The sequence below is a fragment of the Equus przewalskii genome, chromosome 6, assembly GCF_037783145.1.
Source record: "Equus przewalskii isolate Varuska chromosome 6, EquPr2, whole genome shotgun sequence".
NCBI lineage: Eukaryota > Metazoa > Chordata > Mammalia > Perissodactyla > Equidae > Equus > Equus przewalskii.
In genome coordinates this window covers 83,377,840-83,666,197 of record NC_091836.1, presented here as the reverse complement: position 1 = coordinate 83,666,197, position 288,358 = coordinate 83,377,840, and the positions used below count along the sequence as shown (strand labels likewise).

General features: G+C 37.7%; 3 protein-coding genes across 18 annotated transcripts; 1 reads left to right on the top strand and 2 right to left on the bottom strand.

The window, feature by feature from the left end:
* Positions 1-1,020: 1,020 nt before the first annotated feature.
* LOC103557933 (calcitonin gene-related peptide 1) lies at positions 1,021-9,534 on the bottom strand. 6 transcript variants are annotated; one of them, XR_011541210.1, is made up of 6 exons: positions 8,683-9,534; positions 6,022-6,623; positions 4,865-4,959; positions 3,989-4,126; positions 1,770-3,085; positions 1,021-1,184 (listed from the first exon to the last, which is right to left on the bottom strand). XR_011541210.1 is itself a non-coding variant. In XM_070624372.1 (5 exons), exons 2-4 carry the CDS (start codon positions 4,948-4,950, stop codon positions 1,795-1,797), a joined length of 384 nt encoding a protein of 127 aa, XP_070480473.1. In that variant the 5' UTR covers positions 4,951-4,959; positions 6,022-7,018; the 3' UTR covers positions 1,021-1,184; positions 1,770-1,794. The 6 variants fall into 6 exon arrangements, 1 of the variants encoding a protein (XP_070480473.1); XR_011541211.1 differs by having other exon boundaries at positions 8,814-9,534; XR_011541212.1 differs by lacking the exon at positions 8,683-9,534 and adding an exon at positions 5,835-5,891 and having other exon boundaries at positions 6,022-7,716.
* Positions 9,535-53,129: 43,595 nt separating this feature from the next.
* Positions 53,130-66,552, top strand: CYP2R1 (cytochrome P450 family 2 subfamily R member 1). Of its 9 annotated transcripts, none has more exons than XM_070626412.1 (6): positions 53,130-53,531; positions 59,895-60,036; positions 63,013-63,165; positions 63,490-63,645; positions 64,247-64,576; positions 65,432-66,552. In XM_070626412.1, the coding sequence occupies exons 1-6, from the start codon at positions 53,238-53,240 to the stop codon at positions 65,605-65,607; spliced, it is 1,251 nt and encodes a 416-aa protein (XP_070482513.1). In that variant the 5' UTR covers positions 53,130-53,237; the 3' UTR covers positions 65,608-66,552. The 9 variants fall into 9 exon arrangements, with proteins under 9 accessions (XP_070482513.1, XP_070482512.1, XP_070482518.1 ...); XM_070626418.1 differs by lacking the exon at positions 53,130-53,531 and adding an exon at positions 53,714-54,139; XM_070626416.1 differs by lacking the exon at positions 53,130-53,531 and adding an exon at positions 53,731-53,875.
* A 16,998-nt stretch (positions 66,553-83,550) lies between these two features.
* On the bottom strand, positions 83,551-267,962 carry PDE3B (phosphodiesterase 3B). 3 transcript variants are annotated; one of them, XM_008530690.2, is made up of 16 exons: positions 266,667-267,962; positions 166,940-166,990; positions 151,320-151,568; positions 148,723-148,865; positions 136,061-136,167; positions 125,451-125,661; positions 124,800-124,876; positions 119,523-119,674; positions 118,598-118,735; positions 117,511-117,622; positions 115,520-115,633; positions 100,457-100,656; positions 92,042-92,245; positions 89,960-90,121; positions 86,724-86,979; positions 83,551-85,518 (listed from the first exon to the last, which is right to left on the bottom strand). In XM_008530690.2, the coding sequence occupies exons 1-16, from the start codon at positions 267,651-267,653 to the stop codon at positions 85,304-85,306; spliced, it is 3,378 nt and encodes a 1,125-aa protein (XP_008528912.2). In that variant the 5' UTR covers positions 267,654-267,962; the 3' UTR covers positions 83,551-85,303. The 3 variants fall into 3 exon arrangements, 2 of the variants coding, with proteins under 2 accessions (XP_008528912.2, XP_070482511.1); XR_011541637.1 differs by having other exon boundaries at positions 84,299-85,518; positions 88,513-90,121; positions 266,667-267,796; XM_070626410.1 differs by lacking the exons at positions 83,551-85,518; positions 86,724-86,979; positions 89,960-90,121 and having other exon boundaries at positions 92,072-92,734; positions 266,667-267,796.
* Between the last annotated feature and the right edge of the window lie 20,396 nt (positions 267,963-288,358).

Genomic DNA, 288,358 nt, shown 5'->3' with positions numbered 1-288,358 from the left:
TTAAGGTCGGCAGCTTGTCACTGGCAGCCCCAGCAGAATATAGGAAAGCTGATGCTGGGAAATTCCTACCTCAAATGGAGCATCAGAACTATGACATCCCAGATTTCCTCCAATACTGAGTGTCTCTGACTCCACAGCATGTGTCCTCAGACTTCCCCATTTAGAATATCAGCTCCATGAATGCAGGGAGTTTTGTCTGTTTTGATCATTGCTGTACTCTCAGTGCCTCAAATAGTGTCAAGCATATAGCAGACACTCAGTATTTGTTAAATGTGTGAATGTCTCTGTTAAACTTATTGCAGGACCTGGAACAATGTACTTTTATTCTTTGTACCTCATAAAATATTGGAGGGCACCTGATGAACTTTCTAGGTCTGCCAGTCTATGATCCCATTTCAAACTCTGACCCATTGCTTCTAAAGGGCTTTCAGGCTAAGGGGTGTGTGAAGAGGTGCTTATGGGGAGGAAAGGCAGGGATGGGTAAGGGCAAAGCTGAGTCAAGGAGAAGTGCACGGATATCCTCGGGGCTGGGGACCAGGGCACTCTTTGAAAGTAAATGTGAATTATCTCTTTGAGACACACAGGGTTCTGATTGTAATATGGGATGTTTCCCTAGAAACTGAGAGTACAGGACATGGAGGACCCAGGCCAAGTATGCTGCCTTTGCCTCATTTGAGCCAGCCTGGTCAACAAAATGTTCACAGGTCCCTGAAGCTCTCCAGGGAAAAACAGCATAAAGAGCAGCAGGGGCTCCTTTTAAGTGCATCAAAAATACATTTTTAATCTTGATGAAGTTCACAAATGCCATATTCTTCAAGCAAAGAGTTCCATGAAGGCACAGCATTACTATGTGTCCCCAGACACCCATGAGGCAGCAATTTCACGGCCCCCTGAAGTTTGGCAGAGCTGCCAACATCAACGGGTTGGCTGATGGGGCCCAGATTGGCTATCAGATAAGCCATGAGACATGCTGTCATATTTATTGAATACAAATCCAACATAAAAAACATACACACTAGGTAACTGCAATGATTTTATTCTGCATTTAGCTTTAGTTTATTTTAAACAGAAAAGAGTGATTTCAATGTCCAGAAGCATGCATATAGGTGTATCTTCCATGCTCCCTGTCCAATAAGTTGCTTTCACTATGAAGTAAAGGAAGTAGAGTTCAGCTTCATGGTGATCTAGGAGGAAGAAAATAACAGTTACAACTTAGTTACTTACTAATTGTGAGGCTATTGACAGCTATTATGTCATGAACTCTTTATACTAGTCCTAGCAGGTAAATACTATTGTTGCATTCAGCTTATAGATGGGGAAACTGAGGCTCAGAGAGAGTGCCTGTTCGATGGTCATATAGCTAGTAGAGGGCAAACACAGTACTTGGACCCAACTGTATGCTCTGAATTCAGGTGTGCATGACATTGTAGTATATACTCCAATAGGACAGTGTCATTGCCTTTCAAACTCAAATGCTGGAATAGCCACAACTATTACTGCAGGGAACAGTATTCTAAATAAACAGGATCTATATTTCCTGGCAGATGATCTCAGTGTCCCAGGGAGACACTAGAAAAACAGAGAGAAATGAACCCAAATTCTAGGGGTTTCGGCTGTTGGGACTCTCTGTTCTTTCTCCAGACACCAGAGTGGGCACCTTCCCTTGTGGATTTGTTACCCCTATGGGCCCAGGGAGGGTTAGAGTGTGGACAGCACCCCAGCAGTACCCGGCCATTCATCCTCCCATCCGACAGTACAAGGACAGTCACCTTCTTCCTGGAGTCATTTCACTGCTCAGGCCTGAAGGTCCCTGCGGCGACGGCCAGAGACTTTGAAGCCCATCTCAGTGGGCAGCAAGTTGCTGTTCGCCATACTCCCAGCACTGCTCAGCAAGCCTGCCAGCCGATGGGTCAAGCAGCTGGCAGTGTTGCAGGATCTCTTCTGGGCAGTGATGCTGATTTGCAGGATGGAGAAAAAGAAAGGCCTGTCAGTGAGAGGCTGGGGGCAGGATCCTGCCCCATGGGACCTTCATGGTCAAATTACTGCTCTGAGAGGCACCAATGAACCTTAGGAGTTTCTCCTAAACACAGTTATCATAGCAGAAAATCATAGGCCATTAGGGAAAATGCCATGATCACTCCCCATAGACATTCCCAGACGTGTCGGAAAACCCAGTGGTGGCTCTAGGTAACTGTCCACCGGACACAGAGCTGTAACAGCTAATCGTTTCTGTATTAATAAACTAAAGATCAACCAAAGTTTATGAGACTGGAGAGAATTATGGCTCCACACCCAACCCCATCACAAGGATTGTCTAGAAGTTACATCCCACTCAAATCACCAAATACCCTTCTAGGAATATGAAAATTTCCCAGACTCACCTGGAAGAGGAAGAGAGTTGGCAGCATCAAGTCATGGAGGTGCTTACCTGCTCCTCTGGGCTCCTGTTCTTGCTACTTGAGGTTGGTCACAGGGACCACCCAGCATGCCCTGAGTCCAGCTACCTGGAGCTAAGGCTACTTCTAAAACAGGTCCCTGAAACCATGAAGCCTGGGATCTGGGCCACAGCAATAATGACCACTGCTCAATATTTTTAGAAATATACTTTTATTCCCCAATGACAAGCACATTCAGAAGCTGGAGTGAGAAGCTCTGCTATGAAATTCTCAGGGACTCACAGGGCTGCCCTCTCTCTCTCTGATCTCTTCCTGGGTGATTCTCTTCTGGTCTGTAGGTCCTGCTCTCTCTCCTCCCATCTGAGCTTCCAGACATCGACTGCCACAAAGAAAGCCACTCATACCAGCCCGAAGAACAAGCAGAGAGGACCACATGCATTAACTTATAGGAAAGAAGTAAGAAAAGAAATTAGAAAGGAGAGGGAGGGGCTTAGTAGGCATCCTGGGACGTGCCAATGTGAGGGCCGTGGTCTCTCTCCAAGCCTCTGGCCATGACCCTTTTCTTCCCAGGTGCTCCGACCCCAATTGCAGTCTGAGGGAACGTGTGAAACTTGTTGAGGTCCTGCGTGTATGTGCCCAGCACACAGGTACTCAGATTACTGCACCGCTTAGCTCTGGGGCTGTCCAGGCTGCAGGGAAAACACATGCCAGGTGGTACCATGCACTGGGTCTGCCCCTGTGGCTGTCACACAGAACGTTAGAGTAGGAGTCACTTGGAGCCAGGCAGGAGGGGCGGGCAGGAGGGCAGCTCACACCTCGTCCACTAGGAGAACTCAGAGGTTCACTGAGCCAGAGCAGGTGCAGTGGGGAAGGGCTGTGGTGGAGAAGCTGGGACCTTGTCTGGCATTCCACATGCTGCTCAGTCCTTCATGCTCTGCAGAGAGGGTCTCAGGGGGGATGCAGGTGCAACACGTGCCTCTGTCCGGGCAGTGCTGGGGCCAGACAAGGGACGGGTGTGTCTCCAAGCTCAGGGTGCACGGGGAGAAGGGGCCGGGAAGGGTGTCTGGCTCCTGACAACATTCACATATCCATGGATCCTACACACCTGAAGACCCCAGACCTACCTCCAACACTGCTCTACCTGAGCCCACCCTCTGCAAGGCCTTTGGCTTCACCTTGCAAATGTGCAATGAAGGCACCTTGCAGGTGAGAGAGAATATTGTATGCAGGTTAACAAGGTGGAGCCAAATTTCCAGAATCTCCTGAGATATGTGGGGTCCATCTGCTGGGGTCACACTTACCAGTCCTAACTCCTGCAGGGCTGGGAAGTCTCCTCAGTAATGCCAGACCAGTGTCCAGAGAGAGGGATTCCACACCGTCCCCAACCGCTTTCAGAAATGGATCTTTTTACATGTGGTCTAGCCACAGTCTCTCCACCTGACCTGTCTTCAGTGGAGCCTGAGAACAGCGGGGCCCCAGGTCGGGGTGAACTGACAGCCTGCTGGCCTCCTGTCCGGCTGGGTTCTCTCCTCCTTCTTGGGCCTGACAGGAGGGAGGGGGTGCCCTGTGCTGGGTGGGGTGGGGAGCCTCACCTGGCGCCCCCTGTCTCCTGCTCCTGCTCCAGCGCCCTGACCTTCATCTGCACATAGTCCTTCACCAGCGCAGCCAGTAGGAGTCGCGATTCCTCCTCAGGGAGTACAGCAGGATCTGGGAGGCTCTCCAAGGCAGACCTGGGGAGGGGAGGCAAACCCAGTACAGGCTCAGAGCCCCCGCCTGGCCCCTCCCCGGGAGAAGCAGCCAGGCTTCCTGGTTTCTGCACCTTCTCCTGAGGAGGTGGCCACCAACTCCCAGTGCACAGGGCATGAGGCCAGTGTCCTTTTGAGGACACTGATTCATCAGGATCCAGGCACCAGTGTGACCTCCGAGTCGGGGTGTGCTAGATCCAGATCATGCAGGCTTGTGAAAGGTTAAATTTTCAGAAATTTTATGAACCTAGTTTTAAATATAGCCAATATTAAACATTAAATGATAAAACTTACAATCAGTGCTAAAGCTAAAAAGAGTTTTAGTTTAATAAATATAATTTGTAAGAGAGTAAGAAATAGATTAACAGATCACACATCAGATTTAAACAACAAACTTATGGGCAAAATAGGTAGTAGATTAGAATGCAATTCATTTCTCAGATCATGGAGGAATTATATCAATGAGCTGGCTACAGATAGAAATGTTTGGTAAAAGGAAACAAAAGCATTCTCTGAGGCTCAGTGAGGGAGAATATATCTTATTTCTATTTGTAAATTGTGTGTTACAATCTTTATATCATAAAAAGCTTATAGTAATCTTATGTGCAGGTTTACATACATATATTTTCCCCCTGAGAGCTGGTTGTTAAACATTCAGAGCACAGAACTGCTTGATCCCAGGGCCAGTAGGAGGAGAGCGTGCTGCTGGCAGGGCTGTCTTACCTGAATGGTGCTGCCTGGATGATGCCCACCTGGTACAGGACCAAGATGCTGAGAGGCAGGAAGGGGGAGAACTTCCAGAAGCCCATGACGCCTTTCTGCAAGGGAAGAATGACATCACCACCTGCAGCAATTCAAAACCCTCTGGACCCACAGACCTGGGCTCTGGTCCTGCCTCTGCCTCTAACTCCCTGCCTTCCAGGCTCCTGGCTGGTTGTGTCATTTCCCTTCACCCTTGTTTCCTCAGTGAAGTGGACTGCTGGAAGATCCAGGGGGCCTGTAGCATGCATGGCTTAGCAAAGCTGGAGGAGCAATGAGGAGGTCTCAGTCTATATGCCCCTCCCTGCCACCCCACACATTCTCACATCTACCTGTTGGCCAGGTCTCCATCAAGGATAGTTTTGGAGCACTCTAGCACCACAGCTGCACCCATAATGCAACCCAGAGCTGTCCTCCCTGTCTGGGGCTTTTGCTCACACCCGGAGGGGTGTGTTTTAGGGGAGTAGATAGAGAGAGAATATCTCTGAGGTTGGAATCTCTGAGAAACTGAAGACTAAATTCAACTGTTCAGCAACTCCACACTTTCTCAGAGTTCCCTGTAAGAACCAAGCTTAGCAGAGTGTTAAACTGGGATAAAGGACTTGAACTGGAGAAAAAAAGCTCCCACAACCCACATTGGGGCTTGCCTTTAATGGCTGTCTGCCCCTCAGTCCTTGTGCCTAGTTGCCACTCACTTGCCATGACCCAGTTTGCTAACTGATTTCCTGGGGACCACTAGCAACCAGATGCAATCTGTGAGCTCATGGTTTACATAAAGCTACTCCTGCATCCTTCTCTGTGCACAGTGCCTGGGGAGCTCAAGCATCCCAAGACTGGTCTAAGCACGTGTGCAGCAAGAGACTGAGACTGGAGCCTACCTCAGCACAGGACGAGTAGGGCAGGGAGTCCTCAAACTGAGACTGTCCAGTCTTACCTGGAGCAGGAGCCTGGAATGAATCGGGGACTAATAGAGACTCTGTGACGAAGAGATCTAGACAAAAGTGGACAGAGATGCTGAGACGGGCAAGGAGATCAGCCAAAAGAAAGACTAATGGAGGGTGGGTGGGAGAAAGGGAGAAAGAAATAGAAAAATACACCTAAGCAGGAATCTTGAGGCTCACCGGGCAAGTACTAGCAGGTAGCCTGGAACAGAGACAGTGGCAGCAGCAGCGTCGAAGTCAGGGAAAGGCACTCTCGAAGTATCTGTGGCACTTGAGCTGGAAAGTGGCTCTGATGCCTCCCAGCATCAGCGTCTGCTTTTATTCCCTCTGCTTTGAGTGTTGGGTGGTCCAGGAGCTCTGGGCAGCCAATGAGGGGAAGGATCCTGTGCCCCAGTGGATTGTGTCACCGCTTACGTCCAGAACCTGGAGCATCCAGGAGGACCATCCCACTTGTATTTGCATTGAGGTCATTGATGGAAGTGGGAGGGGTGGGGACCAAGGAAAAACACCCTTGAAATGAACAGGAATTTGAGCACAGTTTGACGTCATGGTAAATTTCACCTGTTCATTTCCACTGGTTTTCAATACAAGCCCCCTCCATCCCCAGCTGTGCAATCTTGTAGGGCAGGGTCCAGGACTGTAGGGGCTCCTGGCTCCCCTAGACTGATCCTAGATCCCTGTCCATGTGAGAGTTGGAGGGTTAAGGCACAGGGGGTTGATTCTGGGCCCAGGCAGGATGTCTGATTCAGGCAGGTGGAATCACCCACAGAGGAGCAGGGATCCTGGGAAGCAAGAGACGGAAGTGAGCAAGAACTCTGTCAGACCTGAACTCAATTCCAGCTGCACCAATTCCAAGTGGTAGGATCATGACCAAGTAACTTCTCAGCACCTCAATGTTCTCATTTTGAAATGGGGACCCTATTCCCATCTTGAAAGAATGTTGTGATCAGTAGCCATGTGTCTGGCACCCAGCTAGATAGGGATCTAGAAGAGACTTCTGGCTCAAATAGGGGCTTCTGTAAGGTCACATTCCATACTTTCCGAACCCCCACCTTGTGTGGCTGCCTGGACTCGCGCTGAGTGGTCTAGCATGTAGATAGGAGGGATCATACATCCTGCTGCGCCTCAGCGGGGAGGTACAAGGCACAGGTGCTTCCTCAGCCTCCAAGCAGCCCCAGCCCTCCCCCTGCCTCGATCACCTGCCTGCACGCCCTCATCCCCCGCCATCCATCACCTCTCGCTGTTCAGCCTGTCCGAGCCGTTTGCCCAGCTGCCCCAGCTTCCCGCTGCTGTTTGCCAAGATGTCCCAGTGACGTGCGATTCTGGCCCTGCACCCACGTCCCTCGCGCTTGAATCCTCCACTAGAGATCAGGGCAGGCTTGACGCTGCTTAAAGTCCCTGCGGAAACTAACGCTCACATTTCCAGGCATACTCTTTCAAACACACGAACTCATTACTGTGCTAAACATGCGCCCGCTCTCCAAAGCACAGGCACTCACAAACACTCGCTCGCAGGGACATCCGCTCGGGTTCACTTTCAATTGCGTCCCAAGTGTGCCTGCGAGTCTCTTGTGGGATGGCATGCACACACTGGCATGATGATGACCCGCTCGCACCGTACCTGCACTCGCTCTCGAGAATAAGCGTGCTCCATAACATCAAATTATGTAGAACCTCGACCCTCTCACCCCCTGCTCAACAAGGTTTCAGGACCCCTCTGCCAGAGCTTTCTGCTCCAAGCCTGCCTGGAAGGTCCGAGGTCCTAGTTGCCACCCTCAGCGGGTGGAGTGAGGGGAAAGAAGCTTCCCACTGTCCGCGGATCTCCGGGTCTGAGCGCGCACTCGCGATCCGCCGCAGGCTGTACAGATCCTCCTAGCGCGGCAAGCACAGCTGTGGCATCGGCGGGGGGGGTGGGGGGGGGCGGGGAGGCGGGGGGGGGGGCTTGGGAGGGGAGTGAGGGGGGGTAGGCAAGGACCCCAGCTGGGTGGTTCTCTCAAACAAAGCAGAAACTAGCCCCGGGGATGCCATAAGTGAGCTGAGCCACCGGTCCGCACTCCAGTCCTCAGTCCCCAGGAGACACAGCATTTCCTAGGACACACCTGCCTCGCGGCACATCTCTTCCCATTCCACTTGGTAGTCTCTATGCTCCGGGACACCTAACTTCCAAGGTGCCCTTATTCCACTTTCTTCCTTCTTAACTCCCGGGACGGCACTGTCTCAAGGGAATAAGAGCTCGGGGCAGGGGAACTGGGTGTCTGAAACTCGCTCTCCGCAGGGCAGACAGGCAGGGCGGCCGGGGAACCCGGGAGTGGAAGGGCGGGTGGGTAGGACGCAGGTGCGCGTCAGGCACGGAGCCGGGAAAGCGAGCGGAGCAAGGGACAGGGCTCAGGATGGCGGATCCTGGGCTCGGTGCGTCCTGGAGCCTAGAATCAGGCAGCCGCCGCTGAGAGCCAGTCCGGGCTTCGGGGCTCAGCAGTTTGGGTCCTGAGCCCTGACCTAGGCTTTCCGTGCGGAGCTGCAAGGCCGAATTGGCAAAGGCAGCATAGGGGACACTGTGCGGCAGGAGGTTGGGCTCTGCCGCTCGAGGCTGTTGTAGGCGAGTCTTTGCTCTCAGGTGCCAAATGCTTTCGCGGAAATGACTTCCACTTACGAGACCTGAGGTTTCTAACACACGAACCGACTTAAGAAACGACTTAAGAAACGACTACTCTAGAAGCCGATTTCGTGGGCATGTGGGTGTGAGGGCTCAGAACTCTAGCCCTGGGGCCACGTGTGCCTTCAGCCTTCTTGCCAACATTCACTCCTCCAACATTCACTCGGAAATCTTTGGTGGCTACCAACCGGGCTGGCGGTGCGGGGGAAGGAATCCGGGTCTGCACCCTTCTAGAAGGTGCTAGGGTAGCCGCCAGCAGTTTCAGACTTTCCTTTCAAGGTCAGCGTCTTCAGATAGGGAGGGACTGGTACTAACTCACCCCTCAAGCCCGCCTTGAACTTGCAAGAAGCGCCTGGTGCTGAGCTGGGGGCCGAGGTTTAAAAAGAAAAGTCCTTTACTTTGGCACTTGGCAGTATGTCTGGCACCCTGGCAGGCACTCAGCCAATGTTTGTTGAATGAATGGAAACAATTCATTCCAGCAAGTTCAACATCCAGTCTCACCGCTGTTACAGGGCTCTAATCCCAGCCTGCAGAAAATCCGGACCTTGTTAGGTAGAGCAGCGTCGTGCCTGGATTCTGAAATTGGGAGCACAACATTTCAGTCAGACTCCTCCCATTTCATTCGGCACGCACAGTCGGTTTCCTGATAGAAGTTTCCAGGACTGAGACAGAGGAGTAAGGGTTATCCCAATGATTCCTCCTAAAATCTAGTGTCTCCTAGTATAAAATACAAAACCACTCTCTTCTGAGCCCACCCCTGATTCACAAGTGGACTCAAGGACGTCCAGACATTCGCTGGCGCAGCCTGCGTAGATTGCATCCAGCTTTCCCTGAAACTTCTCTGAACTTCAGCCCTAGACAGCTTGATCTAACGAAAGTTGCCAAGGAAAATACTGATTTTAAAATAGTCACCTGACTATTTGGCCCTTGATTTAATGATCTTATTTCATAGCTTTTAAACCTGGAAATCAGGGTCAGTTGGAAACAATCTGGTTTAGAAAAAAAAAAAAGCTTTGCAACATTTTGAAATTAATAAACGGAAACCTCATTAAAGTTCGGAGGCGAAGAGGTGGAGCTCTCACTCCCTACCTCTATAGCAGAGCCCAAGAGGGGGAAAGTAGACTTCTTCTTCTTGACAGGCAGGAAGCTCAGCCAATGAGAGAATGTCATAACTCAGCCAATGAAAAGCCACTACACACGGAACTCTCAGTTCCTCCAGGGGACTGCTTGTTTTCAGTAGCCCTCCCAACTTCCTCTTAAATAAGAGTTTCTCCTCCTTCGCTGCTGGGGTACTTGCAGGTGGTGAGCCATGGTTGCAGACCTGAATTGCATTTCTTTGCTCATCACAAATAAACCCATTTTTGCTGGAGAAATAACTAATTTCAACAATTTTGATAGAGTCTAACTGCAATGTTTATTTCCATTCTTTAAATTAGATTCCTATGCTTTTTGATTTAAAGTTTTTTAAAAAGATGATTTATCACAGTGTGCCAGAGACCCATATCTGGTTGAAAATTCTTATGTGAGTTTCCATGCAATTAAAAGACTTACACCTAAAGGCTGTTCCTCTAATTCTATACAATGTGTGTATGATCTAGACTCAACAACAACAAAACCACCACAATTACAACCGCGGCAGCAGTAGCAACAACGCAATTCCTTCTCTTTAGCCTGGGGGACATTCGGAGCTGTCAAATTAACTGGAGAATTTCGACTGAAAATTGATTGTACTGGGTTCTACATCCAAGGAGCTTGGAAGTCACCACTCTGTCCTAATAGCAAATAAAAAGCTGAGGAGACTGGAAGAAACAACAACTCTTCTGCGATCATTAAGAGAGATGAACACCGGGCAATCCCTTCCCCCAAGACTGGGGAGACAGACAGGCGGATGCAGGGAGTAATGGCTGACTGGAGCAGAGACTCACAGGGGCAAACCTCAGTGGGAACCAGCACTGAGGTAGGAAAACCTGAACTGTAACTTATGAACTGCTGGAGGCTTAGTGTAGACGGCTCTTGAGAGTTAAAACTCCAGGGGCACCCAGTCAGAGGGCCACCCACAATCGTGTGAGTTTTATCTCTAGGAGCTCGACCAGATTCTCACAGTACATATGGCAGAAAAATCCCCTGGTGGGATTTGCCTCCAGGAGCTACCCCTGGTTCTCACAGTAAATAACAGAGAAAAATCCCCCTTTGCCTCCAGAGGAGGAGTGGAAAGGAATCATTGTGAAATAGACCAGAGTGTTCTGTTCTTCCTAAGAAGGCCTACCTTCAAGAGAAACCAGATAACCAGAGCCTAACCTGCTGGGGTATTATCACGGCCTAAGTTACCAGGAGGAAGGGAAACACCCAACAACAGTCAGCTCTAGCCTTCCCACTGCCATTAAGAGCTTAGAACCAAGAATATGACGTCAGTGGGTTTTAGGGTAGACAAGGAATGAGAAAGGCATTTGTGGCAGAAGAAAGGAATGGGATATGTGTCCGTGGGGTTTTCCTGGCCTCTCATGCTTGGACAGTGAGAAGGCCTCGCTGACTTTCCTCCAGAGAGGAGTTGACCTGCCCTGGGGCTGCCCTTCCCAACCCCACAGGCACCTTCTTACTGTAGGCACCAGGAGAGGTTCCTTCCAAGGTCCAGAGGCTATTTTAGGATGCCTTCAGCTGCCAGGGAAAATGCTGAACGTGGTAAACCATGGCCAGGCAGGTCACTCTGAGAGGTGGATGGACTCAGTTGGTCACATCAAGGAATCACTCTTGATGTGTTTCTCTTAACTGAATAAAATTCTCCCTTGGCTCCGACTCACAGGATCCAGAATAGCTCTCCTCTCCCTGGCTGAGAACAGTGTTCCATGGAGAAGAGGGAAACAAATAGGAACCCTCCCACTGTACCAGGAAGCTCCTTACAGAAACCAGTCCTTTATGGGCACTGTCCGGGAACCATCAGGTGCATATAATGGTATTTCCTCCTTAACTGGAGTCAGCTCGGATTGAGAAGAGTATGGGTTTGGGATTTCCGGCAGCTGGATTTGAGTCTTGGCTGTATCACTCACTTATTGTCCTTGAGCAGATAATAATCTCTCTGAGCCACAGTTTCTCAATGTGTAAAATGGGGATAATAATAACTACTTGGCAGGAGTAAAGATATTTTATGTTAAAGACCAGACACATTACTTGGCCTGGAGCAGATACGTAAAAGTGGTGGCTGTTATTATTATAACAAAAGCTTATCAAACTACATCAGCTCAATATAATAAATTAAAAGAAATCAATATGCACTCCTCTGCCTTCTTAAGAAGAAGGCAATCTGTAAGTCTTTAATTCTCACAATAAAACCAATTGCCAAAGCCACAACGCAATGGATCTGCCTTCCCCAAACCTCTCAGATACATTCCTGGCCATGTTGCAGGCTCACAGCCCAGCAGGATTAATGACAATTTGTATTCAACACCTAGCACATTGCCTGCCACGGAGCAGGCACTCAAGAACGGTGGCTATTATTATCATTATAACAAAAGCTTACCCCTTAAAGTGCCAAATTATGTCAACTTGTATAGAAAACTAGATAAAATGCACTGCATATTCCTCTATTTCCTTAAAAAGAATAAACTGAATATAACTTAAATTCTTTCTTGAGGATTCACTGACACTATCATGAAAATATCACTGAATGTGTTTGCATAAATACAGCTGCTCTCAGGGGTATAAAACGTGTGGGGCCCATAGCCCCAAACTAGATGATGTCACGCTGCCAGTCTTTTTGGTGTCTAGTAGCTATATAATTTTATAGTTATTCTATTTCATTTCTTCCCATCAGGTTGTCAACTGTCACTTCTTGCTGATGTCATTGCAACTGTATTTAGTAACAATCCACCCACTTGCATTTTCATTTGGTGTGCAGTGAAACAAACCAAACAAAGGATAATGGTATGGAAACAAAAAGCCTATAGGCATTAAGTGAGAACCGGTCAAGAATTATAAAAAGGGTCCTTGTGCTCATCTGCTCAATTGATCTGTACTCAAGAGAACAGAAACAGAGCTCGTCATAATTATGTGTAAACACAGCAAATCGATTCTGAGTAAGCATTTAAGAGTAATGTCAGGAACTTCATGATCTTTTTTCCTTATTTTACAATTTCGCAGGGGATTTTTCCACAATTATTTTTTTTAAGACATCATATTGTTTTCCACAATGGTTATATATTTTCACATTCTGGCTATATAGGTACAGCAGCTGCACATTCATTTACATTTTATGTTGTGCACCCAAAGTGCACAAAGGTTCCAATTTCTCCACATTCTTGCCAACATTTATTATTTACTGGGTTTTTTTTTTTAATAGGAGCTATCCCAATAGGTGTTAGATGGTGTCTCATTGTACATTTGATTTGCCTTTCCCTAATGATTAGTGATATTGGACATCTTTTCATGTGCTTATTGGCCATCTATCTTCTTTGATGAAATATCTATTCAAGTCGTTTGGCCATTATTGAATCAGGATGTTTGGTTTTTTGTTGTTGAGTTTTATAAGTTCTCTATAATTTCTGGATATTAATCCCTTATCAGATGTATGATTTACAAATATTTTCTCCCATTCTATGGATTGTCATTTTACTCTGTTGACATTGATTTCTATTGATTCAAGTTTTTATTTATGCAGAAATGTTTTTAATTCTCATGAAGTCAAATTTGTCCATTTTTTCTTTTATTACTTGTGCCTTTTGTGTCATATCCAAGGAATAATTGCCAAATTCAATGTTACAAAGCTCTTGTTCTATATTTTCTTCTAAGAGGTATATTGTTTTATGTCTTACATTTAAGTTTTTGATCCTTTTTGAGTTAATTTTTGTATATGCCTTTAGGTAAAAGTCCAACTTAATTCTTACGCGTGTGGACATTTTGTTTTCCCAGCATCGTTTATTGAAAAGACTGTCCTTTCTCCATTGAATGGTCTTCAACCATTGTCAAAAATCATTTGACCATATATTATATCAGGGTATATTTCTGCGCTCTCTATTCTAACCCATTTGTCTATATGTCTGTCCTTATGCCAGTACCACAGTTTTGATTACTGTAGCTTTGTAGTAAGGGGTGGTTTTTTAGTGATATTTTCAAATTAAGGGTTAATTGACATATAACAGTACATTAGTTTCAGGTATACAACATAATGATTTCAATATTTGTATTATTGCAAAATGATCACCACAATAAGTCTAGTTAACATCCACTACAACACATAGTTGCAAAATTTTTTTCTTGTGATAAGAACTTTTAAGATCTACTCTCTTAGCAACCTTCAAATATACAATACAGTGTGATTAACTATAGTCACCATGCTGGACATTTCCCCCTCATGACTTACATATTTCCTAACAAGAAGTCTGTACCTTTTGACTCCCTTCACCCATTTTGCCCATCCCACATCCTCACCTCTGACAACCACCAATATGTTCTTTGTATGCACCAGCTGTCTGACATTTAATTTATTATAATGCCCTCAAGGATCATTCATGTTGTCACAAATGGCAAGATTTCGTTCCTTTTTATGGCTGAATAATATTTCATTGTATAAATATATATATATCACATTTTCTTTATCCATTCATCTATTGATGGACACATAGGTTGTTTCCATATCTTGGCTATTGTAAATAATGCTGCGACTAACATAGGGGTACATATATCTTTTCGAGTTCATGTTTTTCTTTTCTTAGGATAAATACCCAGAAATGGAATTGCTGGATCATATGGTAGTTCTATTTTTAATTTATTGAGGAACCTCCATAATGTTTTCCATCTTGTCTGCACCAATTTACATTCTCACCAATAGTACACAAGAGTTCCCTTTTTTCCACATCCTCACCAACACTTATTTCTTGTCTTTTTGATAATAGCCATTCTAACAAATGTGAGATTATATCTTATTGTGGTTTTGATTTGCATTTCCCTCATGATTGTGGTGTTGAGCATCTTCTCAAGTACGTATTGGCCATCAGTATGTCTTCTTTGGAAAAGTGTCTATCAGATATTCTGCTCATTTTTTAATTGGATAGTTCCTTTTTTTGCTATTGAGTTGTATAAATTCTTTATATATTTTGGATATTAACCCCTCATCAGATATATGATTTTCTCCCATTCTGTAGGTTGCCTTTACCTTTTGGTGATGGTTTCCTTTGCTGTGCAGAAGCTTTTTAGTTTGGTGTAGTCCCACTTGTTTCTTTTTGCCTTTGTTGCCTTTGCTTTTAGTATCAGATCAAACAAAAAGAATCATGCCGAGACTGATGTCAAGGAACCTACTACATACGTTTTCCTCCAGAAGTTTTATGGTTTCAGGTCTTACATTCAAGTCTTTACTCTATTTTGAGTTAGTCTTTGTGTATGGTCTAGGATAGTGGTCCAGTTTTATTGTTTTGCATGTGGCTGTCCAGTTTTCCCAACAATATTTATTGAAGAGACTATCTGTACCCCATTGTATATTCTTAGCTCCTTAATCATAAATTAGTTGACCATACCTGCATGGGTCTATTTCTGGACTTTCTATTCTGTTCCATTGATCTATGTGTCTGTTTTTATTCCAGTACTTTACTTTTTTGATTACTATAGCTTTGTGGTATAGTTTGAAATCAAGGAGCATGATGCCTCCAGCTTTGTTCTTCTTTCTCAAAAATGCTTTGGCCATTCAGGGTCTTTTGTGGTTCCATACAAGTTTCAGGGTAATTTGTTCTATTTCTGTGAAAAATGCCATTGGAATTTTCATAGGGATTGCATCAAATCTGTAGATTGCTTTGGGTAGTATGGACATTTAAAACATATTAATTCTTTTAAGCTATGAGCACAGAATATCTTTCCATTTATTTGTGTCTTCTTCGACTTATTTCATAATGTCTTATAGTTTTCAGTATACAGGTCTTTCACCTCATTGGTTAAATTTATTCCTAGGTATTTTACTCTTTTTGATGTAATTGTAAATGGGATTATTTTCTTAATTTCTCTTCTGATAGTTTGTTATCAGTGTATCAGAAATGCCACAGATTTTTGTATATTGATTTTGTACCCATCATCTTTACTGAATTTGTTTGTTAGTTCTAACAGCTTTTTGGTGGAGTCTGTAGTATTTTCTATATATAAGATCATGTCATCTGCAGACAGTTACAGTTTTACTTCTTCCTTTCCAATTTGAATACCTTTTATTTCTTTTTCTTGCCTAATTGCTCTTACTTAGACTTCCAATACTATGTTGAATAAAAGTGGTGAGAGTGGGCATCTTTGTTTTAAATCTTAGAGGAAAAGATTTCAGCTTTTCTGCTATTGATTATGATGTTAGCTGTGAGCTTGTCATATATGGCCTTTATTATATCAAGGTACATTCCCCCTACGCCTGCTTTGTTGACATAGGTGGATGTTGAATTTTGTCAAATGCTTTTTCTGCATCTATTGAGATGATCACATAATTTTTATCGTTTATTTTGTTAATGTGGTGTATCACGTTGATTGATTTGTGCTGTTGAACCATCCTTGCATCCCTGGAATAAATCCCACTCGCTTGTGGTGTATGATCATTTCAATGTATTGTTGAATTTGGTTTGCTATTTTTTTTTGAGGATTTTTGCATCAAGCATATTGTCCTATAATTTTCTTTTCTTGTGGTGTCCTTGTCTGGTTTAAGTTTCAGGGTAATGCTGGCCTCATAAAATGAGTTTGGAAGTGGTCTCTCATCATATTTTTTCAGAAGCGTGGGAGAATTGGTATTAATTCTTCTTTGAATGTTTGGTAGAGTTCACCAGTCAAGCCATCTGGTCCTGGACTTTTATTTGTTGGGTAGGTTTTTGATTACTGACTCAATCTCCTTACTAATAATTGGTCTGTTCAGTTTTTCTGTTTCTTCATGATTCAGTCTTAGTGGGCTGTTTCTAGAAATTTATCCATTTCTGCTATGTTGCCATATTTTGGTGCACAATTGTTCATGGTAGTCTCTGATGATTCTTTGTATTTCTATGACATCAGTTGTAAGATCTTCTCTTTCATTTCTGATTTTATTTATTTGAGTCCTTTCTCTTTTTTCTTGGTAAGTCTAGCTAAAAGTTGTCAACTTTTTGACATCTTTTCAAAGAATTAGCCCTTAGTTTCATTGATCTTTTCTATTGTCTTTTTAGTTTTTATTTCACTTATTTCCACTCTGATCTTTGTTATTTCCTTCCTTCTATTAACTTTGGACTTCATTTGTTCTTTTTTCCTAAGTTCCTTGCAGTGTAATGTTAGTTTGTTTATTTGAGTTTTTTCATGTTTCTTAATATAGGCATTTATCACTATGAACTTCTCTCATAGAACTACTTTTGCTGCATCCTATAAGTTTTGGTATACTGTATTTCCATTTTCATCTAACTCAGGGTATTTTTTAATTCTCTTTTGATTTCTTCTTTGACCCGTTGGTTGTTCAGTAGTATGTTGCTTAATCTCCACATATTTGTGAATTTTCCAGTTTTCTTTTGTAATTGATTTCTAATTTCATACTGTTGTGGTCAGAAAATATGCTTGATATGATTTCAATCTTCTTAAATTTATTTAAGACTTCTATTGTGGCCCAACATATGATCCATCCTGGAGAATGTTCCATGTGCACTTGAGAAAAATATGTATTCTGTTGCTTTTGGATAGAATGTTCTGTGTATGTCTGTTAAATCCATCTGGCCTGTATTGTTTAAGGCCTATGTTTCTCTGTTGATCTTCTGTCTGGATGATTTATCCATTGATTTAAGTGGGGTATTAAAGTCCCTTACTATTCTATTGCTGTCTATTTCTCCTTTTAGGTCTGTTAATACTGGCTTTATATATCTAGGCACTCCTGTGTTGAGTCCATAAATAATTAGAAATGTTATGTACTCTTGTTGAATTGACCCCTTTACCATTATTTAGTGCCCTTATTGTCTCTGAATACAGTCTTTATTTTAAAGTCTGTTTTGTCTGATAAAAGTATAGCTACCTCAGCTCTCCTTTAGTTTCCATTTGCATGGAATATCTTTTTCCATCCCTTTATTTTCATTCTGTGTGTGCCCTTACATCTGAAGTGAGTTTCTTATAGGCAGCATATAGACGGGTCTTGTTTTTTTAAGCATTCAGCCACTCTGTCTTTTGATTGGAGAATTTAGTCCATAAAGTAATTATTGATAGGTATGTACTTACTGCCATTTTGTTAATTGTTTTTTGGCTGTTTTGTGGTTCCTCTCTGTTTTATTCTTCTTCTCTAGCTCTCTTTGTGGTTTGAAGACTTTCTTTAGTGATATGCTTAGATTCCTTTCTCTTTCCCTTTCGTATATATACTATAGATTTTTGCTTTGTGGCTACAAGGGGCTTACATATAACAACTTACATTTAAAACAGTATATTTTAAGTTGATAACAACTTAAGTTTGAATGCATTCTAAAGCTCTGCATTTTTACTCTCCCCACCAATGTCTTATTTTTTGATGTCACATTTTACATCTTTTTCTCTTGTGTATCCCTTAATTATTGTAGTTATAGTTATTTTTACTACTTTTGTCTTTTAACTTTCATACTAACTTTATAAATGATTAATCCACTACCTTTACTGTATATTTACCTCTACCAGTGAGATTTATACTTTCATATATTTTTTGTTCCTAATTAGAGCCCTTTCTTTTCAGCTTAAAGAAGTCCCTTTAAGATTTCTTGTAAGGCAGGTTTAGTGATGATGAACTCCTTTAGCTTTCGTTTGTCTGGAAAACTCTTCGTCTCTCCTTCAATTCTGAATGATAACACTGTTAGGTAGAGTACTCTTGGTAGGCAGGGGTTGTTTCCTTTCAGCACTTTGAAGATATAAATGCCACTCCCTTCTGGCCTGCAATGCTTCTGCTGAAAAATCTGCTAAGATTCTTATGGGGGTTTCCTTGTACTAACAAATTGTTTTTCTTTTGCCATATTTAAGATTCTCTCCTTAACCCCTCTAGTGTATTATTCAGTTCAATTATTATATTCTTCAGCTCTGTGACTTCTATTTGGTACTTTTTTATATTTTCTATCTCTTTGTTGAACTTCTCACTATGTTCATCCATTCTTTCCCTGAGTTCGGTGAGTATCTTTATGGCCATTATTTTGAACTCTCTATCAGGTAAAAGACTTATCTCTAGTCCATTAAGGTTTTTTTCTGAGGTTTTGTCTTGTTCTTTTATTTGGAATATATCCCTCTGTTTCTTCATTTTGCTTGACTCTATGTTGTTTTCTGTGTACTAGATGAAAGAACCACCTCTCGCAGTCTGGAAGGAGTGGTCTCACGTAGGGGATGAATCTTATCTTTCAACCCTGCCCTACCTCTTGGTTGTCTCTCAAACCTTTGTAATTGCCCAAGTAGCCTATTTTATTTTTAATAGCTCCTAGTAGTTGAGGCTGTGCCAAGACCTGTCAGTGTCCCAAAGGGGAGGATCTCAGTCAGCACATAGATTCAGGATTATTGGAAGCCAGACTCTCAGGCAGCAGCTTTTAAAGTATGCAAACATATACAGTCCTGTGGGACCACAAACATAAGTCCTGCTGGCCACCACAGCCAGGCAAACTGGAGGTTTCCCCTTGGTGGCAGGCGCAAAAATTGGGGCTTCAGATGAATATATAAGCTCCTTTATGGGAGATACAAGTGAGGTGTAGCAAGGCAGAGGGGAAGTGAAAAGATGGCATCCATCAGCCTACATTCACTGAGAACATCCCCTGAGGTCCCAAGATGTGTGCCAAACCTGAAGCCTGCCACTCAGGCAAAAGCTCCGGGACAAGCAAATAGCCCTCTTTCACAAAAAAACTCAAGATGCGTTTCAGTCTCCTATCTGTGCAGTGCTTTGGGGGTGTTAGCCTGCCAACAACTATCTCTCTGATCGTTACAGTCTTGTGGGATCCAGGAACACAAGCCCACCTGGCCACCAGAGCCAGGCAATCAAGGGGCATCCCCAGGGCAGCAGCTGCAAAAACCAAGGGACTAGATGTAAAAACAAGGGCACCAGGTATGTGTAAGAGGTCCCCTCTGAGAAATACTAGTGCTCTGGAGTGCAGTAGGAGAGTGAGAAGACAACACGCACCCTTCAAGGTCTCTGGAAAGGATTCCACTTGGCCCTTGGGTGTGTATTTAATTAGAGACCTGGGGCTGCAGCTGTGATGATAAGCTAATAGGCCTCTTTCACAGAAAGACTGAGCTTCTGGGTCTGTTGCCTCTTGCTGCGCCCTGGGGGTGATAGCTGCTTAAGAACTTTTTTCCATCAGTCACAGTTCTGTGGGACCCACTGGACACCAGAACCAGGCAACGTAGACGTGTCCCCTGGTGACAGCTCCAAAAATTGGGGCACCAGACCAGGGTACAGGCTCCTTTCTGGGAGTTATCAGCAAGCTGAAGAGAGGCAGAGGGGCAGCACAAAGATGGCATCCACCAGCCTACATTCCTTGAGAGCACCTCCATAGGTTCCTAGATGCGTGCCGAAGCAGAAGCCTGCTTCTCAGTACAAAGCTCCTGGACAAGAAAATAAGCCTCTTCCTCAGAAAGAGTGGGAGTATGTCTCAGTCTGCTGTCTGTGCACAAGTGACAAACCTTTTAGTAAATTTTGAAATCACAAAGTGTAAATCCTCAGTTTTGGTCTTTTTCAAGGTTGCTTTGGCTCTTTGGGGTCCCTTGAGATTCCCTGCAAATTTTGGGATAGGTTTTTCTATTTCTACAAAAAAAATATCATTGGGCTTTCGAAGGAGATTCCATTGAATCTGTAGATGAGTAGTGTTGACATTTTAAGAATGTTAAATCTTCCAATTCATGAACATGGGATGTGTTTCCATTTATTTGTCATCGTAAATTTCTTTCAGCAATGTCTTGTAGTTTTCACTGTACAAATTCTTCACCTCTTCAGTTAATTCCTATGTGGTTTTATCCATGCTGCTAATCTCTGTCTTTTGAAGAGTAATCCACTTACACTTAAAGTAGTTACTGATGAAGAGAGACTTACTTCTGTCATTTTGCTGTTTGTTTTCTATATGTCTTACAGCTTTTCTATCTCTCATTTCCTGCATTACTGTCTTCTTTTGTGTTTAGTTGATTTTTTATAATGTATATTTAAGTACCTTTCTCATTCTCTTTTTGTGTGTTCTATAGCTATTTTGTTTGTGGTTGCCATGAGGATTACATTTAATATCCTACATTTCATTTGAATTTATATCAGCTAAATTTCAATAACATACAAAAACTCAGCTTCTTTATATCTCCATCCCCACCCCTTTTAGTTGTTGATGTCACAAAATTACATTTATACATTGTGTGCCAAAAAACATGAATAATTCTTTTAAATACATTTGTCTCTTAAATTATGTAGAAAAAATATGGCATTACAAACCAAAGTTACAATAATACTAGCTTCTAGACTAATAATTAGCCAGCCCTGGTAGTCTAGTGGTTAAGATTCAGCACTTTCATTCCCATGGCCTGGGTTTGTTTCCCAGTCATGGAACCACACCACCCATCTGTCAGTTGTCATACTGTGGCAGCCGTGTGTTGCTGTGATGCTGAAAGATATGCCACCAGTATTTCAAATACCAGCAGGGTTACCCACGATGAACAGGTTTCAGCAGAGCTTCCAGACTAAGACAGACTAGGAAGAAGGACTTGGCCACCCACTTCCAAAAAGTTGGCTATGAAAATCCTATGAATAGCAGTGAAGCATTATCTGATATAGCACCAGAAGGTGAAAGGTTGGGGCAAAAAGACAGGTCAGGTTCCACTTTGCTGTACACAGGGTCACCAGGAGTCAGAATCGACTCCTTGGCACTAACAACAAAGCTAATAATTATTTTTTTAAATGTGTTAGTCTCGTAAATATGTAGAAAACCAAAATGCAGTTACAAACCACTGGTACTATAATATTAGCTTTTAGAATTGCTCATGTATTTACCTTTATTGAGATCTTATTTCTCCATATGTTTTCTAGTTACTGTTTAGTGTTATTTTATCTTGTTGGACACCCTTGAGCCTTTCTTGGGGGCAGGTCTAGTGGTAACAAACTCCCTCAGCTTTTGTTTGTCTGAGAATGTCTTAATTTATCCCTCATCTTTTAGCAAGAGTTTTGCCAGATATAGGATTCTTGGTTGACAATTGTTTTCTTTTAACACTTTTTATATATTGCCCCACTTCCTGCTAGACTCCAAAGTTTCTGATGAGAAATATGCTAACTATCTTCTTGAGGAGCACTTCTGTGCATTGATTTGCTTCTCTCTTTTTACTTTCAAGATTCTTTTCTGGTCTTTGGCTTTTTAAAGTTTGATTATAATGTGTCTTGGTTGGGTCTCTTTGAGTTCATCTTACCTGGAATTTGTAGAGTTTCTTGGATGTTTATATTCATGTCTTTCATCAAATTTGGGAGTTTTCAGCTATTAGTTTTTCAAATGTTCTCTCTGTCCCTTTCTCTCTTTCTTCTCTTTCTGGAACTCCCACAATGTGTATCTTGGTCCATTTGATGGTTTCCCACAAGTCCTTTAGGTTCTGTTCACTTTCCTTCAATCTTTTTCTTTCTGTTCCTCAAACTCAATAATTTCCATTGTCTTATCTTTAAGTTTGCTGATTTTTTCTTCTGTCTACTCAAATCTGCCTTTAAATGTCTCTAGTAAATTGTTTCAGTTATTGTGCTTTTCTTTCCAGAATTGCTTTTTGTTTTTTAGATTTTCTATCTTTTTATCAATGTTTCTATTTGTTCATACATCATTTTCTTAACTTTCTCCACATCTTCCTTTAGTTTTTTGAGCATCCTTAAGAGAGTTGTTTTAAATCTTTGTCTAGTATATCTGCAATCAGATCCTTTTCAAGGCAAGTTTTTGTTGATTTAATTTTTTTCCTTTGAATGGGCCATATTTTCCTGTCATTTTGTATGCCTTCTGATTTGAAAACTAGACATATCAATCTAATGTTGTGGTAACTCTGGAAATTAGATTCTCCCCCTTCCCCATGTTTGCTAGGGTTTTTTATTTTTTCAATTGTCTTTGGTTTCTTGTGGCTGTTGTAGGCTGTCTCTGTGCTAAGGATCCACCTGAGATGTAAACTTAAAGTCTTCTAAAGTCTTTCCTGAACCTTTCCCTGTGCATACATGGTTACTTTCTAATTTTCCCTATGTACATAGTTGGTTTTGAATGTCCCAGTTTTTAACGTTTTTTCCCATGGGAAAAAGAGAAAAATGAAAGGGGGAGAAAATGGGCACTGGTCCTTGAAATCCCCTGGAGTTGGCAGAGGGGAATGACTTGCAACAAAGAGGACAGATGCAACAGCAATGACCATCAGACCTGCCTCTTTGTCTGAACTTCTCTGATAAAAGCAGCAATCAGCAATCAGCAATCAGAGCAGTTCCTAATATTTGGAGGATAGGTGTTTTTTTGTCTACCTTGGTTCCCACAAGCTGTTTGCAAGCTTCTCCAGGAACACATGCACAGCTGACTGTCATGTGACCAGGGGTGAGGGATTGGTAGTGGCTACAGTGTTAAGAGCTAGCATTGGCCAAAATTAACAACAAATTTTACTCCAAGTCTTCCCTTGGAGGTTGCAAGCCTTCAACAGATTCCAGAGTCCTGAAATAATTACTTTAGACAGGTTTACCAGTAAAACTGTTGGATAGATGGGGAGACAGATCCCTGGTACTTCCTACTCCACCATCTTCCCAGAATCCTCCTTCATGGTCTTTTGTAACCACAGTTTGGAATAAAAAAGGAAACAGCCAAACAAGTTACAGCAGTATGTGAATGAAGAGCACAGTTACGTTGAGTGAGAACTTAGCTGTGGTCACGATGGTAACAATGAATTGTTTTGACACCTATCTCAGTTATCCAGAGGCTGTTTTCTTGTTCTCTTCTTCTCTGCCTTGTCTGGTGTAAGGGAGGTCGGCAAGCACAGGACACCTGATGAGTGGAGTTTTTGTAGGTTTTTTTAATGAGGCACAGTCATGGTGAAGACATAGCCCATGATGTAGGAAGGGCTCAGCGATCCAGACCGCAATCCTGTGAGGAGCGTGTCCCTGGATAACAGGGCTTTGAAGACATAAGTAGAAATTGTGTTTCTATTTCCAGGCAAATATCCTTGTACCTGGTGAGAGATCAATCAACTTCCGAATGTCAGATCTTGTATTGATTTCTATAGTGCAAAGTCACTCTTTGGCATCAAAGACACAAGGGATCTTAAAGGCCGTTTGGAAACCCCTCAACCCTGGAGCAGTTGTTAGCACACCTTTAAGCAGTAGTCAAACACACTTAAGCAATCAATGCCTAACTTTTTTTCAGGACCAATAATTACCATCCACAGAAAACTTCCAGTTAAAATGAGAATGTGGAAAATAAGCTCCCAGAGGATCCCAAGGGCTGAGCAAAGATCATGGGTTAGAGAAGGGTTGGTTTCTCCTTTTCCTGCTTTGACTTGTAGTCAAGATGGGAATGACTTGTTCAATTTGCATCAGAAGTTCAGGAGTTTTCACTGGCCAAAATACTGCTATGACATCCTTTCTGCTCTCTCTGTAGAAAGATAGAAATTCCAGGTTCCTGCAGGTGATGAGGCAAAACAGAGGAAGGTTGTTGAGAAAATTGATTGCTGCGTCTGTCATATATGTTGAACATTAAATGTCAAGACTAGCCCTCTTCCATTTGTTTTTCTTCTCTGCAGTCCTACCAGGTGTGGGGTAAAGTTAGATCATATATAGTCATTAGATCATGTACAGCTCATATTAAGAAAGTTATTCTACTGATTTGGCCTCTTTATACATCCAGAAAATAGCAACATTTAACTGAAATAGCTGTGAGGGCCCTTCTAGTTTTATTTTTTTTTTATTTTATTAAAATGGGGAGGGGGTGAAGGAGGTGGATATAGAAAAGCAAGGAACAAATGGAGGACATTGTGTGATGGCAATGACATTTACTTGGAGGTTGGTGGAAGACACTGATGATGATTATTGTGTTTGATTTCTGTGGGAAAGCCAACCTGAGCTTCTGGTAAGCTTTTCTGGAAGAAGCAGACTTCAAGGAAGCCTTTTTTCAGTCAAACATGAAATGAGACTGGTTTTCTTGTGAGCCTTGTTTTCTCCCCATGTTTTAGAGCTCATGCCCTCATGAGGAATTTTATCCCCTCACATTGCTTCATCCCTTCTCCCCAGTAAGAATGCTTATTCACAGCTGTGACAGTCCCTGTTCAGTTTTAGAAATAGAAGCTACTCTGGGTATTTTAAGCAGAAAGGAATTTCATACAGGGTGCTAGATGTTAAAAAATAATGTTTGTAGTTCTGGAAGATGCTATGTTTACCAGAATCACAAAGGTGGGGACTGAGAAGGCCACACACTGGAACTGTAGACATCGAGAGAATCCCATGGAGGCTGGGATCCAGGGATCGGGAAACTGCCCCTGGAGCTGCCACACCCATGAGATTCTGGGCCCTGGAACGCTGCTGTAGAACCCCTGGTTCCTTGACTGTGTGCACCCGCAGGAAACAGCAGAGCGCGAAGATAGACCTGTCTCATTCCTGCCTCCAAGTCTCACATAAGGCATCTAATTGGACAGAATTTGCCTCAGACAGGAGCTTTAAGGAAGTGTGGGAACAGTTTTGCTTTAGTTTGCAGGCTAACTAGGGGGATTTGAAAGGATGCTGAGTGTGCTGATACCACCTCCCTCACAATAGCCAAGTGCTATGAATATTTCCAAGGTGCCAAACATAAGCTTAAACCAAAGAAATGAATGTCTAATAATGGAACTTCATCCATCAGTGAGAGAAATTCTTTATTTTGGTATTAGGAGGGCACTTCAGATCTTAATACATAAATGATCTCTACCAATTTTACCTTTGGCCTACTGGCGCCTTATGGTTATGATTATCCAATAGTAGGCAAAGCCCTCACTTAATTTTTCATTTCTTACTGCCCAGGAATGCAATATATTCTCTTACATAATTTTATCATTGAGATTATGAATTAGGTTGTCTTATCTTAGGCCATCACACACCTCCATTCTGATGAAACACACTCATGAGGGCACATAATGGAGACAAATTTGTGCTGGCGGCATTATCCTGCACTGAGAGAGCACTGTGGGGTGAGCCACCGTTCCAGGGGCACAGCTGCCCAAGAACTAGCAGGAGTCCATGAGACACTCTCACCCCTCAGGGTGAGTCCCTGAGCATGATTTTTTAATTTCTAGCTGAAAGAAACTTCAAAAACCTTTGTTATTGAATAGCTGTTTTTAATTCATTTTTATTTTTCTTTAAGTTCTAATTATGTTACTAGAATATACCTTGGTGTCAGTCATTCTGGGTTGACTTTCCAGGGTACACAGAACATTCTTTCAATAAATGATTTCAAGTTGCCTTTTATTTCAGAATGCTTTTATTAAATGATTATTGTTTTAGTATTTGCTCCATTCTGTCCACTTGCTTTGGCTTTCTTCTTCAGGAATTTACACCCGCACACATACAGACACACGCACACACACTCACAGGTTGCTGAGGTTCTGTATTACTTTGTCTTAAATTCTTTATCATTTCTGTCATATTTTTAATCACAAATTATCATCCGTTCCATTTTCCATTTCTATTTATGCACTACTCGTGGTGTTTATCCACTAATATATTACTTCTAATTTAGTCTCCACTTCTAAAATATTATTTCTTTTATTTCTGATACTGTTCTTGGTTTTGTAAGCTGCATTTTAAAATCTTCCTGCTTTCTTTTCTCCATAATATTATTTCTGAGTTATTTTAATTATAATTTAAGTTGTTCTTTTATAACTTCTATTATTTTCTTCATTCCTTTTGGCTTATTTGTTTAAAATATTAGAATACAGTTTTTCTTTATTTTGTGGGCTTGTCTTTCTGGCTTGTTTTCATTTCTTGAAAGAATGTTATTCTGCTCCTAATTTTCCTTTTTTCAGGTGACACTGTTGAATGGATCTGACTATTTTTCTCTCCCATTGCCTGTATTTCCGCGGGGTAGTTCGCCTGCACTGGAAGGGAGGACGGCCAGGGCAGCTTTCCCGGCTTCAAGGCTTTAGAGCTCCCTCTTCTGTCGCTTATTTGAATTGTTAAAAATTCCGTGCTCTGTGAGATGGGCTGGCTCCTTTCCTCTTTTCTATCCTTTGTCTCTTTTGTTCCTGTTTAATATGAGGGCTCTGTCCTAGAAGTGAGGCTTGGACCCAGAATCGAGATCACTACAGCCCTCTCTGACTTAATGAGGTCCCCTTGCAATCGCTGCAAACTGTAGTCTACGAAGCTCCTCCCAGTTTAGATTGATGTTCTCTGGGAGATATATCTGCAGTGTGTATAAAGACAAAACATTTCTAGTAATATCCAAATCATATATAATCAATAAGTGAGAGAAAACTACCCAATAGAATACTGTGCAAAGGTTACAATCAGGCAATCCATAGAGGAGGAAACCTGAATTCAAATACACATATGAAAAGGTGCTTCATCTCACCAGTAATTGGAAATGGTAATGCAAACTTGAAAACAAAGCTTCATCTGATTCAGCACTGAGAAACTACTATAAGCTAATATAATGATACAAACAAAAGAATCAAATCTTGGCTTCTGTTAAAAAAACAACCGTCGCCTCATAGGTATTCCGAAAAAAGAAAACCATAAGAAAAATCTGATGAGAAGAGATTTTACTGCTCTCTCTCTGGCCTTTGCTTACACTATTTCCACATTCCAGAATATTCTCTGTCCACCTCTTTATCTAGCTAATTCCTACTCATCTCTCAGGCCTTAGCTTAACTGTCATCTCTTTCAGGAAAACATCTGACTCTCCTTAGTCTAAGATAGATGCCTCTGCTATGTGTATCCTCGGCATTTGATACTTTACCATCCCATGTCCCAAACATTACCATGACGGTCAGTTGTATGTGTCACTTTGGCTAGGCCGTTGTACCGAGTTATTCATTCAAACCCTAACTGAGGTGTTGCTGTGAAGGTAGTTTATAGACGGAGTTAACATCTACAGTCAGTTGACTTTACATAAAGGAGTTATCCTCCGTAACCAGGGTGGGCCAATTCCAAGTAGTTGAAAGGCCTTAAGAGCAGAGCCAAAGTCTCCTTGAAGAATGAGAAATTCCTCCTGTGAACTATAGTCACCTCCTGCCTGAGAGTTTCCAGCCTTCCTTTCCTGACTGCCAACCCTAAAAATTTTGAACTTAGCTAGCCAGCTTCCACAACTGTACAAGCCAATTCTTTGCAATAAATCTCTCTCTCTATGTATATATATATATACACACATACACACACACACACAGACATATTATATATACACATATGTTATATATACACACATTTATATATGTGTATATATAGACATATCTATATATACCATATAGTTATCTCCTATTGGTTCTATTTCTCTGGTGGAATGCTGCCTGATACAAATACTATGCCAGATTATATAATTATCTGTTTTCTTTCACATCGGATAGTAAACACCACTAAAACAGGAATGGTGTCTGTCTTGTTCCTTTTTCATTTTTTAATTTATTTTTTATTTTTTTTTTTAAGAATAGCACCTGCACTAACATCTGTTGCCAAACACTTTTTCTTCTTCTTCTCCCCACAGCCCCCTGGTACATGGTTGTATATTCCGGTTGTGAGTGCCTCTGGTTGTGCTATATGGGATGCCACCTCAACATGACCTGATGAACCGTGCCACGTCCGTGCCCAGGATCTGAACTAGCGAAACCCTGGGCCACTGAAGAGGAGCACGTGAAAGTAACTACTCAGCCATGGGCCTGGGCCCTGTCTTCTTCACTTTTATATTTCTAGTGCCAGAATATAGTATATTATCAAAAAACTATTGAATGAATAAAAGAATTTCCTACTGAAATTGAAGAATATAAAAGGTCCAATATAAAAATCCTCAGTACAGCTATAGGGAACCCTGCTTAGTGTACTATAGGATTGGAGAAGGAAGGGGCCAGAAGACTTCTAGATGCTTCTAGAAAGTTCTGATGATTGCCAAATAATAACAGTTCAGTCCTTGGAGAAATCATCCTTTTGGTAAGTCACTGGATTATATATCCAATTTTCAAAGTTGTAGCAAACATTGAAAGGAAGCAAGCTGATTCTAGGAGGCAGTCATTTCTGTACTAAAAGTGAGAGTTCAACCAAATACTACTGGTGTAATTCAATGGCAATGAACTTTGATGTTTAAAGGAAAGATGAATGTTAATATATCTAGTAGTCCATAATCATATACTCTAGGAGTCTTATTCCATTTATAATTCCAATGAAACAAAAAAATAGAGTTTTGCCTGATTCAACACAAGAGATATTTCAATAACCTAATAAGATAACAGCAAAAAAAAGAATCAGAATCTTAGCTTCCATTAAATAACAGACATTACCTTGCAGATATTCAAAAAAAAAAAAAAAAGCCAGAAAAAAGCTGCTGATGAGAGAATGACATCAAAGCTCTTAAAAAATGCTAAAGATTGAAGTTTTTTTAAAATCCTGCTGAACCGTGCCCTGAACCCATGTTTTCCCGGGTCTTCACAACAGATCCGTCCTTCCCTTCACCTCACTGGTCAAGATCAGCTTCCTTCAAGAAGCTTTCTGTGGTTCCTTTTATTTACTAACTCTTTATCTTAATATGGCATTTAATTGGAGTATGTTATTTTATAGAAGCATGAAATTAAGTTGGAAAAAGAATGGAGAAGAAGTAACACAATATTTTAGTTCTCCCCACATTGGATCTTTAGATCCTGCTTTGTTATATTCGTTCAAGCATTCTCTCAGACAGAACAACAGACATGGTAACATTCAAATACAAATCTGTATATAACCCACATCCCTAGCATGAAAGGTCCAAGGATACAGTTTTCCTGGGGGCAGTGGTATCACAGTCCGTTGGATTGAACCCTGACTAAAGATTTTCCTACTGATGAGCTTGACATAACGAAACTCTTGACCCACCAAGGAAGAAAGTTTAATTAACAGTAAGAACATAGGCTTAGAACAAAGACCTAGGTTCAAATCCCAACTGTATCACAAAGGCGACTTTTTAAAAAGTTGCTTCACATTTCACGTCTAGATTCCCTCATCAGTAAGTGACAAGCCAATATCTCATATGAAGTAATAATACTAATTATTATTATTATTATTGCCATTAGGTACTACGCAAAATGTATGTTCAGTGCGGTGCTATTTTTAGTGGCAAAAAAGGAACCAATGTAAATGATCATTAATAGATAAAATAAATGATGGTATATCTACATACAGAATGATACACAGGCAATACAAAGAAGATAAGGATCTAAATACACTGACCTAATTTTAGGTGAAAAAAGAAAAATGCGAACCTGTATACAGGATGATTCCATCTGTATTAAAATGTATAATAGATAACTTCGTTTATATAGTTGTCTAAGGAAAGATTTCTGGAAAGTCACTCAAAAAACTGTTAACAATGGCACCTCTAGGGTATGAGATTGTGGAACTGAATTGGAAAATAGAACCTATGTTTCCTTTCCTACAATCTCTGTACTTTTAAGTTTCTCACTTTGAGTTTGGGTTTTATAATGAAAAATACTTTCAAATGCATCTAAAGAGTACATATTAGCTGTAAAGTATCTCGATTACTTTTTGAGTTTTCTTTTAAAAGTATTACTTATCTGAGGGGCATGTGTAGGTATTCAAAGTGCATTTGTCCTCCCTGGGTGTTCGTATTGGTGCACGACAGCTGTCACACATGCAGCCACCAACTCCAATGCATTGAGGACAGGCAGCCATGGCTTTCATCCGAAAGAGTAAAACTCTTTAAGACAAAGTAAGTAATTTGACCAAGGTCAATTCCACCATAAGAATTGGAAGAACCATAAATACAAGAATAAAACAGCTTTTGCCTTTAACTTTCCCGCAATAATGCTAAGTGTTCCCACAGTCAGCGTGATTACTTACCTCATTTTTCAACTTGCCTCAGACATGAGATACATCAGCATAGAAACTGGGAGAACCACCCACATTAATAGAGGGAACAGTGTTAGTTATGACCCTACGGTCATTTACTTTACCCAACATTACAGGATCTCATACCAGTTCATTGGTGTATTTCTTGGGCTAAGCGTAAAAGTACTCTGATTTTCTAAACACATGTCAGCTAAGGGTTAGGTTAGGTGGCCAGGGTGCAGGTAAGTGGTGGGAAAAGGCAGCAATAGAGAATTAAATTTGCCTCCTATTATCTGTGACTCAGATGGAAATACCATAGATAATCAGGAATTAAATATTATCAAACCAAGCATCTCAGTATGGATTTGATGTTTTTATCTTATTACATAGTGTGCTTCATGGTAGGAAAGTTTTGATTTGAAAATGTGATTAACAATGACTCTGAAGAAATTTTCGCGTAAATTAAAATAAAACAGAAAGCATACTAACAATAATCCCAAACATTAACCAACAAAATATACAGAAAGAAAATCACAGTCCTTACTGAGCCTGGATTGAATCCTAAGATATTGAACTTTCAGTACATCCAAGCCTCCTGCTCTGACCTCTGACTCCCAGAGCCTGTGGTCATTCAGTCAAGAAATCCAAGTAGAAGTCCTGTGGCCACATCTTTTGCCTGACATCAGGGACGAGGGTAAAGGATGCCATCTCTGCCCTCTGAGACCTTGAGCGCTTGTCATTAGTGTGGTTCACATCACATCATGTTATGGCTCACTGTGAAGATGTCTTAAGGAAGGTATTATTCACATTTTTTCACTGTGTCTAGCACAGGAATCAATTTTAATTGCAGCAAAAAGTTAAAGGGGTAAGTTTCTCCCAAAATATAGTAGGGGAATAAAGAGAAAAATGAGATTAGATGAAAAAGAATCAGAATTGTTGGACTGAACAAAGCACCAAATTTCCTGATTGCCTGTCGCGTGCCAAACATCATTCCAGGGAACTTGTATGTGTTCCTTTATTTAGTCCTCACCCCAATCCTGTGAGGCGGGAAGGAAACTAAAGCCTTACAGAAGTTACTGCCGTACTCCCTTCCAACCCATCCTCCCCACTGCAGCCAGTGACCCAGTCTGGTCACTCATTGGCTTAAGAGGCTTTCATGGCTCTGCACTGTGCTTGAAATAATGTCCAAAATCCTCAACTGACCTTTAAGGATGTATGGGACCTGGTGCATTCCCATGTCTCCAGCCTCATTTCTTGCCACTCTTTCTCCTGCTCTCTTCTCTCTTGGTGTAATGCATTTCCTTCAGTTCCTCAAGCACACAACACCCTTTTTCACCCTGGCCTTCCCACAGGCTGTTCTTTCTACCCAGAATGTTTTTCCTTACTCTATTCTCTAAAAATGTCGAATGAATGAAGCGATAGTAGAGAGAATTGGTATAGGATCCTACACAAAGGAAAGATTACGAGTAGTAAAAGGATTATGGAATTAATCACAAAACTATGATAATAGATGAGTTCTTTGAGGTTTGAGCTGATTACGAGACACAGCACATCGAGCACCCAGATCTTGGTTTCCTCTCTTCACTAATTCCTGCTCTTCCTTCAAGCCTCAGTATTATTGCCAGTTCCTCTAGGAAGATTTTCTGAACCCCTAGGTGCTTACATCCCCTGGTTATACACCCTATAGCTCTGTGCACTTCCCTTCCACAATGCTCATCACACCTGTCTGAAGCAGCTTAAGGGAAGGGCCATGCCTTTCTCTTTTGCTTCTCCATCCCTAGTATGTAGCAATGTAAACACTACATCGTGGTTACTCTCTATATACTTCCACATAACATAACATTAAGCAGGAATCCTTGGAGAAATAGTTGATTCTAGGGCAAGGAAAATTCAAGATGAGTCTGGAGGATCTTGTAGTGCTAGAAAGTAAGGAAGTGCTCAAGAGTGTTCAAAGTGGGGTATCAACAGACATAATATGGAGAGAGAAAAATAGTAACTTTAGTAACAAGAAAAACATGGCAGACCTTATCTTAACCAAATGATCAAGGTTAACCTCACCAGTAATATGTATTGACATCGTAGACTCTCTGATATGAGGCAATGAGAAAGGCACCTCTCTTCTGGGATATTCTTACCCCAGATCCATAACCTCTGTCTAATCATGAGAAAACACCAGATAATCTAAATTGCTGATAACCTAAATAAAAGAAATATCTGACCAGTGTGTTCAAAAGTGTGAAGGTCATGAAAACACAAAGAAAGACTGAGAAGCTGTTAAAGAATCAGAGGAGATGAAGCAATGTGGGAGACATCAGCAACACGGCAGCATGAGACCTCCCTCCTCTTCCTCACCACCCCCACCCAGCTTTCGTCTTATAAACCAAAAAACTTATTTCTCACAGTTTTGGAAGCTGGACATCCAAGATCAGGGTGCCAACACGGTTGGGTTCTAGTTAGCCCCTCTTCCAGGTTTCAGACTTCTATGTCCTCATATCGTGGAAGGAGTGAGGGAGCTCTCTGGAGCCTCTTTTTTTAACAGCACTTATGCCATCTTTGAGGGCTTCACCTTCATGACTTAAGCACTTCCCAAAAGTCCCACCTCCTAATACCACCAGGCTGTCTTTACCTCCTTTATAATCAACAAATTGGTCAACCGTATGTGAACAAAATTGCCGTGGTTGACCTTTTGGGTCCTAGGACCTTACTCCAAGGGACCCAGGAGAAGTCTCACCCACCAAGACAGCTGGTAAGAGACAGACAAACCTCTACATAGGCTTTAGAATAGGTAGAGTCAGCAAAACTGCCCAGACCCCTCTAGTTGCTGTCAGGCAAAAATTGAGTGAGTGCTGATCCCAGCAGGCACTCACAAATGAGAGAGAACTTGTAGAAACCTAGCCTCCTCAAAGGGAGACTCAAGCACACCATTGGAGAAAAAAAAGAAAAACATAAATTTAGTTGCATCAGAGGTAGTAAGAGAAACTTTTCTGTCACTGCCTCTCCCCCAAGGAAACACTGAACAGGGCTGATTTATCGTGCAGTGGTGACCTCTCCCATGAGGAAAAGGAAAGCAGTGAGTGAGTGCCTGGCTATCCCAGCAAGGCAGGACATGGCTGGAGAAACCCATTTCTCTCCACCAGCCTCCAGAATACTAAGATGGGAGCTATACAACTGGAGGGAGGGAGGATATTGGGGAAGAGGCAAATAAGAATTTCAAACCCTGTTAAAGGGATTGTGCTCAGCAGGAAATCCACCCACAAGCCTCTGGGAGTACCACCACTAGGGATCTTCCTACCAAGTCCCAGATTACCTGCTAAACCCACACCTGCACCCATTCTGCTGCCAGCTCCCTGTGCATGCTCCCAAGTGCATCTGCTAGAGCAAGCTCTGGTAGACAGAGAGCATGCTCAGAAAACAGTCAGTGATCAACAGGCAAAGAAGAAACCACAAACTTGTGCTATGGCACCACCTTCTGGAAAACAAAAGAGAGGTTTCCAATAGCCAACCTGGTGAATTGTGAGAACCAGAGAAAACATAAAAGCTTAAAAATTCAGCCACAAGAGAGAGCAAGAGGAGTGGAGTAGGTTCACCTTCACAAACAGAGGGAAAGATCAGATAATAGCAGTACTACAGAACATAACATCCCATTTGCTGAAGGCAAACGAGCAGAGTTAAAGAGGTGTCTGCTACTTCAAATGTGAAGGCACCATTGCATAACTACAAGGGATACAAAAAATAAGGAAATATGACATCACAAAAAGAAAATGACAAATCTCTAGAAACCGAGCTCAAAAACATTGGAGTATTCTGATCTAACTGACAAAGAATTCAAAATAGCAGTTATGAAGCAATTCAATGAGTTACAAGGAAACTCAGAAAGCAATTCAATGAAATCAGGAATAAAATATATGAACAAATGAGTTCTTCCCAAAAAGATTGACTACCAAAAAACAAGAACCAAACAGAAATTCTGGAAGTGAAGAATTCAATGAATGAGATGAAGAATGCAATAGAGAGTATCTGTAGCAGGGTAGAAAAGATGGAAGAAAGAACAAGTGACTTGGAGGATAGGGATTTTGAAATAACACAGAAAAGAGGAAAGAATAGATATTTAAAATGAGCAAAGAAAACCTACATGAGCTATGGGAATTCATCGAAAGGAGAAATATCAAAATAGTCAGGGTTCCAGAGGGAGAAAAGAGGGAGAAGAGGGTAGAGAGTTTGTTTAAAGAAATAATATCTGAGAACTTCCCAAACCTGGGGAAAGACTTAGACATACAAATACATGAAGCTAACAAATTATTCTCTCAATGTAAAAAGACCTTCTCCAAGACACATTATAACAAAACTGTCAGAAATGAATAATAAAGAATCTTAAAGGCAGCCAGGGAAAAAAAGAATGTAACCTACAAAGGAACTCCCCGTTAGGCTATGAGCAAATTTCTCAGCACAAACTCTACAGACTAGGAGAAAGTGAAATGATATATTCAAAGTGTTGAAAGATAAAAATTGCCAGCCAAGAATACTTTATCTGGCAAAGTTATCCTTCAGATATGAAGGAGAAATAGTCTTTCTCAGACAAACAGAAACTGAATGAGTTCGCCACCACTAGACTTGCCTTGCAAGAAATGCTGAAAGTTCTCAAAGCTGTAATGAAAAGACAATTATCAGTGACATGTAAACATACAAGAGTACATAACACACTGGTAAAGGTGAAAACTGTTTTAATCACTTAACTATGATATAAAGTTTAAAGGGAAAGAGTAGTAAAAATAACTATAGCACTATAAATTATTAACAAATACACAACATAAAAAGAGGTAAATTGTGACATCAATAATATAAAAGGAAGGAGTAAAAGGGTGGAGATTTTATAGGCAATGCATGATGAGTTGCTATCGGACCAAAATGGACTGTTTTATCTATAAGATGTGTTTTGTACGCTCCACACAAACACAAAGCAAAAACCTAGAGAAGATCCACAAAAAAAAAAGAAGAGAGGAACAGAGTATACTAACACGGAAAATCACCAATTTACAAAGGTAGGCAGAAACAATGGAAATACAACACAACTAGAAAGTAATTAATAAGGTGGCATTAGTAAGTCCTTAATATCAATAATCACTATAAATATAAATGGATTGAATTCACCACTCAAAAGGTGCAGGGTGGGTGGATGGACTTAAAAAAAAAACAAGACCCAGCTATATGCTGCCTACAGGAGACCCACTGGAGCCTTAAGGACACCCATAGAATCAAAGTGAAGGGATGTAAAAAGATACTCCATGCAAGTGGAAACCAAAAGAAAGCAGACTTGGCTATACTTATATCAGACAAAATAGAATTTAAGCCAAAAATGTTGACAAGCAACAAGGAAGGTCATTATATAATGATAAATGGGTCAATTCATCAAGAAGATAAAACAATCATAAATATATATGCACCCAACATCAAGCACCTAAATATATTAGGTGAATACTAGTAGATATGAAAGGAAAAATAGACAATAATGCAATAATAGTAGGGTATATCAATACCCCGCCTTCAACAATGGATAGATCAACCAGAGAGAAAATTAACAAGGAAATGATGGACTTGAACCAAACATTAGGCCAAGTGGACCTAATAGAAATCTACAGAACATTCCATCCTACAGCAGCAGAATACAGAGCCCAGAATTAAATCCCCGCATATACGGTCAACTGTTATTTGAAAACGGAGCCAAGAACATCCAATGGAGAAAAGATAGTCTCTTCAACAATAATGTTGGGAAAACTGAATAACCACAAGCAGAAAAATTATATTGGACCCATGTCTTACACAACTCACAAAAATTAACACATCTGGATAAAATACTTAAACATAAGACCTGATACCATAATATTGTTAGAAGAAAACATAGGGGAAAAGCTCCTTGGCAATGGTCTTCATAATGAGTTTTTGGGTATGTCACCAAAAGCACAAACAACAAAAGCAAAAATCAACAAGTGGGATTATATCAAACTTAAAGGCTTCTGCACTGTAAAAGAAACAACAAAAAAATGTTTTTTTAAAAAAGGAAAGCACAGGAAAAACGATGAACAAAATCAAAAAGCAACATATGGAATGGGAGAGAATACTTACAAACCATGTGTCAGACAAGAGGCTAATATCCTAAATTTATAAAGAACATATAACACAATAACAAAAGAAACCAATCCAATTTAAAAAAGAGCAGAGGAACTAAATTAACATTTTTCCAAAAAGACATTCAAATGGCCAACTGCTTCTTGCCTTTTCACTCAGTTTCTCAGATATACATTTCTATGTGACATCAGAACTGCAGTATTTAACAATTATTGTTCTTTTTAATATATTCTAATATATTAAAAAATCTTTTTAATATATTCTAATTGTTGTTAGAGCTGACCTATAAACTAGAATTATTCTTTTTAGGTCTCTTGACCACCTAATTTTCAAATGAAATTTAGATTCCCCTTTAATTATTATAATATAAAAATCCTCTTGAAGTTGCATTGTATTTATAAGTTATGTCAAAGAAATATAACATCTGTATAAAGATGGAACAGTTTGATATTTCATTCCAGAACGAGAATATCATAACCATGCTACAAAGAGAGAATTCAAGGAATGGAGACAGAGGCAGGAAATAAGATAAAGAGGATCCTGCACTCTGTTGGGGGAGCTCCCAAAAGGGGCGCTCAGCGAGGCTTGGACACCAGCTCTCATGAGTAAACATAGTCCCAGAGGCAGGTCGTAAATCAGCACTGTAGGACAAGTCCTAGCTTACTCTTCAGATTAGGGGAAAGGGAATCCCCTTGGGTGGAGACTGGAGACTGTCCTTTAGCCAAACCTACTTTCTCCTAATCTGATATTCTAAAGTAGCTATAGCTTGGTAGTCCACAGTATCATGGTTATGGGTAAGTCCAAACAAGAAATTTTGTCTCTTTTTTTCCTCAAATTTTTTTACTTTGGTAAAATGTGCATAACAAAATTTACTATCTTAACCATTTTTAAGTATACCATTCAGTGGTATTAAGTACATTCATATTGTTATACAACCCTAGTCACATCCATCTTTAGAACTCTTAATTTTGCAAAACTGAAAGTCTGTGCTCATTAAACAATAACTCCTCATGACCCACACCCCTCAGCCCTTGGTAACAACTATGCTACTTTATTTTCTTTCTTTTTTAAAAAAATTATGTCCTCTTTTCTCCCACACCCCATCTTCTGGTAACTATCATTCTACTCTCTGTTTCTATGATTTCAGATTTTTTTTTTTAGATTCCACAGATAGGTGAGTTCATACAGTATTTGTCTTTTTCTGTCTGGCTTATTTAATGTAACATAATGTAATCTAGGTTCATCTGTGTTGCTGCAAATTGCAGGATTTTCTTCTTTTTTAAGGCTGAATAATATTATTTCATTATATATATCACGTTTTCTTTAACCATTCATCCATTGATGGACATTTAAGTTGTTCCCATATCTTGGCTATTGTGTGAATAATCCTTCAATAAACATGGGAGTGCAGATATCTCTTCAATATAGTTATTTTATTTCCTTGGTATATATACCTAGAAGTGAGATAGGTTGATCTTATGTTAATTCTATTTTTAGTTTTTTGATGAATCTCCATACTGTTTTCCATAATGGTTACACCAATTTACATTCCACTTCTGTTTTCCAGTTCCACATGTAATGAGCTGGGAAATTGCCACTCCACCATCCTAATAAAAATAAAAATCTGAACAGACTGAAAAATCAACAAGTCTTCTTGCATCCATGAAAGAAGAGAGGACACAGGGTAAACTGAGGCCACCTAGAATGGAGAGACAGATAGGCTAATTCAAGGCATGGAGGCTTACCAGAAGAGAGACTCACAAGTGGAAAACATCACAAGAACCAGTGCCAGGGAGGGAAATCTGAACAGTAGCTGACAGTTGCTGGGGGCTCAGTGCAGACAACTTTGAGGAAGATGTGGAGAAAGTCAATAAAATAATGTATGAACAAAATGGAAATACCGATAAAGAGATAGAAAACCTAAAAAGAAATCAAAAGAAATTCTGAAGTTGAAAAGTACAATAACTGAATGAAATAAATAAAATAGCTGAAATGAAAAATTCCCTAGAGGGATTCAAAAGCAGATTTGAATAAGCAGAATATAGAATCAGTGACTTGAAGATAGGACAATGGAAATTATCAATGCTGAGGAACATAAAGAAAAATGACAACACCTCGGGTACCTGTGGGACATCATCAAGTGCAACAACATGCATATTGTGGGAGTCAAGCAGAAAAAAAGACATAGGCAGAGAGAATATTTGAAGAAATGATGGTGAAAACTTCTGAAAAATGATGAAATACGTTCATCTACATAGCCAATAAGCTCAACAAACTCCAAGTAGGATGAATTCAAAGACATGCAGCAACTCATCACACATAAAGGATACTCAATAAGATAATGAGGAGATTTCTCATCAGAAACTTTGGAGGGCAGAAGCCAGTGGGCAAATATATCCAAAGTGCTAAAAGAAAAATGTGTCAACCAAGAATCCTATATCCAGCAAAACTGTCCTTCAAAAGTGAGAAACAAATTAAGATATTCCCAGATAAACAAAAGCTGAGGGATTTTGTTAGCATTAGACTTGCCTTGAAGGAAATTTTCAAGGGAATCCTGCAGGGTGAAATGAAAGGACACTAGACAGAAATTCGAAGCCATATGAAGAATAAAGGTAAATACATGGACAATTATAAAAGTTAATATTATTATAACAACAGTTTGTAACACCATTTTTTGTTTTCTACATGATTTAAGAGACTAACACATTAAAAAATATTAGTCTAAAAGCTAGTATCATTGCAACACTGATTTGTAATTCCATATTTTGTTTTATAAAAAATTTAAGACATTAATGCAGGTAAAAAATTATTAGTTCATGTTCTGGGGCACACAATGTATAAAGATGTAGTTTTCTGACATCAACAATGATAATGGGTGGGGACAGAGCTGTAAAGGAACAGAATTTTATATGTTATTGAAGTTAGGCTGGTATAAATTCCAATTATAGTGTTATAACTTTAGGATGTTACATGTAATCCTAATGGTAGCCACAAAGAAAATAGCTATAGGATATACAAAAAAGGAATTTAAACATTTCACTAATAAACTAACACAAAAGCAGACAGTAATTCAGGAAATGAGAGACAAAAGAGATACAAGACAGATAGACTACAAATAACAAAATGACAGAAATAAGTCTTTCCTTATTAGTAATTGCTTTAAATGTTAATGGATCAAATCCTCCAACTCAAAGACAGAATGGATTAATATCCATTAACAGAATGGATAAAAATACATGTTTGAACTATATTTTGTCTACAAGAGACTCACCCGAGATCCAAAGACACAACTGTGTTAAAAGTGAAAGCATGAAAAAAGATATTACATACAAATAGTAATGAAAAGAGAGCAGAGGTGGCTATACTAATATCAGAAAAATAGATTTTAAATCAAAAAAGATTACAAGAGGTTATAAGAAGGACATTATATATTAATAAAAGGATCAATACAACAGGAAGATATAACAATGATAAAGGTTCACACACCTCATAACAGACCATCAAAATATACGAAGCAAAAACTGACAGAATTGGAGGGAGAGATAGAAAGTTCAAAAATAATATTTGGAGACTTCAATACCCACTCACAATAATGATAGAATAACTAGAGAGAAGATAAGTAAGAAATAGAGGACTTCAACAACATAATAAACCAATTAGATCTAACAGCTACAGAACATTCTGCCCAAGAACAAAAGCATACACATTCTAAGTGCACGTGGGACATTTTACAGGATAGACTATATGTTAGGCCATCAACTAAGTCTCAATAGATTTAAAAAGATAGATATTATACAAAGTAACTTTTCCAACCACAACAGGAGGAAGTTAGAAGTCAATAACGGAAGGAAAACTGGAAAGTTCACAAATTTGTGGAAATTAAACAACTCACTTTTAAACAATCAACAGATCAAAGAAATTAGTAAATACTTAGAGATAAATGAAAATGAAAACTTAGCATACTGAAACTCATGGTATGTGGTGAAAATAATGCTGAGGGGGGAATTTGTAGGCTATAATGTAGACCTTAAAAACTAAGAAAGATCTCAAATCAACAGCTAACTTTACAACTCAAGGAACTAGAAAAATTAGAACACCTAAACCTAAATCTAGCATAAGAAAGTAAATAATAAAGACTAAAGCAGATAGAAATGAAATAAGAGAATAGAAAAACAATATAGAAAATCAATAAAACGGAAAGTTGATTCTTTGAAAAATGCAACAAAATTTACAAAGCTCTAGCTAAACAGACTAAATACAAAAAAAGAGAAGACCAAATTACTAAATCAGAAGTTAAACTGGGGACATTACTACTGATTCTACAGAAATAAAAAGGATTATAAGAAAGTACTATGAAAAAATTTTATCTGAAGAAATTGGATAACCTGGGTGAAATGGATAAACTCCTAGAAACACAAAACCTACCAAGATTGAATCATAAAGATATAGAAAATCCAAACACACCTATAAATAGTAAGGAAATGGAATCAGTAATCTTCAGATCAACAAAAAAGTCCTGGATCCAATGGCTTCACTGGTGAATTCTACCAAACGTTTAAAAAAGAATGAATATCAATCCTTCTCCAACTTTTCCAATAAATTGAAGAGGAGAGAGACCTTCCTAGCTCATTCTATAAGGCCAGCATTACCCTGATTACAAGGACAGACAAAAAAACTACAAGAAAAGAAAACCACATACCAATATCCCTTACAAACATTGATGTAAAAATTCTCAACAAAATACTAGCAAATCAAATGCAGCAGCCTATTAGAAGAATTATACACCATGAACAAAGTGGGATTTCCTCTTGAAATGCAAGGATGGCTCAAAGTATGAAAGTTGATCAATGTAACAAACTACGTTAACAGAATGAAGGGAAAAACTCACATGATCATCTCAATTGATGCAGAAAATGCATTTAACAAAATTCAATACCTTTTCATGACAAAAACACTCGACAAACTAGGAACGGAAGGAAACTACCTGAACATAATAAAAACCGTAACAGACAATGGCAACCCACAGGCAATGATGGAAAACCAAAAATTTTTCCTCTAAGATCCAGAACAAGACAAGGATGCCCACTTTCACTGCTTCTATTCAAAATAGTACTGGATGTTGTAGCCAGAACAATTAGACAAGAAAAAACATCCAAATTGAAAAGGAAGTGAAATTATTTCTGTTTGCAGGTGGTGTACTCTTATACGTAGAACATCCTAAAAATTCCACACAATAAACCTGTTAGAACTAATAAATGAATTCAGCAAAGTAGCAGCTTACAAAGTCAACACACAAAAATTAGTTGCACTTCTATACACTAATAAGGAACAATCTGAAAGGAAATTACAAAAACAATTTCTTTTATAGTAGCATATGAAGAATAAAATACTTAGAAACTCATTTTACCAAGTAGGTGAAAAATTTGTACAATGGAAACTATGAAATACTGCTGAAAGAAACACATAAATAAATGGAGACAAATCCCACGTTCATGGATTGAAGTCTTAATATTGTTAAGATTGTTGAGACAATATTGTTAAGTGATCTACAGATTCAATGCGATCCAAATTATGCTTTTTTCAGAAGTGAAACGCCCATCCTAAAATTCATATGGAATCTCAAAGGACTCAAACAGCGGGAACAATCTTGAAAAAGAAGAACAAAACTGGAGGATTCACATTTCTTGATTTCAAAACTTACCACAAAGCTATAGTAATCAAAAAAACATGTGGTATACTGCAGTAATCAAAAAATTGTGGTACCATAAAGGCAGACATATAGACAATGGAATTGAACAGAAAGCTCAGAAACAAACCTTCGCATTTATGGTCAAATGATTTTTGAGAAGGGCGCAAAGACCATTCAATGGGGAAAGGACAGTCTTTTCAACAAATGATGCTGAGACAACTGAATACACATACAAAAGAATGAAGTTAGACCCTTACCTGACACCATATACAAAAATTAACTCAGAAAGGATCAGAGACCTAAATGTAAGACCTAAAACAATGTAACTCTTAGAAGAGAACATAGGACAAAATCTTCCCGACGTTGGATTTGGCAATTATTTCTTGGACATAACACCAAAGGTGCAAGTAAAACATATGTAGCATTATTAGGTGAGGTAGGCCAATTTTATGGTTTTTGATGCAGATTTCCAAATTGCTTTTCAAAAATATTATGTCAACTACACACCCATAGACAAGAGCACCAGTTTCATAGTATCATGGGCATTATCGTGCATTATTTTTTTTTAAATCTTTTTTGTTTTGTTTTGCTTTGTTTTGTTTTTCACATAGCAGCAGGTTTTCCTCCTCATTTTTATCGCTGAGCTGTATTCCATTGCATGAATATACCACACTTATTTATTGATTCTCCTGTTGATGGACACCTGGAGTGTCCAGTTTTTGTCTTTTCTGAATAAAGCTGCTATGAATTTCAGATGTGTTTTATTTTGCATCTGCTGTTATGAATAAGGCTGTGCATTTTCTTTATCTTTGTTCAACAGCTGTAATTCCTCTTTAATGAGTTATACATTTACTCATGCCCTTTGTCTAACAGCTTCTTGGAATTTCAAATGTTTTCTTATACATTTTTAGAAGCTTTTTAAAATAGTAAAGGTGTTACCTCCATAACTATCTTACGTTTACATTGGTGTTTGACTATTATCATAACTTTTATTGAGGCAGTGATGGCCAATTCTCAAAAGTTAGTTACAAAATAGATATTCTATTTTATAATACATTCTAAAATAATCTGAGATGATTAACTCATATTTTAAACAAATTTATGTCCTCCTTGGAAATTTAATATCACTACAACAGGAACACACACAAATCCTTACAGAGAAAAAATAAACGGTTTGACTTTGATTTTAAATTCATGTGCAAGCTCTAAGCAATCACTAGATTCATAGCTAAGAGCTTATTATGAAGTTCTGAAATTGAGTAACATATCAAGCAGACAAAATGCAGTTTTTCAAAGTTTTCATTTCCCATAGGATAATAGTTATTGAAAAACTGTATTTCAGAGCCTAGTTTAAAATACTGCTTTTAGATCAATCCATGTGTGAGAAAGACAATATTTTTTTCAGCCTGACCCTTCCTCTATCTTGGCAGAGTTTGGAGATCTCTAATTAACTGGAGAGCTCCAAACTGTACAGAGATAACAGTTTTGGAAGGAGAGAGCCAAAAGCCTTCTATCAAAGGGTCTATTATGAGAGAAGGTAGAAAGAAAATGAAAGAGTTCTTAGCCTGCTGTATATTAGGATATTATCAGAGAGTACTATGGTACTTGTCCTTGGGGAGCCAACAAATTCAGGCAGTGGGATACCCAAATGGGAATTTTGTGTAGTGATTTATAACTACATTCAAGTCCTAGCTGGCCCCACGGAGGTGAAGCACAAAGTGTGACCCATGAGGAGGTGCACTACACTCCAAAAGAACCACTGGAGTTTTCTTATTTATACAAGCAAAACTCTGGGGAATATGTGTGGGAATGAATATTAAGGGTGTGGGATAATGGTGGAAGGAACATAAAGTTGGATCAGGCCAAATTTATTGATATGGGCTCACTAAACAGAGATTCTGCATTTAGTGTAGCAGTTCAGGTAGTTAGAAAGGGCTCTAACAGTTTGCTTTGTTGGCTGAAACATGGACCAAAAGATGGCCCACCATGAGCAAACTGGAAATGCTCAACCTCCCTTGGTTTAATTTAGAGGAAGGGATTCAAAGGCTTAAGGAGATTGAAATGTTGGAGTGAATTTGTCATTTAAGACATATTCACACACACTGAGAGGGTCCAGATGACATACCTTTCACTAAAACTTTGAGATATGAATTTGTGAGGGGAGCCCTAACATCCTTAAAGAGCTCTGTGATCACTTTGCTCTGTAGGCCAGACCTTACAGTGGAAACCATTTACACTCAACTGTAAAATGTAAATACAATGGGAATAATTGGATCCTCGGGTGGCAAGGACCAAGTGGTGGCACTTCACCACCAAAGACAAGGTGGGTAGGGTTACTATAATGGACAGCAGAGTCAAAACAACAATCGGAGTAGTCTGACTTGCACAGACCTATGGCATTGGCTAGTAAATCCTGGTGTTCCTAGAACTGAAATACATAGGAAGCCTACTAAATTCTTACTTGATGTGTATAAGCAGAAAAGTTCTAGGTCAAGTGAACAAAAATCTATCTTTTTTTTTTTTTGAGGAATATTAGCCCTGAGCTAACATTCGCCGCCAATCCTCCTCTTTTTGCTAAGGAAGATTGGCCCTGAGCTAACATCTGTGCCCGTCTTCCTCTATTTTATATGTGGGATGCCTACCACAGCATGGCTTGATAAGCAGTGCCTAGGTCTGCAACCTCTGAACCCGCAAATCCCGGGCTGCTGAAGTGGAGGGCACGAACTTAACTACTATGCCACCGGGCCAGCCCCGACAAAAATCTATCTTGAATCATAAAAACAGACAGCCATGAACCCTCAGTTAACTCCCAGACTTGGGCTAGTTTACAGACGCTGAACTCTTTGAATGAAGGGGACGTCCCCTTGAGGAAAGAACCTGGTACGCTACCAAAAACGTATAGTTAATCTTTCTCCCAGTCTTCCTCAAAGGGACCTATAGTCTTTCACCAGGATAACTGTATATTGGGGAAAAGGAAATAATCAGATCTTTCAGGAACTACTGGACATGGGCTCTGAACTGACGCTAATTCCAGGAGACCTGAAACATCACTGCAGCCCTCCAGGCAGAGTATGGGCTTGTATGGAGGTCAGATGATCAATGGAGTTTTACGTCAGGTCCATCTTGCAGTGGGTCCAGTGGGTCCTCAAACCTAACCTGTGGTTATTTCCCCATTTCCAGAGTTCATTATTGGAACAGAAATACTCAGCAGCTGGGAGAATCCCCACGCTGATTTCCTAAACTGTGGAGTGAGGGCTGTTACGGTGGGAAAGGCCAAGTGCAAGCCATTAGAACTGCCTCTACCTAAGCAAATAGTAAACCAAAGGTAAACACCACATCCCTGGAGGGATCCCAGAGATTTGTACCACCTTCAAGGACTTGAAAGATTCAGGAATAGTGATTCCCAGACAGTCCTATTCCTATTTGGACCATGTAAAAGACAGATGGATCTTGGAGAATGACAGTGGATTATGGTAAGCTTAACCAGGTAGTGACCCGAATTGCTGTTTTTCTCTACCATCTTCTCCTGCCCTCAGACATTGGTATTCCTGGTTCTTGGGCCTTTGGACTCAGACTTACACCATCAGCTACCCCATTTCTCAGGCCTACAGACTCAGACTAAATTACACCACCAGCTTTCCTGGTCCTCCAGTTTGCAGATGCCAGATCAAAGTTCTTCCCAGCCTCCATAATCCCGTGCATCAACTCCTATAATAAATCTCCTCAAGTACATATACATATCTGTATCTCTCTGTCTCTGTCTCTATATCAATATCTATATCCTGTTGGTGCTGTTTCTCTGGAGAACCCTGGCTAATAAATTTAGTAATTCTACATTTGGAAATCTACTCCAAGGAAATTATCTCAGACATAGGGAATCCTGTATGAAGGAAGATATTCATTATAACACCTATTTATATAGCAAACACAGGGAAATTTTGAAAGTTTGACTATAATCCTAATTATAAGATTGTGTTCTAAAGATATCAACACATAAATAGTGTCCCCAAACTAAAACCTGAAACCAAAATTGAGACATTTGTGTTCTGTGAATAGTTAAACTTAAATTTTGGAATAATATTCCTAATTTGTCTAAATCAAAAATGAGCATTTATGCAATTTCACCATACACTTTTTACTAAAATCCATTGCTCACCAGACGTCTCTTTTTTTCTGCCATATTTGCTAAGACACTTGGTTCTCTAGGGCAATGGATGTGCTCAAAAGAAAACAGTCAGGTCTTTCAGAATTAAACCGATTATAATGAAAGACACGATGACAGTACAAAAATTACCCAAAGATATTAACATGTGGGAAACTTCCAGTTTTGCAGAAGAAAATTATATATTTGCCCATTTATTTCACTGTTAATCCTAAAATTTCATAAATAATTAAATAGATTTAAGTAAAATAGAGAAGAATTTTGCACCAGCGAAAAATTTCTCAACTCGGTTTATTTTGTGTTGAAATCTGGTTAAACAAATCAATCCATTTTACTCAAATATCTGTGAATTGACTTTGGATTGTATTACCAAATCTTAGGTTTAACTCACTCTCACTCAGTAGAGGCGCCTGAGAAAATGGAAACAGCACAACACCAGGAATCAGCGCACAGTGTTCTTGTTCTTGCCACCAACTCAGTGTGTGACCTTGAGCAAGTCATTTATCCGCTCAGGGCCTCAGCTTCCACATCTGTAAAATGTAGCTTGAATTGGACTGAATGCTTCCTAACGTTCCTTCCGATTCTGAAATTCTCTAAAGTTGCTGTAAACTTTGTGCCATGTTAGCCCTACACTACTTTTCTGTAATAGCAGGTCACTATGCCTTCCAGGAGAGTAGCCAAGAGGTGCAAGGATGTGTCACTGCAGTGTGAGGCATAATCAGGAAAACTACTGCTTCATTCCCCAGATAGGAAAAGTGAGTGATTCTCAGAAAAGAGAAAAGGAGGAGGAAGGAGCACTGTGCCCTTCAGACCGGGTGTCAGTAGGGCTTATTCCTGCTTCTCTGAATTTGTGTCTGGGCCCTGGCTTCTCTGAGAACAAGTTTTCTGTGGATGGCACCATGCCTTGCTGTAGACAAACGCTTCCCAACATAGTTGCCTGATGAATCAACCTAGAGGCAAAACACATCTTCTGCTGGAGCCAGCAAATTGGCCTGAAACACTCTCTCCAGAGGGTCCAGTAGGGGGAGTCTTGACAGAGGAGACTTCCCCAGGTATATCCAGCCAATCATCCAGCATGGATTTAGGGCCCATGGTGTGCCTGACCATGTCTTAGGGGGTTGGGATTCAGGAGAATAGGACAGGGATCCTACCCTCCAGAAACCCAGAGTCATTCTTCTCGTAAAACGATTAATAAAAAGGGGAAGAAACAGAAAGGTGGATGCTGATCTGAGGGATGAGTATAAATGCAGGAGAGGCTCAGATGTGGAGGCCGTTATGGTCCAGAACATTTGGACAAGCCTTGCAGTGAAGGCAATCTAGAGCAGGCCTGGGTGGGATTATTTGGAGATGGGCAGAAAGTAGGAAACCAGGTATTCCTGTGGAAGTCTGACTGGCCTATATCTTCTGCAGGCCCAGAAAATTTTCTGTTCCCTACCTCACATTCAAAATGCTGGTCTTCAAAACCCCAGAAAAATAAACCTCTGTCCTGCCAGCCACCTACAAATGTCCCTTCTGAAGACCAAAAGATATTTTCAAATTTGTTGGGAGAAAATGATCTGAATATGATGGCCCAAGATGTAGTATGATGGCAGGTTAGTCACTCTGAGGGGTGGACAGTTTCCATAAACGACATCAAAGAATTGCTCAGGTTATGTTCCACAATGATTAAAATTATTTTGGGCTCAGAGGCAAAGGCCAGATGGTTCTCTTCTTGTGTCCTCTGGGAGCACCGACCTATAAAACCAAGAAGAGAGGGGCCAGGGCTGCCCACTGCATCAGCGAGCTCCTACTGTGAGCCCTCCTTCATCACCAGGGATGGGGAATTAGGACTCCTGAAGGACGTTTTCTAGATAACTGAAGTTAATCCTTCATGTTTGATTTTTTTCCTTCTGTTTCAGAAACTAAGCAAATCTTCTAAAAATAAACTACATACTTCCCCTGCACTCTTAAGTTTAGAATGCTCTTAAAGTAACTTTAACCTTTGATAAGCATGTTCAATCAGTTAAAATTACTGTTTACTTTGTTTCAAATTTCCTATTTTCAGAAGCACAATGTAAGAATGCTTGTGAAAATCATTTGCAAAGCAAGAGTAGGAAGGCTTCAGATTAGGCCTGAAGTGGCTCTCTAAGTGATATTCACAAAATTTAAAGTGAATGAATGAATGGATGGATGAATTTTGTTACATCCACTTTCCTTACGCTTCCTACTTGACACTCCATATCCCAAATAAGACCAGTAGCTTGAGAAGAATTTCAGTAAAACTTGCAGTGAACATGTCCGTGGTGACAAGTCCCTGGGTATTAACTGATTCTGTGCCCCCGACTGCAATTTCTGACCCCCAATAAAGATCACATTTCCTTTTTTTTACATGCTTATAGAACTATTCTTTACTTCAGAAAACTTAACTGTATGTAATGATATATCTATTTGTGATTATTTGATATTTGCATTTCCCCAATAGAGTGCGAATCCCAGTAAAGATGGACAATGACTGGTTTTTTTTTTTAAAGATTTTATTTTTTTCGTTTTTCTCCCCAAAGCCCCCTAGTACATAGTTGTATATTCTTCGTTGTGGGTCCTCCTAGTTGTGGCATGTGGGACGCTGTCTCAGCGTGGTTTGATGAGCAGCGCCACGTCCGCGCCCAGGATTCGAACCGATGAAACACTGGGCCGCCTGCAGCAGAGCGCGCGAACTTAACCACTCGGCCACGGGGCCAGCCCCGACAATGACTGGTTTTGCTCACCATTTTACCACCGGCACCTAGTCTAGCAGGTGCTCAGTAATTTTGTGATTAATGACTAAAAGAACATGCGGCAAGTCCAGAGCTCAGATTTCTGATTCTGCTGGTGCTGTCTTGTGTGACCTTAGACAGAGCATTACACCTGCTCTGAGTCTCAGATACCGCATTTGGAAGCAGGGTCTTCAACAAGATGATCATCAAGTGTTCATCCGCTTTAGACTTCTAATCTATTTAAATGTGAGGAAAGGAGAGAAGATGCCAAGATTAGAGGATGGTCCAGAAGGGACCTGGAGGGGAGGCAGTGGCAGGGCTCATTGGCTGAGCCTCCCCAGGAAATGGCAGAAATGACTCCTGGGAGAAGTGTGACCTCTCTACAGCCATCTAGCCTTTGGAAAAATGGTGAAGGGAAAGAAGTTTCTCACTGAAACCTTCCTTTTCCTTTCTGCATCCCGTTCTTGAAACGCCATACCCATCACCATCATCATGACCACACACCACCTCCAATAAATTACTTTTGTCACGTCTCCCATTCTGTCCTGCATCTAAGAAAATGTTGGAATAAACTCATTCACATATAAGTGCAGTTTTAGGACTTTCCCGTCATTGTACTCTCCTGCCATCAGGCTTTGTGTTTTCCAACTCAGCCTGTTTGGGGGGAATGTCTATCTCATAAATTAATTGGTAAAGATTGAACTTAGGCAAAATGTGGGGGTACTTTTTCAGTGGTCAAAGGGAGAGTTTCATAAAGGTCCCCAAATCCCACCCACTGCTCTGCCAGCCCACCTCAGTGCCTGGCTCCTAGGAGCGCCAGGGAAACCCAAGTGTGCAAACGCAGTTCCCACACATCACTCTGTCATCAAAATCATCATTTGGGTTCTCTGCCTCCCAGAGCCAAGTGAGACATTCACATCAGGAGCAAAATTTAAAGGGGCATCAAAAGCTCCACAATCAACATAATATATTTAATGTAACACTTTAAAGTTAAAATTAATGCAAAAATCCATGATAAACAAGATATCAAATATTTAATAAGCCAAGATCAGTACTGTTGATTTTTTCTTTTGCCTCAGGCTCCAATACGACTCAGCTTAGTACTTCCTTCCATTTGCGCTGGTTGCATCACTGTGCACTGGGGGAGGACTGTCTGGGAAGCACCCAGGGCTCAGATCAGGCTCGTAGTGGTCCACGAACTAGCAGGAAGCCCTCAAGACACTTTCACCTGTTGCCGCCCTTCAGGATGATTCCTGGAGGGACTGTTCCCAAAGACCGAGAAAGAAGCTCTCGCTGGAGCACAGCAGTGCTGTCCTCTGTTGAAACCATTACTGTTCTACACACAGAAATGCCAGAGCCGTGTACGGGGTTTTCACATTTCTCCAGGCACCCATTCTACCCCGGATACTGAAGGTGGCATCCTTGCCATGAAACAGTGAAGTCCTTCATTTCCTGTTCCACCAAACATCCCTGTCCTGAGAAAATCCATAGACGAATATTACTGATCGTTTTCTACCACTCCAGGAGCAAATGCAGGGATGGGGAACAAAGGGAGCTATTTCTCTTTGCTGAGCACTGAGAGAACACGATAAATGGTGACAGGGAAGGCTCTGTGTTCTGAGAGACTTTTAGTGATTCCTGAGGAACACACCCACCCCACTATCCCCCAATGGGGGGGCCGGCATGGGGGTGCCGGGGTGGAGGTGGGGGAGGAGGCACCTCATCAGTGCTGTTAGTCAGGGTTCTGTTAGGGGTCCAGCTCCCCTCTGCTAACGTAGCAGGGGGAGAATGCCAAAGAAGGAATGCTCCTTAATTTAAGTGAATGGCAGGATATTTTTGGAATGGGAGTTAATCCTTTTTAAAAGTAAATGATGGAAGGGGGCCACTCTTGAACGGAGCACTGATACTGCCTAACAGTTGTGGCCAGCATAGACACTGCAAGTCTGATGATGTTCCGGGAAGGCAGGCAGGGCTGACCTCAGGCATCCTGTAGGTGATAGTTCCCTGCTCCTGGTGCCTCAGCAACACCGTGCCCACCTGCAGTCCCAGCATCCATTCTGAGTCATCCCCACTGGCCTTTGGTAGAAATTGAGGACTAAATTTAGCAATGATCTCTCACAATTATTTTTCCATTTTACTAGAAGATTCTTGATTAATAAGAATGTTAAGGAATCTCTAAAGATAATACATCAAGCATTTGTAACAGGCAATATTCCATGGCTAGAGATCCTGCAAAACATACCCTCTAGGGGTAACTTCAGATCCTGAGAATTTCCACATACAGATAGTGAGCTTGAAACAGTTAAATAGCAAAACACTAAGTTAACTAACAGGCTGGCTTCGTGCCCAGCGTATTTGCTCTATAGATATAGAGAGACTGGGAACACTCTCAGAGGACAGGCCTTGCTGAGTAAATGAGGGCCTTTGCTCTTGCTATTCCTCTTTGGAATATTTCCCCCAGATCTCCTGCAGATTTCCCTCCCGCAGTAGGCAGAATGATGTCCCCCACCCCCTTATTTCCATGTCCGAATTTCCAGAACACATGAATGTGTTAGGTTTCACGGCAAGGGGAATTAAAGTTGCAGATGGAATTAAGGTTGCTGAACAGCTGAGCTTGAGTTGGGAAGATTATCCTGGATTATCCCAGTGGACCCAAATGCAATCACAAGGGCCTCATCAGCAGAAGAAGGAGGCAAAAGGGAGAGTGAGAGAGATGGCAGTGTCAGAAGGACTCAGCCTGACCTTGTTGGCTTTAAAGATGGAGGAATGGAGACATGAGCTGAGGATTGTGGGCAGCCTCTGGAAACTGGAAACAGCAAGAAAGCTGATTCTCTCTAGAGCCTCTAAAAGGAACACCACCATGCCAACACCTAGCTTTTAGCCTAGAAGACCCATTTTGGATTCTGAATTCAAGAACCACAAGATGATAAATTTGTGTTGTTTTAAGCCACTGTTTGTGATAATTTGTTACAGCAGCAGTAGGAAACTAACACATCTCATCATTTGATCTAAGCTCAAATGTCATCTTCTCAAAGAGGCTTTTCTTGACACCCCTCACCTGCTAAAGTATCTTCCTATGCCCAGGCAGTCTGTATAACACACTTTTATTTTCATTTGCTTATGGTTATCTAAAATTATTTTATTTATGTTTTTATTCCTCTTCCCTCTCACAAGAATGTAAGTGGTAGGAGGGTAGGGACTTTGTTGCTTTTATTCACCGATGCATCTCCATTGCTTAGATATCACTACATGGTAGGCATTTAATAAATATTTGTTGTATGGATGAGCCTTAAATTGTTGAAGATCATAACCCTTTTGGCGCTGCTTAATCACAATTAGGGAGCAGCAATTAGAAGAGTCCCACGCCCGGTAGGTCCTGCGTTGCAAGGAACTGCTCAACAGAAAATGGGAATAGAAAGAGTAATGGCAAATAGGAACTTCCAAATAGGCAATCAGTTGCTTAATTTTAGGTAGGGCAGGCAAAAAATTTGAATAATCAGACTATCCCTGAGCAACTGCAGATCAAAGAGTCCTTTGTGATTGCCAAGAATTACAGTTTGTGAAGATGGGAACAGGATGAAAAGATAGGTAATCTAAACTAATTACATAAATATTGCTTAATCATCACAATTCTTAAGGGGTCACACGCAAAAATGCCTCGTAAGGAGAAAAGATGGATAAAACAGGACAAAATAGTAAGATTAGTTTTTCTTATTGATGCGTCAATTCTCTAATGGAGATTATGAAGATTACCAGGTTCAGCTAAAGATCGCAGTGCTGATTATGCTGATTACCTCTCCAGTTTTCTTAGTCTGAAATAAGACCTGGTTCCTAAAAAGACACCCTCAGAAAGGGCTGGCCGCCAGGGAGGCAGGATCAGCCCAGTCCAGCGAGCGAAGTTGTACTGACACGTCTGGCGTCACCACCCTAGAAGATGCCTCCAGGCTCAGTATCCCGTCAAGCTGGTGCTCGCCAAGCACCGCGCCCCAGATCCAAACGATCACACCCGCCTCCGCACAGCGGACTCTGAGCCAGGCAAAGCCAGGAGGAACTTGCCCCAGTGCCCCGAGGCCCTACGTGCAGCCAGCCAATGGCCATGGGACTGGGGCGGGACCTCGGGTATCGGGCCAATGGGATGCGGCGCGACTGGAGGGCAGGCCGGGTCCCAGGCGGCTGGGTTCGCAGCCCAGCCCCCGGCCATGTGGGACCCTCGCGGGGCTGAGGCGTGCGCGGCGGCGCTCGGGGGCGCGCTCTTGCTGCTGCTCTTCGCGCTGGGCGTCCGCCAGCTGCTGAAGCAGAGGCGGCCGGCCGGCTTCCCCCCGGGGCCGTCGGGGCTGCCCTTTATCGGCAACATCTACTCGCTGGCCGCCTCAGCCGAGCTCCCGCACGTCTACATGAGAAAGCAGAGCCAGGCGTACGGCGAGGTACGGCCCGACGGGCCGCGGACAGGGCGGGTCCGGGCCTCCCTCCGGGTGGGCTGACGGCCGCTGCCATGCCCCAGCTGTCGGGTCCCGCCCAACCGGAGCCCCGCCCCGTGACGTCCCGGGGGAGCCGGGCGGGATCCTCCGCCGCCTAGGGCGCCGAGGGCGTGCTCCCGCGCTTGCGCAGTGGGCCCACGGGCCGTGCCGCTTTGGCCGAGCGGGGCGCTGTCCTCAGCAGATGGAGCTCCGGCCCAGTTTCCCCGCCCCGCGGGCCCGACGGTTCGGTTAGGGGCAACCGACGGCTTCTCGGTGAAACGAGGCGTCCGGATTCTGGGACCCAGTTAATGGTTAGGAGGTTCTTGGAGGCTTCAGTGAGGACGGCTGGTCTAGGCGCTGGCTGTGCGGATTAGGGAGCGCAGGGGACGGCCCGGGCCCGGAAGGGGGCTCTGGAAGACGACTGGGAAAGAGCGAACGAATTAGTGACTGAACTCGGTGCGGGGTCCACAGCGCAGGGGCGGCGGTGACGTCCCGACTGGCCAGGAGCGTCCTCGTGGCCAACGCGGCTGCGCCTGCTGTGGGCCGGCCTCCCCCCGACGGGGACTGGAAAATCGGTAAAATCGAATGGCGCTCATCTGTGCTATTAGGTGCAAGGGAGGCAGAGGAAAAAGAAGGGAGCAAAAATGAAAAGGATGCCTGCGCTGAAGAGCAGACGTGCTGGGCCTGACTCCGCCTTAGACTTAGGTTGAAAGCCGCCAAACATGTTAACCTTTCCCGCTGCGGCGGCATTTGATCTTAGTTGTGAAAGGCCGCGAAAGGGCTCTCGTGGACTGAGAAGTCTCCCAGTTCTCGCAAAGTCTCGAAGTTAGTATAAGTTGTTAGAATACCATGCCGTTTTGGAAGTGGGAGGAGGCTGTTATCTCCTGAACTTCTGGAAGGATTTGGAGGTGTTTCCTCGCAGAAAAAAACTTGGCCTGGAAAATTGCTTATGGGGAATGACAGTCACTTCAAGTGACACGTGCTTTTTTTAAGTCTGTGAATTCAGTTCTTTATAATTCTTGAAAGGAAGACAACCAGTCTTCAGGTCTCACGTATTCATTTTAAAGGCAATCCTAGATAGAAATGTACCGCATTGAGAAGTACCATTTCCTTGGAGATTCGCTCTGAATGTGTAAGCTTCTGCAGTGACTTTAATCTTCATCCAGGTTTCCAGAAGCACTCCCTAGCTGGCAAAGCTAGTACAAGTGATTTTTACGGGTTATTTTCAGGTAAATGTGAGGACAATAAAATAATTCCTTTAAGGCAAGTAAGGTTGACAACTTACTAATTTATTAATATAGTAACCATTTATTGAGACCTTTATGCCCGGCACTGAATGAGATTCTATAGAGGGTTCAAAGATGAAAGAGATGAAGTCACTGATTCTGAGTTTATAATTTAGCAGGCAAGCAGAAGACAAGAATATGAATGTTTCTGGTTCAAGGTAGTATTAAATAAGTGCCATGGGAGCTTCTAGGCAGGTGCTGTGGTGGTTCAAAAGGGAGAGAAAGAGAGCACACCAAGAAAGGCTTGGTAGCGGATGGTCCCTCAAGATTTCCCATGGTTTGGACAGTATGGCGGTAAGGGAGGCATTCCAAATGAGGGAACAGTCCCAGGAAAGGTTGAAAAGTATGTGGCACTTCTTTATCAGTTTTCATCAGCAGCACTTTTCACATTCCTCTGTTATTAGCACTAAGCCCATGGTGTTGTAATAATATGCTTAAAAGTGTGTCTCCACCACTCTTCATTATTGAGCATATATTTATCAATTGTCGTCATATGCTATGTACTGTCCTAGGTGTGAAGATGTAGCAGTGAACAAAACAGACATAAAAATCCCTGCCTTCGTGTAGCTTACATTCTAGTGTGAGGGAATATGGACAACATAAGCACAATAAGTAAATTATGTAATATGTTAGAGTACAGAGTATCAAGTAAACTAAATCAGGGTAAGGGAGATGGAGAATGCCAGGGGGTAAAATTTTAAATGGGTTATAGTCAGAGCAGGCTTCACTATAAAGAAGGCAACTGAGCAAAGACTTAAATGAAATGAAGGAGCAAGCTGTAGGAATATCTAGGGGAAGAACATTCCAGGCCAAGAGAACAAGTCCAAAGGCCCTCAAGCAGGAGTATGCCATGTTGAGGGTCACCTATAATGAGACAAGAGGCTGTTGTGATAACATATGGGAGAAATGAAGGTGGCTTGGATCAGAGTGTCACTGATAGAAGTGGCAATTGTCATCTTCTGTTTATATTCTGTAAGTAGGAACAACATGACTACTGACCAGTGATGTGGAGCTTGGGAGAAAAATGGAGTCAACTTTGGCAGTTTTGGATGTGAACAGCTTAAAGGATGGATTCTCTATCCTTTCTTAATTGTTATTAATTGACATAGTGAAAAATTGTGGGTAGAGCTGCTTTGAGGGGAGGGGAAGAGACTTGAAGATCATAGACTGAAGGCAAGGAAGGTGTTTGATGTGTTCCTATTTCCATCTCTGCCAGCATGATAACTAGCCCATAATAATACTAAAAATTATTGAATAAATCAAAGAATATATAAACCTAATCTTGGACCCTTCCATAGCTCAAAACACCTTATGGATAAGTTTCCACAATTTGATTCATAAGCCTTACCAAAACTCCTTGAAAAAAACATATACCAGAATGGATGCTAGTTCAAGTAAGTTTCCCCAGTTGTACCCTCGAATAGAGGACCATCTCAAATTTCTGCGTGAATGTGGATTGTATAACATCTTTCCCAAGCCGTGGTTTCTCCTTGGTTTTGTAGTCCCTAGAGTCTGCAGCCCGACGGCTTTCCCCTGAAATACAACTCCCCTGTTTGTTCTGCCTCTTTACTGAAACAACTTTCAACCCTGGGGTCTTGTACCATCCTTGTGAAATAGTCAGTCTGTTTTTTTCCTGCATCAGGACCACTGTGTAATCACCAGTGACATCCTTTTACTATCTTTGCTGTGTATTGTGATTTATAATAAGAAATATATATTTGGTCTCTGTCCCTTTCCTGGCACATAGCTCCTAATACCCTTGGAATTTCTTACGAGATAAGAGTAATAAAGGCATGTTTTGTTATTCGTAACAAGCCCCTTTAAACCACACGTGAGTTTTGCTAATGAAATAATTTTTGGAAAGTGCCTAAGGATGGGAGATTGTTCTAGGAGAACCAACCAGGATTAGAGGCTCAGAACTTTCAGCCCCACCCCCTTAACTCTGGGGAGGGGAGAGGGGCTGGAGGTTGAATCAATCACTGACAGCCAATGATTTAATCAATCATTCCTAGGTAATAAAGCCTCCATAAAAATCCCTGAATTATAGGGTTCAGAGAGCTGCTGTGTTGGTGAACATGTGAAAGTAAGTGGAGGGTAGCATGCCTGGAAAGAACATGAAAGCTCCACACCCATTTCTCCACACCTTGCCCTATGTATCTCTTTCATATGGCTGTTCCTGAGTTATATCCTTTTATAATAAATTGGTAATCCATTAAGTAAAATATTTTCCTGAGTTCTGTGAACCACTCTAGCAAGTTAATCAAACCCAAGGAGGAGGTGGTGGGAACCTCTGATTTATAGCCTATTGGTCAGAAGCATAGGTAATACCTGGACTTGCAGTTGGACTCTGAAATGGAGGTGCATTTGTGGCACTGAGCCCTTCACCTGTGGAATCTGACACTATTTCCAGGTAGATCGTGTCAGAATTGAGTTAAATTGTAGGACTCTCAGCTGGTATCCCAGAATTGCTTGATGTGTGGAAAACTACACATCTGGTGTCAGAAGTGAGAGCAGAGGAGACACACAGGAGGAGTTTTTCTTTGTATCTGCTAAAATTACGCTTAAGGGAAAAGACTTTCCTTTAAGACCATTTCACCACTGCTTTGGGAACTGAGAGAGTTCCACCTTGACTTGGCTAGTAGCCATTCCCTTTATGCTGAAACTCTGCCACTGCCACTTTTGACTAGTACCACTGTTTGTGGCAGGCAGTCCACATTCCTTCTCCAAGGTTCTGGATGCACCTGCTGCTCAGGTGGCAGGGCCTGTCCCTGTGCCAAAGACTCCATTGCTCAGCTGGTTAATTCTCTTACTACTTGGAGGTCTTCATAACTTTGCTGCTATAAGTACTTTTGCTGAATTTCTATCCTCTGCTAAGCCTCCTGTTTTTTTCTGAAGTAGCTCCACCTGTTTGCACAGAGATGAGGCTTGACTCAGTATTTTGGTTCTAAAAAGCTCTTGGCCAACCCCTAAAAGGATGGGGATAATCAATCTTTGCATCCCACTGATAAGGTAGCATTATTCCCTCACTGGACTAGGCCCTTTTATTGGCCAACTAGAATAGACTACAGTAGTCTCCCCTTATCCACTGGTGATACGTCCCAAGACCCGCAGTGGATGCCTGAAACTGTGGATAGTACCAAACCCTATATATACTATGTTTTTTCCTATATACATACCTATGATAGAGTTTAATTTATAGATAGGCGCAGTAAGAGATTGACAACAATAACTAATAATAAACTAGAACAATTATAACAATATACTATAATAAAAGTTACCGTAGCTCTTAGCAACCTCCGCATACAATTTTTTTCTTAAAAGTTGAGGACTTTCACCTTTTCACTTAAAGGAAGCACTTTGTGGCTTCTCTTTTGCATGTCTCAATTGCCAGCATCACTACTCTTGTACTTTGGGGCCATTATTAAGTAAAATAAGGGTGGCTTGATCACAAGCACTGCAATACTGACAGTTGATCTGATAACTGAGATGGCTACTAAGTGACTAACAGGTGGATAGCATATACAGCGTGGATATGCTGGGCAAAGAGGTGATTCACATCCCAAGTGGGATGGTTCGAGATTTCATTGTGTTACTCAGAACGATGGACAATTTAAAACTTATAAATTGTTTATTTCTGGAATTTTCCATATAATATTTACAGACTGCAGTTGACTGCAAGTAACTGAAACTGTAGAAAGCAAAACCATGGATAAAGTCTCCAGCAAGGCATAGGATGGATATTCTGTCTTGCCTTCTCATTAGCTGAGGGGAAACCACCCATGCCAATGTGGTGAATGCCTTTCCTCCAAGGTCAGATTCCCTTAGAGCCTTTTTTGTTAACGTCATGGAATTCAAGGACCTAAATACAAATAAGCCTAGTTACAATATGCGTGTACTTTGTTGACCTTAAACAAATAGACAACCAGCTCTTTGAGATTAGCAAAGAATTGCAATTTGGGGTCTGCAACCATGGCGAACCACATGCAAGACCCCTGCAACAAGGGAAGGAGAAACTCTTTTATAGAGGGGAAGAGGAATTTAGGAGGGCTTTTGTAAACAAAGAGTTCTGAGGTGTAAGTGGCTTTTTATTGGCTGAGTTGTGACAGTCTCTCATTGACTGAGATTCTTGCCAGCCAAAAAAGAAGAAATCTTGGGGCTGGTGCTGTGGCCTAGTGGTTAAGTTCACACACTCCTCTTCCACGGCAGGGATTCATGGGTTTGGATCCTGGGCATGGACCTATACACCGCTCCTCAAGCCATGCTGTGGCAGTGTCCCACATACAAAAAATAGAGGAAGATTGGCACAGATGTTAGCTCAGGGGCAATCTTCCTCAAGCAAAAAGAGGAAGGTTGGCCACAGATTTTAGCTTAGGGGCAATCTTCCTCAACAAAAAAAGAAAGAAAGAAAAAGAGGAAATCTTTCTTCCCGTTGGGTTCTGCTGTCCATGTAGGGTGTGAGAGCTCCCCCTTTTGGCTTCCCGACTCCAATTTAATGAGGGTTCTGTTCATTAATTTAACAACTTCAAAGCTCTCTCTCAGGCCTTTGACAACCCCCTTCCCTATCTAAGCCTGGAGTAATAAAACATATGTAGATGGTGCCGCTTCCTCATTCATCTTAAAAATGAAAAGAGATTCTTAGATATCATTGAATGATTTGAGCTGGAATAACTCTTAAAAGAGCATCTAAAGGAAGTATCGTATTTTCTCTGGCAACCCTGAAGCCCAAAAAGGTTAAAGAATCTGCCCAGGGTCCTATATCTATTTAATGGCACAGCTTAAACTAGAACCCAAGCCTCCTGAGGTCAGTACTCTTTCCATTATACCATTTATAAGATTGCGTCTTCATGGACTGAAAGCATCATGAACTCCTAGTGTTTGATATGCCTTGTAGAGAGAAGACACTCTAAACATGGTCAGTTGAGTAATGAATGCCTACATTTTCAGGGAAGCATAAATACTGGGAGAGCTGGGCTTAATGTGGATTTTTGTGGGTATATTTCTCCATAGATTTTGCCGTTTAAATGTTTTTCTTTTTTTCTCAAAGATCTTCAGTTTAGATCTTGGAGGTATATCAACTGTGGTTCTAAATGGCTATGATGTAGTGAAGGAGTGCCTTGTTCATCAAAGTGAAATTTTTGCAGACAGACCATGTCTTCCTTTATTCAAGAAGATGACAAAAATGGGAGGTATGTTTATTTTCACCTGTTTACTGCCTTACTAAACTATTTTGAATCACATCCCTTATTTTATGTAAATTTAGTACATAGTTTGGATTCTATTGTACTGATTAGGAAAATATTAATTAGCTAATTCATTAATTTAAGTTACAGAATCTAGTATTTGAGGACATTTCAGGCTGCATTACACTCATATTTAGACCACTGTATACTAATTCTACTGTTGAAATCCAGTTGTAATAAATATTGTAAATAATATTTAAAGAATTAGCACTTAATATCTGCAGGTTCTGTGAAACAAGTTGAGAACACACGTACGTGCATACACGCTTGAATCAAAAATGACTTTGAAGCCAGTCTTGAATACTTGGTAACGTTTTTACTATCATTTTGCTTATAGGCTTATAGAACCTGAAGCAGCCTTTCTTAATTAATCAATATGATATGTAAATGAAGAATTGTTGGGTTTGTGGAAAGGACTGGGATTCTCTGTGGGTTAGTATTGATGAGCGTTGGATGAGTACATAGTCAACAAAGGAGAAAGGCTGAAAGTTAACAGAAAGGGAGAAGAAGGCAGCAACAGAGAGCCTAAAATAGAATGTTGAAGTCAAATACTATGGCTTTAATACTTAATAGTATGAGTTTTTACAATAGTGGTGTCCAAAATTCTCCAATTTAATGAGAAGTTCACACTTAATTTCAAGGAAAAATTTAACAATATCTTGCTTACATAGCCTAAAAAAGACATTGTTTGAAAAGAAAAATAAAAATTAGCTATATATTAAATCACAAAGCAAATCAACTAATGCAAAGAAAACACCAGTTTAAAAGGTCAAATTCTCAGGCCAGAGTATAATGATTCTTGAGATCAAAATCTCCAGCTTCTTAAATACTCTTCTAAATAATAATTAGGCCAAAGAAGAAATTATACCACAATTATAAAAGAAGACCTTTAAAGAAATTATGAAAATGAAACATGATGAGATCAGACTGGTATTTGGGATAAAGTATATATTATATATTTTTCAAATCTATAAATTTATAGTTTAAACTATTTTATTATAAAGATAAAATAAGCATTCAACTTAAGACTTTTCAAAAAACAGTATGAGGAAAATAGTTAGAAAATTGTATGTGTTGTTTTCAGATGAATATGCACTGACCTTGGAACTGGGAAATCAGAGTCACCATTCCCCACTTTTTGAATGGGAAAAAGTTGCCCTCTAGGTGGGTGCAACCCGTGCCTGGGCATATGGCGCGGCCAGTGTAGTTATAACAAGGCTTCTCTGTACTTTCTCGTATGTGTATCCCATGTGCATACATTTCCCTACAGCTTGCTCTGATCTCAGTGCCTTTGCACTAGCTGTTCCCTCTACCAGCAGTGATCTTTCCCTGGATATCTGCTTGACTTACTCTCTCATCTCCTGTATCTTTACTTATGTCACCTTCTCAGTGAGGCTTTCCCTGACCACACTGTATCTCCTTTCTTGCTATATAATTTGTTTGCCTCTCCTCACTAGTATGTAAGGTCTATGAGAGTAGGGATCTTTGCCTCCTTTGTTCACTGATACATCTGTGACGCTTAGAACACTGCCTGGAACATAGCGGGTGCTCCGTAAATACACATTGAATGAGTATTTGTTGAATGAATAGTCATCTGGGAGTATGGAAAAGAGAATGGACTTTGGGAATATGAGATTGCTGACAGAACTAAAGACCCCTTTATGTATGGGTAACTTTATCATAAGCTCCAAATGCAAAAATTGCTGCACAAAAATTGTGGAAATGTAAATTACATAGGTACTTCACGTAGACACGAGAACATGACATTTTTCGTCATAAGTAAGCCTATGTACCAATTATGAATGAAATTTCGAGTAAAGTACCTGTTACATAAATATAAGTGCTGAAGATACTGTGTGTTTCTTGATAGTTAATTTAAACGGAAAATATTCAATAGAAGCCACATCAGAACAGCAGAGTATACTGTGGAGACTCTGAAATTTTAAGGCAAGAATATCAATATTAGAAGTGTGAGTTTCATGTTTGCCCTGTCTTAGTTCAGGCTGCTATAACAAAAATACCATAGACTGAGTGGCTTAAACAACAAACATTTATTCTCAAAGATCTGGAGGCTGGGAAATCCAAGATCAAGAGACTAGCAGATCCAGGGTCTGGAAAGAGCCTGCTTCCTGGCTTGTAGACAGCAGCGTCTCCCTGTCTCTTCCATGGCCCAGAGCAGTCATCTCATCTCGTGTCCCTTCTTATAAGAGCACTAAGCCCGTTCATGAGAGCTCCGCCCTCATGACCTAATTACCTTCCAAAGGCCCCACTTCCTGATACCATCATGTTGGGGATTAGGCTTCAATATATAAATTTTGTGGGGACACAAATATTCAATCTCTAGTACCCTCCTTTTGGTTTGAGTATTTCCACCACATTGACAGCTCATTCAGGCCACCCTGGCCTCTGCAAGAGGTATCTTGTTAGGTAACATATTCCTTTAACAGGAGAAAATTTGTATTCTAAAATTTGGTTTCTTAAAGGAGAAAATTTCTAATCCTAGAAGAATGATTTTCAGCTGTTTGCTTAGTCCAAGATAAAATTTTGCCCATAGAACATGCAGTCATTTGTCTTTTGTAAATTAGGCTTATGTAAAAATTGGATAATAAAGTTCACCCAGGCCTCTTTCACCCAGGTTGAATTATGCAAGACTGTCCAGTTTCTTGTGGTGGGAGAATTATAGGTCTATTCTGCCTGTCCCCAGATGAGAAATTGACAAGCTTTATCTGTTTATAGTATTCTGTGGCTAATGAAGAACAGAGAACACGGCTTAACCACTGAGTCTAGTTCTAGTTTTTTAGAAAGATAATTTGGAGAAGAATGACTAACCACCCTTTTTTTTTTTAATCCATAGCATTTTCAGCTTTTAAACACAGGGATATAGGTATGATAAAATTATACCTCTTCTTTCTTTTTTCTCAGGCTTACTCAATGCCAGATATGGCCGAGGATGGGTTGATCACAGAAGATTAGCTGTAAACAGCTTTCGCTATTTTGGATATGGCCAAAAGTCTTTTGAATCTAAAATCTTAGAAGAAACCAAATTTTTCATTGATGCTGTTGAAACATACAAAGGTAGACCGTTTGACTTTAAACAATTAATAACAAATGCTGTTTCAAACATAACCAATCTGATCATTTTTGGAGAACGATTCACCTATGAAGATACTGATTTTCAGCACATGATTGAGTTATTTAGTGAAAATGTGGAGCTAGCTGCCAGTGCCTCAGTCTTCCTGTATAATGCCTTTCCATGGATTGGCATCTTACCTTTTGGAAAACTTCAACAGCTGTTTAGAAATGCAGATGTGGTCTATGAGTTTCTCTCCAGGCTTATTGAAAAAGTTTCTGTCAACAGAAAGCCTCAGTTACCTCAGCATTTTGTTGATGCTTATTTAGATGAGATGGATCAAGGTCAAAATGACCCGTCATCTACTTTCTCCAAAGAAAACCTCATTTTCTCCGTGGGTGAGCTCATCATTGCTGGAACTGAAACTACAACCAATGTGCTACGGTGGGCTATTCTTTTCATGGCCCTTTATCCTAACATTCAAGGTGAGGATTCTCTCCATCTCAAGTCCTGTCCTTACATTTAGGGCTCACACGTGTTTGAGAGTCTTTGGCCATGTACAAAGCATTTTATACAGGAACTGCTGCTGTGATACCTAGAAGAAAAATGTTTAATAGTTATAAAGAGTTTTCAAATCTGTTTTCTCAATTCATGTGAAAACTTCTGAGGTAGGTCTTATTACGCCTGTTTTATAAATGAGGGAACTCGCTGAGTGGCTCATTTGCCCAAACTCAGCTGCTGGATGTAGCAGAGATGAGACCTGAACCCTCGTTTTTTTAATCCAAGTTTTATGCTTCACTATTTTCCTTGCTGAGAGTGATGTTACTCCAATTCTGGATTTGTTTAATTTTTATTACTTTTCATGTATTTTTCACAACAAAGTTACTCAGCGCATTGGCTACTGGTAGTACAAGATATATGGCATATGTTTAAATCGAACTCCCAGATAATAAAAAAATCTGAGTCTGGGTGTGCCTATACCCTGTTGACTTATTATAGGTTATACTTTGTTTTCTCTCCAAGGGAAATTGCTTTAGATGTAATTCTAAGAATAGCATAATAACTTAAACACTTTTTCTCTGACAGGACAAGTTCAGAAAGAGATCGATTTAATTATGGGACCCAGTGGGAAGCCATCTTGGGACGACAAATGCAAAATGCCTTATACTGAGGCAGTTTTGCACGAAGTTTTAAGATTCTGTAATATAGTGCCATTAGGGATCTTCCATGCAACCTCTGAAGATACAGTTGTACGTGGTTATTCCATCCCTAAAGGCACAACAGTAATTACAAACCTTTATTCTGTACACTTTGATGAAAAGTACTGGAGAGACCCAGAAATATTCTATCCTGAGCGATTTTTGGACAGCAGTGGATATTTTGCCAAGAAGGAAGCTTTCATTCCTTTCTCCTTAGGTAAGAGCACCCTTACAGGGGCACAACTTCAGGACAGACTAGAGTGATGATTCATCATGTGTGACTTCTTAATTTGAGGCATAATGTTGTATAATTAAATATGCCAACTCTGAAAACGTAGCATTGATTCTTACAGGAGAGAATGGTTTAATTAGAGGTCATTAACACCAGTTTCTACTCAAAATAAAAAAGCCTTAATTTAGTAACTAGAGAGAAACTGTTGAGGGGCTCTGACTTCTTCTGAAACTTTTTTGCTTGTAGACTTTTAGCTTGTAGTCAAAACTCATAGAGCTAGAAGTCAGTAACAGGTGGCTTGAGAAACTGAGACCCAGGGAGGGAAATAACATCATAATGTGAAGTGAAACTAGAATCTAGCTCTCTTGGCTCCAGTTTATTATACCTCATCTCCAAAAATGTTGCTTCTGCTGTGAAAAAGTACACAGATCACAAGACCCATGGAAGATGGACTGGAAACTCTTCCTTTCTCTGGCGAAGGGGACACATTCAGTCATTTGAAATGAAATGAGCTTCTCCTGGATCTATAGAACAAACTGTCACACCTCAAATGAGATCTTTCATGGCATATCTTAGGCACTGTTGCAACGTGCAAGGAAAGTGGGGAATGAGACTTATTTTAATAAGCTTAGAAAACTCCATGACCTGACAAAAGAAGGTAAAGAAATAGGCTCTGGGAGCTGAAGTGCCAATTTCTATTCTTTGAAGTTTAAGAAAAATCCTTTAATAAACATAACTTTAAATTTCAGATTTCCTGAATGACACCCACATATTAGACGTAAATTTCGGTAAATATTGTGTATTTTGAAAAATTACTATGTCTCTCTTTTGTTCGTTTAGGGAGAAGACATTGTCTTGGAGAACAGCTGGCTCGGATGGAAATGTTCCTGTTTTTTACAGCATTGCTTCAGCGGTTTCACTTGCATTTTCCGCATGAACTGGTTCCAAATCTGAAACCCAGGTTAGGCATGACACTGCAACCCCAGGCCTACCTCATCTGTGCAGAAAGACGCTGAAAGCGCCTGGCTGTTTTGTGGAACAAGGCTGTATGTTCGCCTCACCCTTGAACCTTGTTTAATCACTGTGTGTGTTTTGACAAAAGTCACAGCATCATAAAGCCAAATGAACACAGATGTGTCTTTAAAAATCATACTAACACAGTAAGCATTAGCTATGATTTTTTTCAAGCTTTTATGACTTCTAAGGTAGAATTATCTGTTGAGGAAAACAAAGGCTCAATGACAGGTATTGCTAAGAAGGGCCATTGATGTCCTAAGCAGAGCCTGATTTTTCAGCCTCTTATTAAGTACCAGGTACCTCCCATCCCTTCCTGACTCCGTCTTGCTCCTGTTCTGGGGGCTTTGCTTCCAAATCCCAATGCCAGCTCCCTTCTGGTCTGGTACTAGTTCAGTTTATTAGAGGACTAAAGGAGAAATTAGAACCTAAATAAATGAGTTTGGACTACAGAGGTATTGTAGACATAGTGGCAGATGATAGAAGAAATATCTATATTTTAATGTAGAACCTACCAGTGCTTTCAAATCTTGCTCCCTTCTATGTCTTCATAAGAATTATGTCATGTTTCCTATAAATGAGGGACTCAGTGACCCCTGAGTATCTGTCCCCGTAGCAGCAGTTCATTAGGTAGGAAATTACAATTATATATTTAAAATAAAAATGACATGTAACTATTAATTCTTTGTAGGCACGGACATTTTGTCTAGTACCACTCTTTTCCAAAACCAGTCACAGGGTTTAAAGATTGAATCCTTTTACCTTTGTGAAGTCTCTGGGAATTTCCTTCCATTACTGTTATTTTTCTAAATATAATACTATTCAAATCAAAAGAAACATGCTTTAGATCCAGAGTAATTGTATAAATTGGGACGCTTGAGAGTGATGGGCTTGTATTAATAATTATGCCAGGAAATCAAGTGTAAACTGTGACTGTCCTGATCAAACTGGTGTGCATGTCCAACTATTTATTGTTTTTTTTACATTATTTCTTCTAAAGTTTTACATTAAGATTCATGCTCTTGTAACTTGGCTCATGAATAGTCACAGCCTCAGAGTAAATGCACATAACAATGACTTCTGTTAAGAATATCAATTTAACCTTAGTTTGACTCATCTGTTGAATATTTTCAAGTTTCTGTGTGGTAATTCAGGCGTCTTTGCATCCCTGATGCTTTAAGATGTTTCTAGTTGCAAAGGGAAGATAATCCTGTGCAAATTTACTTAAATAATAACGGAAAAATTCATAGGCAGTATGGCAGTTTTAGCGTAGGTATGACCTGGATGCTCCATGATGTAATCAAAGATCTTGTTTCTTTGCATCTCTCAATTTTGCCTTCCAGATGGTATCAGCTTTATCTTAAGGCTGGCTCATGGAAGCACATGTGTTTTTCCCACCTCTTTGTAGAGAGAGTGAGCTTGGATTGTTTCTGGGAGAGCAAGGGAACTTTTCAGATGTTCCCCTAAAACTGTTCTTTGTGTCCCATGGGTCCTAAGTAAGTTATGTCACCATCCATTGAAACTATGTCTTGTGAGTGGGATTATGGTTCACTTGGGCTGACTGCTAGAGCCAGTGGTTGAGTTGGCATCCTCCAAAGTACATGTGCTACATTTGGGTGATAAACTTACCTAACAAAAATCAGGAGAGTTATGAAGAGAAGAGGAACTCCTGGCTAAGAGACTAATTACAATATGTATCTTGCTGCCCTCTGACCACCTGCTAAGCCAAGCAACTTTCCAGCCTACCTCCCTGACTCTTGACAAACGTACTCTTTCAAGTTGTTCTTTGATCTTTGCTCTTCCTTTAAAGAGAAAATCTCTCATCCTGGGCCTCCTACTTCCTGGCATATCTCCTATAAATGCCTAAGTTGAACTCTACAGACTGGGGATTCTGGAGGCTTAGTGGCCTTACTGAGCAAAGCAACATAGTGAACTGGAGTAGATTATAATCAAAATTGAGGAGGCCTTATTTTGTTCTTGAATACTACCACTGTTTCTTCTAGGATGGTTAAGAACGCCATAAACCTACACAGAATGGAGAACATGCTATTTATTTTCTTGTATATAAGGAAATGTTTATATTTTTCCTTAATCAAGTTAATGCCGACCTGACAAAAATCATAAAAGATGTAGATTCATAACTTTTTAAAGGTGGAAGAGCTTTAATCTCACTTAATATGTTCATGTTATAGCCAAGGAAATAGGGGTTCAGACAGGGGAAGTGATTTCTCTAGTTCATAGCAGAGGCATGCCTTTTTCATCCCATATTCTTTTTATGCACACCCAATAATTTATACTATGCTTTACGATTTATAAGGTTGCTTTTCATATACTGTCAACTCTTGACTGTTTGGACCGAATTAACTGTGGTAAAAATAAAATAGTACATTTTGGAAAAACGTAAATTAACGTGGATTAGTAAGTAATCCATAATGGAAAATATTTAATTTTTAGAACTACATAGTAACAGACTATGGATCTAATACAATGGGAATGCCTTCTCTCCCATCAGCCAGTGGTGAGCTACTACTCAGAATGTTGGAAAGGTAACTTCTGATTTAAAATGGCAACACTTATTTCTTCTCTTCCAATGCCACTGAAATTATCATAAGGATAGAAAAGGGGATAAAGGCGTTGAGAATGGGGTTGGAGGGCCATGTTAGTGAGTCAGTTTCAAGTTCTAAAAGATGGAAGGCAAACGGAATAATATTGAAGGAACCACAGACAAGACCGTGCGTTGACAAAGGCTGAGGTGGAGATGAGAACTCATTCTCACAGGATAGCTATGGAGAAAATCAGCAGATAAGGAGAGGGGTGAGTAAGGACAGCAAAGCTGGAAAGAAATCAAGCTGCTGCCCCTGTCCCCACTCTGCTTTCTCTTCTTGTTTGTGCAGCTATAGAACTTGCCCCCAGTGCTGAAGTAAAAATCTAAGTAAATTGAGTACTCTGGACAGGAGACGGTGGTGCTCCCACACAGAGATTGCTGCCCCAGATTGGCAGCCCCCTCATTTGGTCTGATTTTGACCTCAAGATCTACATCCCTCAAACCATTAATCAGGTGTGAAGGTAAGTTTCCCTCAGCCAAGCAGTGATTGGGGAAATGTCAGCAAGAGGGCTAGTGTTAAGAATTGAATATATTTAACTATGGAACTAAGATGAAAACAAAGGTGGAATAAGTGTGATGGAATAATATCGAAAGTTTTACACTCTGACTGTTGAAATAATGCATCTAACAAAAAAATGAGAGGAGAAAAGCTAGAATGTAGAATAAGCACCCTGATTGCCTCATGTATAATAGTTAGGAGTCAAAGGATATAATTTAGCACTGACAAATGAAGTAGTAGAAGTTTAAGTATATTTAAGAGTACAAGAGTAAAGAATGGTAATGTTGCCTGAAGTTGGGTAGTTGAGGACATGGAGCAAGAAGAGGAGTAAGTTGATTTTATTATTCATATAAGGGAAGCAGATACTGTCCAAAGATATTATATAAAGGTGTAAGTATAAAGATGACCACTACATCAAAAATGCAAACCTTTCTAAATGTCAGGAGAACTAAAATTAATTTTTTAGTAAAGAGCTAATAATATGAGAGAGTAAATGAAGTTCACTGTTGACACTACTGGGTTTATAAGACATGACAGATTCAAGTATTTTCTGCAAAGGACCCACTAATGAATAATACCATTTGTCCAGCTGTGTCTTTTTATGTTCCACATACATTTTTACATCCGTTTTGTGAATTTTTGTCAGAAACAGAAAATGCTGGGGCCAGCCCTGTAGCTGAGTGGTTAAGTTCGCACACTCCGCTTCAGTGGCCCGGGGTTCACCGGTTCAGATCCTGGGCGCAGACCTACGCACCACTCATCAAGCCATGATGTGGCGACGTCCCATGGAGAGGAACTTGCATGACGTACAACTAGGATATACAACTATGTATTGGGGCTTTGGGGAGGGGGAAAAAAAAGGAAGATTGGCAAATATTGGCAACAGATGTTAGCTCAGGGCCAATCGCCTCAAAAAAAAAAAAAAAAAGAAGAAGAAGAATATCCTGATTTGCTCTACCACATAAAAGTTCAATGACTTAGCAGTGATAACATTTTATTGCAAATTTTTGAGCTCAGGGCCAAGACTGAAATTTTTCTGAGTGAGAAGAGCCACCTTCAACCACTGTTATCAAATACTGAATGGCTTTGGACATTAGCTTTTACAGCAGACTTGATTGTTCTTAATGAGTTAGACCTAAAATTATAAGACAAAACAGTTCTTATATGGAAAACAGACTGAGGTGAAGTCATTTCAACAAGAACCTAACACTTTAAAGCAAAGTAATGTCAGGCTGCTTTCTGTACTTCTCTGATGCCAAAAGCTAAAACAAGAAGTGAGGCTTCCATGCCCTGGAAGACACAAGCTTCCAGCAGATGTATTTTGTGAGCTCAAGCTAAAGTTCCAGCAGCACTTTTGTGAACCTGGATGCAAGTGCAAAGGAAATTTCTGTATTTCAAAATTTATTTAACTGAGTGATTGAGGAGCTTCCACCTAACTTCAATTGCAAGTGATTAGTCTGCAAAGTATGATATGCTAAAAGGGAAATATCAGAGAATTTAATAGAATTCTATAAATGCCTTCCCAGTGATTAATATACTCAATTAAAATCCGATGCCTGTGGATTGATATCAGTATTTGGTAGTACCCATCTCTGTGAAAAGGCACTTTCAAATATGAAATATGTAAATCTCATTACAGATCAGCATTAACAGATGAACAAAGCACAAACTTTGAACCCTAGTTAAGCAAACATTTCTGGAAAAAGAATTCCCTTTCATTAGTGTATCAATATTATTTTTTTAAAGTAGTTATTATAATTATATTTTGAATATCATCAATAAAAAATTGTCAGTCTTGTTATATAAGTACCTACACAATGTGCTTGGCCTGCAGAGCCTAAAATATTTACTGTCAGCCCCTTTACAAAACAGTTTGCTCATTCTGGAATTAGACAAACTTCTAGCTAACTTAATCAAGAAAAAAGGAGAAATAGCATAAATACTCAAAATATGAAATGACAAGGGAGAATAATCACAGAAACAGAATTTTAATAATCATAAGAAATTGGGGCCGACCCAGTGGCTCAGCAGTTAAGTGCGCACATTCCGCTTCTCAGCGGCCCGGGGTTTGCCGGTTCAGATCCCGGGTGTGGACATGGCACCGCTTGGCAAAAGCCATGCTGTGGCAGGCATCCCACATATAAAGTAGAGGAAGATGGGCATGAATGTTAGCTCAGGGCCAGTCTTCCTCAGCAAAAAGAGCAGGATTGGCAGTAGTTAGCTCAGGGCTAACCTTCCTCAAAAAAAAAAAGAAAGGAAAAGAAAGAAGAAATTTATTTGATTTGTACAACTAAATGGGAAGAAGTTTGAAGACCTGAGTTAAATGGATAATCTCTATGAAAATATAATTTACCAGAATTGACCCTAGAAGAGATAATCTCAACAGATCAGTTTTCATAAAATAAAAAATTGCCAGGGCTGGCCCTGTGGCCTGGTGGTTATTTGGCACACTCCACTTCAGTGGCCCGGGTTTGGTTCCTGGGTACAGACCTACATCACTCGTCTACAGCCATGCTGTGGTGGCAACCCACATACAAAATAGAGGAAGACTGGCACAGATGTTAGCTCAGGGCAAATCTTCCTCACGAAAAAAAAAGAAAGAAAAAGTTGCCAAAGATGTAGCCCTCAAAAAACTATTTGAGCTGTTCCAGAGCACAGAAACAAAAAGGAAACTTTTGAACTCTTTTAAATTAAAAAGGAATTAAAAAAAACAACAAACATAAACCATTCCCACTTATGGCTCTCAATTTTAAAATCCTAAATAAATTATTAAGGAAAGCTCCAATGCTACATTTAAAAATTAATGTATTATGACCGAGTAGAGTTTACTCCAGGAATATGAGTGGTTCAATATTAGGAAATATTAATACTAATCATATACAGAGAAAATTAATGTGGACGTCTTCATAGATGAAGGCATTTGACAAAATTCAACATTCAATAAAATACAGATTGATGGAATGAATACATGAATATATATACACCTATATAATATATAATGTGTATATATGTAAATATATGTCTATGTAATATATATACTCATTCCAAATCTGATGTGGAAATATTGGAGGCATTCCTTTAAAGTTACGAACAAGAAAATGAGTCCACCATCACCACTACTGTTTTCACATTGTATTGAAGGTATTAGCCAACATAATTAGACAACATTAGATTGAAAGAATTAAGGGAAAAAAAGTCAAACTATTTCTCTTTGTAGATAATATGACTATATACCCATAGAATCCATGAGAATAAGCGAAAAGTAACATAATTCAGGGCCGGCCCGTGGCTGAGTGGTTAAGTTCGTGTGCTCTGCTTTCGCAGCTCAGGGTTTCGCAGGTTCAGATCCTGGGTGCGGACATGGCACCACTCATCAATCCACACTGAGGCAGCATCCCACATGCCACAAGTGGAAGGACCCACAACTAAAAATATGCAACTATGTACCAGGGGGCTTTGGGAAGAAAAAGGAAAAATAAAATCTTAAAAAAAAAAAGATAATTCAATAAAGTAACAGGATATGAAGTTAAAATACAAAAAATCAATAGCTGTTATATGTACAGCAACCATTAGTAGGTGTATGGAAGAGAAAGTGCTATTTTTCAATTCAAATAAAAATAAAATACTAGAAATAAACGTAACAAGAACATGCACAAGATGAGCAGGAAAAACATTAAAACACTCTTGAAAGAGCCAAAAGGAGACTTGGATGAATGGATAGATATCATGTTCTTGAATAAGAAGACAACACAAAGATGTCAGTTCTCCCTAGGTTAATGTATAAATTTAATGTGGTCAGGGATTTTTTTTCCCCAAAGAACTAGAGAAGCTGTTTCTCAAATCACATGAAAAAGGTAAACAAATAGCCACAAAAAGAATAGCAGTGTGAGGATTTTAGTCCCATCAGGTATTGAAATTTAAAGTTTGAACAATTAAAGTAGTGTAATGATTGCACGAATAGAGAAACAGCATAGAAAAGACAGTCAGAAATAAATCCAAATATATGGAAGAATATCAAGTCTTTTTAATAAACAATATTGAGACTATTCTGTAGTCATTTGGAAAATGGTTAAAAATTTGAATCCACATCTCACAGCATATGCCTTGACACACTACCAGTGGCTCAAAAGTTTAAATGTATAAACCAAAGCCATAGGAAACATGGGTAAATTCCTCTTTAACTTTGGAATGAGGAAGCCTTTCTAACTACAATTCAAAATCCAAAAACCATAAAATAAGATTGATACATTTTTGTAGGCTGGCTCCCCATTCTGTTGGTTTTCTTTCTGTTTGGTTTTGTTTAACATGATTTATTCAGATCTCTCCATATCACTACATAGAAAACGCCCTCATTCTTTATATAGCTGTATAGTATTCTATTGCAGGATATATTACAGAAACATAAAACACACAACAAAAAACAACATAAGAACAACAACATAAATCTTCTGCAAGGCAAACAACACCCTAAGTGGAAACAAGCTGGGAAGAAATAAGCAAATCTTACCACAAACAAAGGGCTAATCTCCTTAATATCATAAGAATACAGAAGAAAGAGTTTAACGATGCGTTAGAAAACATTGGCCAATAGACACGGACAGTTCACATACACCCCACTGTAAACATCTGCAAAGATAACTAACCCTTACTCACAGTGAAAGCAATGGAAATGGGAACTCTACTGAGGGAACATATCTCATCTACCATATTGGCAAAAATCCTAGAATTTGATAACACACACTGTTGGCAAAGTTGGGCTGAAATATGTGCTTTCATACATGGCTGGAGAAAGTGCAAAGTCACACATTTTCTATGGAAGGGAATTTGGCAATATTTATGAAATAAGGGATTGTATTCACCTTTTGACTGAACAATTCCAATTCTTAGGAATCTCTCCTGCAGATACACTTGAACACATATGAAGGGACATAAGTGCCATGTTATTCATTGATGTATTATTTATAGTAGCAAAACAAAACAAAAAAGCATCTGTAACAACACATATCTATCAATAGAGGAATGGTAGAATAAATTATGGTATATCCTACAGTAGAGTATTATACAGCTATATAAAGAATGAGGAAGTTTTCTACGTAGTGATATGGAAAAATCTCCAAGATAAACCATGTTAAACAAAACAAAACAAAAAAAGGAAAACCAATATACAGATTGTGGCAGCCTGCCTCCAAAAGTACCCACAATGATCCTCACCTGGTATGCACAACCTTGCCAATCAGGGCTGGTCTGTGTGACCAATAGAAAGTGATGGAAGTGATGGCGTGGGACTTCTAAGTCTTGTCTAAAGGCATTGCAGCTTTTCACCTTATCTCTTTGAGTGCTTTCTCTGGGGGAAGTCAGTCACCACACCACGATGACCCTCAAGCAGTCCTGTGGAAAGGCCCACATGGAGAGAAACAGGCCTCCCACCCATTGCCAGCATCAACTTGCCAACATGTAGGTGAACCGTCTTGAAAGCAGGTCCTCCTCAAACCTTCAGATGACTATAGACCCAGCTAGCATCTCACTGTGATTGTTGTCTCATTGAGTGATCCTGAGCCAGAACCGCTGAGTCAAGCCATTTCTAAATTCCAGACTCACAAAAACCACAATAAATGATTACTACTAGTGTATTTTGGGGTGATTTCTTAACATTACATAATGAATACAAAGAACAATGTATAAAATATGTTCCCTTTTTGTATGAAGTAGAGAATAAGAATATCTGTGTGTGTATAAATACATGGTATGCACTTATTTGAATAAAAAGCACTAGATGGATTAATATGAAACTAATGAAAATGGTCATTTCTAGGGGACTGAGAGAAAAGGTAAATAAGGATGGGGTGGAAGTGAGACGTCATAGTGTGTTCATCTTATATTAAAATTTTTATTATATTTTAGTAATTGTATTCATTTATATATAATATATAATAAAAAAATATAGTAAATATATACATGAATAGAATTGAAACCACAAAAAAATCAAAGATATATTTTAGGCTCCCAGGTAGTGCTGTCCCCCTAGTAGTGGCTGAAAGATATATTTTTTTAAATTAATTTTTTTCTTTTTTTACAAAATACTGCTACCCAGATTAAGTTGGAAGCTCTGAGGATACCTAGGCATGGGAGTTTTTAAAGGTCCCGAATGATTTTAATTTGCAGCTTATGTAAAGAAACACTGTCCTAGGAGAAGCTCTTCTCCAGCTTTCCAAAACTGACACAAGCAGTAATAGAAAACCTAAATAGTTCTATAACTCATAAAGAAATTGAATTCATAATTTTTTTAAATGTCTACAAAGAAAATTCTAGGTCTAAATGAATTCACCACTGAATTCTAATAACAATCTTAAACACTTCTAGAGATTAGGAAAAGAAGGCATACTGCCCAACTGAGTTTTTTCATGCTAGGATAATTTTGATACCAAATGCATGTCTGTATAAAGAAAGGAAAATTATAAGCCAAGCTCACTCATGAACACAGATGCAAAAAATTATATAACACATGCATACCATATTTCCTCTTAGAAGGAGACCAGGCAGATTTGATTAGGGCCCCCACAGCAGCCTCATTTTTAGTTACCTGTTTAAAGGCCCTGCCTCCAAATATCGTCACATTCTGAGGTACGAGGGGTTAGTACTTCAACATACGAATTTGAAGGGAGACAGTTAAGCCCATAACAACAAGGTAAGGAAGAATTATGGAGCCAAGCTCTAAAGGAAGGAAGACACCTGGAGAAGTGATCTTGAATGTCCCACTTATTTTCTCCTAGAGTTGGGAACCACTTCTGGAGAGGCACTTCTTTGAGAGGCTGAGAAGTTAAGCACAGTTTTTGATAGATTTGCAGAGCCAGGAGCCAAAAAATTGGAGAATATGGCCTAACAGGGGACCTTTAAAGTAGACCCTCAGAGTAAGAGTGATAAAACGGGCTTCACTGAAATTGAAACCCAGCTTCGAATTGCCTCAGTCCCTCATTGGATTAAGGTGATTCAAGATTGCTAATACTAATGCCCCAGCAGTCTTCCAAAGGCAAACAGAGTCTCTCTGAAGGAAGATAAAAATCCCAGGCCCCAAATATTTCTCCAGTTTTTTCGTATACAGTGTTGGCACTCAGCAATAACTAGCATTCAAAGAGACAAGATATTGGCTGAAACCAAAAGAAACAATAGCCAACAGAAAGAGACCTTCAGCAGATCCAGATAATAGAGTTGATAGCTGCACACTTTACAATAAACATGCTCAATATGTGTGTGTTGGCCACTCTCAGTGCTTTGCCAGGCTCTATTCACTAGGCAGATTGACTCACTCCAGCTCTCCCCCATCCCCAAGTGTTAGCCGCTCATATCCTTCCCCAGGAGACTTGCCCTCCGTTGATGGGGTCATCTCTCCTGAAATTCCTAGGAGGTTAGCCTGGACCCCCCACCCCATCCTCACCCTGGAAGACAATAACTGACTAATCCAGAAATTTTTCTAAGTCACACACTCACCCCCCTTGCCTCAAGGAGGACAATGGCATGATGCTGTTGGTGCTCCAGAGCGCCAGCCTATAGGATCAGGTGGAGACTTCAGCTACATCAACATCTGGGGCTTCTTCCCATGCCCTGTCCTGCTCCTCTCGCTCACAGGTTTTATCTAAGAACAAGCATCCCTCGCCCAGCCTCTGCTTCTAGGCAACCTAATATGTTTAAGATTGAGAAATTCATCAGAGAATTGAAAACCTTAAGAAAAAGCAAATAGAAATTCTAAAACTGAACCATAAATTGAATTTAAGAACTTAGTGGATGAATTTTATAGCAGATTGGACACAGCTGAAACGTAGTGAAGACACCAACTGGAATTAAGCACAGAGAGATTAAAAACAAAAAAAAAAAAGGAGTGTCAGAGACCTAGGAGATATAATGTTAAATCTAGCATTTACATACTTGAATACCCAGAAGAAGGAAAGAAAGAATGGGACGGAAGTAATATTTGAAGATCTGATGACTGAGAATTTTCCAAAACTGATGAAAGACATCAAGCCAGGCATTCAAGAAGCCCTATGAATCCCATGCAGGGCAAACAGGAAGGAAATCACTTTAAAGCAACAAGACTGATAGCTAACTTCACAGTAGAGACAATGGCAAGCCAGAAGACTAAAGCATGATAATTAACCGAGAACATTACGCTCAGCCTTGATAACCTTCACTCCAGAAGGTGAAAGACATTCAGGCAAAGAGAAGTCAGCTGAGTGGCTGTCTTTAGCAGGAAGAAGAAAGGACTGTGATTGAGAAGAGGCATGTGAGGGCTTCTGGGGAGACAGCAGTGTTTGCTGTATAATGGTGTTTATTTTATTTTGCTGTGTATATCTTCTGTATATTTCACAAAGATGTTGAAAAATTTCACTTGTACATATTTTGTAATGTAAAAATATTCCATTTATGAATTATCTTCTAAAGCAGATAAGCTTCTATACTGAATGAAGAATACTGAATATTCCTGAAATATTGCATATTGTAATGATTAATACAAGGTTTGCAATTATTGTGATTTATAAGAAATATATATTTGGTCATTCAGATGACCAAAATTTATTTCTCATATATATTTGGTCTTCATCCACAGATCCTGGCTCACAGTTCCCAAACCTTTGGGAATTTCCTGAGTGATAAGAGCAGTGGGAACATTTTTTATTATATTTGGTCTCTTGTCCTCAGTTCCTGAAAAAATACTTCAGAGCCATAAAGGTGAAATGAGCATCTCATTATTCATAACAGCCCCTTTCCACTACAGCTGGGTTTATGTTAATGAGGTGACTTTTGGAAAGAACCTGAGGATGGGGCCTGGTTGTCAGGGGCATCAACCATGGTTAGAGGATTGGAACTTTCACTTCCACCCTGTGATTTCCAGGAGGCGAGAGGGGCTGGAGGTCGAATCAGTCACCAATGGCCAATGATTTAATCAGTCATGCCTGTGTAACGAAGCCGCCATGAAATCCCAAAAGGAGGGCTTTGGAGAGCTTTCAGGTTGGTGAACCAGAACACTTACGCACGCCACTGTGCCAGGCCCAGACTCCATGAGGACAGAAGCTCCTTTGTTCAGCACCTTGCCCTCTGTATCTCTTCATCTGGCTGTTGGTTCATATCCTTTAATATCCTCTGTAATAAACTGGTAATCTAGTGAGAAAATGGGTTTCATAAGGCCTGTGAGCCACTCTAGCAAATCAATTGAACCCAGAAAGGGGGTCATGGAGACCTCTGGTTTATAGCCAGTCGGTCAGAGGTACAGGTAGCAACCTGGACTTGGCAACTGGGGTCTGAAGTCCAAGTGGGTCCTGGAACCTCCAGTCTGTAGCCGGTCAGTCAGTGATTGGCATTTGAAGCAGAGGGCAGTGTTGTTGGACTGAGCCCTTAACCTTGGGAAGGAATCTGATGCTTTCTCCAGTAAATAGTGTCAGAATTGAGTTGAATTGTAGGACACCCAGCTGGTATCAGAGAATTGCTTGTTGGTGGTGTGGGGAAACCACACTTCCACATTGGAATTGGTTTCAGAACCCTTAGGTTTTTTTGTTTTTGTTTTTGCTGAGGAAGATTTGCCCTAAGCTAACATCCACTGCCAATCTTCCTCTTGTCTGTATGTGAGCCACCACCACAGCATGGCCACTGACAGACGAGTTCTGTAGGTCTGCACCCAGGAACCAAACCCAGGCTGCCGAAGTGGAGTGTGCTAAACTTAACCACTAGGCAACTGGGCTGGCCCACAGAACCCTTAGTTTTAATTTTAAAAATAAAACTTAACATTTGAAAATTGACATTTCTTGTAAAAATCTGCATTTTCAGCTTTTCTTTAAGAAATGTGAAGTTGTATCAGTACCAGACTGGCATTTTTGAATGGTGAAAAACAATTGGAGCTGAGTTGTGGCTTTTTACATGACATATACAAATGTGCTACAGCAAGTCCACATCATTAATTTACAATTTCTCTCTGGTCTTGTGGGTATTTAAATACGTGGCCCCCACTTGGAACATTTGAAAAAGGCTTCACTTTGGCTCCCCTGTGAATCTTTGCTTCTACAGGCTAAATATCCACCTTCTTTATATGGTTTGATTCTTAGCACTCTTCTCTGGACCTCTTTTTATTTACCAGTGTTCCTTTTAAAATATAACATCTGACTATCTCAGAATGGGGGGGATGCAGACAGGGTATTTTGAGGAATGCAATTTAAGACACTGCCTTTTTTTTTTTTTAACCAGAGAAACATACTTGTAGTAATTGACAACAGCTCCCAGGGTTTTATCATTAGAGGTCTCTTTAAACCAGCCCTTTCCGGTTTATCCTTCCTTTACTGAGAGCAGATATTTGAACTTAAATGCAAGGAATCATATTAAGTCTTCTTGAATTTCATCTTAATGGTGGATTTTTCATATTTTTTTGGATCTTCTATGTCCTCACTCAGGTGGATAATACTGAAATAGGTATTAAGGGAAAATAGACTGAGACAAAGCGTTAGCAACCAGGCCCCCACTTAACTGTCTTCCTGATGAAATTAACTGTGAATATCCTCTTTAAAAGCTTTCCTTAAAAAAGCAGGGAACCACCAGCTGGAAATTTTGACTGTGTGTGAAGCCTCTTTGAGAGAATTAGTGTGAGTCTGGGATCCTGAACTTGGGGACCATTTCCAAACTAAAATTGGTAACAGAAGAATTTGATGCTGTTCTATAAAAATGCAGTAGAAATTTGTGTCCTGATAGTATATGACAATGGTGCTAAACTTTCTGTTAATTCTAAAAATTTTAATCCTTTTTCTCAAAATTCTTTGGAATTTTCTATTAGTCATATCATCTTTAAATGACGACAGTTTTATTTCTTTTCCTTACTACTCTAGTTAGAACCTCCAGTACAGTGTTGATGAAAAGTGACGATAGTGAACATTCTTGGCTGTTCAAAGGAATGAATAACTTAATCTCCTCATTAAATATGACATTTACTGTAGTTTCTTTTGTTCATACCCCCAAAACTTAAGTTCCCTCTGTTCTAGATTTGTCATTTTTTCCTTCCCTTCCTTCTTTCCTTCCTCTTTTCTTTCTCTCTTAAATGATGAATGGGTGACTTTTATCACTTTTTTGCATCTGTTTAGATGACTATTCTTTTCTCTCCTTTAACTGGTTAATGTAATTAATATCATTAATCACTTTCTGATGGTAATCTCCCCTTGCATTCCTGGAATAAACCCAACTTGCAAATATATTATTTAGGAACTTTGCATCTGAGTCACGAATAAGATTGGCCTATAATTTTTTCTTTCTTATCTTCTTAGTTAGGTTTGATAGCAGAGTAATAGTAGCCTGTAGAATGCTGTCAGCATTCCTTTTTTGGATATAATCTGGAATACTTCATAAAAAATTGGAATGCTCAGTTCCTTAACTGTTTGTAGAATTTGCTCATAAAGTCATCGTGACCTCATGAGTTTTTTGTGGATAGATTTTAACTACTGATGTAATTTTTTTTATTGATTATAGGCTTATTTGGGATTTCTAACTCTTTTGGGGTGAATTTTGGTAAGTTACCTTTTTCTAGTTTTTCCTTTTGTCTCAGTTTTCATGTTTATTGGCATAAGGTTGTTGAAATATTCTATCTTCCTAATCCAGACGTTTTTCATTTCTAATATCAATATTTGAGCTTTTTTTTTTCTTAACTGCACGAGTTTTGTCTTTCAGTTTGTCTTTTGGGTTTGTCTTGCTTTTTTATTGTGTTGTTTTCTATTTCATTACTTTCTCTTCTTTATTCTGTCATTTTGTTTTGTGGGTTTTTTCCTACATTCTGTTTTTTTTGTATGTTTGTTTGTTTATAAACAGAAGCTGACTTCTCACAGTTCCAGAAGCTGGAAGTCTGACATCAGGTGCCGGCATAATTGGGTTCTGGTCAGAACCGTCTTCCAGGTTGCATACTGCTGACTTCTCATTGTACTCTCACATGGCGGAAGGGGGTGAGGGAGTTCTTTGGGGTTCATTTTTAAGGGGACTGATCCCATTCATGAGGGCTCCATCCTCCTATTTCCCAAAGGCCCCACTTCCAAGCACCATCATGTTGGGGATTAGGTTTCAACATATGAATTTGCGGGAGCACCCAAAAATTCAGTCCATTGCTATGACCTTATAAATCTAATATCCCTGCCATCTGATGGTGTGGTTCACAGTTCTTAATCTTGGTTTCTTAGTTTACTAGTTGAAATTCTTGAGGAGGAATGTGGTGGGGTCAAGTGGTTCCAACATGGCAGTCTAAATCACACAGAGACTGAGAACTTTTCCCAGAAAGGGAAGGTAGTCAACCAAACCTTTCCATTGTGCACCTCCCATTCAATCCTCAGATTGTCTCAGTGTTCCCTCCAGAGGGTTAAGGCACTGTAGGTATTACTGTCTGCCTTTCCCCTGCCAGGCTCTGCTGTAGGCAAGAGGCACCTGCACTGGCAAGCTCAGTCCCACTCGTTTCTGGAATCAATCTACACAGTGTTGATAGTACATTGAGTGCCCTGTGTCTGCCAGTGGGTGGGGTCTAGAAATTAGTCTGGCAGCCATAAGCAGCAAGTGTCTACCATGCTGGTCTCCCCACTACCTCTCACTAGGTCTTTCTTTTTAAATTGAGATATACCTGACATATAACGTATTAGTTTCAGATGTACAACATAAAGATTTGATTTTTATATATTGCAAAATGATCACCACAATAAGTCTTTTGTTCATACCCCCAAAACTTAAGTTCCCTCTGTTCTAGATTTGTCATTTTTTCCTTCCCTTCCTTCCTTCCCTTAACATCCATCACCATATGTAGTTACCAAGTATTTTTCTTGTGATGAGAACTTTCAAATGTACAATATTTTTAACTAGTCACCGTGCTATACACTGCATCCCCAGGACTTATTTATTTCCTAGGTAGAAGGTTATACCTTTTGACCCTCTTCACCCGTTTTGCCCTTGCCATGCTCCCTGCCCGCCTCTGCCAACAACCAAGGTTTCCCCTGTATCTATGAGTTTGGGGTTAGCTTTTGTTTGTTTTAGATTCCGTCTATCAGTGAAATCATACAGTATTTGTCTTACCCTAGCTGACATTTCACTTAGCCTCCGGCCCTCAAGGTCCATCCATGTTGTCACAAATGGAAAAACCTGCGAAGCCCAGGCTGTTGAAGTGGAGCGCATGCATGCACTTAACCACTATGCCACCAGGCTGGCTCCTCATTTATTCCATTTTTCTTGTTTTTCTTTTCTTTTTTGCCCCTACTGGTTTAGAAGATACACACTTTATTTTATAAATTTAGTAGTTCCCATTGAAATTTTAGCATACATATATAATTTAACAAAGTCTAAAGTTAATATCTTAGTCTGTTTCCTAAACTAGACAAGACCCTTAAACAACTTTAATTACTTCTGATTTACATGCTCTTATTATCCGGGATTTTTTTTTAAGCCCCATAAAATAATTATTTTTAGTTCCTATAAATAATGATTGTTAAGATTTACCTAGTTGTTTATTAATTTGCTTACTTTTCCTTCTTGCATCTCAGATCTTCCCGGTAGGGTCATTTTTCTTCTTACTAAAGTATATGCTTCAAAATCAAGGATTCTTATAAAAATAAACAGAAAAAGCCAACAGCATCAGCAAAGTGATGAGAATAGCAGGAAACAGCCTTAAAATCATGAAATAACTTTAAAAAGTAGACTTTTATGGATAAACATGTGTCATTAAGCACATAGCTATTTCATAGCACTAAAAGATTAATTCTAAGACCAGTGACTTAAAACAAAATTCATGATGAAAATTATTATGTTGAGGTACATTCCCTCTATACCCACTTTGTTGAAAGTATTTTTATCATAAATAGATGTTGAATTTTGTCAAATGCTTTTTCTGCACCTATTGAGATGATCATGATTTTTATCCTTCATTTTGTTAATAATGTGGTATATCACCTTGATGGATTTGTGGAGGTTGAACCAGCCATGCATCCCTGGAATAAATCCCACTCGATCATTTTAATGTATGGTTAGATTAGATTGGCTAATATTTTGTTGAGGATTTTTGCAGCTGTATTCATCAGGGATATTGGCCAATATAGAGTTTTCTTGTGGCATCCTTGTCTGCTTTTGGTATTAAGGCGATGCTCGCCTCATAAAATGAGTTTGGAAGAGTGTCCTCCTTTTCTATTTTTTGGAAAAAACGGGTGAAGGGAGTCAAAAGTTTAAAAAAAAAAAAAAAGCATAGGTCTGTTTTTCCTGAGCATATTGAGGCTTTCACAGATTATTTCTGCTTTTCTAACCTTTGCACTCACAGGGATCGTCCCCTGTGGTCCTAAAGGAAAAAAAATAAATTATAATAATTAAGCTGATTCAGTAGCAATCGAAATTGGATCTGCAGTATGGCTTATAGCAATTTCTCAAGTAAGATTCCATCTAATAGCACTATATATACTTAATATTCTCTCACATTCATTTACAACTTATGAATTTAGGTTTCAGTAAGGGTACATTTTAGTGTTTCTTTGGGCTATTTTAATGTCAGTTATTAGCAAGGCTTAAATCAGTTAAGGGTTAAATTATTTTAAAATGAGTTCACAGTAATAGTATTTTTAATAGAATACAAACATGCTCTTTTTGAGAAAATAAAAATATATACTAAACAACCCCAATACAAAATTTTAATAAAACAATAGAAAGTAAGGAAATTTGTAGGGTCTCATTATGCACACATGGGAGAATTTATACACATATATGTATTTTGCAGGAGAGGAAGCAATAGCAGAAAAATACTTATGCAGGATGCAGAATGCACTTTAGAGAAATAGAAGCACAGGATATATATAAGTAAAAACTCAATAAATTAGTTAAAATTTTATTACTCAGTAAAGTGGGACCAGTTTACAAATGATGTGGCAATGGTAGCAAAAGTGGCAGGAAGGAACTCAGCACTCAACATGTCTAATAAATAAAGCTTAGTGATTCATTAAATATTATGATACTATACAGGATGAAAACTTCCAACACTTCCATAGATCTTTAATTTATATCTTTCAGATAAGCCAAATATTCTAGGTAGGTAAGAAAGTACCTGCTGATATCATACTTTAAAGGAATTACCTTGGAAAATTAATGGTTTCACTGTCTGCAAAACCTGCATAAATCCAAAATATAATACGGTCTCCAAGAATAATGGAAAATATTAATCTATCATCTTGCTCTCATTTTGGCTGCACTTTGTGTCTTCAAATATTTTTCACAACTAGTATACATATCTGCAGCCTAACAAGTTTATAAACATTGTAAATATGGTTCATTTTCTTTGCAATTATCCTAATGTGCTTTTGTGTGAAATGATTCACTAAAATATTTAGATTTGTTATCTAAAAGGTAAATGGGTATTCCCACCATTTACTTTATCTCAGAAATTAGACTTGCAGAAGTATTGAGTAGTCATGTCATGTAGTCTCGAGGCAGAAGGAAATTAACAGAAAGGTGAACATCAGTTTTACAGTAACTAAACACGTGACACCTAAGATATGGGTCTCAAGATAAGCACATATTCCAATTATTTATTCAATGTATGTGTCCCTTAGAGCTCACACTATTTCTTTTGTTTTTTTATCTTTGATAGGATTAGTTTCATTTCATTTTTGTGTTAAGGCAAAAGACAGACATCTCCTTTTCCTTGGCTTTAATTAGTTTCAAATTTATCTAAGAAGAGAGAAAATAATGCTCATTTCATAAAAGATCAACATTAATATTAGGACAGTTTTTTTTCTTCTGACAAATCTGTGCTGTGTTTATACTAACTGTTTAAAAATACTAATCCTGAGCAAGAGAAAAATAAGAATAGTTTTGACTAAAGAATAAAATTCCTTCATTGTTAAACCTAAACAGCTTTAAAATTCTACATAGAATGTAAAGTCAGTAAGACTGGAATTCATACTTCTGATGTCCATGGCAAACCTGAATACTCTGAGCAGAAATAAAACACTCATAGTAGATAATACACAACAGTAAAAAGCATCAGAAATTGATGCACCTGGATTTTGTTAAATATAACAAAGGCCACTCAGTCCTTCATGGATAACCCTAGCTGGGAGAACAGCACTGAACAGTGTATTGCATTGAACAGTTCCCTCAGAAAGGCAACACTGGGTTCCTTTTTAGATAGGCACAGACTTTTTTTTCAAAATATTCAAAGACATAAAAGATACATTTGGAAATATAATATGAATCCTGTTTTCATGAAGGCAAAAAGTTCTGGCCACTTTGGAAACCAAAGTAAATCACTTGAGCTTTTAGTTATAGCTACCTCTCATGAAAACGAAGAGCTTACTACCCTGCAAAGCAGTGTTATGACAAAGTATTTATACACCAGTGAAGGCCATTAAGGACTTTGCAACATGAGTCAACTGAAGCCAAGCTCTAAGGCTTTCCTAGTTCACGTGGTGAAAGTGCACAGGAAACCGCCGGCACAGCAAGGATCCTCTCACAGTACGGAGGCCTGTCCACGTAGGAAGGTCCGTTGAAAGTCAGCACAGTGGACACTAGGCAATGATTTCTGACACTGGGCACAGCCCTTGGCTTCTTCAATATGCCTTTTCTTTTATTCAAACTGTCTCTCTTCCTCTTCATCTGCTTCTTCAATGACCTGAATCTCATCTGCTTGAGGTAGGGAAGAATTCTCCACCTGCAGTTTATTCCCATCAGATTTACATTTCTCTTCTTCCTCTATGATTTCCTTCCATATCTTGTGGTTTTCCGCAAGGTGATGCATTAGCTGACAAAATATTCGCCGTCTGCCTTTCCTTCTTTGTGGTTCTGTGAAGTTTAAAACAAATATATTCTAATCATAGCAATATGATTCAATCATTCACTCAACAAATATCTGAGTGCCTATCATATTCCAGGCACTTATCTAAGCACTGGAATTACAGTTGTAAACAATAAGATAAAAATAACTCCTGTACTATGGAGCTCACATTCTAGGGGGAAAGACCTAGGTAAGCAAATAAAGAAGCAAAACATAAGTATGTTAGATGGTGTTAAGCAGGGGATTAGGGAAGACTGAGCGGGGAAGGAGTGGAGGGGAGAGGAGGATCGTAGTGAAATTTCAAATGATAAATAATAGTGCAAAGTTAAAAACCAACATTTTAAGAATTTTTATGTATTAAACACAATTATCAAAATTTTGAGTATAAATAATTTTTAGAAGCCAGCCAACTTTCCCAAGTTGATGATCAGATGTGATGGCGTAAGATTATTCTTCACTGGGCTAATCCTGAATATACGTGTGTGTGTGTGTGTGTGTGTGTGTGTGTGTGTGTGTGTGGGCGGGGGGTTCTTTGTAGCTAACATGTTCTGACTTGTAGCATGCTTGAAAAACAAAAAAATAATTAGATATAACTTTAAAGAGCAAATAACTGATTTCATTTACAGTTACAAAGGTGGCAAATGTTTCTTTTTCATTTTCCATTTATATTCATTGCTTTATATAGAAAAATATGTCCCTACAGTTTGGTAATTCAATTCAATGCCACAAAACTTGGTTCTCCTCTTAGAGTCAGGGAACGTATATTTTCCTCTTCTCCCAACTGGTTTGATCCATTTCCCAAGTCTGTGTGAAGGGCATATGAGCGGGTTACTTTGGAACTTGTGCTCTCAACTGCCTTGTGGGATTGGGGGAGGGTGGTGTGAGGAGGGGTGAGGCGAAGGAGGACTAGGCACTAGGACCCACCGCCTCACATATGCTCAGAGGTGGTGACAGCCCTACCTGGGATGAACAGGTGGACTCTGCTGAGGAGCACTGGCTGGAGGCAACGCCTCAGGAGATGCGCTTTAACCAAGAATGCTTGTTGTGTGACAGCATTAGCAAGGCACCCAGCACACAGCAGTTACTCAAAACGAGACAGTAGTTAAGATATGACTACTGAATCTGTATCTTAGGAACAAAGATCCAAATCCAAATTAAATGGACATTTGCAGTTAATAACGTTAAAGAAATTATAGCATCCCTATATTCTTACTAGGATCTAGATTGTCTTCTATTTCTTCTTCGTCTGTATCTAATTCTTCACCATCTTCTTCTTCATAACAACTTTCGGCATCATCATCCTCTTCTGCTTCTATCCACTGACCCGGTAGCAAACCAGCAGCATCATAGGAGTTACACAAGGGACCCACTATGTGGGTGATAAAAGATTCTTGGAGTTTTGCTAGTTGAGGAGAAGAGCGATCCATGAAGGGACTGATGGGCAGACCAAGATTTGCTTCTTCATCTCCCTGATCATTTTAAAAAGGAAAGTACATTTTTAACTATTGAATGAACAACCACTGCGCTTTCCTGTTAAAATTATTTTAAATAAGCATAGTCTGCATCAAAATAATTTGTACAAAGAAGTGTCAATGAATCTAATTACTCCATCATTTCAACTGTAAGAATTTCTCTAATATTTGAGAAATCCTAAACAAGACTTTATTCTCACTCTCCACCAGTCAACCAGTATGGTTGATATTCAGTTAACAAGTAAAATATACATCTTCTAAAATAAGTATCAGAAAGTTTACTAATAACCTACAAAATTCTATAATGTCAAATATAGATTCTCTTTTCCTGGGGGAGATGGTATAATGGAAACATTTTGTTATAGCTGTACTTCAAATGTACAGAGTTGAATTTTGCAAATGTTTTTCAAGCCCCTCCCCCTTTTTGTAACAGCAGAACCCTTTAATGAATCTAAATCAGAAAACCCACTATGTAAATCATAGAAGTAGAGCTTCTGCAGTTGAGGTGAGGATTCTGGGCCCAGAGCCCCACCTGCCTGCCCCATGACACCCTCCCACTGTGGCCTAGGGGGTTCTGGAGAGCACAATTTGAGATGAGACAGATGTGGCTTCAAAACCTGCTTTTGACACCTGTTACCTGTGTGGTGGTGGGCAAGCTCTGTGCTCAATTTGTGTGTAAAATCTGAATAATAATCTACCTTACAGGGTTGCTACAAGGATGAAAAGCAATATTATGGAAGTTTTTAACACGGTGCTGAGCATTCCCCAAATGCTACTATTAACATTTTAGTGTCTAGTGTCTCCCTCGCGGGGCATGCATACTCTCCACAATGCACAAATTCTGTGGGCAAGCGGTGTCTCTCTTGGAGAGCCAACACAGCCCTGAGGAAACAACCAGAAACTGTCCCTGTGATTAACTGTCCCATGATTAAAAAATCTTCTATGACAATCTTCTATGAGGAAGAAAACTATTAATGTTTAAAAAAAAAAAAACAGTTGAGTTTATCCACAGGACTCTATGATTTCATAAGTTTGGCTTTTTAAAATTTCTTTTAGGGGTTTGGCTTTTCTAAGCCCATGGCAATTAAATGGCTATAGAGGTATAAAAATAGTTTAATGAGGATGATAAAAAGAGAAAAAGTTGGGCAGGGTTAGAATTTTGCATCCATATCTGAAGGAAGTTTAATAGTTCCGATTAGGGATGACTAGGACTTTCATATAGAGTAGTACGGTTAACCTTCACGACAACTCTGCATGGTTGGGTGTCACATGACATTTTTCTTTGACGTATGAATAATGAAACCTAGGAAGATTAAGTGAAACTGTCTGAAATGATATATTGTTTTTAGTGATAGATCTGGAATTATAATCGCTAACATTTCTTGAACACTTATGAGTCAGGAACTGTTCTAAGAACTTTATATATTAATGTATTAATTGATTTAATCCTCACAGTGACTTTATGGGTACCATCAATATTCCTATTTTATCAACGAGGAAACTGAGGCACAGAGAGGTTAAGTAACTTACCCAAGATCACATTGCTGGTAAGGAAGAGGAGCCAGGATTCAACCTCAGGCTTGGCTTCTAAGTTAGCTTAATAAGAATTAATTCTATATACTTTAAAAACAGTTATATCATAAATTGAGTCTAAAGGAACTTTTCTAATGTTATTTCACTGAATTAGTAAGTTTTCTAAAATTGGCATATACTAGTACTTTGTTATTACCTCTGTTTGTACAGATAATATAAAGATGGCATTTTCCTTAGCATAAAATTCCTTTGTGAACATGAAATCTACTGGAGAGCTCTGAGGCAGGCTTCAATTATCTTTGAGAATGAGGATGGGAATATGCAAACTGTATACTGCAATCTACAAGTTAGGTAAATATTTATAATAATTTATTACCCAAAATTACATATAATTTAGTTCACATATCAGAACAGTAAAATGCTAATAATCTTGGAATACTTATCTATTTCCATGATTATACAGTATGATATTGTGTAAATTGCAAACAGCAGAGTATATATTATGTGTTGGGATGTTCAGCTGAGGTGAAAGACACCACACATTTACTGGTCATTCAATACAATCGGGGGTGACAAGGTCTAACAGGTAAGTGTGTATGGTTTACGGGCTCAACTTCATCACTCCTGCGGGAACAGCAGCTCCTGGTAAGAAAGCACTTCACAAAGCCGTCACTTGGTAGACATCTTGATTGTCCCTGATTTTAGGGGCAACAAGGATTCCGAAGGAATGCAATTCCAAAGTCAAGTTGATGTATTTGACATTTTGGAGATAGGAAATGTTAGGCTTTTGGGGAAATCAGTATACTTCTACATTGTATGGAGCATCAAAACTGGACAAAAAATGGTACAGATTCCTCAAAGTAGTAGGATTATTTTAAGGACAAGATTTTAAAACATATGAAAAAAGAAAAGAGCATGTTTATATTGTTGAACCCTTAAAAACCACTAAGTTTGTACTCTGTCCCCATTTCTAGCCCTCTAATTTCTCATCCCCTGCCAGGACTTTTACCCAGTTGATAATTTCTAAGGCAGTCTTTCTAAAACTGACTTGAAAATGGGTTGATATTTTTAAAATATAATCTAAGTATACCCTGAATCAATTAAAAATAATTTCATTTAGAAATAAATTATCCTAGGTGATAGGCTCTCAGGGTTGAGAGGGACCTTGGAATCATAACGTAGTCTATCCTTCCCTCTAGACTCAAGAGTACATTCAACCCACACCAGAGAGGCAATAAGTTATTTTTTGTTGTTTTAAATTTTAACAGCAAAGGCAAAAAGAGCTGAGAAAATACTAAGACCAGAGCAAATGTAACAATTTCTAACCATTTTTGGTCAAAGCAACTCGGGTTTCAAACATTCAGTGCACCTATCCAAATCCCAATGAGTAGTGTCTTCAGATGGTAGCTCTTAAAAATCCCACCGACCTCATGTTTCAACTTACCTGCTCATAAAATTCATTGACAATGCCTTCTGTCCATTTCAAATGCAAGTCCCGAACTTTTGCTGGGCCATTTATGTCTGCCAATTTGATGCACACCTGGCATACCAGGAGGCGATCATTTTCATTACTCCATTCTATACCATTACTATTTACATCATTGGCCTATTTTGGAAAAAAAGAATTATTTTAGGTTCTGACGGCACAAGAGTTTTGGTTTTGTTTTCTATTGTATTCTGTTATTTTTTTATACCAAATTATCTTAAAACTGTTTCCTGTCTAAGTAACAGGAAGGAATTTCAAGAAATCCTTCTTTTAATCAGTTTGTGCCATAACATGAATCTCTATGGGTTATATTTTCCTTTGAATTGTCATTATAATTTTGTTTCAATGGAAGCAGAGCGTTATAAAAACATAATTTGTGATTACCACAGAGAATTGTAATTTGTTTGTGTATATATATTACATATTATATGGATATGCAAAACATCGATAAATCATATAAGAATTGTAACTATTTCTTCCTCAAAAAAAATCACTTAAGGATCTAAGGAGAAGTTGGGTTTAGCTGTGAAAGGCAACATGATATCGTTGAAAGAACATAAGTCTTAGAAGCTGATCCCTCTAGTTTTAAATCCTGACTCATAATGATTTACAATTCACTGTGTAACACTGGAAAAATTACTTAATCTTCTTGAATCTAAAACTTTCTTCACCTATAAAATAGGAAAATTAATACCAATTTAGCCATATTACCATAAGGATTAACAAATGAAAAATGCCTAGCTCATAGTAAATGCTAAATAAATGCTAACACTGTTATATAAATAAATGGTAATTATCATCATTAATTAGGCAAATCACTATGCCTTTCAAAACTCAAATTTCCTCTTGTACAAAATGAAGTGAATGGGCCAGATCAGTAACTTTGGAACTTTAGTGCGATGGTAGGTTTTTGGTACCAAACTCTTGTGCAAGGAAAATTTATGTACACTACCACTATAGAAAACACTCAAAAGGAGAGCTCTTTTGATTGAAACTGTGTGGGCGGTCCAGAGCCTCACTCACTTGGTATTTTCCTGAGAGACTACAGAACACAAGTCTCTGAGGAACACAGACACAAAAGGATTGGGCTAGATAATCTTTCACCTGTAAAAACTTCTATTACTCCCACTTAAGCACTTAAAAGAATTTTTTAAATTAAATTAAAAGTTAATAGAGCTATACAACTACAAAATAATTTGAGGCATACTGATTTCTTGCTGATTTTTTGTAAGCATTTTATTAATACCATGACAGCAACATATAAAGGGTCTCCTTCCAGGGGCTTAAATCTAGCACTCCTTTGTCACCAGTTCCTCTACCCTGAAGGCACACCTTCCTGTAGGTCACAAACCTCATCAAGAAAACAAGAGCTTCCTGCCAGCAAGAGGGGGCATCCTTCTCTCAGGAACCTCAGGCAGCGGTTCGCAACTTTAGGACCACTCTCACAGAGGGCAGTGATCCTCATAGTGAACGTGGGTTCAGTGACGGAGGGTCTTCAACCTGTTCTTTCCTTATTTTTCACTAGCGCAACTGCACATAGTGGGCAATGCCAATAAACAGCTGGTCAAAGATGCGTTATTCTCAAGCTGAAGACTAGGGAGTACGTCTCTCTCACACCAGCCAGGGAGACACTAATAAAGAAAGTGTAAGAGGTACAGCGAAGTAGGCATAACTGGCTTCTTAGAAACACAACTTTACCATCATAAAATGTCTTACTTGGCACTGTGCACAATTTTCTCAAATCTGCCCCTAAAAGCTTTTGACATAATTAACTGGAGTGTCACTGTGTAAAAGGAAAGTCACAAAAATGTGAGTCTGTGTTAGAAAGGAAATGTAGCAAGCGGTAATATTTTAGGACATGTTATAATAATAAAAATGTTTTATTTTTTAAAATATTGGCAAATATGTTGTCTTACATCAGATATTTATTATGACTTCATGAGTAGTATTCTAACTTAACATTAAAAAATGTTTTTTATCAGTAACACTGACAATAATGATTTCCATTTTTGAAACCAGGCATTAATTTGCATAACAAACCTTGGCATTGAATTCTGCAAGGAAATCAAAATGCTTTTTAAGATCTGTGGCAAGGATTGCTTCAATGACTAAAAAACGAAAGCGCTTGAACTCCACATGATCAAGATTAAGAAGGAAGTTGTATTCTGGGCGAGAAAGATACAGATTCCAAGCTGATGCAGCATGATGATTTTCCAGAACCGATCTATCGTTATACAAAACTGCCTAGAAAGGAATAAGAAAAATGAGGCAGGCATCTCAAAGATATTAAACTTTAATAATAAACAGGATCACGTTGGGAGAATACAAACAATGAGTACCTCCTATACGCCAGGCATTTTAACACCTGTGAAGAAGGGTTGATAATTTTATAAAAGAGTAGCCTGAAGTGCAAAGAGGATAAGGTACAGCAGACACAGCTAGTAAGTGAAAGGGTAATTTGTCTCCAAAGTTCATCTTTGCAGACACCATGCCGCCCACCAAGAGAGGTAAAGCTGACACTTGAGGGCGACTTCGTTAAATCAGTAAACCTTCTCAGATGCAGCTTCTGTTAATAAAGTCATTAGGGACACACAGCAGGTTTAGGGATGCATCTCTGTTCTTTAGCCAGCATGGAATGAACGAAGAAGAGGAAGCAGGAGTCCAGTCCGGAGTGAGTCGGAGCCCCACGTGTCTGAGGAGGACACGTCCTACACTCCCACGGTGACACAGTGTCTGGGAGTGAGACAGAAGTGTGAAACAGATAAAAGCATGAATCCCCTGGTTCAAGTGGTGTGGAATTCTTCGCTTTTTCTCCACTTCACTCCGTGGCAGGCCCTGAGGTACCTCCCCAGTACTCTAGGACTTTGGAAGACAGATTTTAAAAACCACTGGATTATAGAATTTTTTAACCCTCTTCCACCTCTAAAAATTAAGCAGTTTTTAAAATTATTAAATAGCCATAGTAATTATTAAAAGAACTTTCATAGCCAGTGCTAAAGGCTGGGGATAAAAATAAAAAGCCTGTCCCTGTTTTCATTAGAGCTCCCAATCTAATGGGAAAGAAGGACAGAGAAAAACAGAATGTAATCTCAGTTAAGATACATGTTCTGAGAGCTTAATTAAATAGTTTTACATATTATTTATAAAAATTAGCTATAGTCTAAGTATAGATACCATTTGATTGTTTTTTTACATCATTTGATTTTATGTAAGCAATGATATGGTTTAAACTTTGAAATGTGCCATATAAAGGCTGGAAACAATCTAAGTGTCCATCAATGGATGAATGGATAAAGAAGATGTGGTGTATGCAGTCGTCCCTCAGTATCCATGGGGGATTGGTTCCACGACCCCCAAAGATACCAAAAAATCTGCAGATGCTCAAGTCGCTAATATAAAACAGCACAGTACTTGCATGTAACCTACACACATCCCCCCTTATACTTTAAATTATCTCTAGGTTACTTATAATATGTAATACAATGTAAATGCTAGGTAAATAGTTGTTACACCATATCATTTAGGGAATAACGACAAGAAAACAGTTTGTACACATTCTGTACAGACACAACCATTGTAGGCCTTTCAATCCACAGTTGGCTGAATCCGAAGATGCAGAACCCATGGATATGGAGGGCCAACTGTATATATGTACAATGGAATATTATTCAGCCATGAGAAAGAAGAAAATCCTGCCATTTGTGGTGACCTTGACAGACCTTAATAGCATTATGCTAAGTGAGGTAAGTCAGAGAAAGACAAATACTATATGATATCACTTGTATGTGTAATCTAAAACAGCTGAACTCATAGAAACAGATTGGTGGTTACCAAGGGCTAGCAGGTAGGAGAATTGGGGAGATAGTGGTCAAAGGGTACAAACTTGCAGTCACAAGATGAATAAGTTCTGGGAATCTAATGTACAGCATTGTAACTGTAGCTAACGGTACTGTGTTATATACTTGAAAGTTGCTGAGAGACTAGATCTTAACTGTTCTCACCGTAAAAAAGAAATAACTATGAGACATGATGGAGGTATCAGCTGTTGCTATGGTGGTGATGATATGTGTATCAAAAAGCCATATGTAGTACAACTTAAACTTTACACAATGTTATATGTCAATTATAGCTCAATAAAAAAACAAAACACATTTTATGCTAACCTTAATACAACTTCTAAACATTGTAAATCCCAAGAGAAGGAGTAAGCTTTGTAGACTCCCTAAGGGGTCAATTTACATTTAACAGCAATTTGACTACTTTGTGCTCAAATCCAATAAAGACTGATAAACTATCAGATTAGCTTTGTCTGTTCAGGAAGAAGTAACCAAACTCCCAGCTCAATAAAGCACAGCGTATAGTGAGTGTCCTGTAAAGCTAGTTGAGTAAAGCTAGTTGACAATAAATTCTCAGCTAGGGAGATAGTAAAAGAAATGAGTAAGTTCAGAATTCCTTCAGCATCCAAATTACCCTTTGAAATTGCCAAAGAAATATAAAATGGGGGCAAAAAATCTGAATATTTGAAGCTAGATATAATCACCACACTGGAGACTTCAAAGACATGTTAAAGTGGGAATGGAAAAACCTACCCGGAGAATAAGTGGAAGGAGTCCCCTCATGGACCCCAATAAACTGACTACCTCATAGCTGAGGAGAGGCAAGAAAGACCCACGGAGCAGTAAGTAGGAGGCAAATGTCAGTGCTACTTTAGGAAGAACATTGGATGGTAGTACGTAGAGCAACAAGCCAACCTTAAACTTAGTGAAAAAAAACAGTCCAGGTGAAACAGATAATGAAGCTTAGCTGGCTTTTACTGTGGGCTCTGTGACAACTAGAGAAGGAAGACGGTGCCCCAGCTAGTGTAGAGCTGCAATAACTAACATCCTTTGACTTTTTGCTGAAGCATCTTGCTACCTGCTTTCTCTAGCTGTGGATCCCTCCCTTCTCTCCACACGCAAATTATTTGGCAAAGCAAATTAGTTGATCATAAACTATACTTTTCACTCTCTCTCAGTCAGAATGATTTGAAAGGGGGTTTAATACAAACTCTGATAGGATTAATGTTAACAAATAATAAACAGCTTTCAATAAATGTAAGCAAAAAAAGAAAACCCATCAGACATCTGAAAGACTTAGATCAAACAAAGGAAGAGACTAATAAATCTAAACAAATGTCTCCTTTTGAAACACAAGAAATAGGAGGAAACATTAAAACATCTCTAGATCAGTCATAAGATTAAAGAGGGTACTTCAAAAAGTACCCTCTTGGGTAATCTTGGCTTAAGAAAGATTGTTTTCATTTAAAAAAATAATATTCCTAACAAAAAAAAATCCAATAGAGATAGTAAACAAATCAGGTGCTGCAAAAAACAAAGCAGCTAGTTTTTGTTTTTTGAGGAAGATTAGCCCTGAGCTAACATCTGCCACCATTCCTCCTCTTTTTGCTGAGGAAGACTGGCCCTGAGATAACATCTGTGCCCATCTTCCTCTACTTTATATGTGGGACGCCTACCACAGCACGGCTTGCCAAATGGTGCCATGTCCGCACCCAGGACCCGAACCGGCGAACCCCAGGCTGCCGAGAAAGGGAACGTGCAAACTTAACCACTGCGCCACCGGGCTGGCCCCAAAGCTGCTAGTTTTAAAAAAGGCACTTCTCTTTAAAGAAACAGCTTGATGAACAGCTGTCATCTTGGAGTTCCTTTACCCCAAGTTCTGAGTTTGTTCTAGAATTTCTGGTAATATCATATCTTCTAAGACCCTTTGTCTTGGTTATCACTCCAGTTTTGCTAAAACACATTTTTATGTAACTTTCTCAGATAGAATAGATGGGACATGATTTTTTTAAATCTCTGCACATCTGAGAAGCTCTGTATTTTGCTCAATGCTCAACTGTGGGTGAGCTGGATACAGAACTCTACCCTGAAAATAACACCTCTCCGCCAGCACTCCCTATCTCCTCCCCCATTTTACTTCTTTCCTATCACTTACATCATAATCATCTCTCTGTCTCTTACACATACATTTATTTGTTTATTGTTTTTCTTGCTTTACTAGAATGTAAGTTCTATGAGGGCAGAATTTTTTTTTGCATGTTTTGTTCAATAATAATGCCTAGAAGAGTGCCTGTCACACAGTATGCATCTAATGTTTGTTAAATGAATGAATCAATGCATTCCCTTAGAATTCTGAAGACTATATTCCAGTACCATCTTGCATCCGTTGTTGCTAAAATATGATGCCAGTAGGATTTTTGTTCTTTTGTAAGTGTGTTGTTTTCATCCTCTCAAGAATTCTTCTTCTTCTTTCTTTCTTTCTTTTTTTTTTTTTTTTTAAAATCTCTGTTCTGAAATGTTACCATGACATAGTATATGTGGGTTTTTGGTGTTTTTTCCTCATTCAACTTCTCTGGCACTTGGTGAACCCCTTCCCTCCAAAGACTCTCCACTTTCTGGAACTCCCAATGGTCAGATCTTGACCTTGTCCCCTCTGCCCTATTTTTTCCTTACCTGTACTTTCCTTCTCTTTATTTTTTGGTCTATATTCTAGGAGAGGTTATCTGGAATTTTACTTCCAAGGCTTATGTTGAATTTTTTAAATTTCCGCAGTAATACTTTTTGTTTCTAAGAGCTCTAACTTGTTCTCTGATGTTTCCTTATGAAACATGTTTCCTGTTCTTATGGATGTAATGTAATGTTTTTCAGATTCTCTCTGAGAATACTTTGTTTTTAATTAAGTGCTTTTCTAGTCCCTAGATTATCTTTTTTTCCTTGTAGTCAGTTATTCTGTTCATCTTAGCCTTTTCTTTCCAAGCTACTGGTTAATGTCATATGTTTGGTGATCCTTGGTTATCTGTTGATATAAAAAAAATGAATCCTAGATTGCAATGTGACTTTGTGCTTGTGGATATTTTATTGCTGAGTCTCTTCTTTAATTGGGAAGGATGTGTAGGAACTCTGGCAATGTGGATGGGGCTTGTTATCTAGCAGATTTTGCTTTAAAATTACCAGACTGGGTGCCAGCTGTCAAATTTCCAGAATGAGAAGGCTTTACTCTGGAGTATTAATACCCACACTGTAACTCTTATTCTCTCCTGGGAGTTTCCTTCAACATCTAAGAGATGAGTTTTCTTCCTGGCGGTAAATGCAGGGTTACAGTAGCTTTGCTTAAAGGTATGTGTGGTGTACCTGTATGGGGGATGTGCATGAGGTCATGTGCACACGTGCTCAAGCTTGTGTGTGTGTGTGTGTGTGTGTGTGGAGCAGGCAGGGGCAAATGGCATCAGGAGTCTCTCCAGGGCTCCACTTAGGCTGTGGCCTCCTTCTAGTATACTTTTCTCTCATCTCCCAATATTTGTCCATCTGTTTTTCATTTTCCAAAAATAGTATGAAATTCTTTAATCTACTGGTGATAATACCGTCCCACCTATTCCTCTCTGTCGTAATGAGCTGCATCCCTTACTATCATTTTAATCAGGAGGAAAGGAAGACAAATGCATGTGTTCAGTCACCATCTAGATCCATATTTTGGGGGACAAAACATATTTATGACTGTCTCAGATTTACAAATGTCAACTTAAAATTTTCTTTCCTTTTACCCCAAATCTCATCAAAATATTCTACAAACTCTAATATCTCAAGCACTAATCTCCATCTTTCAGACAACTTTTCATTTAGAAATAGCTCAGAAATCTCTTTAAATTTTAATACTGACATCCCTCCAGAATAAACCTAAGTGTTTCACTTTCTTTCATGGGAAGAATTCAGAATAATCCTGTGTCTTCCCAACACATTTGCCTTACCACAAGAATGAAGAAGAATGCTTGATCCAGTTGGTAGTACTATACACTATCGTTGCTTTTTATGATACCGGAGCTATAATATCTCTCACTAATTAGGGCCTGATGAGACGCACTGAGCTTCTCAAGATGAGAGAACCTACTTGATTACCTAATAAATACATTAGGCCTTAGGCTTTCACAAGAGTCTTTATCTCACAGGCACTGGCTGAAGAAGGTCTCATGAATTTCATCACTTTGGGAAGAACAGAGTATACTTCAGACAAGCTTGTAGTTCTGCAGAGCAAGGACATCAGGCATCCTTCAACATTCAATAAATATTTACTGAATGCCTTTTGTGTGCTAGGCACTACGCTAGGTATTAGGGGAAAAAAGAGACAAAGATCCCTGCCCTCATGGAAACTTATATTCCACTGAGAAGAGATATATGATAAACAATACATAGTATGCTAAAAGATCATTGCTAAGGAAAAAATAAAGCAGGGAAGGAACATAATGAGTAACAGGAAGTGACTTTGAAATTCTATATGGAAGGAGGTGACAAAGTGAGCTAGACAGATATCTAGGGAAAGAGCACTCACTCTGGGCAGGGCAGACAAAGTGAAGAGGCTCTCAGAAAGGGGGTGCCTAGGAGAGAGAGCAAAATAGAAAGGAGGCCAGTGAGGCTGGACCTGAGTGATTAAAAAAGGAGAATTAGTGGAAGCTAAGTCGAGGTGGGCCTTCTGAGCTGTTGTAATGACTTTTACCAAGGAGTGAGGTGAATGCCATTGGAGGGTTTAGAACAGAGAGTGATGTAACTCACATTTAAACCAGGTCACTGGCTGCTACGTGTTGAGAACAGACTGAAGGGGAGCAGGAAGTAAGCAAGGAAAGTAGGTAAAACGCTATACTTTTTCATAGCTGACTCTCTAATCAATTTCCTTTCCATTCTAGCATGTCCCATTGTTTCATCTACTGGCAATCTTTAACAATGAGAAGTTAGAAATAACAAAGGATTATTGATATTATATGCAGACCTCATGTTTGTATTTTGATCAGGACAACAGTTTTGAGTATATAACTTGTGTAAATTATACTCATGTATCATTGTTTTAAATTATCTGCATTTGAGAGAGGGAACATTAGAATTCACTCACTTGTAATAGCCTTGATGGAGAGGTAATAAACAAGTCTGACTCACCTGTACTCAAAACTAATGAAAGGCAGAATAAACGCAGGGAGTGGGAGAGAAAGGTAAATAATTTCTGCCTACATGATTTCTGATTCTGGAGCATCTCAAACAAATGGAACAGTAGAAAACTTTCCACATGTTATCTCTTTGTGCCCTTAATCATATCAGGTACATATTTGAAGGTTAAGAAAGATAAGGGTGACTTGTCTAAGGTCACACAGCTAATAAGTGGGTAACCAGAAATCAAACTCAAGTCCCTTGATCCCAAGACAAGTGCTTTTCCCTCTGTGCCACTACTGCCCAGATATATGACCCATCATGGTACTGGGATTTTCAAAGATTATGAGTTGTTAGGCTAGAGAGAATGGGCATCTGATTCTTGCAGAATGGTACTGCAAATGAGGAAGTATATATTCCTTACTGGGTAATTTCTCCCAAAGGAATTCTTAGAAAGTAGACAAATATTAATATCTAGATTGAAATTCATTAAAAAGTTACCTGTAGAAACCATGAGCTATTAATGAAGAAAGCCTTATTGGACAAAATTAATCACACAGCATTTTTAACTATTCCCTCCTTCCCCTCCCTCCTCCCTCCCTCTCTGTCTCAATCCTACTCTTGTTCTGGTTAGAGAATCTAACTCCTATGCATAAATAGTGAGAATATGTGAAAGAGATAAAAGTGAGAAAAGGAACACAGAGAATGGCTATAGAAGATGAAAGAATCAGAACTGAGGTTTAAACATAGAGTCATAAAGTGAAGAAGTAAGATTCAGCAAACAATCACTGACCACTTACTCTTTGTAAGGCATGAAGTTAGAAATATACAGATGACATTTCAGGAATCACCAGCCTAAAACAAATACCAACAACCATTCTACTCAAAACCAAGTAGTTCCAAGTCCTAATGTTTAAAGCTATTACAATTACTGTATCCATTTTGTGGAAACTCCTACCTCTTATCCAAATTGTGACCCTAAAGGAATCCTGCACTTTATCAGCTGTGCTGTGGTGCTAGGAGAATTTGACATACACAAATATATTCAGAGCTAACAGATTTGGAGTCTAGGTATTAAGGCATGTCTTAGAGGAAAAAAGGGGACAACAACAACAAAAAATAGTAATAGTTCTCAATCATTATAGCTTTTAGCCATACAAAGGACCTTGCCAGAAGGAAGAGTAGTACATTTATCAGTCTTATCGATTTGATCAAAGGCAAAAATACTGACAGCAAGGACTCCAGAATTTTATAAAACAGCGAGTTACTCTTTCGTGAACATTTTCTTCATTTTATAGTTGAAGAAGGTGATTTTTCCCTAATTCTTTAACACACATCATGTCAATACTATGTGTTATTATCCAGTTAATTACAATGTAGATGGAATGGCCATATGATTCAACTGAAGAATGGTCTCCAAAGGGATATCTACATAGCATGGTTGTAAAATTTCAGAATCGTTCTTTAAACTTTCTAAAGTATTTCCTACCTGAGGGGCATTTGTAGCCACTAGAAATGCATTTGTCCGCCCTGGGTGATCATAATCATGCATGGCAGCTGCCACATATAGAGCCATCAATTCCAACGCAGGAATGTTTGAAGACAGACAACCATAGCTCTCATCTGGAATAGAGCAGCTCCTCGAAGAAATGTAAGCAGTTTGCTCAGGGCTAATTCTACCATCAGAATCTGAGGAACAAGCAAAATAAACCAGCATTACACATAACTTCCTCACAATGCGGCTAAGGTGGAGATTCCTCATAGGTAATATGATTATTCATCTTATCTGTTGACTTACCTAAGAAATAGACTCTATTTATAAACATAGGCCTAAAACAGGATATTATTTCCAACATACATGCTAACAAAGAGGAGGAGTATCATACGTAACCTTGAAGTCACTTACTTTACAGGATGTGATAGGATTCTCATGATGCTCTCTTTCTCTGACTAATAATAATTTTTAAAAGCCTCTGATTTTCTAAACATTTGTAAGGCTAGATATAATGGCCAGGGAATAGGAGGTAACAAGAAAAAGCAATCTAGAGAATAAAATTCATGAAAACAATATAGAGAATTAGGAATTTAATATATTAACAAACTCAGCTTCTCAACATAAATGCTTTTCAAATCTTATATCCAGATAGATTACATTTCATTTGCAGCTCTGACTACAACCCGTCTTCCCCTTCTTTTTCCTTCCATGAAGCCTCTTATAAAATAATGGAGGGAAAAACTAGGGAAAATGAAAAAGCATGGAAAACTGAGGAATGTCTCAGAAACATAACTCTTTTTATCCTCTAGCTGGAAACAATATTTTCATTATCAGCACTGTGCTTTTGGTGTCTTAATATATTACCATTGACTTCTTCCTTTTTGTATTTTGGTGACTTTATTTCTTTAAATGGTCACTCTATTATTTTTTCTAAAGGGATCTTAAAGTATAAGAAGGAGAAAATAAACTATATTTAGAGTAGACAGCAAACAAAACCACTAAGATGTTAAAGAGAGAAAAAATTTCATTGCTTGTGTTCACCAGTGGAACCTAGGAATAATATCCTGGCTTGTCAAAGTCCAAAACAATTTTTATCACAATTTAGAGTTCACTCTATTTTTGCCATTAAGAATTTTTTAACATAATAACTTTAATACACACTAGTGATAATTATAAAGATACCTCATTATTTTCATGCTGTTTATATTTTGTATCTAAATTGAGTTTTAGAAACACCCACACTAGAGCTATTTTTTTAATAGTTATGAAAAATAAAAAGACAAATGTATGGATAAAGATATAATTTACACATTCAAATTTCTAATAAGACTTTAGTTATCAATATCAGAGACAATAATTTGGATTTTCCCTGTTATATGCATTCTGAATTTCCTCTAGAATTTCAAAATATATATAAAAATGTCAGAAATGGTAAAAGATATCCTTTCAACTTAATAATTACTTAAAATTGACATATTGGAATCTTAATACATTAGTTTATATATGTTTAACATGAAATTAATAGTATGAAAAAGAAAATAGCTGGCAAGAACAATTAAACATAACTATTGTAGATCCCATTTATTTACTTTCTTACTGAAAATGGTGATTCTTTTAACTGGCTGATTAATTTAAAAGGAGGCCTCAGTAAAAGCCATCCAGATTAGAAAGGAAGAGGTAAAACCATCTCCATTTTACAGATGCCATGATCTTGTATATAGAAAAATACTAAAAAATCCACTGAAAAACTATTCGAACTAATAAATTAAGATCATCAGTGTTGCAGGGTACAGATCAATATGCAAAAAATCAATTGTATTTCTTTTTTTTTTAAGATTGGCCCTGAGCTAACATCTCTTACCAATCTTTTTTTTTTCCTCCTTTTTCTCCCCAAAGCCCCCTAAGTACATAGTTGTATATGCTAGTTGTAGCTCCTTCTAGTTGTGGCATGTGGACGCTGCCTCAGCGTGGCCTGATGAGCGGTGCTAGGTCTGTGCCAAGGACCCAAACCAGCAAAACCCTCGGCCACCAAAGCAGAGGGCACGGACTTAACCACACAGCCACAGGGCCAGCACCTCAATTGTATTTCTTAACACTAGCAATGAATAATCAAAAAATGAACCCAAGAAAATACTTCCATTTACACTATCAGGACAGCTAATTTTTGACAAAGGAGCCAAGAACATACAATGGGGAAAGGAAAGCCTCTTCAATAAATGGTTTTGGGAAAACTGGACAGCCACATGCAAAAGAATGAAAGTAGACCATTATCTTACACCATGCACAAAAATTAACTCAAAATGTATTAGACTTGAACGTAAGATCTGAAACCATAAAACTCTTAGAAGAAAACATAGGCAGTACACTCTTTGACACTGGTCTTAGCAGTATCTTTATGACTATCATGTCTCCTTCAGGCAAGGGAAACAAAAGAAAAAATAAACAAATGGGACTACATCAGACTAAAAAGCTTCTGCATGGCAAAGGAAATCATCAACAAAACAAAAACACAACTCACTAATTAGGAGAAAATATTTGCAAATCATGTATCCAACAAGGGGTTAATTTCCAAAATATGTAAAGAATATTTTGTATGTGTTATTGTATTATAATATTCATAATATAAACTCATAATATTGTATGAGTTATACAAGGCAATAAGAGAAAAACAAACAACCCAATCAAAATTGGGCAGAGGATATGAGCAGACATTTTTCCAAGGAAGATATACAGATGGCCAACAGGCACATGAAAAGATGTTCAACATCAATAATTATTAGGGAAATGCAAATCAAAACTACAATGAGATATCACCTCACACCTGTCAGAATGGCTATTATTAAAAAGACAAGAAATAAATGTTGGAAAGGGCGTGGAGAGAAGGGAACCCTTATATACTGCTCGTTGGAATGCAACCTAGTGTAGCCACTATGGATAACAGTATGGAGATTTCTCAAAAAGTTAAAAATAGAACTACTGTATGACCCAGCTATTCTACTTCTGGGTATTTATTCAAAGAACATGAAAACACTAATTTGAGAAGATATATGCACCCCTATGTTCATTGCGGCATAATTCAAAATAGCCAAGACTTGGAAGCAACCTAAGTGCCCATCAGTGGATGAATGGATAAAGATGATGTAGTATATATACACAATGGAATACTACTCAGCCATAAAAAAGATGAAATCGTGCCATTTGTGACAACATGACTGGACTTGGAGACTATTATGCTAACCAAAATCAGTCAGACAGAGAAAGACAAATACCATATGATTTCACCGATTATGTGGGAGATAAAAAAAAGAAACATATAGGGCCAGCCTGGTGGCATAGTGGTTAAGTGCACATACTCTGCTTTGGAGGTTCATATCCTGGGCACAGACCTGTACAACACTCATCAAGCCGTGCTGTGGCAGTGTCCCACATACAAAGCAGAGGAAGACTGGCACAGATGTTAGCTCAGGGACAATCTTCCTTAAGCAAAAAGAGGAAGATTGCCAACAGATGTTAGCTCAGGGCTAATCTTCCTCACCAAAAAACAAAACAAAACAAAAAACATACCTAGATATGGAGAACAGATAGGTACTTACCAGAGGAGGGATTGTGGGAGGGTGAAAGGGGTAAAGGGGCACACATGTATGGTGACAGATGGAAACTAGACTTTTGGCGGTGAACATGATGCAGTCTACAGAAGCCAAAATATAATGATGTACACCTAAAATGTACATAATGTTATAAACCAATGTGACCTCAATAAAATTTTTTTAAAAAGAATACTTAGGAATAAACTTAACAAAAGCATTGCAAAACCAGTATTCTGAAAACGAAAAAATTATTGTTGAAAGAAATTAAAGGAGACTCATAAATAAGTGGGAAAATACCTATGTTTGTGGATCAGAAGACTTAATATTGTTAATTAAGATGGCAATACCCCCGAAATGATCTGCCAGATTCAATACAATCACTATCAAACTCCCAAAATTCTACAAAATGTCTTTTTTTTTGTAGAAATTTACAAGCTGAACCTAAAAGTCATGTGGGAAAGGCAAGACATCCAGAATAGCCAAAACAATCTTGAAAAAGAAGAACAAAGTTGGAGGACTCACACTTCCCAGTTTCAAAGCTTACTACAAAGCTTTAGTAATGGAGACAGTGTGGTACTGGCATAAGGATAGACACATAGATCAATGGAATAGAAGTGAGAGACCAGAAATAAACCCTCATATTTGTGGTCAATTGATTTTGGACAAGGGTGCCATGACCTGGTTGAGAGACAACTGTGTGCCCTGCATGATGCTAGGCACTTTCATGCATGTTATTTCATTTAATGCTCACATCTTATAAGGTAGAAACTCTGATTTAATAACATTTAGAGCTGACTATGTGTAGAATATATAAAGAACAAGGATTAAAAGAAATAAAGAACAATTCTTTTCAACAAATGGTGCTGGGACAACTGGATATCCACGAGTAAAAGAATGTTGGACCTTTTCCTCACTTCATCCCCTCAAATTAGTTCCATCATAGACCCAAACTCAAGAGCTATAACTATGAAACTCGTAGAAGAAACGGGAGTAAATCTTCATGACTTTGAGTTAGGCACCCTTCTTAGATATGACACCAACAGCATGAGCAACAAAAGAAATACTTAGATAAATTAAACATCAAAATTAAAACCTTTTGTGCTTCAATAGACATCCTCAAGAAACTGAAAACACAACTCACAGTATGGGAGCAAACAGCTGCAAATCATGAATCTGTAAGGCTGCAAATCACAAATCTTATATATTCTGTACCCAGAATATATAAAGAACTCCTCAAAATTCAATAATAAAAAGACAAACGAGGGGCTGGCCCCATGGCGTAGTGCTTAACTGTGCACGGCTCAGCTTCAGGAGCCCAGGGTTCGCCAGTTCAGATCCCAGGCGCGGACACAGCACCACTTATCAAGCTATGCTGTGGCAGGCATCCCACATATAAAATAGAGGAAGATGGGGACAGATGTTAGCTCAGGGCCAATCTTCCTCAGCAAAAAGAGGAACATTGGTAGCAATGTTAGCTCACGGCTAATCTTCCTCCAAAAAAAAAAAAGACAAATGACCAAATCTTAAAATGGAAAAAGTACATGAATAGACATTTCTCTGAAGAAGATATACAAATGGCTCATAACCACATGAAAAGATGCTCAAGAGTGACGTCAGTGTCATGGTGGAGTGAGCTTGCCCAGGACTCTCTCCCCTCCAACATACAACAAAAATGAGCAACCATATTCCAACAAAAAATATCCTAATAGCACAGGAATCCTCATAGACCCACAGCAGCCAAATGACAGAGGGCAGAGAGGAGGTAGTCCACCTTGGAGGAGCTGGAACAGGTTGAGAGAACTTTGCTCCCTTCCCTAAAGACTTGGATCACTGCCGTGGGAGGCTGCATGAAGGAAGGAGTGGGAGAGGGGTCACACAGCCACAGGATCACCCAAGACTCCCTAGGACCCTAGCAGCCCAGAGGGAAGCCCTCTAATGGGGCAAAAGCTTTCGTGTGGGGTGACCTCATCAAGCCAAGACCCCAGGAGACTAGACAGGGAGAGCTGATCGGGAAACCCGGGTCTGTGAGCAAGAGAAAGTGCCCGCCCACAACCCATGCTGTGCCATGCCATCTCAGGTGAAGGCGGAGGGCTCAAAATACTTGGCTCTTGACCCCCATCTAGTGGCGAGAAGCTGTACCTGCGACCAAATAATATCACTATGAGGAAAAATCATTTTTCTAGCATCAAACAATTCATAAAAGCTCCAGACCAGAAGGAAAACAATAAAAACACAGAATTATGTCTTGAGGACTTGGAAATAGGTAAACTAAATGACAATGAATTCAGAATGGCTATAGTCTAAAAACTCAAATGAGGTAAGGAAAATATAGAGAAACAAGTCAACGAGTTCTGGTTACTTCACAAAAGAGATTGAACGATAAAGAAGAATTAATCAGAAATACTACAGATGAAAAATACAATAGATCAGAAAAAACAGAATATGAATTCCCAGAATGCCCATGTGCACACCATAGAGGAGCAAATTAGCATAATAGAAGATAGAGAGGTTGAATGGCTCCAGACAGAGGAAGAGAAAGAACTAAGACTAAAAAGAAATGACGAAAATCTCCGAGAAATAGCTGACTCAATGAGGAAATGCAACATAAGAATTATAGGTATACCCAAAGGTGAAGAAAAGGAGAATGGAGCAGAAAGCGTGCTCAAAGAAACAATAGCAGAGAAATTCCCAAATCTAGGGAATGAGAGAAAAATGTGTGTGGAGGAAGCTTTCAGATCTCCTAGATATGTCAGTGTAAAAAGACCTACTACAAGGCATATAGTAGTAAACCTGGCAAAAATGAATGACAAATAAAGAATACTCAGGGCAACAAGGCAGAAGAAAACAACCTACAAAGAAACCTGTATCAGACTTTCAATGGATTTCTCTGCAGAAACCTTACAAGCTAGGAGAGATTGGAATGACATATTCAAAACTGTAAAAATAAAAATCTTCAGCCAAGAATACTCTATCCAGCAAAAATATCCTTCAGATATGAGGGAGAAATTAAATCTTTCCCAGACAAAGAAAAGCTAAGAGACTTTGTAGCCATGAGAACCCCCCTACAAGAAATCCTCAAGAAGGCCCTCATACCTGAAAAAAGAAAAAAGGGAGAAAGGGGTCACAGAACACAGAGTAAGGCGACAAATAGAATCAGAATAGGATAGCAAATATTCAACTATAGCATTAGGATAAAGGGAAAGAAAACACCAAAAACAAAGACAATCTTATCACTTTAACCCCAAATTCACAACACAAGTTGGAATCAGAGATGAAAATAATAACTTACGAGGGGAGGAGGAAAGGGACTGAATCAGTTTAGGCTAAGGAAATAAGAGGCCATGAGAAATCTACACGTTATGCATGAGATTCTGAATACAAACTTCAGGGTAGCCACTAAATTAAAAAACAGAACAGAGACACAAAAAATAAATAAGGAAAAAGCTAAGAAACCCAGCATAAGAAACTGGAGAAGTCAATGGGTGGGCCAAAACACACAGGACGAGAAACAAAGGAAATGCAGGAAAACCAGAAAACGAGTGACAGAATGACAGCATTAAGCCCTCATGTATCAATAATCACCCTCAATGTAAATGGACTGAACTCTCCAATAAAGACACAGAGTGGCAAGATGGATTAAAGAACAAGATCCAACAATTTGTTGCCTCCAGGGAAAAACACCTCAGCTCCAAGGACAAACATAGGCTCAGAGTGAAGGGCTGGAAGACAATACTCCAAGCTAATGGCAAACAAAAGAAAGCAGGTGTCACAATACTTCTATCAGACAAAGTAAATTTCAAGATAAGACAGGTAAAGAGATACATAGAGGGTCAATATATAATGATCAAAGAGACACTACATCAAGAAGAAATAATGCTTATAAATATCTATGCACCCAACAAAGGAGTACCAAAGTTCATAAAGCAACTATTAACAAATCTAAAAGAAGATACTAAAAATAACACAATAATAGTAGGGGACCTCAACACCCCACTCACATTAGAGGACAGATCATCCAGACAGAAAATCAACAAGGAAACAGTGGAATTAAACAAAAAGCTAAAACAGGTGGACTTAATAGACATATATAAAACACTCCATCCAAAAACAGCAGAATACACATTCTTCTCAAGTGCGCAGGGAACATTCTCAGGGATAGACCATATGTTGGGAAACAAGGCAGGCCTCTATAAATTTAAAAAAATTGAAGTAATAACAAGCATCTTCTCTGATCATAATGCTATAAACCTACAAATTAATTACAAGAAAAAGGCTGAGAAAGGGACAAAGATGTGGAGACTAAACAATATGCTGTTGAACAAGTAATGGATCATTGAAGAAATCAAAAATATCTGGAGACAAATGAAAATGATAATATGCCAAATCAACTCATGGGATACAGCAAAAGCTGTATTAAGAGGGAAATTCATCTCAATACAGGCACACCTTAACAAACAAGAAAAATCCCAAATAAGCAATCTCAAATTACACCTAACTGAATTAGACAAAGAAGAACAAACAAAGCCCAAAGTCAGCAGAAGGAGAGAAATAATAAAAATCAGAGCAGAAATAAATGCTATTGAAACAAAACAGGCAGTAGAAAGGATCAATGAAACAAAGAGCTGGTTCTTTGAGAAGATAAATAAAATTGACAAACCCCTAGCCAGACTTACAAAGAAAAAAAGGGAGAAAGCTCAAATAAACAAAATCAGAAATGAAAGAGGAGAAACAACAACAGACTCCACAGAAATACAACGGATTATAAGAGAATACTATGAAAAACTGTATGCCAGCAAATGGATAACCTAGAGGAATCAGATAAATTCTTAGACTCTTACAATCTCCCAAAGCTGAGTCAAGAAGAAGCAGACAATCTGAATAGACGAATCACAAGGAAAGAGACTGAAACAGCAATCAAAAGCATCCCGAAGAATAAAACCCCAGGATCAGATGGCTTTCCTGGGGAATTCTACCAAATTTTCAGAGAGGATTTAATACCTATACTTTTCAAGCTATTCTGAAATCAGGGAGGATGGAACACTTCCTAACACATTCTACAAGGCCAACATCATGCTGATACCAAAGCCTGACAAGGACAGCACGAAAAAGGAGAACTACAGGCCAATATTGCTGATGAACATAGATGCAAAAATTCTCAACAAAATGTTGGTAACTCGAATTCAGCAATTCATCGAAAAGGTCATACATCATGATCAAGTGGGATTCATACCAGGGACACAGGGATGGTTCAACATCTGCAAATTAATCAACGTGATACACCACATCAACAAATTGAGGAATAAAAACCACATGATCATCTCAATAGATGCAGAGAAAGCATTTGACAAGATCCAACAGCCATTTATGATAAAAACTCTGAACAAAATGGGCATAGAAGGGAACTACCTCAACACAATAAAGGCCATATATGACAAATCCACAGCCAACATCATACTCAATGGACAAAAACTGAGCACCATCCTCCTGAAAACAGGAATGAGACAAGGATGCCCACTATCACCACTCTTATTCAACATAGTACTGGAGGTTTTGGCCAGAGCAATTAGGCAAGAGAAATGAATAAAAGGAATCCAAATAGGGAGGGAAGAAGTGAAACTCTCACTGTTTGTAGAGGACATGATACTATATATAGAAAACCCCAAAGAATCCATTGGAAAACTTTTAGAAATAATCAACAACTACAGAAAAGTTGCAGGGTATAAAATCAACTTACATAAATCAGTAGCATTTCTATACTCTAATAATGAACTAACAGAAAAAGAACTCAAGAACACAATACCATTCACAAAATACCTCGGGGTGAATTTAACTAAGGAAGTGAAAGACCTATACAATGAAAACTACAAGGCTTTCCTGAAAGAAATGGATGATGACATAAATAGATGGAAAGACATTCCGTGTACATGGATTGGAAGAAGAAACATAGTTAAAATGTCTGTTCTACCTAAAGCAATCTACAGATTCAACACAATCCCAATCAGAATCCCAATGACATTCTTTACAGAAATAGAACAAAGAATCCTAAAATTCATGTGGGGCAACGAAAGACCCAGAATTGCTAAAGCAATCCTGAGAAAAAAGAACAAAGCTGGAGGCATCACAATCCCTGACTTCAAAACATACTCCAAAGCCACAGTAATCAAAACGGCATGGTACTGGTACAAAAACAGGTGCACAGATCAATGGAACAGAATTGAAAGCCCAGAAATAAAACCACACATCTATGGACAGCTAATCTTTGACAAAGGAGCTGAGGGCATACAATGGAAAAAAGAAATTCTTTTCAACAAATGGTGCTGTGAAAACTAGAAAGCCACATGTAAAAGAATGAAAATTGACCATTCTTTTTCACCATTCACAAAAATAAACTCAAAATGGATCAAAGACCTAAAGGTAAGACCTGAAACCATAAGGTTTCTAGAAGAAACTGTAGGCAGTACACTCTTTGACATCAGTATTAAAAGGATCTTTTGGACACCATGTCTTCTCAGACAAGGGAAACAATAGAAAGAATAAACAAATGGGACTTCATCAGACTAAAGAGCTTCTTCAAGGCAAAGGAAAACAGGATTGAAACAAAAAAACAACCCACTAACTGGGAAAAAATATTCGCAAGTCATACATCTGACAAAGGGTTAATATCCATAATTATAAAGAACTCACACAAGTCAACAACAAAAAGTCAAACAACCCAATCAAAAAATGGGCAGGAGACATGAACAGACATTTCTCCAAAGAAGATATACAGATGGCCAATAGGCACATGAAAAGATGTTCATCATCGCTAATCATCAGGGAAATGCAAATCAAAACTACACTAAGATATCACCTTACACCCATTAGAATGCCAAAAATAACCAAAACAAAAAGTAACAAATGTTGGAGAGGTTGTGGAGAAAAAGGAACCCTCGTACACTGCTGGTGGGAATGCAGACTGGTGCAGCCACTATGGAAAACAGTATGGAGATTTCTCAAAAAATTAAAAATAGAAATACCATATGACCCAGCCATCCCACTTCTGGGTATCTATCCAAAGAGCTTGAAGTCAGCAATTCCAAAAGTCCCATGCACCTCTATGTTCATTGTAGCATTATTTACAATAGCCAAGATGTGGAAGCAACCTAAGTGCCCATCAACTGAAGACTGGATAAAGAAGATATGGTGTATATATATATACAATGGAATACTACTCAGCCATAAAAAAGAATAAAATCGTCCTATTCACAACAACATGGATGGACTTTGAGGGAATTATGTTAAGTGAAATAAGCCAGACAGAGAAAGACAATCTCTGTATGACTCCACTCATATGAGGAATTTAAACATGTAGACAAAGAGAACAGATTAGTGGCTACCAGGGGAAAAGGGGTGGGGTGGGGTGTGGGCACAAAGGGTGAAGGGGTGCACCTACAATATGACTGACAAACAATAATGTACAACTGAAATTTCACTAGATTGTAAACTATCATAAACTCAATAAAAATTAACTTAAAAAAGAAAAATCACTAGCCATTAGGGAAATACAAATCAAAACCACAATGAGATGCAACTTCACACCCAGTAGGATGGCTATCAAAAAGACAGATAATGACAAGAAGTGGCAAGAAATTGGAACCTTCATACATTGTTGGTAGGAATGTAAAATAGTACAGCTACTTTGGAAAATAGTTTGGCAGTTCCTTGAAATGTTAACCACAGAGTCACCTCATGAGCCAGAAAGTCTACATCTAGATATATGCCCAAGAAAAATGAAAACATTTATCCACACAAAAACTGGTACCTGAATACTCATAGCAGCATTATTCATAATAGCCCAAAAGTAGAAAGAACCCAAATGTCTATCAACCATATATCAGCTGGTAGGAGAATGAGAAAGAGGAAGAAAAAAAGATGCTTAATATATTAAAATACCTATCAAAGCAATGAGGGAAAATACATATGGCTATTATAAACTTCATTTCTGTGACTGGTCACATAGCTGCACTTGGGATTTATCATTTTCTTATTCCACAAGCCACCCCATGTTTCTTTTGTCCTCAACTCGCATCTCTATTGATTATGGTTCTATCCCCATGCTTTCAGGGGTCTGCACTATTAGTGATACTGATGGTGGACTACTGTAGTTTTTCATTATCTTCTGTCAGTGGACACAAGAGTACCAAAAAGACCAGAGAATTCCCTGGGTTCCTGACATTCTCTCACATGTAGTACAACCCTATTTCCTCTTGATAATAAGGATCAGACAGAATCATTCACTCTCCAGGACTTATTTATCTACTAGTCCAAGTTTGTACCTTTAGACAACATCTCATCAATTCCCCCACCGCCCAGCCCCTGGTAACCACCATTCTACTCTCTGTTTTCACAAGTTCAGCTTTTTTAGATTCCATATATCAGAGAGATCATACGGTATTTATCTTTCTCTGTCTGACTTATTTCACTTAGCATAATACCCTCAAGGTCCATCCTTGGTTGCAGCAAATGATAGGATTTCCTTCTTTCTCATGGCTTAATAATATTCCATTGTGTGTGTGTATGTGTATGTATGTGTGTATATTTATATATGTGTGTGTGTATATATACATCACATTTTCATTATCCATTCATCTGTTGACAGACACTTAGGTTATTTCCATGTCGTACTATTGTGAATAATACTGCAATAAACATGGGAGTGCACATATCTCTTCAAACTCCTGTTTTCATTTCCTTTGGATATATACCCACAAGTGGAATTGATGGATCATATAGTAGTTCTATTTTTAATTTTTTGAGGAACCGCCATACTGTTTTCCACAATGGCTGAACTAATTTACATTCCCACCAGCAGTGGGCAGGTTTCCATTATCTTCACATCCTCTTCAACATTTGTATCTTGTCCTCTTGATGACAGCCATTCTAACAAGCGAGAGATCATATTTCATTGTGGTTTTGATTTATGTTTCCCTGATGATTAGTGATGTTGAGCATATTTTCATGTATCTGTTGGCCATTTGGATGTCTTCTTTGGAAAAACATCTATTTAGTTCCTCAGCCCATTTTTTTTATTGGATTTTTTTTTGTTACTGAGTTGTTTATGTATTTTGGATATTAATCCCTTATCCAATATGTGCTTTGCAAATATTTCCTCTTATTCTGAAGGTTGCCTTTTCATTTTATTGACTGTTTCTTTTGCAGTGGCAGAAGCTTTTTAGTTTGATGTAGTCCCACTTGTTTATTTTTGCTTTTGTTGCTTGTGCTTGTGGTGCCATGGTCATTTCTTTTCTATTAGTTCCCCAATGCAATTAGAATAAGGCAGCACATCCCATAGTCCTTGTAGTCTTTGTTTCCACATTAATTTTCCATTTCAGCAGCTACTGGGTCTCCCAAAGCCTAGTGTCTACAGATACTTGATTCCCTAACACTGTATATAAGGACTTCCAACACTGCTAGTAAGAACTCAGGAGGAAGTAAGGAGCATGGGAGAGAAAACACATATCGCCGCAGGGAATACTTAAGTCATCGTGAAAGGGCTGGTGGTAGAAAACTGCTGTTAAGGGCACTGCCAGTGAAGGCTCAGAAAGAAATGATGAACATATTATTGCAAACTAGAAGAATGGGCATCACTGTTACCTGGCAGCAGAAAGCTTAGCTGAACTGTGTGCTGTAATTACGTGGAGCACAAAACATAAATGATGAACTTAGATATTTGGCTGAGGCGATTTCTAAGCAAAATGTTTAAGATATAGCCTGGTTTCTTACTGTTTGTAGTAAAATGCAAGAGCAAAATGATAGATTGAGGGAGAACTGTTAAACAAAAAGGCACCAGAACTTCATAACTTGGGATATTCTCAACCTGTCCAGACTGCAAAAGATGCTAGAAGTAGGAGATTCACTGTCAGGGAGATGTACTCAGAAAAGAAAGCTGAGGTTGTACCTGGACCACTTTTTGCTAATTTCTTGGAAGGATGAAAAGGTCAGGGTCAGAGAGACTTGAAGATGCTATGTTTCTGTCTTTGAAGAAGGGGTCATAAGCCATGGAATGCAGGTGGCTTCTACAATCTGGAGGAAGCAAGAAAACGGATTCTCCAAACGACTCTAGGAAGAAAACAATCCTGCTGACGCCTTGATTTTAGCCGAGATGGACCTATTTTAAACTTCTGACCTCCAGAACAGTAAGATAATAAATTTGTATTGTTTTAAGCCACTAAGTCTGTGGCAGTTTGTTACAGCAGCAAAAGGAAACTAATGCAGATTTTGGTACCTGTAAGTGGGTTATTGCCATGACCAATACCTAAAAATGTGGAAGCAGCTTTGGAATTGGGCAACAGGCAGAGGCTGGAAGAATTTTGAAGAACATGACAGAAATCAATAAAAGATTTTAATCAACATATTCAAGAAGTTCACTGAACCCCAAGCAAGATGAATACAAAGGAAAATCACCTGAGTACATCATAGTCAAAATGCTAAAAAAAAACAGCAAGGAGAAAAGGGACATATTACTTTTAAGGAGAAATAAGACTTATGGCCAATTTGTCAACAGAAACTATAGAAGTCAGAAGATGATGTAATGATATCTTCAAATGTGCTAAAATATGAAAATATTCTTCTAAGACAAAATAAATACATCTACAAACCAAAAACCTGAAGATAATGATCTCTGATGGAAGCAAGAACTACTGGAAAGAATCAACAGCACCAGGAAAGAGTAAATATGGATGGCAAACAAAAATGAACCAGTGACATAAGGCAAATCCATCAAACAAATAATGGCAGTACTTTAGACTCAAGTACCAAAGAAAGCAAAGCAGTGGCTAAGTCGATGACATTTACACTGATTAGTATGGTAATATTTCTCAGGCATTTGTAACTAAGCAAATTCTGTCCTGATGTTTATGTGTGTGTGTATCTTATTAGAATATTTCTCCTTTCTTTTATAAGCTAGAATAGGAGAACTATGAATATTATAATTCATTATATTTGTATAAATAATTCTATTTATGATGAGAGAATTAACATTTTTGGAGGCAAAATTTGAATGTTACAAGTTTTCAAATATCATTTAAATACCTACGTGAGGCTTTTAAACATGTCCCATTTCATTGGGAATATTATGTATTTTTAATCTATGATACACCTAAAACAAAAAACCAAGAATTGAAAGAAAAAAGCAAAGAAATGATCACCATAACCCACAGGATAGTGGCTGCCTCAGTGGGGAAAGCAGCAGGATGAGACACAGAAAAGAAACATGGCAGATCCAGCAGCATTGGATACTAACCTAGCTCTTAAAATGGGTAGTAGGTTTCCTAATGTGTATGTCATTATTGTTCATCAAAATTTACATAATCCTTTATATGTACCAAAGCTACTTAATGAAAAATTTAAGAGAATGGGGGTAATAAAATAAGAGCTTGATTTATTAATACTAATCAAGTAATTAAAAAGAAAGATTTGTAGAAGGAAGTACCTGTTTCATTTCCTGTTGCAGGATCATTGTGGGTCTGCTGTAAGCCAGGAATTGGTCGTGTTGTCAGATACCAAACTGCATGTAAGACATCTGTGGCATGTATACGATTGTGATCTAAAGTCACCAAAATGTTTTATAAAAATGATCATTCTGTTATTTTTAACATACGATGTTTATAAAAGTACAATAATTTTCTAGTCATACTATATCCTCATAAATAAAATGTATGGCTTAGAATAACTTCCTACAATTGTATTTTTGTTTCATCTTACTTTTTAAAGTCTCTTAAGGTGTTAAAGAGTTATCTTTTAAAACTTTCACATATACCATGAAAACATAGTAAAGGGTCAAAGAAAAGGCAGGGTAACCAGGGCTAATTGAAAGGCACTGGAAAATTTACTTAAGGTTGCTGTTTTGCGGCTTTTAAAAACATGAAAATAACATCTGGATTATGCAGACCCGTGTTTGCACACAAAACAGGTTTTGCACACAGGCACATAGAACAGTTACAGATTCTGGATACTTGAACTCCACCCCTTCCCCCCCAAAAAAGATGAGAAATACCTCTCTCTCATGCCCTGCTATAAGGATTAAATGTTAAATAGCATATGAAAACATCTAGAACAGTGTCTGACACATAGAATGTGATCAATACAACACGGGTTTATTGAAATACCACTATGTGAAAAGGTAAGACCTACAAGTGAAACCCAGCTTTGCTATTTCTAGTTTTATGATCTTGGGAAAGATACTTCTGTGTTTTTACTTCTCACCTATAAAAGGTAGATAATACAAGCTTTCCAACAAAGATTAAATGAGATAAGCTTTTTGAATCTAATGAGTATAGTCATAGCTGAAATTCAATAAAAGTTCAACACTTCAGCAAATATTTAATGAGTACCTACCATGTAGCACTAGCAGATGATACAATTCTAAGTGTCCAGGCTGTAGATATGACATGGTGTCATCTACTAGGAGCTTAGTTATTATTAATACAGTCATCACCTTTTCTGGACCGTTTACTATGTGCTATGACTTCTGATACATGCTTTGCATGGCTTATCTTACATGATAACTACCTATGCAGTAGGGACCATTGTTATTCCTATTTACAAATTTGGAAACTAAAGTTTAGAAAAGTTATATCCAGAGATTCTTTTTTAACCAATATATCCTAATTGGAGCTGACAGTGAAGACTCTTTACTACCTATTTCTTTCCATTCCCCTTCCGTTGAAGTCCATCTTAACATATCACTTAATTCCACATATAAAATCCAGCCACATTTTAAAATGCATACTTTTTAAGTGGTAATTATAGTACACATAACACATTATAACACATTAAATTATTAAGCACCATCATTATTAATGAGTTATGCCATTTTAGGAATAATTTGCTATTTATATAATTGATTTCCCAAAAGTATGTCCCACATGGAGGGAAACTGTAGAATTTATCGACATATAAAGAAAATTCTATCTTTTCCTAATACAAAATTCAAATTATATTTTACCATAAAATCAAATGGCCATTAAAAATTATTCCATAAATCAGGACACAGTTAAAAACAAAAATTCTATGGATAAATTTTAAATATTTTAAAGCCAAGAATTTTCTGAAACTCTTCACCTACTTAATATTACCAAACATTTTAAAAGGTAAGGTACTCAGATGAATAATTTAACATAGAAAGATATATACTATAATAATTAAGTGAAAAAGCAGATTATATATAGGTATCAATATAATAATTCACTTTATAAAAAATGAATATATATAAGAAAAAAGTCTTGAAGCATAAATACCAAAATGCTAACAGTAGTCAGTTAACTGTACGTAGTGGGATACACATTTTCTTTTTAAATCCCTATTTTAAAACACTTCCAAACATGTTATTTAAAACATGCTTAAGAGACTATCTGAAGGGAAAAACAAAGACTTTCAAAACCAGTTATTAGTTGAACCTAAGTAAGATATGTTAATACTTACAAGGAATGTCTCGATAGCCATTTTCTAATGCACGAAAATAGTTCATGAACTGTAGAGTGGGAATTTTAAATATCTCCAATAAACCAGTGTCTTGAAATAAGGCATACATAACCTAAATGTCAATTAAAATAAAGTGCACTTTAAAAAATCAGAATTTCTATTTGTAGTTGAGTATAATATGTTTTTGTGATTTGCATTTAGGAATGTTAACCATGTTTATGTCTTTAAATTAATAATTAAAAACTTCCCCACAATGAATTCTTTCCAAAACGTGAAAAAGGAAGAATCACCCTAAAGCCCTTGAAAACCATATCATATCTCAGGTTTAAGACTTTTCCATTCTTCCCTTCAGCTTTATTCATAATTTATTGAAGGGAACATGAATTTTATTCTATTCTAGTCCTGGGTGTTAAAAGAAGTCAGAACAATATGTTTATCACATTTTTGTCCCTAAAGACTTCAACGAGATGAACTTATATGCCCTCCACATAATTTATCCTTATGTTCTTGTTTTTCATAAATAAGATACTTTGGAGCTCATGAGAGTGATATTTTGGGAAGTTAATCTGATGCTGTTGTGTGGACCCATCAGGGAGAACCTGGAGTCTGAGTGGTAAAAAGGAAGGTATTTTTCCATAGTTCTGGCATGAAATGAACCACTTGCCCTTGGGTGAAGTACCGGGAGGGCAGGTGAAAAAAATGCAGCGTAAGTTTCAATGGTTAGAACTAGATCACCTTTCATGTCCTTTTCAACCTCAAGATTCAATAAAAAGCAAATCTTTATCACTTCTTTAGTCTAAATTAATTTATCCCATTAACATGGGCACATAAACTACTTTTCATTTATATATATAAAATTATATGAAATATAGATATAATAATATAATTGTTTACATATATATGGGTTTATATACATACGTTTCTATTTTCAAATTTTCTACTGATTATTTCATTTGTGAAAAAAATAATTCAATGAACAATGTTGAACTTGTACCTAAACCAATACTATACATTTTTAGATTCAGCTTTTTAGAAAGATTCAAGAAAAAATTAATTTATAATAAAGAAGTAGAGATTTGAAACAAACCTGACTGAGGATCCTTCCTGATTTCTCTCCCATCTTTTCTACAAGCTCAAAAATTTGAAAATTCCAGTTGCTCATCTTTTCTATTAATGAATCATAATCTTCCATTAAAATCAGGTCTAGTGATGCTTCCTGTTCAATCTGTACACACAGGAGGGAAAAACCAAACCAACTTAACCTTACCTTTTATAAATATTGTCAAATCCACATCTAAATGAGAATACTTAAAGCTGAATATTAGAAAATGGTCAGTATTATTTTCTTTAATGGTTATTCTCAAATATAATCTGTACTTCCTATTTTCTTTGTAGAAGGCTATCTTGAGACAAGTATAAACATGTCTTTTAGGTATCAGAAGACTTATTAATCTTCACATTACTTTAATAAATAAAAAAATATTTCCAAAACATTATACAAATCTAAAATCCATTCTTTTTGTTTTAGAAGTTACAGGTATCAAATAATAATAGAAAGAAACTCATATCCTTATATGGGCATTCATTACTAGGATAACTTCTCAAAAGAAATGGATGGGCTTTTTCCCCTAAAAAGCTTAAATTTTGAACCTTAAAAACAGTAAAAAAAAATTGCTACTGTAAGTAGATTATTTTCATTGTTTTTTAATGACTACATGTTCTTCATACTTTAACGTACACAATGAAGAAAATATCAGCATAGAAAGTAATATATCTACTATAAAACTAAACAATATGTGTTCATTTAAAAATGAATGCACTTTGTTTTTCTAGGATGATGAGTTTAGAAGTAATTATTATTTTTAAGCCAAGTTTTTCTTTAATGCGTTATAGTGACTTTCAGTAAAAAAAATTAAAATATATTAAAGACCTTGTTCTGGACAAAAACAATGAAACTAGTACTAACATTATATTTCACCTTAATATAATCATATTGAAAATTTATCTTTTACATTTGGCTGCTGCTCATTCTGTGCCTCTTCTGTTAGGTGATGGTCACCTTCCAAAAATAATTTTCTAGAGTCTCTGTTCTCTGTTTCCACTTCGTGTTGAGCTTCTGTAATGCTGAATGATTCTTTTGAGAAAATGGTGTTGTCTTCATCACCTTTCAAAAAATATATATGTTAACAAACAGATAAGAATAAAATTTGCCCTAAATGGACAGTTTTCTAAGAAAAATTATTTGTAAAACATATTCAGATAAAGTGAACCACACTGGCATTCAGTCTAAATTAATGACACCATTAGGTCATATCTTGCTGGACTATTTGGCCCAGGTATTTTGTGTTCTAGCAACATTTCACCTGATTTATCTACTCATGGATGAAAGATACAGGTGGAAATTCTTTATAAAAGTGAGAAACAGAAAAAAACAGCCCCTATCAATAGGAACTTTTTACCAATTTAATGTAAACAATTTCCAACATTTGAAATCGCTGGAGTTTTAGACACAAAAACTCTAAACTCATAATTATGAATGAGATTAAGGCACATCCAAAAGTTAAAACATAGTATAAAGAATTGTGAGTTATTTCTCTGCCAATGTGATTAATAATATTCTTTTTCCCAAATCACATGGAAAAGGGAAGCAGCACTGGTAGCTAAATAGCATTCATTCACATGTAAAAAAAATCATGTTCATTCTATTTGTAATATCCTAAACAGGAAACTTTCCCAAAACGCATCACCAGTAGAACAAATAAACTGTAGTAGCCCACACAGTTGAACACTGAGGAGCCAAGAGGATGAACTACAATCACAGGCAACAATAGGGATGATTCTTAAATATATAATGTTGAGTGAAGGAAGCCAGGCACAAAGGCACACATTCTGTGACTCTCTTTATGAAAAGTTCAGGAACATATCAAAGCTGATACATATGAGTACTGAGAGACAGGATGAAATGAAATTTAGAATATTCAACTATTCTTGATAAGGCACTAATTATAATAATATTCTAAAATAGCCATCAATCTAAAAATTGTTGACATTTGAGGTACATTACATGATTTACTTTTTAATGATCTAAATTCCTAATAACTATATCTTACAGATAATAATAAAAGACAGTTGAAATAAATGTAGCAAGTTCTTTTCCAAAGAAGTCCACAACACTATCTCTTATCCCACATGCACTCTTTTAAAATGTATTCTTGTCACTCCTCCATCAACAGAGAGTATTTATTTCCCAGCACCCTGGAATCTGGACAGGCTGCATGACTGCTCTGATTAACAGAATATGGCAGACGTGACACTTTGTTCTGGGTTGAGCCATTAACTGGACTGGCAGCTTCCAATTCCTCCTGTCTTGCTATCCAGTCAACATGTTGGAAGAAGCTCATAGAGGGGTCATATTTAGATGGACTGGTCAATAGCCAACAAATACATGAGTAATCCATCTTGGAAATTCAGCCCAATCAACTCTTCAAATGACTGTCGCCCTTGTCAATATCTGACTGCAATCACATGAGAGCCCTCAAGTGAGAATCTCCCAGTTGATACCAGTCAATCCAAAAAAATGTGAGGGGGCGGGCCTGGTGGTGCAGTGGTTAAGTGCGCATGTTCCGCTTCTCGGCAGCCCAGCGTTTGCCAGTTCGGATCCCGGGTGCAGACATGGCACCACTTGGCACACCATGCTGTGGTAGGCGTCCCACATATAAAGTAGAGGAAGATGGGCATGGATGTTAGCTCAGGGCTAATCTTCCTCAAAAAAAACAACTGTGAGAATCAATAACTGTTTTTTAAAAGCTTTATTGAGTATAATTACATACCATAAAATCCATCCATTTTAAGTATATAATTCAACAATTTTAGTAAATTTACAGTTGTACAACCATTATGACAATCCAGTTTTAGAACATTCTCATCACCTCAAAATATACCCTCATGCCTATTTACAGTTAATCCTTATTTTTACCCCATCACTGTTCTAATTATTGTCTCTATAAATTAGCCTTTTCTAGAATTTCATACAAATGGAATCATACAATACATAGTTTTTTGAGCCTGACTTCTTCTACTTAATATTTTGAAGTTTATCCATGTAGTAGCATGTATCAGAAGTCCGTTCCTTTAATTGCTAAATAGAATTCCGCTGTATGGATACACCACATGATATTTATCAGTTTGCAAGTCAATGGACATTTGGATCATCTCCAGTTTTGCACTATCATGAATAATGATATCATAAGTATTCACAATCCTGTCTTTGAGTGCTCATATGTTTTCTCCTGGGAAAATTCTTAGCCATGGCATAATTGAGTGATATGGTAAATTTATGTGTAACTTTTTAAGAAACTGTGAAAACTTTGCCAAACTGGCTATACCACTTTACATTCCCATCAGCAATGCACGAAGGTTTCAATTTCTCTACATCCTTAACATTTGGTATTGTCTGTCTTTTTGTTTATAGTTACCCTAGTTTGAGTGTAGTGGTATCTCATGGCAATATTAATTGGCACTTCCCTAATGACTGATGATGTTCATCATCTTTTCACGTGTTTATTACCTATTTGTTTATATCCTTCACCAAATGACTTTCACCAAAATATCTAAAATCTTTCACCCATTTTTTAATTGAATTGTTTGACTTCTTAATATTGAGTTGTAAAAGTTCTTTATGTATCATGGATATAAGACCTTTATCAGATGTAGAATTTGCAAATATTTTCTCCCGATCTGTGGTTTGTCTTTTCATTTTCATATTGGTGTCTTTTGGAGTGCAAAAATTTTAAATTTTGCTGAAGCCCAATTTGTCATTCTTTTGTTTCATGGATCGTTCTTTGGTATTATATCTAAGAATGCTTTACTCAACCCACAGTCACAAAGATTCTGTCAAATGTTTTCTTCTAGAAGTTTCACTGTTTTAACTCTTGCACTTAGGTGTATGATCTGTTTTGAGTTACTTTTTGTGTATATGGTGAGGTAAGCATCCAAATTCTTTTTTTGGCAAGTGTATATCCAATTGTCCTGGCAACATTTGTTGAAAAAACTTTCTCTTTTGAATCATCGGGCTTCTACGTCAAAAATCAATTGACCATAAATGCATGAATTTATTTTTGGACTCATAGTTCTGCCCCATTGATCTACAGGCTCATCTTTGTGCCAATACCACACTGTCTTAATTACAGTGGATTTATAATAAGTTTTGAAATCAGACAGTATTAGTTCTACAAATTTGTTCTTTTTCCAAATTGTTTTGGCTATTGTAGGTCATTTGTATTTCCACGTACATTTTAAGACCAGCTTGTCAATTTCTACCAAAAAAAAAGCCTGCTGGAATTTGCTAAGTGTTGCCTTGAATTTACAGATCAATTTGGGAGAATAGCTCTGTTGACCACACTGAGTTTTTCCAATCTATTACTATGAAATGCCTCTTTATTTAGATTTTCTCCACAATGTTTGTTTTCAGTTTATAAGTCTCCCACTTCTTTTGTTAAATTTATTCTACTTTATTCTTTTGACATTGTTGTGAATGGAAATGCTTTCTTAATTTCAATTTACCATGGTTCATTGCTAGTATATAAAAATATAATTGATTTTGTACATTGGTCTTGTATCTTGTGACTTTGCTGAACTTGTTTATTGGTCCTAATAATTTGTGTGTGTGTGTGTGTGTGTGTGTGTGATTTCTTTGGGATTTTATACATAAAGGATCATATGATCTGTGAATAGGAACAGTTTTATTTCTTTATTTCCATTCAGAATAACTTTATTTCCTTTTCTTTCTAATTTTCCTGGCTAGAACCTCCAGGACAATGTTGAATAGAAGTGCTGAAAGCAAAACTCCTTATCTTATTCTTGATCTTAGGGGGGAAGCATCAGTCTTTCTCCATTAAGGATGATGTTAACTGTGTGTTTTTCAGATGCCCTTTGCTAGGCTGAGGAACTTTGCTGCTATTACTAGTTTGAGTGTTTTTATCATGAAAGAGTGTTGGATTTCATCAAATGTTTTTTCTGCATCTATTTAGATTAACATGGATTTTTTTCACCTTTATTCTATTAATATGGTATACTACATTGATTGATTTTCAAATGTTAAACTACCCTTGCATTCCTGGGATAAATACCACTTGGTTATGGTGTGACCATTTTATACGTTGCTGGATTCAGTTTGCTAGTATTTTGTTAAGGATTTTGTGTCTGTACACATACGGGATATTGGTCTACAGTTTTCTTGTGATGCCTTTGTCTGGTTATGGTATCAGGGTAACACTGGTCTCAGAGAATGAGTTGGGTTCCCTCCTCTTCTATTTTTTGGAAGAGTTTGTGAAGGATTGGTCATCTTTGTTTTCTTTTGTTTTAACAATGCTTTAAAATATAAAAACCAAACACTACTGAATTGTACACTTTCAAAGGTTGAATTTTATGGTATGTGAAGGGATTGATATGAGCCTACAACCCCTGAAAGGGCCTATTTCTGGTTTACCTTTATTCCTAGGGTGTAGCGCTGTAGAATTTACCAAGTTATCTCTATCATGGCAGGCCTTCAACTCCAATCTCTGTCTCCCTAGTCCCATGAAGCTACCCACAGGACTGCTGTTTCTATCAGTCACTGGCCCCTCTGGAAGCAGCAAACATTCTTCGACAGCCTTAAACTCCAGCCTCACTTTCTTGGACTTCTATGCTCCTCCAGATCTTGTACTGGTAATTCTGAGGAGTTCTTGTTGATTCTCCAGTGGCTTCAAGGAGATGTTTTTTGTTGTTAATAATTTGTCCAGCTTTTCTAGCTACCTTCAGAGGGAACGATCTGAGTTACCTAGTTAACTATTAATGGATGCTTGAATCATCAATTTTTTTAAGTTATAAAACAATTATAAATTTATCACCAACAATATATTTTGTTTGAGGATATAAAATGTTTCAGAATGATATAATTAAATTTTAAAACAACTCTCTATGCCATAAAAAAAAAACATATGCAAAGCTTTTTGGGCTTAGATTGTGCAGTATAAATTTCAACATTAATATAATTAATTTCACTATTTATGAACCCTACTTATAAGCTAAGAAGACTGCATTCATTTATATAGTACACTTTTACTCTTCAAAATACTTTCACTATCTATTCTTTATCATTTGTTCCAAATAGTCCTCGGTGAAGTAGACAAAAACATTATAATTTTCACTTCAAAGATGGATAAACTGAAGTTAAACTAATTTACTGATTTTAAGAAACAATGTAAGAAATTGCTTTTAAATTCAAACACACATGACTTTTGCAGTCTCACCTGATTTTCCACTGTGGCAGTCTGTACCAGACTCTGATTCAGATGTTGAAACATAGTTCAGTATTTGATGTCCACAGCTTATAAAATAAAAGAGATAAATATAAATATATATTTATGACAAATGAGGCAAAATGTTTTTACCTAAATACACTTAGAAAATCTGCTTAATTTTTAACCAAGATACCAACTACAAAACATCCTAATATTCCAATCTCTCTATAAACTTTATAGGCTTTATACTAGGAAGCATCTGTCTGTCCCTGAAGGAAATAATGTATTTTGAAAGTCAACATTGAGTTCTGAGGTAAACACCTATTACCATTGAAGCAGAAATGAGAATAAACAGCATGTGAACTAGGTACTATAAATATGCCCTAAGGTATTATATACTAAAATAATTCTCATACATTTACTGATATCTTATGATGGATAGAATAACACTATATTTCACTTCAGATGGAGATCATTTAATTGGAAAATGAATAATGGCACTGAAATGAGAAAAGGTTTATTCAGAATAAAAACTACTAGATAAAGAAGAGGACAGAGTCTTAATCCATCACCTAGTTATAATATAGAACTAGAAAACTGGTAATACTTTATTAAAATAACCTATATTTTGAAATAGAAACGAACATTTGGGAAACTTACCTGTTACATAAATTGCTATCAGAATTTCTAAGCTGCTGATAAAAATCTGGTGAATTGGGTGCATTGCCCAGAGATCTGTGTAAAACAACACTTGGCTTAGTAAGAAAATCAGCAGTATCAGGAAATTCTATAGGTGATCGACTAGTTAGAGAGCCAGCTGACACTGATCCATGACTGAGAGAATTGACAGGACTTAGGCTGGGTAAGGCACCTTTAAAAATTAAAAGAGAGGAAAGAGATAAATAAATATGTATGTATCTGCATGTGTTTATTGTCTATGTTTGTGTATTTATAAAGAACATTTTCCTTCCTTAAAGAAAGCAAAGTGTTTACAATTAAATGATAAAGTAAATTTCTAGGTGGAGCTATCTTCAAGACATTCTAGGAATTTAAGCAGAATATAGACCATGTTTGTCATCATCATTGACTGTGGACTAAACACCCTGTGGCAGGACGCACAGACTTGCTAAATATTAAGAGTATAACTAAAATTTACATCCTGTGTGGCACAGATTTTCCTAATTCATATTGGTCTGTATCTTTCACATTTTGTGTCCCTACCAGCTCAATTATCCACATGAACAAAACATCTTTACCAAGTTTTACTGAATATTTTTCAACACGATAAAATTCATTTTTATTGAAGAACCCAAGTTCTTAATAGCATTAAGCAAGTTGAGCATATGATAAAATTATATGGTAACAGAACAGAAAATCCCATAAAAAATATATCCAAATCTTTCCAGCTCATTCATTTGACAATTCCTTCATTCATTTCCAGCCTGGCAGCCTGCCTGAAAATTTCAGACCCACGCCCTCACAATCTCAAGAGCCAATTCCTTAAAACAAATCCATTCTCCTCCCCCTATATATATGTATGTATATATTTATATATACACACACAAATGTTTTATTAGTTCTGTTTTCCTGGAGAACACTTACTAATACAATGCGTAATTTTATTTAATCTTCACAGTAACCCTGTGAGTTAAGTAGCATTTTCATTTTACCTTGAAGAAAAAAAACTACCGCCCCCCCCCCCCAAAAAAATCAGGAAACTCGATTTAGTCAACACTATGAGACCATACTCTTTCCAAGGCTGCCACTGCTGTTCTGATCGATTTGTTTAGAGGCTCCTATAATTTCATATAATGTTAGGGCTGAATGGGATTTTACAAATAATTTGGTCAAACAGTTTACTGTTTCAGAAGAGGAAGCTGAGAACTAGAGAGGGGAAGCATCTTGCTTGTCAAAGTCATAATGTTTAGTTACTAACTGGAGACTAAAATTTCAACTTTCAGCGCTCTTTTCTCTAATTATACCAGTGAGTGTCCAAAATCCTGAAAAAGAGGCTGAGAAGAATAAATGGTAAATAACCTCAGGATAGAAATTTGATATAACATAGAAAAATATCAAAGAGAGAAGAAAATGACAGAGAAAAACCTAGCAACCTTTAAGAAATACTTTCTACAATATAGATTCATCATTTTTCTCTTAAACCTTTTTTACTGTGAAATATAATGCACATACAGACAAGTTACATCAGGAAGGCTCATCACTCAAGCAGAGACATAAAACATAACCAGAGATCAGAGACCCCTGTCCTCTAACATCCCTCCCTCTCATTAAAGGAAAGCATTATTTTGACTTTTATGGTATTGTTTTTCTTGCCTTTCTTTATACAACATATGTATGCATCTCTTAACAATTTAGTTTTGCCCTTTTTCAAACTTTGTAAATTGAATCAGACATATATATAGATGCTTCTATGCCTTGCTTACTTTACTCGACATTTTAAAAAGATATTTCCATGTGTTGCATGTGACTGTAGTTCAATTGACCCTGTAAGGGTTTACTCCTGGTCACTCAATTCTGTTCCATTGAGTTGGCATATCCTTATGCCAGTACCCCATTAGCTTGATTACTATAGCCTCATAGTAAGTTTTAAGATGTGGAAGTGTGAGTCCTCCAATTTTTTCTTCTTTTTTATTAAAGATTGTTTTCAATATTCTGGGTCCCTTGAATTTCCATATGAATTTTAAGATCAGTTTATCAGTTTCTGCAAAGAAGCCAGCTCAGATTTTGATAAGGATTGAACTCACTCGAGAATAATTTAGGGAGTATTGCCATCTTAACAATATTAAGTCTTCTGATACATGAACATGGGATATTTTTGCATTTATTTAGGTCTTCTTTAATTTCTTTCAATAATGTTTTCTAATTTTCAGTGTACAGGTCTTGCACTATTTTGTTAAATTTATTCCAAAGTATTTTATTCACTTTGATGCTAACTGTAAATGGAATTATATCCTTAATTTCAGTATTGCATTGTTCTTTGCTGGTATATAGAAACAGAATTGATTTTTGCATATAGATCTTGTGTCCTGCCACACTGACGAACTTGTTTATTGGTTTAATAGATTTTAATGAATTTCTTAGGATTTTGTAAGTACATGATCAGGTCATCTGTAAATATAGTTTTACTTCTTTCTTTTATTCCTTTTTACCTAACTACCCCAACTAGAACCTCCGATACTCAGTATAAGTGGCAATTATTTTATAATTATTAAAATAACTTTATAACTTTATTTTATAATTTCCAGTTCTTTGTTTATATTCTCTCTTTGGTAAGACATTATTGTCATACTTTTCTTAAATACTTTAGATATGGTTTCCTCCAGCTCTTTAAACACATTTATCATGGCAGATTTAAAGTCATAGCTAAGTCCAAAATCCACACCCCCTCTGGGAAGTTTTCTGTTGGCTGCTTTTCTTTGTGTACGTGGCAAAAATTTCTTGTTTCTTTGCATGAGTCATAATTTTTTATTTACAACTGGACATTTTAGATAATATATTGTAACAATTCTGGTATTAGAGCCCTCCTACCCCCAAGGTTTGTTATGTTAACTGGTTTTGTGTTTGTTTTCTTGCTTCTGCTTATTTTTGAGTGACTTTCCTGGACTCATTATGCAGATCCTGTTTTCTCTGAGCTGTGTAGCCATTAAGTTCTCTACTAGTTTTTTGTTGGTTTTTTTTAAAGTTTTTGATTTATTTTTTAAGCTTCACTTCCTAGATGTCACCCCTGGGTCAGTATAATTTAAGGGTCAACCAATGATGAGTCAGAAGAGTTCTTTAATTCTCTTGCCTATATGTCATCTGTAGACCAGAATCTGTTTGAAAAGATAGGCCTTCAAACTTCAGGCAGTTTATAACACAGCCTTGGCTTTCACTTCCTGCCTGTGCAGGGCCTCAAGGTCAGCTACAGGTCAGTGACCGGAGCCTTCTCCTTTCCCAGATCTTTCCTAGGCATGTGCACAGCCTTGCACATGTGTCCAGCCTAGCAGATCCCCAGGAATATGTCAGAGCTTTCCAAGTTCCCTATGGTCATCAAGTGTCTGGGATTTCCTTTTAAATCCCCAGTCAGCTGCTGTTTGTCCCAAGTGAAATCACAGCCTTAGACAGTCACATCGTTGCCTGGCATAGAGTTTGGCTTTTTGGTTTGTGTTTTTGGAGAGCTGAGCTCTAAGTCAAATCAAACAGCCACAATACCCTGGGAATAGAGATTCCAGGGAACTGTAAGTTTGGACAAAATGTTTACTGTACTCTCAGGATGCTACTTTTAATGGAGTTCCAAAAGAGGTCAGTGCTCTCTGAGGTTCAGCAAAGTTACTGGCTTTTAGCTACAATACCACTGAGCTGGGGAGAGAGGGCATGGGAATAGCCCCCAATTAAAATGTCACAAAACCCACTGTCTTACCAAAGTTCAGTAGTTTCTCTTATATAGATGCCTTCTAGTTTGTTCTCTGGTTTTTTGTTTTATATTTTTGTTGTTTTAGTAGGAGAGTGAGTTTACTGAGATCCTCTCTCTGCCACTCCAGAAGTCAATCTCTATATATGATTTTAATCCTTTGAAACTCATTGAGACTCGTTTTATAGTCCAGCAAATGGTCTATTGTGATCAATTTTGTATGTGTTCTTGGAAAAAATATGCATCCTGTAATGGCTGAGTGTAGTGTTTTATAGTCAATTAGGTCAAGTCAGTTAAATCATGTTGTTCTAATCTTCCGTATATCTATACTAATATTTTGGTCTGCTTATTCTGCTAGTTAATGAGAATAGTGAGTTAAAATCTCCAAATATAAATATGGATTTGCCTATTTCTCCCTTTAGTTCTATCAATTTTGGGCTCATGTATTTTATAAGTGTGAGATCAAACCTATCTGGGTCCTTAGAGTATGCCTCGTGTAAAGAGCGTATACTTGAGTGCTGTTAATTGTCTGGCAATCTTTGCCTTTTAATTGGAGTGTATTTTCAATTTTTTTGTTGAATACTGGACATTTTAGATAATATACTGTAATAATTCTGGTCAGATCCCTGCCGTCTGTGCCGCAATCCCCCGCCCCCAACAGCTGCAAGGGGTATATTTAATGTAATATAGTGTGTTTAATCCACCATCTTATTTGCCATTTCTTTTTTAGTTGTTCCTTCTGTTTTTGTTTCTTATTTTCTCTTTTCTTGGATTCTTTTGGATTGTTCAAGTTTGTCTTTCTTTCTTTTTTTTTTTTTAAACAATTTTTTTTTTTTTAAAGATTTTATTTTTTCCTTTTTCTCCCCAAAGCCCCCCGGTACATAGTTGTGTATTCTTCATTGTGGGTCCTTCTAGTTGTGGCATGTGGGACGCTGCCTCAGCGTGGTTTGATGAGCAGTGCCATGTCCGCGCCCAGGATTCGAACTAACGAAACACTGGGCCGCCTGCAGCGGAGCGCACGAACTTAACCACTCTGCCACGGGGCCAGCCCCTTGTCTTTCTTTTTAATCATGCCATTTTACCTCCTATATTGGCTTTTTACTTATACTTTTTTCTTTCACTCTTTTAATTATCACTCTGGATATTACAATATGCATTTTTGAAGTATTAGTTTCTCTTAATTTAGAACTTTTTACTACTTTTCAATCATTGCTAGTACAAGTTTAAATCCATTTACCCCTTTCCCACCCCTTATGCCACTGTTACCATATATTTGACTTTTTCATATATTATGCATGCTACAAGGATGTTTTTACTGTTGTTTCTAATCATCAATATTTTCTTAAATTCACCCACATATTTAGCCTTACTAGTGCTTTTCATTCGTTCCTGCAGTTCCATGCTTCCATCTGGATCATTTTCCTCCTAGCTAAAGAAGTCCCTGCTGAATCTTAGTAGTGCATGTGTACTAGCAATAAATACTATCAGCTTTTGTTTGTGTGAAAAACTGCTATTTCACCTTACTTTTTAAAGGATATTTTCATTGGATAAAGAATTCCAGGTTGGCAATTTTTATTCTTTCAGTACTTCAAATATGCCTTCCCATTATCTTTGGGTTCCAAACTTGCTGTTGAAAAGTCACTGTCAGTATCAATGTTGTTCTTTGGAAAATAGCCTTTTTTTTCCTGGTTGCTTTTGAGATTTTCTTGTTATTTTCTAATTCAGGAGTTTTGGTGAAATATCTAGCTATGATTTTCTCTACCTTCGTGGGGTTCACCGAGTTTCATGAATTTGTTGGCTCCTTTATTAGTTTTGGAAAATTATTCCGCCCTATTGTCTCTCTCCTCTTCTTTTGGAACTTCAGTTACACAAACATTAGAATCTCTGACTGTGTCCACCATTATGTCTCTTACATGTTGTTCTGTTATTCAGGCTCACGCATGTTAAGGACTGTTACATCTTCTTGGAGAATTGACCCCTTTATCATTATGTAATGCCCCTCTTTATCCCTGATAGCTTCCCTAGCTTTGAAGTCTGCTCTGTCTGAAATTAATATAGCTACTCCTGCTTTCTTTTGATTAACGTTAGCATGGTATCTTTTTCTCCACCCACTTACTTTTAATCTTCACAAGCCTTTATATTTAAAGTGGGTTTCTTGTACCCAACATATAGTTGGGTATTCCTCTTTGATCAACTCTAACAATCTTTGTTTTTTAATTGGTGCCTGTAGATCACTCATGTCCAAAGTGATTACTGATATAGTTGAATTAATATCTACCATATCTTTTACAGTTTTCTATTTGTTGCCCTTGTTGTTTGTTCCTATTTTTGTCTTCCACTCCTCTTCTGCCTTTTGTGGTTTTATTTGAACATTTTATGATTCCACTTTTTCTCCTTTCTTAGAATATCCACTATATTTCCTTTTCTACTTTTTTTTAGTGGTTGTCCTAAAATTTGCAACATATGTTTGCCACTAACCCAAGTCCACTTTCAAACAACACTATACCACTTTACAGATAGTGTGAGTACCTTATAATAACAAAATAATCCTAATTCCTCTATTCCTTGTATCATTGCTGTCATTCCTTTCACTTATATATAAGCATTCAAAACATATATACATAAAATATATGTAAGCACACACAATCAAAAACATTGCTGCTCTTATTATTCTGAACAAACTGTTATCTGTGAGATCAAATAAAAATAAGAATAGAAGTTTGTATTTTCCCTTCATTTATTCCTTCTTCAGTGCTCTTCCTTTCTTTACGTAGAGCTGAGTTTCTGACCGATATTACTTTCCTTCTCTTTAAAGAACTTCTTTTAACATTTCTTGCAAGTCAGATCTACTGGAAACAAGTTCCCTCAATTTTTCTTCATCTGAAAAAGTCTTTATTTCTCCTTTAGTTTTGAAGGATAATTTCACAGGGTATATAATTGTAGATTAGTGGTATTTTTCCTCTCAACACATTAAATATTTTACTCCACTCTGTTCCTGCTCGCATGATTTCCAAAACCTTGGACGTAATTCTTATCTTTGTTCCTCTATAGGTAAGGTATTTTTTCCCCTCTGGCTTCTTTAAGGACTTTTTCTTTATCTTTCATTTTCTATAATTTGAAAATTATATGCCTAGGTATTGTTTTTTGGCATTTATCCTGTTTGATGTTCTCTGAGCTTCCTGGATCTGTGGTTTGGTGTCTGACATTAATTTGAGGAAATTCTCAGTCATTATTGTTTCAAATATTTCTTCCATTTCTTTCTCTCTTCTCCTTCTGGTATTCCTTTGTAGTTGTCGCACAGTGCTTGGACATTCTGTTTTGTTTTTTTCAGTTTTGCTTTCTATGTTTTTCAGTTTTGAAGGTCTCTGCTGACATATCCCCAACATCAGAGGTTCTTTCCTCAGCTGTGTGCAGCCTACTCATAGGCCCGTCAAAAGCATTCTTCATTTCTGTTAGTGTTTTTGACCTCTACCATTTATTTTTGATTTTTTAAGGATTTCCATCTCTCTGCTCACAGTGTCCCTCCATTCTTGCATGTTGTCTACTTTATCTGTTAGAGCCCTTGGCATATTAATCATAGTTGTTGTTTGTTTTTAAAAGAAAAGTTCACTGTTTTTTGTTTTTTTGGGTTTTTTTGCTGATGAAGATTCACCCTGAGCTAACATCTGTTGCCAGTCTTCTTCTTTCTGCTGAGGAAGATTCACCCTAAGCTAACATCTGTTGAAATCTTCCTCTTTTTGTATGGGAGCTGCTGCCACAGCATAGCCACTGACGAGTGGTATAGGTCTGCACCTGGGAACTGAACCTGGATCACCTAAGCAGAGCACACCAGATTTAACCACTAGGCCACCAGGGCTGGCCCTAATCATGGTTGTTTTAAATTCCCAGTCTGGAGGCCAGCCCTGTGGCTAACTGGTTCAAGTTCCACATGCTCCGCTTCAGTGGCCAGGTTCACAGATTTGGATCCCAGGTGCAAACCTACTCCACTCGTCAGCCACGCTGTGGAGGCATCCTGCATACAAATTAGAGGAAGATTGGAACAGATGTTAGCTCAGGGCTAATCTTCCTCAAGCAGAAAAAAAAAAGAGAAAGGTTGGCAATGGATGTTAGCTGAGAGCAAATCTTCCGCACCAAAAATAAATAAATAAATTCCCAGTCTGATAATTCTGAAATCCCTGCCATGTCTGGTTCTGATGGTTTTCTCTCTCACTCCAAATTGTGTTTTTTGCCTTTTGGTGTGCCTTGTAATTTTCTCTTGATAGCCAGACATAATGTATCTGTAAAAGGAACTGCTATAAATAAGACTTTAGTAATGTGGTGGTGAAGTGTTGGGGAGAAGTGTTATGCAGTCCTATGATTAGGTCTTTCTTTTGTGAGCCAAGTCTCCGAACTGTGAACTTCACAAGTGTTTCTTAGGGCTTTTTTTGCCTCCCTGCTTTGGTGGGAGAGGAGGGCTACAGCTGACTGGAGTTGGGTACTACCCTTCCCGCAGGTCAGTCAGGTCCTGATAATACCCCGGGAGGTGAGGCTCTGGGTAACTAGTTTCTCCTGCGGGCAGGTCTTGTTAAGAAGAATAGGGTGCTCTGTTGTATTTCAAAAAGGTTCCTTTCCCCTCCCCTGACAGAAGCATTTTCTCTAATATTTACTGTGGAAACCTGGTTGAACTTCTGGAGGTGTACCTCAAAAAACTGTGGGGACCCTCCCCCATGACTAGCTCCCCCTGGAGTTTTTAACTCTCAGAGTTGTCCCCACTGACCCTCCAGCAATTTGCCAGTTACAGTGCAGGTTTTCCTACCCCAGTACTGATTCAAGGCACTGGCGCTCACTGAGTTCCCCTTGTGAGTCTCTGCTCCAGTCAGCCTTGAGTAATCTGCATTTGCCTGTTTATCCCTCCAATTCTGGAGGCAGCAGTTTGCTCTGTGTCCTTACCTCCCTTAGAGACCCTAAAACAGTTGTTGATTTTTCAGGCTGTCCAACTTCTTAGTTGTTGTTAGGACAGAATGGTGACTTCCAAGTTCCTTACAGGCAGAACCGGAAACCAAACATCTTTGCTTATTTATATATTTTTTCCATCTGTGGGTTTTAGTTTGGATAGTTTCTATATCTCTGGCTTCAAGTTCACTACTCTTTGTTTTCTGTTGTGTCCAATCTGTTTTCAAACCATCTTATAAGCTTTTTTTTTTTTTTAAAGATTTTATTTTTTTCCTTTTTCTCCCCAAAGGCCCCCGGTACATAGTTGTGTATTCTTCGTTGTGGGTCCTTCTAGTTGTGGCATGTGGGATGCTGCCTCAGTGTGGCTTGATGAGCAGTGCCATGTCCGCACCCAGGATTTGAACCAATGAAACACTGGGCTGCCTGCAGCGGAGCGCGCAAACTTAACCACTCGGCTACGGGGCCAGCCCCATCTTATAAGCTTTTAATTTAATCAACTACATTTCTCAGTTCTAGACTGACTACTTTTTCTTTTCTGTGTGTGCCAGTTCTCTGTTAAAATTATCCATCCATTTTTCTCCATCTTTCCTTCTATTTCTTTTAAAACATCATTGTTATTTTAAAGACTTTGTTAAATCCAACATCAATATCATATGTAGATCTCCTTCTAGTGTCTGCTCTTCTTGCTTATCAATAACATTTTCCTGCCTCTTGGCATGTTAGTTTTCTATTTCATGCCAAATATTGTGTGTACAAGAATTTTGTGACTGTATGTATATCCCATTGCCCCTGTCTATCACCAGACATAATGTACTTTGAAAGCAGAATATCAGTGTTGTTATGTTATTACTATGTTGTACCTAGAAAACATCTTTCATCCAAAAAGTTTTAAAGCATTCTATAATCTTTTCAGTTAAAGAAAATTCCCACTAGTGAGGGGTGGGTAAAATGGGTGAAGGGAGTCAAAAAGTACAAACATTCAGTTATAAAACAAGAAAATCCTGGGGGTGTAACGTATAGCATAGTGACTATAGTTAATAATACTGTATTGTATATTTGAAAGTTGCTAAGAGAATAGGTCTTAAAAGTTCTTATCACAGGGGCCAGCTCAGTGGTGTAGTAGTTAAGTGGACATGCTCTACTTCGGCAGCCCAGGGTTCACAGGTTTGCATCCTGGGTGCAGACCTAGCACCGCTCATCAAGCCACACTGTGGCAGCATCCCAAATAAAACAAAGGAAGATTGGCACAGATCTTAGCTCAGGGACAATCTTCCTCAAGCTAAAAGCGGAAGATTGGTGGCAGATGTTAGTTCAGGGCCACTCTTCCTCACAAAAAAAGGTTCTCATCACAAGAAAAAAAATTTTTAACTATCTATAGTGACAGATATTAACTAGACTTACTATGGTGGTCATTTTGCAATATGTACAAATATCGAATCATTATGCTGTACACCTGAAACTAATATAATGCTATATGTCAATTATATCATAAATAAGTAAATCCTATCATAATTAGGATATAGCTAGGGTTTTTCTACTCTCATATTAAGAGAGTAGAAAATAATATTTTTCTAAAGTAAATATTTTCTCTACAATTACCATGCCACAAAAGAATACCCTTTTCTGAGGATCTTCCCTCTTTATGGATATGTGAATCTGAATTTGCAACTATTAGTTAAATAGTTTTATATTTTACCCCTGAATCCCTAGTGCCTAACAAAGTGTCTGGTAAATAGTAGATGTTCAGAAAGCGTTTACTCAATGAATGAGCAAATAGTCAACTAATAGCCAACCCAAACTGCTTAGTCATATTAACTTACAACACATGAAATGGTATTCAAACTTAGCTCTAAATGTGTAATGAAAAATATTTTCACTACTATATACTTTGAGACCACCCATATTTAAATCGTAAAGAATGATGTCTTACCAGCTCTTCTCAGACCTATATGGTGAGTTAGCGACACAGAAGATGACCTTTGCTTCGGGATTGTCAGTAGATTTGAACTAAAAGGCCCATTTAGATAGCATCCTTGACTAAAACGGAAAGATAACAGGTTAAGAATTTTAAAATCATAGGAAATTTCCTCTTTTTCCTTCATGGTCTTCCATTCAATTAGCAAATATCTGCTTATACTTTCAGAGTTTAGACATCTACCTAATGCCTAAGGCCTAAAGCAGGAGTCAGCAAACTTTTTCTGTAAAGGAACAAATAATAAATACGTTTGGCTTTGCAGGCCATAAGGTCTCTGTTCCAACTACTCAATACTGTGCCACTGTAGCACAAAAGCAGCCATAAATAATAATAAATAAGTACAACTGTGTTTCAATATAATTTTATTTATAAAAGCAGATTATGGACCACATTGGATCCACAGGTTATAGATTACTGAACCGTGGCATAAAGCAGGTTATTAGGGACCGGCCCAGTGGCGTAGTGGTTAAGTTCATGCACTCCACTTTAGCGGCCCGGGGTTCACAGGTTCAGATCCTGGGCATGGACCTACACACAACTTATCAAGCCATGCTGTGGTGGTGTTCCACATACAAACTAGAGGAAGACTGGCACAGATGTTAACTCAAGGCCAATCTTCCTCAAGCAAAAAGAAGATTTGCAGTGGATGGTAGCTCAGGACTAATCTCCCTCACACACACTCACACAAAAAAACGGCAGGTTATTAATCTCACCAGGAGAACTTCTTACAACAGATTACTAGGCCCACCCCCAGGATTTCTGTTTCAGTAGGTCTGGGGTAGGGCCAGATAATTTCCATTTCTAACAAGTTCTTAGGTGATGTTGATTTTGCTGGATCCAGGGACTGCACTGAGAATCACTGTCCTAAATTATATAGTTTTTCACTATTTTCTGTTCCCTTTCTTCACAGATATTGATTACCCATTAACTCAGTCACTTCCTATAACTGAAATATTTATTATAGGTTTTAGGGCTCTTATGAAGAAATTAAATATAAGTAGGCAATCATACTACATCAATGTGATACATAAAATGCAACTTAAGATTATATATTTGAAGGGTTTTGGCCAAGTGCCGTGAATAAGCCAGGCACACCACAAATTCCTTTCTTCACTATTCACTAGCCTGTTCTCTTCTGTTATCAACTCCTGATGTGGGCACTTTGCCACAGGCTCAGGGACAAATCCAGATATTTTTCGCTCAGTATTTTCTAGTGTAGGCTAGGTTCTCAATGAGCTCTTCCCCAACTCCTTCATCTTTTCTGCACTTCCACACTCCATTACTCAAAGAAGATCTGTTTTTCTGTGATCTAAGAGGTTTTTGTTCAAGACTCTATTATAACGTTTACCCATAATGTATTATAATCTCACTGCTTACAGATTCTTTCCCCTTACTGATTTGTGAATTTCTTTAGGGGGACTAAGATATATCTCTGCATTCACAGTGGATATGGCACAGTGCCTGATAAAAGTGTTCAACAAATTTTTGTGGAATAAATGAATGATCTTCTCTTTAGGTTCCCACTTTTCTAGAGAAGAGGTCTTTTCTGCTCCCTGATTTTGAGTGAATGGACTCTTTTCCTTTCACTAACTTCTGCTTCAAGGCTCTCCTTGGGTCTTTTTCTAGAAATCTAGTTTGTTCCATATCCCCACGGGAGAAAAAATTCTGCATTACAAAGAGAAGGCATCTAAAACCAGTTGGCAACCACTTCATTAAAACTTTTTTAATGATATTAACAAAAATTATAACAGTACTATTTTGAATATTTACCATACATCATCCATTGTTCTAGGTACTTTACATACTTCGTCTCTTTTAGTCATCTGAACAACTTGATTGTTATTCCTGTTTTACAGTTAAGAAAACTAAGGCTTCAAGAGACTAAATAATGTCCCCAAATTCACACAGCTAAAATTCACAGTGGCAGTGCTCAAATTTCAACTTCCAATTTCTTTGACTCTGAAGTATATGCTCTTTCCACAAAACCATTCTGATTCTATCTTTGTGTGTATTCCTCCATCTGTAAAATTAGAGATTCAGAATAAAGGACTTCTAATGTAACATCAAGCCTTTAGAGTCTATAGTATTTTTTCCTCAAGCCAGCAGTAATAATAATAAGTTGACAATATTTCCAAAAAAATGCAAATAATACCACCCGATAAATTCGTCTCCCTACCAACCTCCATCATTCTTTGTATTTGAGTATTCCTTGCCTACATGTGGAGTGAAAGAGACTGGGAAAGAAGAGTAACAATACCACCCAGGGCAATATTCAAACAGAAAAATCAGCCCTCTTAACTAATTAAAATCTCAAGTCCTTTAAGAGATGGAGAGAGATAAAGTCTTAAGGGTAGGTATTACAGTGACTGTTCAAGTAGGACTAACTCTTCCTCTTCCTTGTGGTTTTCTTCCTTCGCATTCCTCTTACAGCTATGATAAGGTTTGTAATACTTCACTTTTTTCTCCAGGCAAAGCATGAAGAAAAGCAAAATTAAATCTTGTATTGCTCTTCACACAAAAAAGGTAGACTGGAGAATATAATGCAGCTTAATTTTCAAATGGAGTTAAACTAAGAATTATCAGGAAACTTTAAGGAAGGGTCTAACACAAGTTACATATTGTTTTCACCTATGGAGTTTTCCAAGTCATTTTTCTGTTCTCATTCTTTGCCAAGACTGTTCATCTCTGTTAGTTCATTTAATTTTTCCAGCGAAGGGTGCAGCTTTGTCATGAGGGAATAACAGGGTTTCGAATCTCACATTAGGAATTTCGGCACTATTCTACAGGCATTGGTAAAGGGTCCAAAAACTTAATGACTCGAAAAACTATATAATCAAAGTTCTGTTTAAGGAAGATTTTTGGTGGAAGGATAGAAGATGGATCAAGTGGTGAAGAATATTAGAAATGGGAAGGCCAGTTAAGAGGATAATTCAATAGCCCAGGTAAGGAGTAATGAAACAGTGCAAGCAAAGTGATAAAGGAGAAGAAGGAAAAGAGACTCAGAGAGAGACTGGACAACTGGACAAGAGATAGAATAAGGTAATGGAATGCACATATAACACCAAGTTTTCTAGGTAAATTAATTTTGTAAGCAACCACTAAACTAGAGGATAGCATCATTGTGCCAGGAAAAAAGGGCAGAACCATAGTAACAGATGAAAAAGCAGCTGGAAGCATGAGAAATTTGGTTTCAGGCATAGTTTCAGGGAATGAGAGGTTCAGTTTGGAATCATGTTGAAATCACAGTCAAGGTCATTTAAAATCACAGTCAGAGAAGCTGTGATCAGAATCCAAAGCTGTATTCCAATCAAGACTCAAAAATCTAGGATATCTGATCTCAGTTCTAGAGCACTCTAATAAAGTCAAGATGAATGCTCCGTGTGTCCAGAGTCACAGTCTACTCATTTTGTGCTACTAAAGCCTAAAGACTCCTGAATATCACCACACATTAAAGGTCTATAGCTACACAGTCTAATATGGTCGCCATATGTCTACATGATAGTTGCCTATGGCCCTTTATATTTTAATTAAAATTAAATAAAGTTTAAATTCAGTTCCTTAGTCATATTAGACACATGTAACTAGGGACTTCCATATGGACACTACAGATATAAAATATTCCCATCATCACAGAAATTTCTATTGGACAGCACTGATCTAGAGACTTAAATTTCAAAAGAAACTGTGGTTGTAAATTCCCAGGTCACTCTATGTTCAAAGTACACTTAGAGATTTATTACTGAGAAGCTCCAGCTTCTGTACACTAGGAAAATTACTTGTAGCCTTAACTCTTTAAAGTAGATATTACATAATACCATCAATTACTTTATTCTCCGTAGCCTTAACTCTTTAAAGTAGATATTACATAATACCATCAATTACTTTATTCTCCAAATTTCCAAATATGAGGCATATGATTTTGTTTTAATGAGAGTTAAGTGAATATATCGAATTGGCCTACATTTACTTTTATATGAACACCTCTCACAGTTAAAAATTAGTCTTACTTGACCATATTTCTATTTTAATATCAATCGCCTGAGGCAGCAGGATAAAAATGACCTCAACTCAATGTATCAAATGTTTCCTTAATTTCAAATGCATTGCTATTAACATCAGTGTGATAGATTTTCAAAAAGAACAATTTTCATCATTCTTTCTTAAAACCAGTATTCTCAAGGCAATATGCCCCATGGTTAAGAAATATGTGTCATACAGCCCAACCTGAGCAAATGCTTTTGGAGTTACAGCCCAGCCCATGGGAGCACCCACCATGCCACAGTGACCCTGACAGTGAGAATGATCTACACCAAGTGGCTGCAGCTCAGCCGCCATGAAGGCGCCTATGCACTGAGCACAGCACAGCCAAGAAGGCATCCAGCACACTCAGAAGGGATCCCTGCCTGCAGAGCACCACAGCCCATGGGACCCACCAAGTGGTGGCTCAGCCCCCGTGTGGGTGCCCCTTGCCCTTACTGCAATGTAGGCAAGAAGACGCCTTGCTCATGGAGCACAGCAGCTCACAGGACCCACTGAGTGGTGGCTCACCCCCAGCATAGGCACCCTTGTCGCCTAGCACAGCAGCTTAGCCAGTCCCCTGCCGAGAACAGAGGCCCCACCTTTGGCGCCTGACCTGCCCACCCAGTGTAGAGGCCCTGCCCATGTCAGCACAACCTGCAGAGTGGCTGTGGCCAGGCCACGCAAGCACAGAGTAGCAAGCACAGAGTAGCCCTACCGACAAAACTTCCAGCAGATGGGGCAGGATCAGAAAACACAGCTCCTGCTCCCATCCAGCAGTGACAGGTGGAATCTGCGACCTGATACTACCACAAATGCACCAGCAAAGGATCAATTCTTCAAACACCATGAAGAACTACAGTAACACTTCACAGCAGAAGGAAAATGACAAGTCTCAGGAAACAAATGCTGAAGTCACAGAAATTTACAATCTACATGACAGAGAACTCAAAATAGTTGTCATAAAGAAAGTGAATGAGTTACAAAAAAATTGAGACAGACAGTTCAGTGTGCTCAAGAATAAAATTAAAGAGATTGAAACTCTAAAAAAAACAAAAACAGAAATTCTGGATATGAAGAACACAAATTAATGAAATAAAAAATCATCTAGAAACCATAAAAAATAGAGTTGATGTTATAGAGGACACAGTTATCAGAGAATCAGGGAACAGATGAATCAGAGGACAGAAATGTAGAAATGCTACAGGTAGAGGAGAGAGAACTACGATTTTAAAAAGTTAAGAAGTTCTTCGAGAAATATCCAACTTAATTAGGAAGAGCAACATAAGGATTATAGGTACTTCAGAGGGAAAAGAAGGAGAAAGGAGCAGAGCTTGTTCAAAGAAACAATAGCTAAGGACCTCCCAAACCTGGGGAAGGCACTGGAATTACAAGTACAAGAAGCCAATAGAACTCCTAATTACAACAAAGCAAAAAGACCTTCTAAAAGGCATATAATATGAAAATTGACCAAAGTCAATCACAAGGAAAAAATATTAATACAGAAGAAAGCAACCTACAAAGGAACCTCTATCAGGCTTTCATTGGATTTCTCAGCAGAAACCTTACAGGCTAGGAGAGAATGGGATGATATATTCAAAATACTGAAAGACAAGGACCAGCCCCATGTCCGAGTGATTAAGTTCACGGGCTCTGTCTGCTTGGCTGGCTCAGGGTTTCGCCACTTCAGATCCTTGGCGCAAACATGGCACTGCTCGTCAGGCCATGCTGAGGTGGCATCCCACATAGCACAACCAGAAGGACCTATAGCTAGAATATACAACTATGGACTGGGGGGCTTTGGGGAGAAGAAGAAAAAAAAAAAGCTTAGCAACAGATGGTAGCTCAGGTGCCAATCTTTTTTTTGTAAAGATTTTATTTTTCCTTTTTCTCCCTGGTATATTTTTAGTTGTGGGTCCTTCTGGTTGTGGCATGTGGGATGCCACCTCAGCATGGCCTGATGAGCGTGACATGTCTATGCCCAAGATCCAAACCAGTGAAACCCTGGGCCGCCGAAGCAGAGCACGTAAACTTAATCACTCAGCCACAGGGCCAGCCCCTCAGGTGCCAATCTTTAAGGAAAAAAAATACTGAAAGACAAAAACTTTCAGCCAAGAATACTCTATCCAGCAAAACTATCTTTCAGATACAATGGAGAAATAAAAGCTTTCCCAGATAAACAAAAGCTGAGGGAGTTCATTGCCACCAGACCTCCTTTACAAGATATGATGAAAGAAGCCCTCCTACCTGAAACAAAAGACAAAGGTTTACAAAGCTTTGAGCAAGGAAATAAAGAGAACAACAAAATCAGAAAACTGCAGCTCTCTATCAGAACAGGTCAGCAAACATTTGATTATAACATAAAAGATAAAGGGAAGGAAAGCATCAAAAATAACTGTACACACTTCAATTTAGTTACAAAATCACAGCACAAAAAAGAATAATTTGTGACGACAGTAACTCAGAAGGGGAAGAGAAAAGGGATGGAACATGCTTAGGCTAATGGAGATAAGAGGTTATCAGAAAATGGACTCTCTCATCCATGAGATCTTTTATACAAACCTCATGGTAACCACTAAACAAAAAATCAGAACAGGGCCACAAATCATAAAGGAAGAGAAAACTATCACAGAAAACCACTAAACTGAAATGGCAGTCAGAAATACAAGGGAAATAGATAATAACTGGGAAACAAATGATGAAATGGCAGTATTAAGCCTCAATATCAATAATCACTCTAAATGTAAATGGATTGAATTCTCCAATAAAAGACAAAGAGTGGCTAGATGGATTAAAAAATAAGACCCAAAAATATGCTGCCTCCAGGAAGCACATCTCAGCTCTAAAGACAAACATAGGATCAGAGTGAAGGGATGGAAGATAATACTCCAAGCAAATGGGCAAGCAAATAAAGCAGGTGTTGCCATACTTACATCAGACAAAGCTGACTTCGAGATAAAAAAGACAAAGAGAGACAAAGAGGGGCAGTATATAATGATAAAAGGGACATTCCACCAAGAGAAAATAACACTTATGAACATATATGCACCTAACAAAGGCACAAAGTATATAAAGCAACTACTAAGAGACCCAAAGGGAGAAACTGACAGCAACACAGTAATAGTAGAGGACCTCAACACCCCACTTACATCAATGGATACATCATCAAGACACAAAGTCAACAAAGAAACACTGGCCTTACAGGAAATGCCAAACCAGATGGACTTAATAGATATAATATTCCATCCTAAAACATCAGAATACACATTGTTCTCAAGTGCACATGGAACATTCTCAAAGACAAACCATAAGTTGGGAAACAAGGCAAGCCTCAATAAATTTAAGACGACTGAAATCATATCAAGCCTCTTTTCCAACCACAATACTGAAACTAGAAACCGACTACAAGAAAAAAGCCGACAAAGTAACAAAAGGGGTAGAATAAAAAATATGCAACTGAACAACCACTAAATCAATGAAGAAATCAAAAAATATCTGGAGACAAATGAAAATAAAAATACAACACACCAGCTCTCACGGGAATGCAGCAACAGCAGTCCTAAGAGGGAAATTCATAGCAATACAGGCCCACTTGAATAAACAAGAAAAATCTCAAATAAGTAATCTTAAACTAAACAGAATGAGAAAAAGAAGAAAAACCGAAGCCCACAGTCAGCAGAAGGAGGGAAATAATAAAAATTAGAGCAGAAATAAGTGAAAGAGACTAAAAAACCAGTAGAAAGGATCAACAAAATAAAGAGCTGGTTATTTGAGAAGATAAAATTGACCAAGTCTTGGCCAGACTCCCTAAGAAAAAAGAGAGAAGGCTCAGATAAATAAAATTAGAAATGAAAGAAGAGAAATGACAATGGATACCATAGAAATACAAAGTATTATAAAAGAATACTATGAAAAATTTGATGCTAACAAATTGGATAACCTAGAAGAAATGGATAAATTCTTAGACTCACACAACCTCCCAAACTGAATCAAGAAGCAACAGGGAATTTGAATAGACCAATCAAAAGGAAAGGCATTCAAACAGTAATCAAAAACCTCCCAAAAAACTAAAATCCAAGACCAGATGGCTTCTCTGGAGAATTCTACCAAACATTTAAAGGAGATTTAATACCTGTCCTTCTCAAACTATTCCAAAAAATTTAAGAAGACTGAATGCTTCCTACCTCATTCTATTAGGCCAACATCACCCTGATATCAAAACTAGACAAGGACAACACAAAGAAGGAAAATTACAGATCAATAAAGCTGATGAACATAGATGCAAAACTTCTCAACAAAATACTGGCAAACCAAATACAACAATACATTAAAAGGATCATACACCACCATGATGTGGGATTTATAGTAGGGACACAGGGAGGGTTCAACATCTGCAAATCAATCAACGTGATACACCACATTGACAACATGAGGAATAAACACCACATGCTTATCTCAATAGACGCAGAGAAAGCATTTGAAGGATCAAACATCTATTTATGATAAAAATTCTCAATAAAATGTGTTTGGATGGAAAGTACCTCAAAATAATAAAGGCCAAATATGACAAACCCACAGCCAACATCATACTTAATGGTGAAAAACTGAAAGAGATCCCTCTGACAACAGGAACACAACATGGCTGCCCACTCTTGCCACTCCTATTCAACATAATACTGGAGGTTTTGGTCAGAACAATCAGGAAAAAAAAATTTAAATGTATCCAAATAGGCAATGAAGAAGTGAAACTGTTTGTGAATGACATGGTCCATATATAGAAAATCCTAGAGATTCCATCAGAAAACTATTAGAAATAATCAACAACTACAGCAAAGTTGCTGAGTACAAAATCAACTTAGAAAAATCAGTTGCATTTCTATACTCTAATAGCGAACTAACGGAAAGAGAACTCAGGAATACAACCCCATATACAATCGCAACAAAAACAATAAAATATCTAGGAACAAACTTAACTAAGGAGGTGAAAGACCTATACACTGAAAACTATGACATTATTGAAAGAAATCGAAAAAGAAATGGAAAGATATTCCATGCTTATGGGTTGAAAGCATAAAAGATGTTAAACTGTCCATATTACCTAAAGCAATCTACAGATTCCATGCAATCCCATTCAGAATCCCAATGACGTTCACGGAAATAGAACAAAGAATCCTAAAATTTATATGGAACGAGAAGACCCGAAAGCTGGAGGCATCACAATCCCTGACTTAAAAGTATACTACAGGGGCCACTCCAGTGGTGCAGCGGTTAAGTATGCACGTTCCACTTTGGCGGCCCGGGGTTTGCTCGTTCGGATCCTGGGTGTGGACATGGCACCGTGTGGCAAGCCATGCTGTGGTAGGCGTCCCACATATAAAGTAGAGGAAGATGGGCACGGATGTTAGCTCAGGGACAGTCTTCCTCAGAAAAAAGAGGAGGATTGGCAACAGTTAGCTCAGGGCTAATCTTCCTAAAAAAAAAAAAAAACAAGTATACTACAAAGCTATAGTAATCAAAACAGCATACTACTAGCCCAAAGCAGACACACAGATCAATGGAACAGAACTGAAAGCCCAGAAATAAAACTACACATCTATAGACAACTAGTCTTCCACAAAGAAGCCAAGAACATACAATGGAGAAAGGAAAGTCTCTCCAATAAATGATGTCAGGAAAACTGGACAGTCACAGGCAAAAGAATGAAAGTAGACCATTATCTTACACCTTCACAAAAATTAACTCAAAATGGATTAAAGACGTGAATGTAAGACCTGAAACCATAAAATTCCTACAAGAAAATATAGGCAGTATACTCTTAGACATGGGTCTCAGAGGATCTTTTCGAATACCATGTCTACTCAGGAAAGGGAAACAAAAGAAAAAATGAACAAAGGGACTACATCGGACTAAAAAGCTTCTGCAAGGCAAAGGAAACCATGAACAAAATGAAAAGGCAACCTACCAACTGGGAAAAAATATTTGCAAATCATATAGACAACAAAGGTTTAATTTCCAAAATATATAAAGAACTCTTACAACTCTTCAACAAAAAACCCAACAACCCAATCAAAAAATGGGCAGAGGATATGAACAGACATTTCTCCAAAGATATGCAGATGCACAACAGGCACATGAAAAGATGTTCAACATCACTAATTATTAGGAAAATGCAAATAAAAACTACAATGAGATATCACCTTACACCTGTCAGAATGGCCATAATTAACAAGACAAAAAAAATAACAAACGGAGAGGATGTGGAGAAAAGGGAACCCTCATACACTGCTGGTGGGAATGCAAACTGGTACAGCCACTATGGAAAACAGTGTGGAGATTTCTCAAAAACTTAAAAATAAAAATACCATACAATCCAGCTATCCCACTACTGGGTATTTATCCAAATAATACGAAATCAACAATACAAAGAGATTTATGCACCCTTATGTTCGTTGCAGCATTATTCACAATAGCTAAGACGTGGAAGCAACCCAAGTGCTCATCAACTGACGAGTGGATAAAGAAGATGTAGTATATATTTATATACAATGGAATACTACTCAGCCATAGTAAAGAGAGAAAATCATCCCATTTGCAACAACATGGATAGACCTTGAGGGTTTTATGTTAAATGAAATAAATCAGACAGAGAAAGACAAACACCATATGATTTCACTCATATGTGGAAGATAAACAAACACATGGATAAAGAGAACAGATTAGCAGTTACCAGAGGGGAAGCGGGTGGTGGGTGGGCAAAAGGCATAAAGGGGCACATATGTATGGTGACAGATGAAAATTACACTATTGGTGGTGAGCACAATGCAGTCTATACAGAAACTGATATATAATAATGTATACTTGAAATTATACAATGTTATAAACCAATATGACCTCAGTAAAATAATTGAAAAAAAAGAGAAATATTTGTCATATTTTCAGTTCCTAACATCATTTACTTCCCCATATCCTGCTTCCATTTAAAACAAACAAAAAAAAAGCAAAGGAAAAAAAACATCATGTTTAGGCTCTGGGAAAGCTTTGGACCAAAGCTCATTTTCCTGTACAATACTCTTCAAATGTCATCCATTCCTGTTTTATATATCATTTCACTCAGTTCTTCTTTTATAAAAAAAAGGTCTTCATCCACTTGAATGTATTAGAGAAGATTCAAATTAATAAGTGACAAAATAATCTGGAAAATTATAATTATCTAATCATATTTCATATATAAATGTTAACATAAATTTTAACAAATAAACAGCTATGATCCAATCCTGCCATCTACTGGTTCAAACGTGTAAGTACACAGCTCAAGCTAAACAAAGAACGACACACGCTCAGTAATAACATTAAACAGGAAATTTACACTAATTCCAACTTTATTAACATAGTTAGATAACTGACTACATAGAAGCTTGTAACTCACACAAGAGATCAATGTTTCCCAGCTTTTAAAAGACAAAGTATCGAATCCTTTGTTATCAGAGCAAATGCATATGTTTACACTCAGAGGATTTCAGCTCCTGCATTTTCCCAGCCTCCTTCAGTTATAGTTACTGATACTTTTCATTAGTAGGATAAGCACTGTTTAGTTCCAAATAAACACTCAACAGAATATAGAATATACTAGCAGTCTTAATCCTCTGGCAGGAACAGGGTTTGAAAGAGTCTTGCTCCTTTATATCTAACATCTGAGATAAGCACTGTGAAGGTGCTCCTCCTTTCATAACTCTGCTGACCCACCTTTGGATACTATGCATTGGACTGGTGACAGCCCCTATAATCGCCACTTCTACCAATTTAAAAGCTTTCCCAGTACCCTGTTCTAAACTGATCCTAGTTTCCTTAAACTGCCTCCCTGATACATGTTCTTAAGGGCCCAACATGCTTTGAACCCAACTTACGTATTTTATGGGAGAAGTTATATTAGCTTTTTTTTTTGAGGAAGATTGGCCCTCAGGTAACATCTGTTGCCAATCCTCCTCTTTTTGCTGAGGAAGATTGGCCCTGAGCTAATGTGCATGCCCATCTTCCCCTACTTTATATGTGAGATGCCTGCCACAGCATGGCTTGATAAGCAGCACATAGGTCTGCGCCCAGCCCAGGGTCTGAACCTCGAGCCGCCCAAGCAGAGCGTGCAAACTTGACCGCTATGCCACTGGGCCAGCCCCTATATTGGCTTCTTTTTTTTTTCTCTTTTTTTAGGAAGATTAGCCCTGAGCTAACTGCTGCCAATTTTCCTCTTTTTGCTGAGGAAGACTGGCCCTGAACTAACATCTGTGCCCATCTTCCTCTACTTTATATGTGGGACACCTACCACAGCATGGCTTGCCAAGCGGTGCCATGTCTGCACCCAAGATCCAAACCAGCAAACCCCGGGTCACCAAAGCAGAATGTGTGCACTTAACCGCTGCGCCACCGGGCCGGCCCCTGGCTTCTTATTAAGAATCAGTTTCTCTATTATGTCATATTACTACCCAAGCTGTCCTATATCTAAAATATTTCAACTGTTCCTTTCTGCTTTCAGAACTCTTTCAAACTTCACTCACAGAAATAAAGTGGATGTTTCAGGTTTCTTTAAAAGGCTCTGGGGATTTTACCTTGAAATGCCAAATTCTTGGTGAGGCCTTTTGCCATTATTGCGTTCCCACCTTGAAGAAGACTGTTCAACCGGCGGCAGACCTGAAGTTCCTGAGCTCCTCCTGAGCTGTGGAGTTGGCAGACTATTCCTACTGTTTAGTCCCTGTGGAACAATTTAAAATTTAACGGTTTAAATCGCCACCCTTTAATACGCTGCATATGTATCATTAAAGATGGTACATGAAAATATCAATATAAAGTATATTTTTAACATGTACAAGAGAAACAGAACATTTTATTCTGAAAGTCTGTCAATTTTACTCCAAATTTCACATTCTATATTGGTTTTCTATTTATCTTCCTCCTACTAAAAAACGATTTAGGAACTCCTTACACCTTAGCTAGATGTTTTTCTTTTGTACAATTTACTCCTAGTTTATGAGAAATAAACAACCGACATTTTAAACATAAACAAATAGTAGATATGAATGATTCATCCTGAAAAGAAACTTCAGAGGACAAGCTTCGGATCAGGACGATCAGCCCTGCATCCTAAACCTTTGATCCTTTCAGTACAGTGCCAATGTGCACAGAGCTCGATCTGCAGAAACTGCACGATTCTGACCTACCTTTTGAATTAATGATTAAATTAAATTCAGAGACCTTTAGCATTAATAATTTTACCCTAATTTTTGAAAATATTCTCAATTAATGCAAATGTTCAATTAGCCAGAAGATTCCATTTGCGACCACTGTGAATAGGTGTTTTACTGAGATTCACATAAAACGGTCTCTGCTTGTATGAACTTCCCCTGCCAGCAGACACTGACACCATCTCAGAGACATAAACATCTCCTATATTTTAGTTTTCACACGGACGTTGATTTTGTAAAGGTTCATTGTTAGTTAGACATGAAGAAAAAGTTGTTTATGTAACATAATGCTTTCTGGCTATAATTTAGGTCCAAATAATCTTTCTTAGTTCTTAACACATACATAAGACATTTACATTACACTATCTGTTCCAATTCCCTTTTCCTTACTAATTATTCTTTCATAAGTGCTGTTGCTCTTTTCTAAGGTACTATCAGGCTTTTTACATTCTTTTCCAAAAGCAGAGACAAATTAGATATGAAATTCAAATTAGAAGTTTAAAGAACACAAAGAAAAGAATTGAGGGTTACTTCCGTGTTCTTATATGACTTATCCCATCAGTAAATTCCAGTACCCAAAATAAGCCTGATTAACGAGAATGGTCAGGAAATGAGGTACAAATGCATTATTGTTTAAAATGTGTCTAAAATGTACCAGTACACTTTTCTACAGTAAACACAGTAACAAACTACTTATATCAATATGAGTTTTATGACTGAGATTTTTAAGAATTACTATTTTTAAAAATTACTATACTAAACATCACGTCAATGCAAAATACAAGGAAGAGCAGCACATCGAGTGAAAACTAACTCAAGAATGTTAGAATTGTTTTATTGATTAATTCATTACTATCCCTTTTGATGCTCATAAATAACCTTTCTCATAGGTAGAGTGCTAGAAAAAATGCTATATAACTAAGTACATTGTTAATTTGGTTTTGACTAATGCTTGTACTACTGTACACACTTTTTAAAAATAAAAGTATCACATAACCTATGATCCAGATTTAGGATTGATAATTTTCAAATCCTTTTGCCCTAATCAGTGTTCTCAATTTTTCAATATTTCTAAACTCTAACGCTGAGAACTAACAGAAGGAAAATAACAATCAAAATCTCTCCAAAACTATATTTAACTTTTTCTAGACTCTATATACACTATTGCAATGAACAAAATTAACTGATTTGAATTTCATCTTCTCTTGGTTTCTTTATCTGTAGAATAAAGTAGTTCAACTAGAATAAGCTCTAAAATTTTTCTATTTTTAAAGTTTTGTGATTTTAGCTATTGGTAAAGATATTGATAAATAGTCAAATAAAACAAGTAAAAGCACTCTGAACAAGCACAATGCATACCTATTTAGAACAGTATTTATTGTTTTCTAAAGGAGATCTTATTTTGAAGCACTGTTATTTAAAGAGAAATTAATCCCATATCTAATGATGAGAAAATCAGTGCCTAAAGGGCTATAGCAATCTCCAGTGGGTAAATAAAAAACAGAGTTCAAAAAAATGTAAAAATAAATTTATAATAATCTATGTGATTCATAAAATGAATATTATGATGATCATTTGTTCTTGGTTCAACAAGAACAATTCTTGCATTCTAAAGAATACAATAGATTAATGACATGAATTAATTACTAGTTTATTGTATGCCTGGAACTAAGTTTGCTTGTTGCTCTTGACTTCTTAACAACAACAACAATAATAAATAGTTGATACCAATGAAGTTATAACTGCTAATTTTAGCACTGTTATTTAGAATAAAAACTGAATACTCATTTAGAATTATTTGAGGTTTATAACTACCTCTAAAGTCCCAAGCAGCTCAACATATTGTAAAAGAAGCTGGTCCTTGAAAGAGAAATTGTATTTCATCTATGATTTAAAGGGGCAGTTTTAAGTTGAAAATATCATTAAATGTGATCAATAGGGCTGGCTAATTACTGTATTTTGACCTTGTGAAGTTTTCGATCTCCTTTCTCCGCTGGGTCCTCTATTTCAGAGCAGGGGTAAAATCCAGGGAAGGGTGTGAGAGGGTTAATCTTTGGCCTACAGGAACCTGAGAAAGCACCCATCAAGCTGCTGATACTCCGAAGGGAAGAAATGACTTGTGGGGGAAGGGCTGGATCAACCAGAAGATCCGACACCATCTTGCGAGCCTCATTTAGCACTGAAAGATCAACTCCACTGCCACCTCCAGAGTTCTAGAAAAGAAAAAGAGTGAAATTATATATTTGTTACACAGAAGAGTTGACATTTAATACAAAGTTACTCTACTCTAAATCAAGGTCTATCTAACAATATCTAAGTGATTAAATCCTATTAAAAATTAATTTTCATTTATTTGGACATGGCATAAATGATAGAACAAATGGTATAATTCTAATCTCAAATTTTTTTATGCTGAAGTATGTAGCAGATATTGTGAACTTTAATTTTCTTCTATATTTTTCATTAGCTTATCTCACATTTAACAATATTCATTACTCACTTACTGACTTTATAACTAGTGTGGAACTAAATTTGAATTTATTTCAAAATCTATAATATGAACATTTTATTAATTTATTGATGATGTCCTTTCCTTTATGTCAAAATTTCTTATAAACATATACAGCATTTCTTTCATTTACCTTACTCACTTAAGGGGCAGTCTAGCACAGTTACAAGGCTTTGTTGGAAAGACATGAGTTTGAAATCTACGCATTAACCTTAACTGTGTGACTTTCAGCAACTTATTTAACCTCTGAACTTTTTAGTTTCTTCACTATAAAACGGGGACAACAACATCTATCTGGTCAAAGGCTGATGTGAGCATTAAATCTGCTAATACATGTAAAGCACATAAAGCAATGTATAGTGCGTATATTTTAAGTGCAGTAAAGAAGACTATTATTGTCAATATGTGGAAAATGATGAAATAAAAATACAGAAAAAACATTATCACAGTTCAAAGGAGATAGTGATAACTTTGAACTGAATGGTTAACAAAAACCTCATGAAAGAGATAGCATCAGGCTGGACCCTAAAAAATGGGTAGGAAATATATTTTTTCAATTAAGAATAAATATTTCATTGATATATAGACATGATTTTTACTTTTTGAAAATACATATATATGATCAACTCAATTGCCCATAGAAATAAGTACAATGATAATCAGAACAGTGAATTAAATGTTACTTTTCTTTTACTGTACATTGAACTTACATTTGGGTGTGTTTTGAACTCATAATTATTCATAGTATTTAATGAGCTCACCAAGAAACTGTTTATTAAGTATCCTCAATGCATTTTAGAATTGGGAAATATGAAAGTTAGACTAAAGATTGGCTAAATAATGTTTTTGCTCTTTGTAAAATCCTTTTTTTTTTTACTTGTGAAGTATTATTTTGTATTGGTTTTTATTTTAAAACATTCCCTATTATTGGGGCATAGCCCAGCTATTTCTAGTCTTTTTTAAACAAAAACCTCTCTGTATATGTTACTATAGATAATTAAGCACATTCCAACAAATAGCTTCCCATAATTTGGGTTGCTGGACCAAAGTAAATGAACATGTTAAACTTTGAACATTACTATAAAACTGCTCTCGCATGTGTTGGTCAAATTTATACTTCCATGAATTGTACATAATCTGTTTTCCCACACCCAGATAAAAACTCTGCCGTCATTTGAGTTGGTGTTGCTCCATAGATAATGTGTCATTTCTCTCTGGCTGTTGTCAAGATATTTTCTTTGTCTTTAGTTTTTAACAGTTTATGAGAGTGACATCAGCATCATGGCAGAATGAGCTCTTCCCCTGGACTCTTCCTCTAAGATACAACTAAAAGGACATTCATATACCAACAGAGAACATTCACACAACAAAAAAGATATCTGAGAGACCCATGCGGCCATATCTCTGAGGGTGGAGGTGCTAGACCCCCGAGAGGAAGTGGAAGGAGGTAAGGGGAATCTTCTCTTCCTCCCAAATGGCAGAACCTTGGGACTGCACACATCTCTCAGAGGAAAGGGGGAAGGGGTGGCCCTCCACAGAAACACCATAGATCTCTGAGTTCCCTCACAGCCTGTGGGAAAGCCCCACACAGAGGTGACTGAGCTATCATGGGGGTGTCTCCATCGAGCTGGCACCTGAGGAGAGCAGACAGCCAGGGCTGAGCAAGAAAACCCCCAGGACTGCACAGGCAAAAGAAAGCACCCCTCCCCCTGCCCCGCGCTCTAGTTCAGTGGGTTGGCCAGAGCACCGCACAGATGGAAAAGCAGCCGGCAGCTGGAGTGAGAAGACTGTGGATTGCGGCAGGCTCAGAATACACAGCTTTTTACCCCCACCAAGTGGTGCTAGGTGGAAGCTGAGACCTGATACTATCACTATGCAGAGGCACAAATCCACACCACAAAGCACTATGAAAAAATATATTAAATCTCCAGCCCAGAAGGAAAATGAAAAGCACCCAGAAATCAATCCTGAAGGCACAGAAATTTATAATCTAAATGACAAAGAATTCAAAATAGGTATCATAAAAAAACTCAATGAGTTACAAGAAAATACAGTTAGACAGTTATATGAAACCAGGAAATGATTCAAAAAGAGACTGAAACTATAAAGAAGAACCAATCAGAAATGTTGGAGATTAAAAACACAATGGCTGAAATAAAGAAAAATCTGGACCCCCCCAAACAATAGAGCTGATACTATGGAGGAACAAATCAGCAGTCTTGAGGATAGAAATGCTCCAGATGCAGGAGAAGAGACAATTAAGACAAAAAGGAAATGAAGGAATTCTCTGAGACATATCTGAATCAATAAAGAAATGTAACATAAGAATTATAGGTATTCAAGAGGGAGAAGAGAAGGCGAAGGGAGCAGAAAGCTTGTTCAAAGAAATAATAGCTGAGAACTTCCCAAACCTGCAGAAGGAGCTGGAAATACAAGTGAAAGACACCAATAGATTTCCTAATTATATCAAAGTAAAAAGACCTTCTCCAAGGCATATACTAGTAAAGCTGAAAAAAGGCAATGACAAAGAAAAAATATTAAGAGTGGCAAGGCAGAAAATAACTTACAAAGGAACCCCTGTCAGGCTTTCAGTGGATCACTCAACAGAAACCTTACTGGCTAGGAGAGAGTGGAATGATATACTCAAAATACCAAAACACAAAAACTTTCAGCCAAGAATACTCTATTCAGTGAAAACATCCTTCAGATATGATGGAGAAGTAAGACCTTTCCCAGATAAACAAAAACTGAGGGAGTTCATCGCCACAAGATGCTCCAATAGAAATCTTCAAGAAGGCCCTTGTACCTGAAAAAAAATGAAACAAGTTACAAAGCCCTGAGCAAGAAGATAAATAGGTAGGCAAAATCAGAAAACTACATCTCTCTATCAGAACAGGTTAGCAAACACTTAATTATAACATTAAAGATAAAGGGCAGGAAAACACCAAAAATAAATATAATCTCGTCATTTTAAACACAAATTCACAAAGTGGAATAAGACATGACAGTAATAACTTAGAAGGGGCAAAGGAAAGGGATGGAATCAGCTTAGTCTAAGGAAATAAGAGGCTATCAGAAAATGGACTAGCTCATCTATGAGATTTTTTATACAAACGTAATGATAACCACTAAACAAATAACTACAAAAGAGGCACAAATGATAAATAAGGAGAAAAATAAGAAAACCATCATAGAAAACTACCTAACCAAACTGGTAGTCCAAACTACACAGGACAAGAAACAATGGAAATGCAGAAGAACCAGAAAACAAGCCATAAGATGTCAGCGTTAAGCCCACATATATCAATAATCACTCTAAATGTAAATGGATTGAATTCTTCAATCAAAAGACAGAGTTGCAGAATGAATTAAAAAACAAGACCCAACAATATGCTGCCTCCAGGAAGCACATCTCAGTTCAAAAGTGAACACAGGCTCAGAGTGAAGGGATGGAATATGATATTCCGAGCTAATAGCAAACAAAAGAAAGCAAGTGTTGCCAGACTTGTATCAGACAAAGCAGACTTCAAGATGAAACAGGGAAAGAGAGACAAAGAGAGGCAGTATATAATGATAAAAGGGACATTCTACCAAGAAAACATAACATTTATAAATATTTAGGCACCCCACACAGGAGCACCAAAGTACATAAAGCAACTACTAACAAACCTAAAAGGAGATATTAATAACAACACAATAATAGTAGGGGACCTCAACACCCCACTTACATCAATGGATAGATCATCCAAAGAGAAAGTCAACAAGGAAATAGGGGAATTAATCAAAAAACTAGACCAGATGGACTTTATAGATATATATAGAACACTGCATCCAAAAACAGCAAGACACATTCCTCTCAAGTGTGCATGGAACATTCTCAGGATAGACCATATGATGGGAAACAAGGCAAGTCTCAATAAATTGAAGAAGATTAAAATAATATCATGCATCTTTTCCAAGCATAATGCTATGAAACTAGAAATCAACTACAAGAAAAAAGCTGGGAAAGAGAAAAAGATGTGGCGATTAACCAACATGCTACTGAACAACCAGTGGATTATTGAAGAAATTAAAGTAAAAATCAAAAAATATCTGAAGACCAATGAAAATGAAAACACACCATACCAATTTATATGGGATGCAGTCCTAAGAGGGAAATTCATCGCAATAGAGACCCACTTTAAGAAATAAGAAAAATCTCAAATAAGCAATCTTAAACCACACCTAACAGAAACAGAAAAAGAACAAAGCCCAAAGTCAGCAGAAGGAGGAAAATGATAAATATTAGAGCAGAAATAAATGAAATTGAAACAAAAAAGACAGTAGGAAGAACCAATGAAATAAAGAGCTGGTTATTTGAAAAGACAAACAAAACTGACAAACCCTTAGCCAGCCAACAAATTGGACAATCTAGAAGAAATGAGTGAATTCTTAGACTCTTACAACCTCCCAAACTGAATCAAGAAGAAATAGAGTGAGTATCTGAATAGACCAATCACAAGGGAAGACATTGAAAGAGAAATCAAAAACCTCCCCAAAAATAAAAGTCCAGGACCAGATAGCTTCTCTGGAGAATTCTATCAAACATTCAAAGGAGATTTATTACTTATCCTTCTCAAACTATTCCAAAAAACTGAAGAAGGAGGAACACTTCCTAACACAATCTACCAAGCCAACATCACCCTGATACCAAAGCCAGACAAGGACAACAGAAAGAAGGAAAACTACAGGCCAATATTGCTAATGAACATAGATGCAAAAATCCTCAACAAAATATTGGCAAACTGAATATAGCAATACATTAAAAGGATCATACACCACGATCAAGTGGGATTTATAGCAGGGACGCAGGGATGGTTCAACACCCACAAATCAATCAATGTGAAATACCACATTAACAAAATGAGAAATAAAAACCTCATGATCATCTCAATAGATGCAAAGAAAGCAAGTGACAGGATCTGACATCTATTTATGATAAAAACTCTCAGTAAAATGCGTATAAAAGGAAAGTACCTCAACACAATAAAGGCCATATACGACAAACCCACAGCCAACATCATACTCAATGGGAAAAACTGAAAGCCACCCCTCTGAGAACAGGAACAAGGCAAGGGTGCCCACTCTCACCATTCCTATTCAACATAGTACTGGAGGTTTTGGTCAGAGCAATTACGCATGAAAAAGAAATAAAAGGAATCCAAACAGGCAATGAAGAACTGAAAATCTCGTTGTTTACAAACAAGATGGTTTTATATAGAGAAAACCCTAAAGAATCCACTGGAAAACTATTAGAAATAATCAACAACCACAGCAAAGTTGCTGCATACAAAATCAACTTACAAAAATCAGTTGCATTTCTACACTCTAATAACAAACTAACAGAAAGAGAACTCAAGAATACAATCCCATATACAATCGCAACAAAAAGAATAAAATATCTAGGAATAAACTTAACTAAGAAGGTGAAAGACCTATACAATGAAAATTTTAAGATATTACTGAAAGAAATCGATGATGACATAGGGAAATGGGAAGATATTCCATGCACATGGATTGGAAAAATAAACATAGTTAAAATGTCCATACTACCTAAAGCAATCTACAGATTCATTGCAATCCCAATCAGAATCCCAATGACAATATTCATGGAAACAGAACAAAGAATCCTAAAATTCATATGGGGCAACAAAAGACCCTGAATAGCTAAAGCAATCCTGGGAAAAAAGAACAAAGCTGGAGGCATCACAATCCCTGACTTCAAAATATACCACAAAGATATAGTAATCAAAACAGCATGCTACTGGTACTAAAACAGGCACACTGATCAATGGAACAAAACTGAAAGCCCAGAAATAAAACCACACATCTACAGACAGCTAATCTTTGACAAAGGAGCTAAGAACATACAATGGAGACAGGAAAGTCTCTTCAATAAATGGTGTTGGGAAAAGTAGACACCCGCATGTAAAAGAATGAAAGTAGACCATTATCTTTCACCCTACACAAAAATAAACTCAAAATGGATCAAAGACTTGAAGGTAAGATGTGAAACCACAAAACTTCTAGAAGAAAATATATGCAGTATACTCTTTGACATCAGTCTTTAAAGGATCTTTTCTCAGACAAGAGAAACAGAAAAAATAAACAAGTGGGACCTTCATCAGACTAAAGAGCTTCTGCAAGGCAAAGCAAACCAGGAACGAAAGGAAAAGACAACCCATCAACTGGGAGAAAATATTTGCAAATCATATATCCAACAAGGAGGGGTTAATCTCCATAATATATAAAGAACTCATTAACTTGCAAAAAAACCCACAAATAACCCAGTCAAAAAATGGCCAGAGGATATGAACAGACATTATTCCAAAGAAGATATGCAGTTGGTCAATAGGCACATGAAAAGATGTTCAACATCACTAATAATCAGGGAAATGCAAATCAAAACTACACTAAGATATCACCTTGCACCCATTAGAATGGCCATAATCAGTAAGACAAAAAATAACAAATGTTGGAGAGGTTGTGGAGAAAAGGGAACTCTCATACACTGCTGGCAGGAATGCAAACTGGTACTGCCACAATGGAAAACAGTATGGAAATTTCTCAAAAAATTAAAAATAGAAACACCATACAACCCAGCTGTCTTACTACTGGGTATTTATCCAAAGAACTTGAAATCAATAATTCAAAGAGAGTTATGCACCCCTATGTTCACTGCAGCATTGTTCACAATAGCCAAGATGTGGAAGCAACCCAAGCACCCACTGACTGAAGATTGGATAAAGAAGATGTGGTGTATACATACAATGCAATATTACTCAGCTATAAAAAAAGACAAAATTGTCCCATTTGTAACAACGTGGATGGACCTTCAGGGTATTATCATCGGTGATACATGCAGACATTTCACTCATATGTGGAAGATAAAACAAACACACAGACAAAGAGAATAGTTCAGTGTTTACCAGGGGAAGGAGGCTGTGGGGTGGGCACAGGGAAAGGGGAGCACTTATACGGTGACTGACAAATAACAATGTACAACTGAAATTTCACAATGTTATAAACTATTATGACCCCAATAATAATTTTTTTAAAAGTATGGGGGTGGTTTAAATGCAATAAGATTGGCAAAATGCTAATGATTCTTAAAGCTGGATTACCTTACCTGAGTACATGGGGGTTCATTATACTATTCTCTCTTATTTTGTATGTATATAAAATTTTTCATAGTAAAATGTTTTGTTAACATTATCATCTCAAAAAGAAAAGCTTAATTATGACATAACTTAGAGTAGATTTGGGGGGGGGGGGGTTGATCCTATTTGCAGTTCACCCAGCTTCTTGAATTTGTAGGATTATGTCTTTTGCAAAATTTGGGAACTTTTCAGCCATTATTTCTTCAAATACTCTTTTAAACCCACTCTTTCTGCTCTCCTTCTCAGACACTGAGGATACGAATTTTGGATCCTTTGTTAATTTCCTTTAGGTCCCTAAGGCTCTGTTCCTTTTGTATCCATCTATTTTCTCTGTGTTGTTCAAGTTGGGTAAATTCTATTGATGTATCCTGAAACTCTCAGATTCTATCTTCTGTCATCTCCATGCTACTATTGAGCCCATTCAGCAAGTTTTTAATTTCCATTATTGTATTTTTCAATTCTATAATTTCCATTTGTTTCTTTTTTATAACTTCTATTTCTTTTCTGAGATTTTCCATTTTGTTCATTTTTTTCAAGAGAATTTGTAATTGCTCACTGGAACATTTTTATCATGGCACTTTAAAATTCCTTGTCAGATAATTCCAAATCTGATTCATCTTGGTATCAGGAGTGATTGTCTTTTCTCATTTAAGTTGTAATTTTCCTGTTTGTTAGTATGACAGGTGATTTTTATTTTATCATCATCATTTTGGCTATTATGTTAGAAGACTCTGGGTCTTATTTAAATCTTTTATATTAGGACGTAGTCTCCTTGTTTAGATTTAGCACACAGGTCCTGGTCTACTTTTTAGTCTGTGGTTCTAATGACAATTTAATTTTCAGAGCATTCACAGTGGTGTTTCAGTCTGCTTGATTTTCTGTGGTGCCACTATGGTTCACACTGGTCGCTGCTGGTGCCTCTGGTGGAGGGAGATAGGAGCGGGGAGGGGAAGCCTCCTCACCTGGGCTACCTAGTACCTCTAGGTGGGGGAAAGGAGTCTCCAGGCCACAGGGACAAAGATCACTTTTTTGGCTAGGCACTTGTGGTGGTGGTAGCCCCCCTGCCAGGTCCCCTAGCCACCCAGTGTCTCTCCCTAGGAAGGGGAGTCTCATGCCCAACAGGAAATGAAAGAACTTCCCATGGCCACTTCTCAGTGATGTTCCCTATCAATTCCCCTTTGCTGGAGCCACCAGACTCGCTTAGTGTTGTCAGCAGGATTCTCATTCAAACTCAGGGAGGGAATAAGCCTACTTGCATCACATTCTGTTGCTATATTGGAAGTTGGGGCTTTGGGTCACCTTTTGCTATTGGGTAGGAGTCATAAGACACCCTGTCACTATGATTTACCTCCATTACTGGGGTCCACCCTCCTCTCTCCATTTTTCAGAGTTCTTACTTGGTTGCCTCTTGCATTATTTCCATAGTTTATAGCTGTACTTAGCAGAGAGGAGCCAAATTAAATCTCATGATACATGCAGAGCACATAAAGCAATGTACAGTATGTATAGGTAAAGTGCAACAAATATTATTAGTATTAATATTATGGAAAGTGATGAGATAAAAACACAGAAAAAATGGTATCAGAGGTCAAAGGAAATATAAATAACTTTAATCTTAATAGTTAACAGAAACTTTATGGAAGAAGTAGCATTTGAGCTGAGCTATCAATTTATTTATTTTTTTAATTTTTTTTTTTAGAAAGATTAGCCCTGAGCTAACATCTGCTGCCACGCCTCCTATTTTTGCTGAGGAAGACTGTCCCTGAGCTAACATCCGTGCCCATCTTCCTCCACTTTATATGTGGGACGCCTACCACAGCATGGCTTGCCAAGCGGTGCCATGTCCGCACCTCCGAACCGGCAAACCCTGGGCTGCCGAAGCGGAACATGCCCACTTAACCGCTGCGCCACCGGGCCAGCCCCTGAGCTATTAATTTAATAGGATTTTCTTTATAAAGATTAGGAGAAAATTTCTTACAATAAAATTAAAAATGTATTTGAGGGATCTTATTCTTCAAAAAGAGAGAGCATAAATAAAGGTAAAATAGTGATGTACAGGGAACACAAAATTATTAAAGTACAGGCTATATTAAAAAAAATGGAGCAGTGGAAAATACAGTTGGAGAGGCTTGTCGGGACCAAATTTTTGAGAACACTGGATTCTAGGCTAAGGAATATGGGCAATGGAGAATAATGGATTTTGAACAGGTCAAAGAGAAAGAAGAAAGCATGGAAAGAGAAAAGAAGTGATGGAGAGCATTGAAATTTTAAAGAGGATAAGAAGGCAATATTTATGTTAAGACCTGACATAGGTGCGGGAAAAGAGCATTCCAGACGGAGAGACTAGCAAGTGCAAAGACCCAGAGGCAGAAGCCTGCCTGGCTTGTCTGAGGAATAACAAGGAGGCCAGTGTAGCTGGAGCAACGTAAATGAAGGAGAAAGTAGGAGAAGATGAGGTCAGAGAAGATAAAGGGAGTAAAGGAAAAGATCATATTGTATAAGTCTTTTAAGTCCATGATAAGGATGTCAGTTATTATTCTGGGAGAGATAGGAGTCTAATGAGCAAGAGAGTGACATAGTATGACTTATGCCAGATCAAAGTGAATATTCAGATTATTTGCTATAATTTTAAAAGTTGAACTTGAATTCCTATTTCCCACTAGCTTATATTTGGCAAATTCTTGTTTTTGTGCAGAGAGCTAAGAATGGATTGTACATTTTAAAGGGTTATTGAAGAAGAGGAATAGGGGAAAGGGAGACGGGAGGAGGAGAAGAAGGAGGAGGTGGAAGTGGCGGCTATATATCACCTGCAAATGCTAAAATATTTACTGTCTGGTCTTTATAGAAAAAAAATTGCTAACTCCTGTCTTATACAATAATTTCAGAGATATTTAGTATTATTATTGAAATTAATATAATATTAGCTCACATTTTTATTGAATGCTACTATGTACCAGGCACATATTATTATTATTTTAATCAGCCCCCTGAGGGAATTGGTATTATTCCCAATTTAAAGATGAGGAAATAGATTTAAAGTGACTTAAGAGGCTTGCCTAATTTTTTAGCTAGGAGGGACTTGTTTGTATCAACCCAACTCTTCTGCCTACAACTAGTCTAGAAAAGCCAAAATAAAATACAAATAGCATCCTCAAGGCATCAGAGCACAGTCAAGCAGCCAGGGCTGGAAAGAACAAGAACCCAGGGTTAAGAGAAAAAATTGAAATGAACACAACATTCTGTGCTACTTTTTCTGTCAATGAATTTGCTACTGATTCATAACTGGCACAGGACAGATAGGATGAGAAGCAGAGCAGTTAAGAGGTTAGGAAACAGAGCGGAGCTTTCTGTAGTCTCAAGGGGCTGGGAGACAAAATTGGAATTTAGGGTTATCAGGCTAGGGGCTTTAAAGGCCAAGCAGGATCCCAGAGAGAAGAGAAAAACAAAGAAGCAAGCTTGAATTCACAGCTGCTTTTCCCCTGAAGACATTTGCCAATGTGTAAACAGTGGCCAAGAGATGAAGAAACCAAGCAAAAATTCTCAAAAAGATTTCCATTTTGAAAGTAAAATAGAGCTTTCAGCAGTCTCAGTGATGAAGGGAACAAAAATAGGAGCTCCTAGAAAAACATCACTAACCAAACTATTCTTGAACAAATATAAAACTATTTAAAAAACTGAACCCATAGGGGCTGGCCCCGTGGCCGAGTGGTTAAGTTCGTGCACTCCGCTGCAGGCGGCCCAGTGTTTCGTTGGTTTGAATCCTGGGCGCGGACATGGCACCGCTCATCAGGCCATGCTGAGGCAGCGTCCCACATGCCACAACTAGAAGGACCCACAACGAAGAATATACAACTATATACCAGGTGGCTTTGGGGAGAAAAAGGAAAAAAATAAAATCTTTAAAAAAAAAAAACTGAATCCATAATCTAAAACTTGTTCATAAAAAAAGCTCCAAACTGACATGGTTTCACCAGAGCATTCTTCCAAACATTAAAGGAAGAAATAATATCAATCTTACCAAACTTTGCCAGATAACAGAAAGAGGGTATTTACCCTCTTTAAGAGCCCACCTTATTTTATCAGGTCAGTATACCCTTTTTACCAAAAACATACCAAGAACATTACAAAAAACAAAAATTATAGGCCAACTCTCTCTCACAAACATGGATTCAAAATTCCAAAACAAAATATTAACAAATAGAATCCAATGATATACATTTTAAAAAGAAAATGTATCTTGATCAAATTTGGGAATGCAGGGATGGTTTAATACAGAAACAAAAATTAAACAGTATAATGCACCATACTAATAGAAAAAATGGGAAAAAATACAGGGATCATCTCAATAAATGTAGAAAAAGCAACTGATAAAAATTCTACACCCTTTCATGACTTAAAAGAGGAAAAAAGCCTTTAGTAAACAAAGATTAGAATGGAACTTCCTCAATCTGATAAAGGGCATCCACAGAAAACATTAGTGGTGAACACGCTGAACATTTTCTCCCTGAGTTCATGAACAAGACAAGGCTGCCTACTAGTACCAGGTCTATTCAGCACTGCACTGGGGATCCTAAATAGCACAATAACACAAGAAAAATAAAGAAATGCCATGGGATTGGAAATAAATAAACAAATTTGTCTTTATTCATTGATGAGCTTATTGTGTCCCTAAAGACTAAAAGAATCTTCAGACAAGCTATTAGAATTAATAAAAGAATTTAGCAAGGTCATTGGATATAAGAATCAATATTAAAAAAATCAACTGAATTTCAATGAAACAGCATAAACTATTAATAACATAAAAATTTTTAAAAATTGCTAACTTTTACAAAAACTTTTGCAATTTAAAGGAATAAATCTAACAAAACATGTGCAAGACCCCTACACTGAAAAGATTATTAAGATAAAGATGACTCAAATAAGTGAAGGACATACCATTTTCATGGATCGAAAGCCTCAAAATTATAAAGATGTAAATTCTCCTTATATTGATCTATAGTGAGAATAATCTCAATGAAAATCCTAGGAGAAAGTTTATTCTAACTTTTATATGAAAAGACAGAGCCAAGAATAGCCAAGATAACTCTGAAGAACTGAAGAACTTATATTATCAGATATCAAGACATTATAAAGCTGCAGTAATTAAAGTAATGAGTGTCATATCAGTGTTTCAGGATAGACAAACTGACCAACAGACCAGAACAGAAAGTCCTGAGACAAATCTACACATACATGGTCACTTGACTTATGACAAAGGTGACAATACAGTGCAAAGAAGAAAGAATGTTTATTTTTTTCAATAACTGGAACTAGTTCAATTGGATATCTATATGGAAAAAAATGTATCGACCTATAAATCATGCAATACAGAAAAATCAATTCCAGATGCATTACAGATCTAAAGGTAGAAAGTAAAACAAACACAACTTCTAGGAGGTAACAGAAGAAAATCTTCACAACCCAGGGGATAGACAAAGAGTTCTTAAACAGGACACAAAAAAACCACCAGCCAAAAAGGAAATGATCAATAAATTGGTATAAATGGAAATGATTGATAAATATAGAGTATTTTCATCAAAAGACATCATGATAAACCATAAACTGGGAGAAGACTTTTTCAACGCATACATTATATATATGTCCAAAATACATAAAGAACTCCTACCAATCACTAAGTGAAAGGTACATAATGAGTAGAAAAATGGGTAAAAGACCTGACCAGAGGATATCTGGGTAGCAAATTAAGAAAAGATCCTCAACCTGATGAGTCATTGGTGAAATGCAAATACTAAAACCACAATGAGATGCTGTTCCACAGTCACCAGAATGATTTAAAACAGACTCTACCAAGTGTTGGCAAGAATGTGGAGCAACTAGAACTTTCATACACTGCTGATGGTTGGGTAAAAATTGGTAAAACCTCTTTGGAAAATCATCTGGTTCTAGCTACTAACACTGAACATATGCATGCACACCCTGTGACCCAGCAAGCCACTCTAAGATATACACCCAACAAAAGACATCAGGAATGTTCCAGCAGCATTACTTGAAATAGCCAAAAAATGAAAATAAAACAAATGTGCATCTTCTCTAGAAAGGATGAATAAATTGTACATTCATTCAATGAAATACTAAATAGAATAAAAATGAATGAATTATTGCTATGTGCAATAATATGAATTAATCTCACAGAGAAAATTTTGAAAGACAGAAGCAAAACAGAAAATACATATGATTGATTCCATTTATATAAAATTAAAAAACAGGAAAAACTAAGTGTGATGACCAAATTCGGGACTGAGATGACACTTGCGAGAAGTTGATGACTAGGAGGGGAGCATATAGGGGCTTTGGGGGTGCTGAATTCTTCATCGGAAAGATGGTCACATGTATATATTCACTTTGAGAAAATTCATCAAGTTGTACTCTCATGATTTGTGCACTTTTATATATGAGTGTTACACTTCAATATTTTTTAAAGGATTATTAGGAAGAGGAAGAGAGAGAAGAGCGAAGAAAAAAAATGAGAGAAGTGCCTGATATCACATACCAGGTCTGTCTGACTACAAGCTTATGCTCTTAACCATTACTGCTTATTTATCTTTAGATATTACTAGTAATTTAGAAACTCTTTTAATTGGAAAGTGAGGATCTTAGTGAATAGGACTGATAAGAAAGCCCACTGTTGTAGGTCAAGGAACCAGCTCCTTTTAGGTCAGATGTGGCCTTCTTGACTTCATCTGACAGCAAGAGTTACGTTATTTTGCTCACCAAAGCCCAGAGATGACTTTATCCTTATAGGCTTATTCTTGTAGCTATTCCATTCACAGTTTAAGAACAAAAATCAACCATTCAAAGGGATATTCATTTTTCAAAAATTGGTGTTGGGACAACTAACTAAATAAATCTAATAAACAGGGTAACGCTTCTATAAACACAAATGACAAAGATTTAATCTTTGTTAATGTTTATCTATTACTATGAAAAACATGAGGTTTCAAAACAGCATATGAAACATAATATTATAATTTCTGTAGAATAGAATACACAAACCCACATTTCAATACAATGGGAAAATGGGGAAAGATCTATAAAGATATACACCAAAAGTTAACATAATTAACATAGTCATTGTTTGATGTTTATGAGTGGTTTTTCTTTTTTCTCCTATACTGCTATTTTCAATTCTTCTGATATGAACATGTATTACTTGAGTGATTAAAAGAAATCTTTAAAAAGTACCTATTATATGATTCCATTTATATATATAAAGTTCATAAATAAGCAAAACTAAGTGCTAGAAGTCAGGATAGGGTTATCTCTGAGGATATAGGTAACGATAAGAATGAGGCCTACGTGAGGCTTCTGGGATGCAGGTAATGTTCTATTTCTTGACATGAGTACTAGTTACTTAAGACGTTAAGTGTCTGAAAAGTCATTGAGCTATGCACTTTTCTGTATGTGTAATTCAATAAAAAGTTTACCAAAAACTCTAAGTAGAATGTTTTTGGCTTCCCTAGTATAATATTTTGCCAACTGCTTTGCTTTTTCTCATATACGGCCTATATTTTTTTCCTCTGTGGATCAGCTGTCTACGATCAGAAAAAAAAACTCATCCTTAATATAGAATTATCACTTTATTCTGAGCCAAGATTATATTAGCAACATTTTTAAATTATTTATAAGTTTGGTTTCTTACCATTTTCTTTTTCCCTTACAATTAAAATGGTTCTTTTTAAATTTACCCAAATGAAAGTCCTACTTATTTTAGTTCAGTTAAAGAAAATCTTATCGCATACAAATCTTGTGACTGTAACTTTAAATATCAAAACTTTTATTACAGATATTAATTACTAGTGATATCACTTATATTTACCTGATAATGAGGTTTATACCATTGCTTTAGGTCCCAATCCCAAAGAATCATCTGAAAAAAAAAAAAATTCACTCAGTTACAAACCACAACCAAACAAACAAATACATGTAAAGACAAAATGGAGCATTTTCAATTACAGATACCTAAAATTGCTTAAAGTTTGGGTGAGGAATTGAGAAGGTCAGAATAAAAATTCTCTCTAGACAGATTATTTCATTAATTATACAATCTCTGATTGAGAAATCAAAAGAACAGTCAGAATAAAGTCACTAAAATAAGCTATATTAGCCTTCAAAATATCGATTACCACAAAAAAAGAAAATATAAATCCAAAGTCATATCCAGTCACTAAAAATACAAGAGAAATTACAAATCATCAGACGCTCTCCCCCTCCCACCTTCTCCAAAAGATGGTCTCTGATCCTAAACCAGTGTCAATAGATGGCGCTATTTCCTTACCAATAAGGCAGTTCTGTCAAAAGCACTTCAAAAAGTTTGTCCTTGTGGTTAGATGAAGTATAAAGGAATGGATTTATAAAAAGCAACACACACTCCTTTTGATATTCAGATAATTAGTGATGGTTTTCCTGTTTGTCTCTTTTATAGGTTATCAATGGTAACTTCTTAGTCCCAGATTGGTCTTTTCCTGCCCTTCTTCCTAGCAGGCTTTCTGCCTGCCTCCCTTTCCAAGAGTTACTTTGCTCAAGAAAATAAAATCAGCTTTAATTTAGCAAGCTTAACTGCTATCTATGATAAATCCTAAATTTCTTTTAAGTTTGCTTAGTTAATAAACAGGTCTCCTCCTTTTGCCTAAATAATTTATTATAACTGTGATTTTCTACATAGCTTTGACCCCTCGTCTTGAAACAAGCCTATTTAATTGATAACATAATCACACAATTTCCATATATTTAATGATTTGTGTTGTTTCTTGTCCTTGGTCTTAAATCTCCTGGTTGCAAAAGATCTTAAAATATTACCTACTCTATCACTGGTCAAATATTTTATCAGGAGTTGGCAGTTTTTTTCTGTAAAGGGACAGATAGTAAATATTTTAGGCTTTGCAAGCCACATAAGGTCTCTGTGGCATATTCTTTGTTTTTTGTTTTTGTTTTACAATCCTTTAAAATGAAAAAAAGAAGAAAAAAAGCATTCTTAGCTCGAGGGCCATATAAAAACATGCTGCTGGCAGGATTTGGTCAATGAGCTGAGGTTGCTGACCTCTATTTTAGATTCCTTAATACACCCACCCCGAATCACACAAAAAATTGTCAGTCATCATCATCACCATGTCCTTGTCAACACTCTTGCAGGTCATCTCTTGCCAGTGGAGAGAAACCTATTCCTTCCCCAAGAAAATCCAGACATACCAAAACCACTTAGAAAACTCACAAACCCGTGCCCACAAAACGGCTATGGTGTGGAGCTACATGCAAAGTGTGTCATATGTGAGGAGACTCGCTAAAGTTCTGCAGGATTTCATAGGGCCCTAAGTGTGGTCCTGATAGAATTATTTCAGGTTGTGATTTAACCGGTATACATTCTAGATCTAGAGACATTAATTAATGTAGTTTAAGATGTTAACAACTTCCTAAGAATACTCACATTAAGATTAACATAACTTAAAATCCCTGAGTTTCCTTTATACTTGATATTGCTACGCTCCATTTTCTCCATGCTATTCTTATACAATTGGCTTTTAGACCTAACTACAATACTTTTCTTCTGTCCTGATATTAGCCTGTTAAAGTTTCTTTGGAGATTGAGGATGTCAACTAGCCTATTCACCATTCTTCCCATCGTCACAACATCTGTGAATCTGATATTTTCTTAAGTGGACCAATAAAAGTACAGAACAGACAGGAGTGAAGACAGTCACATGACGTGTCACTAAAAATTACCTACAAGATAGACATCAATTCATTAATTTGCATTCTGAATCTACAAACTTGCCTAACTATACTGTCATCCAATCCATACTTCTACTTTTCTTCTACAAGGATAACATCAAACGATGACAAATGCATAAACCTCATTTCCCCAATTTATTAGTCTAAGCAGAAGCTGACTTTTTGTTAACTCAAGCATACTTTCATCAGGATAGTTTCTGAGGATTGAGTCAGTTTTCCTTACCCCCAACTCCATTCACCATGATTAAATAAATATTATCTTTTTAAATAGTCACACTCTAATATCAAAAGCCGTATTTGTATTCCTATCATGCATTCTTAACAGGAGTCCTATCACTCCCAAGAAGGTGAAAATTGGTTCTTGGGAGCAAAAAAAAAAAAAAATCCTTAAAAACCTTAAAGGTTTGTGGCCCTCCAAATACCACAGTACACAAACAGATATACTGTAAATCTCTGGTATTAAAATTTCATAGATAGGGTGGGATGATTTAGGGGAAAAAAAATCTCTAAAAAGTCTCTTTAGGGGGGTGATAGTGAAAATAAGGTTGAGAAACACTGATGATGTAAAGTAGTTCTGCTCCCGGCAGAACATTAGATCACACTCCGAGAAAGTTCCCTAACGCACTGAGGCCATCCTGAGGCTGCCTACTCAGAAGCTGCTGCTAACATGAAGTCACGTACACCCTATTTTAACTGTAGTCTTAAGAGATCTCTGAAAACCTTACTATGTACGATGGGTGTTTTTTTCTTTATGCTTACTCTTTTTAGATCTCTTTACCGTAGTATTTTGTATTACAGACCATCCCCACTCCTCCCTGGCCCTTCATCCCATTATCATGGTTTTCTCTCACTTCTACTTACTAGGTTGGCTTTGAATTAACTCTTAAGCAGCAGCTCATTCTTATTTGCAGTCAATTTCTCTAGGATGAAAAAATACCTTTAACCAGAAAGTAGGTCTTAGTCTGAAATCTCTTGCACATTAGGAACTGAAAACAGATATAGTCAAAGCTACAAATTGCTAGTGGACTGCCTTCTGTATAATTCGAACAACTAGAATATTAGACATTTTGAGAAAACAAAATTTTCTGCATAAGGAGTGGAAGATGTATGATCCAGGAATTCTGCAGCTAGGTACATCTTAGAACAGTGTTATTAAAAGTGTGGTCCAGGGGCCTGCCTGGTAGTATCATGAATGGGTTTGCACATTCTGCTTTGGCAGCCTGGGGTTCACAAGTTCAGATCCCAGGCATGAATTTACACAGTACTCGAAGCCATGCTGTGGTGACGTCCCACAGACAAAAAACACAGGAAGATTGGCACAGATGTCAGCTCAGTGACAATCTTCCTCAAGTAAAAAGTAGAGGATTGGGGCTGGCCCCGTGGCCAAGTGGTTAAGTTTGCACGCTCCACTGCAGGCGGCCCAGTGTTTCGCTGGTTCGAATCCTGGGCACGGACATGGCACTGCTCATCAAACCATGCTGAGGCAGCATCCCACACGCCACAACTAGAAGGACCCACAACGATGAATATACAACTATGTACTGGGGGGCTTTGGGGAGAAAAAGGAAAAAAAAAAAGCAGAGGATTGGCAACAGATATTAGCTCAGGGCCAATCTTCCTCACCAAAAAAAAAAAAAAAAAAAGTGTGGTTCACAATAAGATAAACACAGAAATTAAGAGTAAATGTTCAGAAATTTTCATAGCAATTTGACATTGTTGAGACATTTTTATTGTATTTTACAAAAGCATCAATCTACAACAGATTGGGGGAAAAATTCCAAAGCTCAATTCTTTACTATATAGTTTGACACCAGGAGACAAGAACACAAATGCATGTAGCTGTACTGTTTGGGGTAGCAAGAAAACTAGACACAATCCATGTGCCCACCAATAACAAAATGGAGAAATTTCGGTATAACCATACAGTGGAATACAACAGTGAAAATGAATGAAGTATGGCTATATACCATATGAATGAATCCCAGAAACAAATGATTAATAAGAAACGCAAGTCACAGAAGGATACACACAGTATAATTTCATATGTGTAAAATAAAATATACATTGAAATACTTTTAAGGAACATAAATATATGGAAACTATAAAGAAATTCAAGATGGTGATCATCTCTAAGGGAGAAGAAAAGGACACTGGATTGGAATGGCACAGAGGGACTTCAAAGTTATTGGTAATGTTCAAAGTTAATGGTAATGGTGGGGAGATGGTGTTTGTTATCCTTAGTCTCTATACTTGATGCATATTTTATAGGTATACATTCAGCTTTAATAAAAAATTAAGAATTTAGGAAGGTAAAGAAGTAGAGACAATGACTAGAGAAAACTCTAGAGAAATTGTGCTGTGAAAGGCTAGAATGAAATGGAGCAATAGTTGGAAAAAAAATGAGGATAATACTTTTGTTGTTGTTAACATGGTGGGTTCTAGAGCTTGTGTGTACTTGATAGGAATGATCCAGGACAGTAGGAGAACTAATGATGTAGGACAGTGAGAGATATATGCAAAGGAGAAAAATCCATAGCGAAAATGTTGCTCAATGTCTCTATAATATTAGCACTTAGATAAAAATTTAAACTAGGAAACAGTAACAGAGTATTAGCCGTTATTTATCAGATTCTGATCTGTGAATCACTAGTTGTTCATCAGGGTCTCGAATATTTAGAGGGAAAAAAGAATCGATTTAGTTTACATATATTTCAAAATTGTAAAATGTAAGATTAATTCTGATATCCACAGAAATCTCATCATCACCTTGATAACCATTATATTCTCAAAAGCTGGGCAGGTGCCCTAAAGCCTACATTGTTCTGTAATAGTACAAATCATCTTAGCTAAAGTATTTTCAGGTCATTCAAATATTATTGTTTATATCAGTTAAATTTGCATTTCATTGTGTTGCATTATATCCCTAATCAAAATAATAAATGGCTCAAAATTGGTTTCCTAAAGCTTAAAATATTAATAAAAACCGTAACATAAATAACTCAGAATAAATGCTAAGCATAGACCAAAAATAAGCCTTAATGCAAGCAGAATACTAATCTGTGCATGTCATAATACCACACAAACCCATAAAAACAAAAATATTACTAAGACATACAACAGTGACTATCTAAAAGCTGGATTTTTTTTTAGACTTGCAATTCATTGACCCTATATTCTTCTGCATGTTGCCCACTTTGAAACTTTACCAAATAATGATAGGAAGCCATGGAAACTTTTATGACATATTCAAACAAAACTTTTAATAAAAGCCTTTTTGGTAAATCAATAAATAGAATTTTTATTGAATAAGCACAAAATGCTTTCTTATGTGAAACTAAAGATTTTTGTTCTTAAAACAAGAGACAAAAACTATAGAGGAATCATTCAGATTCTGTGCTTCTCATAGCAAAAGGACGTTAAAATAAAAAAAGACAAACTATTGCCAAGACACTTGTAATACTAGCCTCATAGATGATAAACATTACACTGGAAGAGAGAACAAATCAAATAACATCCAAAATGTATTTACAAATGACATCCTAGGACATCACAGAATTTAAAAAGCATATAATGTAAATAATTACTGTCACATTCATACACAGCAGATACCTTACTTTATTACTGGAGAAACGAACTCATGTGTTGAGTCCAAATGAGCTCGTGGTGAGTGTGCAATACATATGAGGAAGGATGGTAGACAACTTTTATGTGTTTATCACAGAAAAACCCATACTACAAAAGATGATTTTTTCTCCTATTTAATGTTTATTTTGTGAACTATGATAAAGACTGGAAAAAGTGTGTTGGAGTCAGCTCAGAGAATCAGGTTATCTGTACAGCAAGGAAGAACTCTGCTAAACAATAAGAGTATCTCCTAACTACAAACCTACGTGCTACTTTATTCACAGAAAATAGCTGGTGGTTAAAACACAGATACTGGGCCTGATCCAGTGTTAAAGAAATAGCATAAATGTAAATGCACTCAGTTTTTAGCCACAGAGTATACATCCTCTAAGTGTGCTGTGGAAAAATGGAGCAAATATAAAAGTACAAAAAAACAAATATAGAGGTCAGCCCAGTAGCATAGTGGTTAAGTTCACGCTCTGCTTCAGCAGCCCAGGGTTTGCAGGTTTGGATCCCAAGTGCGGACCTACACACCGCTCATCAAGCCATGCTGTGGTGGCATCACACATACAAAAAATAGAGGAATCTTGGCACAGATGTTAGCTCAGGGTCAATCTTCCTCACCAAAAAAAAAAAAGCAAAGAAAATATACAAGCATAAACAGTAAATATAACAGTATTTTCTTCAATAAAATGCAAAGAATTTCTATTTCTCAAGCTTTTAAATATAATAATGTCCATTAACTTAGCAATTGACACAGCCCTAAAAATAATCTTCAGTGAGAAATATCTACAATTCCAGGGTCCATGCTGAATCTGACTATGCAGAATCAACAGCCAAAAAGCACTTGCTGTCTTCTGTCATAAATTATTATTTTGCTTGGGTTTTTCCAATTTAAGAGAATTAGAGAAAATAAAAAAATTTGGTTGGATATAGAATGAACCAACAACACAACCTATTCACTCATCACTGAGCTGAAGTAGAGATACCTTTAATATTGCAATGTTCACTGATATAAAAATACTGTAATTTTTTAGTTTTTAAAAATTATGGTGAATCATTTTTATACATTTATTTAAAACTAGTGGGGGCCTACCATGCATACTGAATATATAGTGGATGGTACATGGATATTAAAAGTTTAAGAAACATTTGTAGAAGCATTCATTCCTCTTACATAATAATCTGTAGCTCTTTTAAAATCTTATTTCCAAGTAGCAGACAGTATATGTTCTGTATATACATTGTGCCCAAGTCAGCAAAACTTCAGGCATCTAATCTTCAATCCCAATACCAAAGTAGATCCTGTAAATAATTTAAATATAAAAATAAATAAATAATATAGCTAAATTCTGAATTTTAGTAAAAAATAGAAATTATAGTGACTACAGTATGTTCTCAAAACATGGTTCTGTTATACTGTAAGACATCCTTTAATGAAAGTATGAAATTTTAATTTGCTGCTTTTAGGAGCTTCCATTATTATACAGTCAGGAATTGTTTAACAACAGGGATACGTTCTGAGAAAGGCATCGTTAGGGAATTTCACTTTTGTGTGAACATCATAGAGTATACTTACACAAACCTAGATGATACAGCCTCCTACACACCTAGGCTACATGGTATAGTCTATGCTCCTAGGCAACAAACCTGTACAGCATGTTACTGTACTGAATACAGCAGGCAACTGTAACACAATGGTATCTGTGTATCTAAACATAAAAAAGGTACAGTAAAAATACAGTAAAACATTTTTTTAAAAATCATACACCTGTATAAAGCCCTTACCATGAACGGAGCTTCCAGGACTGGAAGTTGCTCTGGGTGGTGAGTCACTGAGTGAGGGGTGGGTGAATGTGGAGGCCTAGGACATTACTGGACACTACTGTAGACTTCATCAACGCTCTACATTTAGGCTACACTAAATTTATTTAAAAATTTTCCTTTCTTCAATAATAAATTAACCTAAGCTTACTGTAACTTTTTTACTTTATAAACTTTTAATTTTTTAAAATTTTTTGACTTTTGTAATAAGACTGAGCTTAAAAGACAAACATTCTGTGGCTGTACAAAAATTTTTTTTCTCTATGTCGTTATTCTATAAGGTTTTCCTACTTAAAATTTTTTTTTTTTTTTACTTTTTAAACTTTTTTGTTAAAAACTAAGACAGAAACACACACATTAGCCTAGGCCTAGACAGGGTCAAGATAATCAATATCATTGTCTTCCACATCCATATCTTGTCCCACTGGAAGGTCTTAAGGGGCAATAACATGCATGGGGCTGTCATCTACTTTGAGAGCATTGCCTTCTTCTGGAACAGCTCCTGAAGGACCTGCCTGAGGTTCTTCTTGAGGAGCTGTCACTCTTTTCAGAAATATGTCCATAGAGGTTTGCTTGGTTTGTTTCTTTTCTTCATCATAGACTTGCTTGTAAGCAGATAATGCACCATGAACGTTCCTCTCTATTAATGAAAGCCTGTCAGTATTGGAGTCCACATTTCAAACTTTTTAAGAAGCTTGACTTCTTAAAAAGAGGTCTGCAGAAGCTTCTGCTGAAAACTTCACTGTGAATTTTCTTGGGGATTCTTCTTTTTCTTTTCTTGCAGTTTCCTTTTCTCTTGCCTCTTCTTCAGCTATGCATTCCTATTCTAGTTCCAACAACTCCTCCTTGGTCAGTTCCTCAGGAACCAGCTCTAGAAGCTCCTCAATGTCATCTTCATCCACACTCAGGTTAAAGTTTTTTGCCATCTCAACAGCCTTCTTGATTTTTGCAACCTCCTTGTCCTTGACAAACCCTTTGAAGACACGGACAAACCTCTTGAGTGTATTCTTCCAGATGCCATTCACACACTCCTTGGTGACATCACCCCAAGCCCAAGCAAGGTTCTTGACGCAGTCACAGATGATGTAATCCTCCCAGAATTGTATCAGTGTCTTTTCAGTGTCTTCCTCTGCTGCAGTAATAGCCTGGGCAAAGGTCCTTCTCAGGTAGTACGCCTTAAAAGCTACTAGAACTCCTTGATCCACTGATTGCATCAAAGAGGTAGAGTCTGGAGGAAGAAACACTGCTTTGACATTGGGATGAAGATCGCCAATAAAAGGAGGATGTCTAGGGGCATTAACAACAATAAGCAAAATCTTGAAAGGTATGTTATTTTCCAAGCAGTACTTCTCCATTTTGCTGGCAAATCAATTCAGGAGGGCATCTTGGAATAGGAGCTGAGTCATCCATGACTTCCTACTACTCCTGTTGTCCACTGGCAGTGTGTGCTCACTGATATGCTTGAAGGCCCTGGGGTTGTCACTGTGCCAGATCACAAAGGGTTTCAACTTGTAGCCTGCAACATGGCCACTAAGCAAGATTGTTATCCTGTCCCTAAAAGCCTTGAAACCTGGCACTGACTTGGCCTTTTTATGTATGAAAGTCCTTTCAGGCATCCATTTCCACAACAGGGAAGTTTCATCCATATTGAATATTTGCTCTGGCAAGTAATTTTCCTCCATAATCAGCTTATCTAGAGTTTCCAAAAATTCTTCAGCTGCCTACATATCAGCACTCACAGACTCACCACTCACTTTCCACTGTGTGATGAATAACGATTCCTGAATCATTTAAACCACCCAGAGCTAGCAGTAAACTCAACATTGTAGCAGGGTCCAGCCTTTTCTTTCAACATTGCAAGAAAACTTTTTGCTTTGGCTGTGATTGTCTTGGTGCTGAGAGGGATACACTTCTGTGTCTGGTCTTCAATCCAAGTCATTAGAAGTTTCTCCATGTCTGATATAGGCCTTTCTCGAATTTTTGCTAGTCTCATTGCCTTTAATGAAGCAGAGCCTTTCACAGCTTCCATCACTTTGTTCTTGTTCTTCAAGATGGAATGGGAGACCATGTCTGACTGGCAAGCAATAATCATCACTGATTTTCCACCTTGGTAGCCCTTAATCACTTTTAATTTTGTTTCCAGGTTAATCACTCAACATAGCCTCCTACTGGCAACATTAGCAGTGGATTTTGTATGCTTAGGGGCTTTGATGAACAAAACAACATGAGATTAAATGAAGCACAAGGGAAAATGATGCAATCAAGAGACACAGTAAACACAAGGTGTATGAGGCTGCTGCTGGCCTAACACAGCATATTGTTTTACAGTAAACTTTTTTCTTTATAAGTAGAAAGAGTACCCTAAAGTACTCTAAAGTAACGATAAATAATATAGTAAATACATAAACCAGTAACATAGTTGTATATTATCATTATCAAGTATTATAAGCTGTACCTAACAGTATATGCTATGCTATTATACAACTGGCAGTGCAGTAGGTGTGTTTACATCAGCATCACCACAAACATGTGAGTAATGCATTGTGCTGTGATGTTACAATGGCTACGATGTCAATTAGGCAATAGGAATATTTCAGCACCATTATAATCTTATGGGACCACCATCACATATGCAGTCCATCATTGACGAAAACATCGTTTCATGGCATATCACTGTATTTGCTTTCTTCTAAACTCCAATATAATACAATATCAGAAATTATTATATATCTTCACACACTGTGGTAATCTGTTAAAAACTAATTTTTAAAACACCATTTTCTCTAAGTAACATATGAGAAATATACTATTAAAAAATTTTTTTAGGGGGCTGGCCCCATGGCCGAGTGGTTAAGTTCGTGTGCTCCGCTGCAGGCGGCCCAGGGTTTCGTTGGTTCGAATCCTGGGCGCGGACATGGCACTGCTCATCAGACCACGCTGAGGCAGCGTCCCACATGCCACAACTGGAAGGACCCACAACGAAGAATATACAACTATGTACCAGGGGGGTTTGAAGAGAAAAAGAAAAAAATAAAATAAAATCTTTAAAAAAAAAATTTTTTTTTAGTTGATTTGATAAAGTGAACGCAAGACTGTGCCTTTAGATAAATTCAGCTTTTCTTTGTGGTTAAAAAGTTGAATCCTGATAAAAGTTTCTGTTTGAATATGTTTGTAAGTCCAACATGCTTACAGAGCTCTACAAAACCACCAATACCACAGTGAAACATCAGCAGTAGAACCAGGAGATGTTATCAGGTTCAATTACGTCAATGAGGTTTTACTTCATTGTTCCCTATGCAGCCAAAAAGAAAAACATACATATGTCCTCAAATTAAACTTACAGAACTGTTATATTTGTATGAAATTTAAAAGAATATTTACTATAGTACAGCTGTGAATTAACTATTACAATATCCTTTGTTCTCACATTTGATGACATTTTACTTTAGCTTTGTGTACAAATCTATGCTAACACAACTGACTGAATGTCAGTATTTCCAACTTTTTCTATTTCTTTGCCTTCTAACTTAGGTCAATGAAGAAAACTATTTAACTCTTTGATTGCATTTATTGAACATAAACCAAAAACATAAGATAAATGGACAGCCAAAAAGTTTAACTAACTAAAACTAGAATTCTCCGTGATAAGCATCGTTTCCCAGATGACAGAGAGGAGACTGAGAGAGATGAAGTAAACTGCGCAAAGTCACATGAGTAGTAAGTGGCAGACACAGAAATTAAATTCAGATCTGCCTAATTCCAAAGCTTTAAGGATTCTTAACCATTATGCTACACTATCTTATAAATATTATCATTTACTAAACTCTACTATGTGCTAGCAATGTGGCAGGTACTTGGCAGCCGTGTAAAATTAAAACAACTTTGCAAGTAACCCCATTTTATATATGGAGAAGGTACAGCTTAGTGATTAGACTAATCATTCTGCATTTGCCCCCCAGATCTTTTCTTTGCCCTTCTCTTGACCCTAGGAAAGCTGACATCTATATGCTGTATCACCTGAGCACCCATGCAGCTGGTTTCTGCTTAGGCTGGGAGCCACCAGCAGGAAACTGGAGTTTGGGAGGAGAGAGAAATCCAGGTTATTTCTTCTCTGCTGCCTCTCTGGCTACATACCATTGTCTCTGGTGATAGCTGTGTCCCTAATGACTACAGCTCTTACCAGATGGTTTTCCCTTCACAACTTCTGCTGTGACTCTGGAAACACCATTGCCACCCCCGTTCCTTCAGGCCCAGGTGAGTTGACAGCTTTCCACAGTTGCAAGTTTCTAACTGCCTACCCATCTCTTTTCCAATCTCTTAACATCCTGCTCATTCTCTCAAAGTAGATTCTTCATTAAAATCTTTTTATTTGAACCACCTTGGAGTGAATTCTGTTTCTTCCTGTGCCTCTAAATAAATACAGGGATGTTGAAAACATGTGTTTCCTATGGTGAGCTCTCTGCTGGGAGTTTTATATATATCATTACATTAAACCTTCATATCCATCCTGTGAGATCAGTATTACTTTTTATATATAATGAAATTTAGATTAAGTAACTTGTTGAATAAATAAATGACTCATTTTTAAAAGTCTTCTCTTTCCTTCCCCCATCAATCTAATTAGATCTACATATTACTGACTTTCTATCATCACCATATTTTTCACATTTTTATCGTATCAATCCTGGATCACTTTCAACAGCCTCCAATCAATTTTCCTCTTAGAATTATATCCACTGTATACAATAAAACCAATCTTCAAAGTCATTTATATCATGTTATTCTCTTGTTACAAACATTCAGAGTATATTTGAGGTGAAGGGAATTGAGAGCCAACAATTCCAATCTTCTCATTTTTTTTTTAAATTAAGATTATGATAGATTACAACCTTGTGAGATTTCAGTTGTACATTATTGTTAGTCATGTTGTGGGTACACCACTTCACCCTTTGTGCCCTCCCCCCACCCCCCCTTTTCCCTGGTAACCACCGATCAGTTCTCCTTGTCTATATGTTAACTTCCATCTATAAGTGGAGTCATATAGAGTTCGTCTTTCTCTGTCTGGCTTATTTCGCTTAACATAATACACTCAAGGTCCATCCATGTTGATGTGAATGGAAAAATTTTATCCTTTTTTATGGCTGAGTAGTATTCCATTGTGTATATATACCATATCTTCTTTATCCAATCATCAGTTTCTGGGCATTTAGGTTGGTTCCATGTCTTGGCTATTGTAAATAATGCTGCGATGAACATAGGGGTGCATGGGACTCTTGGGATTGCTGATTTCAGGTTCTTAGGATAGATACCCAGTAGTGGGATAGCTGGGTCATAGGGTATTTCTATTTTTAACTTTTTGAGAAATCTCCATACTGTTTTCCATAGTGGCTGCACTAGTTTGCATTCCCACCAACAGTGTATGAGGGTTCCTTTTTCTCCACAACCTCTTCAACATTTGTCACTCTTGGTTTTGGATATTTTTGCCAATCTAACAGGTGTAAGGTGATATCTTAGTGTAGTTTTGATTTGCATTTCCCTGATGATTAGTGATGATGAACATCTTTTCATGTGTCTATTGGCCATACTTGTATCTTCTTTGGAGAAATGCCTGTTCATGTCCTCTGCCCATTTTTTGATCGGGTTGTTTGGTTTTTTGTTGTTAAGCTGTGTGAGTTCTTTGTATATTATGGAGATTAACCCTTTGTCGGATAAGTAGCTTGTAAATATTTTTTCCCAATTAGTGGGCTGTTTTTTGTTTCAATCCTGTTTTCCCTTGCCTTGAAGAAGCTCTTTAGTCTGATGAAGTCCCATTTGTTTATTCTTTCTATTGTTTCCCTCATTCCAATCTTCTCATTTTAAAGATAAAGAAAACAAGGACCAGAATAATTAAGTGATTTTCCCTGTCTTTCTTATCTCTGTGCCTCACCTCCCTCAACTAAAAAATTTACCTGTAGGCAGACATTCAAGTAAAACTATTTGGTTTTAAGGGAGACAAGTCTTCTGCAAAGAAAATATAAACAACTCTTTCTGATTACCTTTTGTATTTCGACCAACTCATCTCTCCAACCAAACTTCCGTCTCCGATTACCTCGGAAAACCAATGGTGGGATAATCTAGCAACAGAAATCTGCTTGCCACTTTCTACTTCTGACTTAAAACTTCCTGTTTCCCTTGGTTCCTATTCTCTACTTCTTATTTCTTAATCTCAGTTCATGTGCCTGACTTCTTAAAACAAAAAAAAATACTTAGAGGCCACAATGGAAATATTCTTTAAACAACAAAGCTTTTTGAAAGTAGCAAGTGCAAGTTAACCTAGAAAGTAACAATCAGAAATTAGATTATTCAATATGAACAAGCACATTGCTAATATGGTAAAGATTCAGAACTCTGGTTCTGCCAAATGGCTACATCTCCAAAGCATAAAAACATTTCATACGAAAATGTATGAATTTCCTAATTCCTAATTATACATACAGGAAAGTAGAACAGGTATATTTAAGAATATTTTCTTAGCACTTGCGTGAAATCAACTTTTCACGAATAAAATTCTAAATATTTAACAGAAATACATTTACTAGGCCCTTACATGCCTTTATTGCAGAATGAATATTAAATTTAGGAGATATAGATATTAAAGAAAATTATCACAAGAGCATCAAGGTAGATTTTAATTAATTAAGAAAAACAAAAATCAATGTATACTAACAAAACTATTTTTTTCCATTTAAAATGAAAATTTACCATTTTTTATTTGAGACTTTTATTGGCCAGATAGAAATTATTCAAGTTGCCAGCACTATCTGTTTGACACTACTAGCCATTAGCTGAGTAAATAAATTTTGTCATGGTAACTGAGCTTAAAATTGAGCAAAGGTACCAGCCCCGTAGCAATTTGACTTGAAAAGGAAAACTGGAACCTCTAGTCTTTAAAAAGAAAATCACATTCTCCAGGGATCATCACAGTATCCTAAATTTACGAAATAAAATGTACTGAAAGTTTTATGCTTTACATAAGCAAAATAACTTTTTTCAATACATTTTAAATACAGAGATAAACTTAACACTACAATTTAAATAAAAACTTTACCATGTAGAAAACCACTAAATACTAATTTTCTACGTATAAAACAGTAAAAATCTGGGAATGATTTAACATCAATTAATCATTACTACAATGTAATATGGATCAACTAAAGAAACTGACAAACCAAAATCGAGCTTCAAGTAACTTTTAGAGAACCTATCTAAACTGACAGCAACTACTGTGTTCCGTGTGGAATAACTTATTTTCCCAAACGTTAAACTTTCTGATAGTGCTGCACAAATAACAGTTACCATTAGTAACTCCACAGAAAAGGAAGCTCAATAGATATATTAAGGTCAATCAATGATCAATATATTTAGTAGAATTTTTAAAAATACTTCTATTTTTAACTCAATCTTTTTTTTCCCCTAAATTAATGGTTGTTCATTCATTAGTGGACAAATGCACACCAACTCAGCATTTTGCTGAGATTAGAGAGTCCAGTACAGTGATAAACTGTGCTAATCCTTGACTACGAAACTATCAAAAAATAAACTAACCTAGCCTTTTGGGTATGCTGGTGGTGAATGAAGAGAGCTAAATAAACCATTCGGCTGGCAAGTATGTCAGTATAGGCATTGTTTACTAATTTATCAACTGTTAATATAAATCAGATGCAAATTATGCATCTTCCATCTCCAGGAGGACAAGGTCTGATTTGCTCCTAATTGTGATCCCAGCATGTAGAAAAGTGAGTATCTAGCACAAAACAGTTGCTTAGCTGTAACTACCACTTGTCACATTATATAAATTTGAAATTTCGGTTATGGAGTCTATTAATACTACTAATAATAGCTAATATTTATTGAAAGCATACTATATCCCATTATCTCACTTAAGACCTGCAGTTCTCCTCATTTTTACAGTTAACTGTGGCTGAGAGAAACTAACTAACGTGCCCAAATTCATGTGGCAAGTGAATGATAGAGCCAGAATTCAAACCATGGTCTTTCTAACTACAAAATCCAGAATTTTAATGACAATATTACACCGGAATATTCACAATTCATTATTATGCTGAGAATCTCTACTACATAAGTCTCTTTCATCCTGTAGAAAAGACCAGTTTACACAGATACAAAAATGATGAGTTTTCTAATGATAAGTAATTACATTATTTGCCTTCCTGGCTTTTAGTACTTGGCCTCCTGCTAAAGCTGAGTTCTTAACCACGTAAAACAACATCTGCTTCTGTTAGAGAGTAAAACAACTTTACGCAGTGGAAGAAGTGACAATTTAGAATACCAAGGACTGAACTACTTTTGTTCCAGATGTCAGCGCAGAAAAGAAGGCACTGTCTTAAATTTATTATAAAGATAAAATAAGAATGTAGTTTATACAATGTAAAGCACTACAAAAATGCTCATAAAATGAAATTTTATGTGTTGATATGCTATTGTCTAAAATATACGTTGTCTAGATTGCTCACACTTAGAACATGTTACCATATACTATTGTCTAAAATATACGTTGTCTAGATTGCTCACACTTAGAACATGTTACCATATACTATTGTATAAATAATCTTGTTCTCTGTGCTGGATGTTCTCCTTTTGACCCTTCAGATGCACTCTCCAAAGGGCAGTTTTCCGTAGGAGGCTGACCTTTTTGGACTGCATCAAAGGTTATTTGCCATCTGGTTTTTGGTGAGAGACTACAGGAGGCACCAGCAGGAGAGGAGAGGGCAGGAGGAGAATGAGGTTGAGGTATTTATAGGTGGAGTTATCAGCTCCTTCCTAGACGGCACAGGTTGGCCGTGGCTGGATTCCTCCACTAAAAGCTACAGCTCCTGCTGGGGACCCTCTCTATAGCTCCTACAGATACTCCTTATCTCTTCAGGCCTCAGGTTATTTTCATTAACTCTCTTCACTCTTTTATAAATAGTCCTTTGTTAAATGATCCTCAGCTACTCCATTTTACTGTGCCATTTGTTTCTTGCTGGGACCCCAACAGATACATTACCTAACTAGATTATAATGTCCCTTGATAATGCAAACGCTATTTCTTATATTTCTTTTTTTATCATCCTTGGCACCCAGCATAAACACTTGCATATAAATAAAGTAGACTAGAAGGACATTAGACAGAAAAATCAGAATATCTTAGTCCTATTTTCAGTTCTACCAGTGACTAGCTTCCACTAAACCTTGGATTCTTAATTGTAAAATAAGGAAATTGGATTAAGTTGGATTCAATGGTCATCTAAAGTCTGCTCTAGGAATGATAGAGTTATTTTTTTCTCTGCTAATAGTTGAAACCCCATTGATGAACATTTATTTCTTTGTGTTTGATAAGCATGGGATCACTTGAAAACAGAGGAATAATTGTTTAGCTCAGAATAGACAAACTTTTTATGTGAAGGACCAGACAGTAAATATTTTAGGCTTTGTAAGCCAAGAAGCAAAATCAAGGCCACCATGTAGGTACTTTTTAACAAGAGACAAACATATTTCCACAATTTTTACTGACAAAATCCAAAATATAACAATAGTGAGTATAAATTTTTGTAATGCAGGTCTGCCAATGAAAAGAATGGAATTATTTTAGGAGGACAGCATTTTATTTAATTGGGACCCAAAGTTGGTGTTCCCTACCACCAAAATCAATGTTCACCTGTTAATGCTTATTTGTAATGAGATTTTACATATTTCACCTTTGAAAATGTCTTTTCATACAGATAAGTACTACCAAATATTGATACCAGTCCACAAGCATTTGATTTTAATTAAGTATATTCATCACTTGAAGTATACTTATAGAATTATATTAGATTTCTTCTCCCAGTATTTGCAATTTAACACATCATTACATTGCAGAAAATCTATTTCAAGTGAAGGTACTTGGAACTTCTTTGACTGTGCAGTTAAATGGATTTTGATGGTGATTCAAACAACACTCGATGTCATCAAAATTACTTTTACCATAGTACAAATTTTGCATTTAAGCACTGTTATTCTTTGTAATTTTAGGTTGAATTCATTACGAAATATTATCAAGTCTTCAGCTTAAGCTAATTTCCAACGTCATTCAGCGTTTAACAATAATGATTGAGAGCGGTTCTTCTCATTCAGAAAAATTTCAATCTCAGCCCTGAGCACAAAATATACAATAGGGAATGGTAGAAATATTCCAGAGATTGTCTTTCCAAGACTGCAATGTCCCAGTTTGGCAGGGAGCGAAGGGAAGGACAGGGATGCAAAGACAAAGGTGTCTAGACAAAGGAGTCTAGAGAGTTCAAGTCTAAGTAGACACAAAAGATAATGATGAATTAATAAAAATAATAATTAAGGGTGAGGAGATCTAGAAATAGCAAATTTAACAAGAATAGTGTCATAAACAAAAATCCATATGTATGAATATGTAGATAAATTGGGGGTGTGGCTGCTCACATTCCAAAACACTGTTCATTTTTCCAAAGGACTAACTACAGAATTCTTTTAAGTAATGTCATCTATAATGATAATAATAATAATACTTATATTCATAGGTTATTCAGATCAAATGAGATAATACACATGAAGGGCTTAAGTATTACTACAGAGATTGATCCAATAAATACTAGCATTACAATTTATTAGTATTATTGATGCTAATAATACTGAGTTCTCTTGACTTAAGTGTTTGTTTACAAAAAGTTAAGGAACAGTGAACATTAAAACTAAAGTTAAAGATACAAGCCAGTAAAATTAGATTATCAGGGGCCAGCCCCGTGGCCCAGTGGTTAAGTTCTCGTGCTCTGCTTCGGCAGCCCTGAGTTTTGCCAATTTTAATCCTGGGGTCGGACATGGCATCACTCATCAAGCCATGCTGAGGCAGCATCCCACATAGCACAACTAGAAGGACCCACAACTAAAAATGCACAACTATGTACCAGGGGTCTTTGGGAAAAAGGAAAAATAAAATCTTAAAAAAAAATTAGATTATCAAATTAAATTACCAAATTGTCAAGGAAAAAAATTGCATTTCCATAAATATTCATGCAACTCAGAAAGGAACAAATAAGTCATGAAAAGTGAACTATCCCTCTATGTCGAAAACGCTTTTTGAAGTTTTTGCCTGTCCAGCTGAGTCAAGTCCCATCCTATAACTCATATTACTTTGTCTATGTCTTTGTTTATAAAAGCTGTTGTTAAAAAATTAAAAAAAGCTGTATGCTATTTAACACACTCTAAACAGAAAGCTCCTAAAACACAAGGTTCCACAATCATTCTGTCTTGTTCGAAAACAAAAATAAATAAGCCAAAAGATTTTGTTGGTGTGGAATAAACGATTTTTATAACAATTCTTGTTTTCTAACTTCCAAAGCAAACCATCATTTAATCATCTAACATCAAGTAGAGTTTTAAAAATCTCCAGTGTCTGCTTGAGTTTTCCCAGAAAAGTAATGATTTTAAAGCTTTATGTACATTTTACTTATTAAAATATCTCAACACTCGATTGAGTGGATTGAACAGTTCAGAAATATGTTATTCATTATCTTTCTAAGGAAAACAAACAATAATGAATATGATAAAATTTTTAAGTTAGTTTTATAGACCATATCCATATTTATAAGCTTATCTTTTTATTACGCTAAGAAAAAAAGTTCAAAAACAATATGGTAGCTGTGACCAGATGGGGAGTTCCTGCTCCCCTCTGATCCCCTAAAAAGGACAATTTTGAGTTTTTCATTCTGTTTTTAATTAAATTACCTTGCCTCTATCACTTAAACATAGAGGCATAAAAAAACAATTCTGCTGTCTGGTAGAAAAAGCTGAAGATATGGGGATGGATGCTTAGCTTAACATTTACCTAAGGAAATCAAAGTTACTGGATTCTTAGACAATCATAATTTTCAGTCTAAGGAAGTCAGAATTGGTGTAAGAGAATAATCTGTCAACTGTATACACCCAATGATTCAATTTATGAACTCAAGGATTATCAAATGTTATTATAAAAGAGATTTCATTTAAAAAAATCCATCGTTGAGAGCATTCAATTTTACTTTGATATTAAAATTGAAATATTTGTTTACATTTCCATCTCTTCTCCTAGAATCTTCGATGGCAAGGTTCCTACTTTATATATCCTCAGTGACTAACAAAGTAGATGGTTCACGGAAAGCACCCAAATAAATGTATACTGAATGGATAAATGAGAAAATAAAAGTCAGCTGTCAAGGTGAGCCTACGAAAACTATGACCAGCTGAATGTTTACAGAAACATCACCTTCTTCTTGACGTGAATTTTTTTGCAGACTTTGGAAAAGCCTCCCCCAAATACCCTAGCATAAATTACTGAATATTCAGAGAAAGTCTGGTTTGGCATTTATTTCACTACTTGATTTTTTTAAATAAAGCTGATACAATACTCAGCAAGTCATGTGACACATATTTCATTCCACATGTATGTAGGAAAGGCAAGTGAACAACAAACAAATTACCATGAAAGCTTTTTTCCACGAAAGCAAGTTTCATTGCTGTGCTGGTGTTAGTAACCATTCACACTTGGGATATAGACCAAGATCACACACCTACATGATAATCATTACATCTACACCACCTTACTATAATTAATTTAACAAGCATTTGTTGAAAACTATTATGCGAGACCTCCTATACTAGGAAACAAAACACACACACACATACACATTTTCACAGCGGCTTACTTGATATCTCAAAATTAATCAAGTCTTTGGCCCTCACATAATAGTGACTAGAGCTGTTACTCGGGCTGGCCTCTCTCCCCTACTCCTTTATTCCATTTACCTTAAGAAATGCAAAACTCACTTTGTCATACTAAATATGACCCCACAATACCACTCTCTGATTTTCCCTAATCTTCTCTTTTCCTTAAATATTTTCCTCTGTGCGCTACTCTCACTGCTTTCCTTTTTCCTTCCTTCCTTTTAACTTTTCCTTTAACTAGCCATAAAATAAAATGATTTTAAAATATACACTGAAGAAAACTATATGGACATGTTTTTCATTTTAAAATCACCTGAGTGGACACTTTTATATTTCTCCAAAGAACTAAAGAACTAATTATTTTTCCCTTATGTTAATAATCAGTTGTTTTTTCCTGTGATCCAATGTCTCATGGATAAGAGAAAAATGCAGATCCTAAGTTCCTGACAAAACACAAATATGTTATATTATCACTCCCAAACATTATCATTCCTAATATCTGAGCTCCAAATAGTTTATCAAATTATCTATAATAACTGAACAAGAGTCCCAAGGCTAATGGGATAAACGAGAGCAAAAGGGACAGTTCAGAACATAAAAGTCAACAGACCATACCAGAATACTAGATAGCTTTTAAAGGAAGAGGGAAAGAGAGATGAGGCAAAAGAAAAGGAGAGAACAGGATAGGAGAGCAAAAATAACAGAAAGACAGAAGCCTTTGTATTGCACAAAGACAGAAATTGTTAATGGAGAGTCCAGTGCTAACCAGAACCAAGGAGAAAATGCAAATAGTGAATATGTCAGCTCAGAGTTTGTGATGGTCATAAAGAGAAAGTCTGGAGATAGCCTTATATGTCTCCTTAAAATTTAAAAACACATTTCAACGTTTTCACAGAAAACATAGCCTTAGATTCAAAGCATAAAATTCAAGGAAGAAAGGAACTTTAAGGGACCTGGGAAAAGAAATTTAAGTTGACCAGTGGATTCAAAAAGGCCAAACTTCAAAATTATCCGTGGCTTGCAAAATGTAAGAGATAACAAAAGGTTCTTTTTTTTTTTGCTAGATTAAACCAAAAAAGAAAAAAGTAGGCTTATCACAGAAGATAGTATATCCCAAAAAAGAGAAAGCAAAACTCCATAACTCCTAGATTGTCTCAGTTTTCTCTGTCAGGGATTGGGAAGGTTTGAACAAACATTGTAATGCTGGAACTAAAGCCCAAGACAGGTACTAAGTCCAGTTCCCCTGTCAAGATGAATTACCGTCATAGGAAACTGAGAGAACTAGAACATGGGGTTATTGGTAACCATGGAAGATCCTAGAAACAAACAAATGTAATTGATTTTTAAAAGAAAAGAAAAAGTTAGATTCCATAAAATACAAAAGATGAGTGTAGCAGGTACCATTGGCACTCCATGTCACAGCTCCTCAGCTCAATTGTAGTCATAGCTGTGGTGTATGTCCAGGGAAAACTCACCTCATATCACAGAATGCCACCTCAAACATGCATTTGTCCATCTTTCCACTTTCCCACCTCAGGGCTTTCAATGGCACTACAGTGACCACTCAACCTGTGAGCAAGCACAGCCTGGCAATATGGGCAAGCTAACTTCCCCCAATAAGGGAGAAAGACAACCCTCAACCTATGGAGGACAAGACTGATAGATAAATGTCCGAGTTGCTCATCCTTCATAAAGAAATTCTAGGAGGCATTCTGAACGCCTTTTGGCACATCCCAGTAGAATCTAGCCTCTGCTATTAAAATGACAACTTCAATAATGCATTCTTATATTGGCTTTTCCTCCTTCCCTGGCTTACTCTTCCCCACTTCTTTACTCCCACTTCCTGGGGTCAACTCCCAAATAAACTACCTACACCATATTTTCACATCGGGCTTGACTTCTAAAGGAACCCAAACCAAATAATGAGGCTGATATCAATGGCTCACAAACAAGATTTAAGGAATGATTGACGAGAAATTAGCTGAAGGAGCAGTGATCAGAAGTTTATATCAACTCACTAGAAAAATGAGTGATAATTTCCTCCTTTAACAAGACAGTGTTAGATGACAGATCAGGGAAATGAGGTAGGTAGACTCTTCATTTTTCAATACAAGCTTGTTAAAAATGGAGAAGTATGACTTATAACACAGCAATAATGTAAATTAATAATTATTTGAACCTAACAGTACTGTAGGTGAACTTGGAGACACATAGCTAGTGTGATGCTGCAGAATTCTAACTCCTATAACATTCTAATGGATGGACATTATTATAAATGACATGCATGATATAAAATAATGAAGTTCCCAAATATGAATCCACAGACCTGTGCCAGGAGGGTTGTATAACCACTAGGTACACAGTTTTTTTGACTAAGTGTGAGGTTAGACCTCAGAATCTATTTTTTACAGCTCCTCAGACGATTCTGATGGGCAGCCAGGTGTGGCAATCTGTGATGTAGAGGGTATGCTTATCATATTTGTAGGTGATAGAAACACAGAACAGAGAACACACTAACAGTGATTCAGAAATTATAAAGACCAGGACAGACTAGAATCAAGAGATGAACTAACTCTAACTAGTGTGATACGGATGCCCAAAATAATGAAAGGGATCTTGGGTTATGTTACGTACAGCAGGGAGATAACAACCCATCCCTACTTACTGTTAGTGAACCATACACGTGAAATGTATTCATCTAAAATAGATTTTAGAAAAAGTATAGACCAAAGGTTTTTAACCACTTCTTGAACAATGGACCCTTTTGCAGTCCAGTAAAGCCTACATACCCTTTTCAGAATAATATTCTTAAAAGCATAACATAAAATACATTAAAAAAAAGAGAACCAATTATTCAGTAAAATGCCTATTTTATTTTAAATATTATTAAAATAAACATAATTCAATAATAAGAACTTGCATATAATATCACATTAAGTAATAATGAAAGTTAATAATATTTCAAAATATCTGCAACAACTGCAACGGATACAAAATTATCTGGGATCTTTACTGGTGCAAACTCGCAGCTTCTGCTACAGTACTAAATCAAATTGGCCAAATACACTGGGTGTTTGAGACAGTGTTTTTGGATGAGATTAACATTTGAATCAGTAGACTGAACAAAGCAAATTACCCTTCCTAACGTGGGTGACTTCATTCAACCAAGTGAAGACCTGAATAGAAGGGAACTCTTCCTGCCTGACTGCTGAGCTGGAACATTGATTGGTCTTTTCCAGCATTCAGACCCAAACTGAAACACTGGTTCTTCTTGAGTCTGAAGCCTGCCAAGCTTTCAGACTGGAACTTACACCATGAGCTCACCTGGTTCTCAGGCCTTCAGACGCGGAGCAGAACTACATATCAGCTCTTCTGGGTCTCAGTTTGCCAACTGCTCAGCTTACTTAGTCCACTGAGCCAATTCCTTATGCTCTCTCTCTCTCTCTCATACATATATCTTATTGGTTCTGTTTCTCTGGAGAACATTTACTAATATAATATCCAAATCCACGAATTCTCTGAATTCTACTCGGGGTCTGTATCCCTGGTAGAGACTATCTGAAACACATTCTGAATGACAGAGAAGGACTTTGTGACATATGAAGAATGGCTGAAGGAACTGGAAATTTTTAATCCAGTGAAGAAACTTCAGGAATGAAGACAGAAAAGGAGGGGTCATAACAGCTATCCTCAAATATTTCACGACTGTCATTAGAAAGAGGGTTTGGGCTATTCTCTATAGCACTAAGGAATCTAGGGTCAATGTAAAACAGAAAGAAACACAAAGAGGTGAACTTTGCTTCCAAAATAAGTATCTGCTTTTGATTAGTCAATGCTGTCCAAAGATGGGATGTATTATCTTCAGAAGTACTGAGTTATTCATCATTGGATTAGTCTGTGCAGAAGCTAGCCTACTATTTAGGTAATGTGTTCAAGGTAATTCAAGGACGAAGAAGACAGACTCAATGATCTTTCACTTCCCTTTCAACTTGAATATTCTATTACTTCTCATTTATATATGCACTAACCTAGGTAGAAAACAAGTCTTATATAAAAATAGAAAGCTCCTAATGCCATAGGCAACATTTATGAAGTTAGCTTTTCTTTGAATACTATCATTTCATTATGGACATTTCAAACAATGAAGAAAAAGACCATTTCCTTTTCAACTTAACTATAATGTAGTTTATATAAATGTAGCTATCCTGGAGACTGTCCAAACCCACAGTGAATGATTAAAAAAAGAGAAGTGAAAAAGTTAGATGGTAAGAATTCCACTGTTAATAATTTTCCCCATTTTGAAATGATTAAAGAATAAGTGTGATGGCCATTCTTCTATTTGGGTCAGAATTTAAATAATTATTTTATAAGAAGTTTTGCACAAAAATACAATTAAGAACTTTTTAGCTCATTTTCATGTTAAAATAAGTTATCTATTTCACAAAATTTAAAAGATGTTATACAAAAATCAAGTTAACATATACTGGTTATGTGAAAATTGAAAAAATATTAGGGCTTTCAAATTACCTCTGTACTGAAGAGCCTTCAGGTTTCTGAGAAAGATTTAAAAATACACAGAAAAAGTATTAATGTTTTAATTTATGGATGCTGCCTCTTCAGGCCACCTGCCTCAAATCAAAACAGCTGCCAATGATAAACTGGGACTGTGGCCAATTTGAAACATAAACAGCTACATACCCAGGAGAACAATTAATAAGTCACAGAAGAGCTGCCCATTATGTAACCAACGTCAAAGTTTGAGACTCCAATATGAATAATATGGCTTCAGAAAAATATGGTCTGAAGTTATCCTCAGCATTCTAAAACTTAATTTTAAACTAAAACTATTTTAATCTAAACTACGATCTAGACTCAATATTTCATGTCTATGATATATTAAAGAATTTAGGTTAAATAACTTGTTTACATTAATTTACAATATGATAATGCAAAGGAACTGTTATGCTATAGCCATATGCTAAACTTCCCAAATTTGATGAAAGACATGAATCTACACATTCAAGAAGTTCAACAAACTCCAAGCAGGATAAACTCAGAGATCAACAGTGAGATAAAATATTGTCAAACTGTCAACAGCAAAAAACAAAGAGAAACTTTTGAAAGCAGCAAAAGTAAAGCAACACATCAAGTAAAAGGGATCCCTAATAAGATTAACAGCCCATTTCTCATCAGAAACCATGGAGGTTAGAAGGCAGTGGGATGATATATTTAAAGTACTGAAAGAAAAAAAACTGTCAAACAAGAAGGCTATATGTGGCTATCCTTCAAAATTGAGAGAGAAATAAGACATTCTAAGATAAACAAAAACTTAGGAAGTTAGTTATTACTTAACCCACCATTCAAGAAATACCAAAGGGAGTCCTCCAGGCTAAAATGAAAAGGCACTACACTTGTCTTCATATGACATAACCTTCAAAGTCATATGAAGAAAAAAGAATGGTAAAAGCAGCTACATCAGTAGATATAAAAGCCAGTAGAATTGCATTTTTGGTAACTCATCTTTAATTTCTATATGATTTAAAAGGCAAATGCATAAAGTAATAACTATAAATCTATGTTAATGACAGACACAATGTATGAAGACATAACTTGTGACAGAAATAATATAAGGGAAGATGGAATAGAGCTGTAAAGGAGCAGAGTTTTTGTATACTTTTGAAACTATACTGATATTAATTCAAACTTGATTTTTAGGAAACGCTAATTATGACCCCCAGGGTAACCATTACGGAAAAAACAAAAGGCATACAGAAAAAGAAAGAAGAAGGGCATCAAACCAGGACACTATAAAATATCAATTAACAAAGATGGCCATAATGGAAGACTTGAGGAACAAAAAAAGTATGAGACGTAGAAAACAAATAGCAATATGGCAGAAATATTAATCAAAACTCCTTCCTTATTGGTAATTACTTTAAATGGAAATAGATCAAACTCTCCAATTAAAAGGCAGAGACTAGCAGAATGGATTTTAAAAATATGACCCAATATATACTACCTAGAAGAGGATCACTGTAGATCCAAAGACACAAATAGGTTGAAATTGAAGGGATAGAAAAAGATTGTCCACACAAATAGTAAGCAAAAGAGAGCTGAGGTGGCTATACTAATATCAGACAAAACAGATGTTAAAACAAAAGATTATTATAAGAGACAAACAAGGACCTTATATATTGATAAAAGGGTCAATCCATCAAGAAACTAGCAATTATAAGCCCAATTATAAGTACCTAATAGAGCCCCCAAAATATATCAAACAAAAACTGGGAGAAATGGAGTTATAGACAGTTTACAATGAAAGTTGGAGAGCTCAATACCACATTTTCAATAATGAACAGAAAAACTATAAAGAAGATCAATAAGGAAATAGAAGATTTGAACAACACTGTAAATCAACTAGACCTAACAGCGTATATAGAACACCACACCCAACAACAAGAGAACATACATTTTCCTCAAGTGCACATGACACATGTTTCAGAATAGACCATATATGTTAGAACAAAACAAGTTTCAGAAAATTTAAAATGACTGAAATTATACAAAGTATTGTCTCTGAATACAATAGAACGAAAATAGAAATCAACAACAGAAGGAAAACTGGAAAATTCACAAATACGTGGAAATTAAGCAACATATTCTCAAATGATCAATGGGTCAAAGAAGAAATTACACGTGAAGTTAGAAAATATGTCAAGGCAAATCAAAATGAAAATACAACATACCAAAACCTAAAACAGTGCTCAGAGGGAAATTTATAGCTATAAATGCCTCCATTTATAAAGAGAGAGAGAAAAAAAAGATCACAAATCAATAACCTAATTTTACACCTTAAGGAGCTAGGAAAAGAAGAGTAACCTCAAACCAAAATTAGCAGACAAAAAAAATTATAAAGATTAGAATGGAGATAAATGAAATAGAGAATAGAAAAGCAATACAGAGAATCAACAAAACCAAAAGTTGGTTTCTTAAAAAGATCAACAAAAGTGACAAATCTTTAGCTAGAGTGACCAAGAAAAAATGGGAGGAAATACAAATTATTAAAATCAGAAAAGAGAGTGAGGACATTACTACAGACATGACACAAATACAGAATTATAAGAAAATGCTATGAACAATTGTATGCCAACAAATTAAATAACCTAGATGATATGACCAAATTTCTCTAAACATACAAACTACCAAAACTGACCCAAGAAGAAATAGAAAATTTTAACAGATCTATTACAAGGCAAGAGACTGAATCAGTAATCAAAAACCTCCCAACAAAGAAAAGACCAGGACCAGATGGCCTCACTAATGAATTCTACCTAACTTAAAAATTTAACACCAATCCTTCTCAAACTTTACCAAGAAAATGGAGTACAACACTTTTTAACTCTGTCTATGAGGCCAGCATTATCTTGATACCAAAGCCAAATTAAAATATCACAAGAAAATTATAAATTAGTATCCCTTATGAATTATACATCATGACAAAGTGGGATTTATTCCAGGAATGAAGGAGTGGTTCCATAGATAAAAACCAATAATGTAATAGATCACATTTCTAGAGTAAATGGAAATAACCAAATGATCATCTCAATTTGATGCAGAATAGCGTTTGACAAAATCCAACACCCTTTTACGATTAAAAAACACTCAACAAACTAGCAATAAAAGGGAACTAGCTCAATGGTGAAAGACTGAAATCTTTCTCTCTAACATCGAAACAAGACAAGGGTGCCAGCTTTCACATTTCTATTGAACATCGTACTGGGAGTCCTAGCAAGAACAATTAGGCAAGAAAAAGAAATAAAAAGCATCCAAATACAAAATCAACACACAAAAATCAGTTATATTTCTATATGTTATTAATGAACAATCTGAAAATGAAATAAAGAAGACCCATTTACAGTAGCATCAAAACATATGGGTATTGGCATACAGGTAGACATATACACCAATGGAACAGAATTGAGAATTGAGAAATAAACTCATATCTATGGGCACTTAATTTTCAACAAGGACACCATGACCATTTAATAGGAAAAGAACAGTCTCTTCAATAAATGGTGCTAGGACAACTTAATATTCATATGCAAAAGAATGAAGTCAGACCTCTACCTCATACCATATGCAAAAATTAACTCAAAATGGATCGAAGACATAAATGTAAAAGCTAAAACTATAAAACTCTTCAGAATTAAACATGGAGTAAATCTTCATAAACTTGGATATGGCAGTGGATTCTTAGATATGACACCAAAGCATAAGCAACAAAAGAAAATATAGATAAACTGGATTTTATCGAAATTAAAACCTTTTTTATAACAAAGGACACTATCAAAAGAGTGAAAAAATAATCTAGAGAATGGGAGAAAATATCTGAAAATTATTTATCTGATAAGGCTCTGGTACCCAGAACATATAATGAACTCTTGTAACTCAACAACAGAAAGACAAACAACCCAACTGAAAAATGGGCAAAGATATCTCATAAGGAGTTAATATCAAAAAGATCTAAAGAACTCCTACAATTCAGCAGCAACAAAAAAGCAATCCGGTTAAAAAAGGAGCAAATGATTTAATAGACATTTCTCCAAAGAAGATACTCAAATGGCCAACAAGCACATGAAAAGATGCTCAACATCATTAATCATTAGAGGAAATACTAATCAAAACCATAATGAGATACCACTTTACACCCACAAGGATGGCTATTATATAAAAAATAAATTTAAAAAAACACCAGAAAGTAACAAGTGGAGAAATTGGAACCCCTAGAACCACTAAGCAGCACTGTTAGTGGGAATATAAAATGGGTGCAGCTGCTATTGAAAATAGTAGGGCAGTTCCTCAAATAATTAAAAATATAATTACCATATGATCCAGTAATTACATTTCTAGGAATATATCCAAAAGAACTGAAAGCAGGGACTCAAAAAGATATTGGTACAGCCACATCCATAGCAGCATTATTCACGGTAGCCAAAAGGTAGAAGCAGTCCAGGTGTCCATTGATGGATGAATGGATAAATAAAATGTAGTAATCCATACAATGGGATATTTTTCAATCATCAAAAGGAATAAAGTATTAATACATGCCACAATGTGAATGAACTTGAAAACATTATGCTAAATGAAAGAAGCCAGACTCAGAAGGGCACGTATACATGATTTCACTTATATGAAATATCTAAAATAGGTAAATCCATAGAGAAAAAAAGTAAATTAGCGGTTGCCAGGGGCTAGGATGAGGTAGGAATAGGGAGAAACAGTTTAACAGGTATGGGGTTTCCTTTGGGGATGATGAAAATGTTGGGGAACTTGATAGAGGGGATAGTTGTACAACACCGTGAATGTACTAAATGCCACAGAATTATATACTTTAAAATGGCTAATTTTAGGTGATGTGAATTTTACCTCAATTTAAGAAAAAAGACTTGCTGAAATCTAGACATATTATCGTTTTTAACACACACATACACACACACACACAGCTATTATTCCAAACATATCTGTTTTTTTCTGAGGATTCTAATGATATTTCCACATTCTCTTCCTGACGGTTAACCCTATATGATTCATCCAAACTGGGTAATAATCAAGGATTTGGATAACTTTTAAAAGGCTCTCTGTCAAATCCTGAATATATATCCTTAAAAGCCAGCTCACCTCTATAATGAGTCTATTGCAGCACTGTCCAATAAAACCTTTTTCCGTGATGGAAATGTTTTGTCTAATATGGTTTCCCTTAGCCATGCATGGCCATTGAGCCCTTGAAATGTGGCTAGTGTGACTGAGGGACTGGATTTTTTTATTTTATTTAATTTTAATTGGTTTAATTAAAGTTTAAAGAGCCATTTGTGGGTAGCCAGTACACTGGATAACCACAAATCATCTCTTCTATACAGTGCAAGGAAAGTGCATTCTTTTACCTTTCAGTTCTAGAGAATATCCCCTTGTTCATCCACACTTTTCACCAGAAGATCTAACATGCTCTCTATTTAGGATAAACCTTGTAATATTTTTTAAACTCCCATAATACAATTTCTTCATTCTATTCCTCTTTTCTCACAGTCCTGCTTCACAACCTCAGAATGAAGAATCTTATTTATCATATAGCTCCAAGGTTCCAAGTTTTTCCTTCCTGCTTTGTGTCACATTTCTCTACTTCCTATCTCCCTAACATAGGCTTTGTACCCCGTAAACTTCTCTATATATTACTTCCTCTGTTCTATCTGAGAACTTTTTACCTTCCTTCAAGCTGGAGTGCAGAGATATGAGTCTCAGTGCCAATCACCTTCTTTTTAAGCATGCAATACACATTTATCTGAATGCTTCTCCTTTGGCAAAAAATAAAAATATGACATAATCACTAGAAATTAGTACAACAGTCCAACAGACTTCCATACATGTTGAACAGGGTTGGAATTTCAATGAGAACTCTGTTACTAATTAGTGTGTCTTGGATTACTCTCTATCCTAATCTCAGGGGCAAAGTACCCAGTCACTTCTGACCTTTTAAGGTTTAGTACTAAGTCAAGCAAAGTCTGGGAATTCCATAAGCGTTTGCTAAATAAAAACTGCCATCAATGATAGTGATTAAGAACATGGACTTTGGAGTCAGAGCTGAGTTCAAGTTCTAGATCTGCCACTTACTAAATACATGACTACAGGCAACTTATTTAAACACTCTTGAGTTTTTGTTTCCTAATCTATAAAATAGAGATAATAGTATATACTTTTTATCAAAAAGATCTGGCATATTTCCTCTGTGTACTGAACCTTGGAAAAAAAATTCTCTCACAGGGCAGTTATCTCCAAGAATTACTGTAAAAGATTAAATGAAGTACTGTCTGCAAAGCACTTAACACAGTGCTTGGTACATATTAAGAGTTCAGTAAACGACAGCCATTTTAATTACCAGCCTCCTTTGAACTATTGTGTTCTCTCTTTCTGGCAAGACATATGGTTTGGTTCTTATCAACAAATTAATAACAATTATTACCAATTTATATAGTCTCCCAGACACAGTCACCAGATTGTACATGGCCCAACTACAAGGAAGTCTATCATTTAACTGTTTATTATTTAACTTTTTCTACTTCTAGAATCTGTGATCAAGTCCACTCAGTTTATGGATTACCTTCGGAAGAAGTATTTTAAAGCTCTTACGTCAATGTTGTGGAAAATGGCAAATACAATCTCACAAATTACTGCCAAACAAAAATGTAAGTGAGGTAGAAAAGTAGGTTGATACTAAAAACAAGGCTAAAGTAACACAGTGTGTCAATACCACTGAAATATAAAATGATTTTCATAATGGAGAAAAAAATCATCGACAAAAATTATTGTTATTATTACCCCTTCTTCAGTATTTTAATAATTATGGAGCACTTCTAAATGTCCCAGGCAAAAGATATTATCTAACAAGTTGTAAGAAGTAGTAAACTTAGAGAAAAAGCACTGGGCTAGGATTCAAGAGAATACCTGAGTCCAAGCTTTACCACTTACTAGCACTAGCCATACCTTTCTGGCTTTTAGTTTTCTTGTCCACAAAACAAAGGGATGGTCTATCAGAGGTTCCCAAACTTCATGAGAATCATTTAGGAGCCTTTAAAAATTTAAGCGTAAACCCCTAGATTCCACACTGAGCCTACTCAATCAAAATCTCTGGGCGCGGGCACAGGGAAACAGCATTTTAAAATGCTGCTCAGCTGATTCTGAGGTGTAGCCAGGTATGGGGACTACTGCACTAAAAAACTAAGGTTCCCTCCTAGCTCTAAATTCTATGGTTTGTATACCTGTGCTTTCTTCATTCTGCTTTTATGATAGTGAAACCAACTATAGGAGAGTAAGTTGGTATCAGGAATTTACTCAAAACAGCTAGTCCAGCCATATTACCAGGATTAGAAGAAGCTGATGTACCATCTCATGTCTTCTGTATGCACAGAAATCACAATATAATCAATAAAGGCACCTCGCAGGAATCCAAAGACTTGGCTCTGCCATTTATTAACCATGGAACCTTGGGCAAGTCACATAACCTCTGTACACGTTATCTTCTTCAAATCTGTAGGATGCCATTGGTCTAAAATGAGAATACTGTTCTAGTAAATCCTTTGTGCGTTTTATAATAGTTTAGTATTTAGTACATTAATTGTCAAAGCCCTTTATTACCAAGAAAAATTAAATATCATAGAGTATATTGTGGTTATTAAACTAAGGTATTGTATGAAATATACTTTAAAGATTTTTCAACAGAAGTGTTGACACAAATTTGCAATGCATAATTATTCTTTGTTTCCAGAACTTCAATAAACTACAACCTATGATCAATGTGACACAGACTGAAGTAATTATTTAATTTTAAGATTAAAATCAATTCATTGTTGCAAGTTTAAGAGTCTGTAAATTATAAATGTAAGAATCCAGTTAGGTGGAAATAATAGCTAATTTTAAAATCCAATCAAAGGGGGGCTGGCCCCGTGGCCGAGTGGTTAAGTTCGCGCGCTCCGCTGCAGGCGGCCCAGTGTTTCGTTGGTTCGAATCCTGGGCGCGGACATGGCACTGCTCATCAAACCACACTGAGGCAGCGTCCCACATACCACAACTAGAAGGACCCACAACGAAGAATATACAACTATGTACCAGGGGGCTTTGGGGAGAAAAAGGAAAAAATAAAATCTTAAAAAAAAAAAAAAAAATCCAATCAAAGGAAAGCTGCGCTATAACAAGTAAAGAACAGAAATTCTGATCCCAGCAGGAAACATTAGGAATATTACTAAGTCAAACATTGATGCTGACTGCCTGAAGTATAAATGCTAATATCCAAGTTGCTTATAGATGGACAAAACTGTAATTTTAGGGAAAATAACAAGGGTCTTATAATGATAAAATCTAATGTATGAATTCTAGTCTAAAGTTGTCTAATGAAAAATGCGATTAAGGGGAAAAAAGATATCCCAGGGTACAGTTACAAGAGTCACTCTTTTTTTATCCTAGGCAATAATACAGATTCATGTGGTTGCTGTTAGTTTCTCTTCCTGGATGAATGCCTACAGACTTTCTAAAGGACAGAGTAATGACAAACACGTGTTCTGAGAAAACGGAAATGCCACAAGTTGAGGAAGGTCAGATACATTACATCAGAAATGAATTTTATTCCACAATGGCACATTTCAAGCATGAACACCATATTTCAGAAAACAGTAGATTCGAGGTATATTTCTCCCTCGGTTTTTCAGAAGAGGAGGCTACAACAAAATTTGACTTAGTTTCCACATCCCTTAAAATTTTTTAGCCAAGAATATAACCAGACAGCACGAGAGACAGCTTCTTGGTGATGCACTACCATTGCCAAATCTTTTTTTACTCCTATTTCCTTCCTTTCCATGTTTCTTTCTCGGCTTTCCTTATTATATTCCGTTGGTTTGTAGTACCACAGCCTATTCCACAGATGTCCGAGTGACACCCTTGGGAATTGGTTTATTTAACTAGCACACGTAAAACTAAACATGTTTTTAATTTCTTCTCTGTAATAACAATTCCTCCTAATTACCCTTTAAATTTTTCTTACTATAATTACCATGAGCTTAACTTTAATTATAATGAAAGGAAAGAGAAAAAGGAAAAGAGAAATTGGATTACCAGTCAAACAACTTATCCAGGCCCTACATTAAAGACAAAGGAAATGCCAAAGAAAAACTAGTTCTTAGAAAGCTAAAAGGTGAGTTAATAAATACCTAAAATAATTCTACAACATTTAAAAGCTTTCTTCAAACAAAAGAGCTCACTATAATTGATGTGTCATTATATTATAATTACAAAAGCCAAAATGTTAATAAAAATTAGGTGGAATAGAACAATTTTGGGGCAAAGGTCAAAAGAATTTCTAAACTTATAAAGTACTTTCTTCCAATCTTCCTCACTCTCCTGTAACTAGATTATTATATTTTTTTTAACAAACACATGTGATGTGTTAAGGGGTTGGCAAACTTTTTCTATAAAGGGCAAGATAGTAATATTTCAGGCTTTGTGCCATGCATGTTATTCTTTGTTTTTTTTTTAACAATCCTTTAAAAATGCAAGAACCATTCTCAGCTCACAAGCAGTGCACAAAGAGGCCATATGCTGGAATTGGCCCACAAGTTGTAGCTTGCTAAAACCCTCTGTTACTATATACCTGGTACAATTCTAAGGATCTATAAATATTAAATCATCAATTAGAAGCATCTTGATAACAGTTGAAACAGAGTGAGTTTTGAACTCTGACCCAATTAAAACACAGCTTGGCCACTTAACATCTTGAATAATCAACCTAATCTCTCTACTTCTCAGTTTTCTCATCTATATAATTCTACATATTTATAAAATAAGGTATGAAATGGTATGCCTAACGTTTGTCTCTTATACTAGTAAAAATCCCTATGAGAATAGAGACAGTGTCTATCAAGACAACAGGCCTAGCTTCTTCAAAAAGTCACTTCATTGGGGGAACAAAGGTGGTGGGGAGGGTACAGTTGTAGATTAAATAAGATGAAAGAGACATAACCACATGCAATGTATAAACCTTGCCTGGTTTGGAAAAAAATGAAAGCTATGAAAGGTATTTTGGGACATTTGGGAAAACTTGAAGAATGGATATTAGATACTACCAAATCATTATTAATTTTCTTAGATGTTATAAGGGTTTTATAGTTATGCTGGAGTCCTTATTCTTAGAAATGCAAGATCAAGCATGCAGGGTGAAGTACCATAATTTCTACAGTTTCAAATAGAAAAAAATTGAGCAAACACAGCAAAATATTAACAATTATTGAATTCAGATAGAGGATATATAGATTTTCATTGAACTATTTCAACTTTTCTGCATAGTTGAAATACTTCATAATAAAAAAAGAACAGAATCATTATGATACGTTCCAGGAGTTCAAGAATACTTCAGTATTGGGCAACCTATTAATATACTTCACCTTATTAACAAGTGAAAGACGAAAAGTATGTAACTGTGAGATGCTGAAAAAGTAGTCTTGGAAGTGCTAACTTTGTGCAATTAGAGAAAAAAGCAAAATCTGAGATTGGAAAGAAAGAAGAATTGTCACTATTATAGATGATATAATTACTTATTTGGAAATCCCAAGAAAACCAACTAAAAGTTATGAGACACAGTAAATTCAGCAAGGTTGTTATCAATATATATAACTAGCTGCATTTGATTTTGATGTCAGAGGAAATATGTTTGAGTCAAAACCATACCTAAAATTTTGAGTCAGGTGATCCTAGGCATATTCTCACACTGAATGTTAACCAATAATTTTCAATTTTCAGTAAAGTGTTCCCTTTCTCAAGCGGTTTTTAATATAGCAAAAACACTTTCTGAACAGTCAGAAGCCCTTCTCTTTTTCCTCCTGTAGAGTAATGACGGCCCTGTCAATGGCTAAATCCAAGTTCCTGCAAAAAGTGACATCTCACACTAAAACTTATATTTCTCTTAAAATTACAGTTTCTAGCTAAAAGTCAGATCTTTCTTAGCCTTTTTCTTTTTCATTTTATCTCTACTTCTATCACTACCAATGGCTTCCTTTTCAGGACCGTTTCTCACAAAATGATCCTGTACAAAAATCTATATCACTTCATGAAAGTTACTGTAAACAGGAAAAACAGCAGCAAATGCTAAGAAAGGACAATCAGCTAGGCTCACCTGCTAGCAGACTCCCATACCCTAGCTTGGAGAGTATGTAATTAAAAGTCATGCCTTAACAAAATTACTGTAATTGCATTTGTGAATTTGAGAATTCATGAAGAAATCAGAACTTATACTCCATAACATACCAGAAATACTGGTCAATTTCCAACTTTGATGGATTAAGAGAAGTAAACAGGAGAGATCAGAAGTAAAATAGAGAAAACAGAGGAAAAGATAAGAGAAACAGAGATAAAGTTTTTCTAAATACCCAAGTGGAGTTTTATTGTCTTCTTTTAAACAATCCTAAAAGACACCTTTTCACAAGATAAAACAGTTACTCCTAACCTTTCAACACACCTGACACTCTACAGAATCCTCATAAATTCCTTGTAACTCTTTGTGCTATAGATGTGTCTAAACAATGAAAATTAAAACAATAATTTCATTAAGTCTTTATGAAACCGCACAAAACTGAAATCATGTTATCAGTCTACAGATCAGTATTTTATGCAAGGCATAAACATAACAGATCTAGAATGCTAACCTGATACTTTTAAATTATTCTGTTTGATTTGGCAAACACAGATAATCCATCCCAGTAAGCTATCTTGAACAGCTGTATCTTATAAGATCCTTATTTTCTTCTCAATGTTATCTAACCATGAAAAAATGACACTAAAAAAGACCTCCAAAATTATACATTAAGAACATACTTCCTAAGAGTCTATTTAATCTGCTCTGTTCTTCATACTGAACTAGTCTAGAACCATGGTTCTCAACCTAGTTGCCCCAAGAAAATGAGTTGCTCAAACCCCATCCCCTGACATGCTGATTGAACATTAACAATTCCTATTAACAACCGAAACATTCAGTAAAATTAGGTACCATTATGCAATCTGGACATGAGGAGAAAAAAAAAAATCACACTTACTTTTGTAAACCTTTTCATTAGCTTTATCCCGTCTTTTACTTGTCCCTCTGCTTCCCCAGCTTTCCTTTACATACTGTCTCCCCTACCTCAATTGAACATGTCAGATCCACTCCAGTCCCATGGCCTCTGCCCTTGCTCTTCTCTCTGCCTGTAACGGTCTTCTCCAAGTATCTGCAGGTCTCCCTCCTATGCCTCCTTTAGGTCTGTTTTTGCTTAGATGTCACCTCCCTAGTCAGGTCTTCCTCAAAAACCCTGTTTAAAATTACAATTCCCCTCTCCAACCCCCAGAACTCCCTTTTAGCCTTTCTTGCTTAATTTTTCTCCATACCACTTACTTACCAACAGCTGACTATTATTTTCTGTCTCCTTCTGATAGCACAGATGCTCAGTGAGGGTAGTTTCTCTCTGGAAACTAAATTATAACCTGACAGCTAAACAGCACCAAACATTAATACATTCCTACTAAAAAAAGAAAAGAAAAAAAGGTAATAATATTTACATAGCACATTATCAAAAAAGATAATTAAAACAACATGCTCTAACTTAGTTATATACCAAAAGTCCCTAAAGTACATAATCACTATTTAGCATACCGATCTTAAAGAAGTCATCTTTCCTCTATATACCTCAGTTTCCACATCTATAAAATTGATACTAGACAGGGATGCTAAAAGGATAAAATCAAAGTAAAATACTTTCAAACTTTAAAATATTAAACAAATGCAAAATGACAGTGGTGGGGTATAACCAAGAGTTATTATTTATAATATGAACAAAATTCAAATCACAAGGGAAAAAACATACACAGGGAACTGAGACAAACTGATCTAACATGATTACTTGTTACTGTATATAAATTAAAAATTAGACATTCACAATTTGAATTTGGGCATCTATACCCATTGCATACTTGAGACACACTAAAAATATCTATTCGACATTGAGGAAAAAAGACAGTTACTTAGTTTTCCTGGCTTTTTCACCTTTAATCATAAATTCTTGAGCTACCTAACCTTTATAGGTTCAGTCTTCTCATGACTAAAATGGGAATAACAGTAAATGTTGGAGGCCAAATGATGATGAAAGGGTGGCAAAGGTCTCACTTGACCCCAAATCTGGCTCCAAAGGTTTTGTTCCTTCCATTATACTTTCAGAGCATATCATCCAAACCAGGTAAAAAGGTGAGGACATGCCTACAAAAATCATATCTTTCAGAGGAAACAGAAAGCTACATTTTAGGAATAATGCTCAAACAGCAGTATCAGTATGTTTGTTATCAATACTACCCTGACTTCACAGAATCTGCTAAAACAGTAACTAAAAATAAGGTTGAAAAATGACCCAAAACATCAAAGAACATCTACAGTAATATTATATCTCCAACCAAGTCTCTCCATTTAAAATTTTAAAATCATGTACGCCTTTTTCTCTTATGCAAAAATAAGGTTAAAAGAATTCATAAAAGAGTGAAAAGGCAAGAAATCAGATGCAGTAACAAAGAGAATGTAGTAGATATCTGTCCATCTTTGGCCACTCAACATCTGAACTCCTTCCTACATTTGAGAAATTCCCTGATGAGTGCCACAGAGCTCATTTCCCACTATGACATCTGAAAGTGCCAGATATTCACTTCCCAATCATTCTTGCAGGTACAGCATTAGCACATGACTTTCGATCAACTACTCAGAAACATTTATCCAGGGCTTTAAATTGGTGGATAATGATGCAATCGAGGGGAACATCAGAGAAGTCATTCTGGAGACAGGTGGAAACTGATTACAGCAACATCAAGATTCTGACTGAGGTAGCAGTGGCAGAGGTGACACAGGAGGCGCTCTTAGGCTACAGTAACTGAAGGGCAAGTGAGTATTCATTGCTGGTGGCAGCCATGCTTGTATTCACCAGACTGATGTTGTGCTGTGATTTTGGCTGTGGTCTTGTCTGCTGCCTAAATTCTCTTATTCTTGTTCTTTTTTTGAGCCTAGTTTTCAAGGCTTCCCAGTAATTCTGTGAGGTTCTCAATATTTTTTCAATCTTTTTTTTCAGTTCTTAAAGCAGCAAGAGTTGATTTCTATTATTTGCAACTAAGAGCTAATTTGTATACCCCTATTTGATAATTTATTCAATCATTTTAGTGATGCATTGTGTTTTTATTACAAAGCATTTGAACACGCCATTAAATGCAAAATAAATGTTAAGATTATGGGGGCCAGTCCTGTGGCTGAATGGTTAAGTTCGTGCACTCTGCTTTGGTGGCGCAGGTTTTCGCCGGTTCAGATCGTAGGCGCAGACCTAGCATTGTTCAGCAAGTGATGCTGAGGCGGCGTCCCACAAAGCAGAGCCAGAAGGATCTAAAACTAGAATATACAACTAGGTACTGGGGGACTTTGGGGAGAAGAAAAAAAAATTTTTAATTATGGCCCTATACTCAAAATTTGTTTCTGTACTTACATATGGAGATTAATTATACTTTATACAATGGGTATAGTCTTGAAAATTATATCAATCAACTTCTGAATATCAGTAATATTCAACTCACAGTAGTTTGGTCTTACAAATGTTTCAGCAAACTTTTCGCTCATAAAATATGAAAAACTATGAAATCTTGATATTTTATTATTTAGTAGTTAATTTCTGCAACCAAGATAGGATAAAATAGAGAAGTAAGCAAAAATGGTAGTAAGAAATATAACTTGTTTTCACTAAAGCAAAATCCCTTATTATAGAATTTGAGAAACTACAACTAGCCAAGTTCCACCCAGGACAGAACTTTATTGCTTTTGGTCAGAGGTCACTGGGAAAAGAAGCACAATGTGATCTTTGAAATGTTATAAAATACAAAAATGAATAAACATAAAAGTCAGTATATTCAAAATAATTTCAAAAAGTCATTAGATTAACACATTGCTATTATTTTATTTGAAATTCCCAAAGCTATGAATCTGATCAATAAAAGGACTGAGATGCTTTCTTATTTCTCCACATTGATCAATAATGCATTTACTATCAGTATTCTAAAGTAAATGCTAGGGAAAATATCTCCAAGAAACTTCTGATCTTGCCCTTATCTGAAACTATATCACAGGTAGGTAATAGGGAAGGGTCTCTAACCGAGGGACTCACACAGAAGATAAATGAACTGGGTGTGGATAAAGATGAGGTTGTTCATGAGTTATTCATCTTCACTGTGGCAGTGAACATGGTCTGGAAGCACACTGATATCAAGTTTGTCTGAGCTTTGGAAAAACATCAATGAAAGATCTACTTTAATTATTCCATAGACTATGAAAGATGAGGCAGTTATACAACTCAGTATTTATACTTGAAAAGACCTGCAGCCTTATATAGAAGTAGTATAATATCTTGATGTTTATGATAGCTAAGTGCATAAAAATTTATCATAGAAATTCTGTTATAACAAAGAATAATTTCCTGCATAAAAGGGTCCAAGAACAACTCACTGAAGCAAGAGTATAGATTGGGCTTGAGTATTAAATAGATCTAGGTTTGAATTCTGGATCTATCTGTGTAATCTTTATCAAAATGACCTTTGCAACATCAGTTTCCTCATCTGTAAAAGGGAAATGATTAATAGTTACCTTGGAAGACTTCTGTGAGAATTAAATGTGATAATCTAAGTAAAAGCCCTATCACTGAGTTGCCTAGAATACAACAGGTGCTCAAAAAAGGTTACTTCCTCTTCCTTTTCTCTGATCCTCTCAGTTCTTCCCCATTGCCTTTGGCATTCTTCATAACAGTCACATGAAAAATATTGACCAAATCTAGTTTCCTGCAATTTCTTCACAACTGTAGCAGTAAAAATATTTTCACTAAGTTGTGTTACTGACTTTCACAAAAGCATACAAAGTTCTTTAAATAAACTTTTAGCCTTTCAATATTAGAACAAACAACTTCATAACTTTTATCAGCCACAGTTGTTTTGGCCAATTACCTGAAATGAGTTTATTTATTAATAATTTTAAATTTTTAAATTTTAATAAATTCCTAAAAACTCTTTTATTTGCCACTTAAGCATATTACTAATAGCCTTAGAAAAACATACTCATATATTATAAATTCTATAGTAAGCATGTTGATAGCTCTTTCTTTTTTTTTTTTGTAATTTTTATTTTTTTCGGATGTACATCATATTTCAAATTCTGGATACATTACATCATGTTCACCACCCGAACACTAATTATAGTGCATCCCCTCACATGTGACCCTAATCACCCCTTTTGCCCTCCCCCTCCTTCCCCAATGGTAACCACCAGTCCAATCTCCAATGCTATGTGGTTTGTTTTTTTTTTTGTCGTTTTTATCTTCTACTTATGAGTGAGATCATATGGTATTTGACTTTCTCCCTCTGACTTATTTCACTCAGCATAATACCCTCAAGGTCCATCCGTGTTGTCACAAATGGCTGGATTTCGTCATTTCTTATGGCTGAGTAGTAGTCCATCGTGTATAAATACCACATCTTCTTTATCCATTCGTCCCTTGATGGGCACCTAGGTTGCTTCCAAGTCTTGGCTATTGAGAATAATGCCGCAATGAACATAGAGGTGCAAGTATCTTTATGCCTTTGTGTTTTCAAGTTCTTTGGATAAATACCCAGCAGTGGAATAGCTGGATCATATGGTAGATCTATCCTTAATTTTCTGAGGCTACTTCATACTGCTTTCCATAGTGGCTGCACCAGTTTGCACTGCCACCAGCAGTGAACAAGGGTTCCCTTCTCTCCACACCCTCTCCCACATTTGTTGTTTCCTGTCTTGTTACTTATAGCCATTCTGACCGGAGTGAGGTGACACCTCATTGTAGTTTTGATTTGCATGTCCCTGATAGCTAACGATGTTGAGCATCTTTTCATATGCCTGTTGGCTATCTGTATTTCTTCTTTGGAGAAATCTCTGTTCAGATCTTTTGCCCATTTTCTAATTGGATTGTTGGTTTTTTTGCTGTTGAGCTGTATGAGTTCTTTGTATATTTTGGATATTAACCCCTTATCTGACATATGGTTTGCAAATATCTTCTCCCAATTGTTAGGTTGTCTTTTCGTTTTGTTGATGGTTTCCTTTGCTGTGCAGCAACTTTTTAGTTTGATGTAGTCCCATTTGTTCATTTTTTCTTTTGTTTCCCTTGCCCGGTCAGACATGGGACTTGAAAATATGCTGCTCAGACCAATGTCATAGAGCGTACTGCCTATGTTTTCTTCTAGAAGTCTCATGGTTTCAGGTCTGGACTGGATAGCTCTTTCTATATTAGACAAATGAAAGAAACTTGTAGGACTATCACATAAATAGTTCTAACATTCCTTTTCAATGATGCTTATGCGCATGCTCTTTATCACTGTCAAATGGAATGTCATGAATCCAAAAGAGTGTATATAAGAAGTGTAAACTTGATATGGCTACTCTGGCATTCTGGAAATGGTAAGCCTTGTAAGGTTGGTAAAACTACTCATGGAATAAATAGTGCTTATTGTTACAAGCACAAATAATTTTAAAACTAAAGTTCACAGCTAATAGAGGTAGGCCAAAAAAGATACAGAGAAAAAAATGCAATTTAGGAAATATGTTTATCTGATTAGTAAATTTTATTCTAGTCATTATTTAATTAAATGTCCCATCTAGCTCTAAAACCTGATTATTGTAAAAATAATGGAATTACCAACAACCCAGTCCAAAACATACATTCATACAATAGACATAACAGCAGAGAAAAAGAATTCTTTACTTAACCAAAACAATTCACCAAAGGCATATTTATTTAATGTAACTGGAAGATGAGACATTTGCTCTGTTAATGTAGAGACAGAATAGCACAGTGGCTAAGAACAAAAGCTCTACAACCACAGTGACAGCCACTTACTAACCGTATAATCTTGAGGAAATTAGTTAAAACTTTTTGTACCTCATATCCCTGGATGCTCTGTTGAAAACCATAATAGTGCCTGTCTCCCAGGGTTGTTTTGAATATTAACTCAATAAATACATGTAAATCTCTTTAAGTGGTCCCATATACACAGTAAAGGTCAATATACCTTAGCATCTTATTACAATTAGTATCACTATTATTGACACTTGAAAGTATCTACGATGGTTACACAACACAATAAAATCATCAAGAAGAGCAAACAGTTGAAAAAGCTTAATTTACTAAAAAATTATCATTTAAAGAAACAGGAAGCATTTACCAAGGACTCTAATGAAATGCATGAAGACAGAGCACCTTGGTAGAGAGAAGTTTTGGAGAGGAAGCTAGGCTTCGTCACCTTGCAAAAAAGCATTCTGAACCAATCCTCCAGTTAATTGATGACAGCTAGACCTCAGTATAAGAGGAGAGAATCAAGATGGATGGATCCCAAATTCAGAAAATTCCGGGGAATATTAAAGCCCTCTATTGACTCCATTTTCTTCTTTCTATAATCACCCAATTCTCTCTTCTCCTTCACAGGGAAATTTCTCAATGGAGTTCTCTACTTTGCTCTTTCTACTTCTTGACCTATCATTCACTTTTCTAATAAAATCTGGTTTCTATCCCAATCACTCCACAGAAATAACTCCTGAAGGCCACAAAACAAGCTTCATCTTGCCAAATCCAATGGTTAATTCACAAATCTCATCTTGGTCAACCTCTCAGCATCATTCAACACCACTGTATCCTTAGAACACTTCTTTTCATTTCAATGATATATCTCTTCTAGTGTTCCTCCTAATTTGCTGGTCCTCCTAGTCTGATTCATAAATGGAAAAGTAAATCAAGGCTTAAATCTGGATCAACTTTTCTGCTATGGCTACACATTTTCCCTTGATAATCGCATCCAATCTTATGGTTTTAAAAACCATCTATGTGCTGCTGACTCCTAAATTTATATTTCGGCACTGAACTTTCCCCTGAGTTCTAGACTCACATATTCATTCATTCATTCATTCAGCACGTATTTATTGAACACATACATTAGGTACCAGGCATTATTCTAGGTTACTGGGATACAGAGTTAAATAAGGCAGTCTTTGCATTCTAGAGAGGGAGAAAGATAATAAACAAATATGGATATTAGATGATAAGCGGAATGAAAAAAATAAAGTGGGTTAAGGGAACATAGAATGATAGGCAGGCATAGAGAGAGGCTTATTTATATAGGATGGTCAGGGAAAACTTCTCTTACACAGTCACACCTGGACAGAAATTAGTATGAAGTGAGGGAGCAAGCTATGTGAAAATACGGAGGACGAGCATTCTAAGCAGAAGAAACAGCAACTGCCCGAAACTCAGGAATAATCCCAATACCTTGATGGAACAGCAAAAAGTCCTGGCCAGTGTAGCTGAAATGGAGTGAAAGAGCACTTAAATATGAAGTCAGAAAAACAGTGTGACCAGATCTTATAGAGCCTTATGGCCACTGTAAAGCATTTAGATTTTATAGGATAAAAACTAGAGCATTTAATCAAGGAAATGGACATGGTAAGATTTTAGTTTTTAAAAGATCACTCTGGCTGCAATGTGAAGAGTAGATTACATGGGGATAAGACTGGAAGTTGAGAGACCAGATAAGTTACTGCAATAGTCTAGGCAAGAGGAAATGGTGACCTGGACTAAAGAGAGAGTACTAGTAATCAAAGTACTCAGATTGGGCACATATTTTAAAGATACAGTTATCAGGAGTTGCTAATGGATTGAATATGAGATATAAGACAAAAAGAGAGGAATAAAGAATGACAGCTGGGTTTTTTGCCTGCCAAACTAGGTGAACAGTGGTGCTATTTACTAGCATGCAGCAGGCACTATTAATCACTTGGATATCAGACACCTCAGAAGTAGCATAGCTAAAAGGAAGTTCTTTATTTTCTTCAAAAACTTTGTTTCTCTCTAGTCTTCCCCATCACAGTTGCTATCACATAATTCTTTTCTACTTCCTTCTGGCACTTGTCTTTATCTGATTTCTTTCTTTCTTTATTTACATATTGTCCACTACAGCATAGGCTCTATGACAGCAAAGACCTAGACTGTGTTGTCCTCTGCTATATCCTTGGATCCTATAATGTTGCCTGGTATAATAGGCACTCAATAAATATTTGTTGAATGGATGAGTAAATGAGTGAAAGAATTCTCCTACTGTCTACTGTCTCCTTTGTAAGTTATTCTCTCTGGCTTGGCCAATTAATATTGGAGTTCCCCAATTTCTAGACCCTTTTTTCTTCTCACCAGCTTTCACAAGGCATTCTTACCCACCACTTCAATTTCCATCTATTTGCCCATGTTTTGAACATTTTGATCACCAGCCCATAGTTCTTTGAGATCCAACCCAATATATCCTTCTCAAGATTTCAATATGGATGTGTCAAAGGCATCTCAAATTTAGCAAGACCTGACTAGTGGGCTTTACAACCAAACCTGTGCCCCTTCCAATGTTCTGTATCTTAATAAATAGCATCACCATCCATTCAGATAGGCAAGCCAGAAATATTTCCTTAATACCTCCTTTTCCCCCACCGCCTGGTAATCAATCTATCACCAAGTCCTTTTGATTTTATCCGGTAACCATCTTTCAAATACCTATTTCCATTTCCGAAAAGACTTCTGCCATCACCCTAGTCCATCTTTTAGTTGCAGTATTGCACCAGCTTCCTAATAGTATCCCCATAGCCACTCTGGTACCTCTACAACTTATTGTCCATATTTCAGCTACAAGGACCTTTTCAAAAAGAAAACCTTAACATCTATTACGCAAAACTTTTCAACAGCTTCCCACACCCCTTAGGGAGAACAAAACGTCACCCTCCAAGGCCTGGCCAGTCCAACCTGTGCATATCTTCATGCCTAATCTCACACCCCTCTTCCTTGTGTTTTCTGTGCTACAATCATACTGGCCTTCTTTCAGTTCCTAAATATGCCTGCCATTACTCACCTGCAACAGGACCCTGCTTTTATTCAAGGATCTCACAGAACTTAACTTCATAGCAGTTACCTCAGTTTGTAAATACATACTTATTTTATTGATGTCTATTTCCTTCACAAGATTCTAAGTGCCATAAGAGCAGAGACTGTGTCTCATTTTGTTCACCACTATATCTCCAGCGCCCATCAGAATTTAAGAATTCCTCAGATGTTTGTTACATGGATTTCTGCACCTGAGAAGTTATCAGATAGCAGTATGGTACACTGGCTAAATTGGAGCTGAAGAGATTTAGGTTTAAGTCCTGACTGCATCTACCTATGTAACTTTAGGAAAGTTACTTAACCTCTTAAAGTCTGAAGTACTTCAGAGGAATCTGTGAGGATTAAATGAGATAATGTACACAGTATGCTTAGCACAATTTCTGACACACCGAAAAAGTTCAACATGTTAGCTATTATTATTAGTTATTTTCATTCATTCAAATGGCCAGATGCCACTTAGGTTGGCTAGTCCAAGTACCTTAGTTTTCAACCCTTTGTAAAACTATATTTATACCTTCAACTGTATAAAGCGGTAAATATATTTTCATAAATAATTTAAGTTTTGAAAACTACATCTATTCAACATTTAATATTGAGTAACTCCAACCTAAAAATAAAATAAAAGCAAAATACAGTAAGTACATATTATTTATCTCCTTCTGTGTAAAAAAAAATCACCCCACAACTAAGCATATTAAAACAATAAACATTTTTTATCTCACAGTTGTGGGTAGATACTCTGAAAGCGGCATAGCTGAGTGCTTCTGGCTCAACTCTCTCATGAGGCCGTAGTCAAGCTGTCAGCTGGGGCTGCAGTCATCTCAAGACTGTGCTAGGGCTGAAGGATGTGCTCTTAGCTCACTCACCTGAATCTTGGCAGACTTTAGATCTTAACAAATTTTTACTAAAGTTTAATGTAAACATATGATAAATATGTCTCCATTATTTATAAAATTGCTATGAAACAATGCTATCCATATGCTATTCAACATTCCTTACAAAGTAAATTTCTCCTTCTGCTTCATCTTTGGGAAAAGTTTCTCTCTTGACAAAATGGCTTGTGTCTTTTTATTACACAAAGGTGTTATTTTTTTATTAGATTTCTCTTTTTACTCTGACAGGTGGTACAGATAGATTTTTTTGCCAAACTAATCTCTACCTAGACTTTCCTAGATTTTTCTCCCCCTCTTGCCCTTTTTCTCACTTCTTTTATTATACGGCTCTTTCCTTTTACGATTATTTTACTAATCCTATTACAGTCATGTGCTGCATAATGACATTTCGGTCACAACAGACTGCATATAGGACAGTGGTCCCATGAGATTAGTACCATATAGCCTAGATGTGTAGTAGGTTTGTGTAAATACACTCTATGATGTTCCCACAATGACAAAATTGCCAAAGACACATTTCTCAGAACATATTTCCACCATTAAGTGAGACATGACTGCATTAATATATCACTTCTTAATACTCACATACAATATTTGGTATTAGGCAGAGTATAAATAATCAATCAGTCAATTAATACTTAATTTTACTAGAGAATTGATGATATCAAAATTCATTTACTGTGTAACAACCAATAACATATTTAAATACATTTAAAATAACATTCTATTTTAAATATGTGTTTACTATACCATAGCTGAGTGAAAATACTGATCAATCAGCACTTTTCAACACCAGAGAGCTGGAAAGAAGTCAAAACTGCTCGAGTTCTAGAACTGGACTGTCCCATACAGTAGTCACTAGCCATGTGGGACAATTTAAATTAAAATTAAATAAAACTTAAAATCCCATTTCTCAGCCACATTGGCCATATTTCATGGGGTCAATAACACACATGAATTTCAAAGCTATATAAACCTTTGCCTTTCTGTAAATTAGATTCACAAACAGAAAAGCAAGCTTAAAATAAGAAGAATGTCATTCAAGTTTACTTTGTGACCTGCCAAGACCAATACAAATAGCAGTGCACACCCACACTCACACACATTTATATAGTCTCTCTCTCTCTGAATTTAACCATCCCCTCCTCTGGACTAGAGTATGGCAAAACAATGAAAAATGATCACAGGTCAGATTAACTAGGATGCTGAGAAAGTAATCTTCCTCTTTAACCAATGATCAACTAACCTGCTAAAGTCATAAAAAAAAAAAAAAGATGCACACATACCACCACCCACCACCCAGTACTAGCCAGGTTGTGGTAAACTAGTGTTCTGCCACAACTCTTTTGAAATGTAAAACAGCAATAGAAACACCCAGCCAAATTATACTACTTGAGATTGCACCCATCACATATGCTATTTCCTCTGCCTGTAGTGTTTTTTTTCACCATCTTTACCTAGTGAAATCCTGCTTATACAATATTTTAGCCTGTGGTTTAAATTCCACCTCCTCCATGATACCTTTCTGAGTCACCCTGTATTAGGCTGGGTTCTCCAGAGAAACAGAATAGGAAATATACAGATATAAAGAGATTTATTATAGGGAAGTGGCTCACACAATTATGGAGGCTGGCAAGTCCCAAGATCTGCAGGGTGAGTCCTCCAGCTGGAGACCCAAGAAAGTCGATGGTTTAGCTCCAGTCTGAATCAGAAAACCTGAGAACTAGGAGAGCAAATAGTGTACTTCCTTTCTGAAGACTAGCAAGCTCAAGGCCCAGGAAGAGCTGATGTTTCAGTTTGAGTCTGTAGGAAAAATGCCAATGTCTCAGTTTGAAGGTAGTCAGGCAGGAGAGAATTCTTACTCAGGGAAGGGTCATCCCTTTTGTTCTATTCAGGCTTTCAACTGATTGAATGAGGCCCACCCACACTAGGGAGGGCAACGTGCTTTACTCAGTCTACCTATTAAAATGTCAATCTCATCCAAAAACACTCTCATAGAAACACCCAGAATAACGTTTGACCAAATATCTGGGTATTACATGGCCCAGTCAAGTTGACACATAAAATTAACCATCACACATCCCAAACAGACTTCGATGATACTCTCAGACCTTAAAACATTTAGCTTATACTCAGCACAAGGCTCTTAATATACAATGCTTTGGGTAACAGATATTTGTGTAAATATTTTAACTGTCCTGAGAATGTAATCGGCCTGAGGGAAAGACTATCTCTTGTGTCCTCTGTATTTATCATAATGTCTTACATATAAGTGGTATTCAAATTTTTTTAAATAAATGCTAAATGAATTAAGTCTATGTGCCTGACAGTAAAGGATCTCAATCTCATTCCTTTGTACAGCTTTATGAGACATATTAAGGTGATCATGGAACAATCTGTAATAGAACCAAACAGTTCATTACTTAAGACATTATATTATATTAGGGCATTATTTAAAGCTGATATTAATAGAAGGACTTATATTTAATTCTCCTATGCAACCACTTGCAAAGAAAATTAGTTAAGTCAATCCAAAGGATTATCATCTACTTTAAAACACTTCTCTTGGACACCCACATAAACCACTTCTCCAGTCTTGTATAAAATTTAAATGCTAATGCACAGCAACAAAAAAAAGTACAAGTGGTAGGAGTTCATGTACTATTCTCTAGGTATAGCTACCCTTGGACATGGAAGAATGATTAAATTTTTTCTTAGTTTCTCAGCTTACTACAAATCATTTCTACCACACTGAATTTAACCATGTTAGTGTGCAGGGTGATTTTAAAGGAAATTCTTTCCTTCCTTAACATGTTCGCAAATCCTAATCAAATTGCAAACTTGCGTGTAAATGTGGCCAAAGTTGTGACCTTTGGTCCCTATCCAGACTAACTATCCCAATTGAGAACACAAATAGCATGTTTACAAGCTGTGAAGGCTGACACTGATTCATTACCTTTCTAGTCCTCTCACTTGCATTCTGGATCACCCCTTAAGCTTTGGACCAGTTAGGCCCTGCTCAGAAAGAGATGTGAGATTCTGAAGAAGCAGAGACAGTAAAGGTTCAATCCGCAAATAACTGCAAATGGAATTTTATCCCTTTGCCCATTATATCGTTAATCAGAGCTTCTAAATGTGGCTAACAGTTTCTAAGTAATATACCGCAATTTTTCTTTGCACATCAAAATAGAAGTTTACTCTCAATACAGCATTCTCTGTAGCATACTAGAATCATGTGACACAAAAAATTTCTTAAACTCAGAAATCTTCCTAAAAATTCATAATTTTTATTTCTTTTTTCAGACATTTATCCTCCATTTCCTGGCCTACTGTATACTAGTTTTTAACTATTTAGCATGGAAGCAATAAAGGCAGTTCTTTGGGCAAGAAAAATTCTTTGGGCAAACAATATCATTATCATATCTGTGAGAACTCTGCATTGCAAGTCATAGAAAGCCAACTCAAACCACATTAAGCCAAAAAAAAAGGCATTTATTGGCTCACAAAACTGGACAAGTAATTGGCATAGTTCTGAAAGAAGAGCTGTAGGAAGGAGGGCCTCAAAAAACAGAAGTGGGTCTCCGTCAGTTGGTCAGTCTCTCTTTCCCTCTCCCCCGTCTCCCATGCCTGATAGTTTCTCCTCAGCTTCATTATTTAAGCAGAACTTCTCCACATGGAATTAGAAGACAGCTGCCAAAACCTTCAGAATCTAAATCTCCCCTTCATAATCCCAGTGTAAAGAGAGGTTTTCTTCCTCTGATGCCTACATATCAATCTCTGGCTGGAAGACTCTGACGGACTTGCGTCACATGCCCACTCAGACTTAAACCTACTACTGTACCTACGGGATTAACCTAAATTGGCCAGGATGAGTAATGCGCCACCCCTTTGGTGGTTGGGGGGCAGGAGAGGGAAATGGGTGGAAGACCTATTTCTAAAAGAAAAGGGATTGGGTAGAAGGGAATGTCCTGGGAAACCAATAGTTATCATAGTCAACCAAAAAACCAATCATCTATGCAACACCACATCTGTGCCAGACGCCACACTACACCTTTACACATACCACCTCACTGAGCGCCCACAGTAACACTGTCAGAGTGGTATTATCATACTCCTTCTCTAGATGGGGAAACTAAGGTTCAGAAAGGTTAAGTAACCTGCAAGGTAAACTGCAGAGGATTCAAAACCAGAACTCATTCATCTATTTTATAATGTCACCCCAAATGTCCTCCAAACCAAAAACTGACTGTGACTTCACACTGCAACCTCTCATTAAGACAAATGGCTTAAGGGGACTTGAATTATAAATGAAGGGTATTATTTTACCTTTAGAAAAAGGATTCTTCCAGGTCAGGCAAAGATATTCTGAAACCATGAATAGAAATAAGATACTTAAGAACATATACTCAAATAGCAAGGATGTGAAAGTTAGCCAGAAGAAAAAAAAAAATGGCATTTCATCACCATTATTTTTATATACAACTAAGAACAAAAAAAATACCCAAGACAAGAAGTCTAATAGGAAGGAAAAGATTGGAAACCACAGCTCTACAGTGGCAGCATTTACATGGATAACTTCCAAATTCACTTTCTCCAATTCTGACTTCTCCTCTAGCCCATGGTTCCAATTTCTCTATCCCACCTCACCACCACTACTACCACACTAATTTCTATACTTTCTTCCCGGTCCTAACATCTAGTCTACACTAATCTTTCCCAACTCAAGACTCTAAAAATATTTAGTTTGTAACCCAGTATTTAACACCTGCTGATTACAGTAGCCATTATTGTTCTGTATGAAAAACTCCTCAACACAGAAATAGTAGCATTTCTGACTTAATGAGATATAGCCAGATTTTGGAACTATTCCTCCTTACTTAATACATAATAAAATATCACTAATCAAAAACCTTTGCTTTTACAAATGGCTCTTAAAAGTTATCTTTATAAACAAAAAATATATTTAATCCATTTTTTAAGATTTTATTTGAACATAATTTCAAACATACAGAAGAGCTGTAAAAATAAGATTAGTGCATAGAAGCCCTGTTTGTCCTTATCTGGACTAATCTATTATTAATATTTTGTCCTATTTGCTTTATCATTTATGCACTCTTATGCACATGCCCTCTCTCTAAATATATATATCTCTGAATATATATATATATCCCCCCTAAACTTTTTGAGAGAGAGTTGCTTATATTGTGGCCTTCATCCCTAAATCTTTCAGTGTAAATTTCTAAGAATAGGGATATTCTCTTATGTAACCACACTACAATTATCAACTTCAGAAATATCAACATGCAAAATACTTGTATCAAATCTACTGTCCTGTTCCAATTTTGTCAACTGATCCAATAATGTCCTCTAGTTTTTTATAGGTTCCAATCTATAACCAGCTATTACATTTAACTATGTCTCTCTAGTCTCCATTAATCTGAAACCTTTCTAAAGCCTTTCTTTGCGTTTTTATGACACTAACTTTTTAAGATAATTCCTTATTTTTATAATATGTTCTTCATCTCAAGTTTCTCTGATGTTTTCTCATAATTAGATTCAAGTTATTCATTCCTGGTTGAAATACTAATACTGCTTAGAGAATCACACCTAGGGACACACAATGTCCATCTGCCCCTTACTGTTATTAATTTTGATCACCTGATCAAATGTTGCCTGATTTCTCTTCTGTATAGTTACTATTTTTTCCCTTGCAAATAATAAACAATCTATGAGGAGATAGTTTAAAATCATGCAAATATCCTGTTCCTCATTAAAAGTTCCCCATAGATTTAGCATCCATTGATGATTCTCACCTGATCTAACCTATACTATGATGGCTGCAAAATTTAAGTCCATGTTAAACCCTCATTTTAAATTTATATTAACTATTATTTAATGACAGATAAAGTATATACTGAGAAGTCTAAAAATGTACTGTTATTTGAATTATATGAACTTCAGCTTGCATATAATAACTAAATATTAAAATAAATATCAGGCCTGGCCCCATGGCTGAGTGGTTAAAGTTCTGTGCACTCCCTTTCAGCAGCCTGGGTTCACGGGTTCGGATCCCGGGCACAGACCTATACCACTTACCAGCCATACTGTGATGGTGTCCCACATACAAAATAGAGGAAGACTGACACAGATGTTAGCTCAGGGTTGGTATTCTGCAAGCCCAAAAAGAGGAGGATTGGCAATGGATGTTAGCTCAGGGCAAGTCTTCATCAGCAAAAAAATAATAATAAAATAAATATCATTACTTTTAATCACTTTAGCTCATTCATGTCCTGTGCAAGTTAAGTTTTCCAACAACCATGCTGAGCACTGTACTGCTATCCTTGGGATAAAATGTAAAATTCAACTTTTGCCATGTAAGTATTGATATAGATGTCACAAGATCCTAAAAGAAAATAATGAAAATAATTGGCACTTTTATCATAACAACAAATATTTTCTGTTTGTCACTAAAATTTACCTATCTATTGCCAACTGTTTTGGGTTTTGTGTGTTAGCTAGTATATGAAGGAAAAAGTATTCAAACAGCTGTGGGACATATAAACTGTTGCTACTATTTTGAAAGACAACTGGCAACTGCTTTTAAAACTCTTAAAGGCATATGCCTATGGATAAACTTATACAAGATGCAAGTATACAATTACAAGGAAACTGGAAACAACCTACATGTTTATCAACAGAAACCAGGTCAACAAATCCCATTTTATTCAAACAATGGACCACTATGCAACTGTTATAAAGAACAAGATGGATCCATGAGAGATATAAATGTATATACATAATGTATTAAGTGACAAAAATGTTACAGAACAGTATTATAGAACCTATACATGTAAATGAGAAAGAAGATGAGTGTAAATTTATATACACAAACACACCCTTACACACACTTGTATAAACATAGACAATTTCTAGAAGGAAACACAAACTATTAACAATGTTTATCTCTGGGAACTAAGACTACAGGAGTCAAGAACTTTTATTTTCCATTTTACATCTTATTTCTACTAATTGAATTGCTAACCACAAGCATGAAGTGTTTATTATTTTTAAAAATTTGTGACTTTTTAAATACCAGAGGTGAACTAGCTATCACAACTGAAAGTGAAATAAAAAGAATCATCATCCGCTAGGAATAGCATAAAACTATATTTTTTCATATTCTAATTCTATTCTCCAATCCAGAGAGAGAAATGAGCAATTGTTGTGAACATGTACATACTAGGCACTTAGCTAATGTTTTTCCATATATTATCTTTCTATTAATTACCAGTGGCAAAACATTTCCAGACGGTTGACGAGGGTAAAGGGTACTTGTGGCCTGTGGCCCTAAAATAGAAATAAAAAAATCACCTCCTGACATGACAGAAGTTAAACTCACAATAAAGAGTGTAAACAAATCAGTCTATTCCATCATCCAATCCATGATATTCAAGGAAATTATTAAACTGAGTGAAGTGAAGAGTACATATTTCAGTCACTAGAAGATTAATGCAATTCCTCAAAATGCACTAATCCAAAATAGAAAATTACTAGCAAACTGCATAGTTTGTACATTCTACATAAATATTATAGTTTCATGGAAGAGTATTCACAAAACATGAACCATAAATTATTAACATTCATATACGTGTATATATCTATAACCCTCTCTACATATACGTGTGTATATATTTATGTAATTATATAATAAATATATATATAACAAGAGGGAAAGAGTAGTGTGCGCGTGTGACCTCCTCTGCTGCTTTCAAAATACATTTTTACAACTTGATATTTCACTAAAAAGAAGTCAGGAATCAGTCAGGCCTGGTTTATTCACAGAGCCTACAAAATTAATGATTATTTCTATTATTATACTTCCAAATCCCCAATAAAAACCTTATCGGATATTGTGCTTGTTTCCTAAAAACGACATCATTAATACCAACCACATATTTTTCCATGCTTCTCTTGGCTAGTAACATCAAGGTTCAGAGTCAGTAAGAAATGATTCCCAAGGCTCTATATGAAAGATAGGTCCCTGCCTCTCTTTACACCCCGTCTCCTTTACTACTCTTTCACTCAATCACTACCCTTTAGCAATACTCGTCTTTTTAAGTATTCAAATATGCCAACTCACCAGGCCTAAGAAGCAGTAGTGCTCCTATTCACACTGACTGGAAAATCCAACCCCAGAAGACTGTCTCCTCCTCAATCAGATCTCAGCTCAAACGTCACCTCCCTTACAAAGGCCTTCTGTAGGCATGCGATCTAAGGCAGCCCTTCCAGGCACACTATCCTATCATCCTGCTTTATTTTCTTCTCAGGACTTACCACACTATCTGAAGGTATCTTGCTGTTTTACGTGTTGTCTTGTCCAATCACTCTTCCTCAGAATCCCCTCCGACAATGAAATCTAAGTTCCATGACAGCAGGAACCCTGACTGCCTTGTTCACTATGATAGCCCAGCATCTGGTGTATAGTAGTACTCAATATTTGCTAGGTGACAGAATAGGGGCGAAATCAATCTTGTCACTACATGCTATTAGATGTTTGAGATATATTCTATATGCTAAAATATGTATATATATGAAAACTACAATTATGTCTCCATAGCTATTTTGAAATCTATGAAAGTGGCCAAAAACTCTAAAAAATGAATGAATATTGCTTCTGTCCACGTGAACCTAACATATTGACAATAAACACAATTTAAAGATTCAACACATATATGATCTAAAATTTACAATACACATCTTTCTGTTTCTTTGAAAGTGGCATATCACCAGTGTTTTTCTTTAAAATACACTATATTGCTTAGTAATGCATATGTTAAAATAGCCATAGTCAGGTGTGGAAGAAATTTTACTTTGAATACGACCATGTGATGACATGCAAACATTTATCAAGTAGTTACCATGTGCCAGTAGTTCAAATACATTAACTCACCTAATCTTTACATCACCACTAGGAGCTGTGGTACTATTATCATTGCCATTTTACAAATGAGAAAGTTGAGAAACAAAGTACTTAAGTAATTTACCAAAAGTCACTCCATAAATTGGAAATTTCAGTTTCCCTTCTTAACTAAATTAGAGATGCTAAGAAAATGTAACACTTGATAAATCAGTTTATTTAAACTTTTAGTTTCAGGTACTGTATAATATAGTCATTCTTCTTCATTCAATTCAATTTTTTAAAATCTATTTACATAGGGTGAGCCTAGATCACTATACAAATTCAACTTGCCCTGCCATCATCAAAAAGAAGGAAGGGAAAAGGCTGGCACGGTTGTGTAGTAGTTGAGTTTGTGCACTCTGCTTCAGCAGCCTGGGGTTTGCCAGTTTGGATCTCAGGCACAGACCTATGCACTGCTCATCAAGCCATGCTGTGGCAGGCATCTCACATACAAAATAGAGGAAGATGGGCACAGATGTTAGCTCAGGGCCAATCTTCCTCACTAAAAAAATAAAAAGTGACAAAAGAAGGATGGGAAGGGAGGGAACGGAGGGAGGGTAAAATGGAAGGGGGATAGGAGAGAGACAGACAGAGAGGGAGAGAGGAAGGGAGGAAGTTTATTGCTAGCAAGTATGATGCAAACGGTTTCCAGAGCAACAACCAAAGTCCTGGAGAGCCTGAGTCAGCACTTCTTCATCTGTTTACAATCACTCCAACAGTCTAACAACATGGTCATTGCATCCTACTTTGTTCAGCAGTTAATTTAACATATAAAAAACAGTGTTTAGGGGCTGGCCCCGTGGCCGAGTGGTTAAGTTCGCGCGCTCCGCTGCAGGCGGCCCAGTGTTTCGTTAGTTCGAATCCTGGGCACGGACATGGCACTGCTCATCAGACCACGCTGAGGCAGCGTCCCACATGCCACAACTAGAAGAACCCACAACGAAGAATACACAACTATGTACCGGGGGGCTTTGGGGAGAAAAAGGAAAAAATAAAATCTTTAAAAATAAATAAATAAAAAAAAAAACACAGTGTTTAACCTTTTTTTGCTTTAATAGGCACACATGAAAGATTTGAAATAGCTATTATCCATGTATTTTTTAAAAAATATTATATAGTTTTTAAGCACATGGACAAAGAGAAGAGATTAGTGGTTACCAGAGGGGAAGGGGGTTGGGGGTTGGACATAAGGGGTAAAGGGGCACATTTATATGGTGACTGACAAATAATAATGTACAAGTGAAATTTCACAATGTTACAAACTATTCTGACCTCAACAAAAAAAAACAGTATACAGTTTTTTGACCTTATTACTATATAAGTAATGAAAGACATTCCCAGTAATACACAACAGAATGTAATTATAACATACACTTAACATTCATGCTATATCAACATTCAACTAAAGATTAAAATATTTTATTTGTAAATGAGCCAAGACCATATACATACTTTCTCCATAGTAAATACTTCACATTCACCCATAAACAGTATAGTTTAACCACTGGCATGGATTTGAAGTCACAAAACAAAAACTAGAAGCTGCAATTTCATCCCCAAAACTGTCTTCGCCTGCTTCATTCCACATTATGTAAAATAAAGCTACAATTCCCAATTTGTTTGGGGGTTTTTTGGCGGGAGGTGTGGGGGGGGGGGTGCCCTACAGTAAAGACTTCACACAGAGTTAAAAAGGGCAGTTACAATTTTTCTTGAAATGTAATTTTTATTCTAGAATTGTATTTTATTATAATGCACACTAAACTGTCAATGTATATGCATAATATTAAAGTAATAAATAAAAGCTTATAAAAATGACACACAATTATATACCAAGGTAACTGGACAAGAACATGAGATTGTCCAATCCAGTGTTCCTTTTCTTAAAATCAAATTCATTGAAGTAAAATTTACATACACCCATTTAAAATGCGCAGTTTGATGATTTTTGACAAACATTATATAACTGTGTTAACTACCACCACAATTAAGATATAAAACATTTCCATCACCAACAAAAATTCCCTTGCACTCCTCTGCAGTCAATTCCCCCTACCACTAGCCCGAGACAACCACTGATCTGCTTTGTGACACTATAAATTAGTTTTCATTTTCTAGAATTTTATATAAATTGAATTTACAGTATTTACTCCTTTTTATATGGTTTCTTCCATTTAGCATAATGTTGTTGATAATGTTTTGAGATTCACTCGTCCTGTCGTGTGTATTCATGGTTCATTCCCTTTTATTAATGAGCAGTATTCCATTGCAGGGATATACTACAATTCGTTTATCCATTCACCTGTGATGAACATTTGGGTTGTTTCTAATTTAGGGTTATTATGAACGAACATGCTATAAATATGCATGAACAAATTTTTCTGTGGATAAGTATTTTCATTTCTCTTAAGTAAATACTTAGGAGAGGATTCAAAGACCATATGCTAAACTGCCAAAATATTTTCCAAGAGAATGTACCATTTCACATTCCTACCAGCAGTGTTCAAATCTTTTGCCTAATTTTAATTGGATCATTTGTTTTCTTTTTATTGAGTTGTAAGAGATCTTTAAATGCTCTGGATAGAAGTCACATGTCACACATATGTTTTATGAATATTTTTCCCGTGCTAGGGCTTATCTTTTCATTTCCTTACTGATAGCTTTCAAAGAACAAAAGTTTTTCATTTTGATGAAGTCTAATTTATTAATTTTTTGATAGTTTGTGTTTTTTATGTTCAATATTTTCTTCTATATGTTTTATAGTTTTTTATTTTAAATTTTGGTCTATAAACTTTTTGTTGTATACAGTGTGAGGTAAGAGTCAGCGTTCCCTTTTTTTCCATCCAGATTATCTTCTTTTCCCAGTACATTTGTTGAAAAGACTATAACTTCCTCCTTTGAATTGCCTTGGCACCTTTGCCAAAAATCAACTAACATTATATGTGTGGGTCTATTTCTGGAGACTCAATTCTATTCCACTGATCCATAATGTCTACTCTACCACTACTAACACACTGTATTTAAGTAAATCTTGAAATCAGTAGTCTATGTTCATTGTTTTATTGCACTATTAATTTGTCTTTCCAAATAAATTTTAAAATTAGATGGTCAATTTCTTAAAAAAAAGAAAAAAGAAAAGAAAAAGACTGTGGGAATTTGTATTAGAATTTCACCGAATATACAGATCAATACGTAACTCAGTGTTTCTTAATCCCTGTCTATACATTAGGATTATCTATGCACATCAAAAGATAACCCAGACCTGGACCTCCATTCCAAACCAATTAAATCAATAGTTTCTAATAAGGAGTCATGATTCAGAAATGCTGGATTAACCTTTTGAAAAAAATCTTGCCATTAAAATTAAAGACATCTGAGACTATAAATAACTTTTTGTCATAAATATTGCTGGTGTCTAATTGGAAACTGGGATATCCATTTTAAAAATTAGTTTTTACTCAGATTTATAGACCTAATATTTAAGTAAAAATTTGGAAAATTTTCAAAAGATGTTTGAGGAAGAAAAACTCAGGAGAAAAAACTGTCAATCTAGAATTCTATACCTAGTAAATTATCATTCAAGAGTGAGAGTTAAACAAAGAATCTTTCAGACACACAAAAAGAGCTTCCCACTAGCAGACCCAAACTGAAAGAACTATTTTTTATGTATTTTAGGAAGAAAAATACTAAAAGAGAAGGAAGGAGTGTGACATACACACACAAAAATACAAGTAGGCCCAACCTGGGTAGTTCAAACAACCATTTAAGGAACAACTAATCTAAATTTTAGACAAACTTGCAGATAACAGAAAAAGAGGTAATACTCACCAACGTTTTCATAAGTCTAGTGTTACCCTGACATCAAAACAAGATGAGAATAGATGTTACAGGAAAAGAATATTAAATGGCAAGACTTCTAAAGCAAATAGACACCAAATTCTCAATAAAATATTAGCAAACTAAACACAGCAAAGTGGAGGAGAAAAAACAATACAATCTTAGCAGCCTTGATACAACGAGTCACCTGAAATTTAATCAAATAAAAGATTCTTGGCATTCAAAAAAAAAAAGACAATACATCATGGCCTAGTAGGCTTTATCCTAGCACTACAAAAATTACAAGTTGAGGGGTCAGCCCCATGGCCAAGTGGTTAAGTTCGCTCACTCCACTTCAGTGGCCCAGGGTTTTACTGGTTCAGATCCTGGGCATGGACATGGCACCACTCATCAAGCCACACTGAGGCGGCATCCCACATGCCACAACTAGAAGGAACAACAACTAAAATATACAACTATGTACCGGGGGGCTTTGGGCAAAAGAAGGAAAAATAAAATCTTTAAAAAAAAATTACAAGTATATTTTTCTTTATACTTTTCCAGGAGGGGATAAGAATAAGAAGTCAATTTACTCCCTCCAAAGACTTAGAACTTGAAGATACCAATTGCCATACAATGTCAGGGTAAGATTACCCACTAAAACCTAGGAAGTTTGGTTGAAAATCTACATATTTATACTGATAAAACACTACCTCCACCATACTCAGTGAAGTGACTACTTCCCTCAGACTGGCAGACCAGAATTTCCGTCTCTGGAGAAAGCAAACTAGAGAAACTCTACATTTGGTGTTATCAGGTACCCAGTAGAAAACAAGGTGAGATAGCTGACCGACACAGCTCCTTTAAGAGTCAGACCAGAAGTGAGAGGAGTTAACAACTCCAGGAGCAACATTTAACCAAGGGACAGATGTTGCTACATAAAGGGCCCAGCTCTCCCACACCTCAGTGACGTAACTCAGAGGTATGTTCTAAACCAGCAGAGAAATGTTCCATATTTGCAGTTTCCAATACCGTAGCCACTTGTGACTAGTGAGCTACTGAGCATTGAGTACAAGTAGCTACTGAGCACTTGAAATTTGGCAAGTGTAACTAAAAACCAAATTTTTTATTTTAGTTAATTTAATTAGTTTAAATTTAAATAACCATATGTGGCTAGTGGTTAGTATGGGATAGCATGGTTCTGTAGTCTCCCTGAGGGTCTCAGGTAATATTGAACCCCAGATGCCCACGGTGGTAACCCACCCAATCAACACACCATTCATTAGCTTTTCTCTCTTCCTGTCTTATTTCCCTATTCTCTCATTAGAATTCCCGGAATCATCTCCCACATTCACCAAAGACAGAGTATGTTTGAGTCTGCTTTTTTTTTTTTTAAAGATTGGCACCTGAGCTAACAACTGTTGCCAATCTTCTTTTTTTTTCTGCTTTTTCTCCCCGAATCCCCCCAGTACATAGTTGTATATTTTAGTTGTGGGTCCCTCTAGTTGTGGCATGTGGGACACCACCTCAACACGGCCTGATGAGTAGTGCCATGTCTGTGCCCAGGATCCAAACCGGCGAAACCCCGAGCCACGGAAGTGGAGCACAGGAACTTTAACCACTCGGCCACAGGGACGGCCCCAAGTCTGCTTTTAAGAGAACTAATTTTCCAAGGATTTGATGAAAGCTTCTAATAGAAAGGCAAAGATCAAAATGAGCCACAAGAAATTAGGAAATGGGAGGCAAAAGAAACAGAAGAAAAATCAAAGAACTGTGATAAGAGTTGCATCCATGAAACAAAAACATAACATTAAAATGGGAACAGAGAAAAAGACAGCCCTCCAAGAAATTAAAACTATGGTAATGAAAAATTTATAAGTCATAGAAGAATAAGAAGATGAAGTGAAGGACAACCACAAAAATAAAATAAAAATCCTAAGACACGGACTTTGGAAGGAAAAAAATGATTTAAAAAATTAGGCAATTAATCTAGGAGATACAATGTCAATCTAGGAGACACAATGTCCAACTACTAGGAAAGAAAGAAAGAAAGAAATGAAAAAAGGGAAAAGAAGAAATTAACAAAACCACAGGAAAATTTCCCGAAATTAAAAGATATGTATCTCCGAAATAAAGACCCACCAAATATCAGCACATGATTGAAAAAAAGACATATACTAAGGCACATGTCACAAAACTTGTGGACCCCAGAGTAAATAAAATCCTAAAAGCCTCTAGAGAGAAATCACAATGGCTTTGGACTTTTTAATAGTAACACTGGATGCTTAAAAAACAAAGTGAACCTCTTAGTTCAATAGTAAACAGCAGTCCATAATCAAAGAACGTAAATACAAAAACAGATTTTAAAATTGTGACATAGCTATAGTAAGAGAATGGAAGAAGAGTGGGAGAGAAGGATTATAAGAGACATAAATTCTCAATTACCATAAAAGAACTGCTTAAGCCAAGAAATCGGCAGAAGAGGAATACTATTTTAAATTATGTACATAAATACCATGAGAAACAGTGAAAAGAACCAGAAGTGATTACGTGTGGGCAGCAGAACCAGAGAGTGGGGAAGAGCTAGAAACGGGACTGCTATTTTTCATTTTAAGTCTTCTGGCACTATTTTGTTATTAACTATGTGCAAGTACATCTTTGAAAGAAATAGAAACATTATAAAAATTGAACAGAAATTTTGTTAAAATTTTTTCAAGCTTTCGAAACTATTTTTGAATATCATTTGTAAAGAGATGGTGTAAGTAATTGGAATCCATAGATAATCACAACATAGATAATATCTACTGCTCATTTTAGTCATCTCACTCAATAAAACTTAAGAAAATGCTAATAGGAAATATAGTTAAACCTATTCATTCATGCCGATGGAAGAGAGCTAAACTATGAATCAATCTGCTTATCTTGGCCATGAAAATACCCAAAATAAAATAAGCTCTATATGTGGGGAAGATTCAGTTCGCAGTTCTATGTTTTACAAAATTAATATTAAAATTGGTTACTGTCACTTACGCACAATCAATGAGCTGTATGTTCACAGAAATGTTATGCATGTAATAGCCACTTAGATCTGTTAACTAAATGACCAAAGGAGATACTCCAAGCAGGGCTCCTAAAAAACAAGGAAAAGCTAGTACCAAGTAAAATTTACCATGGATAATATGTGAGTAGTAACTGATAACCGACCAGTGTGTATTTAACAACTTTTAGTTTCAGTTTCATCTCTTTCCTCTTCCACCAACCTTTTCCCCTTTCACTGCATCAGGTTCGCATAAAGTAGCCGAACCATGATAAGATACAGAAAAGGAAATAATGACATCAGAACATCTACAACAGGAAAATAAATTCACTCTTATTAGGAGATCTTGCCAGCAAGAGTATCACTTGAATATCGGAAGCAAGAACACAGAGAGGAAATGAGGGAAAACTTCACCTGGAATTTTAGTAATCTCTTTTTTATTCAGCTAATTGTTTAAGAAATGTCCTAAAAATGGGAAAAATTGGCAACCTTTTCTATGATAGTTTTTAAAGCATTGCCCTATGATATTAATCTTAGGCAAAGAATTACAGTTCATAAGTAATTCAAAATTAAAATATTCCCTTCTAACTTATTTTTGACAACTTAGATCTTGATAATTTTTTTATTTTTCCTGCTTCACAGCATAATCATAATAAAATCAATCAACTTCCTCTTTTTCTATCTCACAATTTTAATACAACTTCTAAAGCAAGTGTTTCCAGTTCCATTAATACATACTGAACCTCCACAACTTAAACATTTATTATTCAGCACATATAATTTACTCTCAATTCCATTCATGCCTAGCTTTATAGAAGAAACAAAATAAAATCCTTAATTCTCCTCCCAATAGTTAATCTATTAGAGTCCTCATATTAACTTGGACCCATAGAATAGCAAGATAATAAAGATCTACTATAACTGGCAGAACTAAAGAGAAGGAAAAAGACCAGCAGGCCAACACTTTAACTTCAATTTTTAAGGTGGCCAAGGCTAATAAAGGAATAATATCTATTCCTTTACCTTAAATCTGTGTCTCCATTGTTGGAGGCACCCATAATTAATAAAGTAGTTTAAAAAACAATAAATACCATATTTGTCAAGAAAATAATCCCACTGCGACAGCAATATTACAAGTACTAGAAGGATTAAATGATTTCTTGAAAAAGCTTCCAGCTCTAAAATCCTGAGATTTTAACACAAACCATTTTTCTCCTAAAAAGAACTACCTTCTCTAATATTACTGTTTTGCAGATTTCACTAAATAATGCTTTATGCTTTAAAAATGAGAAGCTATTTCAAGGGGAGCCAGACTTTCTAATTAAGTTACCTGGAAATGAGACAAACTTATTGAGGCTTTCATATGAAGAAAATAATGTCATTGGCACAGTATAAATTCTAGTGACTAAACAACATTATAACTTGCTGAAAATTCATAAAGGAGTCAAACATTTCCAATACGATACTAAAAATAAAACGTAAATAGCTATAGATGAGAAGTGATTAGTAAATAATTGTTTGAAAACCTGAACTCTTTGGTAATCAACAAACAAGGTATACCTTTTCATGTATTTTGTATCACTTACAGAAGGAAAAGATGCCTCCACATGAAATAAAAGTTAAACTTTGTTTTTATAAGAAAGATTCTCTGATGACAATGATTGAACTTGGGGGAAAATAAAGTACTATCTAAGTCTTAAAAGATCACCTTATATTGGGGCTGGCCCAGTGGCACAGTGGTTAAGTGTGCACGTTCCACTTCAGCGGCCCGGGGTTTGCAGGTTCAGATCCTGGGTGCGGACATGGCACCACTTGGCAAGCCATGCTGTGGCAGGCGTCCCACATATAAAGTAGAGGAAGGTGGGCACAGATGTGAGCTCAGGGCCAGTCTTCCTCAGCAAAAAGAGGAGGATTGGCAGCAGATGTTAGCTCAGAGCTAATCTTCCTCAAAAAAACAAAAAAAAATCACCTTATATTACTCTTGTGTGAAACCTTTTCCTGTATCTTTGGACCTGTCAGTATAGGAGGAGCTAAGTCTCTCAACCTATCATATGCTGGAAAAAGTCAAGGCTGGAAATATCTTAACTGCTACAAGCCAAAGGATTTTTGCTGGGACTATGTGGATTTGGAAAAAGAGGAATTCCAGTAAATTCCAAGTAACCATTTGTTCCCACAGAGAAATAAAACTGATTTGTTCAGTTTTGGAATGGATGGATTTTCATTTGACAGAGCCAAGAGAGAATTCTAAAGCTTAGCTACTTGAAACCACAACCCTCACAAACAGCTAAAAAGCAGTCTCAAGAGTGGGAGTCTTAGACTAGCAGAAACTAAGTTCTCCAAAGAAGTTTTCTAAGTTTTCAAAATAACAACTTACAGTATCTAAGATTTCAATATGATCACTCGGTCAGTCATTTTCCTCTAGTGCATTATGCAGCACCGACTTTGACACAAGACAGAACTGGTTTTTAATACCAGATTAGTAACTACCAGCTGCCTAATCCCACTTAGCTTCCTTAAGCTTCAGTTTCCTCAACTGTAGAAGAAGACAATCATACCCTATTTTGATGACTATTTCATAAGCTTTATAAAATGGAAAAAGAGATGGTAATATAGATTAAAAGTAGCAGGAACCAATCTTACACAATTTTTTCAGCCAATGGTGAAAAAGGAAACACAAGTCATTGTATGAGGCTATCAACCCTAATATCAACACTTGACATGGACATTACAAGAAAAGAAAATTACAGACCAACCTCTCTCATGAACATAGATAAAAATTCTAAAAATAATACTAATTTAGCAAGGCAAATCCAGCAATATATAAAAAGGATCACATATATGACTAAGTAGGGTTTAGTCCAAGAATACAATGTTGGTTTAACACTCGGAAATGGACCAAAGTAATTCACCACCTTAACAAAATAAAAAAGAGAAATCCTAGAATCATCTCAACAGATGCAAAAAAAGTATTTGATAAAATTTAACATTCATTCATCATTTTAAAGACCTCTCAGCAATCTGGAAATAGAAGGGAAACTCCTTAATCTGATAAGTATCTATCACCAAAAAAAAAAAAAAAACAACACACACCCCCACCTACAGCTAATATCAATCTTAACGTTAAAATATTGAATACTTTCCCCAGAAGTTGGGAAGAAAACAAGATTGTCCACTATCATGACTTCTATTTAACTTTGTATTGGAGGTTTCAGCCAATAAAATAAGGAGATAAAGGGGTGGGAAAGTATAGAGATCAGAAAAAAGCAAAACTGTCTTTACTCTCAGATAATATGATTATATACACAGAAAACACAAAGAAATCTACAAATAAGTAACTACAATGAATAAGTGAATTTAGAAGGTTGTTTGATACAAGTTCAAGACTTATCTATTGGATTTCTATATAGTAATAAACCAATGGAAAATGAAATTTATGAAATACCATTTATTATATAACATAAAAAAATCAAATACTAATGAATAAATCTTATATAAGATGGGTAAGATATCTACACTAAAAACTAGAAAACAATAATGAGAAAAAATTTTAAACATATAAATAAATGGAGAAATACGGTTCATGGTTTAGAAGACCCAATATTGTTATGACATCAATTCTTCCCAAATTAATCTATAGACCCAATGCAATCCTAATAAAAACCTCAGCAAGATGTTTTGTGGAAATTGACAAACTGATCCTAAAATTCATATGGAAATGCAAAGACCATAGAATAGCCAAGTTCAATCTTGAAGAACAAAGATGGAGGACTTAGACTATCAGATTTCAAGATTTACTCTAAACTGATAGTGTGACAGTGGTCAAAGGATGGATAAATATACCAATGAAACAGTCCAAAAATGGATCCAGACATATACAGTCACTCAGTTTATGAAAAAGATGCCACTGCAAATCTGGGAGGGGGAAGTATTGGAAACTAGTATGAAAAAAATCAATGAACCCTGACCTCAATTTCACACCATTAACAAAAATTAATTCCAAACAGATCACAAACCTAAAAGTGAAAGGTAAAATTACAGAGCTTCTAGAAGAAAATATAAGAGAACATCTTCATGATCTTTGTGTAAGCAAAGATTCTTAAAATTAATATTCAAAAGGCTACTACTCACTAAAAACTAAAGCTACTAACCCACCACAAGACAAAAAATAAGTTGTACTTCATTAAAATTAAGAACTTCTGTTCACCAGAGATGTTACTAAGAGAGTAAAAAGGCAAGCCACAGCCCAGCAGAAGATATTCCCAGTACATAAATCCAGCAAAGGTTTCACATCCAGAATTCATAAAGAATATAAAGAACAACTATAAATCAATAATAAAAAAAGACAATCCTTTTTTTGGGGGGGAGGGAAGATTCGCCCTGAGCTAACATCTGTGCCAATCCTCATCTTTTTTTGTATGTGGGATGCCTCTACAGCATGGCTGAGTGGAGTAGGTCTGCACCTGATGTCTGAACCCTCAAAGCCAGGCCAACGAAGCAGACCCCGCAGAACTTTAACCACTACACCCGGGGCCAGCCCCAAGAAAATCCAATCTTTAAAATGAGCAAGAGATGTAAACAGGAATTTCACAAAAGAGAACATCCAAATGACCAATCCACTTATATAAAAATACTCAAGCACCATTAGCATCAAAGAAATGCAAGAGATAGAATAGTGTTTACATATGGAGGAGTGATGTCTCTAAAGGTGAGCAAAGATTTCTTCTGGTGTGCTGGGACTGTTGTACATTTGGAGCTGGATGGTGATTAGACATGTATATACCTCTGAAAATATTCACCGAACAGTATATTTAAGATTAGTGTACTTTATGTATGTTATACTTCAATTAAAATTTTTTTTTAATCTCTAAACTAAAAAAAGAAGTGGGGCAGGGGCTGGCCCCATGGCCGAGTGGTTAAGTTCGCGCGCTCCGCTGCAGGCGGCCCAGTGTTTCGTTAGCTCGAATCCTGGGCACGGACATGGCACTGCTCATCAGACCACGCTGAGGCAGCGTCCCACATGCCACAACTAGAAGAACCCACAACGAAGAATACACAACTATGTACCGGGGGGCTTTGGGGAGAAAAAGGAAAATAAATAAATAAATAAATAAATAAATAAATAAATAAAAGAAGTGGGGCCGCCCAGTGGCTAAATGGTTGGGTTCGCACACTCTGTTTCAGCAGCTGGGGGTTTCGCTAGTTCGGATCCTGGGCATGGACATGGCGCCACACCACTGGTCAAGCCATGCTGAGGCGGCATCCCACATGGCACAACCAGAGGGACCTGCAGCTGGAATATGCAACTGTGTACTGGGGAGCTCTGGGCAAAAGAAGAAAAGGAAAAAAAAGAAGATGAGTGGCAACAGATGTTAGCTCAGGGGCTAATCTTTAAAAAAAGAAGCTTCTGTCTCGAATTTGGTGCTATATGCAAGAAAGGAAGGTACTTAACAAAGTTGGTCATCTTATAACCTATTTGGTTCACATAAATGCATATATAATAAATAGGAAATAAAGTCATGCTAAAAAAAAGTTGACATTTATTGAGTTGATAATATCTCAAGCATTTTACCAAGGCTATACCTACATGTACACACATATACATATAATCTTATTTAAACTCTGCAACAAACCTATGATTGAGATGAGAAAACTATGGTGAATAGATGTTACTCCTATTGAATTTTAAATGATTTGATCTTAATAAATACATTTTGGTTAGTATCAAACAGTTTTCTAAATATTCTGACAAAAAGTGATATGTAAATCTCCTACCCAGCTTTCCTACCACACTCTCTAAACATCATCCTCTATCACTCTGTCATCTTACTCTCTTTTATTTTTCATGACACACACTACTATCTGATGTTATATATTTACGTGCTTATTTGCTTATTTTCTATCTCCCCCACTAGAATGTAAGTGCCTTGAAGGGAGAGACTTTTCCCATGTTCTTCATTGCTCTATCCCCAGCTCCTAGACATGTGCCTGGCATATAATAGACACCTAATAAATAATGGTGGATGGAATAGAAAAAGTAATAATAAATATCCTACCTAATATTCAGTTCTGTATCCTTTTCTAAAACATCTATAAAACTAAGAAAAAATAACCATATTTCATGTCTTTTATAATAATCAGTTTATATAAGCTTACCAGCAAAACACCTGATATATATCTTTAAATTGATTTTGGGCAACCACTTCATATAGTCAAAGAAAAATTTGGAAGACTGAGTTTAACATGTTCAATTAATATAGATAATTATATTCCACTTTTCTCATGAAAGACATAACCATCCAAAAGTAAATCTTTTAAAATTGTTATTATTTTGGAGTCAACTAAGCACAGAGTATGCCATGGTTTTAGGAAGAATTGCTTGGGGCCAGTATTATGAAAACCAATTACTGTACTCAGCAATAACACAGGGCTAATACAGTGATAACTAAAGAACTGCTGAAATGCAGCATTATTTACAAGAACCAAATATGGAAACAACCTAAGTGTCCACTGATGGATGAATGGATAAAGAAAATGTGGCACACGCGTGTGTGTGTATAATGGAATATTACTCAGCCGTAAAGAAGAAGGAAATCTTGCCGTTTGTGATAACATGGATGGACCCCTGAGGGCATTATGCTAAGTGAAATAAGTCAGACAGAGAAAGACAAATACTGTATGATCTCACTTATACGTGAAATCTAAAAAAAAAAACAAAACACCAAGCTCATGGATACAGAGGGCAGGTCGGTGGTTGCCAGAGGCAGGGGGGCTGGAGGAGTTGGAGAGGGGGGTGAAATGGGTGAAGGGAGTCAAAAGGTACAAACTTTAGTTATTAAATAAATAAGTCATGGGGATGTAATGTACAGCACAGTGACCACAGTTTATTCCGTATTGTATATTTGAAAGCTGCTGAGAGTAAATCTTGAAAGTCCTCATCATAAGAAAAAAAATTTTGTAATTTTGTAATACAAATTTGTAATACAAAAAAAAATTTTGTAATACCAAAAAAGTTATATATGGTGATGGATGTTAACCAGACTTAGTGTGGTGATCATTTCACAATATATACAAATATTGAATCATTATGTTGTACACCTGAAACTAACATAATGCTATCTGTCAATTATATCTAAATTTTAAAAAAACCTACTGGAGTGTGTAGGGATGGATGTTTGTTCCTCAGCGAATTCTATTGTTTAGTGTACTAGGTCTTGATCCCATTTCGCTTGATCTCTCTGCTCTAGCTACTATCTATGCTTTGCTTTAACGTCTCTTGCTATTATCTTCAATTTTTCCGTCTGTGCTAGATATACCTCTTCCCTCTCTTTAACATATTTACATGTGCACCTATCTTTGAAACATACACACACACACAAAACTTTCCTGGACCTTGCTTTTCCCCCAAAATACTGCTCTTTGACTTCACTGCCACTTTATTCAAAAAGTATACAACCTCCACTTCCCATTCCCAAATTCATATGATCATCAGTAATGACCTTCATCAGCAAATCAAAGCGCCCTCCTTTACTACCTTAATGTATCATTTGAAACAGAACACATCTTCCACCTTTAATCTATCTCCTCTTGACTTCCATGATTCCATGTCTCCCAGGTTTCTTTGGGTGTGAACTTTAAACAATCTAAGGGACCCTCTTTAAAGAAAAAAAAAAAAAGCAAAATTACAAAGTCAAAATTCGGTATAAAGGTGAATAGCTATCTAGAAGGAGGGGAAAAAAGTCACAAAAATCCATAAAAATTACATAATAATTCTATCAATAAACTACCTGACACACTTCTAAAATACTTTCTCTACATTTTAATTGCATCTCTTTTATGACCACTCCTTCACATGACAAGATACGTAAAGTTTTCTATAGACAGATTAAAAAAAACTTTGCAAAGACTAAATTATTATTTACATTTTAGAAAATATACTTTTGGTTCACAAACTGTTACTGGTTACATCCTATAAAATTTTAGTACTGTTGTCAAATTTGATGAAACATATTTGTTTCTTTCATTTATAAGGTATCAGATTCATAGGAATTTTCCCAGACTACCTTCTGGCTGAGTATATGTCAAATTGTGTTTCTCTTACCCTACTCACATACTTCTAGTATCAAGTCTTATAGGACATGTTCATATTATCTATGATCTCTGGCCCTGCATCTTTGTGTCATAACACTGAGTCAGCACAGTGGGGACCAAGAGTCTTCCTAGAAGTCATTCCTATACCTGAACAGCTAGCATAAACTTAACTGAACTCTGAAGTGACAATGAACCACATAAATATATGCCACCCAAACTAAATGTAACTCCAATTCAGTTTTCCCTTAGCTGGATCCCAAAAACGCCTGCAGCCACTCCAATGCTACATGACATTAGGGTAAATCAAGAATGGAAAGAGATAGCAATCTTAATTTAAAATTCCTTACTTTCGGAAATCCAACAGAAACATACGGCCATGTGAGCACCTTCCTCCCAAAGTCTTGGAAGAAATCTGCACAACTGAGAGACCCTAGAGCTTAAGTTTAATTAGCTTCATGGTAAATCCCCCACATCCTACTAACTCTGACTCTATTTTCTACACTGACTCCTCTTTGCCATGCCAACCACCAAATATAGGTACTTCCCATAATCCTTGCCTTTCTCCTGAAAACCTGCAAAATTTAGGTACTTCCCAAAGTCACTTTGTCCCTAATTTTTTTGTAATTCTATCTACACTTCTTTTTTCCAATATCATCCATTCCCAAGCTTCAACTATGAGCTTCCAAGCAAATAATCTTCCTTCTAGAATCTCGTGACTAGACTATCAACCCTGTGGATAAGGGAGATACCAGTCTTGCAGTCTGTGTGAACTCCAGGGCCTGAATTCCCAGGGGCATAAAGTAGCCCTTCAGTGAAACATTGTGAGTAACTTTTAAAGTATATTTCTGGCCTCATTCTCTCTTTCCAAGCTCCAAAACTGCAATCTTCAACTGCCTACTGGCCTTTTCCACCTACATAACTTCTGTCCCCCTCAGAAAACACACACAAAATCCCAGAGCACTTGGAATACTCTGAACTTGATTTTAACACTAAATGATACGTTTTAAACTCTTAGTAAATAATTTTCAAAATAACCTTTAAGAAAATTAAGGCACAATGGAATTATACACCTTGATCAAGAAAAATCCAGGTTATTCCACTACTAATAGCTTAAACTTCCCTCTTAAAAACAAGTCATTTGGCTCATAAGCCATACAGATCTAATTTTAATAACTTATCTGGACACATACTCAGTGCCCTATACAAAGACACCATAATTAGAAATGCAAAGCCTAGTTCTAGTTATCAAACATGAACAAATAAAATGCTTTTGAGAAAGAAAATACAATAAGACTAAATATCAAAAATAAATAACAATGAATATGCCTGTATACATATGTCTTAAAGTTTGTACACAGAATGTACTCAGACAATAGAGAGCATATATTCAGCCATGTAGTCCTGTTCCACTGAAAGACTTCATTGTAAACACACTACTAAAACAAAAGAGTTCCCAAGCAAATAGGACAAACTGCTGACATAAGTGTGGCACTGACGTAGCTGTCTATTTGCCTTCCGTTGCTAGGATTCAGTGTGCCCATTTTTCTCTAAGCTTTAAAGCATGCAACTCTTTGATGTTATGAAGATTCCATGGTTAAACAAAAGATTGGCAGACTGCTTGATAGATAAAAAATATTTCAAATTCAAATCTCTCATTTCTTGAAAACACTCATGATTTCCCTATGGTAAAAAAAAAAACAAACGTAAGAGAAAATTTTCATTTCTTTACCAAAAACAGCAACAAAATTCAATTTCAATAAAATGAAATTAAAAGGGAAACTACATAATTTCAAGTAACATAGAAATAAAATTCTGAATGCAGCTTTAAAAGAAAGTATCTCCTATCTATTCAGAAACTTTTTGAATCTGTGTAATAAAGTGCATATTTTACATTGTTCAAAAAATGGAAATTATGGTGCCATAGTGCTCTGCTTCAGCAGCCCAGGGTTTGCAGGTTCGGATCCTGGATGCGGACCCAGCACCACCCGTCACGCCACGCTGTAGCAGCATCCCACATAAAATAGAGGAAGACTGGCACCGATGTTAGCCAGCGACAATATTCCTCAAGCAAAAAGAGGAAGACTGGCAATGGATGTTAGCTCAGGGCCAGTCTTCCTCCCACATACACACACAAAAGGAAATTATGCAGTGATCTGAGTAAATTCCTAATGTTTTTCCAATTAGGATCCATTTAATCTTTAGAACTATTTTAAAATTATATGCTAATGGATTAGATAGTAATAAACTGAATTGTATGTCATCCATATGATCTGTGAGAGCAGAGGCAACAAGAAATCTGCTTGTTAGGCAAATAAAACAGAAACAGTGGCAACCTCAGGACTATTTTTCATAGCTCTGTAATTATCATCCTATCTCAAATTACGGGTCAGTGAGAAAGCTCCCCCAGGAACTTCCATCTGCTCCTGGTACAGTGCAGGTATGACGCATTACATGGGCTTGGAATACCTTTGGTTGGCAACAAAACCAATCAAATTCCCAGGAAAAGCTTCAGAAGTTCAATATTTAATATTAAATGAACACTTCCATTGTTTCCCTAACAGCATTTAATCATGTTGTTTCATATTTCCCACTGGCTTTCAAGCATTTAAATGTTTTTCAACTTTTATATGCTTTAGGATACAACTTCCACACTATATTTCAAGATTCAAATATTTCAAATCAATTCAACATAGCTTACTATAAATTTACTAAAAATTGGTTATTTAAATAAACATTTAGGAAGTCACAAATTAGTAATTTTTCTACCTATACTAAGTTTTAAATCTTCACTACCTGGCCATTAATATTCTCCACAGAGTTTCATTTTAGTAAATAGCACCCTACATGGCTATTATCTTAATTTTTGTTCCAAGTGTATGGTTTATTCATTCTGAAATCTGTAAGTAAAGCAGGGATGTTTGGGTCAAATTTAACAAAATCATCATTATCAAAAGGAACAAATACAAGTAATATTATTTACCTAAAATAATTAGCTTGCATTCTGGGTATTTTTATTTTAAAAATTATTTTAACAAAAGAATGACACTTTCGGTTAACAAATTAAATTGACCTTTTTTTTTTTTTTTTTGCTTGAAGAAGATTCACCCTGAGCTAACACCTGTGCCAATTTTCCTCTGCTTTGTATGTGGGTCACCACCACAGCACGACCACGAACCAGCGGAGTAGATCTGCACCCAGGAAACCAAACCTGAGCCACCAAAGCAGAGCACATTGAACTTAACCACTAGGCCATGGGGCCAGCTGTGGCTTATTTTTAGGTTAAACAGATGTTAAGGTATTTTACAATTTAAAATAGGCATAAAGGTAATTCCATCTTTACCTTTCTCTTCAAGTTTTAATCACTGATGAAAAAAGCTAGATGTTTTCCTGTCATTTAAAAATTGAGAATAATATCTCAATTTAAAATAAATTATTCCCAAGAAAGAAAACTTTGCTTCTATATCTTAAAAACTGAGCAATATTTCTATAATCTCAAATTAATTCTGGGGCCTAAGCAACTTTTACTAATCACTGACCTTGTTTTCTTTAAAGTCTAGTTTCAGCACTAAAAGTTATATAACCTATACTAGAGAGGTTATAAAATATAGGAGATGCCCACAATCCGTTCTTGATGCGATTAAATATTTGTCATTACACGTTAACTGTTGAGAATGCAAATTCAGACAAAAGTGTGAGAGATTTATAGAATTCAATGGAAGACATATCTACAACAGATAGGAAGAATGTTTCCAAAAAAAAACAGAATTCAATCAGGCAATGAAAAGACTGGCAGAGAAAGTTAGGTATAAACTTAGCATGGGTGCAGAATTTCTCCAACCTATATCAAACTAAAAAAAACTGATCATTTAAATCATGCAGACTACAAGTAGATACGGGTGAAAGTCTCATCTCATCTCTAGGGTATGAACTTATTTCAGCAACTATAAAAGGGCTTACCATGTCCACCTGTAGCACAGGTAGAGTCACTCTGGCTACATGCAGTGCTAGGTTCTACTTCACAATCAAAAATCCATGACCAATGAGAAAATTCAAGTCATTTAGGATGGTAACCAAACCCTACTTGAGATTTCAACCTCAGGATGCTTAATGTGATAACCCTAAATTATTGGGAATTGTATAACCTCACTTCACAAAAGACGAGAAAATTGTTCCCTTAGTGGTTAGTTATCTTCCAAGGCTAGAAAAGTTTAAAGTTCAAAAAGGAGATAATGAGTAAATCAAACACAAGTAAGTTTAGGGAGGATACAGTACATCCATATCCAGTTCTGGGGCAGGTAGTGGGCGGTAACAGATTGGCACAACTATTTTCAAGCTTTGAAAAACAACTTAGCATTATCCAGCGAAACTGAAGACAGACATACCCCACAATCTAGCAAGCCCATCCAGGGTAAACAGAGCAGAGAAAATATCATACATGAGTACCAAATGTATGTAGAGAATTGAAATCATATAAAGTATGCTTTATGACCATACTGAAATTAAACCAGAAATCAATAATAAAAAGATAAGAGAAACACTCCAAACACTTAGAAATTAAACAACTTCTAAATAAGCTATGGTTCAAAGAGGAAGTTTAAAGGGAAATCAGAAAATGGTTTGAACCAAATAAAAATTAAAATTCTACATATCAAAATTTATGGCATGCAGATAGGGTATTGCTTAGAGGGAAAGGTGAAAACATTACATCCTTATATTAGAAAAGAAGAAAAATCTAAAACCAATAATCTAAGCTTCTACCTTAACAAACTAGAACAAGAAGAACAAAATAAATCTAAAGCAAGCAGAAAAAAAGGTAATAATAATAATATAAGTCATCAATGAAAGTGACAACAGAGAACATTAATGAAAGCTAAGCTGGTTCTTTGCCAAGATTTTTTAAAACTTGATAAACCTCTAACAAGACTGACAGAGAAAAAAAGAACTTGCAAATTACCAATAACAGGAATGAAGAGGGATATCACACTACAGACCCCACAGATACTAAAAGCATAACAAAAGAATACGACAACCAATACCTTGTGTACAAATTAGAAAACTCAGATGAAATGGACCAATTCCTTGAACACTACAAGCTACCAAAGCTCACCAATGATGAGATAGATACTCTGAATAATCCTACAATTATTAAGTAAATTGAATACACAATCTAAAACTTTCCAAAGAGAAAAAAGAAATTTCTAGTCCCAGATGGTATCTTTGAAAAATTCTACCAAACATTTAAAGAATAAATAAAGCCAATTCTACATACAAGTCCCATATTTATCCTCAGTTTCACTTTCCACAGTTTCAGTTACCCACCGTCAATCGCAGACATCATCTGTTCCTCACATCCAAACATTAACATTGTCATGACTCAGTGATCCTCCTTCTGATGTATGGTCAGGTCAAGAGTAAACTAGCACTACGTCACAATGCCTACATCATTCACCTCACTTCATTTCATCACGTAGGCATTGTACCATCTCATGTCATCACAAGCAGAGCAATTACAGTACAGTAAGATATTTTGAGAGACAGAGAGACTACATTCACATAACTTTTATTACACTATATTGTTGTAATTGTCCTATTTTATTAGTAGTTGTTGTTACTCTCTTACTGTGCCTAATTTATAAATTAAACTTTATCATAGGTATGTACATATAGGAAAAAACATAGTTATATAGGGTTTGGTACTATCTGCAGTCTTAGGCATCCACTGGGGGTCTTGGAATGTATCCCCTGTGGATAAGGGGGGCCAGTGTACTCTCTTCTGAAAATAGAAGGGAGAATACTTCCAACGCATTTTGGGGCCAACATTACCCTGATCCTAAAGTCAGACAAAATCAGTACAAAAAGAAAACTACAGATCATATCCCTCATGAACACAGACACGAAAATCCTCAACGAAATATTAACAAGCCAAATCTAGCAACATATAAAAAAATAATACACCACAACCAAGTGAGACTTGTCCCAGCAATGCAGCTGGTTCAATATTCAAACATCAATCAACGTAATCCACCATATTAACAGTCTAAAGAAAAATATATAATATATGATCATATCACTTAATGCAGAAAACACAATTGACAACATTGAATTCTCAGCAAACTAAGAATAGAAAGGAACTTCCTTAACCTAATAAAGAATATCTATAAGAAAGCTACAGCCAACATCATATTTAATGGTGAAAGACTGAATGCTTTCCCCCTAGGCTGGGAACAAGGAAAAGACATTTGACTGTCACTACTCTTATTCACCACAGTAGTGGAAGTCCTAGCCAGTGCAATAAGGCAAGAAAAGAAACAAAAGGCATACAGATTGGAAAGGAAGAAATAAAACTGTCACTGTTCACAGACAACAGTATTGTTTATGTAGGAAAATCTCAAGGAAATCTATAAAAAATACTCCTACAACTAATAAGTGAATTTGGCAAGGTCACAGGATACAAGTTCAACACACAAAACAATCATATTTCTAAACACTAGCAATGAAAAATTAGAAATCAAAATCTAAAAAGAAGGGAAACATCTTGAATCAAGATTATAACAGAACAACCCCAAAGATTATGATTGCTCATAAGAAATGAGAAATAAAGGCCAGCCCCATGGCCAAGCAGTTAAGTTCGTGCACTCTGCTTCGGCAGCCCAGGGTTTTGCCGGTTCAGATCCTGGGCGCAGACATGGCACTGCTCATTGGGCCATGCTGGGGCAGTGTCCCACATAGCACAACCAGAGTATACAACTTTGTACTGGGGAGCTTTGGGGAGAAGAATTGAAAAAAAAAAAAAGAAGATTGGCAACAGTTGTTAGCTCAGGCGCCAATCTTAAAGGGGGAAAAACAATGAAAAATAAAGTGATGATAATTTACCATCCAACAGAAAAAAAGGTGGCCCCTCTTAAGAAGACAGTCCTGGAAACAGAAATAGAGACTTAAGGCTTAAAAGGTTGTAAAGCAGCTTTTCAACCTCAACTCTGATTCTGAGAACCTTAGTTCTACCTAATGAAGAACAATATTAACCTAATATTTGTTGCAGACTTTCTCTTGCTAGTAGGTTTTCCTTAACTATACACAGACTATATTGATTCTCTGAGTTGGGGGAAGCATGCTTTTTATTTCCTCTCAAATCTAGCTTATACTGTTACAGTTACCTAATTTTCCTGTGCCACTTATAATAGCTAGAGAAAGCCCTTAGTTCAGATAAAGGCAGCTTTCACGAATTCACTTAATAGGCATTTATTAAGTGCTACATTAGTAACAGTGCTACAATGCTACCTACAGCACTAAGTGTAAAGAATGCAAAAGATAGATAAGACATGGGCCATATGCTTAAGGAACTCAGCATCCAAGGAGGAAGGCAATCACATACCTAACTAAAATACAATGTAAAGATACTTTAACAGTAGTAGTAGTGTATACAAAACACTATAACTACTAAAGAAAAAAAAGGACCTTCTATCCAAGGGCTCAATGAGGGATGGGGAGAAGAGGAGGAAAGAAAGGCCCCTGAGATAGCCGAAGCCACTATTATCTCCCACTTGAACGAGAGCAACAGCCACAGATCTTCCTGCTTCCATGCTAGCTACTCCCTGCCAATAGCCCATAAAAAAGCCAGAATAATCTTTTTAAAACATAAATTATATCATAAAATTGTCCCAAGGCTTCCCATTAAAATGCAATTAGAATGAAATACAAGTGTTAACATGGCCTACAAGGCCCCACGTGATCCACTCTTCTTACCTCTCCTACCACTCTCCGGCCACCCAGCTTTCTTTCTAACCCCCAAGGGCACCAAGCTCTTTCCCACCACAGGGACTGTGCCTTTGCCAGTCCTTCTGCCTAGAAATGTTTTTCCCCCAGATCTTACCCGACCAGCTCCTTCTCAACATTCATGTCAGTTAAAATGTCCCTACGTCAGAGGGGCTTTCCCTGAGCACCTCCACCTCCACCACCAGGCTCTGTGGATAAGGGAGGCCTTCATCTCACTATTCTGTTTTTCTTTCTTCATGCATCACAGTACTTAGAACTAGCTGAAGTCATTTCACTGTTTTTACTTTCTATTTACCTGTACTAGAATTTTTTTTAAAGCTCCATCAGAACAAGAACCTTATGTGTCTTGTTCACAGTACTAATCCCAGTACCTAGAACAAAACCTGGCACATTTGGATAAATAAATATTGTTAAATAAAGAAAGATGACATTTAAGCTGGATAATGAGGGAGGCAGCAGTGGGGGAGGGGGATTGACCTTGTCAAGAGGAACAAACAGAAAAGGGGAAAAGGAATCAAACGTGTTTCATCCAGTGCTTCAATTTTCAGACCTGGAGAATGAAGTTATAGTTGGAAGGTATCCTGAAGAGTTTAACCAGTTTTTGTTGATCAGATGCATGAATACACTTTAAACACCCGCTGTCTTTTCTGGAACACGCCCCTTGCCATGCAAATCATTATCTCACAAACTACTCAAGTCTGATTCAGCAATTTTAAATGATTGAAAGATTTTCACGTATTAATCCAAAACCTGCCTGTCTGTTGTTTACACACATTGATCTTAGTTCTGATCTCAAAAGTTCTCATGAAAATAAGAAGTTTAATCCTTATTTCATGTGGCAGGCTTTCAAATATTTGAAGACAGCTATATCCCCCCACGTTATTAAAAAAAGAAAAATAGGTAACATTTAGTATTGACAGTGCCTGCTGGGCTCTGGGCTAAGTACTTTATATTAATCACTCATTTAATGCTCACAACAGCTCTGCGATAAAGTTATGATGACGGTGCCTATTTTATGAACGAGAAAACTGAAGCCCAGATTAGGTAATTTGCCTAGGTCATCAAGCTGCGAAGTGAATTCTGGAGCCAGAATTCAAATACAGAAAGTCCAACTGCAAATCCTACATTCGTAACTGTAAGATTCACTCTCTAAATGACTCTCTAAATGACTTCTACTATTTGTACGATGTGCAAATCACACAGATCACTTAAGTAAGACTTAATAATAAGAGGATAAGCAGTATAAAGATTAGCATTGCTCTGCAAATACTAACCTATCTTTTCATTTTTATGTCCTATTTTTCCTCTTTGTTCAGCATATACTCAAAACTGAAATACTTTCTATTTCTGAGCACATTCTTTATTTTAATACTCCTCTACCTCTGTTTACATGATTTTCTCTTCCCAAGTGGCCATTCGTCCCATTCTGCAAAGATTGGTGTCTTCTGTGTCCTTAAAAAGCCAATCGTGCTGGGTATATTTCATTCACCCCTCCAGATCCATTCTCCACTCTTCACCACCCTGTTCTACGTCCCTAGGAGGCTGTCCTTAACAGACTCTATCAACAGTCTCCTTTGCTCTGTCTTCTGGGTGGATTCAGCAAATGGAAGACAGCGGCAGGAGACTGAAAGACAGGTGAACCTCAAGTATTTATGCCCCCAGCTCTCAGGTAAAGTCACCTGAGTTAGCAATATCCCACTCCAGAAGCCAAAGCTTCTGTCAAATGGACATTTATCTTTACAGCTAACCTCTGCGTCTTGACAATACCTCCCTATCTCTGCCCTTAGATGTCTAAAGGTTGTAACAGCTACCCACTTTTCTCACCACACACTTCATCATCCCATGCTGGTTTCCCTTAACCCTTCCCACACTTTTATAAATCACCCCTTCTTAAACTCTCCCAAGTTTACCCATTTGAGTGTATCACCTGTTTTCCGCAGGGCCCTCACTGACACAGCACTACTCTTTCCCTAAGCCTTCTGTGTATTTGTTTATACCTCCTTTACGGCACTTAATTTTTTTCTTGTACTAGACTCCAAGTTTCTTGATGGCAAGGTATGTTTTATTCACCTTTGAATCTCCCAAATCATTAATTTCTTGCCCATAGTGGGCACTAAATGAATGTTTCAAGAATAAATGGAAAACATAAAATAACACAAAAATTGAAGAGTAATATTTCACAGTATAAGAAAATGATATGAAACTCAAATTTAAATTTCCATAAAGGTTCAAAAATAGGCAAAACTAATCTATCAGGATAAAGGTCAGAATTGTGGACATTTCCACATGCGAGCTATCAGCTGAGAGTGAAGGGTGACAGAGCCAACAAGAGTGCTGGAAATGTTCCTTATTTTGATCTGAGTGTAATTACACGGGGTGTATACGTATGTAAAATTTTGTTGAACTGTATACCTAACGTTTGTTCACTTTATGGTATGTACAGTATACCTCAGTAAAAAAGAAAGGGAAAAATAAACCTAGGTTTGGCTGCTCATGTTGAATCAATATAGCTAACACCTCATTTATCCAGAGATTCTTTATCAAAACAAGCAACAAAGGCCTCTGCAAAGTCAAAGCAGATGTTAGAAAGTCCATACACTTTATCCATGAGAATGATTTTCAGGCCTTTTTATTCTTATTTTTACGGCCAATTCCAATTAATTTGGTTAACTAGTTTCCTGACCCACTGTTGATAATCAGTAACAAATTGGGAAAGGGAAAGTCTGTTAAAGATTGGTAACAGTAAGAAATAACAGCTAACATCAAGAAGCAGGAAAATAACTACTAAAGAGCAGGTAAAAATTCAAGACACAGAGAAGTCTGAGATCACGTACTGAATGGTAAGGAGACTTTATAAGCCACTTAGGGCATCACTATATCATGGTACAGTAAGACAAACAGTGTTAAAAATGACAACACTTACTCATCAGGGAAATAAGGAATTATTTCCATCAAGATCTATTCAGTAAGCAAGAAAAGGTAAACATGCGAGAAACACAGCAAAAACATATTTAAACTAAAAAGGTATTACTTGTAAGAAGATAAACCTCAGTTACCTGACAAAAAAATGCACTTAATTTAAAATAATCACATTTCTAGAGTTTGCTAGATAATTATGACTAATAATTTACTACATCTTCCTCCTTGGTGAACTATAAAAACTAGCACATTTGTATTAAGAATGGGAAGTTCTCCCATGAAATTAAAAAAAAGAGTGCATCTGGACCAGGCCAGTGACGTAGTGGTTAAGTTCATACGCTCTGCTTTTGTGGCCCGGGGTTTGCAGATTCAGATCACAGACACAGACCTAGCGCTGCTTCTAGTCACGATGTGGCGGCATCCCACATAAATTAGAGGAAGATTGGCACAGATGTTAGCTCAGCAACAATCTTCCTCAAGCAATAAGAGGAAGATTGGCAAGAGATGTTAGCTCGGGCCAATCTTCCTCACAAAAAAAAAAAAGTGCATCTAAGCATTGAAAGCGTTCTATCAACACTTAGTAACTGATAATCATTCAAACACCTAGGAATTTTTAACCAAATCTTACGCGTTTTTTTGTAAGCCATATCTGAAAAAATAATGTCGAAGTTGTTTATCTACTGAATCACTACAAGTGTCACCTCAAATCATCACTGTATGCCACCTCCTTTTTTTAAAAAAAAAAAAGGGCAACTCCTACTCACAATGTCCAGCATTAGTCTCCATTCTCCCAACTTGGAACATTCTTCCAAGCTTCACCTATACACTCAGGCATTCACCTAAACCAAGCTTCCCCTGCTGGAGAAGATTACTGCTGAACAGAAAGGTAAGAAAGACCTGTCAACACAAAAACAACTGAGTGTTATGTGTAATAACAGATGCAAACTGAGAAGGAAGTGACTCAATTTTGTCAAGACAGGAAAGAAAGAAATGAAGAAAGGTAGAATTGAGCCTCAGTTTTTAAATTATGTGGACGCCATGCAGCTATGCAAAAACTACAGTTGCACAAGTAAGGACATGCAAAACTTAAAATACTTGTAAAATACGTGTAAGAGGTGTCTGGATTACAAATGGCTTTTTCTATTTTCATATTGAATGCCTTTTCCTCAATCCTATGGTTTATATGAAGAGGAACTTTCCCCAAACACTTCTGGCCTCTCTCAATCCCCTCACTATTTTTCTCCTAAAGAATTACATAAGCATAATTCTACCCATTGCTGTTTGCTCCCGGGAGCCTCCCTGCTGGCTGGAAGCAGTTACCCAGTGCTCCTCTACGGATAGGCTCTCCCGGCAAATAGGGAGGACGTTCCTGGTCCTGTCCTGCCTGTGACTGGGTACATCTATTTAACTCTGGGGTTCAGTATTAGAAAGCAAAACCACCTGCATGTGTAAGCCATGTGCTCCAACATAAGCTTCATCAGGAACAAAGGCGGTATTTGGATCTCTCATTTGTCGCTCTTTTCTCAGTTTGTTCAGAATTTGGCCAGGGAATATGGGTGTTATTTATTGAGCCCCCTCAGAGACTACAATATTACATTGTCTTTTCTTCTAATTTAAAATAAAATCTTCACTTTTATCTTCAACTCCTGAGTGTAATAGCCTTACATGATTCTTCTTCATAGTCCTCACAGCTCCTAGCAGAACATCTTAGCAATGTTTGCTAAAGGGATAAATTTTCAGATAGTAAAGCTAATCATATATGGTGCTAATTTTTAAAACAAAAGCAAACAATAAAATGACTTACATAATGATAAATATTGGTGTTTGCTAATGTGTGTGTAGGCATTTTTCCCCTAGTAAAAATATTTCCCCATATATTTGCAAAAATTCATATCCATAATTATTTTTGTCTGCTCTAAACTGTTACCATTTAAGTAGTGGAAGCTCTTCAGGGACCTTTATCTAAAAAGTGGAACAAAGCACTCAAGAGAAGAAGCAGTAAAGTGTGGTGCCTAATACTGACTGGAGTAAGAGGGCTGGAGGAGTCACTTTTTTGCATACTGTTTTTCTTCCTTCGGTTCCCTCATCTCTTGTCTTCCTCTTACCATCCCTAGGGAGGGGCTGCATAGCTGTCAACACGCTTAGCAGACAGTGAACTACAAAGCAAGAATTACGGGCAAGGGCTTTTGCTTGAAGTTCTAGTGCACCTCCAATTCCAAAGCGACAAACTGGAACAAGAAGTTTAAGAAACAATTAAGTTATGGTTACAGTAGCTGACAAATTCTTTGTCTGGTAGACCGAAAGTTCTTAACCTTCAACACTGAAACTTCAGAAGACAAGAAATCCCAATTACCCTCTTAATAGCTTTTAAAATCATCACTTATATCTTTTCTTTTGGTGGTCTAGTACTTAAGATTCGGCACCCTCCCCACCATGGCCCAGGTTCGTTTCCCGTCGGGGAACCTCACCACCCTCTGCCCAGTGCGATACAATGATGGCTGCGTGTTGCTGTGATGCTGAAAGCTGTGCCACTGGTATTTTAAATATCAGCAGGTTCACTCATGGGAGACAGGTTTCCGCAGAGTTTCAAGACTAGGTAGATTGAGAAGAAAAACCTGACCACCTACTTCCAAAACAATTGGCCATGAAAAGCCTATGAATAGCAGCAAAGCTCTGCAGAAAGAGCAGGCAGGGCTCTGCTCTGCTGTACACAGGGTCGCCAGGAGTCAGAATCAACTAGTCAGCACTAACAACAACTAAATCTTTTCTTTGTTGTCCTAATACTGACAACTGCTGAAAGAATTTCCCCCATATAATCTGTTATGCAAAGCTTTTTTATTTGATACAGACTACAAGAGAAGTATTAGGGCAAAAAAGGATTGACTGAAAGAACTAAACTTCAATTACCCTCACCACTGATTTTAGAGAAATTTGGCATAAACTACCAAGTAACTTGAGGATGAAAATTTTAATAATAACACCACCAACAACTAACCTACTGAGAGCCTGCCAGGTACCACACACTGTTCCAAGAACTTTACAGGTTATTAACTCATTTAATCCTCACAACAACATCTCACATCAGTGAGACAGATGCTGCTATTACCCACAGTTTACACCTGGGGAAACTGAGGTACAGAGAAGTTAAACAACTTGCACAATATCCCGTAAGTGGCAGAGATGCCATTTAAACTCAAGCAGTCTGGCTTCACCATTGCACAACGTGGCTTATTGTTAATGAGAATACCAAAGACAGTAGAAAATTGGGACTCGTCTCCACTATAGTTCTTTTTTTTGTTTTTAAATTGGTACCTGAGCTAACAATGTTGTCAATCTTTTTTTTTTTCCTACCCAAAACCCTTCAGTATATAGTTGTATATTTTACTTAGTTGTGAGTCCTTCTGTTGTGGCATGTGGGACGCCACCTCAACATGGCCTGATGAGCGGTGCCATGTCCATGCCCAGGATCCAAACCGGTGAAACCCTGGGCCACTGAAGCGGAGCACGCAAACTTAACCACTCGGCTAGGAGGCTGGCCCCTCCACTATAGTTCTTTCCTTCACTCAAGGTTAACGTGGAACTATTATGAGAAATAACAAGAGTAAATACAACACAGATATCCACTGTGAACTCCAAAATGTACTATGAGAAATACAAAATAGAAATGTTTGATCTTTGTTCTCAGGGAGCTTACATCTCATTTAGAGATAGCAAGCATACATACGAGAAAATAACATGTATTAATCAATAAAACCAAGCTCTTTATCATTTCTCCCAAACCAGCTCCTTTCCCCATATTCCCTGGGTTAGCTAATGATACCACAAACCTTGCAGATACCCAGATTGAAATATCGTCAGACCTCTTTCTCCATATGAAAATATGAATATGAAATATTTTCATACCTCCTTCTCTCCACTTCCACTACTCTCATAATCTGACTATTCTGATTTTTCTTCCAACGTAAATGTTATTGTTTTCTAGTGTTTTAGTTCTGTCTTGCTCTCCTCTCACAAATTAGGCACTGTCAGTAATGTTTTATAAAATCGCAGCTGCATAATTTTACCTACTTATTATTAGCATTCCTTCTTGATTTCAGTTATTCTTTCTGCCTGAACTATATGTACTTTTGATGGTAAAACCTCTCAATTTTTCCTGGTCAGAAATAGTCTTAGTTTGGGGCTGGCCCCGTGGCCGAGTGGTTAAGTTCGCATGCTCCGCTGCAGGCAGCCCAGTGTTTCGTTGGTTCGAATCCTGGGCGCGGACATGGCACTACTCATCAAACCACACTGAGGCAGCGTCCCATATGCCACAACTAGAAGGACCCACAACGAAGAATATACAACTATGTAACAGGGGGCTTTGGGGACAAAAAGGAAAAAAACAAAATCTTTAAAAATAAAAAAGAAATAGCCTTAGTTTGCTCTCTTTCTAGAATGGTAGTTTTGCTGGGCATTGATTTCTAGTTTGACAGTTGTTTTCCCTCAGCACATGAAAGATGACATTTACTGCTTTATGGCTTCCACTGTTGCTATTAATAAGTCAGTATAAGTGCCATTCATTTTTTGTAGATAATTTCTCTTTTCTCTCTGACTTCTTTTAGTACTCATCCTTTTTTGTGTGTGTTCAGAATTTTGCAATGACGTGTCTAGGGGTAGATTTCTTTTCATCTATTCTGCTTGGGATCCAGTGGGCTTTCTGGATATCATTTGGTATTTTTCATCAGTTCTATAAAATCCTACTTTACAGCCACCATCTCTTCAAATAGCGCCCGTTCTCCATTTTTTTAATCTCCTTTTGAAACTTCAATTAAATCCATGATAAACGTTTTCTCCTTATTCTCCAAGTTTTTCAGTCTCTCTTTAATTTCTATCTTTTTCTCTCTGCAGAACATCATGGGCAATCTCTTTGGATCTATCTTCTGGTTCACAAATTCTCTCTCTCAACTGCTATTTAATTTGTGCACTGGGTTTTTAATTTGTGCTTAATTCTTTCATCTTTGGGAGTTCTACTTTTCAAATCTGTATGATTGTTCTTTTAATCTTCTGTTCCCCAATCATTTTCCCAAGCTTCCATTTTATTTCTTTAAGCATATTAAACATATTTTTTATATTTGACATATGATAGTTCCAACCTCTGAAGCCTTTGTAGATGTGTTTTTTACTGTATACTTTTTTTTTTTTAAAGATTTTATTTTTTTCCTTCTTCTCCCCAAAGCCCCCCGGTACACAGTTGTATATTCTTCGTTGTGGGTCCTTCTAGTTGTGGCATGTGGGACGCTGCCTCAGCATGGTTTGATGAGTAGTGCCATGTCCGCGCCCAGGATTCGAACCAACGAAACACTGGGCCGCCTGCAGCGGAGCACACGAACTTAACCACTTGGCCACGGGGCCAGCCCCTTTACTGTATACTTTTTTCTGCAGGTTTTTACTCATAGTGCCTTGTTTCCTTGCATGTTTTTTGGATTTTTTTACTATGCTCTGCTCAATTTCCTTGGGATTTTATCTGTGGGAATTGTTTGAGCCCTTAGAGAATCTGAATTTATCCCTAACAGTTACCTGGGACCACTTTACATTTTTCAATTGAGGTTTCTCAGTCCATGTACGTGGTGTTAATTTAGATAAAAAACTAAATGAGTATTCTATGACTCCAACTATATGACATCTGGAAAAGGCAAGACTATGGAGACAGTAAAAAGATCAGTGGTTATCAGACGTTGGGGTGGGGGAAGGGATGAACACACAGAGCACAGAGGATTTTTGGGGCAGTGAAAGTACTTTTTCAATACTATAATGATGGACACATGTCATTACACATTTGCTTAAATCCATAGAATGTACACCACCAAGAATGAAAACTTGGAGGTCAGCCCCGTGCCTAGTGGTTAAGTTTGCCAGCTCTGCTTCGGCAGGCCAGGTTCAGATCCCAGGCAGTGACCTACCCCACTTGTCAGCCATGCTTTGGCAGCAACCCACATACAAAAGAGAGGAAGCTTGGCAACAGACGTTAGCTCAGGGTGAGTCTTCCTCAAGGAAAAAAAAAAAAAGAGTGAAACATAATGTGAACCTTGAACTTTGGGTGACTATGACTTATCAATGTAGGCTCATCAATTGTAAAAAATGTAACAGTCTGGTAGGGAATGCTGATAATGAGAGAGGAGGCTATGCAGGTGTGGGGGCAAAGGGGATATAGGAAATCTCTATACTTTCCCCTCAATTTTGCTGTGAACTTTGCTCTAAAAAAATAAAGTCTTAATAAAGAAATTTGTTTAACTAAATGAGGACTCTAAAGATTCCACAAGAAAACTGTTAGAACAAACAAATTCAGGAAGGCTGCAGAATACAAAATCAACACATATGAATCAGTTGCATTTCTATATATTAACAATGAACAACTCAAAAAATGAAATTAAGAAACAATTCCATTTATAATAGCATCAAAAATAATACTTAGGAATAAACTTAACCACAGAGATGAAAGACTTGTACACTGAAAATCACAAAACACTGCTGAAAGAAATTACAACACAAATAAACAAAAGACATCTCATATTAATGGATTGTAAGACTTAATATTGTTAAGATGTCAATACTACTCAAAGCAATCTATGGATTCAATGCACTAACTATCAAAATTCCAATGATGATTAGGATAAGTGAAATAAGTCAGTAACAAAAAGATAAATACTCTATGATTCCGCTTGCAGGAGCTATCTAAAGTAGTCAAATTCATAGAAACAAAACAGAATGGCAGTTACCAGCAGGTGGGGGGAGTTATTCTTTAACTGGTGTGGAGTTTCAGTTTGGGAATGTAAAAAAGTTCTAGAGATGAATGGTGGTGATGGTTGCAAAGCAATGTGAATGTACATAACACCACTAAACTGTATACTTAAAAATGGTTAATATGGGGCCAGTCCAGTGGCGTAGTGGTTAAGTTCACGCGTTCCACTTCGGTGGCCTGGGGTTCACGGATTCGGATCCCAGGCACAGACCTAGCATGCTCATCAAGCCACACTGTGGTGGTGTCCCACATAAAATAGAGGAAGACTGGCACGGATGTTAGCTCAGGGCCAGTCTTCCTCTCACACACACACCCCCACAAACGGTTAATATGGTAAATTTTGTTATGTATATTTTACCACAATAAAAACAAAAAAAACTTTATGAGATCCCTCGTGTGGTTCTTCATTTCCAGGGGAGATTTATTTTATCCCTCTCCCAACTCCTTTGTGCCAAGGTCAAGATGGACATCCCATCTTCATGGCCATATTTATTTCCCATTTACCCTTACATTGAGGGAGTAGCACTTTGGGGTCTTAGCTTTATATAGAGGTTTCCTACCAGATTCCTGACTTTGGATGGACAGACTCTAGGTCTTCTCTCTTGAGTCTAGCCATATCTAACAGAAGGAAATGTTCAAGGTCTCTAAGGGTGGTCAGAAACTCTTCAAATGAAAGCTGGTTTTAGTGTTTGCTTGCCTCTCAGGATTCTTACCGAAGGAGCAGAATATGCCACCCAAAACTATGCCACTTTGGCATACTGATGAGTTTAAATTCAAGATACTTGAAGGCTGGCCCAGTGGCAGAGTAGTTGGGTTCGTGTGCCCTGCTTCAGCAGCCTGGGGTTTGCAGGTTTGGCCACTGGGCATGGACCTACACATCACTCAACAAGCAATGCTGTGGCAGAGTCCCACACACAAGGTGGGGGAAGACTGGCATGGATGTTGATTCAGCAACAGTCTTCCTCAAGCAAAAGGAGGAAGAAGAGTGGCAGCAGACATTAGCTCAGGGCCAATCTTCCTCACCAAAAAAAAACAATACTTGAGAAACAGCCAGTGCAAGAAGGACACTCTGACCCCTATTTGTGCCCCCCTTGAAAGCAGGAGACAAATATCCTTTGTGAAAGGTATCCCTCCTGTACCAGGAGAATAGAAGGCATCCCTATCATCAGAGATGGGGAACTTAGGGCCAAGAAGGCTGTATAAACAAACCTTGTTACTTCTTCACCAATTTACTACTCCAAGCCCAAATCCCTTTATCTTGCCAATTCTTCACAAATATATTGTTTCTTTGTCTAAAAGTAATAAAATCTTCCTCTTTGGTCACTTCTTTGAGTCTCATATTTTTATATGGGGCTCCTATATATACAAAATTGAATTTGATTTTCTCCTGTTAATCTGTCTGACATCAACTTAATTATTAGACCACTCAAAGAACCTAGAAGGGAAGAAGGGAAAATTCTCCCCCGCACATTACTTTCACTTATTTTTTTGGTATCTGAGATTTTTCTTACTTAGTGATTCCTTTCAAAAGATATTCTAAAATGTTTAAACCTGTAGTTTAGTTGTTTCAATTGGGAGAGTTCTTAGGAGCTTACTATGTGCTGGAAACAGCACTTAGCATATTATGGTGTTTCCTATGTACCAGCTAAGTGATTTGGGGCTAGTTAATTCATCTTTCTGCCTTAGTTTCCAGCTGCCAAACAGGATCCCAATTCCTACTTCACATAGTTGTTGAGACTAGTACATAGCACTTGATAATTATTATATCTCATAATAGTCCTTCTTTCCTGATCCTGGGTTACTTTCTTTTATCACCTGTATTATTTTCACCACTGATATTGACATTTCGGGTAGAGAATTTAAGCATCTTTTTTGGTTATTAGTATTGATTGGTGACTGAAGGTGAACAATTTGCCTCATTTGGCTCAGTACGTTTTCTGTGAATTTTTGGTCTCTCAGTTGATAAGAAGCATTTACCTCCATATATATTTAGAGTAAGGTAGAGATTATGCTAGAATAACTCTGAAAAATTCTTTTTAAAGTGATAGAAGTAAAATTTTTTAATTCACTTTTTATCTGTTTTATTTCAGTAAGAAACTTTATTTGAAGATAAAAGTTCAATTGTTACATACTTTTTGAAGGCTTTTTTTTTTTTTAAAGACTTTATTTTTCCTTTTTTCTCCCAAAGCCCCCTGGTACATAGCTGTGTATTTTTAGTTGTGGGTCCTTCTAGCTGTGGCATGTGGGATGCCACCTCAGCATGGCTTGACGAGCAGTGCCATGTCCGCGCCCAGGATTCAAACTGGCAAAACCCTGGGCTGCCAAAGCAGAGCACACGAACTTAACCACTCGGCCACGGGGCTGGCCCCTTTGAAGGCTTTCTGACTCTCCTCTTGGAAAGGGTTAGTTGTTCTTTCCATAATGCTCCCATGGTACCTTGCCTATACTTCTGATATATCACTTACCATACTGAACTGTAATTACTTATTTACATTTTCTCTTTCCACTAGAGTGTGAACTCCTGGCAAAACAGACCCTGTGCTTGTCATCTTAGTATCTCCAGGGCTTGGTACATATAAAAGGTAATTCATAAATATACGTTAATGCTGATCAAACTAATATTTCATTACTTTCCTAAAATGACTCTTCAGACATTTGAAATGTGCTATTTCTCATGCATCTTTTTTGTTGTTCCACTGATAAGTAATTCCATCCAATCTGAAAAGTTCTATTCTCCACACACATACTCACAAACACAAGAAGCAAGCTGCAAACTACGGGGGAAAGTTGACAAGTCCACCAGCAAAACGAGATTCTTAACACTCTCTCCAGTTACTGATGGGTCAAGAAGATAAAAAAAGTCAGTAAGGACACAGAAGATGTGACAAGGACATTTTACAAACTTTATCTACCAGACAACTAACAAACACTGTACCTAACAATTGAAAACCATACATTATTTTCAAGCACAGAGAACATTTATGAAAACTGAACATATGTTAGGCCACATTCTTTGCCCACATGGCAATTAAATCAGAAATCAACAAAATAATTTTTAAAACCTGCATATTAGAAATTTTTTTTTATTTCTAAACAACTTATTAGTCAAAAGGGAAATCAAAACAAAAATTAGAAAAAGCTTACGAGTGAACAATAACAATCTACACATCAAAACTCATGAGATTCAACTGAAGCAATATTTAGAGAGAAATGTATAATCCTAAATGCATACACTGGAAAAGCTCAAAATTACCACACTTAGCATCCCAATTACAAAGTTAGAAAAAGAGCAAGAAAATAAACTCAAAGAAACAAAAAAAAGAAATAATAAAGGTAAGAGCTGATATAAATAAAATAGAAAACCTGTACCAATCTGAAACCTGGTTTTTTGAAAAGATTAAAAAACAAATAATCTTCTAGCAAGGTTGATTGAGAAACCAAGAAAAAAGATACAAATGTATTAGAATGAAAAAAGGACATAAATGCAGATGCTACACAGATTAAACAAAAAAAAATATTACGAACTAAGAAAATAAATTTGAAAAGTTACATTAAATAAATACCTAGAAAAACTTAAAACTTTCAATCAAAAGCAAATTCCTCTCTAAACTGTTTAAAGGATTTAATGTAATGCCAATCAAAATCCAAACAGGATTTTTTGTGGAACTTGAAAAGCTTAATCTAAAATTTATATTGAAAACCAAAGGTCCAAATATAACCAACACTTTCTTGAAGAAGAATAACAAGATGAGGGGACTTACCATATATACCCTTACTATAAAGCATGTGGTATTAACATAGGGAGCATAAACTAACCAAGGAAACATAACAGAGAGCCCAGATGCAGACTCAGACATACACTGAAACTCACACATATAACAGAGGCAGCACTACTGATAAATGGAGAATAAACTTTTCAACAAATTGTATTGATGTAACTGGATGCCCACACGGACAAAAAATGAGATTAGACAGGCTGGCCCCGTGGCCTAGGGGTTAAGTTTGACACACTCTGCTTTAGCAGCCCAGGTTCGGTACCTGGGCACAGACCTACACCACTTGTTAGCAGCCATGTTGTGGCAGTGATCTACATACAAAATAGAGGAAGACCCAAGTAAAAAGAGGTAGAGTGGCAACAGATGTTAGCTCAGGGCGAACTGTCCTCAGCAAAAAAAAAAAAGAGATTAAATCTCTACATCATGTCACACATATAAATCAATTCTAGGTGGATAAAAAACATTTGAAAGGCAAAACTTCAAAACCTTAAAAAGACCATATAGGAGTCTATTTCATGACTTCCAACAGGGAAGGGTTTTGTAAACAAGACTCAAAGAGTCTTACCATTAAAGGAAAAGGTCGGTAAACTTGACAACATTAAAATAAGAACCTCAGTTATCAAAAGACACCATATAAACTGAAAGAAGATATCTGCAACCCAAATAAGCAAGAAAAGATTGATGTCTAGGATATATAAAGAACTCATGAATTATTAAGGAAAAATGAACCACCCAATTTTTAAAAGGGCAAAAGACATGAACAGGTAATCCCTGAAGAAGAAACGTAGACCATAACATAAAAAAACTTCAGCCTTACTAGCAATTAGGAAAAGGCAAATTAAAACCACAGAGAAATACCATTTCACCCCCACCAGACTAATAAAAATTAAAGTCAGTAAATAGGAATCATTGGTTTGAGGGCATTCTTATTCACTGCTAGCAAAAGTATAAATGGTACGATTTTGAAAAACATAGTGTCTATGTTTTCTATGGCTACTTGTATGGATTGAAGGGTCCCTCAAAAAAGATATGTTGAAGTCCTAACCCTCAGTACCTCAGAATGTGACTTTATTTGGAAATAGGGTCTTCACAGATGTGATTAAATTAAAATAGGGTCATTAGGGTAGGCCCTTATAGAATATGACTGGGTCCTCATAAAATGAGGAAATTGGGGGCTGGCCCCGTGGCCGAGTGGTTGAGTTCGCACACTCTGCTGCAGCGGCCCAGGGTTTTGCCGGTTTGAATCCTGGGCGCAGACATGGCACTGCTCATCAGGCTATGCTGAGGCAGCATCCCACATGCCACAACTAGAAGGACCCACAACTAAAAATGCACAACTATATACCAGGGGACTTTGGGAGAAAAAGGAAAAATAAAATCTTTTAAAAAAAAATGAGGAAATTGGGACACAGACAGGCAGAGTGAAGACAATGTGAAGAGACTGAGAGAGAGTGCCATGTGAAGCAGAAGGCAAAGACAGGGTGACGCATCCTCAAGCTGAGGAATGCCAAAGACCGCCAGCAAACCACCAGAGGCTGGGAGACAGGCATGGAACAGACTCTTCCTCAGAGCCCTCAGAAGGAACCAACCCTGAGGACACCTTGATCTTTGACTTCTAGGCCCCAGAACACTGAGACAGTGAATTTCTGTCATTTAAGCCATCCAGTTTGTGGTACTTTGTTACAGCAACTCATGCAAACTGTTACAGCAGTTAATGGAAACCAATACATTCCTGCAACAAATTACTGCAAACTCAGTGGCATAAAACAACACAAATTTATTCTCTTACAGTTCTGTGGGTCAGAAGTCTGACAGGTCTCACTGAAGGTGGTCGTTACTTTCTGAGGACTTTCGGGAAAAGTCCGCTTCCTCGTCTTTTCCGGCTTCTAGAGGCTGCCTGCTTTATTTGGCTCCTGGCCTTCTTTCCCCATTGTCAAAGCCAAAGAGGGGTTGAGTGAGTCTTTCTCACATTGTATTATTCCAACCCTACTTTAATCGCCCCATCTCCTTCTCTGATCTCTTCTGCCTCCTTCTTCCACTTTGTAAGGACTCTTGTGATTATACTGGGTCTACTCACATAACCCTGAATAATCTCCCCATCTCAAGGTCCTTAACTTAATCCCATCTACAAAGTCCCTTTTGCCATGTAAGGTAGCAAATTCACAAATCCCAGGGATTAGAATGTGGATATCTTTGGGGCACCATTACTCTGCCTCCCATACATCATAAAGTTGAATATGAGCCTACCTTGCAACTCAGCAATTCTAGTTCTAGATGCACACATACACCAGGAGACAATTACAAGAATTTTCACAGCAGCATTGTACCCAATAGCAAAAAAATGAAAACTACCCAAGAGTCTATGAACAGTAGAATGGACACATAGTTTTACTATGGTCATACAATGAAATACTATATAGCATTGAAAAAATGAACCAGAACTATCCACATCAATATGAATGAATCTCAGAAAATGTCAAGCAAAAAGAAAACTACAGAATAATTCATATAGCATCATTCTATATTCTTAAGGTTCAAAAGCAGGCAACATTAACAACATATTATTTCAACTATTAAGAATACATTCATGGGACTTATAAAGATAAGCAAGGGAATGAATAGAAAAAAAATCAGGATAGATGTGTTGCCTCTGGAGCAGAGAGAAGGGGATGCAAAAGACAAAGGAAATAAGCGGTGAGTACGTGATTTTTTTTCTTTTCTTCCTTAAACCATATAAAAACATACATATATACATTCTTTTATGTATGGTATTCCTAAGATACAAATTTAAATGCTAACTATAAATTTTTTAAATATGCTGTCTGCAAGTTGTATGCAGTGTAAGGAAGAAGTAGCCAAATAATGTACTCTAGCTGATGAAGAAGAGAAAATCTATAAAGATAAGATACCTGCTAGGTAAATAAATATTGGAGGGAAAGTTCTAGGTTGTAAAAGAGAAAGACAGTGGGAAATATACTCCTCTGCCCCAAGTTCTAAAAACAGGCTTCTAACAATCACTTAAATAAACATGGGTCAGCTTGTAAATAACCCAATGTTACAAACTGTCAGGAACTACCCACAGACAGAACCCAGCTCTCCTACTAAAGTTTTGTTTGGCTAACATAGTTGCTCAGATTGTTCTGTTTAAACTGAATGCTCTTAGGCAAAGTAGGTAATAGCCAGTTCATTTCCATCCCTCTTACCCTCCCCTCCTTCCTCAACATATAACATAAATGTGTTATGTGGCTGGCCTCTGAAGGCACTTAAGTTTGAGACCAGCTGCATCCTGAGAAGTCACTCTGCAGTAACCACATCAGGTACCAAGTTTATCTTCAACGTCATTGTGAACTACGTGATTTCAAGAGCCCCTCCTATCTCTCTCCTACCACTACTTTCAAACTCCTCTAACCAGCGTCAATCACTTATATAATGGGAGATAGATGGCAAAATTAAGCACAGTTTTGGGAAACTATGACTGCAGGTACCTATGCTCTTTATGGAAAGTATAGGTAGACTAGGGGTCAAGACCTGTAACCCAATCTCTCAGCACAACCTAGAGACAATACTTTTATCTCTCTGGAGTTGAATTTCTTTCCCTTCTATAAAATGAGCAGATTTCAATTAGATAAAGTCTAAATCTCTTCTATCTCTTCTATATCTGTACAAATATATTTATGTTGAAATAAACTTTTTCAGCAAGTATAGACTCTTCCTGCCTTGGATGGGGTATAGGAAGGCAGGAGAAAGTGCTAGGGAAACAGGCTGACTCGGTAACTGAAAGGGAAAAAGGAAAGAATCTCTGCTACTGAAGAGGATAAAAAGTCTGAAGACAATGAAAACAAACTTTATAGTTTTACTTATTGTTGGCCCTATATAACTTCCACTCAGTGTGGGAAAACAAACTACAGAGGTGTTACTATTTCATGCAATATAAAGAAAATATTCTATCACACATTATCACTGCTTCACATAATACATCAATTTTCATTTTTAAATATGGCCAACCCTGCTATAATGAAGTTTTTTCTCAGCTTATACACTAATTTGAGTATGACTGTACTGCCCAAAGATTTCTTAATTTTATTTGTTCCTTAAAGGAGATTTCAGCCAGTGTGAATGGTAAAAGCAAAAGAAAAAGAAACCTTTAAGTCAATAACAACGAGCAGTCCTCAAATAGCCAGACCCAAGGATGGATGTGAGGAGGGGGTGCTCCATTAAGTCCCAGATGGCTTTTTTAAAAACAAAACAAAACAAAAAAGGCTAAGAGTCCGTCAACTTTGCAACAAGGGTCAAGAGCGTGAACTTTATCCTGTGGACACTGAAAAGCCATGGGAGATTTTTAAACATCGAATGACTTGATCAAATCTGTTTTTGAAAGATAACTCTGATGGCAGAGTACATACAATATTTATAGAATACAGCATAAAATTATTACATAAGCTGATATTTTACTATAAAATATTAACATGAAGTTAGACTAAAACAGTAACTTACTAAAACTATAAAATAAATTTCACAAATACCACAGGACTCAAAGAAATTCACAGTGGGGTACGCCTTGCAAATTCCTTAAGGGGGTAAATGATCACTAACTTTAAAATCTTTTTTAGAAACCTTCCTACTACATGTGTATACCTTTCTCAAATAAAATTAAGACTTTAAATAATATTTATGGGCTTTAAGGCCACAGAATTTTTAAATATTTACCTAACCATTTAGAAAGCACTTAGCATTTTCGGTATAGAAAAATACCTCACATACTAACTTACACTTTTCAAAACTTCGTATTTACCTAGTCTATCACATACAAAATGGTCTGGTTGAAAAGCTGAAAACTACATTGTAGAATATACAACTAAAATGGCATAAAAATGTAATTTGTTCAATTCTGGTCAAAGCTTCTAATCAGCTGTTTGTTTGTTTTTTAAGCTTCCCATTTGTTTCAGTTGACTCCTGGCAAACATACTACAAATTTAGTGCTTCTTTCCATTAACCCACCAAGGCAGAATACAGTCAGCAACTAGATTTAAACTTTAAATCTCTAAATGCTTTGCTAAAAACAACAAAAAACCCTTAGTTAAGAACTGACACATACATAGCACTTACATCAAACACTATAAAGCTAATTATGAAAATCAAGTGTTTTACAAACATATGCCATTACTTTTCAACACAGTACCTAACATTACATCCCAAAAGTCAAAAATTACTTTAAATCTACTGTCACACAATTAAAAACATTTATACTGATGTGAGTTTTCAATTGTTTTTCAAGGATGTTAGTAAAAACATTTAAATTCTTAAGGAAATGAAAGTATAATAATTTTCTTATCGATCCAAAATGAATCCACATATACTTTTTAAAAGTTCTCTACTCAAAAAATACAGAATATTTGTTCATTTTTCCCAATTATTACACTTTGGAAAACATAGTTTAGCAGTATCAACGTTCAACATTTAAATAAAACTTCAAGAACTACTAATTTGTGACATCTTATATATACTTTTATTTATACCTTACAAAAAGTATAAACTAAAAGAAAGAAATTCTAGAATTGGGACGTATTACAGAATTCATCTTCTGGGATCCGCTGCTTTGAGGGGCTGCTGAGTCTCAGCTTCACTGACTTTTCCAAGATTACATGGTAGAGCCAAGACTCTCCCCTTAATCCTCTGCCTATGAACCCAGGACATTTTCCCCTATGTCAGGTTCTATCCACAATCTTTTTGTCTTCCTTCCCTTTCTGAAACAAGAAAGTGACTTTACAATTGTCATATACAAAATTTAGCACTTTGAAAATGAGAAAATCTTTTGATCCTTTACTTCCATAAAAATACTGGTTTCCTCTTAATTTCTTTAACATAATATACACACAAACGAAACCACAGAGCCAAAGTTAAACTTCAGGAACAAGCATAAGTAAAAATTCTTATTACAATCTCTACTAACTTAAAAATATCTAGTAATTTCTAGTAATGCCAAAGTAGTATTATTTCACGACGCTGAACATTAAGAACCATGTATAAACCCTTGAACTATTAGCATATATTTTAAGCCCCCAAATAAGTTCGTATTCATAGCAAAATGTGAATAAGAGTTTTCTGCACTAAGACAATATGCCCTTTTTAAAAAGCACAAATTGTATTTTCCTCTCATACAAATACAAATATGCTACCTAGCATAACACTGCACCTAGTTAAAAATTGAAAGAGGTTGTTGTGATGGAAAGAGCACCAGACTAGGATTAAGAAGACCAGGAATTTTCAATTTACCAGAGACGAGCCATAATTGACCACACCAACAGATTACAATTAGAATACGTTAAAGTGTAATGCTGTTAAATTCAGGAAAATTATCTACAAATGTTATGAGACTATGCTAAAACACTTTTCCAGTGTTAAAAAATGCATTCTATTCACATATAGTCAAACGTCAAATGCTATGCCATGCTATGAAAACAGCTGCTATTATTTTGCTCTCCAGTGAATCTTCTCACAACAGTGTTTCTCCTGATACACACTTAACTAAGCATTGTCTATTAGCACTGGCAGTAAACTGAGAAAACAAAAGGCACATTTTTTAAACAATTTTTTCAAGAATTTGGCCAATAACTACAGACCACAGAAGCAGCCTCTGAAAACTTTTCAAGAAGCAAAGTGTAGTCTCATCAGAACACCACAGATCAGTGTTAAACATGTCATAAAATCAAGGTAGCAGCTTGTAGATTATTTTGAAGAGAGCATCAGATGTAACAAGAACAAGAAACTTTTGTTTCAAATATACTGAGTCCCAGTGTAAAATACGTCATTAATCAAAAAGTCTGAAAACCAATGATATAGACCCCTACTCTTCTACTTAAACAAAACTTCTACACTCATCTTTTAGTTACTTAGAACACAGCACTGAAAACTGAAAAATCTAGCTTCAAATCCCAGCACTGCCACTTACAAGATGTGTGAAGTTGGGTAACCTCTATAAGCCTCAATTTGCTCATCTCTAAATTGAGGTTAATGTCACCTACTATATACCAGGCTCTTGTGAGGATGTGAGACAATATATGTAAGTGTTTTACACTTAGCAAATGCTCAGTGAATAGCAGCTATACTTGCTGAGCTTCTTGGTGATGTAGAACAGGTGAGATTTCCCTAGGCTACATAAAGATAGAAGCTTGTTCCCTGATGAAGATCTCAATTTCTTAAAAACAAAAACATGTACACCTACAGGGAAAAAAAAAATTGGAAATGCTTTTCGCTTCTTTCCAGACAGTACTAAACTTAAGGGTTAAATTCTTACAACATTTTCCTAACTGTGCAACAAATATACACGACCATGAGTTAGTTTGTAAATGATTATATTAGCCTATCCTGCTGAAATTTGGGAGGAAATCTCTTAAAAATTATTTCCAACTATTATAATACTAACATATATATATATAACATATATATAATATTCCAACTATTCCAATTATTTCTTTTCATCTAAACTAACAAGTCTAAGTTCCAAAGCTCATCACTGTTCACTATAAGATCTCAAATTCCTTCTCTTATCAACAATAATAAAACCACACTGATTAAAATTCACATAGTGTATGTGTATACATATATTCACTCATTCTAATGGCTGTATGTTATCTTTGGAGAAACATCACCACTACAAGAGCAACAGATAAATGGCACCAAAAAGATATACATCAGAGTATGCCACAGTGGGAGTAATCAAGCTATTAAACCGCAAATAATTCACTTCAGTCTTCTAAGAACTCATCTACTGCATAAACAAAGTCTTTAAGAAGTACAATATTATTAGACTGCTATTTCATTTCTATCCAAAAATAAAAGGTGCTTCTGCATTTTAAAAAAATCTTCCTGTATTTTAGGAGTTCCTTCCAGAGTAAAACTTTTTTTTCCACCCTGGAAGTTAACATGCTTTCAAATACGCTAATTCAACTGGCAGAACTGAAGGGAGAAAACCGCAGCGCTTCCTTAGCAAACCTCGCTTTCTGGTAACATACCTGTTCTCTGGAAATGCAAGGCAACGAAGGTCTCCTGAACATTTTGGAGCTGCCATAGTAACTGGCCGAAGTTTCTCCGAACGACACGCAGCTGGACCTCCTCCGGGGTCTGATCACAGGCACTTTTTCCTCCGCGGTGCTGGACAGCCGAGGATGATGAGGCGCTTCCCTGATTTGAAAGAAGTGATCCAACCCCAAGGCCAGCAGGCAGCCGGTGCCGCCCGCCAGGCAGGAGAGCAGCGGCCTGAGGGCTGAGGGCAGCGCCCCGAGGCTGGTGAAGGAGACCCACCAGACGCAGCTGGAGAAGAGCAGCACCAGGATGCTGTGCCGGAGCCGCAGCGGGCGCGCGAGCGTCAGCAAGCCCACGCAGCCCAGCACCCAGAGCAACCTGCCCGCCACCGCCGGGGGCGTGTGCGGGGCCGGGGCCCCCGCCTCTCCGGGCCCCCAGGACCACGACCAGCACTGCCACACCAAGAAGTCCCCCAGGTAACAGCAGGCGGGCAGCGCCAGCAGCCACCAGGCGCCGCCGCCGCCGCCCGGGCCCGGGCCCGGGCCGGGGCCGCGCTTGGTCCGGGTCAGGAAGCAGGTGAGGAAGAAGAAGGCACAGGCGATGCTGAAGAGGGGGCTGAGGCTGAGCGAGCAGACGCTCAGCAGGGTCCGCAGCCGGGCGGCGCCGGCAGCCCAGCCCTCGAGCCCCGAGCCGAGCAGCAGGGCGAGGACAAAGGCGGCCAGGGCGCCCAGCGAGAGGCGCGCCCGGGAGAAGGGGGAGCGGCGCCGCGGCTGCAGGGGGGAGGCCGGCGGCGGCAGCAGCAGCTCCACGTTGCAGAGGCGGCAGAGGTGGAAGAAGAAGCCGCGCGGGGGGTCCTGCCGCAGGGGGCTCACGCAGCTCTTCACGTAGCCGTTCCTCAGGCTCTCGGGGGGCGAGCCGGCCCTGTCCGGCGGCGGCGGGCACCGCATGGCTTTCGCGTCTCGCTCGTCCCTCCTCATGGCCCGGACCGGGGTGGCCGCGGGCTCGGCTCGGCCCGCTCGCGCTCCCTCGCCCCTCGCCGCCGCTTTCGGGGCGCCCCCGTGTCCCAGCACGTCAGGGCTGTGCCCGCCGCCGCGGCCCGGGGTCCCCGCCGCGCGGGCGGAGGAGCGGCGGGCTCCGCGACATGCCGGCTGAGGACAGGGGCGGCAGGGGCTTCTCTCCGGGACCGCTTCGGCCGCCCCCTCCTTTTCCCTCGGACACCTCTCGGGACGGGAGACGCGGCGTCGCCTGCCTGCTCCCGCGGGCTGCAACAGTTACCTCACGGCCCCAGCCTGGTCCGTTGGGCGCGCGAGCGGCGGGCGGGCGGCGCTCCTCCCTCGCGGCTGCCCCGGCCGGGCGCGCGCCCCGCCCGCCGCCCGCGCGCCCGCGCCCCGTCCCGCTGCAGCCGGCGCCGCAGCCCGCCCGCCCCAGCCGGGACCCCGGCGACCGAGCGCGCCCGGGCGGGGAGAGCGCGGCGCGAGGGCGGCCGGGGTCCTCTCCGGATGGGAGGGGCCAAGCCCGCCGTCTGGGACCCCGGGCGCTCAGGTTCCCTTTGGGAGTAAGTCACAGACACCCAGCCAGGCTTTGACAGGGCATCGCTGGGGTCTTGGGGAAAGAGGGTGTTTGCGGTCCCCAAGGGGAGTGCGTAGTAGGGAAGATGAGCGGCAGGTCCTGCCTCTAACCTCCTCCCGGTTCAAGGTGGGCCCTTGGACTATCCGAGCCGAGCTGTGATCTGGTAAGGGCGGCAACCACCATGGGCATGGCGAAGAAACCCTAATCGCTGTGTGTCTGTCCTCAAAGCGACGTGGATCCTTGGGCCACACAGCAGGCCCAGGATCTTTGCAGTGGTTCTTAGGAAGGAGCGTGCACGTGGAGTGCTCTCTGGGAGCATCCAACGAGTTTGTCCTCCTCGAGAACCATCTTCACAGGCGGGGAACTAACAGGCCATCCTCTGCTTCACACCCTTGCCATACGCACCCACTGGTTCACGCCCGTATCCCCCTCAACAAGCATAGAAAATCTGCAGTGCAAAGTTCTTCCCACATTGAAGGCTTTTCCGCCGTAACAGCGTGTTCTGGAGAGGGCGTATGGGAGGATTAGGAGTCCCCTCCAAGACCATTGCCCAGTTTGGATCAGTTCGCCTTGAAAGAAGCCAAATAAGATACTATCTGTGAATTACTGGTGAAACTAGCAACTTGTAGGAAAGACTGACTTGAAAGCGGGAAGAACTTTGCTGAACCAAAGGAACTGCTCTGGAATCTCACCAATCATAACTGCCTTAGAGAGTGAACTGTGTTTCCCTCCACCGAAACTCTCCCTTCAACCTCCTGACAGGCCTGCATTTCTCAAAGAGCTAATTCCACATTTTTCCAGGGAGATGAGAAACCTTACTGTGTGGTAAATCCCACAAACAGGCCCATTTTTCACCAATTAATCTCTGCCCACAGCCATGACCTAAAACAGACCATTTTCGTAGATGGTCATAGTTCACATACATAGCAGAAATCACTGAGAAGTTAGCACAAGAATTTGACCAAGATGAAAAAAAAAAAAAACAGAATTCCCATTCCTTTTCTGTCTCTTAGATAAAGGAAAAAAATATTTAATAGAGTTTTCAAATTGATTACTCAAATGCCCTAAAAGGTAAAAATCCATGGGGTCTTATTTCCACCATGACAACTGAAATTTTTTGAAAAGGCCCATTTCAATAGAACTCAGCAAATACATTTTTTAAATGATATGCATAGAATTCATCACTACTGGTCAAAGATTAAAGTAGGAATGGATACATTTTGAGCTTGTACAGAAGAGCAAGACAAAGCTAGCACCAACATTACTGAAATGTCCATTACAAATTCTCATGGGAAATAATAAAGTGATTTGAAAGTTAGAGCAAATTCAGATTAAAGTTGTTGTTGCTTTTAAACCTTGGGTTGTCATCTGAGGTAGGATGGGCATAGTAATGGAAATAGTAGTGGACTGAAAATCCACGTCATAGGTTCTAGTCCTGGCCCAGACATTCATGCCCTGGCATTAACCAAGTCGCATAACTTTTACAGGCCTCGTTCTTCTCAATTGGAAAATGAAGCTATTTAATTTTGATGACCTTTAAAGTCCCTTCCAGTCTTAAAAAGCTATGATTTTGAATGCCAAAAATATACAGGCATCTTTAGGATCCATGTTTCAGATTGCCAAGTGCAACCATTGAATTGTTTGTACCAACAAACTAAAGAAAACTTGCAGTGTTTACAAATAAAAATAAAAGAATTTGTATCCAAGGACTGTTATCTAGAAAATAAAATTCAAAACCCCCTTCATACTTTGCAGTTCTCCGTTAGCCTTTTATCTGTCTTCCCAGGTCTTTATGAGGCTAAAAGCCCAACTGTTTCAATAACCTATAGTTGGAGTGCATCCTTCTGAACACCAACCCCGGCACCTGAGAGGATTCTAAGATAAAATGTAAGGACGTGACCAAAGACCATCAGTTTACTTAACTAAAAATATGCACAAAAAGAATGAGCTAGCTATGTTTATAGCAACTCCCTTCTCTGTTTACAACTTTGTCAAAGATTATTAGTAGGCCACATTTCTTAGCTTTCAAATTATTTAATTATTCTTTTGCCAGATTTAAACAACGAACAGAATTACTAAGATCTTGTCTTTAGGTTTGAGAATGTATGACCTTTATTTGTTGTGAAAAAAAGACCTAAAGTCACAGCGTACCGTTGACTTTTCTCAGCACTTTCTGTCCCAGCCTCATTTTACCTGACCTTGCCTTCTCTCACATCTTGACCTATGCCCTCTCCACTAGAAGTATGCTCCCAGTTTGATGATCCATAACATGGGATCCTTGTGCCTGCCAACTAATCATTCTGGTGCAGTGCAACCCTCTGTGTATTCCTCTGTTCTAATAATGGAGTTCTTGCCCTCAAACTCCAAAGACCCATTTTTTTCATGTGCCCCAGTTTGTGGGATGAGAATTTTGTTTTATTCTCCATTTTAGGTACCCACACCAATAAGCTGCCAGTGCCCCCAATTAACTATGGAAGAACTAAAACGCTGCTTAGGTCTTTCCAGTCTCAGGGTCAAAAGCTCTGCCCCTAAACAATAGTCTAGTGGCTAAGGACCCCATTGGCAGATTTAAATGCCTGCCCACCTCTCTAGTTTTACAAGAAGCAGTTGAGATGTTCCATTACTGGACTCAGCCCAATGTTAGAACACTCGCTTCATCTGGGACCTCTGGTGCTCACCATTGCTGGATGGGAAATTGCCCTCTGCATTCCCTTGTTCTCTCCTTGAACCTTCATCCTCAGAGAAGCCGAAGTAACAAATGGGCCTCATGTTGGGTCTCAGCTGCCCCTCCCCACTTACCCTGTCTTCTAGTGAGTGTAACTCCCCATCCTTATACCTTGTACTTTCAACCTATTTTTAAGAAGATAGGATTATTTCCTAACTCTAAAATCCAAATGTAAAGAAAATCCATTTCTAGTGCAGTATTCCCGGAAATTCCCTTCCAAAATTAAATATTTTTAAATGGATCTTAGCAGCCAAACCTATTGGTGACTCTATTAAAGTTATTATCATGGAATACATGATACATGGAATACGTGATCTGTCCAGTCATTATCACTGACCCATGATCAGGCGACTTCTCAGCATGATTTATGGAGCAGCCTCTAAAGATTTGCTAAGAGCAGTTGAAAACCAGGAAATAGTGGTCACCAGTTCTTTAAGAGCTTCTTATTACTGTTTCCCTTCTGCATGGTCACCTCTCAACAATGATTTTGAAATATTTTTCAAAATAAATGTTATGCAAATAAAAACAAACTGCTCTTATTGAAGTGGAGGTGTCAGGGCTCAGAAGCTGACAACTCAGCAGGTCTCTGCCCCTCCTACTCAGACCTGAAGCCCCTCTTTGGAACCCTTGGGTTCAAAAAAAACAAAAAAAGAAAAGAAAAATTTAAACCTCTGAAATAGACCATTAAAAAAAATGGATTTGAATCAGATGTGGGAAAATGCTTAGAACTCAGTGCTTTTTCTAAAATGTAATTTTTCAAAATTCAGTAATAAAGCAGCCCTGATTTCTCAGGGACAATGATATAAAACAGTCTGACAAATTTTAAATATCAAAGAACCTTTCAGGAATAGCCAGTAAATTAACTAGTATCATTGAGAATCCAATTCCTAAAACTAGAGCCGTTCCTTAAGATACATGAAAACCTTAAAAAGTTTTGAAAGAATTAACATTTACAAACTTACGTTGGAAAATAAAAACAGACTGACTTTTCTCTGGTATAGAAAGGATCATTCTGTTTTCAATATGTGGTGGCAACTGTGTTGCTTAAGTATGTTAACAATACCTATTTTCCTTCCAGCAAATACTCATCTCAGAATCTGAACCTCACTTTGACTCACTACTTAGTTCATCTCAACAAGTACAAATCTTCCTCCACTTACAGTGGGGTTACATCCCGATAAACGCATCTTAAGTTGAAAATATCCTTTAAGTCAAAAATGCCTTTAATACACCTAACCTACTGAACATCGTAGCTTAGCCTAGCCTACCTTAAACATGCTCAGAACACTTACATTAGCCTATGGTTGGGCAAAATCATCTAACACAAAGCCTATTTTATAATAAAGTGTTGAATATTTCATGTAATTTATTGAATACTGTACTGAAAGTGAAAAACAGAATGGTTCTAAGTGTATCAGTTGCTTACCCCCTTGATGGCGTGGCTGACCGGGAGGGCCCGTTAGCACTGCCCAGCATCACGAGAGAGGATTGTACTGTGTATCACCAACCTGGGAAAAGATCAAAATTCAAAGTACAGTTTATACTGAATGCATATCACTTTCACCCCATCGTAAAGTGGAAAAATCATAAGTCGACCCATCATAAGTCAGGGACCATGTGTGTTTATTGAGTGCCCACAATATGCGGAGCACTGTGCTAGGTGCCATTTAGAACATTAAAAAACTATGAAGTTCTAGGCCAGCCTGAACAGTTAAGTTCACACGTTCTGCTTTGGCGGCCTGGGGTTCCCTGGTTCGGATCCCCAGTGTGGACCTACACACTGCTTGTCAAGCTATGCTGTGGCAGGCGTCCCACATATAAAGTAGAGGAAGATGGGCATGGATGTTAGCTCAGCAAAAAGAGGAGGATTGGCAGCAAATGTTATCTTCCTTTAAAAAAAAGAAAACTATAAAGTTCTTTAGAAGCTTCCTCAAGATACAGTTTTATGTGGGAGATAGGACCTGTGCACATAGACTGTTAAAGAGAACGAGAGAATATATGATGAAAACTGTTGGGAACAGTGCTTCAGAACTGTTAAGGAAGAAGAGAATCATTGTTTTCCAGAGTCTCTCCACTGTGTGGTTGTCTCAGCTTGTTTTCACGATTTGTTTCTCCTTCTCTACCAGTTACAGTTCTCTCCCTGGTGTCTGGATGGCTGTCTTCCCTCCTTCATCTCTATATTTAATTCCCTCACTTCTGTTACTTCCTCTGCTCTCCTGTGTACCACTCCCCTCCACCAACATTTAATCTCTCTCCTTTAATGAATGCATGCATTCATTCAACATTTATTAAGAGCCTGGCATTGTGCTGGGCACTGTGCTAGCTGACAAGGATACAATGATGAAAGATGTGGTTCCTGTTCTTAAAGGCTCATAGTGGAAACTAGAGAAGTGAAAAGACTACTAGAGCCCAGTGTAACAGGAGCTGTGACGTAGAGGTAAGTAAGCTCAGTGTACTCTGGGAGCTCAGAGAAGAGACACCTAACCCAGACCAGGGCAGGAGTATTGGGTGAGGAGTAATGCTCTTGGGGAATCAGAGAAAGAGATTTCTGGGCTCGGTATTGAAAGATGAATAAAAAGCACCTAAATTAAGTAGGGAGAAAAGATAATCTAAGCAAAGGAATCAAGCAAGTGCAAAAATCTGGGAGAATGCAACCATGGTGCATTTGGATAATTTCAAGTATCCAATGGCTGGAGTGTAAGGTATGAGGAGGCCAGAGAGAGTATGTGGCCCTAATATGAAACTGGAGTTTATTGTTGCTATCTGTTATATAAAGGTTCATTTTATGTTATCATATTTGTTTATTTTCCTGGCTACCTCTTCGGTATACTCTTCAAACACAACAATTCTGTCTTATGCAGGCTTAATTCAATCTTCATGCCGTGCCTAGCACAGTACTCATTAATGCTCAAAAGTTTTTTTAGTGTGTTTGTATTTCTCAAAAGAAGTTTAATGTCAGATTTTTTAGTTGTATGTCCTTCAATTTTTTTCCCTCTACTGGTCAATGAATTTTAATTGAAACTCTTAATAAATGATTCAATACAAAAATGATTCCATACTGTTATTGAAAAATATTTTTCTTAACACACATTTGCACAAAACCAGTAAAAGAACCCTTTCTCTGGATTTACAAAAAACATTATACATATAGTTATGTTTGATTTAATTGCCAACATAAAATCAATGTTTAAGAGATGTGTGGTTGAATTTTTTTTTTAATTCAAGTGATGGTACCTGAATTTCTTTTGCTATGAAAGAGTATATTCTACTACTTTAAAATTTTTCTCTTTTCTATTTCTAGTTTTCAGAGCTACAACTGTATCTGTGACACAAATCCACTATACTTTAAACACAAAATAACTGGTAAAAGTATTAAATCTATAACTATTAATCTGAAATTTCCTGGATGTTTTTTGTATTAAACCTAAAACCTGAACCTTGAACAATAAACAGCAATGCAAACTCTTTCCAAGTTTTCCTGTTCCCTCCTTAGACAAGCAGTAGTTTCTTCAGCTCTGGCTATTCCAGCAGATCTGAAGGATCACAGCCACGACGGTGGCAGCCTACCGTTGACACTGAACTTGTGGTTAATTGTGGAGTTCTGCCACAAAACCACCTCACTACCACAAGCTGGATTCTTGCCCAGGAGAGTGACAAACTGCCAGGCCAAGCAATATACAGGAGGCAGCAAGAGCAAACTGCCTTTTACCCCAGACAGCAGTCGTTTCTGGATTCCAAAGGGAGCCAGCAGCAGGGCACACCAGAGAAAAACTGAAAAGTATGTCTTCTCCCTTAAACCCACTTAACATGTATTCACGTTATTTTGCAAAAAGATTCATCCAATTCCATCTAGCATCAGCAATAAATATGAGACTATTCTTTTCGATAGTAAATTTTTTTAAATGATCATTGGGATTGGAAATAAAATTACAGTTATATTACTGTTCATTACTAAGTGAACCACCTACATGTGATCATTGCAAATAATGTGTCTTTGTGTGTGATACTAAGCTGCACATAGCAGCACAGCAGCTCTGGGAACTTTATTTGAAAGGCAGGGCAGCATGCTGTGAAGGAAGGAAACTAGCAACAGTCAGGTCTAGTTACCACTTTGTAGCTGCATGACCTTGGAGGTCACTTAATGTCTCATGTTACCTACCTCATCTATGAAATGGGGATAACAATGTCCACTGCATAGGGTCATGTTATGGATTAAATTAAATTAATATTTAAAATGATTAGCAATGACTAGAGGCCAGCATAGTAGTTAAGTTGCCATGCTCAACTTTGGTGGCCCAGGGTTCTCAGGTTCGGAAGATAACATTTGCTGCCAATCCTCCTCTTTTTGCTGAGGAAGACTGGCCCTGAGCTAACATCCATGCCCATCTTCCTCTACTTTATATGTGGGACGCCTGCCACAGCATGGCTTGACATGGCTTGTAAGTTTTCTTACATCCTACCCTCTTCCTTACCCTTCCTCATCCCTTCCAGACTTTCCAGGATTCTATCAATTCTGAATTTTTCCAAGGAGATCACCAGATTGTATCATCTGTTCAATTTGTTTTCAAGGTTTGCTTTCAATGTTATTTTGTTCAACTAAATCTGTCTTCCTAACTATGCAATCAAATAAATGTTAGCAGCTCTCTTTCATCACAAGGCAAATGCAACAGGGATTTTAATACTTTATTCTAGTTGTGTACTATAAATGCAAAAACAATTTAATACATTAATTTTTAAAGGAATGACTACATATTATAATTTTGTGGGCCTACATATCTTAGATCTCATTCTGCTGAAAAGATGTGGATTTAAAGCCTGTATGTGGTAACATGGAGAAACAGAAAAAAAATCAAACCTTAACAACCAATGTCATCCATAATAGCATTAAACATCGTGAAGACAAGAAAACATTTGTTTGCAAAAGTTTATTCATTCATTCAGCATGTGCCAAGCATTGCCCTATATACTAAAAGTACAACTATGAATAAGATATTGTCCCTGCCCTCAGTTTGGTAGAGGAGAAAATATGTAAACAAGTGCAGCACAGGATGAAATGCTCTAATATGCCTCTTACCAAGTACAGTAGTGGGACGAATAGAAGTTCACAAAGAGATGCTAGCCTCGGTATTAAAGAATAAATAGGGCTTTCCCAGGTAGACAAGGAGAAGGGAGAGCATTCCCGACAGAGAGCAGTATGTGCAAAGACGTGGAGGCGTGAAACAGCATGGGCATTTCTGGAACTGTAACCAGGTTGGTATGATTTGGGATGGAGGGAAGATGGGCATGGGAGAAATGAGGCTGGGTAGATGGGTGAAAGTCAAATCATGGGAAGCCCTATAGGCTATCCTGAGAAGCCAGGGATTTATTCTGTGAGTGATAAAGAACTGTTAAAGGTTTTGAAGCAGGAAACAGGCATCATCAATTTTTTTTTTTTTTTTGGCATGCCCAATTTTAATTGTGCATTTCAGATCTCAGTGCTGGTACTGCATGAAGAATAGTTTGGAAGAATCTGAGACCAAAGCCAGGGAAATCCCCTAAGAAACCACTATAATAGGCCAAATGAAAGATAAAGTCTGTAAGACAATGGGAATAAATTTGGAAAGGAAGGGTTGAATTAATAGCAGCTACAAAACTTTCTGCTCAGTTCCTTAGAGGGAAAAGGGGAATGCAAAGAGGGCTCCCTAGGTCTAGCCTAGGTAAGTAGAATATCTTGAAGCCATTAACCAGCATAAGAAGTACTAGAGGAATCAGAGAGTAAAGATTATGGGTTTCATTTTGAGCAGATTGAATCCAAGTGGAGATGTTCCTTGGCAGATGGATATATGAGTCTGAAGCTCAAGAGAGCAATCTGGACTAGAGATATGCTTGGAAGCCTGCAGTGTAAGGGCAGAAGAGGAACCCTGGGAGGAAAATGAGACATCCCACAGGAGAGCAGATAGCATGATAGCAGAAGAGGATCACTGTCTGAACTCTAAGGATTACCAACATATAAGGGACAAGGAGCAAAAGAATTGCTCGAGGGGCCAGCCAGTGGTGCAGTGGGTGAAGTTCACACCTCCCCCTTTGGCGGCCTGGGGTTCACTGATTCGGATCCCGGGTGCAGACCTATGCACTATTTGTCAAGCCATGCTGTGGCAGGCATCCCACATATAAAGTAGAGGAAGATGGGCACGGATGTTAGCTCAGGGCCAGTCTTCCTGAGCAAAAAGAGGAGGATTGGTGGCAGATGTTAGCTCAGGGCTAATCTTCCTCAAAAAAAATTTAAAAAAATAAAAGAAAACAATTGCTCAAAAGGATGACTGAAAAGGAAGTGGCAAAGTTAGAGAATCAGGCAAGAGTAGTGTCACGTACCAAAACAAGGAAGTTCAAGAAGGGAGACAAAAAACATAGACTGCCGCATTCTGAAAAGATCAGGATAGGAAAGTATCCACAGAAATTCATTGTTGACCTTATGTGGAACAGTTGCCATGGTGGGGGCAGAAGCCAGATTGTAGCGGATTGAGGAATGAATTAATATTTATGTTGACATTAAGAAAAGTGTCATTCTAGAAAGTTTAGCCAGGAAAAAGCTTACCTTTAGTTTAATCATTGTCTTTGTTAGTTTTAGCTAAATGACAATTTAAATAGCTTACTGATAGAATATAAAGACCCCACACACGCACATTTTCCTCCTGCATAAAAAATCACTGGGGCCGGCTTGGTGGCGTAGAGGTTAAAGTTCATGCACTCCACTTCGGCAGCCTGGGGTTTGTGGGTCCGGATCCCAGTGGGGACCTACATACCACCCATCAAGCCATGCTGTGGCAGTGTCCCACATACAAAAATACAGAGGAAGATTGGCACAGATGTTGGCTCAGGACCAATGTTCCTCACCAAAATAACAACAATAATAATAATAATAATAGATTCCCCTTAATGGTGTATCAACAGTCTTCCCTATATTTTTATAAAATAGGTATTGTAAAACTAGCACTTATTTTGTATTCGTAGCGGTGTCCTACACATAGAAGAATAAAAAATAAGACAGTGAGTTTACAGGTTCTGTGTAATACAGAAACAAATGAACGTCTACCATAGCTATGAGTTTAAAAAAAAGGAAACTAAGCGAGTATTGTCTAGCTTCACTGAGTAGTGCAATCTTAGTCTGATTCTCTTTTCTTGTATCCCTTTGAAGTCAATGAGAATTCGGGATTTTTTTCCTTCTTCTTCTCCCCAAAGTCCCCGAGTACATAGCTATATATTCTAGTTGGAGGTCCTTCTGATTGTGCTATGTGCTGTGTCCACGCTGTCTCAGCATGGCCTGATGAGCGGTGCCATGTCCGCACCCAGGATCTGAACCGGGGACACCTGGGGCCTCCAAAGCAGAGCACGCCAACTTAACCATTTGGCCACGGGGCCAACCCAAGAAACTGTTTTTCAAAAAGTCTCATTTAAAGCTTATTCAGCCTACTTTGAGTTTTGGGGGTCTTTTTTTATGAGGAAGGTTGACCCTGCACTAACATCTGTTGCCAATCTTCCTCTTTTTCCTTGAGGAAGACTGTTGCAGAGCTAACATCTGTACCTGTCTTCCTCTATTTTATGTAGGATGCCACCACAGTGTGGCTTGACTAGTGGTGTTAGGTCCGCACCCAAGATCCAAATCTGTGAACCCTGGACCACCAAATGGAGAGCGCAAACTTAACCACTGCGTCTCCAGGCCAGGCCCCAACATACTTTGTTTAAAATCACAATATTCTCACCAGCTCTGGAAATAGTAAACAAGCCACTAGATCGAATGAAAAGCAAGATGTAGATTTGTAAATTTGGAGTTTTTTTTTTAAGGAAGATTAACCCTGAGCTAACATCTGCCGCCAATCCTCCTCTTTTTGCTGAGGAACACTGGCCCTGAGCTCACATCCATGCCCATCTTCCTCTATCTTTTTTTTTCTTTGTTAGGAAGATCAGCCCTGAGCTAACATCTGCTGCCAATCCTCCTCTTTTTGCTGAGGAAGACTGGCCCTAAGCTAACATCTGTGCCCATCTTCCTCTACTTTATATGTGGGACGCCTACCACAGCATGGCTTGACAAGTGGTGCCATGTCTGCACCTGGGATCTGAACCTGTGAACCCCGGGCCGCCGAAGTGGCCCGTGCACACGTAACCGCTGCGCCACTAGGCTGGCCCTCTTCCTCTACTTTTTATATGTGAGACGCCTACCACAGCATGGCTTGCCAAGTGGTGCTATGTCACCGGGGTCCGAACTGCAAACCCAGGCCACCAAAGTGGAACGTGCGCACTTAACTGCTGCGCCACCAGATCGGCCCCAAGAACTTTTTTAAATATGTAGTCAGATAATTCAGACAAAAGCAAGTGTATTTAACATCCTTTCCCTGCTAAATAAACCAGGTTCACTGCAGTTAACCAACATCGGTCTTCACTAGAATTATGCTTGGACTGTTCCCAGTGACAACTATCTAGTATGGCTTGGTGCTTTGGTAAGTATATTAAATGTAAGTGCAAACTGTGAAAAATAACAAGAACCCTTCTATAAATTCAAGGTTTTAATACTGTCTTTTGCGGATGTGTAATCATGTTTGAAAGGATGACTAACATCCACTCTACTATGGACAAGACTTAAAACAAATCAAAACTATGGTTTTTTAAACCAGTAAACCTTGGGGGTATGGCTGATTTTATTCCTTAGCGACCCCTCCTTTTCACAGGTGAAAAGTTTTACATCAGATTTCCTCTCATTATAACCTCTCAAATGTTGTCCGGACCAGCAACCCACTCTCTTTAAACAAATACCAGCCAACCAGGAAACCATGAGGTTTTATTGTGCTATAAAATAGACCAGACTTTCCAAACCTTCATAGGAATGAACCTGGCTAAATCTTTACTAAAAATAGTTTGAAAATAAACTGTAGGCTCCAAGTTTCTCTAACAATCAAAATTCCTTCATCCTTCATCAACCTCATTCTCAAGCTCTTTACTCTTCCAGAGCTCCATCACAAGCAGTTTCCCTGCCACATGTTCATAAGAACTGAAGAGTGCACTTCTATTCGTCTATTTAGATATAAGAATCAAGAAAAACGGTAGCTTCATTCCCTGCATACATTCACATTTGTCAAAATTCTGTTTCAAATTTTCCACTACCAGCACTACCAGCACCTAAATTGTGAGCTGCTTCTTGTGGTATATCATGGGCATAGAGAGAGTGAATTTTACAAAGAGTTAAGCCAGATCTTCAGCTTGAAAAAATAGATTCCTTTGATTCCACTCAGCAAATATTTATCAATTTGAACCCCGTTCTAGGTACCCTGAAGGAATGTGTGTTGCACGCATGTGTGTATGTTTCGTGTGTGTGTATGTTGCATGTATGTGTGTTGCACGTGTGTACGTGTTTTGAGATGGATCGGTTGTCAATGGCCAGTGGGGACCAAGACATATACAATGCAAAGTGGAAGACACTAAGAGATAACCAAATTGCAATGGGGATCAGGAAAGAATATATGAAGTAGGTGGGATTTAAAGTCTGTCTTAAAGGATGGGTAGGCTTTAGAGATGAGAGAGGAGGGCATTGCAAGGAAGAAAAAAGAGTATGAAAGTCTTCATGGAACCACTATTTTATCAGAACATAAAGTTGAAGAATCATAAAAATTTAAAAATTATGAAACACCCACAGCATGTCATGTCCTCTAATTTTCTATCTCTAATCCTCACAGCAATCTGAAGGTAGTAATAATAATACTCGCTTTACATAGGGAGAAACTGAGGCACAGAGAAATTAATTTGGCAAAAATTACTCATCCAGTGATTGGTGGAGCCCAAACCCAGACAGTATGACTCCAAAGCTTCTATGTGCTTTCCATTGCATTGGTAATTATTAAACTTTGGTACACAAAAGTCATCCAGATAACTTTTACCCAAATGGTAAAAATGCAGATTGCTTTATAAACCCAAACTCCAAAGATTCTGATTTAGTAAACCCAAGATGGCACTGAGGAATCTGCATTTCTACCAAGCACCTCGAATGATCCTGATGCAAGAGGTCCAGGAACCACATTATCCTGAGATAGACCAGGGCAGTATTGAGTAGGATGTAAGATGACCTTGAACATACTTAATCATTAGTGTTATGGACTGAATTGTGTCCCCACAAAATTCACATGAAGAAGCCTTAACTCTCAATGTGATTGTATTTGGAGACAGGGTCTTTAAAGAGGTGATTAGGTTAAATAAGGTCATAAGGGTGGGACCCTAATCCAATATGACTGTTGTCCTTATAAGAAGAGGAAGAGACACCTGGGGTGTGCCTGCACAGAGAAAAGGTCGCGTGAAGATGCAGCGAGAAGATGGCTGTCTGCAAGCCAAGGAGGGAGGCCTCAGGAGAAACCAACCCCGCCAGCCCCTTGATCTGGACTTCCAGCCTCCAGAGCTGTGAGAGAATAAATCTCTGTTGTTCAAGCCACCCAGTCTGTGGTAGTTTGTTATGGTAGTCCTAGCACACTAGTACAACGAGCTAAATTAACTTTCTGCTTCTCTTAAGCTGCGTACATCTGTCATATATCAAAAGCTGTGCCAAAAAAAGATCCCTAGTTATATTCACTATCATAAAAGCTCACATCTACATGGCATTTTATAATTTACAAAGCCTTTTTACATGGTCTGTTACACTTGAACTTTGCAACAATCTCTGACGTAAGCAAAACTCAATAAGGCAATAGGACCTGCCCAGGTTTCTTACGAGTTGTGGGGCTGAGTTCAGGTCTCTAGGCCCCAAATTCCAAGTTCATTTTTCATACATCACACACACACACACACACACACACACCATGAAGTATGGTTATTATGTAAAACACCCATCTAGGCAAATGTCTTTCTTTAGCTCTAGGGAGTAAATACATTTACCCCTATTTTCTAGTTAAGTGATTTCAGGAATTCAAGAGACGTATCCAAACGTTAATAGCATAGATGAGATCAAAATACTGTACAAGATTCCTAATGTCCAATTCTCCTCTCAAACAATTGACCAGGCAGGAACAAAATTCTCCAATTTATATGGATGGAGATAATGTTTTTGGTCCTTTAGGGCACACACTTTTGAGTGGTTTTCTAGTAATAGGAATGGGTTTTCTCAGATGCCAAGTGATATAAATGTGCAGAATGCCAGCCTGTACAATGGACTACAGTTTAAGTAACAGTAGAAGTTGTAAATAGGGGGAAAAAAAGTGAAAGCAGTTGAAGATAGAGGAAGTGATTCCTTTACTTTCATTTTCTTTTCTTTTGCTAGTACTTCCTCCTTTTATAGGGTAGCAAAAATAATAAATTGTGGATTGGTATTTGCAGAAAAGAATGTAAACAATTTTTAGAGATCTAGTACAGGAAGAAGTCTGTCTTCTTTATACTCTACCATTTTCTTGTTAGCTAAGGTCTCATTTCCCCAGTGGCATTATGTTAGTTTGTGTCCTCTGAGAAGCAGGTGCCAAGATGGAATCAGACATGCAAAAGATTTATCTGAGGGAAATGCCTGTGAGGGATAAAGAGAAGAAATACAGAAAAAGCAGGGAGAGGCTTCAGACTGTGATGCAATTCTGACACCAGGGAAAGAGAGGGAGAAGGAAAGAGGATTAGGTAGAAAGAGCCTTACACTATAGCACAGTTCTAAGAAAATTTCAACCAGGCCAATGGGGAGTCCTCAAGCCAAAATCATCTGTTACAGGAGTCTCTGTCTCACAGAAATGAGCTTACATTAGTACCCCTGCCCTGCTGTCATTGGCTAAGAGAAGCCCAAGGGAAGTGTTGGCTCAATGCAAAAACAGGGGTGGATCCAGAGGGTAAGGGTTTGGTCAAATAGCCAAATTATGCTCCCCACGGCAGATCTGAGTGGCATATTTTCGTGATTGCCACAGTCTACCCCATGCTCTGGACAAATCTGCTTTTCTATGCAGATTTAGGGAACAGATCCTCCACGCTTCCTGTGGGCCTTTTCTCCTGAGAGAAAGCTCAGAAGAAGGAGGTTAGTGAGACTAAGCAGGGTCCCCATTGCTGCAGCTGGTCTTGGGACTGCGTGTGGTTCTCATCCTCTCCCTCCTCTATCGTCCGTCTAAATTCCCATTACCCTCAGCTATCAGCTTGGCAAGTCTTGGTAGCTTATCTCATGGTCTGACCCAAGTCTTCATTCCTGAAGGGTCTTAGTCCTGTGCAATCATACCCTTTTCAAGTCAGGGTTGCTGCCCATGTCCATTCAGTTATGGTGGACCAACGAAGTACCAGGAGGCTTCCAAGTAAATCACCTGAGTTCCATATATATTCCTATCCCTGTTGTGTAAAAGCAGCACTATCTCCTCCTAATGGTCAGGGTTGATTATCCCTGCTAAGATTGTGACTCCTCTTCTCACCTGCTGGTCTATAGACACAAGGAGTCCAAAGTGCCCTGGCAGTATCCATAGTTTACAGTTCAATGAGACACTTGCTGTGTCCTCTGACAAGAGTGAACCCTTCTGGGGGCCAGAACCTCCAGCCCTACAGAGCCCATAACTGCAGGTACAAGAAGCACAAAATCCCCTAGTGGGTTATTGGAAGTGATGGTAAGTGGAGCCATTCCTGATTCCACCCCTTGCTGTCCATCATATTCTTCCTGTTAGGTACATGGCACCATAGAGAGGTCTCTAATTTAGCCCAGATCCCCATGTCATCCACCACAGTTGCAAAAGCAGCCCTCCCCCAGCTCATACCTATGTTTATATGGGGTTAAGGGGGAGAGAGTTCCCATATTACGAACTGAAGGAGGAGGAAAAAGCCTGAGCTTTTCTCTGCAAAGGATGGTATTGCATCGTTTCAGAGTGTTGCTTCTGAGCTGTGCCTTTAGAAGGCTATTCCAGTGTTCTACGAGGTTGGATGCTTCTAAATAATGCAATACATGATACAGCTAGTGCATCCCCTGGTCACAAGTCCAATCCTGCACCTCCTTCACAATGAAGTATGCCGCCTGTTCAGAGGTTTATTGTGTGGAATTTCATATCCGTGGATCAGGCATTCTTTAAGCCCCTGGATTGTGGTGCTGGCTGAGACATTGCAATCAGAAAAGATAAGCTGTACCCAGAATAAGTATTTATCCCTGTGAGGACAAACAACTAGCTCTTATAGTTGACTTATTACCAAGTGGCCAGTTGGTTTTATCAAGAAATAATGATATATCAGCATTGGTCTCTGTTGCTGACGGGTTAAATATTCAGGAGCAGCACAAGCTAGATCAGCTTTGATAATGTGAAAAGCCATGCTATTGGACCCATGCATAGCCTGTCTTTGCCACCATGGCAATTTTGTCCATATGTCGATCATGGCAGTTCCAGGGGGGCCAAGGACAAAGGCTGGCTTATGTCCACTGGTCCAGTTATTATCTCTACTTGGTTATTCAGTACCTTTTCCATGGTGGATGCTTTCGTGTGATACAAAACTCTTCAAGTTCATCTACATGCCTCTACCCTCTTGTCTCCAATTTTCTGATTCTTTTCAGGCCACTTGCCATATCTGTATATACCGGGCCACCTCTCATTCCACAAAAGGTAAATGATTAGGTGCACTGTTCATAGTTCTACCCATCAGGAAGATTTTCCCTCTCCACTGTTTTTCAAGGCTATCCTTGAATGTGGCTATAATGCAGCCATGGTCCATTTTCAGCTTGTACTCACATACAGATCAAACCCATCCATAAATCAAGCTCAGGCTCTTTTTCTCCTTCAGGTAGTCATACAGGACATCCCCTCCCCCGCCCCGGCAATATGGCCATAGGAGCAAGCTGAGGAATGGTGGTGTTGCAACTGTTGAGGGGCGTGCAGGTCTGGGCTATCTGCTCATGTGGTTTACTGTGTCTTCTATCCTGCTTGGGCTCAATCCCAGATGTATCATTTCCATATTAAAATGGACTGCTACTGAGCCTATCCAACTTTATGATTTGACGTATCCGACAGAAGCCAGCTTATAATGGGCAGCTCTTGGAACCATGGTCACTCAGTACCCCATGAAGCGTTTTGCCCCTGCCAAGCCTAATAACTCACCAAGAGCTAGTTCTCAAAAGGCATATAATTCTGTACTGCAAATGGCATGGTCTTACTCTAGAATCCCAGGGACCTGCATTGTTATTTTCCCAATGGGGTTTGTCAAAAGACACTTCACCTTTATCCATGACTGACACCTTCAACACCATAAGATCTGCTGGATTGTATGGCCCAAGTGGTGGGGCTATTTGCACCGTGGTGTGGACCTCCACACTCAAAGCTGGCAGCTTCCTATGTCACTCAGTATATGGAGCAGTATTTATAGGCTTGCAATGTGTTTCCTCCAAAACCCAAAGAGGCCTGCCAGGCACTGTGTTTCCTTCTTTGTGGTAGCAAATGCAAGATGCACCAATTTTCTTTTACTTTGGTGGGGATATCTTGTCACGCTTCTGACCACTAGACCCATAAAAACTTCACTAATATGGCAGATCCCAGGATCTTCATAGGATTTCTCTCCAACCTTCTGTAACACTGTATCTTACCAAGGCTTTCAGCATATCAGCCATTTCTTGCTCATCCTCAACAATCAGCATGATGCTATCAATGTAATCTATCACTGGGATGTTCTGTGAGACTTCCAGGCAGACCAGGTCTCTTGAGAGTGTATTATGACAGAGGGCAGGAGAGTCAAAGCCCTGAGGCAAAAGCTTCAATAAATATTGTTGTCTATCCCACAGGAATGTGAACTGTTTCTGATCCTCTCTTCTAATTGGAATAGAAAAGAACACGTTTGCCGTATAGACTGCCACATACCATGTGCCTGAAACCTTATTAATATGCTCTATCAACTATATGACGTCCAGCAAATCAGCTGCAATTTGGGTCATTAATTGCTTGACCTTGAACTCCTAAAAGGTAGGTTACCCAGCCTTATATATCTTTGTATCTAGAGCACCTACGACAGCACCTAGCACTTAGCAGACATTCTATATCTATTTTAGAAATGAGTTAATAAATTGAGTATGAAATTCAAGAAGATGCCTACTTAGGTTGATTTAGATGAACTGACCTTAACTCATAGGCTTATTATGAGGACTAAATGAGTTACTGAAAGTAAAGTGTTTACAACAGTGCCTAACACCTGAAAAGCACTCCGTGTACCTTAGTAATTTTATTTTCCCAGGTCCTAAAGAACCATCAGATACAATAGAGAGATGTGACATTAGGCTACCTTCTTGACCAGAATCTTAAATAAAATGTGAGATGTGAGTTGCCCTTTAACGTGAAGGTGCCTGGAATATTTTTTCTAACGGGATTAGGTTTCCAAGGAAAATGCAAAAGAAAAATGGCTGTAAATCTGGAAAGAAATAATTGCTTATAGAAACAGACATTTAACCTAATGGGAAAAAAGGGTGGTTACTGTGTGTCAATACATTGCCAGTGATGCTATATTTAAGATAATTTCAGGAAATCTTGAAGTTCAAATTCTTGACAAATGCTTCTCACTAATAATAAAATGAAACAAGATCTTGAACCAAAATGAATAAATGCATTTGTGCTCACTAGCCACCTCACAAAAATGACCTTTCCCATTACCTAAATGTCTGTTTCTATATTAAAAAAAATAACACACACATTCACATTTTTCATCTCTGTCTGAAATAGGTCAGTATAAGAGCCAGTACAGGAAAATAAAAAAGTATTATACCAAGATACACACACACCTAGTCTTATTAGAACAAATATCATTTTTCTTGCATAATACGGTGATTGAGAGAACTCAAAGTTGTTATCCTCTGGCATTAGCTTAATGGTCAAATTTTAAATGATCTTGATAATTCAGGGAACTGCCAAGTTTCATTATACTTTCCCCAAAATTGTCACAGTGAGAGCTGTGAAATAATTACAGGATTTCTAAGAAGGGATCCACACTTAATACTTTTAAGAGATCTAGGAAAAGGGTATTGGACAAAATTTAAATAGGGCTTCTTTCATCTACAAAAAAAGCTGAGCCACTATGACAAGCCTCCAGTACCCACTCTCAGTTATCAACATGCCATCTCACAACTTGGTTTGACAACGTCAAAACTTAGGAAATTGCTTTGTTGTTTTATTGCCAGTATCTCTGTCATTACAGAGCCTTCCAGAACAGAATCACCAGACTGAATTTATTCTGCCAGTGAGTCAGTTGCTTATTAGCACATTTGACATCCAGATGGTTTGAGACAAAGGCTAAACGAGGGGTAACTCCCAAGTGTAAGCAGTGGAAACTCTCTTCTGCTGAGAGACTCTAGTCTACTGGGCTGTGGGCCAGGGCTTGGGGTTCTTTCACAACCTCCCAGGACTGCCGTGGCCTTCTCTATAACCCTTGTAAGTTGCGTCACCTGAGAGGCGAAGAGTTAAACTGGCTGCACAGTCTGAACTGTGAAGGCTGGAAATAAATCCGAATGGACCAATAGCCTTATTCTGTTTCATGAATAAACAGAGGAGTTCAGGCCTGGGACCCTATAAAGTTAAGTCAATATTAGTTATAGAGGTAATCCTGTTTGTTCATTCTTCTGTTATAGTTGTTTTTGAAAAAAGAACTCAAGTAGAGCTTTTTCGTATGTTATAATGGTAAAAATACCATTTAAAACACACACATACACATCCCCCAGCCAAGAACGTTTGTAACCAAATAGAAAAGAAATCACTGTTGTCTTTACTATTAGGTACATGAGAATTAAGGATGTTTTCCCAATATCCTTCAAGTATAAAACTTAAAATAAAATTAGTTATGAAGTGGGAAATATTCATCTAGTTCTGATGCCATGTAGTCACCTTATCACAATTATTAAGATAAAGATAAGTAAGTGATTGCTACTAAAACCCTTTAGTTCTGCTTATTGGGCACAAATTTCTCCCAGTACGCATTGCCTAGAAATTATAAGTAACAAGGTCTGAGTAAGACAGTGTTTAAACTTCGAGGGTACTAGGACAATGATTTCTAACCTCTTTGAAGTTGTGACACCCTATCTCATTTGTTAGATTTCACAACTGCTACTCCTGTCGTACCATCCCCCACACTCCCAAGAAAAAATTATTAATCTATTACACAGAATTTTTTTAAAACTCTTAAATGAATTTAAATTCATCTTACTTTGCTTCAGGGTTTTGTTGTGCTGTTAATTTTTTTAAAAATAACTTCCTCGTCTCTGATGCCTAAGCAGCCCAAAGCTTGGGCCTGAATTAAACTCTTCCTGCTGTATTCTTTTAGCTCTTTATATAAATCTAGGTTACAGTATTTTAACATTGTATTTTTGTTGGTTAATTGTAAATCCTTCTCCCTGGCTGAAATACAAGGACCATGTCAGATTCATCTTTTTTCCAGAATTTCTAGCACAATGCTTAATACAGAGGAAGATTTAAT

Bases quoted from the DNA above. Each gene is read 5' to 3' on its own strand.
- LOC103557933 (XM_070624372.1), bottom strand. From the start codon at position 4,950: ATGGGCTTCTGGAAGTTCTCCCCCTTCCTGCCTCTCAGCATCTTGGTC. The intron at 4,127-4,864 runs GTAAGACAGCCC...TCCCCTCCCCAG, and splicing joins ATCCAGGCAGCACCATTCAG to GTCTGCCTTGGAGAGCCTCC. The intron at 1,955-3,988 runs GTGAGGCTCCCC...CCTGCAAATCAG, and splicing joins CAGGAGACAGGGGGCGCCAG to CATCACTGCCCAGAAGAGAT.
- CYP2R1 (XM_070626411.1), top strand. From the start codon at position 53,238: ATGGGATGCGGCGCGACTGGAGGGCAGGCCGGGTCCCAGGCGGCTGGG. The intron at 53,532-59,894 runs GTACGGCCCGAC...TTTTTCTCAAAG, and splicing joins AGAGCCAGGCGTACGGCGAG to ATCTTCAGTTTAGATCTTGG. The intron at 64,577-65,431 runs GTAAGAGCACCC...TTGTTCGTTTAG, and splicing joins TTTCATTCCTTTCTCCTTAG to GGAGAAGACATTGTCTTGGA.
- PDE3B (XM_008530690.2), bottom strand. From the start codon at position 267,653: ATGAGGAGGGACGAGCGAGACGCGAAAGCCATGCGGTGCCCGCCGCCG. The intron at 166,991-266,666 runs GTATGTTACCAG...TTTTTTTTTCAG, and splicing joins CTTGCATTTCCAGAGAACAG to ATGATTCTTTGGGATTGGGA. The intron at 151,569-166,939 runs GTAAATATAAGT...TTTCTTTTCTAG, and splicing joins GGTATAAACCTCATTATCAG to AACTCTGGAGGTGGCAGTGG.